This window comes from Macaca fascicularis, chromosome 12 (assembly GCF_037993035.2).
Source record: "Macaca fascicularis isolate 582-1 chromosome 12, T2T-MFA8v1.1".
NCBI classification, from domain to species: domain Eukaryota; kingdom Metazoa; phylum Chordata; class Mammalia; order Primates; family Cercopithecidae; genus Macaca; species Macaca fascicularis.
In genome coordinates, this window is record NC_088386.1 from 86,894,856 (window position 1) to 87,183,213 (window position 288,358).

Here is a 288,358-nt window from a genome sequence, read left to right on the forward strand (position 1 = left end):
TCCAGCAGCATTTGTTCAGAAGGTACCTCCATTAAATTACTTTGCACCTTTATCAAAAATCAGCTAAATATATTTGTGTGGGTCTATTTATGGATGTCAATAGCCTTTTGCCACACGGAGAGGTGGAGAATGAGGAGTTACTGTCATGAAAGAAGAGAAGAAGTGGAGTTATTCTAGTAATGGATCCAAATGGAGAAGCAGTGAGTGAGCGCAGACCCTGGCCCTTACAGCAAACATCTGTCTGGCAATTGTTGAAACATCAGGCCTGAGCTTTTTTTAAAAAAAATCACTCTTATTTAAGGCATGCAGCAGGAGATTGTAGTGAAGTCTCTGCCTCCCAATAGTCTCTCGCTGTTTTATCACTTAAATGAAACAGGGCTCTTTTGATTCCATACTATCTTCTGCCACAGATAATCAAAGACTAATTTTTAGTCTTTGAGCTTTCAGTGTTTGCCAGATGTCTTAGTCTGTTCTGGCTGCTATAACAAAATACCATAAACTGGGTGGCTTGTAAACAACAGAAATTTATTCCTCAAAGCTCTGAAGGCTAAGAAGGCCAAGATCAAGGCACCAGCAGACTCGGTGTCTGCTGAGGGGCCTCTTCCTGGCTCACAGACAGCTGCTTTTTGCTGTAACCTCACAGGGCAGAAGGGGTAAACGAACCAGCATTCTCTTGGATAACAGCACTTGAGTCTCTTGGATAACAGCACTAATCCCATTCAGGAGGGCTATATTCTTGTAAACTAATCGCCTCCCACAGGCTTCACCTCTTAATACCATCACATTGGGGGTTAGGATGTCAACATATGAATTTTGGAGGGACATGACATTCAGACCATTGCACCCGAGACTACAATTATCACCTCAAAGTACTATTTCCCCCACCCCAACTCCCGGGTGCTTATGTGTTTGCATGTGCTCAGACTGGTGGCTGAGTGGGATGCCTCTTAGGTTTTTCATGCTGAGAGGTCATTATGAACCAGAGGAATCCCATAAATCATTTTCGTGAGAAGAAGCCCTGACTCACCTTACATCAGGCAGGTACTTCACTGTATTTTCTCTGAATCAGTATGATCAGATGACTTCTCATATTCTTTGATCATTAGGAGCAGTGTTTGGAGGATGAACTGACTCTAATCTGGAATTCTCCCAACCACAGTTACTTTCACCTTCGCTCTTTCCACCTTTACCTTTCTCTTAGATACTAAACTCTTTTTAATCAGAATAATCTACAACATAGATGGGTATACACAATAAACACTTAAAATGGCCTGGCGCGGTGGCTCATGCCTGTAATCCCAGCACTTTGGGAGGCTGAGGCAGGCAGATCACGAGGTCAGGAGTTTGAGACCAGCCTGGCCAACATAGTGAAACCTCGTCTCTACTAAAAATACAAAAAAATTAGCCAGGCGTGGTAGTGGGCACCTGTAAACCCAGCTACTTGGGAGGCTGAGGCAAGGAGAATCACTTGAACCTGAGAGGTGGAGGTTGCAGTGAGCCAAGATTGTGCCACTGCACTCCAGCCTGGGCGACAGAGCAAGACTCCATCTCAATAAATAAATAAATAGATACACACTTAAAATGTTCTTAATTAACCTTGAGAGAATGAATCACCTCTTTCTCCTCCTGCTCCCTAAGACATTTATCCCATTCTGTCCTCTGATGTCTCCCATGGCAGCCTCTGGCTTCCCATGGGAAAAAAAATTTCATTCTCATTCTGTCTCTCTCTCTCTCCCACTTCATGCCTTCCTCATTATATTTTAATCATATTTCTTCTTGTTCTTTTTTCAGTTGTAGTAATCAATTCTAATTTTTGTAGTTTGAAATATTTGTGAAGACCAAAGCACCCGTTTCCATCACAGATCCTTGAAATTTTAGCTTCTTAGACTACAGGAAAATAGTTTCCACATGCAATAGCAAATCTATTCTCAAATATTTTTTTTAATTGAAACTAAAAAAACAATTTTTAGAGACAAAGTCTTGCTATGTTGCCCAGGCTGGCCTCAAACTTCTGGGCTCAATCATTCCTCCCACCCTGGCTTCCCAAGTAGCTGGCACTATAGGCGTGAGCCACCACACTTGGCATATTCTCAGGTTTTTAGCAGTGCTTTATGTTTATTCTGTCAGTCACCTAATAAGTGCATACTATCTACCTACTATGTACAAGATATAGTGCTGGCACTGGAAGCTGTCAACAGTTTCTTTGCATTTTTGACTTACCACAATCCAGGCCAGGTTCATTGCCCTAAGCAACACACAGAGAGGCCAGTGAAGGACCCACTCATTATGGGGTAGTTCAGGCAAAGTGTACAAAAGAGCTCCTTGCTCACACAGGAAAACAGCTGTGTGACCCTAGGCCTTTCTGCTTAGACCACATAGTATTTACTTTGCTTTCTGAATCATGCCGTATGGTGATACCTGCAGAGTTTCTTTGCCCCCCATAAATATGTCCACCAGTCAAATGAGTAATTATTTCTCAAGAGATAATTTTCAGTCCATAACAATTAGCATGCTAGGGGCTTTAATACATAATCTCATTTCATTTAATCTTTACAGCATCCCTCAGAAGCTGGTATTATTATTATCCCTACTTTTACAGATGAGGAAACTGAAGCTCAGAAAATGTGGAGATAAATGAAGATCACCCAAATGGTAACAAGCAAAGACTGTTTATTGAGAACTTGCTACAGTGAGGAAGTTGGCCACCATCACTTGCACTGGGCAGAGATTCTAGCAGGCAGAGGAGTGGGAAAGTTTTATAGCAGAAGAAAGGGAAGGCTTCAGGTGCACCCCAACTGGAGGCTGTTGGCATGGGGAAGCTGCAGGTGAGATAACTAGAAGTGGGGCATCCTATGTGATTGTTCAGATGTACGTAGTCGGCTTTCTCTAGTTGGTCCTAAGTTGGAAGCCAAGGTGGGTGAGGGGCAAAAATGTAGAAGTTGTCAGTTATTAATCAAGCCCTGGCCATTTTGGGCCAATGGGAGTTATTGTTTATTTCAAGGACTGCCTGCTAGACATAGTAGTCTGACTTCCTGAACTGGTTACTGTAGATAGTAGACTGACTTTCTGGACTGGTTTCCTTGGGTTGTGGGTCAGAATTTTATTTTCTATGTATGGTCTGGCCATTGTCCATTTGTATATCTAGTCTCTCAAGATTTGAAACAACTTGCTCATGAACAGATTTCAGAATTAAGATTGAAACTCATGATGCAACGGAGAGTATGAATTTTACCATCTCAATACATTGTCTTTGTGGAAGGATCCCCAGGAAAAGTGTAGCAGAAATAATCAAGTTGGCAGATGTGATTGTGCTTCAGCTGAATACGTGCTGTATAGTAGACACTGTCGGTTGTTTTCTCATCAAACTTCATCCTCCTTGCTAACCAAAGGCTGACTTTATTCAGTTATTAAATTCCTTAGTTAGCCGTAGGATTGACTCAGGAGAAATTTACCCCGTCTCCAACTCTAGGAATCTTGTTTTTTTCTAAGACAAGCAACATGTGACATTGCCCTGGTTATCTTCCCCTCCACCCTCCAGGCATGAACATGTGACCTAATTTGGCTCAGAAAGAATGGAAGAGGATAGGAGCATTTCTCTTTCTGGCTGGGTAGCAACAAAGAAGAACATATGTGCCCCTTGCTTCAGTTTGCTATTATTGACCATAGGGCAACCAGCCTTAGGTGAAGTCAATGCTGTGGACAACAAAATCAAAAGGCAAAAAAGAACCTGGGTTCCTTATGACATCAATAAATCACTGATTCAACCAATTTTGTAGCTGTCCTTCCTCTGGGCTTCTGTTCCATGAAATAATACATTTTCTCATTGTTTAAGCCAGTTTGAATTGGGTTTTCTGACACTTAGAGCCAAAAGCACCATAGACAACACAGCAGCCTAGCCATGAGTCTTTGCCTTCATACTGTGTCCCAAGTCCAGTAGTAATACCTGTGAACATTCAATAGAGAAAGGTGGTTAAGAGACATTGCACTAGACTCAGAATGCCTGCATTTGAACCCCACTCTACCTCTTTTAATTGCTAACTTTGGGCCAGCTACTTAGTTTCTCTGTGCTTCACCCCTTTATCAGTAAACTGGGGAAAAGGATAATACCTAACTCATAGGGTTAGGATTATAGTAAGGGCTAAAATATGTCATGTGCTCAGAAGAGTGCTTGGAACATTATAACAGCATTAAAGTGTTGGTATTATTATTAAACACTTAGCAATTTTTTTTAGCTTTCTTCCAGAATTTTTTAAAAAAATTATTTACATCATTCGAAACTTCATTTTCATTACCGAATCATTACATGATGATTCAAAAATCATTTTTATTACTGAAGCTAGTTAAGTACAGTTTTTTCCACCTCTGCTTCAAATGCATAGCTGGGCTTCAGCATCACAGAAGCAATCATAATAAAAGAATCACTCTTTGCCTCCTTTCTCTGCGCCTCTCGTGTTCTGACAATTGACATTTCCACCCTGTGTGGAACAGACCCATGTTTGCTTTCACTCAGCCTCTTCTAATGTCTTTTAACCATCTTTGCTTTTTTTTTTTTTTTTTTTTGAGAGGGAGTCTCACTCTGTCGCCCAGGCTGGAGTGCAATGGAGAGATCTCGGCTCACTGCAAGCTCCGCCTCCCAGGTTCAAGTCATTCTCCTGCCTCAGCCTCCCGAATAGCTGGGACGACAGGCACCCACCACCATGCCCGACTAATTTTTTGTATTTTTAGTAGAGGTGGGGTTTCACCATGTTAGCCAGGATGGTCTTGATCTCCTGACCTCATGATCCACCCGCCTCGGCCTCCCAAAGTGCTGGGATTACAGGCGTGAACCATCTTAATAACTGTCATGTCAATATCTTTTCTTTTAAAATTGTTGAAAAGCTACTGCTATAGTAGCAGTGGCAATGCATTCTGAGGGAGCTGCCACATAGCCCATTCCTGATCGCACCTGTGCTCTGCACTCCTCATCTATGATGATATCGAACCAAGAAAAGGAAAACTTACTACCCAAGTACTTGCTCTGTGTTTAGTACTATCCTAGTTGTTTTTACTAGTTCTTGAAGAATATTTCTATTAATAGCATGCATACAAATTAAGTGATTTTTAAATAGTTTTGTATCAGTCAGAATAACCTAAGTTATATACGAGTAACCAAAAAGCCCCCAATTTTTGTTGGTATAGAGTAACAAAGGTTTGTCTTCCCCTTCAACCTACATATCCCCTTGAATTAAGTGGGCATGGGAGGATCAGGGTCTATATGAGGAGTCTGCAAATGTTTTCTTAAAAGGCCACTTAATGAACACTTTAGGGTTTTAGGCTATATGGTCCCTGTTGTAACAACTCAGTTTTGCCATTGTCATTTCAAATTATGCATAGACAAATGGGTATAGCTATGTTCCAATGAAGCTTTATTTACAAAAACAGGTGAACACAGGCTATAGCTAGCTAACTCCCACTGTATATCATCCTCACTCCAGGACCCAGAGTGGTGAAGGCGCCATGATTTGGAATACTGTCGATCATGGTGGCAGAAGGGAAAAGGATCATGGAGAAACTATCACTTGTTTTTAAATGTTTCACCTGGAAGTGACCCCTGTCACTTCCACTCACATTTTATTGACATGGAAAATCATATGACCACACCTAACTTCAGTAGATGGGGGAGGAAGCAGTCCTCATTGAGCCTAGAAGAAGAGAACAAGAAATACCGGTAAGCAGCCATAATGTATATCGCATGTTGCATCATTCTTCTGTTCATCTTTCTGTGGCTTTTTGTTGAGCTTTATGTTCCTAGTTAAGGAAATGAGTTGCAAAGTTGTGGTTTACTCAATGTTCTTGTAGGAGTATTCCTCAGTTTCTGGATAAGCTGGGCTTCTTTACCTCCTTTTTCTGCTTTTCGTGTCCAGGTTGTAGACTTGTTACTACTCTTCAAGCAGAGCACTAAAGAGTTGGAGGGAAAGTGAAGCATAATGCAAATTCATTCACTTCAAGTGTGGTCTCTGGGCCTTGCCCTACCACACAGGAAAGTCCCTTCAGTGGGCTTATTGTCAGACTTGTCTGAAGTTTGCATATTATTGACTATTAGCTAATTCACACAGTCTAATCAGAGTAACTCTTCTTAGGGGGCAATGTCTGGCCTGTGTTGGACAGCTATATATATATATATTAGAAGAGTGTGTGTGTGTGTGTGTAGGGATGAAGATTAGAGAACTTAATTTGGTCAACCTTCTCCATAGCTTCATTTACATCTCATTACAGTTTTCTGCTATTTTCTCTTTACATTTTCTCTCTTTTCTTCCCAATGAACCCCAATGTTTTCAGAGAATAAAAGTTAGGTTGAAGACAGTAAGAGATAAAGATAACTTTCTGGTTAAATTTCCTTTGCCTATTATGTGCCTAATCATACCCTCCTCCAAATTCCTTTTTTCCTTTCTCTCTCCCTCCCTCCCTCCCTCCTTCCCTCCTTCCCTCCCTTCCTTCCTTCTTCCATTTATCTAACCATCCAATGTCCAAATGAGTGTAATACTGTTTGCCAGGCCCTGTGCTAGGCAAGTCATGGGTATATATAACTGTGACTGACAGAGACACAGTCCTTTGCTTTATGGAGCTAATAACTTTAGTGGGCAAAAATTATGATAATTGATAAGACACCTGAAGAATACTAGAAATTGGAGGATTGCAAGGGAGTAGGTGGTGATGGCATCTACCTTATGGAAGATCTTAAAGCATTAGAGGGAAGGGTTCCTGTTGTTTTGCATGAATGAAGATAGTATAAAGGGATTTTATTCACAAGTTTTTGTTCTTTAATCTTTTGCTTCCATTGTTTATGCTCCTGCCATCTTTAGTCTTGTTTGGAGAATGGCAGAAAACCAGCAAGTTCTCAGTAGATTTCCCACTTGTCATAGGTTTCTCACGTATCTGGGTTTGGCTTAAAGATCAGATTGCCTTTAGGCTGACTTCTGATCCTTGCCAGAAAGAACTGACCCTTTCTCCACTCATCTGTGCAAACCTTTTACTCAGGTGAGACTTTCACACGATTTGAATAAAAGAACTAAAACTCTCCAGTAACTAAAAGGAGTAAGGCATAACTGTTTTGTTGCCTCCAAAGCTCAAGCCTATTATTTGAGATTTTTATGTTCTCTTATTTTGGTTTAATTTCATTTTAATTTTTTTTGTGGGAAAAAAGTATGTCTAATTGGAATGCAGACCAAAATAAAATTATTAAAATGGAAAAATATTTTAAGAAAATAATGTTTACGTAAAATCAGCACAATGTCCAAACAAACAAAACCATATATGTACAGTGAAAACACAATTATTTAAAAAACTTTAAAAGTGCTATTTCATATTATAGAATTTCCAGAAAGTGTGCTCCTTTTGTTTGCTCATTAGGGGAATTTTTTAAAAAAAACTAAGATATTTTGACTTAAACTATTTATATGAACTCTCTTAAACCAAATATAACTTGCTGTTTTCTTGATGACTCCGAGCCATGATCATTAATTCAGGTGATTCTGATTTTCTGTTACGTATTGATGACTTCAGTGCCTATGAGAGACTTGTAGGACAATTTGCCTTAATAGGAATAAAAGAATGCTACCCTTTAAAAGTATTTCCATGAAAACTCATTTATAGGTTTGGCTGTTTGGGGGTTTTGTTTTTTTTTTAATGTCTCTTTCATTATTAAGGATGTCAGACATCCTTCCTCCCACATATTATCTGTTTCTAGTAACCAGAAAGCTAACAATTTACTAGTTTTTATTTACGTTGAGCACATTTATTAGGATAAATTTATATGCACAGGTAAACATTTAGAATAAACTAACAGTGACTAAAACAAGAAAGAAACTTATTTACGCGCTGTGCAAATTCCAGAGATATGCAGCACAAGACCAGTAGGCACATCTTGAATTTCATAGGCATTCAGGCTCCTTTAGCTCTCTGTGGCAATATCCACAGGGTGTAACTCATGTGGTCAAGATGGTTCCTAGAGACAACAGACCAGAATTCCGGGCAGCAGATTGGAAGGCAGGAAGGCAGGAATGCAGAGGGCTGGGTCCCACCTTGGTGGGGTACAACCTAGACTTCCTTTACAACAACATTTCTGTTTGTATCCCATTGCTCAAAAGTTTGTCACACTTATAGTTTTAAGAACACTGAGTAATGTAGTTTCTATCTGAGTACATGAGTTCCTTGAATAAAATTGAGTTTCTGATACCAAGTAAAAATAGAAGAAGGTGTTCGGGTCAACCACTAGCAGCCTCTGCCATATTCCAATATCAAATATCCAAACCTATTAGAAAATTATGTATGGATCTTGAGTAATGTGGATTTCTTCTAGGAAGTAAAATGAATGGCATTTAGTACATGGACTTACATATTTTAATCATGACAAGGCCTTCAATTTTTTTTTTTCCAGATTCTCTCGGTTCTGAATACATTTGCTACATAAATGGCATTTGAATAACTGAGGTACTACTGTGACTGAAATGAATACTTTTATATAAAATCCTGTAGCAGAATTGAAGCAATTCTACTTTGCCATATTGTGTAGATGAATTCCAAAGTTTCCTCTCAAAATATGTGCTCCAGTATGTGCAAGAATTACATATGGCCTGAACAATTTGGATTGGATCCTTATATTCAGTTACATCCACTTCCTTTATCACTGTTTCTCAGCTTACACAATTTATGCCAGGACTTACTAGAAATAATTTTTTCACATTACATTACATAACTCCTAGAGTATAAACAAAACCTTCTATTTGGAGTATTCCCTATATCTCTCTAAACTGATTCCTTGCAATGTTTGAAGGCTTGGAGTGAAGAAGGTATTCATGAAAATAAGATGTCAATTTGTGTGTTTCATATATTTGTGTTTGGCAAGGATTGCTATGGACATTATTTCTTTGGTTCCCCAATATTTGGTTTAAAATCAGAAGCAACATTTGCATTAGTTAAACGTATCTGATTTAGAGCTGGGTCTTGTGCCCCCATCTTCTTGAGTGAATTAGTTCTCTGGGTAACTCGCATGGTGGCACTCATAGTCCTTTGATGAATTGCACAGGCTGGATTTGAACTGCCCTGATCTAGCTGTGCCCATGAATGTGGCTTTTGTATCTGAAGCAAATGGGAAAATTGGAAATAATGTTGAACTCACTGCATAGTTATGCACTAATATAGCTGCATGGGTTGTGTACAACTACCTTACCAGGTGTCAGATATTTTGAGTATCTTCCTGCTAAGGATTGGGTAGATCATTCTAGTTAAATGTCAGAGGCTTCTGATGTAGGATTTCCAGCCTTCTGAGAAGAAATTGGCTCCCTGGCCCTCCCACTCCACAACCACCTCCTGCATCTCAAGCTGTCCACCATAGTAAGTGTCTGCCAATCCCAGCCAAGTGCGAGGAGACAGGTGCCTGAGCTGGGGCAGATGATGCAAAGTTCTTTGTCTTCTACATTTGACATAATAATCTGTGTTCACTTGGTTTTGCTCTGGTGTCTTAGCCATTCCTTGCCTCAATGAATTCACGTGATGTTTTAGCACTGAGAATAGATGCTTTCTTAATGTAGCATTAAAAGTAAAAGGGGATGGACACCCTAAATACCCTGACTTGATCACTACAAATTATATACATGTAAAAAAAAAAATGTTATGCACTCCATAAATTTGCACAAATATTTTAAACAAGTAAAAGTTGAAGTAACAAGAATAGCACAGGGGCTCCCCTGCTGCACCCTCTACAGTCATGCACCATCACTATGCACTCACTCATGACTGCAGGAGAAGAGCCTGCTCAGCACTAGGGCATGATGAGAGTGGCTGAGACCCAGTCCCTGCTTCAGGTGTTATAAGCTAGTGGTGGAGGTGGGGAGAAGCCATGGTGAGTACGATGAGGGACTTATCTTGACCTGATCCAGCTCTGGCTGTGGAGGAGCTTGGGTTGACATGGGGCAAGAAGGGAAAGGATGGGTATATTAGTTTGCTTGGGATGGCATAGCAAAATGCCACAGACTGGGTGGCCTAAACAACAGAAATTCATTTACTTGCAGTTCTGGAGGCTAGAAGTCCTAGATCAAGGTTTTGACTGATTCAGTTCCTGGTGAGAGCTCTCTTCCTGGCATTCAGCTGGCTTCTTTCTTACCATGTCCTCACATGGTGAAGCAAGAGAGACCTGTCTGGTATCTCTTTTTACAAGGACACTCAACCTGTTGGGTTAGGGACCCATCCTTAAGACCTCATTTAACCTTAATTACTTCTTTAGAGGCTCCATCTCAAAATACAGCCACACTGGTGATTAGGGCATCAACATATACATTTGGGGAGGGACACAAAAATTTAGTCCATAATAACAGGTTTGAGATGAAACGCCCCGATGGATCAATCCACCTCCGAAATTTCATTCTTGTGGTCTGAAAGATTTACATAAAAACCAATGGTTTATTCACTTCAATTATTCAGACTGGCATGGCTCCCCCACCTCCTAGCTTAGAACCTCAGCCTCAGACCTACTTCCACACGAGGAGATGGAGGATGTTCATGCCCGTTCTTGAAGGAGTGACTGCCTGAGGGGGGAGCTGAGATAAAGATGCCCTGATTGAACTCCAGACTGCACTCAAGAATGACCCCATGTCCAGAGCTGAAACCAGACAGACCTCGGGACTCAGATAAGAATATTTAAAATAGGAAGTTATCCAAAAAAAATGTCTTATGTGGTTGCTTTAGGGTGGTACAGGGGACATTTAAAAAAAAAAATAGAAGGCTGTGTAAAGGTAAAGATGTAAGGAATAAAGGAATCTGGCTGAAGAGCAAGATCCAGCTGAAGAGCAAGACCTACACCCTCCACAAAGGCCTTCTGTCTGTCCCTCCCCTAGCCCTCAAAGGTGCGATCAGGGTTCACCCAACAAGATTTTTCATGTCTCTTTGTGCACGTGAACAGACACTGTGGGAACTTCTTGTTCTCCCCCATTCCTCTTGATATGGTTCAGCTGTGTCCCCATCCAAATCTCATCTTGAATTGTAGCGCCCATAATTCCCACGTGTTGTGGGAGGAACCCAGTGGAAGATAATTGAATCATGAGGGTGATTTCCCCCGTACTGTTCTTGTGGTAGTAAATAAGTCTCACAAGATCTGATGATTTTATAAAGGGTTTCCCCTTTCACTTGGCTCTCATTCTCTCTTGTATGCTGCCATGTAAGCCTTCCGCCATGATTGTGAGGCCTCCCCAACCACATGGAACTGTCGGTCCATTAAACCTCTTTTTCTTTATAAATTACCCAGTCTCAGGCATGTGTTTATCAGCAGCATGAAAACCAACTAATACACCTCCCCAGTGGGTCATCCAGAGCCAGCATGTCGAAATGGGGGAAGCAGGTATGGTGGACTGAACCAACAGTGGACTGAACTTTGACCTCTGGACATGTGTTATAATGCTTTCTAGGTCCTGGTTCCTAGAGAGAGGTTAAGATTTCTATAACTCCAGAAGAAATATAGCCTTCTCCCAGGTAAGCCATGTAGCACAGCTCCGGAGGGTGCAATTCCCACTGAAGTCTATGTGAATGATGTCCCTGGTGTTGTGCAGTGTGCAGGCTGCATGACCATTCACAGTGACCCTGCCTCTTCCAGTGATTCCTAGTCCCAGAGGAATCAATCACTGTACTCACCATCTCTGGCAATAGCAGGAATGGAAACAGGGCTAATAATGACAAGGCCAAGATTTATTCAGGCGCTTACGCAAAGATATATTATTTTGCATACCATTTTATTGTTCTAGTACACATCATATTGGAAGTGACTTTCATGGATCTCCACTTTTCAGATTCCTTCCAGCTTTGCCAGGGGCAATTTGCCCAAGAAGCACAATTATTGATTCCAATTAAATGCTAATTTCACTCCCTTGAATCTAAATCTAAATCCCCTCTAGGAAAAAGAGGTTAATAATTCTTCTATTAACAAGGATGACTTGATCTAGTCTACAGTGGGCTCAAAATGTGCAAAATTATTTAAATCAGGGCTGGAATCTAAAAAATATCCCTGATGCCTTCAAAGCAACAAGATTGTCCTTAATTATTTAAAATTTAGCAGTGGGGCATGCTATTATTGAGTCTCTAAACCAGTGGTTCTTAAAGTGTGGTTCCTAAAAGCAACAAGATTTGTCCTTAATCATTTAAAATTTAGCAGTGGTGCATACTATTATTGAGTCTCTAAACCAATGGTTCTTAAAGTGCAGGTTCCTAAAATTGTATCATCAGCATCACCTGGGAACTTTGTTAGAAATGCAGAGTCTCAGGTCCTACCTAAGACCTGCTGAATCAGAAACTCTGGGAGTGGGCCCAGCAACCTGTGCTTTAACAAGACCTCCAGATGATTCTGATGTGCACGACAAGTTTGAGAAGCAGTGCTCTGGATCTAAGACAGTGATGCTAGTCTTGGCTGTATGTTAAGATCGCTTGGAAAGTTCTTAATATGATGCCCAGGCCATACCTCAGGCAAATCAGAATCTCTGGGGGTGGAGATTCTAGAATCTCCAGAATGTAATTTCTCCAGGTGATTGCAATGTACGTCCAAGGTTAACAACCACTGCTTTACGAGCAATAATTCTAAAAGTTAAGTGTGTGTGAAAAAGACTTGAGATACTTGTTAAGGGTCAGATGTGCTCCTGGGGATTCTGATTCAGTAGATCAATGGTGAGGCTCAGGAATCATATTTTTAGCCAATAGTCTAGGTAATGTTGCAGCACAAGACCCATGGGCCACTCCACAAGGAACACAGTATACTTAGAGCCAGACCACTTAAATAGTCTTGAGGAAGGACTGTGCTTACTGGTGGGAAGTAAGGAACTGTAGCTCTGAGGACTTACGGTTGTATGTCAAAAGACTTCGACAGATGACTGCATGAACAAGGTAGAAAATGGAACTGCAGGTGCAGAAAGGTAATGAGGCTATTTAATTGTGATATACTCAGCAACCAGTACCTTTATGTGTCTTGGGAGCTCATGAGCTCTCTTTGTGAGAGAGACTGACCCAAATTACCCCTTCCATTGTATGGTTCTGTTCTGGACACCTTGGCTGGCACACCCTAACAAAGTGAATCCACACAGAGTAGTCACATGAAAACACACAGATGGGTCGGGCATGGCGGCTTATGCCTGTAATCCCAACAGTTTGGGAGGCCAAGGTGGGTGGATCACCTGAGGTCACGAGTTCGAGACCAACCTGGCCAACATGGTGAAACCCCGTCTCTACTAAATGATACATAAATTAGTCAGGTGTAGTGGTGGGCACCTGTGATTCCAGCTACTTGGGAGGCGGAGGCAGGAGAATCGCTTGAACCTGGGAGGCAGAGGCTGCAGTGAACCAAGATCATGCCACCGCACTCCAGCCTGGGTGACAGAGTGAGACTCCGTCTTGAAAATAAAAAATAATAATAAACAATAAATAAATAACAACACAGACTTTGGAGTCAAGCAATTTGAATTTGGATTTAGACTTGAATCTGAATGTCAGCACTTGCGGTCCATGTGGCCTTGGAAAGTTACTCCTCTCTTTGACTCTGTTCTGATCTGTCAAATGAGACTATTGATACCTACCTTACAGAGTCATTATGAAGATCAACATGAAAAGCACTCAGCACCCGGTTGGCTCACAACAAAGGTTGATTGTTATTTTGAAGTGTTAAATGTCCCATCACCATTTACCAACCAGAGTCTGTGTTCTAATTTACTGTACCGGATGTTGTCCAGTAGTTGTGACATCCTGGAAAACTCCTCCAGCTCCTCTGCATTGACTCATGGAATTCACAACAGGAACAGACATGAAAACTCACCACAATCTTTTAAACTAAGTAAAAACAACTAAGACTGGATAATGTAGCAATGTTTTTGTCTACATAAGCACTGCACTCGATTAAGTCCTCTGAACTATTCTCCTAGCATCAGCTGAGCAAACTATACCCATAGCAATTTGGCTGGTAAAAAGTTAACTTGGGAGAAGAATCTTAAGTACTTTCCCAGCTGTGTTCTAATTGCATGTTCAGAAAGAGTGTACATACATTTTTTAGTGTGGTAACATCAAGGATAGATGCTGCTAAAGAGAATTTTAAGTGATTCATGCCCTGTTTTCTTATTCAGGAAAGCTTTTTCTAACTTTCTTCTGATAAGCCTACAGAAATAAAAGAGAATGTGGTAGAGGAAGGCATTAAGAATTAAAATTGGGAAAGAATTCAAGGAGTTATCCAGTTTATTTTTTGAGTTTCAGATAGAAGAGTCTAGCCTGACCCTCATAAGGGTCAGATGAGGCAGATGGAGGCGCCTCATCTCTCAACCTAAATTCTTAGTGAAGTCCCTTATGGCTCAGCTGCAAGCCTCCTGCCACAGGACACACACTTTTCCTCTAGCGGGTTTGGGGGTGGAGAGCAGCTGGTATCACTCTCTTCATAATTACCCCATATACTTAAAGAAGACAATTGAGTCATCCTTTATCCTCTTTTTTTCCAGGAAAAAATCCAGTTCCTTAAAACTTACCTCATAGGTTCTGTTTTCCAGCCCTTTAATCATTGTGTCTTTTGTGTGCCCTGGCCAAGTCCCCTGCTTCCTCTTAGACCTGGACCTGGTCCCTGAACAAGGACCTGATTGTGCTGACAGGAATAGGAAAGCCCCCCTGTTTCCACACTCACTTGTAAGTCAAGAAAGTAGGGAACAGTCATCCCTGGCATTATTCCAGGTGTGGGAAACTCTACTGTCAATGGGGACAGGCAGGAGCATACACAGCATGGGTGAGCATCATGTCAGAAGAAAGAATGTTCACAGCCTGGCCAAACAGGCCGGCCCTGCTAGGCTACAGTGGTCTGCTGCCCTGAGGCACATTGTTGCCAGGTCTTCTGATTTTTCTAGAAAAGTTCAAAATCTGGACTTTAAAAGTATGTGCCTATTTTTTTTTCCCAATGTCGTCTACCATCTCAAAATAAACAATCTGTGGGCAAATAAAACATGTCTGGAGGCTGAATGGGGTCCCTGGCCTCTTAAGAAATTATGTTCTAGTTAATGTAGTATAAACAAAGGCCAGTCAGGTGTGGGTGGGAGCCTGGGGACAGATTAGGAACACAGATAGAAGGGCAACTGATGTTTAGCAAGAAACAACCATAATAATGAACAACTGTAAACACTCATTTAAATGAGGAAAAAAGAATTATTAATAAAGTATTGAAATAATTACCATTTTAATTCAGTGCCTGGAGTATAGTAAATGTTCAATAAATGTTTGCTAACAAATACCTTGCTTTTTAATATTGTTTTACCATTATGAAACACATTATAATTTCTCTGCTTCCTTAGAACAACCCTGAGAGGTAAGAATATTTTTCTTCCCATTTTCATGTCATGCCCCTAGGAGCAGCAGAATTGGAGCTTCAATCCGCACGCTTGATTCACTATTTCTCCCTCCTGAATCTTGTCTTCCCAAAACTTTGCAGGTGGGTATCCGTGGACACCTGGGTATGTAATATGATCTGAGAGTCCACCCTCCCCTCTTTCCTACAAAGAACCACTTCTCACACGTGGTTAAAAAACAAAAACAAAACTGAAAGCAAATAAAGGGATTATGAACCTTAGGAATTCCCCTCTACTCACATCCAGCCACCAAGCTCTGCAGGAACTCTCTAAAGACAATCCCCTTTTACTTTTCTTTATTATTTGTACAGACAGGGTCTTGCTCTGTCACCCAGGCTACAGTGCAGTAGCACGATCATAGCACATTGTAACCTCAAACTCAGGGGCTCAAGGATCTTCCCACCTCGGCCTGCCGAGTAGCTGAGACTACAGGTGCTCACCACCATGCCTGGCTAATGTTTTAATTTTTTGTAGAGACGAGGTCTCACTATGTTGCCCAGGCTGGTCTCAAACTCCTGGGCTAAAGTGATTCCCACAACCTTGTCCTCCTAAAGTTCTGGAATTACAGGCATGAGCCACCACACTCAGTAAAGGCGACTCTTATAATCAGCCTATGAAAATGGATAGGTATTTTATGGGGTGTATGTATGTGTTTGTGTGTGTGTTTTGGAACATAAACAGTAAGATTTTATAATTTCTTTTATTCTTTGCTTTTTTTTTTTTTTTGTTTGAGACAGAGTTTTGCTCTCGTCACCCAGGCTGGAGTGCAATGGTGTGATCTCAGCTCACTGCAGCATCCGCCTCCCAGGTTCAAGCAATTCTACTGCCTCAGTAGCTGGGATTACAGGTGCCCACCATCATGCCCAGCTAATTTTTGTATTTTTTAGTAGAGACAGGGTTTCACCATGTTGTCCAGGCTGGTCTCAAACTCCTGACCTCAGATGATCTGCCTGCTTCAGCCTCCCAAAGTACCGGGATTACAGGCGTGAGCCACCGTACCTGGTCTCTTTGCTTGTTTTTAAGTTAAGACTGTAATTGGAATAACCTTCCACATCAATACATATGGAACTGCCTTCTTTTTAACCAAATCCTTGATGGATTTAGGTTTTAGTCTTTTATTAATAATGCTTCAGTGAATAACTGTCACTGTGCATCATTTCACACATGTGGAAGTAAATCTATGGAATAAATACAGTTAGAATTATTAGATTCAAGGATGTACATGTTTTTAGTATTTAAAGCTTGCCAGATTGCCCTTCATAAAGCCCACATTATACCCTCACAATCGATGTATAGAGTGCTATCATCCTATTTCATGAAAACTTTACTTTTCGGTTTATTCATCCACCTCCATGCTCACACACTCAACAGCCCCAAACTGTTCAGCTTCTGAAATGCAAAATTCAAACATACACCTCGTCCATAACTTTTATCCAACTACTCTCATTACACCCTCACGCCTTCCCCTAGTAGTTGGTTGCTGCATTCCCTTTCTCTTCCCATCACACCTAGCTCTGTGATCTGTCACTTCATCCTGGATCAGGCCAACCATTGCCACCTCCGAGCCAACATGCTAGCTACCAAGTGCTCCTAGAGAGAAATCACGCCACCTGGGCTGCTCCAAATTCATATGCCCCAACCTCACCTGGACCCTCCGCAGTGCTCCTAGGGATCAATGCTCCCTTCCCGGAGGAGCTTTCAAAGCTTTCCATTCTCCTCGGAACTCCCTCCCCACCAACGGATGGCCACCCTTTCACCTTCCTCAGGGAAATGAGAATTCCATTTTTCTTCCCTCTCTCCTCTACTCTTCCTCTCTCCTTTCTCCTTTCCCTTGTCATTTAAGCCTCTTCTAACCTCTCTCATCTAAAAAGCCTCTCTGTTGACTCTGCTCTACCTCTTCCTGTCACTCTCTCGTCTCTCCCCCTGTTCACGGCCTCACTTCCTGTGAGAGAATCTACGCCGCGATTATTCCACCCCATCTCACATTTAGTCTCCAAACCTCTAAAATCTGACTTCTACCATCACAATTAAAATTGTTCTCGTATGCACCCAGTAAGCTGACAGTAATTACTGTCAACCTCTTGCCACTTGACCTCGCTGCAGCATTGGACACTTTTCCATCCTCCTTCATGAAACGGCCCTTTTGTTCTTTTAGCTTCTGGCACCTCATCTCTTGCCACTCACCACCTCCTGTCTGTGCTGCAGCCTTATTCAGCTCTTGGCACTTCCTCATGTGGTGGATGGGGTGTTGACTCCTCAACTCTCTGAGTGATTAGTCTAAACCAAACATAGTGATTTCACTCCCCTAGGTAGCACTTCGATCCGGAAGAAGTATGTGACCCAAGCCTGGCCAATAAGACATGAGAAATTGTCTGCTTGGGATCAAAAGAGATTTTTTAAAAATTTATTCCTAAAGGGTCATGTGGGAAAGACAATATATCTTCTTATGCTGAGGTTGGAGCAGAACACAGGGAGGAGGCAAGAGCCCGGAGAACACACAGCAGAGGAGCTCAGCCATGTGGACTCTGCCTGAGGCCACACTGCAGAGGACCTCTTGTTATGTAAGATACTAAACTGGCTCATGGCTTAACCAGCTAGAGTGAGGCTTTATTTGCTTGAAGGCATTTGAACCTATACACCATATTCACCTCTCTATTTTTATGTGTTGTTTCTTCTGCCTGGAACCTTTTTATGATCTTTTATCTCCTCTTTCCTACTCATCTGTGAAGCCTCAACTCAGGCATACTTCTACTAGGGGGGCCTTCTATGGTCCCTCAAGAGAAGGCATCTTTCCTTTGTGCTCCTATAGTACTGTGTGAGAATGGAAGTATAATAACTTACTTGGGCCAGTGTGGTGGCTCATGTGGGTAATCCCAGCACTTTGAGAGGCCAGGGTGGGGGAGAACTACTTGAGACCTGGAGTTCGAGACTAGCCTGGGCAACAAAGCGAGACGCCCCCCTCCAACCCCACACATTTCTATACGAAGTAAAAAGAAAAACAAAATAGCCTAGCACAGTGGTGTGCACCTATAGTTCCAGCCACTATAAGTGCTGGAGGCTGGGGTGGGAGGATTCTTTGAGCCAAAAGTTGGAGGCTGTAGTGAGCTATGATTGTGCCACTGCACTCCAGCCTGGGTGACAGAGCAAGATCCTGTCTCAAGGAAAAAAAAATTACTTGAATATAACTCCCACTAGACTAATTCTTTGAGGAGGAAGATGACTTTTAGCACCCAACACAGTGCCTGGCACATAATAATTGCTCTTTAAATATCTGCTAAAAGAATAAATATTATTTTGATTGATCTAACCATCACTTTTTATGGTAATAACAATATTGGCAAAGACTCACGGAAATGAGCACCTCCCTCACTCATAGCGGATGGTAGAGTTTTTTTGAATTGCAACTTGACAATATGTTTTAGAGTACAAAAAAAAGTATGCCAGAATGCCACTTCTAAGAATTTATCATTACAAAATAATCAAGATTTATTTATATATATGTGCAGGCCTGTCTTGTTCTTAATGGTGAAGCGTCAAAAGCAATCTACAACAGTAGAGTGAACTGGTTAAATGAATTCTAGTATATCTATATATTGCAATACTAAGCAGCCAACATTTGGTGTTTCTGAAAAATATTTAATCATTTGGGAAAATATTTACATTATGTCATTAACTGAAAAAGCATGTAACAAAAGCTATATCCAAGTGTGGTTCCTATTTTTAAAATGTACATGAACAAAGAAGACTAAACTAAGGAACAGTGGCTGACACCTGTAATCTGAGTACTTTGGGAGGCTGAGGTGAGAAGATCACTTGAACCTAGGAGTTCGAGACCAGACTGGGCAACAAAGCAAGACCACATCTCAACAACAAGAACAACATCAAAATCAGCCAGGCATTGTAGTGCATGCCTGTAATCCCAACTACTAGGGAGGCTGAGGTGGGAGGATAGCTTGAGCCTGTGAGGTCAAGGCTTCAGTGAGCCATGATTGTGTCACTGTACTCCAGCCTGGGTAACAGAGCAAGACCCTATCTGTGAAAAAGAAAGAATGAAAGAAAAAGACTAGAAACTGTGCACTAATATTTTAATAGTGGTTATCTGAATGGTAGGATTATAATTTTAATTTCTTCTTCATGCTTTTCTAAATTCTCAACAATAAATATGTATTTTTAAAAGCTGTTAAAATTAATATTAAGAATAGAAAAGAAAGGTGGGAAGAAGGAAGAAAGAACAGAGAGAGGTGAAAAGACAGGAGAGAAAGAGTAAGAAGATGGGACTCTGAATCAGGATAATTGAGTTTTAATCCCAGCTTTACCATTAAGAGACCGTCCAGTTCAGGCTAAGTCATTTAGTCTTTATCCCTCAATATCTCACTCAGCAAATGGAAATAATAACACTTACCCTGCCTCATAGAATTTTTTTCAATACAAAAAAGTATATGAAGGGGCTTTGAAAAAATGTATATATTTTGTAATATCAGATGTCATTTTTATTCACACAGATATTGTTTAATCACAGCTACCTTTTCTATAATTTAAGCCCTTAAACACATTTTTTAAATCTAAATAATGAAATCTAATCCATTATTTTCTATGTGGCTTTCCAGGCATTTGAGAGATGTCAAGAGTTTCATTCAGTCAATAAAGGTGTCTGTTTTATTGAAATAAAAAAATAAAAATTTCTTACACTTACCAAAATGTCTGAAATCCCCATCTTCCTCATTCCTTTAAGTTGAAGTACTGAAAGTTGCATGCCAAAATAAAAAGTTATATTAAAAAATGGAGCATTTCTTTCATGCTTTACATTGTGTAATATAAAACATGTGACCAGTGGTTTGTAAAGAGAATAGAGAAGATGCCTTGAAGAGCTAAGTCACAGATCACCACTTTGGGGAAAGGTACTTTCCATTTCAACGAGAGAATCTGAGTAGCCAGAGTTACCTTACAACCTCGGGTACTTGGAGTTACACAACTTAGTAGCATTTAATATTCTCTATGGGTTAACCTCAAACCGCTCTTATAAGATCGTTATGTAAAACACATACTACCCTTCAGCCAAACTGGAATACATTAGACTCTTATTGCTTGAAAATATACCATTCCTTTTGTATTTTTGCCAATCAAATAGGCATAAAATGGTATCACATTGCATTCTTGATTGGTATTTCTCTCATCACTAATGATACTGAACATATGTTTGTATGTTTGATTGTATTTGTTTCCTTTTCTGAGAAATGTATTTCTGAGAAATGTATTTTTTGTCAATTGATAGAATCTATATATTCTTGATACTAATAATGTGTGTATTGCAAGTATCTTTTCTCAATTTGACATTTTTCTCATTTTAATATATCTTTTGATAAAATATATTAATTTTAATACAATTGATCAATGTTTGTAGCAGACACTTTTGAAAAATCTTGCATATCTTTCCCTATCTGAAGGACTAAATCATATTTACTTATATTTTCTAATACAAATTTTAAGGTTTTATTTTTCAAATTTAAGTCCTTAATCCATCTTGAGTTGATTTTTGTATGTGGTAAGAGTAAGAATCTAATATCACTTTTTTGCATATTTTTATTTTCCTACTGACCTGACATACTACTTCTGCTATCATCAAATTTTGATTCATGTGGAGGGACATTTCTAAGCTTTTATTCCACTGGTTAATTTATCTGTCTTTTCACAAATACAAACTTATCTTAGTAACTGTAGCCTTATAATATAATCCTTATATCATTTTTAGGCACCTTTGGGTTTTCTATGCAGACAATCATTGTACATGTGTGTTTTACCATCTTCCTTTGTAATTCTGTAGCCCTCTGATTATCTTTTCTTCCCTTATTACATTGGCTAGGACCTCCATTATGATATTAATTAGAAATGGTAACAATGGACATCTTTACCTTGTTTCCAGTCGTAATGGGAAAGTATTCAGTTTTTCACCATTATGAATGATGTTATCTATAGGTTTTTTTGTAGATGGCCCTCATCAATTTGAGGAAGTTCCCTTCTATTCCTGGTTTGCTAATTATCATGGCCCGATGGTGAACTTTTTCAAATGCCTTTTCTGTATCTATTGGGACAACCATATGGTTTGTTTTTTAATACACTTATATGGTGAATTGCATTTATTGATTTTTGAATGTTACAGTATACTTACATTCCTGGGATAAATTCCACTTTTTCATGATGTATTATCTTTTAAAAATATGATTAAAATATGATTGAATATAGTTTACTAATATTTAAAAATAATTTTACATTTATTTGTCTTTGTATTCTATTTATCCCATCTGTTCTTGGATTCTTTTTTTCTTCTGCCTAAAAAACTTTCTTTAACAGTTCTTGTAGAGAACATCTATCTGCTAGTGATGAATTCTCTCAGGTTTTGTTTGTCTGATTTTCTGGATATAAAATTTTACACTGACAATTTTCTTTTTCTTTCAATACTTTAAAGATGTCAAATCATTTTCTCAGTCTTATGTAGTTTCTGACAATAAGTCAGCTGTCTTCTATCTTTGTGCTTCTGTGTCTTCTTTCCCCACTATGCTTACTTTTAAGATTTTTCTGTCAGTGATTTTCAGAACTTTATAATGTGCCTTTGTGTAGTTTTTTGTTGTTGTTGTTGTTTACTCTGCTTGTGTTTGATGCAATTTTTAAATATGGTTGTTTATACTTTTCACTGTATTTTATATTTTTTAGTCATTGTTTCTTTAAATTTTTTTGTCTCTCCATGTCTCTCCTCTCCTTCTGAAATTCCAATTGCATATATTTTAGAAAACTTGATATTGTCCCACAGATCATTGGTACTCTGTTATTTTTTTCTTCAATCTTTTTGTTCTCCATGTAGTTCATTTTGGATAGTTCTGTCTTCAAATTAACTAACCTTTTCTTCTGAAGTATCTTGTCTCTTAGAAATCCCATCCAGTAATTTGCATTTCATGTATTATAGTTTTCACTCCTAGAAGTTTAATTTTGATTTCTAAAATATGTTGTATTTATCTTCTTATCATGTTAATGTTCACATTGGGGACTGCATTTGGAGTCTCATACCACCAGGCTCAGTTTGGGCTTTTTCTCCCTGCACTATGGCCTGGAATCTCTCTCTGGAATAATCGCAGAGGTTACCGTCACTATTGTTCAGCATCTAAAAACCATCAAAGTATATATATTTACCTGTTTTTCTAGTGATTTAATGCAGGAGGGCAACCCAGTCCCTGTTACTTCATTATAGCCATGGCCTTCATTTGGGAAATATATTTTTGTTGGGTATAGAACTCTAGGTTGACAATATATATATATTTTTTGCTTTCAGCATATTAAATTATGTTTTGATTTTCAGCATGTTAGAGATGTTATCTTCTGGCTCATAGTTTTGACAAGAAATTAACTATTATTCTGTTTCCAGTGACTTTTATCCCTGGGCATAGGTCAAATTTTCCTGCTGCTTCTCACGTCTAGTATTTTTTATTGGATGCTGGACATTTTTGTTCTACATTCTCGTATGTCTGGATTTTGTTTTCTTTCCAATTTCTGTCTCCTCAACTTTGTGAGATCTTTGTACTCTGCTTGGATTCCCCGTCCTGTGGCATGGTCCAGAGTGTGTCTCCATATAGAAAGCCAGAATGATCATAGGACCACTTTATTTGATTTCTTTTCCTCAGGGATCACTTACATGCACTGGTCATTTTCCAATATCCGAAGGTATTGTTTTCCTACATTATGTTCAGTTTTCTAGTTGCTTACAGTCATAGTGTAAGTTCAGTACCAGTTACTATGTCACTTTTGCCAGAAGAAGAAATTTCATTACATTATTAAAAATAACTATCCAACTAAAAAGCAAATAATAAATAAGGGTTTCCATACACTACCCAAAGAAGAGTTTGTCATGAAGCATGAATTGTGATTAATCCAATCCCACACCCCTGAAGTCCTTTTCAAAGTAAGTTTTTTAAAAAGCAATTTCACATTTGTGTTCTCTAGTATTGCACACAATGCTGAAAGCCCACATCTTTAGCAATATATAATTTTTGCTACAACGCACAATTGTGGAGCTGGTATATGACCTTTATTTTTCTCTGTTGTGGCCTAATTCCCCTAAGTATTATGAAGAGGTATGATATAGAATAAGAATATTTGTTATTTGGGACAGACTCAAAGATTTCTGGACTAACTCTTCTAGCAGGATAAGGGTATACTATGAACTAAGTTTTCAGAATTTACTCCATGCTCATGCTATTCCTTCTCCCTTGCCCATCTCATCTCATTCTATGTCTGTTAAAGTTCCATCCCTTCTTCAATATTCAGATAATATGTCACATCCTTTATCCTTTTCTTGTCAATATATTTAAATCAAGACTTAACTTTTTCTCCTCTGTTTCCAAATCTCTTTGTTTGTACTTCACATGGGATATTTATCACATTCTAATTTGTTTTGTAATTATTTATGTACATGTCAAATTTTCTCCCTAGTAGGTTGTGAGTTTATGAAAGGTAAGGACTAAATCTTAATTTTTAGTCTGTCCCAGCACTTTGTACTGTGCCTGTCAACAGTGCTCAGTAAGTCATTATTGAATAAATGATGGAGGAAAATAAAAGGGCCTACAAGACAATCTTCGCTTAATCCAATGCTTTTTCATAAACCATTGAGTCTAGTAATGCAGGCATCACTGTTCTCTGAATGTATGCTTCAAAGGTCAATACTCCTGATGTGGCTGAAGCTCATGCCAACTTCTCTTACTCTGTGTTGTCGTGGAGAGTGAATGTTCACTGCACTGGTGGTAAGGCTTCATATATTTTTTTCTCCCTTTCTTCTGTTGTATTCCTCTGCTAGTCCCCTACCCCATTTCCAGTATCCCCCAATCACTAAGGGTCTGAAAGTTTCTATAAGTCAAGGTTATAGATGACAGTTTCCAGTAGTTTCTGTATACATACCTACCCATGGAGAGTAGGAGTGTGTGCGTTTCAATGATATTTTTTCCGTCCCTCTTTGGTGCAGCTTCTCGCATTGAGCATGCTGGGCTCAGCGGCTTTTTGTTTCTTTAATCTTTCTTCTCTTTAATGTGCTTGTTTACTTGTCTTTGACCACACTCTGATTGCAGAATTAGTTTTCAAATTATTATATTCTTTGGAAGGCTAAGTGAGCTGAGGGTCACAAGTGCAACTCAAGCAGAGGAAGGCTTATTAATGCATTTTAGGGTATTAATTGAAATCAGTTCCTCAGCTCTTTATGGTGAAACACCTTCCCAATACCATGTTCTGTCCTACATATTGGATATGCCAAGTTGAGTAAGCATCGGTTTTAAGGAATATATTGTTTAAATGGAGAGATTGATAAGCAAACAGAAAGTGAACATACAGTGCCAGAGTACAATAACAAAGGGTGGGTAACAAAGAGGATGCCCTGGAAATGCAAAGTGGGAATAACTCTGCCTGAGGGAAGTAAGTATGGTGTGTCAGTATCTTGGAGAAGGTTACGTCTAGGCTGAGTCTTCTAGTATGAGTAGGAGTCCATTCAACAGAGAAGTATAGATAGTTCAGTAAGAAGATACAGAACACGCAAGGACACAGAGGCATGAAAGATTATGACTTGTGTGGTATGTCTGAGAGGACGGCAGTGAGAGGAAATTGTCGGGAAAGTGAACCTGAACCAGACTTTGCACTTTTTATGGTCTAAGAAATACGCATTTGTTCCCACAAGCCAAACTTTCCTAATTTTTAGTCATATACTTTCCACTTTCACATATTTGTATAATATCTGTACCAGTGTTTACTTAAAACTTTAAAAAATCAACTTTAAAAAATCAACTTTAAAAATCAACTTTAACTCACTTTACTTAAAATAGTTTCTCAGGCAATATTGGATTATTTTTAAAAGGATGGATATCACATATATGAATCAGAATAGTAGAACAAATACTTGCAAACTCATTTTCCAGTATAAGAAGTAGAACTTTATTATCCAACTTAAGAATGAAAACATTTCCAATGCCATTGCTTTATTTGTATGATTCTTCCCTGTGTCATCTCCTTGTCTCCCCTAAAAGGTTAGTACAATCCTACACTTTGTATTCATTGTTCCCTTGCTTTTTGAAGAATTGTCTTATTTCATATATATATATGTGTGTGTGTGTATGTGTATATGTGTGTGTGTGTGTGTGTGTGTGTGTGTGTATATATATATATATATATATATATCTCCACTAACAGCATACTGTTTAGCTTAGTTTGGCTTTGATTTTAGATTTTGATTTGTGGCAGCCTTGTGGAAAAAAGGTGGGTGCAGGAGCAACCCTGGAGGAAGGGACATCTTGCAGATGATTGTCAGAATTAGAAATCCAGAAAAGACTATGTTTTGAAGAACTTGGATTAAGGAGGGGAGATCGATTAAGTAGGGAAAATGAGGAATGGATGTGATCTATTCCAAAGGCAGAATTGCTGAAATCAAGGAATTATTTTAAAGTAACATTTTATTTAGTAAGAGCTTCTTTAGAAACTGCCCTTTATAATGTTTCTTATGGCAGAAATATGAAAGTGTTCGTTTAGTTTATTGACATAAGTATTTTGTATTTTGATCTTTGTTGTGCTGGTGGTTCCCTGTGGTTTCCAGGGAACGGAGAAAAGCAAGCTCATAGGCCTTCATCCTAGAAGGTCTGCACGTTGACTTTTAAAGATTAGTAAGTAAAAGCCATGAAGAGTATTCAAGGTGTGGTTCTTTATAATCCAACTAGGCAGCTGAACCAATATGCATATCTTGGTTTTTTAACTATAAAACAAGTCTTTCTCCCTAGGCCATGTCTTGAATTTGTTTTTTAAGTTCACCACACCCAGCCTTTCCCAATATTTAGTTTTAAACAAAAATCTCACCATATTTCTGTCATTAATCTGTACAATATTGCTATTGTTTTCAGAGTAACTTTGGAAAGCCCCAACACTTTGGGCAATATTTGCAAAATGCAGTTAATTTAATGCTAGGTACATTAAGGGAGATTTTCAATTTTAAAACAAGAGATTGAATTAGCCAGTTTTATTGAGACTAGAGGAATTAACTTGTAATTTATGGTTGGCTCAAAAAGGTCACTCACTGGAAGTGGGTGTCTGGGTACTCCCCAAGTCCTCAAGCTGACCTTGATTGGGCAATTTGAGCACAACAGAATGGTTTGGAAGAAGCATTCTCTAGCCAGGAGGACACTCAAGCTATGCCAATTAGACTCGGAAACTGGTTCAACTTGCTGGGTCAAAAAACAGCTAGACAGCAGGAGTTTAAAAAATACAAAATGATCACTGGTGAAAACGCAGGTGGAATACAATAAATGTCAGGTTAATTTAAGCCATCTTTGTAGAGTCAATACTCTTCTCACTTCCCGAAATTATTAATTGACCAATTTCTTTAGTTCAAACCAGACTGGTTGTTGAACAAACTGTCTCACAGACTAGGGAACCCAGTCACTAGGAGATAAAATGTCTAGGATAAATTAGCATCATTCGGCAGTAGTGGAATTCAAAAAGGCCCCAGTGGTTCTGCATGTCATCACTTGGCTGTGGGCCTCTTAGACTGTTTAATTCCATTAAACTAACATTTATTTAGTGCCTATTATGTAAAAGTTCTGTACTTGGCACCCTGATAATGCCATAATGCTTTCCTAAGGGACTGGGCAATTTGGGGAAATGTCAAACAGTTTATAACAGGGTCCTCTATCTATTTGTCTCCCCCAAAGCTGAACTGATTGGAAAAAGGAGGGAGGGTGTGGGTCACCATGATCAGAGAACTTGATAGTTGTGACTCTGTTGTCCCATTCTACCCCATGGAAATTTTGAAAAACTTGGGGTGGAGAACCTAGTGAAAAAAGGGATTTGGTGGTTTGAAGGTTCTTAAAAAATAAGATCTTAGCATCTATTATTTGATCCTGGATCTATGACCTAATCCTAACAAGACATAATGCATTCGGGATTTAGTGGCCACTTTTATAGGTTGGCACACATTTCTTCTGCATCCCTATTCACCCAGCCATTAATTTTATTTTAATATATACTTGTACTCTGACATTTTCTCCTCTGAATATTTTATTTGTATTTAAAAATTTTTTAACCTCGTGATGATTGATGGGGAGGAGGGGAAGGACAAGACAGGAAGCAGACAGATAAGCTGACAAAAAATGACAAAAAACCATTTTAATGTTTAAATCAGAACAGAAAGCTGTTTATGAGTTGTGATCTATTGTTTGGTACTGAAGAGTAACAGAGGCATAATTAAATCTTTCACCCAATGCTTTATCCAGAGAGATATTTTCAGAAATTCAGGCAGTATTTATCTTATAAAAGCAACCTTGTTTTTTTGTTTTTTTAATGGAACTCATTTATATGACTGCTATGATTTATATGACTGCTCATTTATATGATTGTTTAGCTTAGTTTGGTTTTGAATTTTATCATAACCATGCTGTCTGGACCTAAGGTCCCAAATTGAACCTCTCAATATCCATGGCATTGCAAGCATGAGTATGCATGCAGTGGGGAAAATAATATCATGTATTTGCATAGTGGTTTTTTTTTTTTTCCTTTTTAAAGCCCTTTCACATCTACTGGTACATAAAATTGTGTCAGTTACTAAAATTCATTGTTAATTTCATTTTTCTAATGAACATTTGGCTACCATCCTGTAGACCAGGTTATAGATGCTTCACCTATTAACTGAGGGTTTTGTTTGTATATTTGTTGAACTAACTTTTTAACTAAAAATTTTAAGGTCAAAAAGGACAATTGGTGGTCTTTTGGTTGGGAGCCCAGACTGTGAGAAACTTTTCTAGAGTCCTCTCTTAAAATCCAGACACTCCTTTGAAGGATTATGTAACTAAGTAATAGCTTTAGAGGTAATAGTTAACATCTTGGCATGGATTAGTTGGCAGTTGTTGAAAAGGAGAGGAATTTTAGGGTGGTAAAGGAAGTTACTACCCTACCTCTGGAGGAGGGGGAGCATTAACCAGGACTACTAGGAACAAGCTCCACCTCTCCAATTACAACTGTGACCTCATCTCTCACTAACCTTCCCCATAAAACTGCTTAGGCACCTCTGGTGGCAAATAAAATCTGTCTCTAGACTCTCAGTTAGTTGGGGGGATGAACCCTTGTCCCTCACCATTGCTTTCCAGCCCATCTTAGCATACAGTAGAGAATCAGGAAATATATATAGAATAAATGAAAACTTTAATCCATAATTTGATGCCTAGTTGTAATATTTAAGCTTCTGTCTTATGCTATCTTTGTTTACAAAAGGAATAATGCTGGAGCATCCCAGAAATTGAAATGTTTATCTTTGTCTTAACCTCTAGAAAGGAATCCAATTTTTCTGTAGGATAATAAAAATAATAGACAACACTTACTGAATGTTTATTGTGTCCTGGGCACTGTCCCATCATTTATACAGATTAATTGATTTAATTCGCACTACCAGCCCATTTGACAAATAAAGAAAACATGTCAGAGAATTTAAGTCTACTTGCTTATAAATTTCCTCTCTTACTATTAAAAAAGACAAAGGTGCTGAATGGCAATGACAAAAAAAGTTCCTTCTATCTGTTTTTAATTAAACTTCATTGTAGACTCAACAAAAATTAAATGTAAACAGAAAGAGAAAAAAAGAGGAATTCATCCCTCAGAAGCCCATCACAGTGCCTAAGTTTATCAATGCATAACAGTCTATTTAATTCATTCCTACGTAGATGTGGAGCTACATTCATGGTTAAATACGTATTGTGGAGGAGTTAAGATAGCGCAAAACTATGTCCACCAGGTGGCACTCATCTCTCTAGATGAAGGGCATAGGTTGAGGCGGAAACACTTCTGATTGTGTTGTCACACCCTTGGCAAAGATTCAAGTGCTGACCTTTAGTTTCCTGGGCCTACAGCTTTCTATCCAGGGTGAATTGAACTGTCAGACACCCACAAGTGCACCCTGCCTATTTTTTGCTATAAAGGAGAGGAAGTTCTCAGAGGCATAGCAGTATGGTGTAGTTGATGGATGTAGGGTTCTGTTTCAAATGCAAATTCAAATACAGGTTTCTTCAAATCCTAGGCCTACCAGTCACTAGTTGTATGACTTGGGTAAGTTACTAAACCGTTCTATGCTCCAAGATGCTCCTATGTGAAATGGGGACAATCATTATACTTACCTTATTTTCAATTGCCTGTTTTAATAGTCCTCTGCTCACAGAGGGCCCAGATAAATGTTCTATGAAATGGAATTCATTATGTGACCCTTTAGTAGTTGGGAATTAAAATGCAATTAAAATTTTACTTGGCTCAGAATATACCATCAAAGAGATGAACTTGAGTTTCAGGCTTTTTTGTTGTTATTGTTTGTTTATTTTCTAGAGATAGAGTCTCACTCTGTTTCCTGGGCTAGAGTGCAGTGGCACAATCATAGCTCACTGCAGCCTTGAACTCCTGGGATCAAGTGATCCTCCCACCTCAGCCTCCCAAGTAGCCGGAACCATAAGCATGCACCACCACACCTGGCTAATGTTTATTTTGTTTTTTGTAGAGATGGGGTCTTGCCATGTTGCCCAGGCTGGTCGTGAACTCCTGGCCTCAAATGATCGTCCCACCTCAGCCTCCCAAATTGCTGGGATCATAGGCATGAACCACTACACCCTACCAAGTTTCAGTTTTAAATGGCAAAGTAAAGCTATGACTATTTACTAGGTGTAAATTAGTCATTAGAGCAAGAAATATGGACTGAGCATCTCCAGTGAGCTAGTCAGTCACTTCCCTAGGTGCTATTGCTGCAAAGATGAGCAAGACAGGTCCTATCCCCACTCCCATGAAGCATATAATGTAGCAGGGAAGATAAATAATGACATAAAAGTAAACAATTACAAATGTACAAAGCAATGTAAAACAGATGGACCTAACCTAGTATGGGGGGTCAGGGAATGCTTCCAAGAGGAAGCGGTTGTAGAGAATCAGGTAATGAAGCAAAAAGAAAGTGGGTAAGCATTCCAGACAAAAGAACTGGCATTTGCACAGGCCTTAAAGTGGAAAAAAAGCCTGCTAAACTAAAACACCTGAGAGAAGTCCAGTGTAGCTGAAGGGGAGAAAAAGTGGGACAGAGAGGCTGGCAGATGGAGAGGTTACTTACTGGGCAGGAAGAAGTACTAAAGGGCTTTAAACGGAAAAGTGACATCAGATGGTGTTACTCTAAGAACTGCACTTTTTAAGAGGTCATTATGCAGCTTGGGAGGCTGAGGTGGGAGTATAGCTTGAGGCCAGGAGTTCAAGACCAGCCTGGGCAACATGGTGAGAACCTATCTCCACAATTTTTTTTTTAATTAGCTGGGTGTGGTGCCACATGCCTGTAGTCCCAGCTACTCGGGGTAGGGGGCTCAAGTGAGAGGATCGTTTGAGTCTAGAAGTTTTAGGCTACAGTAAGTTATCATCATGCCACTGCATTTCAGCCTGGGTGACAGAGTGAGACCCTGTCTCTAAAAAAACTAAATTAAAATAAAAGATCATTATGACTGAAATGAGGAGATAAAGAGGCTAGTTTGATGGGGTAAGACTGTATTGAGAGTGTCCAAGGCAAAACCCTTTGTATTATTTCAGCCTAATTATGATGGTAGCCTGAACCAGTGTGGCAGAAAGTAAATGGCTTTGAGAGATACTTAAGGCATGTGGACTTGACAATATTTGTTGATTAGATGTGTGGAAGGGAGGAGTTTAGGTTTCTGACTTAAACAAGAGTGTTGATGGTATTACCATTTCCCAAGATTCAGAGAACATTGGAGAAGTAGCAGTTCTGGAAATTTAAGTTAATATGTTCATTTCAGGATAGGAGGAGTTTGAAGCCAAAGATACATTCAAGAGAAACTGTTAAGAAAGTACTTCTGTGTATGGAGCTCGAAGGGAGATGGGGGTTGTTTAAGTAGATTTAGGAATTGTCACCATAGCTATAAATTGAAGCATGATAAGACCTTCTAGGGAGAAAGTGAAGAGTGAGAAAAGAAGATGTCCTGGGTCACAACCCTAGGGAAGCTCACCATTTTCTACATTAGTAGAGATGAGGGATCAATACTCAGTAATGAAAATGGAAAGAACAGTCAGAGGTGCAAGAGCAAAATCAGAAGGCTCAAGTGCCTTCCCCCAAAAATAATAAAGAAAGAGGAAGCGGTCAATGGTATTGAAAGCTCCTGAAAAGTCAAAGATGATGAAAACTAAAACATATTCTTGGTCTTGGTGACCTTAGCAAGATCAGTTTCTATGGAACACTAAAGGCAGAAGCCAGATTGCAATGAGTTGAAAGGCTAAATGTAACGTGAGAAAATGATGACGATAAATGCTGAATATAGTTAGATTCATTTACTTACACATTTTTATTGTGTGTCTGCTCTGTGCCAGATGCTCTGCTACATGCTGGGTTTGATATGGTTAGGCTTTGTGTCCCCACCCAAATCTCATCTTAAATTGCAATCCCCAGGACCTGGAGGGAGGTGATTGCATTGCGTGGGTGGTTTCTCCCATGCTGTTCTCATGATAGTGAGGGAGTTCTCATGAGACCTGATGGTTTTATAAATGGCAATTTCCCCTGGACTTTTCACTCCACTCTCTCCTGCCGTCTTGTGAAGAAGGTGCCTGCTTCCCCTTCTGCCATCACCGTAAGTTTCCTGAGGCTTCCCCAACCAGGTGGAACTGTGAGTCAATTAAACTTGTTTTCTTTATAAATTACCCAGTCTTGGGTAGTATATTTTTAGCAGTGTGAAAATGGATAATACAGAGTTCTTCTGGGTGGATGTCATACAAACAAGATTAGGACAAGATAATTTAGGATATTAATGAGAGTGGTTTAAATGATGGCCACAGGATCTTAGCTAGATAGAGAGAAAAGTGAAGGGATCAGGGACGACAATAGAGTGAGGAAGCTACTGGAGGTGTCGATGAAATGAAAGAACTGGAATTCCTGGAGTAATTGCTACAACCATGGAATAGGAGCTTGTGAGCAGAGATTAAGATTTCTGAGTTCCTGATGTGAAATGTTGATGTGGCTCTAAGAATGGGTGGCTGAAATGAAGGAGAGATGATGTCACGACAACCAGTTACCTTTTAAAATGCAAATTTGGATGTGTCATGCTTATATATAAAACTTTCCAGTTGCTCTGAGTAAAAAGATTTTTAAAATCCTTAACATGGTCTATAAGGCCTGCTCATTCCTTCTGGTCTCACCTCATGATGCTTCTTCCCAGTCACTCTGGTCTTTTCAAGAGCTGTTTTCTTGGCCTGAAATACTAATGCCCTCATCTAGCACAAAAGCTTTGTCAAGTTAATCCCTACTCAACCTTCTGTCTTTAGGTATCAGCTAAATGTCACTGCCTCAAAGAGCCTCCTTTTCACTCAGAGTGGCTCCATGAACTTTTCCTTCATAGCAATCGTTATAAGTTATTTGTATTTGTGTGATTTTTTAAAAAATATTTTTGTGTTTCTCCCACAAATGTGTAAGCCCCAGAAGAGTAGCAACTATGTAGGTTTTGCTACTTATTATATTCCAACAACTAGCACTGTGCCTAGCACATAGTAGGTGCTTAATAATTGTTAAATGAATAGACAAATAAAGGGGTTAAGCAATTTGCCCAAAGTCATCAATTGAACCTACCAAAAATAACAATGTTAACATTTATATTAATATTTATAAAATATATTCATTAAGCTGTATGCTTCTGTGACATTTTTCGTGTATGTCATAATGGGTGAAGGACACGAACAGATACAACAGGTATTGAAGAAGACAAAAATTTAAAGAGATGGTGATAGAAAACAGGAGGGAACATATCTTGGAGGTTTGGAGGTTTGCTATGCCCTGAAGTCTCCCCTGGGGTTTCTCCCACGGAATGAGTGTTGTGCCAGAGCCAGATGGCCTCTTCCACAATTACAAGAGGTCTTATCCTATTCCAGTCTCTCCTTGTGCCTGACCATTGTGGAAACTCTAACTACATGCACGCCTGTTCACAAGCAGTGGGTGCAGAGCAACCCCTGCACTTTCTGAGTATTGGCTGCCAGACTAAGTGAAGAGAAGGTCAGTTGCTCAGCAGGCCCGAGCCTATCTCAAGTCTAGACTTGCCCATCTCTTCTGTGAGTACCTTGAACATTCATTGGTGTCAAGATGGCTTAACCTATTACCTGAGGATTTTGTGTGTGTGTATTTTCTTGTAACCCTATGGCCTTTCTTCCATTTTGCAGCTAGACGATGGGCCATCCACTGGCTCAGAGAAAAAAGAAGTGTTTCTCTGACCTGAATTCAAATATATAAAGCCTACAGGGAACAAGGCATTCTCAGGAGAAGTTAGTAGATTTGAGAGGATACGCAGTGACGCAGGAACAAGATTTCCCACTGCAAAGGATCATTTGATGGGTCAAGAGTAGCAAGTGTCCCTGACTATCAGAGGGGAAATAAAAAACATGAGCTGCTGGTTTGTTTTGGCTGGGAGACAACCGCAATCTCAGGGAAGTAGAGACTGCTGCCCCTAGTGGCACAGAGAGATTGAAGAGGCTTCAAGATGTCAGAATAGAAATGGCTATGGGGTATGGCTATGGAGTTTGTCTAGATGCATGGGCCTGAGGCTGCCTCACAGAGTGCCCCCAGCCCAACTTGATGTGCATCTAATGAATGATTCCTATATGCTCATGAAGAACACAGAATTGCTGAAGGCCCTTGGATAGCCCCTCAAACCCCACCCCAGGTCCAGTAACATGCAGGGGCCTCAGGAAGAACTTTGTCAGCAGGGACGGTCACTGGACCAGAAGGAGCTCTTTGGATGGGTGCAAGGGCCATCCAAGCAGCAGTCTGAGTAGTTCAATCCGTGCAGGCCAGTGGGACAACAGATCTCAGTAGATGCCAACTTGGATGCCTGTCTATTTTTCCTAGCATCTTGATCCCTCAAACTTAGGCCTGACACCACGGAAAAAGAGAGAGGGAGGTCTTTAAATTGCCTAGAATTACATTTCTGCCACTCAGATGAATCTAAATCTGATATGAATTGTAGACATTCACTATTTTCTATATTAAAGAAATGCACCTTTTTAAAACTAGAAATGGACTCATATTTCTTGCCCACTTGAGTTTGTGGAGAGAGATTCACATTCTACACACATATTGCTAGTTATTTCTTCCTGCATTCATGTCTGGTCTCCAGAGCTAGACTGCAAGATATTCAAGGCTCCAGAGTAGCCCATTCCTACCCTCTTCTCCTTCTACTAAGCACTTTGTACATAACAAGACACATTTTGAGAGAAACCCTATGGAATAGGATGTGAATAGTTGTTTTGTTTACACGTGATTAACTAGAGTATCAGTTCAAGGGTTTCTCAGCTCTGCTTTCATTTATAGTTGTACAGTTTTCCCCAAGTATTCATTTTTCACACTAAGAAATAAAAATTTGTCAAGCACAACCACAGGCAAGGCCTTACTTCTACCTCTCCCGGGGGATGTAGTCCTTGTCCTCAGGAACTTCTTATTGGAGATATAGACAAGTTATAGCTGATTGCATTGAACGTGCATTGAGTTTAGGACAACACCTAGGAGGTTTTGTTGCCTGTTTTTAAATATGTGGATAATCTGAGTGCAAAAGTGATGAATGTTTAGTTGAGAACACTTGCAAAGTATAGAAGTAAACAAATTGTACCCATAAACTCAGAACCTGTAAAATTAGAGGTAATCAATGTTAACATTTTGGTGTATATCATTATATATGCCTTGTAAAAGTATATCATGATCTATTGGAATTTGTTATTTAAATAAATCCCTGATATACTACAGTAAATGAGTGTGAGTGCGTGTGTGTGTGTGTGTGATTTTTGTTTTCTTCTGAAAATGGGAAGATGTTATTATTAGAGTTTCACTGACCAAATGTATTCCATGACCAAATATGGTACACAGATGAAATAAACTAGAAAATGTATTGCAATTAGAAAAGGTTGAAATTCAGGTTTCTGACAGCTGGGTAGGGAGGGAAACCAAATAAAATATATACTTGAATCTGATCCATGACATAGCCATGAAAATAGTTCTGTTGATTAACTGAAATGTCACATTCTCACTGACGATCTCCTATAGTCCCTCAGGCAGAATTAGCCAGCTAGTCCTTCAGTGCTCCCAAATATTTATACTATCTACAATAATATATTCATTATTTTAATAAAATAATATATAATATTATTTCTCTGTAATATTTAAGGGAAGAAGAGTAGTGTTATGATTAAGAACATAGATTTTGGATTTAAACAGCTGAAGTCTAATTCCAGCCCTACCAGCTAGCTATGTGACCTTGGACAATTTATTTAGCCTTTCTGAACCCATTTCCTCATCTGTGAAACAGTAATAACACCACCTACTTTATAGAGTTGCTGTGAGAGCAAAGTAGGACAGTATTTGTAAAGTGCTGACCCACCCCAAGACACAAAGTCAATAAATAATAAGTGTAATTATGATTATTACAGAACTTGCCATATTGCATTTCAATGACTGGTTTAGGAATGACTACCTCTTTGGACTGTGAACACCTAGACAGCAGGCCCTGGATCCTGGCCTCCATCTTTCCTAGCAGAGTAGCTCATAAACAGTAAGCAATCACAGGTGTTTGCTGGAAGATACAATAGCTATGGAAAGTGCCAGACCAAATGCTTCCCCTACCCCCAGAGTCTTGTATAATGACTGAGCTATCTAGAACAAATCCTAACAGCAAAATATTAACTCTTACAATCAACATTATAGAAGGTCATTTCTACTTTTAACGCAAACTAATATTTACTGAGCACTTAATATGTGCCAAGTTTTGTTTCAGGTCTTTACATTTTATTTAAACTACTTTATGAAGTGGATATTGTATCTTCTTTAACAGATTGGGAAACTGAGGCCCAGGGAGGGTGCTGTGAACTCTGTGATTCCTGAGATTTTGTTAAGGTCCCCAGAGAGTAGAGTCCTGGCTCTTTGTCCTTTCCTTTAACCACCGAGACAGGAGGTGAGGTAGAAAAGTGACCATATATTTTTTTTTTTCTTTAGCGAAACATTTTATTTTGCAGAGCAACTCTCTTTTCTTCTCTGGAAAAGCAAACAAAAGAAATTACTGCTTCATTCATAATTTTACCCCTGCTGAGAGTTCCAAATGAGGTCCCTGGAAGGATTTCTCTCACGCAGAGCCCTGTTCAAGGATGCAAATGAAGGTTACTGAACTCCACTGAGAGTCAAAACCATCCCAAGCAGTGACTATTTTTATTGAGAGGGTTTTGAAATAGACTTTTAATACAACTTTGAAAATACATAATTCAAATCTTGTCTGTGTGCATGAAAACAATGAAATCACCTGTGAAACCATAACATTATCAATAAGCTAAATAAAATTGAGAGTAGAGGACATTAAGAATTTAAAAACGAACTTGCTCTCAAAGAGAATAGTTTTATCCCATATGATCCGTACTCTATGTTCATGACATTTATCAGTTAGTGTCCATGTTGCCTACATGAGTAAAATACACGTTTTAAAAATAAGAAAAGTCTCGGAATGACTTTACTTCAAGTAAGCTGATTGGAATCCTTCCAGATTCCACATTTGTTCCTATTGACCAGAAGTCTTCTGCCTTGGGAAAATATTTTTATTTCCCTCCGCCGTTCTAGATGTCCTACAAAGACCTGTATTAGGATGGGAAACGCTTTCTGAATCCCAAAGGAGTCCCCCCATTTGCCTGAAAGAGACAGCTAACCCATGTGTTGAGAGAGGCCATTCAAGAAGATAATGTCTCAGAATAATTTTTTCAAACATTCTATGCATACTGTCTTCTTTCAGAGTGACAGTTGCCATATGATAGAAAAAAATGTGGTTCTAAAGAGCATCATATCATTTTTCTTCTTCATACATCATAAAAGATGCAAAAAAGTCCCCTTTAAGAGAACAACTGCCTGGTACCTAGCCTATTTCTTCTTCAAAATGTTTTCTTAATGTTTACTTCCAGAATTAGACACAGAAACAGCAGAGGCCACTACACTGACTTGAGATCAATTGCTACTCTTCTCTGGGGAAGTAAATTAATTAAAAGAAAGGGGTGAAAGGCTAGGTCCTTGAAATATGAATTCTGCCTGATTTTCACTAACATTCCCATAACAATAATAACTTAAAACACATTAAGTAGAAAAACTACTTCCATCTAGGGAAAGTATCTTGATGTACTAGTAAGAATTCATATGTGAACTATATGGTGAATTTTTAAGCCAATTAATCATAAAGGTAGTTGGTGCCTGCTCAGGAGTGCTTTCCGTAGTAAAACAGGCAGCCCTTCCCTGAAAAAATACTTTGAAAAATACTAACATTGTGGAACTTTGTTCTGGAATTGAGAACGGGATTGCTTCGGCTGCTACTTTTGGAGGGAGATGATATCTGAATGGATGAAATGAGAAGTGGAGTGCACTAACAATGGCAGGTAATGCCTTCATTACACGCAAATAATAGGCAGTCATTAGATGTCTGATGAATTGTTTAGAGCCATTAGGGATACTCCAGAAGTAATAAGAATCATTTAATTCCCTTAGGTGTGAGTTTATCACTTCTTTCCTTCATTCATTCCATAAGTATTTACTGATGCTTACCATGTGCCAGGGTCCATCCCTAGGACCTGAGAATACACCATGAACATCAGGGACACTGGATTTTATGGAGCTGACAGGTTAAAAGGTAGAAACAGGTCAGGCGTGGTGGCTCATGCCTGTAATCCCAGCAGTTTGGGAGGCCGAGGTGGGTGGATCACTTGAGATCAGGAGTTTGAGACCAGCCTGGCCTATGTGGTGAAACCCTGTCTCCACCGAAAATATAAAAAATTAGCTGGGCATGGCGGTGGGTGCCTGTAATCCCAGATACTCAGAAAGCTGAGGCAGGAGAATTGCTTGAACCCAAGGGACAGAGGCTGCAGTAAGCCGAGGTGGTGCCACTGCACTCCACCCCGGACAACAGAATGAGACTCCGTCTCAAAAAAAAAAAAAAAAGAAAAGAAAAAGAAAAAGAAAGATAGAGAGAAACAAAACAAAACAAAAAGCACAATCATAAGCTAGTCAATAACCACAGGTAGTACAGGTAGTACAAATCTTCCTGGCTCTGGTCCTGTCTGCATTGAGATTAGGACATGCACAATGTGAGAAGCAACAAAGAAGGCTTCTCTTGGGAGCTCCGCCCACCCTGTTCCCTGTCTTATGGGACTGACTGGCCCAACCTTCAACATCTGAAGCACTCAATTAAAAAATGAGATTTAGAATAGGACCACTGCACTGGGGGGGGAAAGAAAAACCTGTCAGGATAATAAACACATTTTTTATGCTTCTGTTGAAAAACACTCATTTAGGTGTATTAGGCTTTAGTTATACTTGGCTATACCTGCTATCAGAATAATCAGGCAACTTAAGTGAATTGGTTTCCTTGAGAACAATGGATTTATGATTGGTTCTGTAGAACAGTGATGATCATACAGTTCTCCTGACTTTCCTCTCCCCTTCTCCCCACCCTTTATCACCACTCTCCTCCTTTGTTTTGCCTTATATAGTTTAGTGAAAAAACAAAGTCTGGAGTCTACATTTTCAATAAGCTTAGCCAATCTTATTCTCAGAAATTCTACTTCATTTGCAGTTCTGTTAAAAGGGTGCCGTGTTCCTCTAATCTTCTATGTTAAAGTGTAATAATTTGCTTTTGATATATAAGGTTTCTCTACCATGCAGAAGGAGGAAACTTAAGTTTGGCTTCATCTATTCCCTGTGGTCCTGGTTAGGCATGCCCTTTGGGTGTTATATATGTATGTTGAGGGAAGTCCCTGACCAAGGGATTGCTTGAAACACTCTGAAGAGATTTACAATTAATTTTAACATTGTACCACATATTGGAGGACATAGGACATACTTTTTTTTTTTTTTTGAAAGAGGAGCTCACTCTTTCATCCAGGCTGGAGTGCAGTGGCACCATCTCAGCTCACTGCAACCTCTGCTACCCCAAGATGATTAAAATCAGATGCCTAAAATCTGACTTTAGGCATTAGATTTTAAATGTCTGTGCTGTTGAACTGGAATTCACACTTAGGATTCAGATGTTTGGATGTTATTGCACAGCCTGTGTTGAACATATTTTGCAAGTGGATCCATTGTTGCATGTGTGAACCATTGTTACTGCTCCTATTAACCAGTGTGACCAGATTCTGAAGAACATGGGTATGGGATGGAGCCAATTTGGCAGCACTTGGGGATGGATTACTCCTTGTTACTCTCCTGGGCAGGATCATGCAGTCGATGATAGCAGAAAAGCCAGGTAGCTGTAGGAGAGCAATGCCAGGTGGTCCAGTTCCATGCCAGGCAGGTGGAAGAAATGCTATTGGAGCACACTGGGGTACAACTCCAGGCCACACAGCGTAGGCGTGGCAGGCCAGGGAACACCAAGAGCAACAGACTTCTCCATTAGAAGGGAGGTCTTGTGAAAGAAATGTGTCTGTCTGTCTGTAAATTAATAATCAGGACAGAATGTCAGGTGTTATAATCAAAAGCTGTGTCTCAAATTAAAGAAAGGCCTTCACACAATGTAGAAAGAAGACCTTTGATACTCACTAAAACGCATCGTTAACATGGGCCCTAGAATAAAATACCTCTGCCAGCACAGTGGCTCATGCCTGTAATCCCAGCACTTTGGGAGGCCGAGGCAGGTGGATCACCTGAGGTCAGGATTTCGAGACCAGCCTGGCCAATACGGTGAAACCCCATCTCTACTAAAAGTACAAAAAAGTTAGCCAGGCTTGGTGGCAGGCGCCTGAAATGCTATCTACTCGGGAGGCTGAGGCAGGAGAATCGCTTGAACCTGGGAAGCAGAGGTTGCAGTGAGCCGAGATGGCATCACTGCACTCCAGACTCGGGTGAGAGAGTGAGACTCTATCTCAAAACAAAACAAAACACAACAAAACAAAAGAATAAAATGTCTATACGCTCTGAAGAGATCTAAATTTAATTTTAACATTGCACCAAATATTGGAGGACATAGGACGTATTCACCTTTTAAAAAAATTTTTTTGAGACAGGGTCTCACTTGTTTGCCCAGGCTGGGGTGCAGTGGCACGATCTCAGCTCACTGCAACCTCTGCTACCCCGGCTCAAGTTATCCTTCCACCTCAGCCCCGCAAGTAGCTAAGACCAAAGATGCTCACCATCATGCCTGGCTAATGTTTGTATATTTTGTAGAGATGGGGTTTCATCATGTTCCCCAGGCTGGTCTCGAGCTCCTAAGCTCAAGCGATCTGCCCACCTCAGCCTCCCAAAGTGCTGGGATTACACCATGCCTGGCCATATTCACCGTTTAACTGCATATTCCTCTCATTTTTTTTTTTTTTAAATTCCAGGGTTCTGTGATATAGTAGTTATCTAATGCTTGTCTGGATGGTTCTGTCTCAGGGTCACTCATGAGCCTGCATTTGAGCCCTGAACTCGGGATGCAGTCATTTGAACATCTGTCTGAACGCTTCTGAGATGGCTCACTTAAAACAGCTGCTGGCAGGAGGCCTCAATTTGTACCACATGAACGTCTCCAAGGGTTGCCTTAGTGTCCTCACAACATGACATCTGGTTTTTCCCAGAACAAGTGATCTAAAGAGCCAAAAGCCACCATGTGTTTTGTCACTAATCATGAAGACACACACACACACCACCACTTCTGTCATATTTTAGAAGTGAATCATTAGGCTAGCCCACACTTAAGTGGTGGGTGGGAATTAGGTTCTATCTTTCGGAGGAAGAACTGTTGAAGAATTTGTGGACACCTTTTAAAATCTCCACATATAGTATTCATCTAGAACGTCAGGAAATGTGGTGTAGTCAAGACTGGGTACAAGAATTATGATACCCAGAGCAAAATGAAAACGCAGGACCCCTCTTTAAGAGTTTCCAGACAGCGATAACAGAGCATTAATCCAAGTGTGGGTCCTCTGAGGCATTGGGCCCTGTGCTATGGCCCAGGTCCCACCCCATGAAGCCAGCTCTAGCTATAGTGGTTAAGCGCATGAGCTTTGAAATTACGAGTTTGAGTCCCAGCATACAAATTTGAGTCCCACTGCATACAGATTATGTAACTCTTGGGGAAATTAATCCAGCTGAAATTCAACTTCCATTTCTCTAAAAGGGGTATGATTAATTTACCTATCACTTCGGATTCTTGTGAGCATTAAAGCAAGTCAGTATTGGCCTGGCTTATTATTGTAGGCATTTGATAACTTGTCAATATTATAATGATTACCTTTAAGGAGCTTTAGTGGTAGAGAAGAAAAAAGGACTGAACTGATAACTAGGATTGGTGATTTAGTGGATTATCATAAACTCCTTAAAGTGGGAATAGCACCTTACGCTTTCTGCAGTACCAACATCTCTTTGACTTAGCATGGATTCCTGCATTCAGGAGTTTGAAAAACATGGCCTGTAAGCTACAACAAGAATGGCTAAGAAGATGTATTTCAGAAATGGCACGTTTTCAGCATTCTAAAAGGTAGGACCAAATATGGATTTTAAGAAAATCTACATAAGAAGATCAGTATTTCATTGGTTGTTGTAATACTAGGCATTTATCAGCACATTAGAAATGGTTGCCATGAACTACTTTCTATTAATAACTCGGTTGAGACTGAATATTAAATGGGAAATTTCTCATAGCAGTATTCTCTTTGGTTGGCTCAAACAACAAAAACAAAAACTATTCCTGGATGAGGCCTTCATACTGGCAAAATGACTTCATGAAACACTTTATAGCTTCAGACAGGCCTCTGCTTCCTTTCTTACGCAGCTGAGCATGACTCAGTAAAAGCCAGCAACAATCCTTTGGCGTTTATACAAACTCCTCAGCCACAGCTCAGGTGTGCCAGGGTGGGCGCTCTAGCAATCCCACTTTGAAGATTCTATTTCAAACCAGATAACTGGCCTTTTAAAAGTTGACTGTTCTCATAAGGACTTTCTTCTACTAAGCTCTTAACCAAAGCATATTGCTGGGCCAAGACATCTTTACTCATCTGAAAAAATCCCACGCACCAGCCCATGAAGTAGAGTCCATGGAATCCAGGAAGTGTAGCACTGGGCTTTGAATTACTACTGACCTGCTGGGAGAGTTAATGTAGGTTCCAGAGGTGCCGCACCTGCCTCTTCTGAAAAGATGATATCATCAAAGACTTGAGTAAGGAAAGTAGGCAGAGGTGCGGGTTATTTATCTGGATGAGCAGACAAACAGGAAACATTAAGAAATATAGCAAGAGTTGGGTTCTTTTCACAAACACATTAACATCAAAAAATAAACGAGCCAACTATAAGTGTGATTAGAGGTTTTTTTTCTTAACTCTAGGCGGCGTTGTGTTCTTAGCAATAGTCTTTTTCTCAAAGAACTTTATTTATTCCCCACTCCAAAATTAGTTCCTTAATTTGAAACAGCCATAAACAAACATTACTAAAGAAATCCCTTGGGCTCTTTTCTCCCACACCCTATCCCCCCACACATGTTTTCTGCTGCTTTGTTTGTTCTCAGTTCTTTTTCCCTTTGTGCTCAACAGAAGGGCCTGCAGTGATTTGGCTTTCTGAAATCCCTTCATAAGTTTCTTGAAAGATATTTAAATTCCATTTTGACAGGAGAGAATTAAATTCACATTAATTTTCATCAATAATGAATTCAATCTAAACAAACTTCAGTAACATCAAAGTATGGATTTTAGTTCTCTACTGGTTAAAAAGGTTGCTCGCAGCTCTCTAATTCTTTTATTGGCCTACTGTAGCCTACTGCTGTTCCGGGAGGATGAATGGAGCCTCTAATCAGAGCAGCTGTCCCAGCAACCTTGGAGAGAGATTCCCTCGCACCTCTTCCTCCACTACTTCTCTCTTCATTTTCTTCGTTTCCAATCTTTGCCAACCCCCTTTTTCCTCCGTACCTTTGTTTCATCTCCATTTCCCACTCCATATCAATGAAGAATTCCATAGCGATTTGGCTTTCCTCTTCAAACCCATCCCAACATGATCTTCAAAAAAGGGAATGTGCTGGTGATGTCCCTGGTTGCTCTGGCCTTTCCCGTGCTCTGCTGTCTATCACAGGGGACTGCATTTTCCAGTTCCCTTGCCCTCTGGCTTCCACATAGGCTGAACCGAAGGAAGGCATAAACAGAAGAGTGGAGGGTGGGAAGACGGAGGAAGCCAGGGAATTTCACCTCCTCTCTTGTCTGTTTTGATGCTGTCTCTGGCAGTGGCTGCTTCTCTATGATTTTAGCTGCTGGCCAACAGCCCCTCCCTTCAGTCTCAGTATCTGTCAGGAATGCTCCCCACTGTGCTTCTGACTTCTCCTATCTTCCAGGCTTTGGTAACACCATCTTCTCCCTGAGTTTCTCCAGCCCCAGGGGAGTTAGTGGCTTCTGACTGCTGTTATTCTTTCGGTTACCCCACTGCTTAATTCCTGGGTTCTGCCTCTTCCATCACAGGTATGACAACTTCCTGGCCAGGCATGGTGGTTCATGCCTATAACCCCAGCAAACTGGGAAGCCAAGGCAGGAGGATTGCTCAAGCCCAAGAGTTTGAGACCAACCTACTCAACAAAGTGAGACCTATCTCTAAAAAAATATAAAATATTATCCAGGTGCAGTGGCACACATCTGTAGTCCCAGCTACTTGGGAGGCTGAGATGGAAGGATTGCTTGGGCCAAGGAGATTGAGGCTGCAGTGGGCTGTGATTGTGCCATTGCACTCCAGCCTAGGCAACACAGCGAGACCCTGTTTCAAAACCAAACCAAACCAAACAAACCAAAAACGCCAAAAAACAAGTTCCGGTATTAAATTCCTCGTGTTTGAGACACCTACAGTGGTTTCTGTTTTAATTGGGCCCTGACCAAAATAGGGGGTTCAAGATTACAACATCTCAGATAACAGTTCTCTAGAGCAGAATGTTGGACAGCATTACTTTATTCTATGTTCCTTGGAGTTCTTATACACATGATAAGCCACAAAAACAAACAGCTATTAAAATTCAATGCCCAAGGTAAGTTTGGGGTGAGGTAAGGTGAGAAAGACTAAGGAAGCAGATGGAGCATCGTTTCCTCTGTGCACCTGGGGCATCTGTGGTTTTCACTCTCCCAGACATGGAACAGAGGATTTTCTGACTTTGCCTTGCTGATATGGGCTTTACAGCAAGATGTTTCATGAGATTTGCAAGTCACTTTCCCTTTCATTCCCATCTGAGTGGGCACATCCTGTCTGCTTCGCACTACTGCCTCTGTACTCCAGTAATGTGTTTTTCATCATCACATGTCCAATAATTTTGAATCTCACCTGATAGCAGCATCCCCTGGCTTATAAGTGTGGGAAATATTTGCTATGGAGGAGTGATTTGTAGCACTTTGTGAGTCAAAGACCTTTTGGGAGAATCTAAGGGATGGTCAAAATCCTTTCCGCAGAGAAAAATGCACACATACCATGATTGTGAGTGAGCCTGTGTACATCTATGTGTGTTCATGAGGTGCATACACACGCAACGACACACACTTTCCCATAAAGCTTGTCAATCCCAGATTCAGAACCCTACCCCTACCATGTATGGTCCTTGGCCATATATTCTTCTTCTATCCACATTCAGGATGCCCTAGGTAGTGCCTATTATGTAACTATAGTTTTATAAATAACTTAATTTCTTCCAGTTTACCTCCTTTTAAGAGATGAATTAAACTTCAAAACATGGAGTCTGTCAGACACTATTTATGTGTCAGATACTTTGGACTCACCCTAAGGAAGATAGTTCCATGTTTCACTTGTGTAAAAAGATGTCTCTCTAGTGACATTAAAGGATTCTGTATGTGAAACTGTAATTTCCTCCTGCTGTTTTAAGATATTCCTCTTTCTTATTGGCACCACATGAGATAAAGTTCGGTGACTGGGGCAGAGATTTATGAAGTGTTATTGTTGAATATATGTGTATGTTGCTTTCCTGTGGTGAAAGACCCGTAACCCAAGACTTCCATTTTGGGATTGATTTGGGGCCTAGTGTAACACGTACGCTGTAATAAGTCACGGCAGATGCTGTCGATTTACTTCCTGCTGTCCCATGTGGGTTCCAGGGTGGATAATTTTGCTCATTCTTTTGGCCTTTGCTGTGGCTTGTCAAAAACTGGACTCATGTTCATAACTCTGAGAAGTGCTCAGCTGTGAAATAAGTACTGAAAAGATGAAAAGCAATTGATCCTGAGTCATTGTGATCATTCAATCCTATGTAAGCAAGAAATAAGTATTTAAAGTGTCCTAATAAATCTTCTCTTTGAGCTTAAGCATTTAGAAATGTAGAATACTTATAGACTGACTTGTGAAGGAAGATTAGGAAAAACATATGTATTGGCTCTGAAATAGAGATAGAAGTTATTATGAAATATTAGTGATAAGTTGAGTGGGGTCAGCCTAGTGCATCTGTTTCTGCAGAAGTGGGAATTCTTTAGCATCAAGGTATGAGAGTGTATAGCAGAAGTACAGGAGATATCAATTCAATCACTGTCTAGAAATAAAATATCTGCTTTATTTAAACATCATAGCGATTTATTATATTTTTGCTTTTTGCAACTATTACACAAAAATTATTGGGGTTTGCTATAGGAAGATGGGGTAATCTTTCAAAGTGCGTGATAACAGCTATGAAGGAGCCATGAAAGAAGATACTGGAAACACTTGGTATTCATTCATTCGTGCACACATGCATACAGGCATGCATACAAGCATTATTGAGTTCCCACTATATTCCAGGACTTATGTTAAACACAGCATTGGAAAATAAATAGACATGATTCTGCCCTCAAGTTTGTCTCAGTGTAGTGAAAGAGACTGATAATTGAATAGGCAGTTTGATCATGGTGTTATATACTCCATGATAGAGGCAACAGAATTTTATTGGAGCACTGAATAAGTTCTCTTTTCTTGTTTGGGGGATCAGGAGACCTTTTCAGAGGAGGTAACGTTTTCCGTCTCAACTAAAAATACACACACACACACAAATTAGCTGGGCATGGCGGTACACTCCTGTAATCCCAGTTACTCAGGAGGCTGAGACAGGAGAATCGCATGAACCCCAGAGGCGGAGGTTGCAGTGAGCCGAGATCATGCCACTGCATTCCAGCCTGGGTGACAGAGCGAGACTCCGTCTCAAAAGAAAAAGAAAAAGAAAAAGAAGGCAGTAGGATGCCATGTGTCAGAGGAGTCAAATGCTACGAGGACCCAAAACTCCCTTTAAGATGTGGCAACTGGTGGGGCACAGTGGCTCACACCTGTAATCCCAGCAGTTTGGGAGGCTGAGGTGGGAGGATCACTTGAGCCCAGGAGTTTGAGACCAGGCTGGGCATAGGGAGACCCCCTCCCTAAAAAAATAAAATTAGCCACCAGGTATGGTGGCATGCGCCTGTGGTCCCAGCTACTTGGGAAGCTGGGGCGGGAGGATAACTTGATTCCGGGGTTGCACCACTGCCCTCCATCCTTGGTGACAGAGTGAGACCTCATCAAGAAAAAAAGAAAAAAGGAAAAAGAAAAAGATGTGGCAATTGACAGGGCACTGCAGACCTTGGCAAGATCAGTTTTAATGTACTCATAAGAGCAAAGGACTGGAGTGTGAAAGGGAAGTGAGAAAGTAGACAGAAACCATATACTAAACTTTAAAAAATTTGACTGGTGGGTAGAGAGCTGTTAAGATCCAGGCTTCTTTTTCAATAAACATACAAATTTCACTTTGTCACCTCTAAATTCTTATCAGATAGAGCCCCATTCTCCCAGAAGATCACAGCTTAAATTTCTAGATACTTCCACCTACCAAACTGATTTCTTAAAACTCTGCTTATTTACATTATAAAAGCAATCTTTTTTCAAAAATATATTTACCATATAGTATATTATAAAACATCATCCAGTACCTGAGACTTTGATATGCCCTCCACACACTAAGGTTACTAATGAAGATAGAGTTCACCTGGACATCTCAGTGATAGGGGTAGGAGGGGGTATAATCTTTAAGTTCCAGAATTTATTTCAAAAGCAAAAAGTTATGGATAAACTATTGAACAGAAACCAGGTAGAACTATGTTGGTTGCAATAGCAACTAGGTTAGGAAACAGCTAGTTTGGAGTTTGAAGATTTCATATGTATTAGTTTGGGCTGCTATAATGAAAATACCATAGGTGGGGTGACTTAGACAATGTTTATTTCTCATGGTTTTGGAGACTGGGAAGTCCAAGATTAAGTCACTGACAGATCTGGTGACCAGTGAGGGCTTGCCTCCTGGTTGGTAGGCAGCCACCTTCTTGCTGTATCCTCACATGGCTGAGAGAGTGAACACTGGTCTTTCTCTTCTTATAAGGAAACTACTCCCATAATGGGGGTTCTACCTAATCACCTCCCAAAATCCTACCTTCTAATACCATCCCATTGGGGGTTAGTGTTTCAACATATGAATTTTGAGAGGACATAAACATGCAGTCCGTAATACCATATATAAGTCATCACATATATGTATTGGGCCAGCCATTTTTGAAGGCTCTAGCAGATACATGTACCACCCCCTCCCCCATCTCTATCAGCTCTACCTAAAATCTTGACTTTATTCTTTCTTTTGCATTAAGGTAAGCTCATCAAACTGGCCCAAGGATCTTGGATGCATCACCCTTGGCAGATTGTGTTTCTTCTTTGAAATTCTTCTTTAAAGTGGCCCTCATTGCCAACCACCAAGCCTGCAATGGGGAGATTTCCCCCCAGCACTCCTACCCACGCCTCCCACCCTGTATACTACCTTGGACACATGACATTACGATATGGAAAGAAGAATCTCTTCTGGAAAAGAGTGCAATAAAGAAACCCAAGGACCCTGTACTCAAAGCAAATGTTCTCCATGGGTGATTAGTATAAACCCTCATTCAGCATGATTTGCTTATCAGATTTGCCAGTCTCTAACATGACCTAATGAGAAAGATCAAGTACTGAAATGTTCTGATGGAAGAGTATTGGAAAAACCACTCAAGCAATATTTATCTATTTATGTTTTCAGTTGGGCCAATTCAGAAAAACAACAAAAATTTGCAGGCCACATATTTTGTCCAAGATGAAAATAGCTTTATTATTTTTTCCTGATTATAAAAATAATACATATTTATTATTACAAAACTTGAAAGTTATTTGTATGAAAAGAAGTAAATATAGCTTGAAATCTGAAAGTCCATAGTGGGCCACAGTTTAAAAGGCAATTCAAGTTGTTTCTTTAGTATTTTACTTGACTGGCTAGAAAAATGTTGATGAGTGACTTTTAGCCACTAAATTTTTGAATATTTGAAATTCGATATTTAAATGTCTGGAAAAGAGGAACATAAAAGCCGTTTTCTAATCTTTTACTCAGAATTGAAATCCTGGATTGTGCTGTAGCCCTTGAGCCCCAGGTTGCACATTACTGATTTTAAAACACTTGGAACAACACAGAAGGGGTCAAGGGGGCTGGTGAGGCCTGGGGGAGCCTGGAAACAGCATCAGGGCCCTTGCTGCCTTGGGACTGGAGGGACGTTACAAAGGAAGAGGCAGTATATCCGAGGAGACAAAGACCTGAAGCTAGACCCTATCTTCTAGGAGGTCAAAGACCCTCACCATCATGTTTACCATCCTGTTGTAGTGACAGGGCTAGCACAGGATTAAATAGATACTCAGTAAATACTTCTTGATGTAGGACAAATTTCATCTACTTCATTCTGTGGCCCTGGGGTAGTGGTGCCTGATCACAAGTCACTAGAATGGAAGGAGTCCTCAGGGTTGAGACTGTTATATGTCTGATAATCTAGAACGATTACAACACCCATCAAAGTTACCCAGTGGGACTAAAAGTACCAAGGAGCTTACGTACCAAAAATAAAGAGCTTCTTCTTCCCCTGCCCAGGGTAAACCTTCAGGGTGATAGCTGCTTTTGACTGATAAAGATTTATAAAGCAAACTATAAAATTACAAAACATGATTTTCAATTTAATACAACTGTGGACTTGAAGAAACATGCAGGTCTCTGAAGGAACCCCTCAGAGAGTAGACAAGAGTTCTGAGGAGACTAGGAACGAAGGACTTTTTGAAGCAATTTATAGACCCAACGCCCCTGAGGGGAAAATGTTTGGGGCCCATGAGCTGTGTCAAGATTATCTCAGGTCCAGACTCAAGATCTATGGGAACTTTGTAGCATTCCCAGTCACTGAGAGGGGTTTTGGGGGCAGATGAGGTTGGGGCCTGGCAAGAGGGCCCCTAAGAGTGTAAGACAAGCTTCTGCTCCCTGCTCTTACTCATATTGGCACGAATGGGTTTCAGGAAAAATACCCATAGTGTAGCATGTGTCTAATGGGAAGGATTATGCAGGTATCTTTATTTAGTAAAGGCCATGCTTGTCCTGGGGAGGTGGGTTGCTTGTCAACACCCTGACCTCCATGGTCTGATTCTTCCTCTGCATGAGATGGGCTGTGCTTTTGGTGCTACTCTCTATAAAGTTTTTCCAGTTTTATTCAAAGCTTAAGAAGAGCATTCCTACGAATCCATCAGCAAGAACTGCTTTTGTCCTACCTTGTGCTCTGGAAAGTCTTTAACGAGAATCTGAAATTCTTGGCTGAGATTATAGGCTAACTGGATTTACCTAACATAGTAACTCATGAAATTAGTTCATCAGTCTAACACTATTGAGCACTTTCTATGTTCCGAGGCTCTGAGGACACAATAGTGAACCAAACTCCACCCTCATGGAGCTTCTCATATTGTACAGATGTCAATGCAGCTGAAATAATGGGCAATTAACCTTTTGCTTATATTTCTAATTTAAATTTTGGTTTATTCCGTCAATGGCCCCTAAACCTAGAGTTATGCCATTTTGGTTGTTAATACAATAGGATATTTTTGAGTTATACACAATTACCTTTCTCTATCAGCATTTTCATATGCTAACACCTGTGATGAATGTATGTGCCAGATCAAATATATGGATTTAGTTTTAGGGACTGAAGCAGAAACAGACTATTACATCATATATTTGCTAAATTACTTTTCATTTGGTATAGGCGGCCAGTATTTTTTTTCCTTTGCCATAATATTTGCTTTTCCTTGCAGTACTCCTAGGGTTTCCCCAGCAACGAGATGACAGCTCCCGAGTTATCATTAGAAAAATGAAAATGATTTTTTAAAAAGATTGGGAAAAAGTATAGCCATTTTTCATATTGATTTATTGTTTCACAGCTAGGTTTTGCCATCATAGTCCTAACTGGCTGTAGCATGAGAAGAAATAAAAGAGACAATTATTTTACTAGTTGAAATGACAGAATGCTAAATTATAAAATGTCAGGGGAAAAAATTTAGGCAATTTAAATTTCCTGGCAATGGGTCTATAATTTATTTGAGGCTCAGAGTACTCTGAGCTGTGGAGAAATGCATTTTGTGGAGAAAAAAATTATACTTTTTCACTGCCTGATTTTAGTGCTCAAATTACATTTTTTTTTTTAAAAAAATAAAGAATTGTTCTTGATTTTCAAATAGTCTAGTACAGTACCTACAAGGGAGCCTATTTGTGAGCTTTTCAAATTCCTCCCTTTATCCTCAAATAGCTTTAGTAAATTTTCTCCCTGCCTGGGATAAGTTCCATCGGTCTTTTTACCTTCAAATATTCTTGATGTCATTTATCTATAGTTTGTTAAATACTTAGAATAAGAGTTGTGATTTTACCGCTGAGTCTTGGAGGCTGACAATGCTATAGAAACTTTTTTTTTTGGTAATAGTTAATCTTAATTTCAAATAATACTTTAAACATGAAGCTCTTATTTTTAAAGCACTCTTTAAATATATTTTAAAAGATTTTCTTTTGTATGAAGCTATTTAAGAAATAGCTAACTCAGTGCTTACTGCATTTAGAGGACTATCCTAAACTAAGAGACGTATACTAAAGAAATAATACAGTACACTTGACCCTTGAACAACTTGGGAATTAGGGATGCTGACCCTCCATGCAGTCAAAAATTCACGTATAACTTAAACTTAACTACTAATAGCCTACTGTTGACATATTAGCCTTATTGATAACGTAAGTGGTCTATTAACACATATTTTATATTGTATCATATATTGTATTCTTACCAAAAAAAGTAAGTTAGAGAAAAAGGAAATGTTATTAAGAAAATCATAAGAAAGAGAAAATAGATTTGCTATTCATTAAGTGGAAAGTCTTCATCCTCATCCTCTTCACGTTGAGTAGGCTGAGGAGGAGGAAAAGGAGGAGTGGGTCTTGTTGTCTCAGGGGTGGCAGAAGAGGAAGAGCTGGAAGAGGTGGAAAGGAGGCAGAAGAGGAAGCCACACTCAGTGTAAGTTGCCTGCCTCAGCTTCATCATCTCTAAAATGGGATTATGATATAACCTACCTCGTTGGGCTGCTGTGCGGCTTCAAAGAGTTAACACATATGTAGAGCATTTAGAATATTTCCTAGGACAGTCAGCTCTCTAAGACTGATCTTACCTCAGTCCTGGTGTTTTCAAACTGATTGACTAGTTTTATCTAGAGGCCTACTATCTAGCTGGAGAAGTCAAACATCCAGAAGAGGATACATAAAAAGATTTCATGACCTGGGGCAAATTAATAGGTACTGAGAGGATGTGGCATTCAGATGCTACCATAGTAAAGAAAGCAGAATCTAATTCAAGATGATGGTTAGGAATAGGCGAAAACTGAATTTAGTTTGAAAGGATAAGTAATGGCTGGGAATAGTGACCCACACCTGTGATCCTAGTGCTTTGGGAGGGCGAGGCAGGAGGATCACTTGAGGCCAGGGGCTCAAGGCCAGCCTGGGCAACAATAGTGGGACTCCCATCTCTACAAAAAATACAAATAAATTAGTCGGGTATGGTAACATGCACCTGTAGTCCTGGCTGCTGGGGAGGCTGAGGCAGGAGCATTGTGGAGAGGATTGTTTGAGTTCAGGGTTACAGTGAGCTATGATTGTGCCACTGCACTCCAGCCTGGGTGACAGAACGAGATCCTGTCTTTATTTTATTTTATTTTTTTAAAAAAATATATGTAAAGCAGGTGAAAACTGTTTGGGTGGGTATGTGAGAGAGAAAATACGGCAAAAACAAAGACCGAGAATTTTAAAGACAGAGAGTCTTTAACACATGATGTAAAATAACTAAGGACAAACAGTATGAATCTCTGGCCAAAACTGTAAACTTAGTAGAACAAAGACAGAGCCAGTGAGAAAATCTAAAAGTATGACTTCCAGTCCACTTTTATGTTTGCTACATCAAAATGAGGCAGAGGCAGGTCATACGGTTCTTTCGTCAGTCTTCTTCTCAATGTTGAACTCCTTTTAATTTTCTTGAAAGGGCTCAAGTAAAAGCAACTAAGAAAAAATAAGTCTTACATGCCTAGTGGTAATTCTCTTCCTGGGACACACTGAGATATGCTTTTAATTCTACATTTTCCACAAGAATGGCAAGATTTCAATTGAATGAATTTAAATTGTTGCATGTTTCCATTGAGGCAAAGCACACTTCTTGTATTCTTTTACTGCATTCATATAATTTGATAATTTATGTTTTTCACCCTAAATCTCAATAAGTTTTCTACTTTTTCTTTCTTTCTGTTTCCTCCAAATAGATTGAGGAGAAAGTAAAAAATGCCTTTGTAATTGATGGACTTTTTACCTATTCCTTGTTTTTTTTTTTTTTTTTTTTTTTTGAGGTGGAGTCTCGCTTTGTCACCCAGGCTGGAGTACAGTGGCGCGACCTTGGCTCACTGCAACCTCTGCCTCCCGGGTTCAAGTGATTCTTCTGCCTCAGCCTCCCGAGTAGCTGGGACTACAGGAGCATGCCACCACGCCTGGCTAATTTGTGTATGTTTAGTAGAGATGGGGTTTCACCATATTGGCCAGGCTGGTCTCGAACTCCTGACCTTGTGATCCACCTGCCACGGCCTCCCAAAATGCTGGGATTACAGGTGTGAGCCACTGAGCCCAGCCTGTTACCTATTCTTGACAATTGTGAGAATAACTTTAATCTGCTTTTTATGATTTCAAAAGTTGCTGATTGATTGGTTTTTGAAAAAAAATGGCCAGGAAGGTAAAAGTGTTTTAAAACCTCATGGTATGTCTTCATAAGCTTGGGTTTTGAGATTTATGAAAACTAGGTAAACAGTATTTTTAAAAGAGAGGCATGGTTTTTCTCTAGAAATATTTTTAGCTAATAACTTGGTTCATTTTCTTAGTGTTTATTAGGATGTGTTCTACAGTTTCTATTATTTTCTTTTTAGAACTTGCTAAAAACAGAGAGAAAGTCTTAATTGTCCCCACTATGCTAGGTCCCTCTAGAGGCAGAACTGTTCTGACATAATTCTGTCCTATCCCTTTCTTGAGTCAGGAGTTTCAAAACTTTCGTTCTGGCAGCTAGCTCTTTCAATAGACCTACTCAGTACATAGTTGTCTCAAACCTACTTTTTCTAAAATCTGGCCACATCCCAAGATCAAAAGTTTATAGAATTTCCCCACTCTTCAATTTGTTTACATTTTATATTCATGAACCTGCCATCTGCATTTCTGCTATTTTTGAAAAGCTGAACTGGACAGTAGAGGTCAGAAGTTCCATGAACTGTCAAACTGCTATAAGCAGTCACTTCAGAACCTAAACTCAGACAAGCAAAATGGAGAAGTGAGTCTAACACACATCACCAGGTAGCAGGTTCATATGTTGTCTGTTGTGAAGGCTGGGATCTCCAGGGTTTTCATCATGCTAGGTTATCAAGGTCTGAGGTAGGGTGCTTGATAGTTTGTGGTGAAGACTATAGAGTCAGATTTTCTAGGTTCAAATTCCAGCTCTGTCACTGTTCTAGGTGTCTATCGCTATGCAACCACCACCCGGATGACAATCTTTTATTATTATCACTTACGTTCCCGGGGCCTGACTTGGCTCAGCTAGGTTTTCTCTCTAGGTCTCTCAGGCAGCGTGGTCAGTCAGAGTTCTTTCAAAAGCTCGCCAACTCACATGCCTGGTATAAGTTGTACTGGCAGTAGACTGGGTCCTCGGCTGGCACCATCAGCCCAAACACCTACACATGGGCTTCCCTGTGGCTTCAGCTTCCTCACAATATGGCAGCTGGGTTCCAAAGGTGAGTGTCCCAAGGGAGAGCCAGGTGAAAACTTTGTCTCCTTTTATGACCTAGGTTTGGAAGTCACATAGCATCACATCTGCTGTATTCTATTTGTTACAATCAAATCACTAAGTCCAGACCATATTCAAAAGGAGGGCAATTAATATCCACTCTCCAATGGGAGTCTTCAAACCACATAGCCATGTATTCCCTGAAGACCTCTCTGTCTTTGGCTTTGCTGGTCTGTAAAACAAGGATAATGAGAGAAACTTGCCTCACAAAGTTTTTGCGAGGATTAAACAAAGAACAGTCCCTGGTACCCAGTATGTGTTAGTTTAGGACATTATCGCACCACCTGTACATCTGAAGTGATGCTGATGGTGACATCTAATGACGGGGCAGTTCCCAGCAGATACAGTCTGTGAAGGTCCCACCTTTCCAAACTCTACTAGTGGCATTTAACAAATCCCAGCGCCTGTGGTTCTCATGCCAGTGGGAACAGTTACTATATATGGTCTGAATTCTTTAGTTCACCTCACTTTAGTGACAGTTTCCAGATACAGGTCAGTCCATTTAAAACTGTCCCATTTATGGCAATTTATTTCATTACAGGATAAAGTAGTTAGAACCATGAGTAATAATTACTGTGTCTACGGTGCTTTTAACACCTCACTCAAGTAATCCTCACCTCACCCAGTGAGTAAGTTTGAATGCGCACCCTTCCCTGTGCGGAGATGAAGAAACCAGGACCTGGGTCAAGAGGATTGTTCTAAATTCTCCAATGAGGCAATAGGGCTTGAGTGAGAAGGTGTGTGTGTGTGAGGTGTCCCGATTCTGTGGCCCCTACATGCCTGTATAATATACCCCATCACTGATCATTACTCAGGGCCAGTTAATACACTCTATTCAAATATGTATGGACATTTCAAATTTCTTTTAAACTATCTTTCATTTATCTATAACATAAAGAATTGGCCAGTAGCTATTACCCACAATGTGAGATCAAGTAATTTAAAAGATACTAAAAGCCTTGTAAATGAAGAAACACCACACCACTCAGTATTCTTTTTTCTTTTTCTGTGAAATTAATATTTTCTGATATTCTTGGCATCCAAACATTTTCATCTTGGGGAGGAGGAAAAATTGAGACTTACTTCCACTCTTTGCCGGAATGTGCCCCCAGGCTGGCTTCGAGTTGTCAAACGTTGTATTTCTCATTTTATGTCAATAAGTCTGGAAGAAAAAAGGTAGAAAGACTGCCTTCCGTGGGGGCCGCGACGGTCGCCCTTCCTTCCCTCAAGCCTCGTCCCATCCAGGCTCACCCCCCGTGCAGAGGGTCGGGCCGCAAACCCGCAAGGCGCGGAGGCCGCCACGACGCTCACCGGGGGGCGCTGTGAAGCCGGCACCGGGCGGCCGGAGGTGAGTCGGCTCGGAGGCGGTGGCTCCTGTTCCTGCCCGCGCGCCGAGGGGCGAATCCCAGGCAGCGAGGTCGTCGCCCCCGCCCCTCGGCCGGCCCCTCCGCCAGCGGGCTAGAGGGGAGTGGCCGGGCTCCTCCCGCCGCCGCTGAGCACTCCGCAGCCGGGTGCGCACGGGAGTCTCAACCGCGGCGCGTGGAGGCAGTGCCTGAGCGCGGGGCGCGCAGTCGGCCAGCAGCTGCGGGACAGCCTTGGCCAAACAGCCGCGTCGGGAGCCCCGCAGCCCAAGGCAGGGCCCGCGTCCCGGAGCGCCACCGGAGAGCGAGGACGACGTGGAGGCGGAGTGGCGCCCGGCGAGGTAGCGCCAAGCAAGGTAGCGCGAGCGCTTTCTCTCTCCCCTGCCCTTCTCTCTGCGTCCGGCCGCGGCCCCCGAGGCGCACGCCCCGCGCCTTTGTGCCCGCGGTCCCTGGCCCGGTCGCCCCCTGAGGGCGGGGGTCAGCGGGTTCTGCCGCTGTCTCGGGGGAGGCGGCGCTGCGGCGGGAACCGCGCACGCTGTAGGTCGCGGAGGGTGGTCGTGACTCCGCAGTGGCTTCGGGGGTGGCGGGAGGGAAGAAGGGCTTGTAAACTAAGTTGCTCGCTCTTTGCCACATGCCTCTCGTACCTGTGGGGAGAGTCGAATCTCGGCTGTCCTCGTGTTCACCCACAGCCCCTCCATCCCTGTGGCCCACAGCTGTTTCCTGGCTCCCTGGAAAGACACGGCGTGGCTTCCTCCGGGCAGGAAAGCGGAGGGAGAACAATGGGGCGTCCTGGGGAGTGGGGTTCAGGTGCTGTGTGCCCCGGCGGCGGCGGGGGAGGAGGGGCCCGGGACGCTGTGGGCCTCCCTGCGCGTGCAGCTGCGCTCGCCTCCTTTGTTCCGCCGCAGCGGAGGGGGTTGCCCTGGGTCTCGTTTCCTGCCCGGGATGGGATTGATTCACGGTCCCAGAGAGGGAAGGAGAAGGGGGCGGGGCTGGAATGGAAAGCAGATTAGAGACGGGAGCCACGAAGGGTGCTGGGACCGGGAAGAGACTTGGGGAGAGGGTTGGGAGAGGGTGATGAGAGCGCGCTGGAGAGGTAATTGCAAACACACAACATTTTGTTCAAGGGCCCTGTGAGTTTCTGGAGCTTATTTGTAGCGCTTTGTTCAGGCTTCGGCCCAACGTTTGTTGCTGCAACAAGTTGTGTGCTTCTTGAGTTTCTAGGCGCTCCCAATGTTAGATTGCTCAAAGCAACTCTTGTTAATTATAGTGAAAGAAGCCCTCCTCCCCCCCCTTTTTTTTTTTGAGAATTGAAAAAATTTTGCTATGAACTGTTATGGTGTGTATGTGTGTGCCTCTGGGTCTGTGTGTGTAGCTAGTGGATATTGGCTGGAATGGGTAGGAGACAAATTTTATAGAATCAATTTTGACATAATTTTTTTAATAGTATAATATAGTACAACAGTTTTGCAGGACTGTTTGAGGGCAGAAACCACCAGAAAATTAGACATTGCTATAAATGAATCAGACTATGTAACACAATTGAAAAACACTTTTACAGTTTGTCCCAGAAAACACACCACACACACCAGCGTTTGGGGTTTGAACTGAGGAGCCCTGGCATTCAAGTGTTCTGTGCTTTCACTCTCTGTGTGAGGATCATTTAGAGGTGGTAGAATTAAACGTAATATGTCAGACATTTGTTAAGCGACCCTTTCCTAGATTGGAATCGAGAATCCCCAAAGGATTGGCTGACGTGGGGAGGAAGCTATGGGGGATTGAATGATGTGTGTTTTTTGAATGGGGTATTCCAAGCAAAACTGTTTTGGGAGGAGGCTGACATTTCCAGGCATTCATGGTTTGTACCTATGGGACACTGGTGGAAGGATTCCCAAAGTCGGACTGAAGGTTAGAATTACTGTGGTGATAATTTAGGAGACATTCTGTTGTAGTAGTCTGGCTGCAGACAGGATTGGGAAGTGGCCCAGAGCTGCCTCTTTGACAAGCTGAGGGTCCGCCATTAAATCACCCCTTTGGCCATTTATTTTGAGATGAACCAAGTTTGAAAGCCTCTTAACCTGAGAAGGCGAATTAGGAGCTTGCTGTGGGGGAAAAAAATGTCTCCTGCCCACTAAATGGTAATGGAAAAGAGCTGTGTAAGCTACTGCTGAGGGTTTGTCTTTTTCGTGGGGGATGTGGTCAGATTTTCAGGCCAGGCTGAAAAGCACTGGGACTTGTCCTCAGGAGCCGTTATGATGTGAAGTTGAAGTGGGATGGTGTCCAACCGTCAAGCTGTTTGTCATTAGAACTAACACACTGCCTGGCAAAACGTTGTGCTGGGGCAGCTAACAGAGGGAGACTTGTTTTGTTGTTGTCTTACCATTTTGGACTTTTCACTTATGCTGTGAATTGTTTTATAAAATACAACACAATTGAATTCCTCTCAAGTACTCATTGTTCTATACATTAACAAAATGTAAAGCATCTGAACACTGCCACTACTGGAGATGTGGACAGACAGCAGAATCCTAAGTGGCTGGTCTCTGGTCTCTGGCCTCTGGCCATTCTGGTGGATGCCTGATTGTGTGATAAGGCTGGCAACAGGCTGTACCCCCTTCCCAGGATGAATCATCACTTTGTCAAGCCTGGAGTTAAAGACTAACTTTCCCTGATCGCTGCAGTTATGCAAAGCAAGGAGGAACGTCTGACATCATGGGGAAGAAGAGGGAGTGAGGTGGGTGGGTGGTGTTTGGCTAAGAAGGGATCTCCAGCATGTAGCATCCATGTTTTTAGCATTTGTCCTCCTTTGGGTAAGATTGTCGTCTCATCTATCTCCCTTCTACTGTTTTCAATAGCTGAACATTTGGATTTTTTGTTTTGTTTTGTTTTGTTTTGTTTTGTTTTGTTTTGAGATGGAGTCGCGCTCTGTCGCCCAGGCTGGAGTGCAGTGGCGCAATCTCAGCCCACTGCAAGCTCCGCCTCCCGGGTTCATGCCATTCTCCTGCCTCAGCCTTCCAAGTAGCTGGGACTACAGGCGCCCGCCACCACGCCCGGCTAATTTTTTGTATTTTTAGTAGAGACCGGGTTTCACTGTGTTAGCCAGGATGGTCTTGATCTCCTGACCTCGTGATCTGCCCTCCTCGGCCTCCCAAAGTGCTGGGATTACGGGCGTGAGCCACTGCACCTGGCCGAACGTTTGAATTTTAATTAGCCTAACAATAATTAGAGCTATCATTTAATATGTGTTCATTACGTGCCAAGAATTTTACATACATTTACTATATTCATCATCACAACAACTTGATAAAGTGGGTGTTATCTCCATTTTCCAGTGGAAACTGAGGCCTGGAGGAGTTACGTAACTTGCCCCTTACACCGTACAGAAGCTCCTAGATTTACAATGGGGTTATGTCCTGATAAACCCATCATAAGTTGAAAATATTGTAAGTTGAAAATTCATTTAATACACCTAATGTACCGAACCTTTAATGTGTCCGGAACAGTTACATTAGCCTACAGTTGGGCAAAGTCATCTGGTAACACGGTCCACTGTAAAGTATTGGTTGTTCATCCTTGTGATTGTGTGGCTGACTGGGAGCTGCGGCTCACTGCCACTGCCCAGCATGGCGATAGGGTGTCATACTGCATATGGCTAGCCCCAGAAAACATCACAATTCAAAATTCTAAGTACGATTTCCACTGAATGCCTATCATTTTTGCACCATTGTAGAGTCAAAAAATCCTAAGTTGAACCATTTTAAATTGAGGACCATCTGTGCTTGTGTAGCTAACTAGTAAGTGGTGGAAGTGTGATTTGGAATTCCAGAGTCCATACTCTTTAGGTATATACTGTATGCTATGATATGTGTTAATAATAGGAATAACAACAGTTTGATTATCTAGTTGATTAGCCCTTGGCAGATTTCAAATTACTTTCACATCTATTATTGATTCTTCCAAAAACCACTGTGAGATAGGTTTGGAAGGCCAGGTTAGGACATTATAACTCTTAGAACTGTATTGCTAAAGGGCTGTATGTTATGGCCTGTGTGAATAAGCTGTAAGTGAATGAAACTTTATTTTTAAAAAGTTAGGCTGCCAACATTTAAAAATAAGTTCTTTTTTCCAAACATTAAAAGTGATAGAACACAGTAGATCTTATATTGCATTCTAGGCTTTTATGTTTATTGAAATCCATTTTAAGCCCTTTTTATCTTACAGCCTTTAATAGAACATTGCACTTTGCTTCTTAACTGAGACCCAATGCCAGAGTGTCTTTTTAAGAAGAGAAATAAGGAGGGAAGGAATGTGCTTATAAAGAGGAAGTGGGACATCAGAATTGGAAACACTCGCAGCAGCAGGCCATAGATTTTTCTCAGCACATGCTTTTTGTGTTGGCAGTAGCCTTTTACAGAAGACATTCTTCCTTAGGAAAGTGTCAAGGGTCTTTCTGTACAATATCCTCTGAGATCATCAACTTTCTGAGCTCTGTGGGAACACATATTCTGCATGATTTTTGTGCTCATCCCTTCCCCACAGGGGAAGTAAACTAGTTTAGGCATCTGCATGAAAAGGGAATAGCAGTGGTGTCTGTCCTTAGGGTGGCACTGACAGTGGCACTGGGCAGGAGGTACCAGACCTTGACACCAAGTACAGGAGCAGAATGGAGTTTAACACTTGGCATCATGGATTGTTTGTGGATTCCTCAGAATGCTCCTGGGCAAATGGAAAAGTCAATATTGGGTGTTTTGTTTTGTTTCTAAGATAAGAATTTGAAGACTGGAAGTTCTGCCTTGTTTATTTCAAGCTAGGACACCATTTGGGGTCTTCTCAGGTTTTGTGGTATAGGTGACAGTAACTTTAGTCTCCTCGGGCAATGAAATTCTCCTCCACTGGCTGTTTTAGACGTTTGCCTCTGGAGGAGAGGCAGACACATGGTTTGCTAAACTCTAGCAGGTGACCACCTTCCAACTTCCCATAAGCAGCATAGAGGAGGAAAAAGGATGTTTCCCAGCATTACACTCTTACAGCCTTTGGTAGGTCTTTGCAGTTCTCAGCCTCTTCTTCATCAGTTCATATTTTATTAAGCACACGGGTCATGCAAGGCAATGCATTAGACACATTTTAAAAGGAAGAAAGGAAATCCATTGTGCCTTCAGGGACGTTTTAGCAGGGCAGGGGGATGCATTCCAAGAGTGGATGTTGGCGAAATGAAAATGGCTATGACAGCTGTAGTGACCAAGGCCAGGGGAACACTTGCTTTTGAGACAAAAGCTGGGAACAAACAGAAGCAAGAGAGTGGAACAAAACTGAACACAGGTGCCAGCTTCTTCTCCGACTTAGGTTTTATTTCCTCAGCCTCCAATGATGTGAAAGGGTTCAGGTTCAGAACCCTGACTGAGGTCCAAAAAAATGATATATAAACTACCATTCAATGGGAGAAGGTTTGAATAACAGTGTCTTCCCTGGTGCATGGCAGGTCCTTGGTACCTCTGCCAACCCTCTTCTCTGCACACCTGCCAGCATCCCTTCCTCATCCTGTGTTCAACGTGGCTGTCAACTAAGGCTGTTAATAGACTTCAGTCATATTTGCATTTTAAAAGGCTCTTGTGGACCAGACATGCCAAGTCTCCAAAGAATGAATCATTAATAATGAGTTATATGATATAACTCATGCTACTGTTTTTTAAGTATTGGGTGCTTGCTTTGTGCTAGGCCTTATGCTGGGTACTTTCTGTAGGTTGATTTCCTTCTCATCACTGTCCTTTAGTAGGAGATATTTGTAGATGAGGGAATTGAGTCACTAGCCCAGAGATCAAGCCTCAGAGACCACTTGCTTCCCAGAACAATGAAGTGCCACCAGGTATGGTGTACTGTGAAGCTTTGAATGAGTACTGTGAAGCTTTGAATGAGTACTGTGAAGCTTTGAATGAGTACTGTGAAGCTTTGAATGAGTACTGTGAAGCTTTGAATGAGTACTGTGAAGCTTTGAATGAGTACTGTGAAGCTTTGAATGAGTACTGTGAAGCTTTGAATGAGTACTGTGAAGCTTTGAATGAGTACTGTGAAGCTTTGGGCAAATACTTTGGTTCTTTGGGTGAGTACGTTGATGCTTTGGTCACTTGTAAGGAGTTCGTTTTAAGGAGTTACAGGGAGAGCCCACCTATTGTCCCTCTCCTTCCTGGCTTGTTTCCTTTGTCACTTGGAGTCAGGGTTCCTGCAGGTGTCCTTGGCTGGTCCAAAGCTAGGAGAACTGATTGAACTGCTTCTCAGTTTGTCCTTTTCTGAGTGCTTTGGCTTCTCAGTCCTGTGTCATTCTCCTTCCTCAACTGAGGGAGACAAGATTCAGCCTGCTAGTGAGAGACTGAATAGCCAGTCCCTTTTCTTACCCCCCTAGCTGGCCATGCCTTTATCTTCAGGAATAGATTGTCATCTGGGAGTTTCAGGGAGTTTGACTGATCTCTGGTCTCCAGTCTGCCTGCGAGCAGCATGCCACAGGGCATCCAGTCTCGGAGCTCGGATCTTTGATGTGTGAGAATGAAGCGGTGTGGATGCCGTTGCAGAGCTGGGTTTCGGGAGGAGAGTTGGTGTGGAATTTGTATTCTCCCAAGATAGGCAGTTTTAGAAATAGCAGAAAAGTAAAAATGGACATTCTTCTTTTGCTTATCAGATAAGCACCTGATAAGTTTCTGAAAACGCGAGGGGCCTGTCTTTCCTTGATAACTTAAGAGAGGCTTAAGAGAAAACCAAATCTCTGCCTTCTGGGGACTTTCAGTCCAATTCTTCCTGGACTCAAGATGCTTTAAGATTGCACAGATGGCTTAATTTTCTTGTGTTAAAATGAAAATGTAGTAATGTAGTTCAGAATTGTACATTACAGGTTTTTAAATTTGTTTAAAAAAAGAATGCAATGTCTTTAAAGATTTTTTAGAAAACTGAATTGAAAGGACAGTGGAACAGATTATTAGTTATTGACATTATAGTACGTATACACGTCATTTGCCTACTTAATTTTCACTGGTTACATGAAAGCGTTTTCACACTGCAACTACAACAACAAAGCTCCCCCAAAATACACAAAGAACCTTAATTGCAAGATTCCTGCTGGTGCCACTTACATTTTCCAGTGTACACCTTCTCTCTCCTCCATCGTTCCTGCTTTGCTTTAAATTTTATGTTAGATCCTGATTGCTATTTGTGATGTTCGGATTGCAAATATACTAGCTTCCTAACTGATCATTTTTTTCCCTTCAAAGTACTTCAGAGTGATTGGTCTCTGTTTTATTCATTTTAGACCCATAGTCTAAATGCTTTAAGGAAAGGCTTAATTTTCATAGACATTGGGCCTATGCCAGTTTGCGTGGCTTGTTATTTTTGTGGTCCTCATATAATCTGCTAATAGTCATAATAGGTAGATCACAGTTTTGAGCTACCCCTGATATAGTGAGCTATTTATGAAAAAGTTCTCACTTGCCTGAAATTTTCAAAGTGTTGAGAGCTATTCATAAAAATATATGAACTGCCACATTGGTCAGGTTCAGGGCTTATTTGCTGTAGTATTCTGCAGGTATTCTGTGACATTCAGGGAGGAAAATAGAGTTAGACGCCTGACGTTAGACGTCAGCTTTATAAAGGTTCATAGATGTCTCTTGAGTGGCTGTAATTGCATGATCTCTTAAAAACCTCTCATCTATTTACTGAAATTCATCTTGAATTGTTTATTTTTATCCTACGTTCACACATTTCACACTTTAAAGATAGAACTTGATTATATTGGTATTTTTATTTCAAATTTTCAATTTTTGGAATGGCAGAAAGTTGCTATTGAAAAGTGTCTTAAAGGTCACCACTGTAACTCCTTCATTGTACTTGAGACTTGCTCAGCTCCGAAAGTTCACAGGGGACAGATCTGAGAAACTGACTCCAAGTCTTAACCTCTTGCTTAGTTTTCTTTCTAGGGAGATATCTGTCTCTCCAAACCTGTGGAAATCCAAATTTATTACCTCTTACATAATACTTGGTCCCCTATGGACTTCACTGTTTGTGCTAATAGCCTTTTCATCACCGTCTTGACTTTGGATTCTAGAACATCACCTACTTCCCCATTTTCTGTGACCCTTACATTCCTCCTGTCAGTCACTATGTCTGATTTATTGTTCCCTGCTATCTTGGCCCTTTGCAAATCCTCAAGCCCTCATTCTGGTTCAGACCTTTAAAAGGCTGAGTTACTAGGGTATAGTGTTACCCAAAGTGAGTTGTTCAGTAAAAAATTAGTAAGTCGGAAAAAAAAAAAATCCACCCATAAAGTTGATAGATGTTCCTGTAAAAGGGGATCCTTGGCCAGGTACACGTTAGAATAGTTGGTTAAGTTTCTTTGTAGAAAGATTTCTCATGGCCTTCATTCGTGACTGTGTACTATGAATTCCCAAGAGAAAGATATAATATTCACATGTCCCAACTTATGTCACCATTGTACCATGTTTTGGGGGGATCATTTTGTAGATAACACTGCCGTGGTCACTTCACTGTACCTTTTTAGGTTCTGTCACTGCCTGGCCTACTGTGGGAAAGTGCATTCCATGTGAGCCGTACTTGGTTCACTCTCAACTGTGTGTCTTGTGCTTTTACCTTGTTGTTCTGGGTCATTCCTTCCCCCCAGAAGCTCCTCTCCCCTATCACATTGACACATCTTTCTGTGCCCAGCTTTGTGCCCATCTTCTCTGTCAGTTTTCCTAGACCAGGATGCCCTTGTTCTTCTGAACTTACAACACTTACTGTTTCACAACTAAAAAAAAAAAAAAAAAGAAGAAAATACTTGAAGCACAATGAAATGTTGAAAGTAACTTACACATTCATACAGTTAAATTGTTGGAATTCCCACAAAATTCCATCTTCCATATTTGCGTCAGTTGGCGCATCACATGCACATCACGTTCTCCTCTGTTTCCCCCACAGGGTAGCTTGCACATATGTTCAACAAGCTTGTCACTTGTGGGGCTTTTTTCTTTAATTTTGTGTTATTCAAATTGTGTTGCATTTGAATAGAAATTCAGGAAGAATTGACATCTTTATGGTTTCATGGTTTCCCATCCACAAACCTCATAAGCCTCTTTAATAGGTCTTTTATGTCCTTCAATGAAATTTTATCGTTTTATGTGTAAAACTCTTTCATACCTTTTGTTAGATTCCTGCCAAGGTGCATGAAGCACCATGAAGGTTTCTGTGGTCATTGTGAATGAATTATTTAGTACATTTCTCGTTAGTGTTGCTGGTGTACAAGAAAGGGATTGGTTTTGTATTTGTTTATAAATAGTTCTTGATTGATCAAGTTCACGTCTAAACCTGTGTTTGCTATGGGAGCCTGCAGTTGGGTGGCTTTTCTAATAGAGCACAAAATAACTTAGCCTTTATTGAAAATGTCATAATTCACTTTATTTATTTATTTATTTATTTATTTTAGAGACAGGGTCTGGCTCTGTTGCATAGGCTGGAATGCAGTGGTGTGATCATAGCTCAGTGTGTCCTCAAACTCCTGGATTCAAGTGAGCCTCCCACCTCAGCCTCCCAAGTATCTAGGACTATTGGTATGCGCCTCCATGCCCAACTAATTTTAAAATTTTTTGTAGAGATAATGTCTCATTGGTCCCAGGCTCCTGGCCTCAATCAGTTCTCTTGCCTTGGTCTTCCAAGTTCTGGGATTACAGGTGTGAGCCACCACACCTGGCCTAATTTAAAAATCATATGTAATACTTTTAGAAGTGAGGAAGGGTGACTTTTAGTTATTTAATGTGTTCATTTATTAACTCATCAAATGTTTAGGTGCCTAGTATGTTTCAGGCACTGTACTATGTACTGCGTTTTTGTTTCTGTTTTAGAGACAGGGTCTCTCTGTTGCTCAGGCCGGAGTATAGTGGTGTGATCACAGCTCACTGCAGGACCAAACTCCTGGGCACAAGTGATCCTGCTGTCTCCACCTCCCAAGCAGCTAGGACTACAGGCAGCATCTCCACGCCCCACTAATCTTTACATTTTTTTGTGGAGACAGGGTCTTGCTTTGTTACCCAGGCTGATCTTGATCTGGCCTCAAGTGATCCTCCCTCCTCAGCCTCCTGAAGTGTTAGGATTACAGGTATGAGCCACCACACCTGTCCTGTACTGAGTCTTTCATGTTGAACAAAACAGTGTGGTTTCTGCTCTCATGAAGGTGAAGGGAAAGAGACATCGTGGAAATGGACACAGATAAATATATTTTCATGAATTGGCTTCGATACTGTGAAGGAAAAGGACAGGGGGCTGTGAGAAAGGCGGAGAGAGGGAAAATTAGATTGTGGTACAAGCCTGGCTTAGGAAATAAACATTCACACAGCTGCCTGAAGGATGAGTTGGTGTTAGAGAATGAGGAGGATGGAAAACTTTCTAGGCAATAAAAAGAGGCTCAGAAGCCCCAAGGTGGGACTCGACTCTGAATGATACAAGGATGGGAATTTTAGTGACTGATGACTTAAATCAAGTTATTAATTCTTAGTAAATTATCATAATAGTGGTATTTAACAGTGTTTTATACACTATTACGACAAAGTGAAGATATTTATTTTTGGTCAGTATTTCCTCCTCCTGCCAAATGAAGCTGCCTAGATTCAGAGAGCTACTTCCATGATGAGGCTTGAAAGGGGCCACTGCCCATGCCCCAAACCCCCTCTGCATTTTGAGTATTGCCACTCCTGCAGCCTTTGGGTCCTGGCGTCTGCTGGACACAAGTGTCCTGCTCAGCAGTTTCCTCCCGAGCTCTGCACTAATAGGCTGGGTCCTTTTAGGTCAGGTCAGGTCGGAAGAAGACTGCTCTGCCCTTTCTGGGAGGGGTGGTGAACAGGGCCTTCTGTGTTTTGTCCAGCGTCTCAGCCTTCACTCTCCCTCCTTCACCGTCTCTTAAACACACACTGAGGGCTCAGACATGACAATGGGATGGGATCCAAGCTGAGTTACACACACCTTATTCTACCTAGAATCCGTGCTCTGTTTGGTCATTGAGGCTTTGCTCTGGGGCAAGCATGACTGAGCTTACATTGAGATGAGTCCTCTCTATAGTGAAAAGCTATGTGGTGCAGTGGTTACGGGCTGGTCTCTGGAGACAGTACTGGTTTTTGAAACTTGACTCTTCTGCCTGGTAGCCCCCGGACCTTGGCCTTTTAGCTTAAACTGTCTGCCTCCTTTTTCTCGTCTGCACAATGTGGATAATTTTGCAGAACTGCCTTCTTTGGGTTATAGTAAGGATTAAATGAATCAACTCATATGCAGTCCCTAGAACAGTGTCAGGCACAGAGCAAGCACTTGGTGTAGATGTTAGTTACTACTGTTCAGCCTTTCCTGCAATGCATTCCTGGGGTTCCTCCTCTCCCACACCAGATATTTAAACCTGTTTGAATCCTAGCAGTGCATATAATTTAGGATTTCGTACGGGGGACTCCTTTGGAAAATATAGGGAGAAACATGGCAAAAAAAAGAAACCAAAACGTTAACAGTGATTGTGTTAGGATAGTAGATTGGGGTGACTTTTACTTTTAACTCTCTATTTTCTAAATCTTCTGTAATCTGGTTATGTTACCTCTGTACTAATAATATAATAAAATTATTTGAAGAAAGAAAAGTCAGGCTGGCAGTCTTCAAGTGGTTTGCTAAAAAGGGACAGGAGAGAGTGAGAAGCCAGGGGTGGGCCTGCTCTAGTGGCATTCACAGGTGAAGGACCTTCCCATTTGTGCTTATAGTTGCAGAAACTAAGTCACGGTATTGAAAAGTCTTTAGCAGAAGTATCCCCAAAAGTTAGAAGATGGGGCTATTCCTTGTGAATCCCCCTTTTCTGTGAATTTTTTTTTTTTTTGGTCTGTCATTATTTTCCCTTTTTGTTTCTTCTGTGCTCCCTTAGTGGGCCTCTTGCCATCTGTCTCTCTTTCATCCGGTCCCCTCTTCCTCCCCCGTCCCCTTGAAAGTCTCTCCTTTTAATCCATCTTCTTTACTGGCCGTCGTGCAGAAATGATGCACCCATTTATTTATTTTTATTTATTTTTATTTCTTATTATTATTATACTTTAAGTTCTAGGGTACATGTGCATAATGTGCAGGTTTGTTACATATGTATACTTGTGCCATGTTGCTGTGCTGCACCCATCAACTCGTCAGCACCCATCAACCCGTCATTTATATCAGGTATAACTCCCAATGCAATCCCTCCCCCCTCCCCCCTCCCTCCCCTCCCCCCTCCCCATGATAGGCCCCGGTGTGTGACGTTCCCCTTCCCAAGTCCAAGTGATCTCATTGTTCAGTTCCCACCTGTGAGTGAGAACATGCGGTGTTTGGTTTTCTGTTCTTGGATGCACCCATTTATTCCATTCAAAATAAAGCATCAGTTTTATTTTTATTGTCAAAATAGGTAAATATAACTTTTCACTCTCAGAAATCTAAATGAAGTTGCCCTTTACTTACTTACACCTAGAATTAATTGATAGTTAATTTATTTGCTGACAAATTAGTGAACTCTGGGGGGCTGTGGCCTCCTAAAAGCACTAGGAATCTTGGAAGATTGGGTGGCTGCAAGGAAGGGAAGATTGAGGGGATGTTGAAGTTAAATTTTTCCTCTTTGCCTATTTTGCCTAGGGTTATCTGTGTTGCTGCCATTTTGGTATGTGTCAGAATTTTTGAAGTTTTCCAGCAGAATTCTGGAAAATTACCAAAATACATTTTTACAAAGAAACCATGCCAAATCTGACAAATTTCTTCAAAACCCCATTGATTTTAATCACTGAAAAGTTCAGCGAACTTTCCAGCTTTTCTTTCATGCTGCTCTTTTGATGTAATTGTGGGTGGAGAAATGGACTTTCCTGCAAAGTGTGTTTATCTACAGGAATTTGTTCTTAGCAGTGGTGTTTTATAAGTATCTTAAAAATAATGCTGACATAGATTTGAAAGAAGGTAGTGGGTTACAGTAATGTTACCTGGTATCAGCTGCAGAGCTGTTTACATGAGGAATATTGCTAATTTAATGATGCTGCATAGTTGAGTATAAAATCTAGTTGAGGGCATTTAAATAAACGGAAGTAAGGTGATGCCTTTCTGTACCTTATTCCACAATTTAGGTTTTTTATCTCCAGTGACAAATGCCTAATTTGAATATATCATAAATATTTATGATAGTTCTTTTTCTGCTTTAAGGAAGTCTGGGACAATTACAGTAAAATCTAGTTTTATAGAATGTGTGTAGCTAGACTTTTAGCATTGGTTTTTCAAACAAAGACATCATAGGAAATTTTAAAATTAGAAACAATATATGTATCGCTTAATGATGGGTATACATTCTGTGAAATGTGTCGTCAGGCGATTTTGTCATTGTGCAAACACCACAAAGTGGACTTACACGAACTTAGATGGGACAGATAGCCATATGCAGGTATAGCCAACACACGTATACAGGTACAGCCAACACAAGTATAGCCAATTGCTCCTAGTCTACAAACCTGTACGGTGTGTTACCGTACTGAATATTATAGGCAATTATAACACAGTAGTATTTGTGTATCTAAACAAAGAGAAGGAATAGTAAAGATGTGATATAAAAGATAAAAAATGTTGTACCTCTCTAGGGCACTTATGAATAGAGCTTGCAAGACTAGAAGTTGCTCTGGGAGAGTCAGTGAGTGATGGGTGAATGTGAGGGTCTAGGACATTACTGTACACCAGTGTAGACTTTATAAACACTGTACACTTAGGCTACCCTAAATTTATAAAACCACAAAGTAATTGCATCATGATGTCATTAGGCGATAGGAATTTTTCAACGGCATTTTGATCTTATGGGACCACCATTATATGTGTGGTCTGTTGTTGACAGAAACGGACGTGGTGCATGACTATATACCCTTTTTGAACAGGGCAGCAGTTATAGCTGCTTGTTTGCTTTTGTCACAGAGCTACATGATGTTGGCAGGACCTTGTATCTTCATTTCATACATACTAATACTGTGGAGGAGAATCAAGTTGTTGGGTTTAGCTTAGGCATGCCAAGGGTATGGCATGGGCATGGAAGACATAATGCTAGAACCGCCAGCCCAGTCTTAATACTTGGTACTTGTTGCCAGTTTAAAAAACAGCACAGAGGTATAGGTAAAATGTTAAAGGAAACTTGTACTAATTTACATCCTTCGAAGTGACCTGTTTTGTGTCTCATGGACTCTGGGCTGTAATACCTGACTATCCTCTGCAACTCGCATGGAGAAAATGCCCCTTCGTTACCTGGCAGGCAGTGAGCCAGGCTGAACACTTGATACACAGTCGACTTCACCGACTCTGTGATTTAGCTTCCAGCTTTACAGTTGCTGTCTTGGCAGCAGCTTGTGCATGGTGAACTTTTCTGACTAGAACAGTTAATAACCCCCGCAGATGTTGGGAGCCCAGTTGTGCAGCTGTTGATATGTCCAGTTGGATTTCTTGAAAGAATTAATCAATTTTGAGGATCTCATGCTGAGGGCTACGAGCATAATAGGATTTAGGGGGAACTTTATTTTATGGGAGTTTGAGTTGGTATTGCAACAGATGTAGCGGGAGGTGGAACAGCAGCTGAAGGGATGCAGGAAAATAGAGTTTAAAAAGACATTTATGAGCCTACCACTCTAAAAGTATCAACTGTGGTCATTTCTGAATATTCTTTTCCAGGCTCTTTATGTGAATGTTTTAAAATGTGAATGTAATCATAGAGTACATACATTTTCTATATTGCAGCATAGTATTTGAAATAAATTTTCTAGTTGTGTATTATTCCATTGAGTACCATCATTTTCTGCAACATCCCTTTATTTTTGGGCATTTGGGTTCCTTCTGCCACTTTGCTGTTGTGAGTAATACTGTGATGAGCCTTTTTGTACCTATAACCTTTTCTATATTTTGAGTGATTTTCTAACGGTAGATATTGAGAATGAGATGATTGGGTCAAAGATTGCTGTGAACTCTTTGGTGTAATCAGGCAATGGATGGAGTGACTTGGTTGGTGGGGCAGGCTGAGTTGGAATCTGGTTTAACTCTCTAGTTTCTGGTTTGTGTGATGTTGGGAATGGTTTGCATAGACAGGGCTGCAGGTGAGGGGTTCATTTTGGATGTGGAGCATCCAGCAGTGAGGGAGCTTCAGGGACTGTTGAAATACAAGGTCTGGAGCCTAGGGAAAAGCCAGGACCTGGGGTTCAGATGAGGGGATCATGGGCAGCTACGTGTGGTGGAAGGTGTGGATAATGTTAGGATTGCTTAGGGTGGAGTGAGAAGAGAGGAAGGCGGAGGATAGAACTCTGGGAACATCTTTCTGTGACAAGTAGAGGATGGAGAATCACTAAGGAAAATAAGGAGTGTCCGGGGGTGGGATGTGGACAGCCAGGGTTTCCTTTCTTTTCAAGAGCTTACTTTGGTTAAAATAAGACTGAGTGGGTAGCTATCCCTGTAGAGCCTGGGGGCAGATTTATTTTGGAGGGTATAATATTACTTTTTTTCCAGATAGGCTTTTTGTTTTTGTTTTTGTTTTTGTTTTTTTTTTGAATTAAAGCTATATAGAAGTTAAGGTTATTCTATTTGGTGCTGAGTGGGGAGCCTTACATGCCTGGTGCTAGGGTCAGGATTGACTTGTATGTATGTGTTAAACTGTTTGGCTGTTTTGGGCTTCTGGTGTGTGTATGTTTACATAATATTGGTTGTTTTGGGGTTTCTGGTGTATATGTCTTCACACAGTGTTTTAGTAGTCTATTGAAATACATCAATATCATTTTTACATAAAAGAACATATTTTTATTGAAGAGAGTGAATGTCAGATTTCTAAAAGTATGTCAATCATGAATGAATATACCATTTAGCTACCTATAATAGAAGCACCCAGATTTTTCTGGGAGCCTTTGCTTTTTTCAAGAGAATGTATTTCCTTTTCAGAGAAACATTTGTCTGTGTTGACAATTTTAAAGAAGTATGTGATTTTAAATTATTAAACTCAAATTTAGTTTTTAATAGTAATTTCTGTGTTTATTCTATCTTTAAGAGCCAAGTTATAGAATGACATGTGACTTGTACTCTTGACTCTATGTCTGGTTGTGGATTTGAAGTGTTATTTTTGTGCTTTCCTAAATTACTTAAGCACTTATGACCATGTATTTGGGTCAGAATAAATATGGTAGTTGGATATACTTTTGAAAAGCCAACCAGATTTTTAACCTGGTGATATGATGGTACTATTTATTCTTGTAATTGTCCAGACTCACAGCTTTAGAAAACAGTATGAGCTTTTATTGACTCCCAGACTTGCTGGATTAGTTGGTGTTCTCTTTTCCTCTGTAAAATGGATCAGCCAATGCCAGGTGTACACTAATACTCCAAGCTAGAGGGCTACCCTGTAGTGTGCTCTTGAGTTTCTTTTCCCACCAGTTGAGATGAATGCTTCTCCAGACCTGACTGTGTTAATTCCCAGACCTGTGTGTGCCAGGCGTACTTATTATAGTTTAATATAATGATTTTAAACGTGTGTGCCAAAAGAATTGTTGTTTCTATGAAAATTCATTTGAATGCTTTGGAAATCACCTGGTAAGAATGAATTACCATAAATGATTGCAGCTAATTTCGGAGCGGCTGAGATAAGTAAAGATTGGGGGGACCATAAAATAAAAGTATTCTCACTGATATTATCAGTTATTCATGAGTGGTGGATTAAGTCGTGATTATGTAAAACTTGACAATCATACTGGCTCAAAGCAGTAACCCATGTTCACACTGTGTGTCCATTGTGGATCAGATGGGGACTCTGCTCCATTTGTCCTTAACCTTACTCCAGAGCACAGTCTGATGGGGCAGTACCTTCTGGAACATTGCTGGCCCCTGTGGCAGAGGGGACGCCTGCTGTGAAGCTCTCACTGGCTGTGTGCCTGAATTCAGCAAGGCGGGATGTAGAGAGGGGTACGGGGCATTTGTAAAGGGTAACGAGGTCTACCACACATCACTTTCCAGGGCTCTTTAGAGCCTTACCATTACCATTCTTTAAAGAAATTGGACTTGGAGGATGATGCCTTGAGGATGGTTTATAAAAGAAAGACCGTTGAGTGCAATGGTGGACATATACTCAAAGAAAAGGCTCCAGCTCGATAACAAAAGATTGACAATAAATGTGTATTTATAGAGCTTCATTTAAAATGACATGTTTAGGTATGTATCATTTTTTATGACTTCCAAATTTAACTGACTTAAAAAAAAAATCAACCAAATTGTCAATCCTAATGCATTTGGGTAAGAGAACCTCTACTTTAGTCTTAAACCCTCCTGTTTCTTTCACACCCTCTATCAAATTAGTTTGCCACCTTTTATGATAGACTCATCTGTGATTTCCCTTGGCACATCTCCTGTTTCATTTGCATTAGCATTATCCTAATTCTCGTTCCTCAACTACTAGATTGGTACCTCAAATGAACTCCTTGGTATACTATCTTGTATAGGGCCTGTATGCAGTGAGAAAAAGGCACTCTTTGGGGCAGACAGAGTCCCACAGGAGCTCAGCTTTATTTTAGTCACCTAATTTCCCACCCTGGCTGGCCCACTTTTATGCGGTACACAAACTGAACAACTGCACGGAGCAGTCCTCCCTGCATTTAGTCACTTTCCCAACAAATTCAGACCGCCCATCCTCTGCTTAAGCTTCCATTAAATTTGTTGTCTCTGTTGTGCTCAAAATAATTTTGGTGGCTCCCTGTCCTCTGTATGTAGTGGCTGTCCTCAGTTTTATCTTCCATGGGACCATCACCAGTGACTCTGAGCCTCAGTTGTTGCCATCTTGATGTGTGCCATAAGTAAGCTGGTTGGGCTGTGTAATGCTGCTCTCTCCCCGCCCACCCATTCCCACCACTCTGGCAACTGTGGGCTTGTTAGGTTTGACTCCCAGTCTAGCCTTGGCTTACCTTTCATCCCAGCTTCACTGTTCGTCGGGATCCTGTACTGGCCGTCCTCTGCTACCATTTTGCCAGGTCACCGTCTTCTGAATATGTTTTTTATTTCTTGCTTTAAACTTCTTTTCTGCTTAATCACATCCAACTCACCTTTCAAGGTCAAGTTTCACCTCTTTATCTATCCTTCTGTGATTCTCCTGCTCCATGATAGTAGCTCCACCTCTAAACAGAAATGTTCATCTCTATATTCCTCCTTTCGAGGTGAATCGCCTGCCCTATGTGAGCATATTATTATATTAGTTAGCTTACTCTTAAGTATTCTTTCCTCAATTAGATTGCACATGCATGAGAAGCAGTAGTTGTGTCTCTCATTCTTTCTTCTTTCATTGCCTGCCTAGTGCTTTCTGAATACCAGGAGCATGGGTCCGAGTGAGAGGCTGTCAATAGAAGAGTCCAGCATGTAACCATGATGGACTCTCGATCAATTTTATATGATTAACTCATATAAAACAGCCCTGGATTGAAGCTGGGGCGGCCTCTTCCTAGCCACAGGATATTGACCTACTTTCCTCTTCTTATCTGTTTGCAAAATATTTGTTGTACTTAGTGTGTTCTCCCTGTCACAACGAATGTTTGTCTCTCTCTTTCATATGAACTGAAGGCTAAAGTGCTAGTTAAATCAGTGGAAAAAACAATGGAGAAGAAAAGTTGGTAAGCAGTTTTAATTTCTAAAGTAGAGGGGCCTTATAATTTTGTCGTTTAAAAAGAACCCTAGCTTTTCTACCCACCTATTGAGAGACAAATGTAAGGGTAGAACTTTAAATTTTAAGTTTTGATGATTTGTAATATAATAATGTATTTCGAAAGCCCCTTTTTTGATAAACTACTTGTAGAAGGATGTTACCTTTTCTTAATCAGGTTTTTACAAAGTGGTTCACTATTGTATATTTTATTTCTTACCAAAACTTTCCTTGGGAAAATTTGTTGTATTGCTCCACACATGGTCAAGGTAATTAACTTTAAAAATGAATTATCCTATAGCTTTACAGGTTAGTAACGTGTGCTGTATTCAAGGAGAAAAAACTGTGTGGGGGGGTGTTATTTGTAGGTATGTCTCCTTATATAAATATATGAAATAACTGCTGTATCCTGTGGAATATTTGGAAATTAGCAGAACTGTTATTCAAATTTAGTTAACATTTACAAATGTGAATTCAGTAAGCATTTTATTTGTGACTTAAAAATGATTAGTTATGGCATGTCTTATAGGTTGATTTGTTTGGATTGTCTTTTGTTCTTCGTAAATACTTCAGAATGTATTTAAGGATATGTAAGGAATTATGGTGCCTTTGATTTTTAATGCCCCCAACATTAGAAAAACTAGAAATTTACCTAGAAAATGTTTCCAAATTCTAATATGATTGTTGATTTTAATCAGTGTAGGTGAAGTAACCCATTGCAGCAGTTTAGCTATTTTCTTTAAAAAATATTTCTCAATTTACATTATCAGTGTCTTTTTTGGAACATCTTAGCTGTTTTTGTTTGATCAATTCTCAACTAATAAACATTCATGAAATCCTAATGTAAATGTGTAAATATCTCTCCCTTTGTTTACATGGTTTATTAGACTTTATTTTAGTGGGTAACTGCTTGAGGAAGCTTCTGAATTTTTATTATTCTAAAAAACTTTTTTAAACCTTGATTATGAAGGCATTACCAAAGCTTCACTGTTGAGTGATGCATATTTTTTCCCTCCTTTACATGTAGATTTCTTAATTTGTAATCGTTAGACTTTTTTTTTTGCTTTCCTAACTAGATGAATTTTTTAAAGTAACCAGTTCCATTTTGTAGCTAACCATGTATTGTAAACACACAGGAACCATGTTCAAATGTGCCTTGATGGCCTAACTTATCTGGTTATTCTGTGCATCTTTCTGTGCTGTGTATGGTTACACTCTTAATTTTATTTTGATTATGAGGTCAGAATAAACAGAGCTGCTTTCCTTTGCTTCTGAGTAATGTCATTGAGAGAGATTCTTGTGGTCTGGCATTTGCTGGCTTTTTGGTTTTTAACATTCTCTATAACCAGATTCAGGATGCATGCTAACCCCAAAATGAGTGAACTCAGTCTTTCCAGAGTTGAACCTTTTTTTTGTTGAATCAACAGCATTGGAAGCCAGGACAAGATCTTAGGAGATGATGTGTTATATGCTTTGTGAGGAAACTGAGGCTCGAAGGTAGCGCTGTGCCCAGTGTCTCACTGTGAGCTAGCTTGCAGAGCTGGGTCTGCAACTTGGATCTTGTGGATGTTTTTTCCAGAACCACTGCAGTAGTCATTGTAACCTATGATCTTTGCAGAATGCCAAAGCTGTTGTTTTCTGGAGGGATAATTTGCTTCCTTAGCCTACAAACAAGAATAGTGCACGAAATCCAGTACATTTCTCTCTATTATCACTGAAAAGAGCCTGAACGATGGGAAGGCCCCTGGTTTTTTTTTTTCTTTTTCTTTTTTTTTAAGAGAAGGTCGTTCTGCCGTAGTGTATCCCAGGCTGTTTTATGTGAGTGTCTTTGTTCAGAACCAATATGGAGTGGCCTTCAAAACCAATGGGTAGAGGAAACCCTATGTGAGTGCCTACCAGGTGCAAATCACTGTACTTTTAATTATAATGAGGGAGCACCTTGAGTGATTGCATGATCTGATCAAGCATAAAGAGAACAGAGAAATGAATCTACAAGTGGTGTAAGACTTTGGTGAGGATCTTAGCATATGGAACCAGATTGGGACCCTCTGATTAATAAGCTGATTCATTTGGAAGGGAAGTTGGTTTTCTCCTGGTGGCTGTATTCAATTCAGTAATCACCAGTCTTTCTTGGCGTCTGTGCACCCACCAGGAACAAATCAGAGTCGGGTGTGCCAGTTACGTTTGAACAGTTTTACATTCACCTGGGGGTTCCAGGGTCTCAGATTTGCCAATCTAAACACATTGACTTCTTGGAATTTTTAAAATCTGCCTCGAAGGAACACATTGAAAAGTCCGTGCATTATAATTAGCACGTTCCTCTGTACAGCTGAGTTTGTGTTTCTGGATATAACAGCGGTTTATAGTTTTTGGCTACCTTGTCCCTCGGGAACTTGTAGCCTTTTTTCAGACATTAGCTCATTAATTCTCCAGTCATTGTGAGCCGTGTAGTATGACGACAGGTTCCCCTACAGCCGGGCTGCATGCTGCCCATCCTGGACCTTCTAGGGTTGTGGCAGGTGAGGGGTCCATGTGGAGGGGGTGGAGAGGGAGGCAGGGCACGACTTTCAGACCCAGCCTTGGAGTGGGGGATGTGCTCTCTGAAGTTGACCTGCCCTTTGGCAGCCATTCCTGCCATGACTCTGCAGAGCTTCCTCCGGGAAATGACTGTAGGGACAGTCATGTTGGCTGCATTTCCTCCTCGGGGTGTTAAACCTCATGCAAGATCAACTGCAAATGAGGCCACTCACTAGGTTAGTTACCTGGACATACCTGCTAGGAGACAGGACAGAAGAGTAGGTCAGCTCTTCAGGGTGAGAAGAAGAAAGGGGCATTGGAGAGGGAGAAATTCATCTACTGAGTCTGCTCTCTTGGTCAGGCTACATAACAGCCCTGTGGAATAGATGTTGTCATCCCTGATTTTTTAGATTAGAAATTTGAATTCCAGAGATGAATTCTTTTGGATTCGAGCCTGGGTCTGTGGCTCCACAGCCTGTGCCATACCACATTGGGGTGGATCGAAAGGATCCTTTGTGGTAAACGATTGCTGCAAGCCTTCTGTAATATGGAAGCAAAAACTGTCTTTGAAAAACTGTGCACTGTTGTGAAGAGCTTGGTGTTTAGGAATTAGACTGAAGGGTGTATGTAATAGAATAGGTGTGAAAGACCATTTTCAGACCCGTCAGAAAAGCTTCATCCTCGCCCTGGCTCTTCTAGGAACCAGCTGGCTCCACTGCTTTCTTTTTTAAAAGAAGGTTTTGCCTGGGATTCTAAGGTCTCTCTTCTTGCTCTTTAATTATAAACAAAGGCACTTAGAAATTTTGCCCTTACGTCACAAGTGAGAGTTGGTAACTGGTAATCCAAAACCTTCCATGTTGTTATAGCAGCCGCTGTTTTTTTTGACTCAGAATTTCTTCTAATTAGTCTGGATGGTGTAGTTTGTCATTCTCACTTTACACAGTTGGGAAAAAAACTTTTTCCCCCCTTGTCACTTTGCGAATTGTAAAGTTCTAGATGCTGTCTTTCAGTCCTTAATAACTGGCCTGTGCCTGGGATTGAGGGTGGTGGATTGAGAGTATCTCCTTGTTGGTGACTTTTGTTGATAAGGCCAGCTTTTCTACACTCAGACAGAAACAGACCTTGATCTTGGTGGTACTGACCCCTCTCTGTCTATGCAGAGACACAACCTAGGGTGTTAACCCTTAGATAACCAGAATGTTGAATTAATGGCCCCTCCCACTCACAGCTTTTTAAGGTTGGAGTCAGGTATGGCATATAGGCTTCCATTTGCTATTATCCATTTGTTTGTTTTCTCTTCGTGTTTAAATCTATTGGATTTCCTCATTGCCTGGTAATTTCATGTCCTTTGTATTAGCCAGAATTTGAACACAAGGCAACAACATATTATATGGAAATTGCCCAGTAGTTGTGCCTATTTCTTCCATAATCCAAGATTCTAACAAAAGCCCTCCTACTAGCATTCCATTAGACATTTTCAGCAGAAAACTTTAGAGAAAATGGGGTGAGGGGTTTCTCAATATATAGTTGGCTTTCACAGTGAAATTAAGGATTGGAAAATGAGAGAACTATAACTGGTGAGGTAAATGCCGTGAATAGACACACCTTATATAAATATCTCTAAGCAAGCATGTAGGTGGGAATGAAAATCAGCCATCACCTAACTCTTTTCACAAATGCATGTCAGCGTACCCACTTTCTCCAATGCTTTAGGGAGCCCTGCAGGGCACCCCATGTGGTTCTGTGTGGCCCACCAGCCCTGTTACCTTTGAGAATAATGCTGCTTGAGTAAATTGTCCTATAGAATCCAGTTTTCACCCAGTTTGCCTTTTTGGTTGGTGAATACTAAGGAAGTGTCTTGTCCTTTGGTTTCTAACTTTAATCCTTTGTGAGAACATTCATGGTGTGCCATCGAGGCTCTCTAATGGTCCTTTGCCAGTTGTGACCTGGAGCAGAAGGGTAGTGATGATGGAAACCGACCTGGACAGAAGAACGGGCCGTGCCTCTCTAATGTGCATTTATTTATTCGTTTTCTCTATACACCAGAGCCCTGTGTGTCAGCCACGCTGCCAGGCATGGGGCCTCTGCACATTGAGAACTTAAGTCTCCCTTCTCCAGGAGAAGAGCAGACAGACAAACTCACAATTGTGAGGGAAGGGAAGTATTTTGGCATATTGGTCTGATCAAGCTGCTGTAACAAGATACCGTGGACTGGGTGGCTTAAAGAACAGACATTTATTTCTCACAGTTCTGGAGGCTGGGGAGTGGGAGATCAAGTTGCTGGTAGATTCAATTTCTGGTGAGAGTCCTCTTCCTGGCTTGTAGATGGCTGCGTTTTTGATGTGTCTTCAAACTGCAGGAAAGAGTGAGCCCTGGTTTCTTTTCTTCTTATAAGGACACCAGTCTCTTCATGGAGGCCTCACCCTCCTGACTGCATCTAAACCGAATTACTTTCCAAAGGACCTACCTCCAACTCTCATCATACTGGGGGCTAGGGCTTCGACATAATGGATTTTGGGAGGACACAAGCATTCAGTCCGTAAGACTTGGCATGCGCACAGCATGTCTCCTGTGAGGAATGGTTATTGACACTGGTTTAAGTCGAAGGGTATTTATGTCTGACAGGAGGCTCAGTGGAACCTCTTGAGGGTCTATAGCTAGAACCACTCTGGGCAGCAAAGGCAGCTGTTCTGTCTGCCCCTCATGGTCTGTCACCATGCTTCATTCTTCTCCTCAGACAGGCTTCCTCTGGAGGAGTCTGGGAAGGTTCCTCTGCATGATATCCTGTTCCCTGGATCTCTGTGAGCTCCCTATTCTGCTGCCCACAGCCAACTGACTGAGGTGTCTGTGTCCTGATGGCAGATCTTTGGAAGCTTTGTTTGGGCTGGTGTATACCCACCACTCAGTTAGCTGTGGGCTGGTTGAAGGTGCTGCGGCAGGCCTTGGCATCTTTGTGTGTGTGTAAGAGGGGACTTTGCAGGGGAGAGATTAGACTAAGGAGAAAGACTGTGGAATCATGGGTTCTCTGCTAAGGACTTTTAAAAAAAATTTGGTAAAATATACATAACATACAATTTGCCATTTTAACCTTTTTTAAGTGTACAGTTTAGTCACATTAAGTACATTCACACTATTGTGCCGCCATCACCACTATCTCTAGAGATTTTTCATTATCCCGAACTAAAATTCTACCAGTTAAGTAGCACCTCCTCATTACCCTCTCCTCCCAGCTCCTGGTAACCACCCATTCTTCTTTGTCTGTGTGAATTTGACTTTTCTGTGTACCTTATATAAGTGGGATCGTATATTTGGACTCTTGGGGCTGGCTTATTTCCCATAACATGGTGCCTTCGCGGTTCATTGATGTTGTAGCATGTATCAGGATTTCCTTCCTTTTTAAGGCTGAGTAATGTTCCATTTTGTGTATGTATCATATTTTGCTTATCCGTTCATCCATTGATGGACAGTTGGGTTACTTACACCCTTTGGCTGTTGTGAATGATGCTGCCTTGAACATGGGTATACCAATATCTGTTTGAGATCCGTCTTTCACTTCTTTTAGGTATATACCCAGAAGTGGAATTTCTCAGTCACATAGGGACTCTATGTTTAATTTGTTGGAGGCTCTGCTAAAGAATCATAATGCTGGCGGAAAGGCACTAGAGAGTTATTGAAGGGTTTGAAGCAGGATGTGCCTAATCAGATTGTGATTTGAAAAAGTAACTTGGGTGGTATGGGATGGGGGAAAGGAAAGGGCTGGCAGGGCTGTGGCGGCGAGACAAGGCAGAGAGACCCCTTAGAGGGCTCTTGAGGGGAAGGGATATGGAAGTGAGAGTAATCAAAGTGATGCAATCAGTGAGACAGATTGGATATGGGGGAGGAAGTAAGAGACAGGGAGAAGCCAAGGATGAGAACCTGCATGGGTCAGTTGTTATTTTGTGGAATTTAGAGGGAATAAGGTTTTTCTTGTTTGTTTTTTATATTTTGTTGTGGGATGATTGTTACAAATTTTGGAAGTGTGTTGAGATGTTAGACACAGCCAAGTGGTTGAGATGATTGGTAGGCAGGCTGTTGATAATATGGGTTGCTAGTTTGGGGTAAAGGAAAAGGTAAGAATAAAGGAGCAGATGGCCATGCAATTTGGCTGAATTTAAAAGTGGTGGGGGCATGATTGATGCAGCACTACAATTTCAGCCCCTGCGAAAAGATGTCACATTCCTACCTTGAGACAACATATCAAAATTTACAAAACAAGGGAAGGTGATCAGTTCATTGGTTGTAAAAATCAGTTTTCAAAAGGATTCTAATAAATTCAAAAGGATTTAGATCAAAGCATAAGGATGTTGAATATGGTTTACAGTCTTTTTGCCTATCTATGTTTTCTAGTTTTTTTTTTGTATAGTGAACATGTATTACTTTTAATTATTAAAAAGTTTCTTGAAAATTTCATAAGTAGCCTATTTTCTTGTCTTTTCTATTGGACTGTGAGTTCCTAGAGGGTGATGCAGGGAGGGGGAGGTACCACGATGTTCACTGTGTTCTTAACACTTCACACCATGCCAGCAACACAACAGGCCTCAATACTGTAAAAGCTGGTTGAACTGAATTGAATAGAAATTTAATCTAACCCGTCTCAGAGAGATGAGATTTGGTGCTATTTTAAAAGATCTAGGAAGGAAATTCCAGTTTTTCTCACTCCCTTAGCTCATTATATTAGGTGCTGAACCACATCCTACAGACTTGGCCCCTCTTTTGCCTTTGTTTTGCCATCAGAATTTGCTGAGAGTTACTGTGTTCATGAAATCTTGCCACATTGGCTCCATTTTCTTACCTAAATATGTTTCTCATGTTATTCTTAAAAGCATTAGGATCTTGTTGGGAGCGAAGTGGCTCAATTCTGTTTCCTGCGCTTTGTTGATAATATGTTTTTGGAGGAATGGATCAAAGTGGCTTGAAGTCACTGTCATTGTTTTGCCTTCTGGTCTGCTGTGACCAAACCAAAGGATGGCAGCTGTGAGGATGTGCATTGCTGTATGACTCAGTTGTCAATCGGAAATTTGCATACTTGTTTTCCCTTTGTGTATCACTGAATGGCTACCATGTGGAAGAGGCTGTGCACTGTGCTTTCGGGAAATAAAGTTGAATAAGGCGTGATTCTTGACACCAAAGAGCTGATTTTCTAGAAAAGGTGCTGTCATGCATACATGACCACTATACAGGGAGGTTAATGAGTGGAACTGGAGTCAGATAAAACACACATGTTACTATGCGAAAAAGAATCCCTGTAGGTGCTGCCTCTGGTGTATATTGCTAATGATGTTATACTGCTAATGATGTTATAATATATGTGTTTCAAATGTCCTCATTTACATATACCAAAGCAATAGATAACTGCTTTCACTAAGTTTTCCTGCAAATGGCTCTTTTGGCTTTGTTTTAAAAGTTCCTTTAGGCTGGGTGCAGTGGCTCATGCCTGCAATCCCAGCACTTTGGGTGTTCAAGGCAGAAGGATCATTTGAAACCTGGAGTTCAAGACCAGCCTGGGTAACATAGTAAGATCCTCTTTCTATTTAAATCTAAAAAAAAAAAAAGAAGTTCCTTCAAATTTAAAACCATGTTAGTGATTTAATATTCTTATTAATCATTGCAACCACAGCTCTGATTTGTGAGTATTCTTTCAAATTCTACAATAAAAGTGTTTCAACATATACATTGTTCTTATCTGTGGTACTCTGAGAACTTCAAATTCAATGGAGGACCATGAGATAAGATGCATTTTATTTTAGCTTATCCTCCATCTCCTCTTAGTTATTATTTAATTATTAATTTGGAATAACTCCTGTGTAGTATCATTTTTATATTGAATAGTGGAATTATCATGCACCTCACATGGATGTGCTGTTTAGTGTAGCCATCTCTGTGTGTTTGGGGGGCTATGTTGGTCTTGACATTCCCAAGTGCAGATGATGTTGACATATGGTAAGTGGCTTGCAATTTAAGGTTAGTGATTGGGTAGACTCATTAAGTTTACGTGGTAGGTCACAGATGGCCATTTTCAGATGCTATAGGATGTTTATGCTGCATTCTCTTGGATTTTGAGGAACTTTTGAAATGCTGCTGTCAGTATTTTAAATGGTGTTTTAACTTTACAAAAGATACCAGTAAATGAATTAGTGCATGTTGAAATATAGGTAGTTGTTTTGGAAGTTCTTGAGATGAGAGTAGATAGGGGAAGGAACAATTGCAATAATATATTTTGTTCTTGGATGAACAAACAACTGAAAAGAACTGGCACAGCCTGTGGAGTTGCTGGCACCAGTTGGTGGGCTTGTGGCTGGCCTAAATTGGTACCCTTAGAGAGACTGCTTTTCTGGGCTAGTAACCCAAACGGAATATACTGCCAAGTCCCAAAGTTTTGAAACTAGAATGTGGTCTGATAATTTGTTTCCTGGCCTTGGTGCTTTGCAGTTTGCCATAGTTCTTAGTAGTAGAATCCACCTGGGGCTAGTAGGAAGCATTAAGAAGCAGTAGAGTGAGGTGACACTGCTCCTGGGCTACATCTGCATGGCGGGAGTGCTTATTTCTTTCTCAGGCCACAGAGGCAGAGGTAGCGCTTGGGATAGGTTACATCTCTATGTCTGCCACCTCCAGGCAGAGTGAGCCCTCTAAGCAGTGCCATATGTTTTCCTCTCTGGCCTTTCAGACAGTCCAGTGTCACAACAAGCTTGTCTTTTTCTTATAAATCCTTAAGAAATAGCCAACCCATACTCTGGCATCTTGAATTTTTCTCAAATTCTCTAATGCCACAGGCACAAAGGTCCAAGTCTCAAGATACAATGGACCATGGTTTAGTCCACTCTTTCACTATTAAATAGCAAAGATGATTATCTTGTCAGTCCAAGACAGCAGGTCCTCGTGCCCTCCAGCCTGTGCCTTAGATCAGCCAGTTTTTGCTTTTTGGTGTGTTATTTAGAACACTTCACTTACTGGTACCAGTCTTTTACTAGGTAGAATGCTTTTTTGTTGCAAATAATAGAAAATCCAACTCAAACAGCTTAGACAATAAAAAGAACTAATTGGCTTAAATCACTGAAAACTTGAGAGATGGGGGCAAGCTTCAAGTGCAGTTTGATCCAGAAGTTTGGGATGTCATCAGGGCTCCAGCACTAATAATTCTAGGTAATTTTCTCTTTCTCTTTTTTTCTTTTGAGACAGGGTCTCACTCTGTTGCCCAGACTGGAGTGCAGTGGTGCGATCTCACCTCACTGCGACCTCCCCCTCCCGGGTTCAAGCAAGTCTCCTGCCTCAGCCTCCTCCTGAGTAGCTGGGATTACAGGGGTGCACCACTACTGCCCAGCTAATTTTTGTATTTTTAGTAGAGACAGGGTTTCACCATGTTGGCCAGGCTGATCTCAAACTCCTGACCTCAAACGATCCACTCGCCTCAGCCTCCCAAAGTGTTGGGATTACAGGCGTGAGCCACCGCGCCTGGCCAATTCTAGCTAATTTTCTTGCCCTGTCCTCCTCCATGTGTCGTCTTCCTCTTCCTACCAACTCTCCTCATGAAAGTAGAGATGGCTGCCGTAATTCCAAGTGTCATGTTTGCAAGTCACGCCATCCAGAGACAGAGAACCTTTGTCCTAGTATTCCAAGCCACGGTCTCAAGCTCATTCACATGTCCAGCCTTGAATCAGTTACAGTGGCTAGAAGATGAGAATATGTTCATTGACTTAGCTTAGATCACATGCTCATTTTTGGTACTTGGGTAGAATTGGTTTCCCCAGAACAGCATGGATTCCTGTGGGGGCTCTTGGAAGGGAGGAGGTAGATCTATAACAGTATGTGTCCAACAAAAAGTATCCCCAGTGCTCTACATACATTCCCATTAATTCTCCCTAGAGCCCCATGTGAATTCTTCTGATGGTTTATGGAAATGTGGAGTTAGCAAGTGATTCTGAAACCTGTGCCTGTGGTAAGCACATAGCTCCTTCAGAGAAAAAACAAATGAATCCTTTTGGTGGAGCAAATATACCAACTAATTTCATTGAGATGTCAAAGTGAGCCAAACCAAGGCTAGAGATGGTGGTCACAATACCAGAAACCACTGTAGGAAGATATGGAAGGACCCCACACCGTTTCCTTAGTGTCCTATTTTTACCTTGAGAATGAGGTAGGCTGTCACTGGATCTTCTCCCAACGTCCCTAAATGCTAAAAATATAAGCAAAACAAAGCAAAATTGTTTGCATGACTCAATGACTCGGTGTCACCTTTTCAGTGTGGCTTTGGTTTGCAAAACACAATTTTCAGAGGTCTTCACTTTTTACCAGGTACCCATAACTCAGCATTTATTTTGCCCTCTATTCTTCTTTGGATTAGAAAGTTGGGATGAGGTGTAAAGATATAAATTTTTCCACCAATGGAAAGACGGTGAAGCGGGTAATTACAGAGAAAGATTGGCTGCTTAATTATTGTTACCTGCAGGGAACCTGTGTTGTCTTTCTGCAGCTGTTCCTATAAATAGACTATATACAGGAATCCACCCCAGGGCAGAGTTCCTCTTTGCTTAATTTAAATTGCTGGTTTGAGGTAGTTATTTTTGAAACCCTTCTCAGGTTGATTTCCCCCTTAATCCCTATGCCTTCTTCCCTCATCTCCCAAATTATATGTAATGCATGGCAGCTAGAGTGCTTTTGGCATTACATGAGCCTGAGAACTTGAACTTTGATTCAAATGTTAATTTATTGTGGACAAATTTATTGTGACAAATGGTCCTCTCCCTGTGTAAGTCCTTCTGTGGACTCTGGCTCTGGCTCCACCGTCTCTGTGGCTCCTGCTGCATTTCCATAGTATGCCACGTGCCTCCCACCCCCACCAGTTTTGTTCTGAGCAGAACCCGGCCAACTTCAAAATATACAGAGCAATTCTTTGGGCCGACGTTGTTGGGTTTTAGTGATATCTGGGACTTTTCTTTCTTTCTTCCTTTCTTCCTTCCTTTCTTCCTTTCTTTCTTTCCTTTCTTTCTTAACTTTCTTTCCTTTCTTTCCTTTCTACCCTTCCCCTTCTCCTTCCACTTCCGCTTCTGCCTCCGCCTCCCCTTCCCCTTCCCCTTCTCCTTCCCTCCTTCCCTCCTTCCTTCGTTCCTTCCTTCCTTCCTTCCTTCCTTCCTTCCTTCCTTCCTTCTTTTCTCTTTCTTTCTCTTTCTTTTTTCGTCTTTTTTTTTTTTTGAGACAGAGTCTCACTCTGTTGCCTAGGCTGGATTGCAGTGGAGCAATCTCGGCTCACTGCAGGCTCCGCCTTCCGGGTTCAAGCAGTTCTCTGCCTCAGCCTCCCTAGTAGCTGGGATTACAGGCACTGTCATCATGCCCAACTAATTTTTGCATTTTTAGTAGAGATGGGGTTTCACCAACTTGGCCAGGCTGGTCTTGAACTCTGATCTCATGATCCACCTGCCTCAGCCTCCCAAAGTGCTGGGATTACAGGCGTGAGCCACCACACCTGGCCTATCTGGGATTTTTCGTTCCAGGTGTATTTGGCATAAAATTATAAAAAACATACAGCAACAAAAAAGTTACTCTATTGTTTTTCTTTTTAATGTTAAATACTTCCTTATTTTGTTATTTATGGGAGAACCTCTCATAAATTCATCTTAGTCTCTCTTTTTTTGGCTTTTCGTAGCCAAAAACTTGTTTTAATAGGATCAGTAAAAAAGGATATGTTTGTGGGTTCATATAAATTGCTAGTAATTAGTAATAATGAATTTCTTAATTACTAGCCCTTCCCAGTTCTCTTTTTTTTTTCTCCCCCCAGTTCTCTTTAAACCAGACCGACTAAATGTAGTTTCTGTTGCCTCTACAAGACCTACTGGATGTTCTAGACTAGAATTGGAGGACATTTGTTTAAGTTGGTGAGATTTCAGTAAGGACACCAACTTTTATAAGACATAGTGTGCTGGAGTGATTCTTTAATAGGAAGAATCAAATGTCCTTTCCACTCATTATCGGGGCAGGCATATATGTAAGCATTTATTAGTATTCTGAAGTGTGATTGAGTATCAGCACACTGAAGTTATATAAAACTGACTTCTACATTGGAAACACTTAGGCCCAGATGAATTTAGTTTTATCATTTTACCATTTAGTTCTGGTAATATTAGGAAAACTAATACACATGTGTGCACACACACATATCCCACACACTCCTATGCTCAGAAATTTGAAAGATTTTTAGTACTCGTAATAGTGATCAGATTGGAAGCCATGGGGATTAGCATTCTGCTGTTGGGTGGCACCATGCACATTAGTAGCAGGGTAGAATGCTGCCTCTGTAGGGTGCCTCTGTTTCCGCTTGGTAGATTTTCACATTGAGCCAAAGGGAAACTGCAGTATTTCTTGTCTGTTTCCTGCACATTAATTTGATCCTGCTGTTATAGTAGCATGTCTGTTGGAACGAGAATTAAGAACGTGGAGGCCACTTTTAGCAGGTTATGTTATACTGGCAGCCTGTGATTTACAAGTGGGTTGTGTTCTTTTCTTTATATGTCATTATTGAATGTCTGGAATGAAATTTCCTCCCGTAGATGCCTTGTTAGACGTGGTGATTGAGTTCTTTCACATCAAATGCAAAACATTTTTAAGTAACCATAGCAAGTTTCATAATCTCTGAGCTTCAATTTTCTTATGTTAAAGTGGGAATAACACTACCTACCTCATAGAGTTATTGTGAGGGTTCAATTAATGTAAAGTTCTTGGTATAGTGTCTGATAAGTGGCAAATAGATAACAAATGTTAGCAACATCATTTTTTATCATCTTCGAGGAAGCAGGTTCATATAGTCTGACATTGGTACACAAGGGCTGAGGGAAAGTGGAGTTGGGATGTTTTTTTTTCCCCCCTGGAGTTTTGCGACTCTCTGCTGGGGAGAAGACCATGGCTTTCTAGTGGCTTGTTCTGTAGGTGGACTTTACTAGGGAGGATGGACTGGGAAGGAGGTTCATTTGTGGCAGCAGGTTGGCAAATGGGGCAGCAGCTGCAGCCAAGTCAGAGGCTCCTGAAGTAGTTCATAGGTAGGAGAGGTTATGACATTTTTTAAGGCTGGTGAGAGTCATTTGGAACTACCAGTGTTGGATTTCTGCAGTAGTGCCAAGAACCTATTTGAAATTATTTTGCTCATTTAAATTGACCCCTTTTCCTCTCTCTTACAGCTGGAGACCATGGCCAAAATGGAGGTGAAAACATCACTTCTGGACAATATGATTGGAGTTGGGGATATGGTTCTTTTAGAACCTCTCAATGAGGAGACCTTCATCAACAACCTCAAGAAGCGCTTTGACCACAGTGAAATATACGTAAGTACACATGAAGGTCATCTGTAGTGTTTAGACTTTGTATTTTGTGCCAGAGAGCTGTCTTTTCTTCCTCAGACTCTTCTTTCTTTTTTCTCTCTGTTTGAGTCCAGTGAATTTGCTTCTACCCTCATAAAGAGTTGAGTTTTTTCTGATTTGGCACATGATTAATGTGGATTAGACAAGTCAGTCTGCTTTCTATGATCAACTGTGTGCAACTATTGTAGTGGATGTTGGGGGCATTCTAAAGCAAGTAGAATACTGCCCTTTGAGGAATTTAGAAGGAATTTTGAAATCCATAGGCATCTTCTTGGATACCTTCATAAGATTAACAAAGTCTAATCAGGGAGAAGCTACTCATTGAAATGCAAGGCAGTAAACTGTCAAAAAAGACATAAACTTTCTCGACATCTGTAGTTAGTAGGGACAGGAGCAGGTTATCAGATAATAATATGTGCTTGGTCCCTGAAGATTTGGCTATAGTCATGTCCTGCTATACAAAAGTCTATTGCCATATACAAAAACAGAAGCATAAATATGTATATGCAATAATAGGAGAAAATTTCTTGTTGTAAAAAGTCTTTATAAAGGATTTCACAGGGTGAGGTTCTCTTTTTTTTTTTTTTTTTTTTGAGACGGAGTCTCGCTCTGTCACCCAGGCTGGAGTGCACTGGCCGGATCTCAGCTCATTGCAAGCTCTGCCTCCCAGGTTTACGCCATTCTCCTGCCTCAGCCTCCCGAGTAGCTGGGACTACAGGCGCCCGCCACCTCGCCTGGCTAGTTTTTTTTGTATTTTTAGTAGAGACGGGGTTTCACTGTGTTAGCCAGGATGGTCTCGATCTCCTGACCTCGTGATCCGCCCGTCTCAGCCTCCCAAAGTGCTGGGATTACAGGCTTGAGCCACCGCGCCCGGCCCAGGTTCTCTAAAATATTTTTAAAACATGAATAAAAATTACATTTATTTGCAGCTTTTCTGGAGTTTACATAAAGCATCTGTAGAAGTAAAGATGTGCTGTTAATTAACCAAAGAAATGAGGCATTGATTCCCTGTACCTGCAGCTGAGAAGGAAACAGAATGTATTGGATGGGAGGAGTTTTAGTGGACTCTGCCTCACTTCCTGAGTTCCTTTCCTCCTTTTTAAAATGTGCATCTGCGCATGGAGAAGAACTGGGTTATTGGGCATGCTTAATATTTTCCTATCATTCTAGGGAGGAAGTATAAATAAATAAAAGAGATAATACAGTGATATAAGTAGGATCAGTTATAACTTTTGTGGAACTAATATGTTTTGTAAAATTATATGCAAATTATCAGCTATATTATTTCATGTCATAGATAGCTCTCTTTTCTAGATAGCCAACTCTATTCATATGTTGGAGCTGCGATACCAAAATACCATAAGCTAGGTGGCTTATAAACAACAGAAATGTGTTTCTCAACAGTTCTAGAGTCTGGGAAGTCCACGATGAAGGGGCTGGCACATTCAGTGTCTGGTGAGGGTCTGCTTTCCGGTTCATAGATGGTGCTTTCGCACTGTGTCCTCACGTGTCGGAAGAGGAATACTCCTTCACGAGAGCACTAATCCCATTCACGAGAGCTCTTCCTTATGACCTAGTCACCTCTCAAAGCCCCACCTCCTAGAACATGACATTGGTGACTAGCTTTCTGTATAAAAACTTTAGGGAGATGGAAACATTGAGACCACAGCACCAACCATGTTTCAAGGATGATTTTGAGTAAGTTATTTATGAGAGAGTAGTCGTCATCTAGGAATTGACCTTTTCGTTCTTCTCAATTTGTATTGGTGGAGGTGGGGGAAGGTTGATGGTAATATGAGGCATGTGAATACTGCTTTTGGAGTCTTAATTTGATAACTGGATACTATACTGAAGTGTGTTTACAGTTCAGAGATGCGATTATTTAAAGTGCTGATCCAAATGGAAAAGGTATAAAACGCTGCTGCAGAGCAGGGGATGGCATTGTTTGGCTTGGCAGTGCCGCCTGGTGTCACCTTCCCTCCAAGTGTAGCAGTTCTGCTTTCAGGTGGGAAAGCTGGGGGTTCTGCAGCTTTAATTGAAAGTGTGGTCTGATATCAAATAAAAGACAGACTTTAAACATTGGTCTTTGAGATGGAGATAGGCAGAATCAATTATATTGTAACTAATGTTACCGATCATTTTTCTTTTTGGCTCTGAGAAGCACAATTCACTTTTAAATGGAGAGTAGAACATTACGTGCATTCAAATACCTGATTTGTTGTGGCCACTAAAAATAAAACAATCACCTTTTTAACAGAATGCCAAGTGTTAACATTCATGAGTCTTTAGCAGACGAAATGTCTGGATTTCAGCTCTATGTGATTTTATTTTCTAAACGCCCTTTCTGGTTATAAAACAAAAGCAGAAAATTGATTTCCGCTTCCAGAGAGTCATATCAATTAATGTTTTTTATGATAATTCAGGGCTACTGTTTCTATGAGATGTGTGCCTTTGTAATATGTATAGTATGATCCTTTTGTAAAAGATGTGTGTGGGGGTTTATGAATATATACATATGTTTGTATGTATTTGTATGTACAGAGAGACAGGCGTGTTACCTTTGGGTGCCATAGTGGGGTGGGTTGGGATAGGGCATGGGGACAGGGAAGGTTATTCTTTTAGACCTCTGTATTGTAGGACTTAAGTCAAGCATATATTGCTTTTGTAATTAAAAAAAAAGCTGCATGATAAATTTGATTACCACGCTGTCCAGCCCCACATGCCATGTATCCTTCCCTGGGGAAATCTCTTTCTGGCTCTTATTCTGATAATACTCCTGCTTTGCTTTTGTTCATGGGTTGCTGCAAAATTGTCTAGCTTGGTGCCCAAGGCTAAGTTAATATGACATGTAACATTTTACTCTCTTGTACTTCTCTCTGTTTTTCAGTTCTTTCCAAGAAAATGAAGATGCAGTTTAAAAAAAAAAGTCTTTTACGGTCTTATAGCTTCATTTTATATTATAAAAGTGGGTGACTGTCTAGGGATAATCCATCATGTGAGCATATTAAACAGTGTTGTATATTCAGAGCTATGTCTAATAAGGGGGCCAGTGAACAGAAAGACCCTTGCCCCAGACTTTTGAACTCTGGGTACACCCATAGCCTCAGCAATCTCCTATGTGAACCAGCTGTAAATCGGGGGGTTCAGTTCTAACATCCTGCCATCCATTTCCTCTTCCCCTCCCTCCCCCAACATATCTAGAAATGAAAAATAGTCTGTACCTTCCCAGAGCTCTCATGAGGGATTGCTTTGCCCCTGGGAATGAGTTATCGACTCTCTAAAACATCCACAACCCCTAGTGATCCTCTGGATCTGCAGCAGCTGACCCTGGAAGCAGACTATTGTCATCCTGTCGTAATAAACCTGAAGCTCTGGGTAGAACGAGGCATTCTGGAGTTAGTCGGAAATGTCAGGTTGTGTTAGAATGTGCTTTTTGCAAGTGGCCATCACACCCATATCTATTCACCTGAAAGTCCAGAAGTCATTTTGCTTTCAGAATTGGTTTGATTTAGTGACTCATTGGTATCACTAAGGACTTTGTGACTTACTGTCTGCTTTGCCTTCCTTGGCTGTTTCTTCGTTCTGAGGCTTCATAGTAGCAACTAGCTGCAGCGTTCCAGGCTTTGCATTCCCGCACGGTGCTGGCTAGAAGAGGCAGGGCTTCTCTTCTGGCATTCCAAGTCAGAGTCCTGAGATTTACCCTGGTTAAGCTGCCGGAGTCACACTCCCTCCTCAAACCATTGACTGTGGCCTGGCAATGGCATGACCTGAGTGACTTAAGAAAATGGTGTTTAAGATTGGAGTTGAACCAGGTTTTTCCAAAGTAGATAGGCTGTATGTGAGGGAGTGGGTTCCCATCCAAATGTATCTATATACACACTAAGAAGAGAAAAGGGGCAATGGATGCCGAGGAGCCCACTCACTGTGAACTCCTCACCGGTTTGGTAGGGAATTCTGTAATGAAGTGGCTTTTTTGATGTTGCTGTCATGTTAAAGGATGTGTCCATGGGAAGTGTTGGTCACTTGAGTTCTAGGTTTCAAGTGCACCCAATGGCTTGCTTCTCAGACTTTTCTACTGGTAAACTTCTAATGGCAGAGAAGAGTAAACAGCTTCCCCCAGGGACTCTGGAGCATGGTTTAAGTCTGTCTGCTTTAGGGAAGTTTTGCTGAAATCTTTACTTTCAAATGTAATTCAAAGCTTTATTCTGCTCTCTAGTGCAGATGGGTTGTTTTGAACTAATATACCCCTTGTAACCCTTCTTTGAGTAAGTTGCATGCTCCAGAAATATCTGTTCTTCACTTTGAGGTGGGTTGACACACTTGCTTAAATAGCACTGGATTGGTTCATAGCCATTTGTGGCCTGGTTGAGTCTCTAAATCTGGGACAGTGGCAGATAGTGACGCGGTCTTCGCAGTTAGGGCTTTGGGCTATTCAGTTGGAGATGGAGGAGGATCAGGTGAGACGAGATGGGGGAAATGCTGAAGTGATGGTGCAGCACACAGGGTCAGAGACTCTAGTTGCTTTTTATTCCTCCATCTTGGTGGAGTGTGGTTCAAGCTGGGCCCAGCAGCAGGACATGCCATTTGGTCTGGCAGGCTCTGTGGGGTCAATGGCTGGGAAATGCTGGTCGTGACATTCCTGAGCACTGCTTTTCTGTTTGCTTTCTGTCCTTTGTCAGACCTTCTTCCGGCCTCCCCTCCGGTGCCCCCAGGCCAGATGGATGGTAGCAGGATTTCATGTGGACTTTTATTGTGATGTAGGAGATGGCAGAGCTGAGATCCGGCCAGACATGTTCTGTTTTTAGGGTGACTGGTCAGGACTGTGGTTCTATTCAGGAACAGGAAAGCTACAATTTAGGCAAGAACAAGGCCCAGTACAAATTTGGAAACCAGAGAACCAAGGTGTCTGTTCTCTGACGAGAAGTATATTTGGTGCTGACCTGTAAATTTAGTTTGTTTTCTATCTGAATTGCAAGGTTGGGGAATCATTAGATATAGGGACCTGAGTTAGTCTAATTTTTGGATCTTGTGTTAAACTAATTGTAGTTTAAGAGTGACTACTTTAAAAGTATAGGAAAAGTTGTCTTAAGTTTTAGAAGTTAATAATAGAATTAGGATTCCCAGAAGGATGAGATTAGATACTTTTATGAAAGATACTCAAGGTATAAGTGCCATATATTTGATTTAAAATATTGTAAAGTTAATGAAAACAATACAGATTAACACATTTATTTGAAATTTCAAACCCACTTTTCATTTATACACATGAAAATTCCACCCTATGGGTATAATCTCTATTCCTGGGAATCTGGCATAGATGGAGTAGTCGTTTTCTCTTGCTACAAAACAAAGTGTGCAGACTTACCAACTTAGAATAACATACGTACATTATCTTGCTATGCCCGGGGTCAGGAGTTGGGGTCTGGCTTAGCTGAGTCCTCTATTCAGGATTTTCCCAGCTGTAGTCAAGGTTTCAGCAGGGCTGCAATCTTATCTGAGGCTTGAACCTTTTGCAGGCTCATGGTGGTGTTGGCGGAGAGCAGGACTGGAGTTCAGACAACCACCTGAGTGTGATTCCTGCTGCTCAGCCCTGTTCTCCAAGTTTTATTCCTTATAAAATTTTCCTTTAAAGGTTTTTTAAATTACAAAATAACAAATGCTTTTGGAAAAAAAAGTGTCAGATAGTACAGCCAGACATGTCATAAAAATGTAGTTTTCTTCCTTCAGTACCACAGGCCCATTCCCAGAGTGAACAGTAATTAATAGAATGATGTGTAATCTTCAAGATTATGTTGGGTGATTAAAAACTAATTTTCTTGTTCTAGAGTTGGAAGTAGGAGGAGGTTCTCTTTTATCTAGACGGGCAGACCTTTACCCAGGTAATCCAGACCCAACAGAGTTTACGTGGAACAAGAGCAATCTTTAATGCCACCTTTAATCCCACCTGGATGAGGTAGGGAAGGAAGGAGGAGGGATCCCAGCCCTGTTAACATGGAATGCCTAGACTTGGTTGTATGTGAGTGGTTTACCATCAGTAGTGCTCAGCTTACTCTTATCGCTGCCAGGGTAGACCATTAAGGTAAACATTGAGAACAAATTGTGTGTGCCTTCCAGAGTGTAGCTTTGGTGTTGGAAATGGAGGCACAGCTTTAGAAGCCTAGATAAAGCTGTTGAAAAACAGCAAATCATGAGGGTGAAGGGAAATGTGTCTAATTTCTGAGCACAGTCTATCTCTTGGACAGTCATTTTTGCTAATAACTTGCCAGCTTTAACTCATGCAAACTTTCCTACAACCTTTGGTGATTGGAAAATTTCTTCCTCTTAGAATTTTCTTTTTTATTATTATTATTATTATTATTATACTTTATGTTCTAGGGTACATGTGTACCACCTGCAGGTTTGTTACACATGTATACATGTGCCATGTTGGCATGCTGCACCCATTAACTCATCATTTACATTAGGTATATCTCCTAATGCTGTCCCTCCCCTCCACCACAACAGGCCCTGGTGTGTGATGTTCTACATTAGGTATATCTCCTAATGCTGTCCCTCCCCTCCACCACAACAGGCCCTGGTGTGTGATGTTCCCCTTCCTGTGTCCAAGTGATCTCATTGTTCAATTTCCACCTATGAGTGAGAACATGCGGTGTTTGGTTTTCTGTTCTTGCGATAGTTTGCTGAGAATGATGGTTTCCGGCTTCATCCATGTCCCTACAAAGGACATGAACTCATCCTTTTTTATGGCTGCATAGTATTCCATGGTGTATATGTGCCACATTTTCTTAATCCGGTCTATCATTGATGGGCATTTGAGTTGATTCCAAGTCTTTGCTGTTGTGAATAGTGCCTCAATAAACATACGTGTGCATGTGTCTTTATAGCAGCATGATTTATAATCCTTTGGGTATATACCCAGTAATGGAATGGCTGGGTCAAATGGTCCTCTTAGAATTTTCAAAGTTGACACATAGTTGTTGTTTACCAAACTTAGAGAGTTTTTTCATCATGAAGGCACTGTATAGGGCTTGAAATATTTGTATAATACTTACAGTGCATTAACTTAAATATTCTGGTTGAAGCTAAACCTAAGGTTTGATTTGTAAGAAATTAAAACCTGACGTCAGATCTTTTGGAAGCAGTATGGTGGCACTAAGAAGCAAAAACTTAATGTCTAGTCCTGGCCCTGCCACTTAGTGAGACCTGGGACAAGTTAACTCCTTGGAGACTGTTTTCTTATTGGTGGGTAAAATGATAAATGATAACAAAGGACATTTTTTATTTCCTTATTGATACCAGCTGCTGTTCTAAGCACTTTACATGTATTATTTAATTTTCACTAGAGTCCTATGTACTGTAGGTTTTTAAATTATCTTCATTTTACATATGAGGAAACTGAGGCTCATAAAGGCTAAGTAACTGTCCAAGGTCACATAGTGAGTAGGTGATGGAGCTGAAATTCACACCCAGGAAGTCCAGCTGCAGAGTCCATGCTCTTAATGATAGTCCTGCTAACTTTCCATGGTTGCTGTGAGCATCAAAGGATACTACTGATACAGAAGCCCTTTCAATTTTCAAAATAATTGGGTATGATATTGAAGAATGTGTAGGTTTGGAACAAGGCAATCTGAAAATGACCTGGACAAATAATTGAAATGATAATCAGTATTCCTGCCATGTGTTGAGCTGCTCAACAGTGCAGTGACATGAACCAGCGTGACATGGAGCAAGGACATTCATTTCTAAAGTCAAAGGTGATCATTACATGGTGCTCTCAAGTCAAAGGAAAAGTGATAGCAGCCGTGACAATGATTTTTCCCCACTGTGGAGGGTGGGAGAAGATACGGGGAGGAGATTATATTTCATCATGTTCACAGGATGGCAAGTAACTGACAGCTGCACATGGTCCTTCGCCTTTATGAGCACAAGAGAGAGGAGGAAGAGAAAGCAGTTCAGCAGAGAGGACACATGGCCAGTTAATTCTGTGGCCAGTTCAACTGTCCCCTCTACACATGCATCTGTGTCTGTTCTATATCCATAGTGCAGAAAAATTTTAATAATCCTAATTTCTAAAGAGAGGCTATTTTGTTGTTCAAATTCTGCTTTGGAAGGAGTGGAGGGTGAAATGACATGGCATACTGGGAAAGGTGTGAGCTTTTGGCTGACAGACCTGTTTGAACCTTGGTGACTTACAGTCACTGTGACCACTGTAAGGAATAGAGGTCCTCTCACCCATAAATGGTCATCATGGTACTTATCTTGTTGAGTTGTGGTAGGGATTAAGGGACATCTTAGTCCAGTGCCTATCATGTGATGGAAGTGGAGTGCATGATAGGTGCCCCGACTGTCTGAAAAACTTGGAAATCAGAATCACTTTTCTTCAGGGTTTCAGACATTGATATATTCTTTTTTTTTTTTTTTTTTTTTTTGAGACAGAGTCTTGCTCTGTCCCCCAGGCTGGAGTGCAGTGGCACCATCTTGGCTCATTACAATCTCTGCTTGGCTCATTACAACCTCCGCCTCCTGGGTTCAAACAATTCTTCTGCCTCAGCCTCCTGAGTAGCTGGGATTACAGGCACATGCCACCACACCTGGTTGATTTTTTTGTACTTCTAGTACAGTGTTTCACCATTTTGGCCAGCCTGGTCTTGTACTCCTGGCCTCAAGTGATCCGCCAGCCTCGGCCTCCCAAAGTGCTGGGATTGTAGGCGTGAGCCACCAAGCCTAGCCAAGACCCTGATATTTTCATTAGTTAGACTCTTTCTCTTCTCCCGTTCCCTGCCTACTTGTTTCCCTCTTTCTGTATTCCTTTCATAGCAGTTCCTGTGTTTCATAGCAGATTTCATTTTTGTTACATTACTACTTTCAGTTAACCATAGAAATATTATTTTAAAGATGTATTGCAAGTATTATCCCTTTAACACAGGACCATGCTGTATCTTAGTTAAGAGAGTTTTATAAAGTCTGGAGAATGGTATATATTTGGAAAATACTTGTCTCGTGATACAGTTTGTCTCAACGAAGATATGGCAGTATTGTATTATCCTGCTCTAAAATAAAGACTGCCTGAGGTGATATTTTTAGCCAGTATTTCAGCGTGGCATTGAACTCATATATAGTTCTTTAATTCATAGTCTGAAATGACTGGCTGCAGCCCAGGAACAAGAGTATAATATGATGGTAGTGTAGGCACGTCTTGGACTAGGCAGCAGAGACTGTGCCTGACAAACTTGCGGCCACCATCGGCAGCCACGGTTTATGGGACGTCCTGGCCTCTGAATGAGTTCCTGACCCAAGGCCAGTGATTTAAGGCACAACTTAGACAAAAAGATGAGCAAGGCTAGATTCTTTCCTCAAACTTTGAATTGAGAAATACTGAAAAAAAAAAAAAAAATCAATGGGATCCAGATGCTGGGGGTGACGAAGTCGAGAGGAGGACGTGATAGGCCACAGGCAAAACAGAACGTATTAATAAGAGGCTTTGAAGTGGACAGCTGATGGAGTAGAAAGTGAGGGAGGCAGCTCGCAGCAGGCATGAAAGAAACAAGGAGGGAAGCAGAGACATGGGCAGGGGCGAGGCTCGTTGATGCCAGAACTGGAGAGGAAATCTTCACAAACTTGGGTTGTGTTGGTTCATAGAGCTGTCCTGGACCCATAATCACCCTCGGGTCCCAGGTTTGTTATAGCTTGGAATAGTTGTCAGTGGTTCCTACGTGAGTTCATTAACACAGGAAATGGACCTAGATGCCAAGCAGCTGAAAGAGCCTGACCAAGTCACTGTTCCCTGTCCTGTTGTCATAGTCTTTGATGCAGAGCTTTGGGATGAAACTCTGCTTCTGCCACTGATTTAGAAACTTTGGGCAAGCTATTTAAAACCTTCTAATGTTTCCAGTTCTTTCCCCCTGTAAAATTAGGCTATTAGCATCAATTTTGTATATCTATTACATATGCATCACAAATACGTTTCTGAGGCTGGAGACATGAGATGCATATACTGAATTACATTTTTTTAAAAATATAAGGCCCAGATAGACACCTAAGTCTGTTTTTCACCTTATACTTGTAATTTTTACTTAGGCATTTTGCACAGTTTTGAACTATGTCTAAAAAACAACCAAAGCGTTTTGTAGACCATACTGTGTCTTTAAAAAAAAAAAAAAGACCGAAGCCATCTGCAAGTAAACTTGGGAAATCTTACAGATGTCTAATTAAAAACACCATGGCATATGACATCTTAATGTCTTGTGATCAAATTCCCAGGGTCTGAGACCCAAGGAGGAAGTAGATTCCTCATATTGGAGTGAATAGCATGTTGTCATTTTTGAGGATTCCCACTGGTTTGTCTTGTATAGTCATTTTCTTAGTATCTTAGACTTTTAATATTAGTTCTATTAAGACATGCCTTATGTGCTCATCTGAAAACTCATCAATTTCCTGTATACAAAGACCATTTTGGGTTGGGCGCTGTGACTAACGCCTGTAATCCCAGCACTTTGTGAGTCTGAAGCGGGCCAGTTGCTTTAGTCGAGGAGTTTGAGACCAGCCTGGGCAACATGATGAAACCTCGTCTCTATCAAAAATACAAAACTTAGCCAGGAATGGTGGCGTGTACCTGTGTTCCCAGGTATTCAGGAGGCTGAGGTGGGAGGATGGCTTGAGCCTGGGAATCGGGGCTGCAGTGAGCCAGGATCACATCACTGCACTCCAACCTGGGTGACAGAGCTAGATCCTGTCTCAAAACACAAAGCAAAACAAAATAGACCAGTTTATAAAAGTTTTCAAGATGCTGGTATGGTAGGACTCATTAATGAATTTAGCCATGATATTAACATATTTTATATAGACTTTCAAGTCCTGATTTGGCTCTTTACAGTAGCCAATAGATTCCAACAGAGCCCAGCTAAATTTATATAATTATAATAGGTAATATTTATGGAATGCTTGCTGTGTGTCAGGTTCTGTGTTTGGTGTTTTGACACACAACCTCATTTAATCCTCAGAATTAGATGAGGGAGGAGCTAGAATGCTTCTTCTTGTAAAGATGAGGAAACTCAGGCCAGGTGCAGTGGCTCACGCCTGCAATCCCAGCAATCTGAGAGGCCATGGCAGGCGGATCACCTGAGGTCAGGAGTTCAAGACTAGCCTGGCCAACATGATGAAACCCCCTCTCTACTGAAAATACAAAAAAATTAGCTGGGCGTGGTGGCGGGCACCTGTAATCCCAGCTACTCGGGTGGCTGAGGTAGGAGAATTGCTTGAACCAGGGAGGCAGAGGTTGCAGTGAGCTGAGATCGCACCATTGCACTCAAGCCTTGGCAATAAGAGTGAAACTCTGTCTCAAAAAAAAAAAAAAAAAAAAAAAGAGATGAGGAAACTGGGGACGTGGAAAAGTTAAATAATGTGCCCATGTTCACACAAAACTGAAGAATTTTGCCAGCTAATTTGGAGCCAAGGCTTACACAGTATTTCAAATACATTGAAGAATTATTATTATGATACGACCAAGGTGGAATCTGAGTAAAGAGCTTAAACACCATACTTAGGTCAGAATAATCTGCGTTCAAAATCCCATCAGTTTCGTCATCTAAGCCCCTTACCCCTACTGACTTTTCACTTCAGAACTGCTTTTGGACTCAGAATCCTAATGTGAAGTTCAAAGCCCTCTACAGTCTTTTTTTTTCCTGGCTTGTCTTTAGTAAGAATTTTTTATTTCAGTCGTAATTACTCAGGGGATGTCTTTGTTTTAGGGAAGCTGTTCCATTCTCTGTCTTTGGTATGTGTTTGGGTAGGCCTTTGTGCCTCTCCCGTGTTTTAATCTGTATTGTAGCACGTGTCAGACTTCCCTTCCTTTTTAAGGCTGAACAATGTTCCATTGTATGTATCTACATTTTCTTTATCTATTCATCTGTTGCTGGACACTTGGGTTACTTCCCCCTCTTGGGTATGGTGAATAATGCTGCTACAGACATGGGTGTGCAGATACCTGTTTGAGTCCCTGGCAAATTATACTTTAAAAAATATATATTTTGAAGAAGATAACTTAGCTTAAAAAAGAAGAAGAGGAAAGAAAGGTGGTGGCTGGGTGGCATTCAGTTATCACCTGAAACCTAACATCTTATGTCACTCTTTGGGGGAACTTTACTTTGCCCAAATCATGCCCATCCTTTTAGACCGCTCAAGCTCTTTGTCTTCTCTGGAGCTTTCTTGGACCTCTGCAGTTCATAGTGACCTTTCTTTATCTAACCCTGGAGCGCTCGTTAGACAGTAAGATAATCAGACTAATGGCTCATTTAGCCAGGAATCACATTCTGTTTCATCTGTTTTAATGTCTAGAATAGTTAACTCTTAAATTTTATGTTTTTCTATCTAAAAGACTCACTTCCTAAGTTATATTATAAACTCCCCAGGCACACAGACAGTGGGAACTTCAATATCTTTCCTGCCATGCCCAACATGATGTTTTGCATAAAGTTAGCCCTTAATAAATATGTTGCTTGCGTGTAAAATGGTTTGTAGCCTAAACTCACTCTATCAGTCAGTGCGATTGTGCAGCCTTGTGATGGGTTATTCTTACCTGAATCCTGGCCCATCCTGGATTTGAACTATAGGTTGGTGCAAAAGCAGTTGTGATTTTTGCGTTGAAAGTCTTGGCAAAAACTGCAGTTACTTTTGCGCTAGCCCAATGCTTTAGAGGCAAAAGTAACATGACTTGGAGACTCTTGGAGATGCAGAAGATTCCTATACCTTCTTTAATATTTCTTTGGTGTTATTTTAGACTAATTCATATTAAGATATTTAAATAAATATTGCCTTTACATCGCCACGTTCCTGATTTATTTCTCTGAAGCTAAAGTGATTATGATTGAATCTTTTCTGGTGAGATCAAACATTTTCCCTGTAACTAGAAGATCTTTTCCATTCCTGTTTTGTTTATTTCTGGTGGTAGAAGGATTTCTTAGGTGGTAAAATGGGAGGCTTTTGCCTAACAGAGGAGTGCTTTGTTACACAAAGGTTGATGATGCTTTGTATGGCATTGTGCAATGCAAGTTTCCTCCATTCTTGTGTGCTTTTTACCAAAGCTTCCCAGGCCTAACAGACGGCATGGATTGTATGCTCTGATGAAAAGAGAACAGATTCTTGTCTCCTTGTCTTGATTTCACTTCTGCTAGCTAATGCGGTGGTATCACTTAACTTCTTTGTGCTCCTTTGTTATGGACATTAAGATAGATAATTTGTATCTATCTCTTGGGGATTTGGGAGTAGTTTAGTAGAAAGGTGTGTAAGTGTATATTCTGTGCCAGCTGTTCAATAGGTTGAGGATGAGTTTTTCAGGAACTCCAGAGACATGTAAACAAATAACTGAAATTCATCTTGAAGAAAATAAGGAAGCAGGTAGGTAGACAGATTGGGTGCCTAGTTAGAGCCCAGCGAACAGAAGGTTTAAAAATAGGTTTTGGGAGAATTTCATATTTCAAAAAAAACATCAAAGTACACAATGGCAAAAATAGGTCATTATGGGATTTTCTTACATGTATTTTATGGTTAATTATAAATTTTAATATATGAGAAACAGAAACGTAAACTTTCAGGATTTAGGGCTTCTAAAGATCTCTATCTTACTCTGGGAAGAATTATGATAGAAGAAATATGAAAACTATTCTGACTTTTAAAAAAGTTTTATATACAGACTTGGAAATATTCTGACTGTTCTGTGTATGTGTGCTAATGTTTCATTTATCTGCCTTTGCGAAGAAATGTTACACATTATTGAGACTCACAGAATATTAAAGCTGTGCTAAAATATTTAACTTTTGGGTTAGATATCGTTCTAAAGTATATTGCATGTATCCTTGTCATCAAAAACAGAGTACACTCATTTTGGCTATTGATTATTACCCTGCATTCCCAATTAGTGCCATAATAAAGCAGTCAGGGCCAGCTAAGCCATGGGGCTGTTGGGTCTTACTCCAAATATTTTTATACTTTTGAATTATCTTCATCACTTCACTTATTTTCTTCTTTCTTTGTCCCTCACTACTCTACCTTTTCTATTAGTGGCCATTGTTTCTCTGCTTGCAGAGGGAGTCTTAACCTGGTATATCGCATGTATGCAGACTTTGATGTGCATGTGTGTTTTTCCAAAGAGAAGAGTCATTGCTTCTGTTGGTATCTCAAAGGGGATCAACAACTAAAGAAAGGTTAAGGAGTGCTGTGTAGCACAGGTTTTTAAACTCTAAGTTTCATATCATTAATTGCTCATGAAAATCATTTAGTGGGTTAGGGCCAACAGTTTTTTTTTAATTTTGTAAGAAATATTAGAATCGAACAAAAAATATGAATGTATCACATACAGTAAAGGGTACTTTTGGTTTTGTGAGGTTTTTATCTTGTTTATGTGTGTGCACATAGACATACATACACATACCTGGTTGTGACAAAAATTTTATTTCTTATAATGAGTTGTAATCAAACATTTCAAATATACACAGCTGTAGTACGGCCCTTTTTGCCTCTTCCAATTTTCTGATGTTGCTGCAGTTTTTCTGTAATCTATTGAGACTGTGCCAAGTTTATTAGAAACGTGACTAAAATGAGAGTGAGACTAGAAGGAATTTTCTTTTGTTTCAGAATTAATTCCATAGGAGTATTTAAAGGGGAAGGTGAGGTAGAAGATGAGCCAGCAGCAGCACTAGCAGGTTATTGCAATTGAGAGTAAAACCTGGTCCTGTGAGTCTGGAAGGGAAGGGCTACAGACATTTGTTTTCAACCCTGGTTCCACATTAGTTTATGTTGGGTCTCTTTTAAAAAAGTACTGACCCCTGGCCCTTCCCTACATCATTGAAGTAGAATCTCTGAGGATTGGAGTTCTGAAAAAACTTTCTTATAGAATAAAACACGTGGCCTTTAGGTTATATTTTGACTACTCAAAGGCTTTTCTTTTGGCTTCTGAACTGTGGTCTGGAGAGTGGAGGTGGCTAGATCGAATGTCCTCCAGAAAAGACCTCTGTTTTCATGGTGATTATGCTAGGAACACTCAAGTATTATTTGATTATTTACAAGACATCTGTTTTGGAATGCTAGAGATACTTGAAATAGGAAGGTCGAGATGGTTTTGACTTAAGAATGTTTGTGCATTCTTGATTCAGTGTCTGCCCTTGAGAAATGAAGTATAGCCTTGCTGTCTGTATGTGCCAATTATAGAAAGGTAAAGCTTTTTTCTTCTCCCTTTTCCCTTTTTCTTCTCTTTCATTCTTGTTTGCTTCTCTTCCCTCCCATGTCTCTTTCCTTTCTTTTCCCTTCCTGGGTGTCAGAGGCTGGCCCCCTGAGCAGTGGCATGGAGGGAGCTTTCCATTGTCATGTTGGTGGTGGCGTGGACCTGAGGGCTTAGGGGAGCTGAGGTTCAGAAACGTGGAGGGGTGAGCCCAGAAATGGCTGGGCTGGTTACTTCATAATGAGTTGGTTTACCATCCTCTTTAGAGCGCGATGCAATAAGAAAATACCAACTGTAAATAGTATGCAGTTGTTTGTTAAAAAACAAGCATCTGATTCACAAGTCCAAATGTTAATTGATGTAAAAATGAACTGTCTGGTCACTATTGTTCTGATCCGTGAAAAGGAGATTTAATCTGGTGCTGTAGTCACCTGAATGTAGAATTTGGTAGCTACCTAAAACTAGAGTAGAATTTTAAACCCCACCCAGCAATGAGCTGCTATCAGGAATGCCTTTCTGTGTCTCAGAGGAAGGAGAGTTGTGACTGTGAACATTTGAGTTATTCTACTGGGCTGTGTAGGAATATTTAAACTTTTGGCTAATGCACATAGAACTTCAAGGAAGAAATCCATAAACAGAAAGGTCATATATAGGACGAACCTGTTAGGAGTTCAAGATTAGAGGATAAAGAGAATATCAGAACTGTATAAAGTGGAATGGAGAGAGAAAGCATAGTTTCTTTTAGTGTTTGCTTATTTAGGTGAATAAAATTTGTCCTGCTTGACACCATTTTTAGTTTGTTGAGTCATGTAGGTATTGATGAAAAGAGTCAAACTCTAAGATATTTAAAGAGATTTATTCTATGCCAAATTTGAGTGAGCATGGCCCGTAACACAGCCCTCCTTGGGAGATCCTGAGAACATACGCCCAAGATGATTGGGACATTTTAGGCAGACATGAGACTTCAGCCTAGGAAGGTGGAACAGCTCGAAGCAGGGAAGCTTCCAGGTTATAGGTAGATTTAAATTTTTTCTAATTGGCAATTGGTTAAAAGAGTTATCAATAGAAAGGAATGTGTGGGTTACTGTAAGAGGTTGTGAAGGCCAAAGTTTTATCACACAGATGAAACCTCCAGGTACCTGCCTTCAGAGACAATGGATTATAAACATTTCTTATCAGACTTAAGGTCTGTATGGATGTTAATGCTGGAGAGGTATAATGAGGCATGTTCGACCCCCACTTCCCATCATGGCCTGAACCAATCTTTCAGGTTAAATTTTAGAATACCCTGGCTTAGGAGGAAGTCCATTCTGATGGTTGGGGGGCCTTAGAATTTTATTTTTGGTTTACATAGGTGTATCAGTTACTGTTGCCATGTAGCAAATTACCTCTCAGAAATTTAAGGCTTACACCAATAGCCATTTATTTGCTCATGATTCTCTGGGATAGCAAGTTAGCCTGAATTTATCTTTGTATATTTTCTTCTAATCTCACCTGGAATCACTCATGTGGCTTTAGGCATCTGGTGTCCTTACTGGGGCTGGATGGTTTAAGATGGCCTCACTCATGTCTAATAGTTAGCAGTCTGTAGGTCAGGATACCTTAGCTCTCCACGGGACCTCTCTGACAGGCTAGCTGAAGCTCATTCACATCATGGCTTCCAGCCACAATCATAAAAAAGGAGACACATCCTAATACACAAATGTTTCTCAGGCCTCTACTTGTGTCTCATTTGCTAACGTCCCTTTGGTTAAATCAAGTCACGGGGACAACTTCAAATTCAAGGAGTGGAGAAATAAACTGTCTTTAAAGTAACAAAGTCACATTTCAAATGGGAAGTGCATGCAGAGATGGAAAGCATTGTTCTGGCTGTTTTTACAGTCTACCAGAGTCAAATGACATTTAGGGATTTGTTCAATGGTAATGTTACCGGAAAGGAGTCCCAATCCAGACCACAAGAGAGGGTTCTTGGATCTCATGCAGGAAAGAATTCGGGGTGAGTTCATACAGTAAAGTGAAAGCAAGTTTATTTAAAAAGTAAAGGAATAAAGAATGGCTACTCCATATGCAGACCCATTTCTATGGTTATTTCTTGATTATATGCGCAACAAGGGGTGGATTATTCATGCCTCCCCTTTTCAGATCATATAGGGTACCTTCCTGACGTTGCCATGGCATTTGCAAACTGTCATGGCACTGGTGGGAGTGTAGCACTGAGGACGGCCAGAGGTCGTTCTCATCACCATCTTGGTTTTGGTGGGTTTGAGCTGATTTCTTGACTGCAACCTGTTTTATCAGCGTCGTCTTTATGACCTGTATCTCATGCTGACCTCCTCCCTCACCCTGTGACTTAGAATGCATAGTCATCTGGGAATGCAGCTCAGTAGGTCCCAGCCTTATTTTACCCAGCCCCTATTCAAGATGGGGTTGCTCTGGTTCAAACACCTCTGACAGTAACACATGGCATACAGGCTGATTAAAATACTAAGCACTGAGTATATTTGGTGTTATATTTCAATGCAGGAGTAATTATATGTGTTTCAGTGGCTTGTACCCTCCAATTAGTGATGAACATACCCCATGTGATTCGATCAGTTAACAAATATTTATTTTACATCCTGGTGGACCAGACACTGTTCTAGGTGATGGTGATGCAGCTGGGGGAAAACAAACACACGTAATTCAGTATGTATAACAGTCACATGGAACAAAGAGAAACTTACAACTTATTACTATGGTTTTTGATTTTGAATTGAGGCAAGAGAGTTTGTTCTCTATGCAAGAATGCCACAGAGGAAGATTTTCATCAAGAATTTAGCCACTGTGAAGTTTGGTTTTAAAGAGCAACTCAGTAAGTGGTTTCTCTGCTAATAGCAAATCAATGTATTTTAGAAACTATTGTATTCAAGAAATTACCTAAAAAGGGAGAAGGATTCAAACAGTACTTTTCTACTTAAAGAAGGCTGATTTTTTAACCAACAGATGTTCAAGAAATAACCAGTGGCTATATTTTCATATTTACCAAGGCTACTAATTCTAATGTATTAGCTAGAAGCTATTCAGACAAGTATTCAGTGTCAGGCACCTCCCTTCTGATGTTTGCTTGTGACATTGTCCTTGGGAGACATCTCCCATCTCCCAAGTGGGTTGCAGTGTGAGGACAACCAGAAAACCTTGAGAAAGTCTTGTCATTGTTTGTCAGGCCAGATTAATTGGGTCCTGGTGATAGAATGTTAGAAATAAATGTGAAAAATTACATGGGAACTGAGAGTCTCCTTTTACAACAGCAATTTTGTCCACCCTTGACAAGATTATATTCTTACAGGATGAAAGTGTGTTTATATATATATATAACCTGTTCAGCTTTCCTAGATAGGAGAAAGTCCTTCATAATTAATATCATTGTGACCCCGTTAAAAAAAAAAAAAAAAAAAAAAGTCAGCATTTCTGACTTTTTTCTACATTCCTTCATTTTCTATTCTGTTTAATTTTCTAGAAAAATCTGACAGTCTGTTTGAATCCCAGTGGTGGTAATGCTGGAAAAACTTATTGCTCTAAAAATGCAACCTTTTGTGGGATGACATTGGAAAGGTGGGAAGTTGGAGGTCTTTTTTCCCCTTGTTTCTTTCTTTCCTTTATGAACCTTTTTCTTTTTAAAAGTTTTATCGCTCATCACTTTATCACTTAGTTTATCACTTTACCACTTTTGTTGGCATCTTTTTCTCCCCCTTCTATCTTTATGATGTTGAAACTGAAGGGAAAAATGGAGCTGCCAAGATAATTTACAGTTAAGTGACTTTTGCTTGCGGCATTGTCCTTGGCATTGCACAAAAGGAACTAAACCAGCACCACTGATGCTGCCAGGAATTTAGGGTCGAAGTAGAAAGGAAGAGAAATTGTGTTCTGGTTTAAAGTTCAGTGAGAGAAAGTTAGTGCATGCTAAAATATAGCATTGATCCCTTAGAAAGTACATTTAAATTTTACATTAAATGTAAATTTGACATTAAATTTAAATGTTGATGTTAAATGTATTTTCTGGAAAGTACATTTAAATTTGACACTAAAATTCTGATATTATATTATATTAGATATAATGAGATTATGTGGTTTGAATGTCCCAGAGATACTTGTAGCTCTGATACTGAATTGAATGTGATCTGAGCCCATTGTGGAAAGATTGACAGACTTGCAGAGGGCCAGTGCCAAAGGGAAGGCCCTATGAGGTGTGGGTAGGGAGGAAGAGAACCCTGGGTTACTGTTGACTGAAAAGGTGGAAAAAGATGAGAGAAGAAGGGAACTATCACTCTATCCAGAATCAGGGAGAGCATGGCTCTTGCTTACAGTTAGCAGTAGTTGGTAACAAAATCTGTGGAAAATATGACAGGGCTTTGGAGAACTCTTACCTAGAACCATAAATTAGTCCAGAGATATATTTTGAAAGGATTTTAAATATATAAATGTATGCTTTCCATTTATCAGCAAAATGAATAAACATTATTGACCATCTGTCTTCAGAGGTGCAAAGTGTTCTTAAAATGTATACAATGAATGGTGAAGCAGAACTAGTGTTGATTTTAAAAGGTCAAAACCATACGACACTAAAGCTTAAGACGTTAAAATACATTTTGTGTACTAACTAATGGGCATGTTTTGTTCTTTCTTTTGCAGACATACATTGGAAGTGTGGTTATATCTGTTAACCCATACCGGTCTTTGCCCATTTATTCACCAGAGAAAGTGGAAGAATACAGGAACAGAAATTTTTATGAACTGAGCCCTCACATGTAAGTACTGTACTAAAGCGTTGTGTCTCTTTTACTCCAGAGATGTGTAGTTGACAGGTGTGTGCAGCTGTCTCTTTTGAGTTTCAGAAAATGTTTTTGTCAGTTTTTTTTTTTAAAGTTCGATAAAAGTATGAAGACTTTAATTGTTATTCTTTGTTTTAAATTTTAAAAAGGCAGAATACTTCATTTGACGTCAGACACTTCTGAAATATTTGGATTCAGGATGTAAAATATTTTCTGTTCAAAATTCTGTGCAAGTAGCAGCTGCTGCTAATTATTTTTGCAAATAAAACAGGAATGTGCATTGTTTATTATTATAAAGAGCCTAAGCAGCGTTTTCATAGTCTTGTTGGGCCAAGAAAAATCCCAAGTGTTGGGTTGTGTGATGGTGTTTGGGTAAAAGGACCAAACAATACCTTCAGTTTATAATTTTTGCGGACATTGTTCACCAGATGCGTGGGATAGACCAGTGATTTCACTTACTCTGGAAAGTCACTTGTTTGATTTTTCTGAAGAAGGTCACTTGTTAGTGTAAATAATTCCTTCACAGTACCTGTAGATTCTGTTTGTCTGCTCCTTCAGAGTTCTTCGTTGGCGTGCTTAAGAGATGCCGAAATGATTCGGCCACTTCTTACCACTAGAATTTTGTTTTCTGGTCTGAATGACTGAAACATAACACTGGAAAAGTTTTCCTAGATTTGGTAGATCAGTGGTAGAACCGGGTTATTCAACCCTAGAAAGAACTTTTATTCCTCTGAATAAAAATATCTGAAAAAGTTGGAGGGAGAATGCCCAGAAGTTATCGCAAACAATACCTTAAACTTTTTATTTCTCAAGTTATGTTACATTTACTGATTCAAGACGGATACGTTCACTATTTACATTGTCATGCCCACTACTGAGTTTAAAGAAGAGGAAAGAGAAATATGCTGAGTTGGGCCAAGTCGTGTAATGAGTTGAGAACCTCAGACTTCTCCGCTTGTTGCTTAGGCAGAAACATTTCCTGCCTCCTCTCTTGTGGGCATGCAAGCATTTTACCAGAATTCATGTACTTATGATTGTCAGTTGCTACAAGTGGCCCATGGTGTCTTGCAGATGGGAGTTGGTTGATGCAGCATAACACCTTTTATGCAATAAACTGTTGAATGCAGATTTAGAATATTTGTGAACTGCTGCTGAACGTGGGCTGGGACTAATGTATGCAGAAGTGCCTTGGAGGGTGTCAAGCATTCTACAAAGCTATGTCGTTTATTATTACCACCATTGCTATTACTTTTTCGCAGTAGCGTCGTTCTCTTTCTCTCAAAACAGTTGATACGCTGAAAACAACCCCAAATTGTCATGAAATGCACATCAATACATGTGCATGTAGATATTGATGAGGAAATGTTCAGAAAATGTCTTGGCCGTGGAAAAGATTAATTGGTCATTGGCATGTTGGTAGCGGGGCATTTGAAAATGGTTAAGCTGCCAACTTGGGTCGCTTCTAGAGTTGAGACATTTTCAGTCTTTTTACCGAAAGCAGTAGTACTCAAAATGGGGCAGTTTTATCCCCCAGGGGACAGTTGACAATGTCTGGAGACATTTTCGGTTGTGAAACTAGGGGTGGGAGGGTGCTTGCTGCTAGTGGGTCAGGGATGCTGCTAAGCATCTTTCAAAGCATATGCAGCCCTTCACAGTAAAGCATTATCTGTTAACCGCGTCCACAGTGCCAAGGTTGAGAAACGCTGAATTGAAGTGAAAGAACCTGCAGAAAGTCTTCATTATGTCCTAGCAGAAAGGATTTTCTCTGTATGATTAAAGATTGGCTTTATTAATTTTGATAGAACATAAAATCTAATAATTAAGGAACATATATATACCAGTGTCCAGTTGCTTATTTTAGTTTCTCTTGATAATGCAGCATGCAGTGATATATTTGGACTGTTTGGAACTAAAGATTATTTATTATTTAAATGCATGAAAATGGTTATTAATGAATAAATCTGCTGGTATATTTTATCAGTCAAGCAAATTCTGATCATTTCGTTTTCTTCTAGAAGTAGATATTGCAAGTGATCTTGTTTCATTTTGCCTTAAGACAAATAATATCTGAAATTTGTTTTATAAAGTTATCCTGATAGTTAAACCCCTGTGATGAAATACTTTATTTGATACCTGAATATTTTAAATTCTAGTCCTTGAAGCCCCACTTCTCAAAGTATGGTGCTTGGACCAATTGTATCGGAATCTCCACAGGGGCTTTTGAAAAAATTTGGATTCCTAGGTCTTACTTCTCATAAGCCAGGAATCTACATTTTTCATAAGCTTTCTGGGTGATTCTTAGGCGCATGTAAGTCTGAGAACGTGTTGCTTTAGATCTATATTTGAGATGTTTTTCTTTTCTTTCCTGCAATTTATGATCTTTAACAATAATACTAATAAAAATATTTATGGCTAATATTTATTAAGTACTTACTATGTGCAGGTACTGCTCTAAATACTTTATATGTTTTTTTTTTTTTTTTGAGACGGAGTCTCGCTCTGTCGCCCAGGCTGGAGTGCAGTGGCGCGATCTCGGCTCACTGCAAGCTCCGCCTCCCGGGTTCACGCCATTCTCCTGCCTCAGCCTCCCGAGTAGCTGGGACTACAGGCGCCCACAACCGCGCCCGGCTAATTTTTTGTATTTTTAGTAGAGACGGGGTTTCACCGTGGTCTCGATCTCCTGACCTTGTGATCCGCCCGCCTCGGCCTCCCAAAGTGCTGGGATTACAGGCGTGAGCCACCGCGCCCGGCTACTTTATATGTTTTATAACTCATTTCATTCTCAAAATAATCTTGTGAGGTAGGCACTATTACAAAGGGGGAAATTGTCACAGAAAGATCAGGTAACTTCTCCAAAGCCACACAGCTGGTGGGAGTGGAGCTGGGGTATTAACATCAGTTGCCCCTCTTAGCTGGAAATGGGCTTGCCATTTTCTTGACAGGGCCTCTTCCTGTGCACTTCCACCCTGCTACCCTTGGTTCGCCCGTGTTCCTGCACCACAAACCCTCCAGGATAATCTTGACTGTGCCTCAGTTTACCTCCAGCAATTGTCCACATGCTCTTTTTGCATTTTCAGCTTAAATCTCCACTCTAGGAATGTTTAGATATAATGTTTGGGTAGATAGAGAATGTTTAGAAGTCTATTCTAGATCATAGAAGTTCATGGTCCAGAATATACATTTTTATCCCAGCACCTGGAAGATGCCTATAGGAGGCAGCATGGCACTGCTACTCTAATTCACACCCCTCAATCCCAAGGAAAAGAACCACCACCAGCACTAAAATAAAATACATTCTTAATGTGCTTAGGATAAAGAAAAAGACTTTTTACCATGGCCTATAAAGCACTATGTGGTGAGCAAGGTACAGTTTTACTAAAGCATCTGAAGTTGCCAGATCCCTCTCATTCCCTCCCTCCCATCTTGCTTGTTCTCTCAGTCCTCACCACATTCCCTCCTATGAGAGCATCCTTGCATAGAATTCTGTGCCTCTTCCTGGAATGCTTTTCCCTCCTTCTCCAAAGCAACTCGTGTTCTTCCTTCAAACGTCAAATTGCAGAAGACCTCTTCAGGGAGGAACCTTCCTCACTTGCTCCCTGCTGAGGCTAGATCTGTTGCTTTTGCCACATTTACTATTTCATGTTTGTTTAAGGGATGATTTGTATAAGAATTTAATAAGGGTTTAGTAAAAACATATCGAACAGGACTTGGGTTCAAGTCCCAGGTCTTCTATTTACAAGCTGTATTAATCTTGAGCAAATTACTTGAAAAAACTTCAACTCAGAGAAATTAAGTAATTAGTTTATTCAGTGGGAAAAGAATTATTAATTAACTCCTGGGATTTTTGTGAGGGCCAAATATGTAGTTGATATTTAGATAATATAACGATCTAATATGTATAAAGTGCTTAGCATGGAATCTACATAATTCTGTGGGAAAGCAGAGCTGCTTCTATTAACAATGAGAATTATAGCAATTGTTGTAATAATAATGTATGTGGGACACATTTCCAACATTCTCACGTGCTCTGTCTCACCACTTTCTGCATGGTGGGACATTTTCCACTTCCTTTAATGTATTTTCCTGCATTTTTCTTTGCAAATGTTCATCTTTGACAGTATTTTAAAACAGGGTGAATGCTAACTTGGTTCCCTAATTTATGTTTTTAGTAGAGACAGGGTTTCAGGGTTTCGCCATATTGGCCAGGCTGGCCTCTTGGCCAGGCTGGTCTCAAACTCCTGACCTTGTGATCTGACCACCTCGGTCTCCTAATGTGCTGGGATTACAGGCGTGAGCCACTGTGCTCAGCCTTTTTTTTTTTTTTTTAAGACAGAGTCTCACTCTGTTACCCAGGCTGGAGTGCAGTGGCACGATATCAGCTCACTGCAAGCTCTGCCTCCTGGGTTCACATCATTCTCCTGCCTCAGCCTCCCGAGTAGCTGGGACTACAGGCGCCCGCCACCGAGCCTGGCTAGTTTTTTGTATTGTTTTAGTAGAGACGGGGTTTCACCATGTTAGCCAGGATGGTCTCGATCTCCTGACCTTGTGGTCTGCCTGCCTTGGCCTCCCAAAGTGCTGGGATTACAGGCATGAGCCACCGTGCCCGGCCCTTTTTTTTTTTTTTTTTTTTTTTTTTTTTTTTTTTTTTAAAGAGATGAGGTCTTGCTATTTGTCCAGGCTGATTTCAACTTCTGCGCTCAAGAGATCCTCCTGCCTCCTGAGTAGGTGGGACCATAGGCACATGCCACTGTACCTGGCTTACATTTGGAATTTAATTTGAGCTGTGTTCACTGTTAGTCTGCAAAAGCACCCAGGTAATTTTGTAATTCATATTTTTGAAGGTGTCTACAATTTATCTTTCTTTAAATTTTAGATAATTAAAAAATAATTCCATTTTGTGTAAATCTATGACTTTCAGATCATGGAAATGTATAGACTGGTTTCTTACCTATTTTCCTTTCAAAAATAGCTTTCTGTTATCATTTGTGGGTCTGTTAGTCCCCCAAACAGGTAACTTCTCAGCTGGGCTCCTCCTCTGCAGCTCCTTTCCTTCTCTGAACTCCTGTCCCCATTAGGTGGTAAGCCACATCTTTGAGCAGGTTATTGTTGGGTGGCATCCCCAAGGAAATGTGGCCATGCTGCGTGGCAGAGTCTGTACCACCATTTGCTTTTCTAGTTAGGTAAGGGATGTCTCTCCAGTATGATTTTTAACTTCTTTGAAAATAAGGAATGTAAAAAATGTATTCCAGGGAGGACTTAGTACATTTCAGAAAACTCAGTAACTGGATTCATTGAAAACTGCCTCAGATTCCCAAACAGCAGTGATAAGGAAAGACTGAGAAGGGAGAGACGAGGGAAATAATCAAACCACAGGTTGAGCATCCCTCATCTGAAAATCTGAAATCTCAAATGATCCAAAATCACAAACTTTTTGATCATGACATGACATCACAAGTGGAAAACACCACTCCTGACCTCCAAATGCAGTAAAAATGCAGTCACGCGACATAGAATTGATTCCGTGTCCCTAAGAGAAAGATAAAATTTCCTCCAGGCTATGTGTATAAGGTGCATATTAAATATAAATGAATTTCCTGTTTAGACGTGGATCCTATACCCAAGATAATTTTGTATCTGCAAATATTCCAAAATCTGAAACAATTTGAAATCTAAAACACTTCTAGTCCCAAACATCTTGGTTAAGGGATACTCAGTCAATACTTAATCTCCTTCCACTTAGTTGGAATAGCACTGTGACAGTGCACCTTCAGATGTTTTAGTTACCAAATCCACTGGCCTTTTTTATTGGGTGATTGCCTTTTAACCTTGCAGCAGTTGATTCAGTTTATCACCAACAGATGGATCTTCTAAAATCAGATCATGTTACTTACCTTCCTAGAAAACTTCATGGGCTCCCTCTTACTCCCATTTCCTTTGATGCAGTGTTCAAGGCCCTTTATAGTCCAGCTTTAGCTCTCCTCCCTGCTCTCCTCCAAACCCCACTACTCTCCTTTGTGGAATCTCCTCTTGAGTCAGAGCCATTCATGTCTTTTCCTTTCTACGTCTCCTACCCTGTACCTTGTCTCCGCAGTTAAAATCCTGCCAGTCTCCTATGGTCTGTCTGAAAGACTTGGTCAACCCCAGCATAATCCACCAGGACTTGCACTGGCCCTGAGTTATCAGACCACTCATGTGCTCTTACACAGCACCTCTTCTTACTATGGTTGATTAGGTTTTGGTGTCACCCTCCTGAATGAGATAGAAGCTTCTGTAGGTTAGAAACTTTATCCTGCACATCTCTGTGGCGGTCTCCAGTGCTTTTCTCGTAAGAGCTCAACAACTATAAAACAAAAGGGGTTTTTAGTGATTTTTCGTTACATTTTACCAGTGTTATGGCTGAGAGTTCAATGAAATCAAAATGTACTTGATAAGATACTTGTAGAGTTTATTCAAAATTTCATGCAGCATAATGACAATTTTTTTTTCATTTCTTAAAAAAGAAGCAAAAATATTTTTGTGATGCTCTTCAACTCTTAAGTATTTTTTCAGCTTCGATTTGTTCATGTTGTCTGTCTATTGGAAGGAACTTGCCACCAGAAGAAGAGTGTATTGTGGCACCTGGCAACAAGCCCTCTGGTGGTCATAGCCCAGGAGTGAGCTGAAATGTGTCCTTCTTAAGTTAGGATATAATGTGGTGGCCATATTACCTTAGGCATTGTAATCATAATGTGAAGCGGTCCTTCCATGTTATTAAATGAAAGACACAGCAACAAATGTTAAAACTTAGAAAAGTGGCTTATAGCTTTGAATAATTTCTGGTTACCCTCCCTTAAAAATGGGTAAGTAATTAGTGGGAGCACCTGGTATGGTGCTAATGTTAGTCGTCCAGACCTGAGCCGTCTGTCTGTGGACTCTTTGACTCCTACTTTTGGGCCAGACTAATTTTTCCGGACCACATGCCATTGCCCATGAATGATGTTGCTATAATGCTTGTGTGTTTTGAGTCCTTGTGGATCCTGTTGCCATTTTACTCTATTCAAGGTGAACCAGAATAATGTTATAAAGAACATTTCTGACTATATCTCAAAATGTGCCAATGCTGTGGTTGAGTATACAGAGCTTAGGTTAAGATTCCAGGGCAGAAGGCTCACACATTATTGCTTTTATGTATATTTTTCTCTGCAACAGAGTTAAAATTCTGTGAATTAAAGCTGTGTTTATTTTGAGAGCTTTTATTGCAACTAGATTCTGAATTCTCCTGTAGAGATTGCTTGTGCAACTGGATGTGAAAACGCTTTCTCAAGGGTGGGCATGTGTGTGTTGATGTGATGTTGCTGAGGCTGTTGTGTTATTTCTTTCATTTTACTTTTGGAATAGTTGAGCCTTTAAATTGATCCAGTACATCTCCAAAAATAAGTTGCAGAAAAGGGTTTTATGCTTTCCCGTCTGGCATTCTTTTTATTTATTGCTGTAGAGGAGATATTCATTTACTGAGCAAATATTTATTGAGAACTTACCATGTGCCAGGCAGTCTTTCAGGCACTGGGATACAGCGGTGAACAAAACAGATAAAATTCCTGTCTTCATGAGAGAGGCTAAACTCCAGCTTAAGTATTTAGAAGTCAAGATTGTTCACAGCATTGGTTAGAAGGGAGAAAGGGAAGAGCAGAGGAAGGGAAGCTTTCATGAAAAAGAAAATTGAATCTTAAAGGATATTCTTATAAAACCCCCTTTGAGCCATATCTAAGGCAGTTTAAGTCAGTAGATGACGGGTTGTGGTCTGCAAGGCTTTGTATCTCTCCAGGCCTCAGATCTATGCAAGTAGCTTGTACAGAAGGGGATCAGAGCTTTGTTTGCTCTCCAGTTTAGATGCCTTAAGTAAACATCTTGTGTGTAATGACACCATTTTGAAAACAGCTAAAATTACCCTTTTCCTTTTATGCATGACTGTCATGGGTCAAAATAAGCAGAAGGCAGACACTGTGTTTGCCGTCAGTCTTGGGGGATATTTGTTTGATTCCGGACAACAAAGATTAGAAAACTTCTTGACTTAGGCGAGTTTCATATCAGCAGTCCATGTGGTGGTCAAGCTCCGCTGTTGACTTGAGGCTTCCTGAGGCTGGGTCTGCAGTGGGAAACATCTCTGGGCCTTGCACCTAATCAGCTTCTGTAAATGCTCCAAGAACTTGCTGCCTTTGACTCTCAAAGTTTTCTTCCCAGTATATTGTTTTTTGGGGCTATTTTCAAAATAATTTCTTTCAGCTGGGCGTGGTGGCTCACACCTGTAATCCCAGCACTTAGGGAGGCCGAGGTGGGTAGATCACCTGAGGTTGGGAGTTCGAGATCAGCCTGACCAATATGGAGAAACCCTGTCTAATAAAAATACAAAATTATCTGGTCGTGGTGGCGCATGCCTGTAATCCCAGCTACTTGGGAGGCTGAGGCAGGAGAATTGCTTGAACCTGGGAGGCAGAGGTTGCAGTGATCCGAGATTGCGCCCTTGCACTCCAGCCTGGGCGACAAAAGCAAAACTCCATCTCAAAAAAAAAAAAAAAAAACAAGTTTCTTTCAGGATATATACTCTTAGCAGAAAGAGACCTCAGCTAATTTTTCTTCCAGATCATGAAGCTTTTAAAACTCAAGTAGGAAGGTTGGTTTGATGCCAGCCTAATGTTTTTATCATGAAAACTGTTATGATGTAAGAATACGTTTATTAATTGAAAAGTGTTTCTGGTACATCTGGGCAGTTTCAGAATCCTAATTTCTAGACCCCCAATTAGAGTTTTTATCCCTTCTCACCAAATGCACACCTCAGACTCGAAAGAGTTTATTGTAAAAATGCTGTTTGTGAAGCCAAGCCTGTGTTCACACCAGCATACATGATCATTTCAATGATATAATCTTAAAGGGAAAAGTTTGGTTCTCAGCAAAACAGCTGCTTCCTGCCAAAATGTGGCTGGCCTTTGACAGACTCTGCGAAGTTCTGCAATGTCCTGGAAAAGATCCATTTCATCTGGAGAAGCAGCACCGAGGCCTCAGCCCTGAGAAGGGTTAGTATAATTACTTCATCCCTGACAGAGACAGCTACAGTTGGAACCCACCTGGGAACCCCTGTCTAGGGAGGTGGGAGGGGTGCTGGCCCCACCCTTTGTTCTTGAAATTGGAATCTTTCCCACAGTCTGTTGCTGGGACTGGTGTGGCAAGGTAGGTAGGACCAAAGGAGCCGTGTGGGGGTTCATCTGAACAGGGGCTGACAAAAGCTGGTCCCCATCCAGCCAGCCCAGGGAGTTAGCAAAGCCAGGGATAATGAAAGAGTTCAGCAGAGCAAATATGAGGCCCCACTCATGAGACTGCAGAACTGAGGGTGGGGATGGGGCCACCACAGGGGCAGAAACTCACATAGAGGGGAACAGGCCCAGGCGTACCAGCCCCGCGTTCCCGTTTCAGCCTGTCCCAGGGATCCCAGATTCCCAAGTGCAAGTGATTGTTCATTCATCTGATAAACATGATTAAGCATCCACAACATGTTGAGGTGCTGGGAATACAAAGATGAATTTACCTTTAAGGATTCATAGTCTGGTGTGGGAGACAGACTGATAAATACCAAAGGGAGAAAGCGGCCATAAAAAAAGGTGGGGCATGTCCTGGTTTGCCCTAGACAGCCCCGGTGATTCCTGTTGTAGCAGCGTAGTTATTAATAGTGCTCTTGGAATTAACAGAAGAGTCTGAGAATGAGCAGTAAGTGGTGTGGTCCCCTGGGAAATGGGGTACAGCCCTGCCTGAGGAGCTGGGAGATGGGATGGAGGACCCTTGGGTGATAAGTTTGCCGTGTGGATAAAGAATAGGACTCTAGGCTCAGGAGAGAATTTTCTAGTCAGAGGGAACAGTGTTGACTCAGTCATTCATCGTACGATATTTGAGTGCCTACTGTGAGCCATGCACTAGTGCACATACTGGGGACACAGTGGACAAAAATCTCGGCTTTTTTGTGCTTACATTCTAGCACAGAGAGAGGCGAAACACAAGAGAAGTTAATAAAACAAATGGCATTTTAGACGGTGACAAGTGCTGTGGAGAAACTTAACACAGGGAAGGGGCATTAGGGCTGTGGGGGAGTCACGGGTGGTTTACTGTTTTAGATAGGGTAGCCAGGGAGTGCTTTATTGAGATGTTGTATTTCAGTATCATCCTCTAGGGGTAAGAGGTAGTGACATGTGATGTGTTGGGAGAAGAATGTTCTAGGCAGAGGCAACAGCAGATACAAAGGTCTGAAGGGGAGAGAGACAGAGCTAGAACAGCGTGGCACATCAGTGATCTAAGTTCGTGTGGTTTCCTAAGGTTGGAACCTAGGGTGCAAGCTGAGGATGGGCAGATGAGGTGGAAGAGGAAGAGTAGACCCAGGTCACAAAGAATGTTTGTGCTAAGGATTTTTAAGCAGGTAGGAGGAGAGAGAATATGAGCATTGGGATTTGAACTGCTGTGGGTGTACAGGGAAAGAGAAACTCAATGAGAGGTTTAGGTTTAGGGACCTGGTAGACGTTTGCAGTAAGGGACAAGGACAGAAGGCTCATCTGGGGATACGAGGGACACTTTAGAGGCAAATCCATAGGATGCAGTAGCTGGCCAGAAAAAGCGGAGAGGGAGAAAGGGGGATCAGAGCCCAGTCACAATTCCTGGCTGGGATGGAGATGTTCAGAGTCCCAAGCAACCCCTGGAATTTCAATGGCCTGGAGATAGTCTTGTGAAGCAGCAGTTGGTACCTAGAAGAGCATGGCTCCAGGTAATCGACAGCAGATAAATTGTATGTTTCTAATATCATTTCTGATACCAGGTGTGTGACATTTTCCCCCCAACACCAACCAGTTATCTGACACTGACGGGGTGTCCAACAATTCAGTTTGTTTACTGGAAGGGGGTCCCTCAAGAGAGGGTTCTTGGATCTTGTGCAAGAAATAATTTGAGGTGAATCCACAGAGTAAAGTGAAAGCAAGTTTATTAAGAAAGTAAAGGAATAAAGAATGGCTATTTCATCCCATGAACAGCCCTGCGGGCTGCTGGTTGCCCATTTTTATGGTTATTTCTTGACTATATGCTAACAAGGTGTGGATTATTCATGCGTTTTCGGGAAAGGGGTGGGCAATTCCTGGAACTGAGGGTTCCTCCCGTTTTTTGGGTTTTTTTTAGACCACATAGGGTAACTTCCCAACATTGCCATGGCATTTGTAAACTGTCCTGGCACTGCTGGTAGTGTCTTCTAGCATGCCAACACATTATAGTTAGTGTATAATGAGCAGTGAGGACGACCAGAGGGCAGTTTCCTCGCCATCTTGGTTTTAGTGGGTTTTAGCCGGGTTCTTTACCGCAACCTGTTTTATCAGCAAGGTCTTTATAACCTGTATCTTGTGCTGACCTTCTGTCTCACCCTGTGAATAAGAATGCCTAACCTTCTAGGAATGCAGCCTAGTAGATCTCAGCCTTATTTTATTGAGCCCTTATTCAAGATGGAGTTGCTCTGGTTCGAACACCTCCGACATATTCAATTCTGACACTACACAGTTAGCACAGACCACACAGGTCAAAGGCTTAGTCCTACAAGAGTGCCCCACTTCAGACACCAGCCATGAGTGGGGTACCCTGGCTACTCACACTTCTGCTCAGCCAACCCCATACATTTGTGGATTTCCATGATCCTCAGGTTCAAGAATTTGCTAGAACAACTCACAGAACTTAGGAAGATACTTTTTTAACGTTTTCTGGTTTATTATAAAGGATACAACGCAGGAACAGTCCAATGGAAGAGCTGCGGAGGGCACGGTGGGGGTGTGTATGCAGAGCCTCTGTGCACTCTGGGAATGCCACCTTCCCAGCATGTCAGTCTGTTCACCAGCCTAGATCCCCCCACTCCCCCCCAAAAAAAAGAATTGTGTTCAAGTTTTTATGACCCAGAGTCTCCAGCTCCCCTCCCCTCCCTGGAGGTGGGGAGGTGGGGTTGAAAGATCCTCCCCTCTAATCACAGACTTGGTCTTTCTGGTAAACATCCCTATGCTGATGCTACTGAGGGGGCCCCACCTGAGTCCCCTCATTTGCATAGCCTCAGGTATGGGCGAAAGGGACTTGTTGTGAATAATACAAGATACTCCTATCACCCAGGAAATTCCAAAGGCTTTAAGGAGCCCTGTGCCAGGAGCCTGACCAGATACATTTCTTTTTATACCACAGATGTGGACATGTGTATACATTGTTCTTAAGAAGCCATAGAAAGCTTGTCCTGAAATACTCGAATGCTGGCTTCCTGAAGCCAGGTTATCGTTGGAGTTTCTGTATAGAATTTTAGAAACCTGAATTAGTGGGCCATCTTTTTCCAAGACATGTCTAAGGGTAATAACAGTTCAACTCAATAAACATTTGAGTGTTGTGTGCGCAGGATCGCATCCGACCCCTCCAAGTCATTTCCCCTCTCTACTGCCTTATCTTTTTTCTTTCTTCTTCCATTCCCACCAACATAACATGCTGCAATATTTCTCTTGATTCCGCATCTCCTAGCTACCATACCATTTGTTTCCTTTATTACCAAACTGTTTGAAAAGTTGGGTATGCTTATTGTCTCTAGTTCATCTCTTTTTCTTTTGTAAATCACTCTAATTGGGCTTTCATCTCCCACTCCACTAAAACTTCTTTTCAAGATCATTTTTGACCTCCATGTTATCAAATCCAATGGTCAATTTTGAATCTTCCTCTTCCTACCTCAGCAACAATTGACAACATGACCGACTCCTTCCTGGAACCCTTTTAAAATGTGGCTTACTGACCTCCACATTTTCCTGTCTTTCCGCCCGCCTTGGGCTGCTCCATATCCAGCCTCCGCATTCCTGTGGCAAGTCCAGGGGCTCCACTCTGGGATTTTTGCTTTTCTCCTCTGTAGTCATTATTTAGATGAGCCCACGTGGGCTTCAAATACCCTCTATGTGCTGACAATGCCTCCTGGATTTAGATTTCCATCTGGATTTCTCGCCTGACCTGCAGGCAATCCAGCTATGTTCAGCTCTGCAGCATCTCTTTGGATAAGGGGCATCTCAAACCTTAGCATGCTTCAAACCAGACTTAGGATTGCCCCACTCCCTCTTCTCTTTCTCACCTTGGTCAGTGGCAGCATCATCCTTTGGTTACTCCATGCAAAACTGTTTTTTTCCTTTTCTCCTACTGCACACTCAGTCTGTCATCAGGTCTTATGCATCCCAGCCTGATCTTCCTAACCACCTCCATGACCACTCGTGTGTGCCCCAGGCTACCACCCTCCTTTGCTTGGATTATGGTGGTAACCTCCCCACTGCGTCCCTGCTTTAACTTTCCTGTTGCCTCTGCCTCCATCCCCTCAACCGCCAACTGTCTTATCTCTGTGAATGTTATGGCCACTGCCTAGAGTGATCTTTTTTGAAGATCTCCATCAGATTGTTTTTCTTTACTGCTCAAAAAACCTGCAGCGACTCCCTCGTGGCCTGCATGGCTCCACTTGATCTGGGCTGTGGCCACCTCCCTGACTGCATTTGTTACTTCTCACCCTCCCTCCCCAGCCACACTGTCCTCCTTGCTCCTTCTTGAACATGCCACTCTCAGCATCATTCTTGTACCATAGAGGGGCTGACTTATTCTCTCACTGCAGTCAGGAATAGCAATCCCTGAAATAGCAGTTCCTTCCCCAATCACCTGTTATTCTCTTAGACTACTTTATTTTTCTTCAGAGCATTTGTACTTACCTGACATCTCACCATGGACTCATTTTTTGTTATTTATTGTCTTCTGCATTAGAATGTCATCTCCATGAGCACTTGTGCTTTGTTTATTTTACCATCCCTGTATCCATAGTAATTAGAACAATACCTGGTGCAGAGCAGCCACTCCATAAATATTGGTGGAGTGAGTGAATGAATGAATAGATTGGTGGGGGGTGGGAGGGCTGCTGTTTGTTAGAAACTATAGAAGATGTGGTTTTGTCTTTAAGGATCATCCATTCTAGTTGTGGGTTGGGGGTAGCTACATAAGCCACATTTTAATGTAGCGATATACTTACAAGGAACAAGTTAGAAGTGCAGAAAAATTGGTGGGTTCAGAAATTGTGAAGGTGCCACTTGTGTTGAGTCTTGAAGAAGAATTCTTTTTTTAAGACAGAATCTTGCTCTCTCGCCAATGCTGGAGTGCAGTGGCACAATCTTGGCTTGCTGTAGCCTCCACCTCCTGGGTTCAAGTGATTCTTGTGCCTCAGCCACCTGAGTAGCTGGGATTACAGGCATGTGCCACCATGTCTGGCTAATTTTTGTATTTTTAGTAGAGGTGAGGTTTCACTATGTTGACCAGGCTGGTCTCGAACTCTTGACATCAAGTGATCTGCCTGCCTCAGCCTCCCAAATTGCTGGGATTACAGGCATGAGCCACTGTGCCCAACCTGAAGAAGGAATTCTTGAAGTAGGTGGCTTTTGTAGGTCATAGAAGATAAGGCAAAAAACAGTTTTGGGTATGGCATAATGACCCTGGCTGTTAGGAAAGGGAAATGGTATTAGAGTTGAGAATGTAGAGCTATTTTTTAATTTTAACACAACATTCAAACACCAATCTGCTTGAATCATTGGGAAGTTTGAAGGATTATGAAGGTTATTCCAAAGTAATAGGAGGAGAGTTTGGGATAAGGAAATTACTTAAAATTACAAGCTATGTGTCTGGAAAAATTGCCATCTTACATTTCAGTCATCAACTGGAAAAAATTTTCAGACTTGTTAAATATGCCTAAATGTATACGTGTGTAAATGCGATGGTTTAATGAATGAGTGGTGAATGATTTAATGTTGAAATGATGTAAGTGTAAACAGATGTTAATTCATTTGTTTTGCAACAGAATTTCTAGTTGCTATTGGTGTTGAGTCATAATGTTATTTAGGAAGGGGCAGCATTTGATATGAAGAACACTGAGTTTAACCTTAATTAACTCTTACAAAGCCCTTTGAAGCCATCCCCTTAGGATATTAGTGTTCATTGGATGCATAGATGGTCAGCTTGAGATCCAAAAAGAATATCCTTGTATCCTCAGTTACCGTAGGAACTTCCTAAGCCTTATAGATGACTTAGCCTACTTTCACATAAATTTAATAACAGAGGAATAAGTTAGAGTATATACATTTTCTACTAATGTTTTTCCATCAGTCCACATCAACAGCCAAAACTTAGGCTGTTTTAGCACCTGGAGGGAGAGATGATTTGGGTGGTTTGCACCACAGACCTCTACCTTGGGAAAACACATGCAGGCATAATCATAGGTTATCTGCGGAAGATCTTGGGTTACTGGCTTAAGACTGGAGGGTTTCATTTCTACTTTTATCCTCTATATTTTCATGAAGGGTTGCTAAGGGCCTTGGATGTTTTTTTAGAAATTGCTAGTTTTTAAGCCATTGCTTTGCTTTCAAAAGGCATATTTTCACACTCATACACCCTACCTCACATTTGGCCATGCAGTGTTGCTCCTGCTTTTATCTGTATTTATAATTAGTTTGGCCGTTATTAATAGCAGAGGCTTATGCATATTTTTCTCAAGTGAATAGCATTATGGATTAAAAAAAGGGACATTCAAAATGGCAGGATCTCATCTAAGGTCAGGGAAATGTATTAAAGAAAAGTGTTACCGAAGTATAAAGGTGTTAAAGGCATAAATTATAAAATGAACACATGTAGCTATTTAAGATTACATGATAGAGTGAGTCATGGCTATCTGGTTACTCATTACCTGGAATGTGGGTACAGGGAAGGAGGAAGTGTGGAAACGTGTTCCTAAAACAAATAGAAAACGATATATAACACTTTGAACATTTGCGTCCTTTCTATAACTTAACTTTTATTATAAGAATATTATATCTATGATTGTTAATGTCATACTTTGTCTTATAGGCATAGTTTAGGTAGCAAAGACACATTTTAAATTTTGAAAATCTTTGTCATTTTCTATAGTTAGAGACTTTAACTTTCTTTGATGTTTACCTCTATATTGCATTGATCTTGAATAGGACTCTTTTAAAACCAGAGCTAATTAAAAATTCTGCCTGTGAAAAGAGAGAAATTGAGTTTGGTAGATTTGTAGCTAGTGATCAATTGTACATTGTTTTTTCACTTGGCCTCTGGTGGCCTACCGTTTGTGAAATCCCACTGTTTGCTTCATTTCTCCTCTTTCACAGGCACTCTGGTCTATATTCTGTTTTACTCACTCCACATATTGAAATCCTACTCATCTTTTGTGGTATATGGGAAACCACCTCCTTTTTGAAGCCTCTTCTCTAAAGGCCACTCGGTGGTTCTAAAACATGTAGTCCATATTATGCATTCTGTCACAACCATGACCTTTTATATATGATTTTTATTAATCATATGACTTTTATTTATCTTATATATCTCATTGTCTCCTATTTGAGTATTGGACTTCTACAATAGTGGGCATTTTTGGAAGAGGGACTACACATTATACTTTGTTGCTTCAAGATCGTTGGCCTTAAAATCTGCCTGTGTTTGGTTATCTACAGTTAACTTGTCAGGCAGCACCATCTTAATGTATTGTGTGTATTATAAAACATACACAAGACTGGGAATTTTTAAAAAGTGATGAATACAGAAATATAAACAGAAGTTCTGATGTTTATATTTGTACTCTAGTGGCTCATCTTGGGCATGCTAGGATGCCCACACCTCACTTCAGAAGCCTGGCATTAGGTACATAGTAGGTATTCAGGAAATAGTTATTTTTAGCCTTCAGCTATTCTGTACTGCTTACTAACATAATTCCCACCTGTTGGAAATGAAACTTGAGTTTACAGTCTAAGCACGTTTGAGACCTTGTAAGGGGGTATAAGGAATGATTAGTCAGAATAAGGTAGGTTATTTTTGGGCGACAGGCCTTCCTAGCTCAAGGCATAACACAACAAAGGTTTGTTTCTCATGAAACACAGTTTGATGGAGGTCAGTTGGGTTTTCTCAGAGGCTCTACTAAAAATGGTTGATCAGATATCCAAGCTGCTTCTATATTGTAGTTACAATATCTGGAACACATGGCTTTTTTTTTTTTTCTTTTTTCTTTTTTTGAGACAGAGTTTCACTCTTGTTGCCCAGGCTGGAGTGCAGTGGCACGACCTCCGCTCACTGCAATGTCTGCCTCCCAGGTTCCAGGAATTCTGCCTCAGCCTCCCAAGTAGCTGGGATTACAGGTGCCTGCCACCATGCCCAGCTAATTTTTTGTATTTGTTTGTTTGTTTTTGAGATGGAGTCTCACACTGTTGCCCAGGCTGGAGTGCAGTGGTGCGATCTCGGCTCACTGCAAGCCCCACCTCCCGGGTTCAGACCATTCTCCTGCCTCAGCCTCCCGAGTAGGTGGGACCACAGGTACCTGCCACCACGCCCAGCTAATTTTTTGTATTTTTAGTAGAGTCGGGGTTTTACCGTGTTAGTCAAGATGGTCTTGATCTCCTGACCTTGTGATCCATCCGCCTCGGCCTCCCAAAGTGCTGGGATTACAGGCGTGAGCCACTGCACCTGGCAATTTTTTGTATTTTTAGTAGAGACGGGGTTTCACCATTTTGGTCGTGAACTCCTGGTCTTGAACTCCTGACTTCAGGTGATCCACCCACCTCAGCCTCCCAAAGTGCTGAGATTACAGGTGTGATCTACTGCGCCCGGCCCACACGGCTTTTAAGATTGCTGTGGAAGGTGAAGAGAGAGCATGATAAGGTCTTCTTCAGTGACCAGTGCATAGTCACATGGGCCCAGCCTAACTGCAAAGGAAACTGGGAGATACATTCTCCCCTTGTGCCCAGGAAGGGAAAATGTAATGGGATTTAGTTAATATATCACATGGTCTCCTGTCTGCTAGGATTATTTCAGTAAGGTTGTTGCTGTTTGATAATTTAACTTGTGGATATCATGTAAAGCAAGCTTCTGTGTGAATTTAAACTTGAGTTCAGTAGTATAATTTAGAATGAAAGCCCTCTTAAAATATTTTCAGTTTTTAAAAAAATAATAATTGTAATCATGGTGAATTTCCACATTTCCAGTTTAATTTTATTTGAATGCATTTCTACAGAAGTAAAACTGTTCATCCATTTTTCATGTTTCTGTTGTTACTTTTTTTCTTTCACACTATTGTTTAGCAGACTTTAGTAGCTTTTTGGTTTATTATGAACAAAGACTTTTTTAGTAGTGTTACATTTGGTTGCTATTGCTTACAGAAATAGTTGATACTGTGTGATTATTGGTGATTATTTGAAGATGTTTTAGTGCTGTGGTAATTTATTGGAGTAGATCCATCTTTGTTCCAATTCTCATATTACTGATTTTCTTGGAACCAATATGTCTATTGGAATTATTAGAAAATTAGATGTTGGTCTTTTCTATATTCATTCGCATATTCATCCATTGGGAATTTTGGTAAAATGGTTCTAACCAGCTTTGAAACTTAAGCCAATGCAATGTTAGTGTTTTTGGATTCAACTCTTCCCAGATGGGTGATGAATAAATAAAAGTCAGTTTCCCTTATATTCAAGAACTTAAAGTTGTGTTTAAGGACAACTTTAATTAAGTTCTTTTTCCACATATGACTATAGTCAAAGAAGGTGAAGAAATATGAAAATTTTAGAAAAGATTGCAGAAGAATATTTTTGTTAAGAAAGGAGAATAATGGGTTTTCGCAGGTGAGATGGGGAAGTTTCAGGTTATTGGATAATGCATTAAGAGTTCTATTTCCATAATATGAGTCAGGGCAATAGGCTTTCAAAATTTCTCTTGTCTCAGTGGTGCTATGTTTTTAAATTGTAGATTTTTTATTCTGCTAAACCCGTGTGTGTCTGTTTGCATACTGAAGATTTTTCTAGATTTGATAAGAGTTGCAAATGTTACAGATGTAAGTGAATAAACAAAAATTATCTGGGAAAATATATAGCTCTTCTTATAAGGGGGGTTTGTATATTGTGAGGCATATTCATCCATGCCCCCACCCCTTATCCTCCCACTGTCCGTCCGTCCGTCCATCCATCCATCCATCCATCCATCTTCCCCTGCTCCCTCAAAGCAAAGCTTTTCTTGTATGCATATATTTTAGTCATACCAATTGCCTTTTTTAGATTTTATAGTTCAGATACATATGAAGAAGATCAGTGTGAACTAATTATTATATTCCCCACTTTCAAAATTATCTTTCCTACTATTCAAAATAGTAGGCTGCATAGTAAGCTGACCAAAGGCAGTTTAGTATTTTATAGTCAATGTAGTAAAATAAATAACTTTCTAAAACTCAGAGCAAAGGAAACATAGAAAATAGATGAGACCCCAGTGAAAGTTAATACCATGACATCTTCTAAGCTTACTGAACTTGAACTTTTCATTTCCTGGTAGTCAAAGCAAAAAAGGGAAATGTGATCAGTCACATTATTTTTGCATATAAGATCAAAGTGCATTTGCTCAAAAGAAGCAAAGTTTTCCTTGCCAGTTAGATTTCAAAGAGATGTCTCCTATGAGACTGACTATGTGAAGGGTGTCATCATTAGTAATGCATTTTAGATAGCTGCTTCTCATGTCACTAAGTGGAAGCAGCAGACATAACACCAAAGCACAGTTTAGGAAAAGCAAATCTATAAGATGTTTAAGTAAGTGGCTGTCATCCTTGGCTGTTTGTTAGAACCAGTTCAGAATTCCCTTAGAATGTATAGAGTTGTGGAGGGGGAACAAGGTTTCAGCTACCTAGGTGCATAGTATACATCCAGGGATGGGAACCATGGGTACAAGTGCTGAGCTTATTGATGGTTTGATTCAATTAAAGAGTGCAAGGAACAGATAGATTGCAGTGTTTCCTTCAGGTGCCTGGTAGTTCTGTGACAGTTTTTTGTGTTATTTATTTCTTTTCTGTTTTCTCGTAAATGGGCTTTGAATTAAAGGTGGTCTTCAGATAATTGGAGGTTTTATTCTCTGGTAAAGGCCTAGAGTACACAATTTCCACTGCCAATAAAAGATCCTTAATTTTAAAATTCATTAATAGATTGGTCTGCCTTCATTTTACGAAAATTTAGGAAGCAAACCTAGACTCGTTTGAATAGATGGCCCCTCATCTCTACAGAGATTTCTAGAGAGATTAGGGACCATAAGTCATATGACAAATAGAAAGCTCTCCAGACTGGAACTTATTTACGATGGTGATTCCCAGTCTTTGGGCCTCTGGAGTTATGGTAGAGATTGCTGTTTTCTCAATCAGTAGGTATTTGAAGTACACATATTTGAAGAGAACCGTCATATGTGAGTGTGAGTGTGTGTGTGTGTGTGTATGTGTGTTTTAACCTTTAAGCAATAAGGCTAGAACTACTAGTCTGGAATGGTTTTAGAAATTGGCATTTCCTATTTGACAGTTTATAAAAATGTCAGGGATGTCTTCCTTTAGCAGGTGTTCAGTTCTAAAATCTCTGGAGACATGTGGCTTCATTCCAAATCTCTGTAGATTTTCTTCTCTGTCAGCAAGCCTGCCATTGGCATATAGAAAGCTCCAGTGAGGGTCCTCTGGCATCATCCTAGGACTTGTCACTGAGTTGATTGGATGTAACAGCATGTCACATCTCAGGGGGAAGAACGGCATGCAGGTGAGGAGCAGAGGTTTGTCACTGTAGCTTTTCTAGGCAGTCTCCTAGCAATTTAAGTTAGAAAGATTTAACGTGTGGAGTCTTTGAAGATGTATTGGTTCATTCATCCAAGAAAATTTTGAGCACCGCACCTCTGCAGGGTTCAGTGATTTTATTGGTGCAGAAAACCTGTTCTCAACATAATGTTAATTTGGAACACCGAAAGTAATCCTTCTTTGGAGGACGTATTTTGATGTGCGGAGGCAGAAGGGGACTGTGATAGGTAGCTCTTGGTAGCTTTAGCAAGCCATGATGGAGGGAGAGCCTTGGACTTGAGGATCTGGAGAGCAGGGGCAGCCTCATTTTTATTTTTGCATCCTGTCCAATGCTGGGCACAGTTGTTGGCAGATTGTAGGCGCTGGATACATCGGCTATAGAACTCAAGAGGGAAATGAGGATAAAAGTGATACTTGTTCAAGGGGGACCTAGAGAACTGACCACACAGTTTTTAGAGATGAGTGGGCATATCAGCTGGGAACTGGAAGCAAGGTAGGAAGGATAGGAGCAGCATATTCTCATTAGCCAGCTCTGAAGATGACTCTAATTGCCTTTGCTCCTTAGTTGGAGAACTAGCAAGGGCCTGCAATGTTACTAGTGCAAATGTAATCACACTTTGACTTTTAAAAGGAGAGTTAGGTGCCTATGTCTTCGCATTGAATTTATACAGACTAGCATTAGAGCGCATTGCTGAGTCCAAATAACCCAAATGAAGAATTTTAACTAGAGTATAAAATAGAGCCTCACTCCTCTTTAACTTAATTCTTTGAGTATTTTAAATCCACAGAGCTCTTTCTTTGTAAGCATATGAATGTGCACTTATATATGCCTACTGAAATAACACTTTATTTCATTTCCTCTTTGTTATTTGCAAATAGCTGGCAAGCAAACATAGACTTTGAAAATGCCATACATTAATTTTATCTCTTTTTTTGCATGAATAGCAGAAAAGATGATGTTAGGATTAATTACACCAGTTTTTTTCTGAGCATATGCCATGTGTTGCACTGTGCTAGGGAATTAAGACTCACCGTCTTAATTCTCTCAAGAGAGAGAAACTGTAAACAAAAAGGTCTCCCAAACTTAAAACACAACATATTACACACCATATTACAAGGCTGTAATAGATGTAGAAATAGGATTTTATAGGTGTACAGGTAAGGGACTCCTAGAGCGAACTGAGAGGCAGGGAGTTCCAAGGAAATGAGCCAGGAAAAGTAGCAGGGCCAGCTCTAGAGAAGGGCCTTGCTTGCTTTGTAATATGTAGCACATCAGTGAGAAATCAAGCTTTTAGGATTTGGTTCTGTATGAGTGTATCTTGCCTGGTTTTGACCTTTCTGGGTAACCAGAAATCAGTCTGGGTATATAGAAATGGAGCTTTCCTATTGAAGATACAAGCTTGTATCAAGCTTATATTTTATAATAAAAATATATGTATTATGTAGAGCTCCCAAGGACCTGATGCCTGTCTCCAGATTACCCTGAAGCAGTCTCTGTTCTGATCCAAGGTCTCTCACTTCTACCCAGCTATTTTGGGAGGATTGTCTCTAGTCTTTTATCAGATAACTTTAAGCCCCTGCAGATATGTAGTAATAAATACCAACTTCTGCTTGCAGATTCAAGTGTTTGCTTCTCTCAAAAAATATATATGTAATCTGTGTGTGATATTTCAACAGTCATTTTCTTGTAGCCACTTTTGAGACGTATTGACATGACCTAAAACACTTTCAAGCAGATATTTGAGTGCTGTGCATTTGGATGTGTTCTGAAGCAGCGCTGTCTCTGATGGAAGCGTGTAAGAGTTGTTTGAAGCCCTTTGTATCAGGGCACTTTCTGTGTACCGATGTTAAATCTCCCTCTAGCAGTCACATAGTTTAAAGCATGGCTGTTTAGTCACTCCCTGCCTAAAGTCCAGGGCCAGGCTCTGCCTAGATTGGTGGAGAGCATAGGAAGCTTGTAAACCGATGAGGGAGGGAGTGGCCTCTTTGCATTTTAGGCTAACTCCAGTAGGGAGGAGGGGGGCTGCAGGGAAGAGAGCCTGCAGGCAGAGTGGTATGTGTTATTTTTGCTTTACCCATTCTTATGTGACCACTTTGGAGTCATTTTGTTATGCAGACATTTTAGCATTGAAAATACCATAAACATAAGCAATCACAAATAATATGTAGAACAGACTTGGCATCTTGAGCTTCCTTATTGTTGAAACCCTTTCTTTAGAATGGCAACCAGGACTGGGGTAAGGGAGGGAATGGAAGTGGAAACCCTCTGGAAGATACACTCATATAAGCCCTACTATGTTGACCATACACAGTCCTCTCAGAGAAAGCTGTCAGTCACTCTAGGCCTGGAGCCTGCTCAGTCTCTGAGGGGACTTCTCTCTCCATGGTCTGAATCATCATCCTCTGAGGTCCTTTGAGTCACTGATATTCTTTTTAAAATTAAGACATGGATTTGGTTAAGTCTTGATGGAACTTACTTGTTTTCTATTTGAAAGACTAGAGGAAGGGTTTCTACATTTTGTCTCTGTTCCAGATTTGCAAACCTTGTTTGAACAGATACATCATAAACCCTGGGTATGATGGGATATTGAGCCTCCGGACCACATTAGGATCATCTCAGTCAAGACTGCTCCCAAAATCCTTGGACCTGCTGCTAAGACATCTCTGTGGTGCCTACGCAAAATAAATGCATTATGCTTATCATCAGAGTACACCTTTGAACCATCGTTTTGGGGGACAGAACTGATACAATTTTGCTTTGAGTTCTAACAGATTTCTTACAGAAATGTTTAGAAGTATGAAGTTAAATCTGGCTACAAGGAGGACAAGATGAGGAATGGAGGAGGAGTGATGGTAATGAAAAAAGCAACGTATTTTGACAGCATTGTATCAAGATGGCTTGTGAAAATGTCTTGCTTAGATATAGAAATCCCCATTAAGAGGTTCCTGAAGGCCAAAAGTGAGAAACTCCTCTAAGACAGTGGCAAGCTGGTGATGGTAAAGAAAGGGTGGCTTTGGAAGGTACTGGGTGGCTGGATGAAAGAAGAAAAGCAAAATTTTAACTCAAAAAAACTTTTTTCTGGTTCTAGTATTCTTCTCTAGTATTCCTCTCCTGGGAAAGGTTTTGTTGTTGTTTTCAACAGGCAACATGGACCAAATGACTTGTCCTCACATAACTAAATTATTTTCTAGTTAGATAGTACATGATTTCTCTAAACTGAGCTCCTGAGGGTAGGGACAGTATCCTTTGTATGCCTCTGCCTGACACTCTCCTGACACATAAAATGTTTATGGAATTAATGAGTACTGAATTATCTTAAAATTATTCCCAGAATACTTCCTTCTTTACAGTATCATGATATGAATTTAGCTATTAACAAGGAAGACTCTTATTATTCTTATTTTTATTATTTTGCCAATTCACTTTTCTTTCTGTACAATAGTATATGCAAGCTCAGACATTTCATGGTACATACACAGTGGTCTGTGTGTATGTATGTGCAAATATCTATATCCAGGCATCTCATTAATATTGGTAGATTTAATTGAATTTTGCAGCCACTCCATGAAATGGCCACAGATTCGATTTTCCTAAACATGGATGGATTGGCGACCTTGATTCTGTAAGGCACACCCACAGATTCAGCCCCCGCATACCTTTTAGTCTTTTGTTGAGTACCTGCTGCATTTCAGACCCAGAGCACTTTACAGACATCCTCTGCACAGCCCTGTGAGGCTTCAAGCATGAACCAAAGCTTGAAGAAGTTGATAACCTTTTACTACTGCCCATTTTCTCTCCTTTATGCATTAAAAAAAAATTGGACAATATGTACTTGGAGTTCCAGTTCAAATGGCATCTCTACCCATTGCCTTCTGTGATAACCTCAGCCAGATCTCTCTGCACTTCCACAGTACATGGTGCTGTTCAGGTCCCCAGCACAGTGCTTTCTAGGGCAGATAGGGCACTGGGGGCTGTCAGAGTTAGAGGAGAGTGTTTTACATTTGACTCTTGTAAACATGAAAGCTTCACTTAGCTAAGCAGTCTAACTCTTTGGGATGTGGATATGACGTACTTTAGATCAGAATGTATTTCTAAGTTAGACAAAGAAAAAGTGGCATATGAGGTGGTGCATTTTAAGTCTTTAAATCAGTAGGGAGCATCTGTCTGTAAAAAATAAGCAGAAACCATTCTTTTTAATAAGTGCAACATTAAATTTAGCATTAAGTTCTAAAGGTGATTAGCAAGGTCTGTAGAGTGACTTCTCTTGGGATAAGTGTTTCCATGATTTAGTTGCCTGTAACAGTCATAAAAATCGATCATGAAATTAATTGAAATAAGCCATTTTTGCCAAAAAGTTTGGAAACATTTGTGTTGGGAATTTGTTTAAAGTGTACTTACCTTGAACCAGAAAGGCTATTCTTGTAGACCATAAGTGTGCAATTCTTTTAAAAAGAGTTGGGTATTAAAAGGTGATAGTTAGAATTCTTTTGTTAAAAGAGATAGTAAAAATGCTTTAAGAGCTTATTGAATTTGAATTAAGAGCCCCAACTGCATATTTGTTCTTTTCCCCAAGTCGATGTGTTTTGTTAATTTCTGGATTGGGGATATAGCATAATTTCCTCCCGGCTGTCTGCTTCCTCCCAGCCTCTTTCCTTGCATGTGCGTTGGGGTTCAGATTTTGCAGCTTTCCATGACATGCTGCTTTCAGTAAAAGTCATCTTTCCTTTTCTGAATACCTTTAGGAGTTTGCAGGTATGTTTATTACCTTCTACCCCCTTTTTGTGGGGGAACTTAGATGTCTTTCTTGTTGGGTTTTAAGCTTCTAGACGACAGATTCTCTTCATCATCATCCTTAGAGCCCTCACAGTGAGTACAACGCCTCTTACCTCATGAGTATCCATGAACTCCTTTGGGAGCCCTGCTCTTCTGGATGACCTCACCCCTGCTTCCACACACTCTTCCATTTTAGTTATTAAGGGATTAAATCAAGGCAGTGGAAGCCATTCATGCTTCATTAATTTGTGAGATAACGGCCTGCAGTAGCAAGGGCAGATAAAGAAGTGGAATTAGCCTTTTTGCTTTTGACCTCTTGCCAAACCCCAACAGGATGCTCCGCTGTGGGGAACTTCCCCCCTGTGGTGGTTTTGTGCCTAGGGCATTTCTAGGTACTGTTTTCTTTGAAGCAAGTTTCAGAAGGAAGTCCTCAGCAGCACAAGGAATTGCTGCTAAATTCCAAAGAGTGGCTTCCAGGCCCTCAAGACAGATGTTTCCTTCTCTCTGCTTTTATACCTTAAGTTCAGTCCTTTTCCTTCCTGGGATAATTTAGTCTCTCTAAATCCCTTATCTACTTCCTAATGTGTGTCTCCAGTACCTGGCTTTTGCAATCCACCTTTGCAAAAGAGTCACTCTTTGGCCCAGTTCACATTCTTACAAGTCCAGTAGAAGGAAAGGTGCTTATTTTGTTGAGTAACTCTTAGCAAGCTGGCTGGGGCAGACTTGAGGGTCTCCATTATGATTTGATAATGGTCAGGCCTCCAGGCTAGAAAAACTTTTGGGGTGTCCCTAAACTTCTTTGTCACGAGGATTACAAATACAAGTTCTAAAATCTTGAAAGAAAACTACCCCTTGTGTTTTAGATTATTTTTTGTAACTAGGATGTGAACTCCTGAAATAACGAGCTTTGCTTATTCTAATGCTGAAGTAGAAGAGTTTCTTGTCTAATTATGCAGGTGTTATGGGAAAGGGGTCCCAATCCAGACCCCAAGAGAGAGGGTTCTTAGATCTTGTGCAAGAAAGAATTTGGGGTAAGACCACAGAGTAAAGTGACAAACAAGTTTATTAGAGAATCAGAGAAACAAAAGAATGGCTACTCTATAGACAGAGAAGCCCCAAGGGCTGCTGGTTGGCTCTTTTTTCTTTTGTGGTTATTTCTTGATCATATGCTAAACAAGGGGTGGATTATTCATGAGTTTTCTGGGAAAGGGGTGGGCAAGTCCTGGAATTGAGAGTTCCTCCCCATTTTAGACCATGTTAGGTAAATTCCAGATGTTGCCATAGCATTTGTAGATTGTCATGGTGCTGGTGGGAGTATCTTTTAGCATGCTAATGCATTATAATTAGTGTGTAATGAGCAGTGAGGAGGACCAGAGGTCTCTTTCGTTGCCATCTTGGTTTTGGTGAGTTTTGGCCGGCTTTTTTTTTTTTTTTTTTGCCACATACTATTTTATCAACAGGGTCTTTATGACTTGTATCTTGTGCTAACCTCTTACCTCATCCTGTGACTAAGAATGCCTAACCTCTTGGGAATGCAGCCCAGTAGATCTCAGCTTTATTTTACCCAGTCCCTATTCAAGGTGGAATTGCTCTGTTTTGAAGGTGTCTTACACAGGGATTTCTAGTTTTTAAAACATCGTAACACATGTGAACCATTTTATATACACGTAACATTCAGATACTATGATTTTCCTTCTTAGTGGTTACATTTGACTGCCAAGATTAAAGTATATTTTTGAGTGACCCGTTTAAAAAAATGTGAAATATGGTACATGTTGAGGCTGACCTAGGTAATCTATGAAATTTCAGAAAAATATTGTGAGATCTGTGTTTTGAAAACAAGTGTGATTCTAAAGGAAGAAGAAACTAAAATGCATATTCATCATATCCTATTTTAAAGCCTTACTTTCGAGCTTTATTCGATGCTTTACTGTTGTCATTCTAAAACAGATGTCATCTTAAAGTGATTTATCTTGATGATATTATTTTAGTTTTGTAGCCAGTAAAAACAATCCTTTTCCAGTTATGTAGCCAAAGGAAAGCAACATGGCCACCTATAAGAATGTAAGTGAAATTAGAAAATTACATGTTTATTAAAATTCTTAGAAAAAATGACTGTAGCTCATTTTCTAAGATAATTTTCACCTGCATTCTGCCATCTGTCATGCTATGGCATATATCTTTGTTATATTGGGATGGCAACTAGGGACTTCTTTGAGATTAGATGTATAAAAATCAAAGTGCAATGCCTAAAAAAAAAGTTGTTGTTGCATGGTATGTCTTTTTCTATTTTATTTCCTTTCAACCTATCTGTGATTTTATATTTTAAATGTCATTCCTGTAGGCACATATAGTTGAGTCTTGTTTTTATATTCATTCTTACATTCTCTGCCTTTTAACTGGAGTATTTTGTCCACTGACATTTAATGTAATTATTGACATGGTTAGATTTAATTTGTCATTCAATTATTTGTTTCTGTTTCTTCCCTCTTTTTTTTTTTTGTTGTTGTTTTTTGTTTGTTTGTTTTTTGTTCCCCTATTCTTGGCTTCTTTTGGATTATTTGAATTTTTTATTCTTTTTTTTTTTTTTTTTTTTTTTTTTGAGGCAGAGTCTTCACTCTGTTGCCCAGGCTAGAGTGCAGTGGCACCATCTCGGCTCACTGCAAGCTCCGCCTCCTGGGTTTGTGCCATTCTCCTGCCTCAGCCTCCCGAGTAGCTGGGACTACAGGCGCCCGCCACTGCGCCCGGCTAATTTTTTGTATTTTAGTAGAGACGGGGTTTCACCGTGTTAGCCAGGATGGTCTCGATCTCCTGACCTCGTGATCCGCCCACCTCGGCCTCCCAAAGTGCAGGGATTACAGGCGTGAGCCACCGCGCCCGGCCTTTGAATTTTTTATTCTTATAATTCCATTTACTTTTTAGTTATTTTGGCTGTAGTTCTTCATGGGTTGTTCTAGGGATTATAATACACCTTAACTTTTTAGAATCCATATAGAGTTAACATTGTCCTGCTTTATGTGAAATGTAGAAACCTTCCAACCATTTAGGTATATTTACCATCCATCTCCCCCCAGTCGCATCTGTTATGTTTGTTTTCACATTGTTTTCTTTTTACTGCATAGTGCACACTTTGCCCATTGTCATTTATTTTGAAGAAAGGCTTCTCTACCTTTTCTTGCCCTGAAGCTTGGACTATTTAGCAATGTTTACCAGTGTTGTGGCTAGCAGGGGTAACTGTAATGTGTACATAAATTAATTTACCATGCTTATACTGGCATAGGACAAGACTGCAGCGAAGCTTTCCAGGATAAAGGTACAAATAACTATAAAGACTTATTTTCCCTAAAGTTTGACCTTAAGATGTGATAAGATGAATGTCTGGTGGAAGGGCGTAACACTAACTTGACAATGACATCAAAATATCAACTTGGGGATATTTTCCAAGCGGGCAAATATTTCTGAATTAAGAATATGAGACAATTACAGATGTAAAGATATAAGGAGGGCCAACGTAATGCCTCTCCTTAAGAAAACTCAAGGTTTCTATGCAAAACACACCACACATAATTCCCTTTCTCCTTTTCCTTCTCTTCTATGTTCTTGTGGACCACCTCAATCCTGATTGGGCTTAACGTGAAGTTAGAATTGGGGAAGCACATGGAGGCTGGGCATTTTTAAAAAACACTTTTTCGGGGGTTAGTTTAGAAACACCCAGTTTTAGGACTAAACCAGAGCTAGAAAGGAAAAGAAATAGTTGAGACTTGTATATCTCAATTGTAGGTGGGAATTCTGAGACTGAGCTATTTTGAGAGGGTTGAATTCAAAAGGAGAATTTCCTGGTGTTATTTGAAAGTACTCTAATGAAAAGGAATACCATTTTGAGAGCTTTTGAAGAAAATGACTTGAAATAAGAAGGTGGAAACAGTTATCTAAGTTCAGGTAAGTTTCCTGAGACAAATTTAGTTCTGTTAAACACTTTGGCTAATGGAGAGGTCCAACTACCAGTCCTCAGAATGGATTAGATTCGCTTTGGAGAATGATTTCTGAAGCAACTCTATAGGGAAGAGCCAGAGAGGCTGAAACATGGGGCCATGTTTGAAAGAGCATAAGCTTTGGATCTATTTGGTGTCACAGACATCTTTTCTGCTTTGCACTTGAAACAAACCTAGGAAGGAAATGGCAGGGTGGAGAACATGGAGTTTTGGGAATAGAAGCCCTGCCATTGCGTCTGATGGCCATGAAAGCAGAACCACTCTGATGAACACTCTAAACAGAAATAAGATGGGAGAGGAAGATAAATACCAGCTAGACAATTGAGAACATGCAACCCAGCATTCCACCCTGACAGAAAATAGCAGATGAGCCCCAAACCAAACTTCTAAAACCTAAAAGTGATAGATACAGCTGTTGGGAAACATACTTAGCACTGGGAAAAGTTTGGCTCTCAAAGAACAGCCGTGTAGCTGATCTGGAAATGAAGGGGAGATGGCCTTTAAACATCAGGCTGACCCTATTCTTAGAGCTCAACTAGAGGACAGAAGAAGAGGATAAAACCATGCCCTTAATGTGGTAGGACTAAAACCATGTTTACCCCCTTACGCTATTGTCATTATATTATAATTAACCATTCATTTCTCTGTGTGGTAAATAACAATGCTGACACGGTCACAAAATAATGTGAAGCATATGGGTCACAACTGTTTTTAACTAAAGACTTCTCTAAAGATTTATTTAGGTTCCTTAATTACAGAGTGGCTTGGAAGACTGGCATGTGGTTTCAGTTTATAGTTATAAATGTTGGAGCTGATGATGGGTACGTGCTCATATTGCCAGAAAGGGAGAGGAACAAGATTGGGAGGGGGATTCGTGTTCTTTGGGAGCCTCCCTCTTGCCTTTTTTTTTTTTTTTTTTTTTAAAAGAAAGTGAAGATCTGTGTTTATAAGAAATAAGTGTGATGACATTTATACTGCCCTTGAGATGAGTATGCCAGTAGTTACAAGCCAATTTTTCCAGTACTTTAATTGGTAAATTTTCATGTCACTTTGAACTCAGTGGCTCTCTAGAATCCTGAAAAAATAAATCCCTTTTAGCTTTTGTCTGCTATTAAAATTATACTCTCTAGGCCGGGCGCGGTGACTCAAACCTGTCATCCCAGCACTTTGGGAGGCCAAGACGGGTGGATCACGAGGTTAGGAGATCAAGACCATCCTGGCTAACACAGTGAAACCCCGTCTCTACTAAAAAAATACAAAAAACTAGCTGGGCGTGGTGGCAGGTACCTGTAGTCCCAGCTACTCGGGAGGCTGAGGCAGGAGAATGGCGTAAACCCAGGAGGCGGAGCTTGCAGTGAGCTGAGATCCAGCCACTGCACTCCAGCCTGGGTGACAGAACAAAACTCCGTCTCAAAAAAAAAAAAAAAAAAAAAAATAAGTATTCAACTTAGGTTCTTTGACTTAAAATGAACTCACTACAGGGTCATTTGGTGATCTTCCAAAGCCTTGTGGTTTTGTGTGTGTGTGTGTGTGTGTGTGTGTGTGTGTGTGTGTGTGTGTGTGTGTGTATGTGTGTATGTATGTGCCATATATGTTACTCATTTTTTAAGTAATTTTGCATTATTTTGGAACCAGTGGTAAATATAATGCAAAGTTGTAGTCCTGGGAGCATGGGAAAAAGGTCTGTATTCAACAATACATAAAGAATTCAGTGAAGACGTATTATATATTGGAAAACATCTTTTGTGTTTGCTGTAATGTGTTTTCCTACATTTCTTGCCAATGATGATAATGAAAGTGGCATCTCGAAATATTGTCTGGACATTGGAGGAGCAGCAGGGGAGGAAGGCTCATCAAAAAATCTAAACAATGCTTTCCTTCCCTGCATGAAGGTCATAGAAGAAATGAATTTCCCAATGTTTATCCTTCTTCGTGGAGCTCACTCCAGTAGAGACTTTGCCACTGCTTCGAGAGAATCCACTCATTCATCCATCCCTTCATTTATGACTTGGTGTCGGTTACATTTCATGTTTATGTCTCTGTGGCATAAACATGGCATAAAGATTAATTAGAATGGCTCTGCCCTAGAGGAGTTTATATTCTGGTAGGGAATAAGAAGGTGTGTACATAACTAATTATAACACTGAAAGATTTTCTGACATTTATTCAGAGCTTTATAACTTTCAAAGTGCTTGTATGCACTTTTATTTGATCTTCTAAAGTATATGACTACATTCTCCATGTTGGAGATGAAGACACTGAAGTTCAGTCATGGTGATGACTTGCTTGAAGTCAAGTAGGTGTTGAGATACATCTATAGGACCCAGGGAATTGCATCTGAGATGTTTTCTGCCTCTGTGTTCATTATTTTCCACGATCCCCATTATGCAGTGGTGCACAGACTGGGGAATAAGAGAATATGAGAGAAAGTTAAGGCCGCAAGCTGCTGTGGAGCTTGAGCAAGGCTTTGGTTGTGTAGAGAATGGTTGAAAGGGCTTTGAGAGACAGAAAGAGATCAGTGTACATTGTTCAAAGGAACAAGCTAGAACAACCTGTTACTCAAAAAAGACCCTGGTGTCAAGATCTTTTTATTGCTTTTTTTCTGTCTGTCGTTTTTTTATTCATACATCATGCAACAAATGTACTTAGAGTATACAGTACTTATTATATGCAGGGCAGCAGACTCACTGATATGAGGGTTACAAAGTAAGACTAGGGGTGGCTATCCTTGAGATTCTCACAGTAGGTCAGTTGGAAGGTAAGATACGCTGGCAAATAACTGTAAGAGGACATGATGAGAGAGGGAAGAACGTGATTCACAGTATTTCTGGGTTTAAGTTATGACTCTTCTGAGAATGGGATCATGGGCTTCTCATGTCATCTCTTAAGACCATGTTTCTTTAAAGAGGCTAGCATTTAATTTTGCAGATCTGTGTTGAAGAGTAAGTCCAATTGTGAATCCTAGGACACTTTACTGGGCTCCTGGCACATCGAAGGTGTTCAGTAAATTGTCGTTATTTATGGTTCCGTATGCCTTTGGAAGAAAAGCCAAAGTCCTTGACTGGTATGAACAGCTCTCTGTGATCTGGTTGGCCAAATGTACACTATTCCTGTATCCCAGTCCTTCACCAGTCTCCTGCAGACTGGTTGCTCTCACATGCACCCTTATCACCCTGTGGTCTGTGCAAAATGCAGAGGTGCTATATCCCAGTGGTCAGTCTCAGGCATTAACTCTGGCCCTGCTGTGTCACACTGGCAGTGGACCTCAGCAAATTATGCCTTTGCTTTGTGCTGGTCTTACTGCGAGATTTAAAATGACTAAATGTAAAGAGCTTGGAGGCAGTTCTGGTACATGGTAAATGTGGATATTATTAATTCTAATTACCGTCTGACTTTGCTACTGGCTGTTTATCATCCTGCGCTGAAGCTTCCTATCAGCTCTTTTGTTTTTCATCTGGAACCTGCCTATCTCTCTCCCCAGCTCATCTCTTATCCTCTCTTCATTATGCTTTGCTTTGCCTTCCAGCTACATGGAACTGCCCATTATCCTTCACCCCACCTGATGTTTTGGCCTTTATTTTTACCTAAAAGGCATTTGTCTTGCTCATTCGTTAGGACTGAGTTTTCTACCTCTTGAGTTTCTCTGAGTCCAGTTTCCACCCCTTTGAGGTTTCTGTCTTGCTCTGCAATGCTTTGCACATACCTTTATCATTGGGCTTAATGTATTGGCTCCATTTTCTCTCTTTCTTTCCTGCTTTTGACGGAGAACTCCTGAAAGAAGGGGTCGAGCATTACTTGTCTACATTCCCAGCTTGTTCTTGACACATAGTAGACTCTCAACAAATACTTGTTAATAAATGAAGTGAGGACTTTACCTATTTTAAATTAACTTATCGTCAGAATCATTTTTTCAATCAAGATCAACAGGAGCACTGCCCTGGCCTTACTTGATAGAGGCCCTTTGCCATCCTAAGGCAGGGTTCGAAGTTTGGGAGGCTTGGGCCGGACAAAAACCCTGGCAAACCCAATTTTGCCTCTGTTGGATCTTAGAGTTTCAGTCATTTGTTTGTAAAGGCAGTAGTTCTGTATTTAACTTATTGTAGTTAAACACAGCTATTTGGTATTTGATAGTATCTTTCTAATGTTTGAAAAGATTTTTTCCCTCCACTATATTGAAACTTCAGTGTATTGTCCTGAAAAATCTCAGTATCATCCCATTTTAGACATGTGGTATAATGTTTTCTCCTTGTTTGTCTGAGTTACCTGGATTTTAGTTTAACAACCCATAAATGTAGCTTGCTGGGTTTATAAATAAATAAATTATTTATTTATTTATTTAAATAATAAATCATATCATTGGAGTACAATAAAACAGTACTATTTTGGTTAATAGAGAATACATGGAGGAAGGTAACATGGGCCACAAAGGATGGGTTTATTTGTTTATGGATTTTAAGAATTAAAGGGAAATAAAAGGTGATAGCTTGCTTTCCATAAGCATATCACAGTAGCCCTTTAAGAAGCTTGTAGTTCCATCTGATAAACACATAATAATGATCTGAATTCTAAGGACTTTTTTCCCATTATCCCCTGCAGCTTTGCCCTTTCGGATGAAGCATACAGATCCCTACGAGATCAAGATAAGGACCAATGTATTCTCATTACTGGGGAAAGCGGAGCAGGAAAAACAGGTAAGGCTCCTACCAAGCAGCTCCGCAGAAGGTAAATGACTGAATGACAACAGCAAACAAAGAATGACAACAGCAAAGAGGAGAAGTGGGGCCTCCTTAGCAAGATCTGTCACAAGGCCACTGTGAGGGTGCTTCTGCAGGAGGATACTGGTTAGGATCACAGAATGTTCTCTGGACTCCCCAGAGAAACAAGGTGCCTATCCAAGGGGATTCCAGCCAATATGAAGTCTAATGCTGGATGGTGCAAGATCTTTTTACTTTTCTCCCAAGACATTAAACCTATGTGCTCTTGCAGATTCAAACTGCTTCCCCAAGAATGCCAATTTATTTAGGTTTTAAGAGAGTACAAACACACTCTACCTTTGCTAAAAAGTGAGGGAAGGTACCAGGAAAATGCTTACATTTTACTCAAGAGTTTTCCTCTGAAGCCTGAAGAATTGAGATTTTTATATGTATTTTTTAGACCTGGCAAGCTTTGCATAAAACAACCCTCCAAATGGGAGGGTTATGCTTTTTACCCCTTGCGCTTTTAATAAATGCAATTCATATGATTGGTGGTCTTAAGTGAGAAAAATGACTTTACAGATGGTGCCCAGCTACCTGGAAAAGATTCAGAAGAGCCACATTCTCAGAATCCAACCTTAGAAAGGTTAAAGCTGCTGTTGTCCGTGGTTTTTTTTTTTTTTTTTTTTGATGGAACTGATGAGTCTGTGGAGGAGGAGGATGGTGAGGGAGATGGTATTTTCATAAGGTTTCATCTGTAAAATGCTTTTGTTTTATAGATAAGATCTGATAATTGGTCAATTATTTTTAGTATTCAAAGGTGGGATTTTAAACGTTTCTATTCTGCGTGGCTGTTTAGTTGTCACATTTACACATTCTGAGTTCCCAGTGATCAAGAGAAGAAAATCTGCCATAGGTGTTGAGTCAGCTGACTGAATCCATTTTATTCACAAGCTCTTAGAAAGATTTGTGCCTTGAAAGGCTCACTATCTGCATGGAAATGGTTTTCCTTCTACACCTACTCTTTCCTCCACTTTCCTTAGGAGTAACTCCTCCCTCTACCCTATGCAGCTGAAGAAAGAGTGGTTAGATGAGTGTGTCCAGCCTCCTTTCTTGAGCCCTTTGGAGACACTGAGCACCACTGTTTTGCAGGGCTAGGCAGGTTCTAGGCTCTAGGTGGTCAGAAATGAAGGGAAAAGGATTGGCATGTAAGAGCCTTAGGTAACAGAAAACATGGTGTCATATTGTTGAAGGGATTTTAGTTGTAAACCATCTGGTTTAGGCTCCTCCACATGGGATAGCCAGACTCCTTTTGTAGTGATGAAGTCTCACCGCTTTGAATGGCGCCGCCCTGGAATTGTCGTACAGGTTCAGCTAACAAAAATTCTTCCTTACCTAGAGTTCAATTCTGCCTCTGCCCATTGGTCTTCAGTCTGCTATCTGGAACTTTACCATATTAGTCTGCCTTATCCTCTACAGGACAATCACTCAGTTATTTGAAATCAACCATTTTATCTTCCTAGGGCTAAAAATCCCTTTTCTTCAAATTTTCTCATTTTCTACACATTGACTTATTCATTCATCCAGAAAAAAATTACTGAGTACCAACTTGGTGAAAGGTACTGTACTAGGGACATAGACACTGACCTTGCCCTTATCACATTTAGTTTAGTAGGGGAGATAAACAATAGCTCTTTGCATAGACATATATGTATGCACCTATACGTACAAATTACATGCAAAACATAAGTGGAGTAAAGGAAAATCACATGGTGCTTATGAGAGCACATTACAAGAAGAATTGGATCTTACACATATCTCATTGTCTTGGTCCTGTTCTGGAAACATCCTAATTTGTCAATATGCTTCATGGAATTGCATACCAAAAAGTAAACAGAATACTTGAGATTTGGTCCTGGTTGTGGTGGAACTCTTATCCTTCTTTTTCTTTTTGAGACAGAGTCTCACTCTTGTAGCCCTGGCTGGAGTGCAATGGCACAATCTTGGCTCACTGCAGCCTCCACTTCCTGGGTTCAAGTGATTCTCCTACCTCAGCCTCCCAAGCAGCTGGGATTACAGGTGCCCACCACATGCCCAGCTAATTTTTGTATTTTTAGTAGAGACGGGGTTTCACCATGTTGGCCAGGCTGGTCTCGAGCTCCTGACCTCAGATGATCCGCCCACCTTGGCCTCCCAAAGTGCTGGGATTGCAGGCATGAGCTACCGTGCCTGGCCTGTTATCCCTCTTAATGTGGACCCTGGGCTTCTATTAATATAAAGCATGTATTGACTCATACAGGTCTTTAAACCAAGTAAGATATTACAGGATTTTTTTTTTTTCCACAGTAACTTCCATTAGGTCAGATCTGCTCAATCTAGTATTGATGAACAAAATTATTTTAAACTTACATGTAGAATATTGTATTTATTTTTATTAGTTTTGGTCCATTGTTATAACCTCTTGAGAAGCTGACAAATGCTGATTCTTTCCCTTCTCTTAGGATTGCTGTCATTTTGCTGAGTAATAATGATACTAGCTAACCCACATTCAGCACTTACCACGTGCTGGGCAGTGTGCTTATTTACATGTATGAGATAAGTATTTTTGTTATTTCAATTTTTATGATGGGAAAATAGGAACACAGAAACGTTAAGCAATTTGCCAAAACTTATACAGTGAATAAGTGGCAAAGCTGGGATTTTGAATGCAGGTAGTGTAGTCCTAGAGTCCCTGCTTTTATCCACTGTACTAAGCTGCATCTCTGTACCTTGAACATGGTACAGAGGAGTTCTTGAACATGGTTCTTTCTGAGTGCCATACTACTTTGCCCGTGTTGGTAAGTCTCCTTCAGCTAGCTTCCCATGACTTCTTAAGGGATGGATTTTGTATTGTATTTCTACTAGCTAATTTAATGCCTGCCATACAGTAGGCAATCAGTACATATTTGAATAATTGAATGAACACCATGCACTAATCCAAGGAGCCAGCCTCCTGTCTTTATTTAAGTAATTGACAAAAACACTAAACAGACCGGGCCAAAGACTGATGTGTATGAAAATTGCCAGGTCTCATTTAAAATACAAGTCTATCTTACTAAAAATTAGTTGATTTGCTTAGTTCTGGGTATCTTTATCTTTCTCTACTTCTCTCCTTAGGCATTCTCAACTATTCAATAATGTTAATGTGTTCTACATTTATACTTCTAATTAAAATACCTCTTGGCTGATCTCCCATCTAATGTATTTACTGCCTGTCTCACATCTCCACTTGGGGTCTCACATGCATCTCAGACTAAGCATGTACAAAATGGAACTCTTGATTTCTGTCTTTACCCTCCTGTAACCAACCTTTCTGATCTCAGTAAATGAGACCACTAGTCAACCTAGTTATCACACTAGAAATGTTTGTTATCCATGATTTCTTCATTTCCTGTATTTCCCACATCAAATCCATTTCTCAATTTTGTCAGTTCTGGCTCTGGAATATATCTCATACCAGGCTCTCTCTTCCTTTTCTTTTTGTCCACATGGACACTCACAAGCCACCTACCATTCTCTCTCGTGAGGATTATTTGTAGCAATGTCTAATGGGTTTCTCTCCTTTCTCTCTTGATTACCCCAATTCCATTTTACAGACCCCAGTCTTTGCTTGTTCAGATCTCTCTCTCTCTCTCTCTCTCTCTCTTTCTCTCTCTCTCTGTCTCTGAACCTGTGGGAAACTACAGGACATGGGCATCTTGAGAAAATGCTTTTACCCCTTCCATGTCACTAACCAGTTCTTTCAGGTGAAACAGTTTAATTCTTAGAAGCAGTACAGCTTTTTGTTTGTCTCCAGGTTGACCAATGAAAATGGTGGCAAGGCAAGTTAGAAACTCTGTTCCTTGCTGAAGGCATTTGTACTGATGCTGTATCTCATGCTCAACCCTCCCCCCGTCCTGTTTGACTCTATTTACAAGCACACATATTCACTTCATATTGCTTCATTTTTATTTTCACTTGGAAGAAGAAAAGAAAATATTCCTAAGCCTCTTTCATCCTTATATTCTTTAGCTTTTTAGTCAGCCTTCTTTGTGACTAATGATTTTTTTAGGATATTCTAATTGTATCAGTTCGTTCCTAAATGAGTCATCAGAAGTGGGTTGCGGTCATTGGTTTGATGGGTCTTGGCCAATTCTTCGTCTCCTCTGGAACATGTGTTCTGAGACGACAGCACATCCACTAATTAGCTATGTCAGTATGTGACATCCGCCTTCTCAGAGAGTTGTTAACACTACTACTTCCTCCTGGAGCCAGATTCCATCTCCTGGTGGGCTCATGTATCTTGCTTACTGAAAAACTGAGTGGAGGTTGCTAGTGCTGTTTCAGAGGATTGGCATCCATTTTTCTTAGGAAAAAAATAAACACTACCCTATTTCTCTGGTAGAACTCTAGTAGTAGAATGGAGTTCATTCTTCTTTTTTGTAATCGTCTCTTGATATTTTTCTGCTTGACAATTTGTCCTATTAGTTTCAGTGCCCAAATCACCACATGAAATCCTCTTCTCCTTGTCATCTTCCCTGGACTTAGTCCTTCTGGGGATCCCGTTGCCCTTTGTCATAAGCTGGAAAATGGACAGTGCTTCCCAGGGCTTGTCATCCTTTCCTCTGGTAGGGCCATTGTGTTTCCAGCACATAGAATTAGGTGCTGCTTCAGGGAGGAGGCTGGAGGAGGGTACAACAGAGACCCTAGAGCTTTGCTTCCCAAATCTGCAGTGAAGCACCAGTTCCAAATCTCATGTTCATCATTACTAGAAAAATGAAATAATAGACAAAATAGAGCATTTAAACCTTAATTTTTTCTTTTAGTTTCAACAGGCAAAACAACCAACTAAATTACTACAGAAACTTTTAAAAGCCTACTTGCATGTGTAGATCAGTAATAGTCTGTGGATTGACCAACATTGAATCGTGCTGGTCCTTGGACCATACTTTGAGTAACACTGCCTAGAAGTCACTCAAAGCATTTGTGTTGTTTTTGAGCCTCTGTGCTTCTTGGACCCCGTGATGAACCCATCTTGGGTGCTTCAGCTGTCTGTTATCACTAAGACGCCTGGTGCCAGGAGGTGGATACTGCTCCTGGCAGTGGTTCCTTTTGAATACCCACTTAGCTACATGCTTGGTAGCACCTAGCCCTTGAGTCCTTTTCACTTATAGAGCCCAACAGCTTCTTCACCTCTCAGTCCACTGTAGACATAACAGTGGTTTGCTTACTCTATTTTCTTTCTTTTTTAAAGCAGTGATACAAAAACTGCTTAATATTTTCTGATGGTTTTAATTGTCTTTAGTCTATCAATTGAGTAAAGCCAAGAATGTGTGTGTTTAAAGTCTCTGTTTTGTGGAGATTACTTACAGGAAAATAAAATGATAGAAGATAATATATACATTTCAGTATACAGTTATACAAGGAATTTGGAGTGGGGGTTTCATCTCAGTTTTGAGCAGAAGAGGGATGCCAGGCCATTTTGAAATGTCATATCATCTTATGCACTAAAATTGTTTTTGTGTACATGTGTTTATTGAAAATTTTGTTTTAGTAAATAAAGACGACCATTAACATTTATTGAAGGCCTGGAATGTGCTATGTGCTTGAGATATAATATCTCCTTTCAATAAAAGTCTTTACTTAATAGTTTGTATAGAACCACCATGTAGTATTAGAGGGCTTATTTTATAAGAAGTAATTAACTTAACTGGGTCGTAAACCCTTCTTGGCAGATGATGATGTTATTGGTCTTAAACATTGGAGACACTCTTAAGCTGCAGAGTTATATAACGTGGCCACTTAGGGAGAGGCATGAACTCTTTTGAGTGCTTTGGGGTGCTATTTAATTCATTACTGCTGTGCTAAATAAAAAATTCATCAGACCTCATAAAAGTGCCCAAGTATTTTTAGGCGTTGAACTCACAATTCACTCCCATGGATACAAATGGTTTGTGGAGAACTTTTCAAGCACTGATGGGGGCAGGGAGGCAGAATATGAGGGAACTATCAAAACTACATTTTTCCAGGGACGTCAGAGTAAATCTCTGAGCCTGAGAAGATGATCCCAACATTAGGAAACATAATTATTTGGTTTCTAATTTTACAGTTACTTCAGTTTCTAGGAACTCTTCAGCCATCTGCTAGAAGAGTTATGAAGCCTGCCTTGCTCATTAAGACCTTTGGTTCTAAACCCCAAATGACCTTACATATCTGCAGTGGTTCTCCAACTAGACAGTGACAGAGATGCCACTGACTTACTGTAGCCTAAACATTGGTGAGTGCCGGGCGCGGTGGCTCAAGCCTGTAATCCCAGCACTTTGGGAGGCCGAGACGGACGGATCACGAGGTCAGGAGATCGAGACCATCCTGGCTAACACGGTGAAACCCCGTCTCTACTAAAAAAAAATACAAAAAACTAGCCGGGCGAGGTGGCGGGCGCCTGTAGTCCCAGCTACTCAGGAGGCTGAGGCAGGAGAATGGCGTGAACCCAGGAGGCGGAGCTTGCAGTGAGCTGAGATCCGGCCACTGCACTCCAGCCTGGGCGACAGAGCGAGACTCCGTCTCAAAAAAAAAAAAACAAAAAAACAAAACATTGGTGAGCATTTCACAGTGTTGAAAATGCCCACATTGAAGCAGAATAGATACGTGACGTCAAGGCCAAAATGTAGTGAGCTTTTGTTTTGTTTCTCCCCTGTGTGAGAAAGACCCCTTTCTATCTGTGTGTTTTATATAAATTATCAGAGATTTTGTGGCCCTCTTTCAGAAGAGGATGACATACAGGCTTGTTTCAGTAAAAACATCACCAGTTGTGACTTCCCTTATAGCAAAGACTGCATCTCTCATTGCAGGGCCCATGCGTTTAGTACTCTGGAACAGTTCACTGCTGTTAGATCCATTTGGATGTGCAGGAGCTGGGTTATTTTGCAGCACAGCAGACTCCGGACTGCTAAAAGGTGGCTTCTCCAAGCTACAGAGTGCTTGTTTTGTTGCACACAAACGTGGCCTCATTGATTTAGGCATTTACTCTTTAGCCCTAAACTCTGGTTTAGGGCTCCGAACCACCAGACCTACAAAAGCTCAATTCCTAGAAAAACTTTGGTGTCTTAACTAGAGGAATGGAGGGGTGAAGAAGTAGATAAATACATGTGTATGAATAAATGTATGGCCCTCTCTATATGCCATATGACCTGTAGATCAATATGCGACATATGTGATATTGCCTGTATCTATGAATTTATCCATAGAGACCTGTTACTCCTGGATGAATTTATTAGAAGCTCTGTGAAAAAAGTGCAGAATAAGCCTTGCCTGTTATCATGCCTTTTTTCCCCTGACACAGTGATTGAATCCATGTGGAGCCTGCTCCGTTAACATACATAGGTTTAGGTATCTTAGGCGTGAGATTCCCATCCTTTTATCATCATCACAATTGTCTTTCCTTGAATTCTTTTCCCTTTCTCATTCACCTTCCACTACTTCACAGTGCTTTTTTTCATTAAAAAGATTATTATGTATGAATGTATCTGATTCTATGTTATGTGATAATTACATGATAATACATATTATTCACAGTACAGTGCAAGGTGTCAGAGAATACAGAATTCAATTAGTTATTCTTACCCTTACAGGACTTTAAAATCCTCACAGATTTAAACTGTCATCCTTCCATTGTTTGTAGAAATTAATTCTGATCTAGATACTCTGATCCAGAAGTATTTTGTAACAGGCACTTTGTCCATTAGTGAGGAATATGTGTTAAACCCTAAATGTTCTGCCATTTTCTGATGAGAAGAGATTTTGACCCCAAAGACTTCATATATTTTGTTAGTCCAGTCGTTGATGAATTTTAAGATTCAAGTTACATTCAAACATATATATATAAAATATATATATGTACGTAAGTTTACATATGTAAAGTATCTATGAGTTAGAGAAAATGATGAACCAAGAATTGATTCTAAACAATACTGTTACATTTTGTCTATTTTAAATGACAATATTCTTATATTTAACAGTCAACATAATTCAAAAACCAGACTTTGAAATATGGTGGATGATACTCAATTTTTTATTCTTCTCAGAAATAGTTTTTCGTTATAGAGCTTATCATGTAAAGATTTGATTTGTGTAAGTATATAATATTTGAATACAGATTCAAATTCATTTGAACTTTAGCACCAAAGAGTCAAAGGGAAATGAAGTACAAAGTCTCATGAGATAACTGTTATTTCCGGTTTCCAGCGTGGTAAAATATTATGAAAACAGTTCCTTAAACTATGTTGGACCTTGTAATTCATTCTTACTGGTTTATTAATTTCTCTAAAGTAGTGCCTGTGTAATGAACTACTTGAGTTAAAGGTCAAGTATTATGTCAGGAAAAAAAAATTATAGGAGTTGTCTCTTTTAAATAGTGTGATTTTTCTGGAGAAAATACTGTTAATACCAGCTTCCAAAAATGACTTATTAAGATGAGCCCAGTCGTACAATTCCTGAAAATGGTTAAGAATCTGAAGATATTTATAACAACTTGGAAATAAATTATTAAACAACTTGAACTTTATCCTCAAACTATATTTAAAAATTTTATTTGAATTGCTTAAATAGGTTTTAAAGTTCATAAAGTGATTCTTAATTTCAGTTTAAATTAATCCATCTTTATATGCCAGGAGATATTATGGGTTTATATATACTTTAACAGCCAAATGATGTAAGCCTGACCCAAATTCCAGGAGATCTGCTCCTGGTGCCATTTTCAAACACATTTGACCCTGAGAGAACTTGATCCCATCTTGTTCTGGCCATTAAAAAGGTCTCTGAGAGGTCAAATCAATTCTAGTAGCCACCAAAAGATTCTCATTCTTGGTTGGCTGATCGCCACCCCCTACCCCACCACCACCACCCTGCTAAAGCAGTTGTCTTCTAAGTTCATCCTGGACCAGAACAGGTTTTCAGAGGACTCGTTGTAGCCATGAATGTGAATTTTGAGGTTTTGAGGTTTGGCCACAGTAAGGTCTATAATTACTAGAATAAACAAAAGAGCCTGACCTAAACTTTATATATTTTTTGTCAGTTTACCTAAAAGAAAACTTTTCATTTAAAATGTGTGATTGTGTATTTGTGTGTGTGCGCGTTAGTATGTTTGTATATTTGCCACTGTTTAAGGCAGTTACTTTGCTGATAAATGTTTTCAGTCTCCTGGTATTACAATGGATAGACAGGCCAGAAATTTATGTCAAGAAAGAAGCATATACATAATATATGTGAGAGTTCAGGTGGGGATGGGGAACAGAGAATGCAGCTGAGAAAGCAGAAAGATGAGAAAGCAGGCCTGGAGGGGATTGCTTCCAGGGCCAGACTGCAGAGTTGGATGCGTGGGTGATTGAAGAGAGCTGCCCCAGGGCTGGAGACTAGATAGCAACGGATGTTAGGAATCTGCTAGGAGGACAGCCTCACCTGAATTGAAAGAGAGCCTAGAAAGTATCCTGAAGTGAGCAGAGAAGAGCTATACTTCGGACTGGAGGGTAGAGGGCAATGTGGCCCCCAGGAGTGAAATGAAATATGGTAGTATATAAAGTCTTTGTCTGTAAGTGATGGCTCAGGACAGCCTGAATGGTTTAATAGGATTATCTATGTATAATGCACCCACTTTTTTCTAGTTAAACCATGAGAATAATGGAAAATGTAGTTGAGGAACTTTAAGCGTTGGAGGTTGTGTTATGTGGACAGTGAGTGCCCTGTGAAAGAAGGGTACTGCAGAGATGGAAAGATGGTTGTTTCTCAGTTACAGTCTTTAAAGGGAGACAGCAGAAATCAACCACACGGATGACCAGATATCCTATTTGGATTCCTTTTCATTACCCAGGAAGCAAATTGGAGAGAGTTACCTCCAACCATTGAAGACGTACCTAATGTCCCACCATAGTTCTGTGCTCCATGAGATTGTTTCCTTCCCCCTTGAAAAACGGAAATGTATTTGCCAGTACTCCAGAAACAGACACCTTAGGACTTGAGAACTTTATGTGACCTGCATAGATTCTTGGTCTTCAGTGGCTCCTATTGGTTGATGGTTTTAGGTTGCGCAAAAGCCCTAAGGAACACGTCGGGCAATGTGCTTAAAGTGGCGTTCCAGTTGTTCATGTATTATTTTCCCAATGGTGGGAGATGGGACCGGAATCCATCTGCAAGTCTCCTGTGAGACAGTTAAGATTGCCTCATTACACCTGTAGGCAGAGAGACCCTTCCTCCAACTTGGAGGAGGCTCACCTGCCCACTGACAGTGGCAGTAAAGCAAAGACTTGAGACAAAGCAGGATTTGGAGAGACTGGTTTCCTTACCTCAACTACCCAGACCAGGGAATATGTTTTCTTCTGCCAACATAAAATAGTCAAGCATTTTCTGGGTCCTGGTTATGGAACAACTAATTAGGACAGCCCTATGGAAAACAGATTCCATAGCAAATAAATTAGGGAAACAGAGCATTCTAGATCCTTTTTTAGAGTTCACCAGTGTACACGATCATATTAAAAGCTTTGAGAAGCCTTTTGATAAAGAAAGTGGTTTCACTGCATCTGACTCGCTGTGGCTCCACATCCACTGTGGACCTCATTTTCCTTAAATATCTATTAACATTCCTTAGAATTCAGTGTTAAAAGAATCAGAAGCTAGTAGGCAGATGCTGAGAGAGGGACACGGACTGGTAGGGAAAGGATAAAACCACCAAAGACATGATTTGTCCACCTCCCCAGTTTGAGCTAAAAAAATTTTAGGTGGTTTTATCCTTTGCCTCCTGTGGCCTATTCTTTAGCAGCTTTTGTAATATTATTGCTAGTGAAGCCTATTAAGACTACCATGCCTGTAAAAGGCTGTGTTTTTTTCTTATTAAATCCTTACATTGGCTGCTTAGTTTTTGAATTAAGTTGAAGAATTATGAATTTGGTCTAATTATGAGCAAACCAGTTTTTTGGTTTTTGGTGTTTTTTTTTTTTGAGACAGAGTCTCTGTCACCAAGGCTGGAGTGCAGTGGCACGATCTCGGCTCACTGAAACCTCCGCCTCTCGGGTTCAAGCTCTCTTTCTGCCTCAGCCTCCCAAATAGCTGGGACTACAGGTGCGCACCACCATGCCCGGCTTATTTTTGTATTTTAGAAGAGATGGGGTTTTAACATATTGGTCAGACTGGTCTCAAACTCCTGACCTCATGATCCACCTGCCTCAGCCTCCCAAAGTTGCTGGGATTACAGGTGGGAGCCGCTGCACCTGGCCGAGCAAATGACTTGGAACATATGAATTGGAACATATCTTTGAAGAAGAGCAGTCTTCTAAACTTTAAAAATACGTTTGGTAAAGATACCCAGGTTACCAAGTTATTTTTGGCTTATCAGTATATAATATAGTAATTGCATATAAATGACTGCTTTAAGAAGATAATTCTGATATTTTGTTGGTCATGTTACTAAGCAGTTTTTTAACAGCCCAGTGATAAACTTTAAACACAGTGTTTATTATGTCTGAATTAATGACATGTCACTAAATAGAAAGCACAAATATTTAAAAGGTTTCCAAAACATTATTTACTTCTCTAGGAATAAAGACATTTGAAAATGCCATTATTGGGTCTTCTCCCCCACATTTCCTCCTCCCCAAAAAGATTTTTTAAATTTCTGTGTTATTGATTAATATGGCTTATTTTCATCCACAGAGGCCAGCAAGCTTGTCATGTCCTATGTGGCAGCTGTTTGTGGAAAAGGAGCAGAAGTTAATCAAGTTAAAGAACAGCTTTTACAGTCCAACCCTGTCCTGGAAGGTAGGATGTGTTATGTACATGCAGTCGGTGTGACTTGAACAGTAGATTCAGTTATACGGGTGCTTTGAGTACCTGGTCTGCTGGGAGGTGTTCTGGGAGGGAAGAGGAAGGAAGAAGAGATTCAGGCCAAGACCTGAGGAGCAAATAAGCCGTGTTCTAGAACCTCTTGGCCTAAGTGTTTAGCAGAATAGTTTACTAATGTAAAATGAGCTTCCTCACTTAACAATCACTTCCCCACCCAATTTTTATTTGAATTACTTAGATTTTGATTAAAAATAATCAACCAATTATTTGCATGTGATGGTGCAGTGCTCTTTTATTATTCAGGATAACACCTGTGGCTGATTGTTTTTGTTGTTAGAGAAATGAGGGCTCACCCAGAGAAACACTTAAGGACCCATTTTTTCCAGGGCCATAGAAAGTCTAAACCTGACTGGAGAGTGCACAAATTCTCTATTTAGTTCTCTGTCTTAGTCAGCTTGGGCTGCCATAACAAAGTGCACAGACGGGGTGGCTTAAACAACAGAAACTTATTTTCTCAAACCTCTAGAAGCTAGAAGTTCAAGATCAAGTTGCTGTCCAGGAAGGTTTTATTCTGAGGCCTCTTTTCTTGGCTTATATGTGGCTGCCATCTTGCTGTATGCTCACGTGACCTTTTCATTGTGCTTGAGTCGGGAGAGATGAGAGCAAGCTCTCTCGAATCTCTTCTCGTAAGACCACCAGTTCCATCCTGAGGGCCTCACCCGTCAGGACCACAGCTCACCTTGATTCCTTCCCACAAGCCCCCCGTCCCAGTGCTAGCTTTTTGAGGGTTAGGGCTTCAGCATATGAATTTTGCGGGGAGATAAGCATTCAGCCCATAACATCATCAGAAAACAAAACCAGAAACGAGTTTCCTTAATGCCAGGGAGAATGGCATACAACATCAGTGTGAACTACCTTGGCATTAGAAACAGTACATCAAAGTCTTTCCTATTGATGGCAAGCCATTAAACTTGCTTTATGGCTGGGCACAGTGTCTCGTACCTGTAATCCCAGCTCTTTGGGAGGCCAAGGTGGGTGGATCACTTGAGGCCAGGAGTTCGAGACTAGCCTTGCCAACATGATGAAACCCCTTCTCTACTAAAAATATAAAACTTAGCCGGGCGTGGTGGCACACGCCTGTAATCCCACTTCTTTGGGAGGTTGAAATGTGAGAATCGCTTGAGCCTGGGAGGCGGAGGTTGCAGTGAGCCGAGATCACGCCACTGCATTCCAGCCTGGGCAACAGAGGAAGACTGTGTCTCAAAGAAAGAAAGAAAAAAAACAAGCAAACTTGTTTTATATTGTAAGCGACAAAGGGAGACTGTCTCAAAAAAAATGCTTTATCTTGTAAGCATGTCTACTGTCACTTCACATATTTGTTGTGGTGGAGTAAGGTTTCTCAGCCTCAGCACTGTTGGACTGCTTACATGTTGCTGTGGGAGGATGTCCTGTGCATTGTAGGATGGCCTGTCCTGTGCACCTCTGACCTCTGTTAGCTGCCAGTTGCACCCCTGCCCCTAGTTGTTACAGTTGAAAGTATCTCCAGACATTATCAGGTGTCCCCTGGGGAGTCAGAACCACCCCGATTAGAATCTCTAGCCTAGATAAGTAGTTAGGTGGAATCTTTTGGTCCAAGTCATGGAAGGATGAGATTCAACATGGATTAAAGCAGAACTGCTTTTTCCCAGTATGAAGGGTTAAAACCCTGCCCTGTTGTCGTTTGTACTCAGGCTCAGCCTCTCCTGCCCTTTCAGAGAGGCTCCCGAACAGTGAGTATTCACTGTGACCCCGAGACACACTTCCCATGCTTCAGTTTCACCATTACAAGGACACACCATGCATCTGTATCCCCAGTTAGTAGCATAAGAGAGAAATAAGGCAAATCATCTATTATGCTGTTTTTGATCTTTCCTCCATTTCAGTATCTTAATAACAAAGCTATTATGGAAAGCGGTATCTCTCAACTTTATTGTTCCAATATTTGGCTTTTTGTTTATTGCCTTTTGCTTTTAAGTTAGGGTGCTATACATTTGCTGTATTTCTGTATATGCTTATTTTAAGAATGCTGTGATGTAAAGGAGAAATGCTGAAGATTGCTGTAGCCTGCATCTGTGACCAGAATCTGGCTCTTTATTCGGTGGTATTTGGAACTAGGCTCCAGTGCAGGAAATGGAAGAAATGTCTACTGTGGGCATGCATTATCTTTTATGGGAATGCTTTACTTTTTAGCTGGAGCTGCTACTGTAAATGAACATTTAGAACAATGAACTTAAAAAAAGCCAATTGAGGAATGTGTCTCAAGTGTTCTATAATGGAACACTTGCTTTTTATTCTGTGGCTCACAATAAAAGACTTTAGTGTTTAGGGTTGTGTTTAGTAATGTGCAACTCAGATTTGTTTGATGAAAAGATGGTTTATGGCTTGCAAATAGCACCCTGAATAAAGTTTCTTTGAAGCAATTCCTTCACTTGCCCCTGACCTTCAAGCCACAATAAACTGTCCTTTATGCATCAACATCTCTAGTTGGACTTGGGGCTGTGCAAGTTAGCTAACTTGGCAGCCCTGCATGTTCACACCCACCACAAAAGACTAGCCTGTGAAAACACAAGAAATGTCATAGTCTTCATGATAACTAGGTCAATACACACCATTATCAAGGTTGCATTCATGAAAGCCTTTTAACTGGTGGTGGACATGGGATGAGCACGGGAACCTCTCCAGCAAGCATCCTTTTTTGAATATTTTTAGTGTGCAGATTTCTTCACTCTGTATAGCATCTCAGCTCATCTTCTGTTGAAGACAGAATTTGCTGCCGGGGACCTACCAAACCATACTCAGCCCAAGCAGCATCTCTAAGGCAAAGAGCTTTGCCTGTGTTGACTTTGTAAATGTTGTCTTAACCGAGCTTGAGCAACTATTTTTTTAAGAATCAAAAACACAAAGCCGGGCGCGGTGGCTCAAGCCTGTAATCCCAGCACTTTGGGAGGCCGAGGCGGGTGGATCACGAGGTCAGGAGATCGAGACCATCCTGGCTAACATGGTGAAACCCCGTCTCTACTAAAAATACAAAAAAAAACTAGCCGGGCGTGGTGGCGGGCGCCTGTAGTCCCAGCTACTCGGAGGCTGAGGCAGGAGAATGGCGTGAACCTGGGAGGCGGAGCTTGCAGTGAGCCGAGATCGCGCCACTGCACTCCAGCCTGGGTGACACAGCGCGAGATTCCGTCTCAAAAAAAACAAAAAAAAAAAACAAAAAAAAAACAAAAACACAAAAAAGCCACCCCATATAAAATACAGTGCATCAGGTGTGGCTGCTAAATTACCAGAGTTAACATATGTAAACATACACCCTCTCTCCTTGATCAGGTGACTGCTTTCAAAAGTCAGTCCAGATTTTAGCCCACAGGTCTCATTTGAACACTCAGTAGTCTAATCTGCTCCCTGTTTAATTTGAAGAAGTTATGGAGACCTCCAGAGATTTGATGCGTAGCCTCTGACCCCAAAAGTTTATTTCTGTTCACCACATTATCATGCTAGCTGCCGTGTGGGCCCTGGATCCCAGTAATAGACCGGGCAGGTGGGAGACTTGGTAGAAATGGAGGATCTCATGCCCCTTCCCAGACCCATTGAACCTGAGTCTGCACTTTAGCCTCATGTCATTAGTTTGCACATTCAAGTTTGAAATGGTAAAGATGGGCAGGGCGGGGCTTCCAGAGCATCAAACAGGGAGCTCCTCTACTTATACGACTTACGTTTAGGCTGCTTAATCTTCTACTACCATGGCCCAGGTTAATTTGCTCCTATCTTGTGCACAGGCTTGGTGAAACAATCCTTTTACTCTATGACTCCGTGCTGTTCCCTGTGTTAAATAGGAGCACTGTGCCTGGGGCAGCGTCAGCTTGGGGTTCTTAAATGCCCTCATTTAAAAGGGAGTCTTGTGAGGGATTTGTCTCCAGGAAACAGCTAAGATTGGAACATTTGTTATTTTGCATTATGGGCCAAATTGTTTCTCTTCGTTGTTTGGAAAGTTTCACCTAGGTCTGATATACATAAACTGATGAAAGCACTTTTAGCCTATTAGAAATGACTATTGTTTCCAAATATCTTACTCTTCCTATATTCCAGAGCTATATAATTAATAATATTTAAATAGCTTTATTTTAAAATTAATTAAACAATTTAAAGGTTCACATGCCTTTCCCCATGATCTGGAAACTTCAAGTTCCATAAAGCCTTTGATAATGATAAGTAATCTCTGAAATAACCTTACTCAGTGATGATAATCCTAGAAGAGCATGAAGCCTTGCTTCCTGGTCACTCAATTGACTACTCTGTAAAAGTGTTAAAAGGTGTTGAATTAGATAAGGTTAAGTTTACAGTAATACTTGAATTCCATGAATCATAGGAATGATTTTTTTTTTCTATGAACTTGTAAGACATGGAAGCTTTAGCAACTTACTAAGACTTCTGTTAAGTATATTTCTGTGGAAGTTTTGGACAGAAATATCATTGCCACAAGTTGTATTTTCCAGAAATCATAGATTTCAAATGCTGTATTTGCTTTATCTTTCTGCTTGAGATTATTATTATTTGGGCCGGGCGCGGTGGCTCACGCCTGTAATCCCAGCACTTTGGGAGGCCGAGGCGGGCGGATCACAAGGTCAGGAGATCGAGACCACGGTGAAACCCCGTCTCTACTAAAAATACAAAAAATTAGCCGGGCGCGGTTGTGGGCGCCTGTAGTCCCAGCTACTCGGGAGGCTGAGGCAGGAGAATGGCGTGAACCCGGGAGGCGGAGCTTGCAGTGAGCTGAGATCCGGCCACTGCACTCCAGCCTGGGCGACAGAGCGAGACTCCGTCTCAAAAAAAAAAAAAAAAAAAAAAAAAAAAAAAAAAAAAGAGATTATTATTATTTTTTTAACCATACGTCTGTTTCTTTCCTACTAGCTTTTGGAAATGCCAAAACTGTAAGGAATGACAACTCCTCTAGATTTGTAAGTATTTGTATAAGCATAAGTGTTAACACTAATATTTAGCTCATGTATGTTTAAACAACCAGTAGATGTTTAATATTTCTTAATACACACATTTTTAAAATAAGAGGAACATCATCTCTATTAAGACTCAAAGTTCTATAAGGACTCTTGGTTTCTGGAATTTTCCTTTTGAATTCTTTTTGGAGTAACAAGCTATTTTTATCATGTTTTCTTGACGTCTTCTATCATAAAATCCCTTAAGCAATTTAAATGAGGCTATTTAGAGTAACACTTTACTTATCTGAGTTTGGTATTTAGAAATCAAGAATCAGAAATTAAGAGAAAGGTAAACTGGGTCTCAAGTTTAGGGTTAGGGTGCACCGTAGCCCTTGTCCCTTATTTAGTGGGTCCAGAAAGGATGGGATGTATTTTAAAATTAAATAGAGGTGAAGTCTGTAGGCTTGGCAATAAATGCAAGCGTGTGGGGTGAGTGTGGGGCTGTAGAGTAGAACTGAATAATAAAAACCAAATCTGTTTGGTGTTTTGAGCTTGATTGAGTTGGAAAATGCTAGACAGGGTCCATCTTCCCAGCTTCATCCCCCACTACTCCCTGGCCTGTGCCTTGCATGTTGATGCAGTGGGCTCCTCCAGCCGGGCCATGCTCTTTGGTGCCTCTGCCCTTTACAGAGACACAGCTGCCTGAATGCAGCTGCAGGAAATGTTGAGTCTGATGGTGGTGTTTTGAAATTGATGTATACATTTTTATAATAAAAGATCGTTTGTTTTATGAACCGTCTTCTCACATACATTACTGATTGCCATCAGGGACAATTTTGATGATCTTTTATGCCTTCTTACTTGAGACCCTTCCTGACCTTTCTCCACCTTCTTTTAGATCCCATTTAGCTCTTTCCTCCTTAAGGTTATTTTGTGCTTAAGGCAGGACAGTGACCTCAGGTGGAGATAGTTTTGATGGTTTAGAAAACAGCAGGCTAAGTAAGGTTCCTAATTCCAAGGCTGTGAATTTTTTCCGTCAGATTAGCCCCTTAAGTTGTTATAACTGATTTGATCCGTGCCTTTTCCTGTTGTGGTAACATGGCTAATCTCATTACATAAATAGAATTAGAAGTGAAGTGTGGGTGATAGAAGTAATTCTAATGATCAAGCTCCTTTATGTGATACAGATTTTATTTTTGCTGTTTGCAAATTATATGCACACACAGTATTTAATATTTGCAAATATATTTAGTCTATAGACCATAAAAATGTAGAAACCCGTATTACTTAAAAGGCTGTTACTTCTTAGTGATATTTGAAATCTAGTGAAAGGCTTGGCAGGTGATTTGGTTTATTAAGTAACTTCAGAGAAATCCTATTATAACTTGGGTATTAGGATATGAGATTAATACCTGATTATAGGCTAAATCATTTCATGCCCAGTTTTTAGCAGTTTCTCTGCTTTGTGGTCTGTGACTTGACTAGTAATATACCTATGTTTTAATTTTATAGCAGGACTCTGCTGTATTTAAAGTTACTACTGTACATAACAGTGGTTTATGTACTTGTGCTCCGGGGAAATTGCAATTTCTTTGACTTGCAAACCAGTCTTTGTTGGTCTAGTTAACCTGGAATGAAATCCTTGACCTCTTCACAGAGTAGTCTGATAGACCCTGCCGTGTTCTAGTTAATGCTTGCTCATCGTAGCTCACATTTTGAACCAGTGTTCCCATGGAGATGCCTCACAGGGTCCCCTCCCCACCACAGCAGCTGTAGTTTGACAAATTGAGCTATGAGTTATTTCTGAGTGGACTAGTAACGTGATCAGAACCCAGCTTTTGGCGAGTAATCAGGAAGTGGCTTAGTGGGAAGAATGTCATTCCACTATCAACCGAATTCTCAGGGCTGGCCACTAGTTGGTTTATCCCTGGTTGGCATCCTTTTCCATTCTCTCCAGTGTTTATTCTACTCTCCTCAAACCTCCTATTTTTTTACTCTCAGCTCTTGATGTTACGCCTACTTCTCAGAAATCACCATCGTCATCATACAGGTCTTCAAACTGAGTTAATCCTGCTTTCTGGTGCCTGGCCTATACGTATGTCTATGTACGCTCCTTTTACCTAGGCTGTAGATTCTGTCGCCTCATGTGGCCAGGGACCACCTTCTATCAAAAGGATCCCCTCTTACGTGGTCAACCTCTGACTCCTTTGACAGAGTAACCATTCTTCCCCTCCTTTGTAGCTGCTTTGCCTCCTTGGTCTCCCACCTTCTTGGAGGTCCTCCCTGTCCACTCAGTGGCCTGGGCCACAGGACTGAATTTTTTTTGTTATCCTGTCTCATCTCCTGCATCCAACCTGGGCCTGTTACTGTGACTCTCCGGGTAGCTCTCAATTCTGTTTACTTTTTCTCTTTGACTACTTCTACTTAAAGCCACCAACATTTCTCCACTAATCACTGTAGCCACCTCCTGTCAGCTACATGTACTCTTGCTTCTTTCCTGTTCATTCCATACTAGCCAGGGAAATCTTGTAAATAGGCAGGTTTGATCATGACATCCTTGTTTAGGAGCCTTTAAGGACAGGGCTTTTTTGTGATGAGAATATCTCAAAGTAATCATGTGCTCCAACTTCCCTCTCCAGCCTTGTTTCCCACTCATCCTCATGGTTGCCAATTCTTAACGCCTACTCCTTCCTGGTCTCCCACCTCCTTGCCCACCTCACTTCTGCTGATACTTTGCAGTTAAGGTGGGGCAGATTTCCTGCTCTCCCTTTGTTCCTGCTTCTTTGGCATAGCACCAGGACCCACTGTAGGACATATCCTCCTAGACTGGAGTGTCCGGTTGACCTGTCTCAATTCCCCCACTAGACAGTAAGCTCCTTGAAGGCAGGAGCCATGCCGTGCTTTCGCTTGTGCCTACTTCAGCTTTAAAGAAGTGGTTGACAGACATATCCTTATGAATAAGTGCAGACCTAAAAGGGTAGATGACCCGTGATGATGAAAAAAGAGAAGGTGCAAGAGCATGGGTAAGCTGATACAAAGGCACAAATTGCATTGTTGACTGAGTTCCATGTGATTGTATTTCTTCTCCCTTACCCTCATTTGAAAATTAATGAGTTAAAGTAATTCTTAGGATATGAAACAAAACTAAAGACTTTACTTATTAGAACCACACACACTTTTCCAAACAAGAAACATCTGTCACAGTTACTCTGTTATACTTGTTACTCTTTAGGCAATTATAGACCAGTTCTTTAACAATCAGAATATTAAACTCCGTGTGTGTGTCTGTGTGTTTAAGATACTGTCTATAAAGTGTAAAATGAACCCTGTGTTATATATTGCTATTATAATCTGGGTGAAAAGCCAAAAAAAGGAATAATGATCAGTGTGCTTCTGACCTGTTCATAACACATAATCTTGTATTAACAATCAGAATATTAAACTCCGTGTGTGTGTCTGTGTGTTTAAGATACTGTCTATAAAGTGTAAAATGAACCCTGTGTTATATATTGCTATTATAATCTGGGTGAAAAGCCAAAAAAAGGAATAATGATCAGTGTGCTTCTGACCTGTTCATAACACATAATCTTGTATTTGATTTGAGTCGTTATAAAAACAGATCTCTGAACGTTTCATTTATTGATATGTTTCAAGTTCCTAGCAATGGCTTAAAACATATTCTGCAAATAAAAAAAGACTATCTTCCCAACCAGTCTATATACACAGACGACTTCTTTTTCTTCTGTTTTTATTTTTGAATTGAGTACATATCCTCCAGTAGTTTGAAAGATAATCTGAAATGGAAAAGTCACATGGTGGCTGAGAAGATTTGTTCCTAAATTAGCAGTGGGTTATATTAGCTTTGAACTAACGGGGTATTTAGTATGAATTATTTATGGAGGCATGTTGTTTTGCATCTTGGTTATATAAACTGTGTCTTTCTTAGTTACATTTAAACAAATGTAGAAAAATAAAGGCTTAGTCTGCTATTCTCTAAGAAGTACACTGAGTGAGTATTTTGAGATGAACTAGAAAATTCACAGAATCTTTCTTTGGCAGGGCAAATATATGGATATTGAATTTGACTTTAAAGGCGATCCGCTAGGAGGAGTAATAAGTAACTGTGAGTATTTTTCTTGAGTCCTTGTAAAGAAGTTCAGAATACTAAAACATGTATTTATAGTAGAATAGTTTAGATACTTGTGTCTTGAGGCATAAGAATGTTTCCTTGCTTTATTTTTAAACTTTAAGCTTTGCATTTCAGATTGTTTTATAATATAATGTAATTTATAAATATTTTTAAAGATCACTTAACATCTTTACCTTGGAAAAACTTTTTAGGAGTTTGCTAAATAAATATTTGCCTTACTATATTCTATAGATCTTTTTAAAGTCCTGTAGGTCTTTAAGGGAATCCTGTATGAAAAAAGATCCTCTAAGGGTTATTTTCTTTAACAAAATGTTTATGATAAAAAAGCAAAATATAAATAATTGGTTTTAAATTAATAACTTTTGGAGTAATATTTATTCAATAAAAGGAGTAGACCTGTACTTCAGTCTTACTTTGAGAAATGTTGCTTCTCTTCCAGTGTATTTAAGTGATTGGAATGTGATACACTTGTTAGGTAAAACAGGTTTTTTTTAACTTTCTTTAGACATGATTTTTGACTGTGGAAGTGAAATATTCTATGTAAAAGGTAAAAAAAACAAAACAACAACAACAAGAAAAACACAGTCAGATGAGGTCTGCTCATACTAGCCTAGGTGCAGAGTTTTCTAAAGTGGGTATATGAGCGCCACACGGGGTTTTCAGTGTCTCTTATAAAAATGACAGTGCTGTCAGTGCTTGGGAGCTGTGGCGCCCACGGCACAACCCTGATGTCCCTGCTCCTCTTGACTCATGGTTGATTAGTTTGGAAAATGTAAGATGATGACTCAGGGCTTTGTGCACCCCAGCCACAGTCTGGTTATCCTCTTGAGTCCTCTAGGTTTTTTGAGGACCATAGATCTGAACCTCTTCCTACCCCTGCCTGCCTCACCATCCCATGGTGCTATTGGGATTGTTAGAATGAAAAAAATTATGTTTAGACTTAAAAAAAGAAAGGAAAAAAAAAGAGTTGACTGAAGTATCCAAAGTGTGCACATTTATTTTTCTTATAACAGTGGCATTTCGTCTTCAAAGGAAATGTTATGCTGAACTCCAAAGATGGTACCGGTGAAATGAGACCTGATCTGGTTGAAGAGGAGATGGGTAGCCCAGAATCCTGGCACTCTCAGATGCCACTGAGATCTTCCTGACTAGCCCTAGCAGAAGAATGCCCTTTGAAAATTATTATTTAGTTAATTTGGTCAAACTATGCAGCTGATGTAAAAAAAAAAAAATTAAAATCATGATTCAGAGAGTAACCATCTAGGGCTCGAGGTTTCTCACCTTTAAAATGATAGGATTGAATTGGATTAATTCCATGGTTCTTCCCATTTCCAGCATTCTGTAGTTCTTAAATAATTTAATTTCTGGCTGGGCGCAATGGCTCACGCCTGTAATCCCAGCACTTTGGGAGGCTGAGGCGGGGGGGATCACCTGAGCTCATCAGTTTGAGACCAGCCTGGTCAACATGTGAAACCCCGTCTCTACCAAAAATACGAAAAATTAGCCAGATGTGATGGCGCATGCCTGTGGTCCCAGCACAGGAGGTTGAGGTAGGAAAATCACTTGAGCCTGGGAGCCGGAGGTTACGGTGAGCCGAGGTTGAGCCACTGTGCTCCAGCCTCAGGTGACAGAGTGAGATCCCATCTGAAAAATAAATAAATAAAGTTTCCATTTTAGTTTGCCCAACTACACAGTTTTGTATGCCATGTGTTGGGATTGTCCGTTTTTATAGGAATGTTTAATTATTAGAGAAATGCCTTGAAGAGAAAGTTTTAATATGAATTGAAGTTGAATGGGATAGTGCTACTTAAGTTAAATGATTTCATACACAAAATATGGGAATAAAAGTACTCATGCAAACTATGTATGATATAACCAAAGGTAAATGATTATAACCCCTGCCAAAGTTGTTAGGAAAACTCCTTTTACAGTATATGGCAGCTGATCAGAGCTATCCAGCTAGTGGTGTGCCTCAGTTTTAAGATCACCATTTTAAGGAATGATTAGTATTTAGTCTGAATGATAACTCATGAGTCTTTAGTGCTTTCTTTTTACAAGACAAATTCACTCTAGCTATAAAGTTAATAAAACACTTTTTAAAAATGAGAGTAGGTTTAATATTGTTTTCATTACAGAACTTACAGCTGAACATTTTGGAATGATTTAATCAATATTACTCTTGAGGATTTTAGGAAAATAATTCAGGATAACTTTATTATAAGGATAAGAAAACAACTTTGGTTTTAAATTTTGAAGTTTAAGTTCTAAGCACAAATGTCTTGTCCCCTGATTCTTGCAGTATCCGTGGAGAATAAATATTAAACACTCAGTTCTTTTCCAATTAAGATTAATATATCTTCATGAATGGATTTCATATGGTGTTTGTTACCATTTGTTCCCACAGTGAAATTATATTGAAATTTGTGGTAGTGGGAACACCCTGGTATTTAAGAGTATCCTTTGCTTTGGAGAGAAAAGGAATACATTAGTGGTAAGAGCAGGAAATTTCATCTTGTGTAGAGAACTGACTCATAGGTGGTCATTGGGAGCTGCTGCCTTCTGGCAGAAGGGAGTTTAAAGCAATGGATACACCATCTTGTGTTCTCTCCAAACTAAAGAAGCTAAAAGTTGGCTTCTTGTAGCGTAGAAAAGAAGACAAAATTTGCCATTTTGTAGGAAGTATATTTTGCCTCCTTTTCTAGCAGCTGCCTAGTGAAAGCATAGATTGTCATTGGCAAAAACTCTTACCTTGAAAAAGGCACAGTATCCCTTGAGCCAATTGTGTACCCAGGAAGTGGAAAGGAAAAGAAAGCCCAGTAACTTCTCTCTCTTTTTGTAAAAGAGACAAATTAAGTCTGGAACTCACTTGAAAACTACGTATCCCTAAGGTTAGTGTCTTTAAGAGAGGTATTAAAACAGAAGATGGTAAAACATTTGCTTCAATAGAGAAGATAAAATATAGAAACACATACAAATGTTTAGGTAATGTAAAATGATACTTCTCCTACTTTGTTAAGGTTTGTTGGTCTGATAATATTTATCTTTTTGTATTTGGGGATTTTACATCTGGTGTTGTGAACTGGAAGCTTTTGGAAACCAATTTTTAAAATTAATATCACAGGCATTTGGTGGCAGTTTAGACAGTGGAGAACATATGGTACAAGTTGCAGGGATTCTATCTTCTAAAAGAAGAATAGCACAGAGAAATATACGCTATGAAGAAACTGTTATTTCAGATGTGCATATACCTGAGCGAACTATGGACGAGAGAGGTTGTCTTGTTCACATTACCATGTCAAGAGCCTAGCGTAATACCTGACACAGTAGGTGTGTAAGTGCATATAAAGGCAGGCTCTTTTTTCCTTGTCCATTATTTGGGGCATACCCATGAGCCTACTTTTGCAACTCTTGTTGGTTTATCATGTGATTTCCAGTGTCTAAACAAAAGACAGCAAATTACTTCATTCTCTGTGCCTCCATTTCTTCATTTTGAAATGAGAATAACTATAGGACCAATTGCATAGGTTGTCTTGAGGTGTAGATTATGTATTAGTATCTAAAGCACTTGTAGTAGTGCCTGGTACATAGTGAACACTCAATAAATATTTGCTTTTTTCAGTATAGTTATTTGTTTGTTGTCTTTAGCCTTTCATCAAATACATGCTCTGTAAGGACAGAGCCTTAGCCTGGTTCGTTACTAAATGACCAGCAACTAAAATAGCGTCGAACATAGGCTGGGTACCATGGCTCAACGCCTGTAATCCCAGCACTTTGGGAGGCCAAGGCGGGCAGATCACGAGGTCAGGAGTTCGAGACCAGCCTGACCAACATGGTGAAACCCGACTCTACTAAAAATACAAAAATTAGCTGTACATGGCGGCACGTGCCTGTAATCCCAGCCACTCAAGAGGCTGAGGCAGGAGAATCACTTGAACTTGGGAGGTGGAGGTTGCAGTGAGCCGAGATTGCACCACTGCACTCCAGCCTGGGTGACAGAGCAAGACTCTGTCTCAAAAAAAAAAAAAAAAATAGTGTTGAACACCTTATATATATTTGTTGGATGAATTAATGATCACAGAAGTAATTATGTACAGTTGAGAGGTTTTTTTGAGAAATAAAGCTTCTGCTTTATTAGAAAATTTTGTCTGAGCTGGGCGCGGTGGCTCAAGCCTGTAATCCCAGCACTTTGGGAGGCCGAGACGGACGGATCACGAGGTCAGGAGATCGAGACCATCCTGGCTTAACACTGTGAAACCCCATCTCTACTAAAAAATACAAAAAAACAAAAAAAAAACTAGCCGGGCAAGGTGGCGGGCGCCTGTAGTCCCAGCTACTTGGGAGGCTGAGTCAGGAGAATGGCATAAACCCGGGAGGCGGAGCTTGCAGTGAGCTGAGATCCGGCCACTGCACTTCAGCCCAGGCGACAGAGCCAGACTCCGTCTCAAAAAAAAAGAAAATTTTGTCGGAATATTCTGTGCTAATCATTTAAAAATACTTCTAAATAAATACTTTTCCTAAATCCCAGAAAGGCAAACAAAATTATTGGTTGTCAGACTTCTCCTGGTACTGACTTTGTTCAGCTTGAAAAAAAAAAAAATTCGGCTAATTATGAAGGGAGGCAAATGCTGTGATTGGTCTATGTTCCAGTTATTCTTGCTGTACTGCCTGACAACCCCTGCCCCCTACAACCTCAAACTTAGAGTACAATAAGTTTGGGTGTTTCACAGTATTACAACTAGGTTTGGAGAGGAAAGTAACATCCTGGCAACCCGTGTTCTAAGAGGGTGAGGAGGAAGCCTGAAGTAGTCTGGGAAAGCATATGGCATGCCACTTCTGCTGTACTCTGTGTAGTCACAGTGGGCACTAGCTTGCACAGTTTCAGGGGCAGAGACACAGATCATACCTCTCAACAGAAAGAGTGTCAAACAATTTGTAATCATTTTATTTTAGACAGCCACTGTCTGATAGATCGTTTTCAGAAATAGCACAATAATTTCTCACCCTGTGTCCACATCCTTGATGAGTCCCCTCTCTCATTTACTCAAGGCTTGGCTGGGAGATGTATTTCGATCGATGGAACAGTTAGCAAATACAGCACAACCAGATACTTGAGGATTGTTGATGTATTGGAGTTTGTCCTCTCTTGCTGATCTTGGGAATTTACTATCACCATCATGCAAATGAGCCTGGGTTAGTCTGCTGGATGAGGAGAGACACATGGAATGAACTGCTAGACATAGGAGTGAGGACGTCTTAGCCCAGATGGCTGCCAGCCAGTCTGCCAGCAGACAACCAACCCGTGAGCAAGCCCAGCAGAGATGAGCCAAGTTGGCTCAGACCGGAAATATCCAGCTGACACTCATGATCATGAGCTAATAAATGGTATTGTTTTAAGCTGCTGAGTTTTGGGTGATTTGTTATGCAGCAAAAACTAATCGATACAGGGGTGTGATTGATAATATATCCTTTCCCTCACCCAGTTTGGAAGCACTTGTCAAATAGGCACAAGAATCAAGCTGGAGAAGAAGTGGCTTTATTACTGTTAAAGGCAAGGTTGAGGAAAGTGTCTTTTGGTTTATCACCCAAGTAGGTGTGTTAGTAGTCCTTTGGCACTTTGGTAGTGAGGCAGTGATTGACAATATTAAGCAACTGCTGGCCTCTCCTTGTGTGCATTGCCCCATCTGTCTTTTAGCACTGAGGAGTAGAGCCAGATGTGTGCACAGTGTAGGGAACCCAGAGAGCTAAGCCCTCTGTGCATGGCCCTTTCTTCTGCAAACCTCATTGCTCAGCAAAGTCTTTTTTCTTGTCCTGGGGAGGAGTGAGTAAGGGGCCAGCAGGCTGCGGGAGTTACTCTAAGGAGATCCTTCCACATGGAAACGTAAAGCAAAAGGAAACGGCCACCCTCCTCACAATGGAGATGGAGGATGGAACAGATTACTCTGGATTGCTTTGTTTTTTCACATTTCTTTTGAATTTATGACACAATTGGCTTATACCTTTATGTGCCGTCTATCTCGTGGCACATTGTTTAATCTGTGTGTGTGCTGCATTCATGCTGTTTTGTATGGAACGTGGTTTTACTCTTTTAAATTGTTTGAGATTTACAGCTTTGTTCTTCCTTTTATATCATATATTTGATTTTATTGATGGAAAGTCATCAATAAAAGGCATGAAACTGCCTGTTAGAACGCTTCCTAAAGGAAACTCTGATCAGTTTTCTGGGAATATATGTACTGAGGTGAAATAGAAGACTCCCTGTCTATGGGTCAGTTCTCAGTAGTGAGTGGATATTCCTTAATAAAGTGTCTGTTTTTAATTTCTAATACATACAAGGCTGAGCTTTTTTTTTTTTTTTTTTTTTAGTTTTAAAGCTCCTGAAGAAGACAGAAATAGTCAATCATTGTTTGTGACGTATCTGTAGCAATTCAACTGAAATACTAAAATTTCAAAAGAGCAGTGCTGTGACTTCGTAATGGGTTCCTTTATATGAAAGTAGATGCTTTCCTTTTATCTCAGTTTTACTTTGTTTTTCTTTTTACAAAATACGTTTGTCATGAAGAAAGACTATTTATCATGAAATGAGACTATATACAGATATTGAAGAAGCCAGATGTTGAAATATATCTAAATTAACCTCAGATTAATTAATTAATTCATTAATCTGTGTTTATTAGGGTAGTAAATCAAGATAGTAAGGACCAGATATTTCATTACTTTTATTTCAGGATTGGGTCTAGAATTTTAGATTCAGATACATTCATGAACAAATTTTCAATTATTAGATGAACATTAAATTTGCATCAGAAAACAATCTGTTGTCAAAATACATATATTCTATATGTATATAACAAAATCCTAATAAAAAACAGTAATTAGGTATATAATAAGCTACGTTTTTCTTAGTGCTTTAGAGCCCAAGTTAATTTTTCCTGTACAAACACTGGAAACCCTTTCAGAACTTTAATGCAATATGTCTAGCTATCTTTAATGCTGATTTTATAACTTCAGGATACTGACTTTTGAGTGAAAACTTTGAAGTTGATTTCGTAAAATGCTGCAAAGTGCGGTGGAAGTGGGGGAAGAATTGTAATGTCATGGCATGCTAGATGCTTTAGATCCCTCAAAGCAAACCTGCAAATAGATAGAGAATCATGTGAGACCATGGCTGTCGGAGCCCTGAGGTCGATGTTCATATCTTTTTTCATTTACTATAGTATACATACAAAGTGAATGAATGATTTGGAAGAAGACATTTGCCCCATTTTTTTAATCTTTAAGATTTGTCGTGAGTGAACCTTCCTAGTTGTCAATCTTGAGGGTTATGTTGTCTGTTTTCAGAAAAAGTATAGAATAGATTTTAGAATATGTATCCCAATAAGTAAGTAAACATAAGTTCATAATCAGAATTTTCCGCTGAAACTACCATCCGTTATGCCCATTCCTTCACTGGTTGTTTGGTACTTTTTCTTCGGGAGTGATTAAGACAAGAGGAAAAAGGTAGATAAATTATAGTTGCTTAGATCACGGGCACATGCTTGTTGTTTAATGTATCCTTTTGCTTTACTGAGGAGGCATAAATTCACTGAAAGAACCTAAATGCCGCTGAGATGCTTTTTTCATAATATTCGTCTTGGAGCAACTGGAGAGGAGGCACGGGGTCTCTGTAGGCCATCAGTTTGAGTGATAGTCTTTCAATCAGGCTTTCATTGTCTTTCTCACTTCACAAGACAAAGCTGATTTTTTTCATAATTAGCCTTAATCAAGAATTTGGACCACTTCTTTTTCCAGGAGAGGACAGTATACATAAAATAATGAAGCTTTTATCATACTATCTAACCCTTTCTCTGTTACATCCCAAAGTATGTGATGTGATGTTTTTTTCTTCTCAACCAGTACATGTCTTTTTATTTATTTGTCTGTTAAAAAAAACTTCATCCTCCAGCAGGTACAGTCTTAGACTATTTATTTCACACCTTGTGCCTTGGGGAGGCTGTCTCTGACATGCACAGGCACTATACGTGTTGTGGACCAGCTGGTAATGAGTGGAACTAGGAAAGCCCCTACATGACGGCCAGGCCCCGTGTTGATAGTCAGGCAGCGGCAGTGCAGTAGGGCAGGGGGGCAGGTTCTGATTCGTTGTTTCTTTGTCCCTGCCCCCTTAACTTCCCCATTAGAGTGGCTTAATATGTTTATCTCTTTCCTTAAAATGGAAATTTATGCTAAATTTAATATAAACTTAAACTCGTATCTTGTGAGGAGGCTGTAGCTGCATTAGAATATGCAGAATATCTCTTCTGTACTGAATATCCAGTGTCTAATAATAACTCTTCTTTACTAAATCTTGCTAGCAGAGGCTCAACTGGTGGTGGTAGAAGTACACCTAAGGCAGAAGAGAAGGCTGTGCAAAAGTTCTGCTTTGACTTAATTCAGGGGCACATTTAAGTAAATTAAAACGGTCAGGTGGTGAGTCCCTATAGTGAATTGAATTTATGTTCTCTACTTTGAGCAATTATTTGATATGGCTTCAAGCTGTTAGATTATGTTGGTGCATGCACATTTAGGGGAAGAAAACCAATAAGGAATGGTCTTAAGCACGAGTAAATTATTTGGGGGCAAACATTTTCCCTGATTACTTTTCTACCTGGAAGCTTGTGACTTACGAGAAAAGTCATAAAGAAACTGAAATTGGAGGCTCTAGGGTAATAGAGTAAGCATTTTAGGTGGTAAAACCTTCAGCTGCTTTGTAATAAAAGATTCCTCATCTTGTGATTGAGTTGCTTAGGTGAATTCATGTATTTATACAAAGTACAGCATTTCCAAGTGTTTAAGGACATAGCTTTTTTTTTTTTTTGGCTGGAAAATTGTAAAGACTGTAAGCATGATCCCTAGTCACCCAGAGCTTTGAATTCTGGCTCTATTGCTTTTACCAAGAGTGGGATGCGAGCCTCATTTTCTTATCTGTAAAATAGGGATTATAAAACCAACCTCAGGGAAGGTGTTCAGGGTTGAATATGATAGTATCATGTTTCACATTTGAATATGAGAGTAATCACTGATGATTTCAGTGTGCGCAGTTCACAAAGTACATTTGGCCAGCATTTCTTTTCACATCGCACACAAGTTAATATTATTCTTTAACTTGGTAGTTGTTATCTGCTGAATCTTACAGCCATTGCCATTTCTGCACTCTGCAATGTCTATGAGCATTTATTCAAAAGGTGTCAAACAGTGTGTTGCTGTTGCACAGTGTAGTGTTATCATGGGCTTTTTGAAGGTGTTGTTTCATGTCTTGACCTACTACAGTTTGCTTTTGTAATGTGATTGTGGTTTTTTGTTTGTTTGTTTGTTTGTTCGTTTGTTTGTTTGAGACAGAGTCTGGCTCTGTTGCCCAGGCTGGAGTGCAGTGGCACAATCTTGGCTCATTGAAAGCTCTGCCTCCTGGGTTCATGCCATTCTCCTGCCTCAGCCTCCCAAGTAGCTGGGACTACAGGCGCCCGCCACTGCACCCAGCTAGTTTTTTGTATTTTTAGTAGAGACGGGGTATCACTGTGTTAGCCAGGATGGTCTCGATCTCCTGACCTTGTGATCCGCCTGCCTCGGCCTCCCAAAGTGCTGGGATTACAGGCTTGAGGCACCGCGCCCAGCCACCCTGTAATGTGATTGTAGAAGTGCTGCTAAACAATCGCTTGTCATCATTATAAGGTGCCACTGTAAGGTGAGAGGACAGCAGCTCACCTTGTCCTCACTCACAGAGGCCTTGGCATCTCACTGTGAAGAGAGCTGCTGCTGTTGGTTTGGGTGGCAAGAGCAGCCAGGAACACGTGTGACTTTTGTAGGCCAAGTGGAAGGTCAGCACGTGTCCATCTGGTGCCAGGCTTCTTCCCAAATCACTGGCACATAGTGCGTTAGCAGTAGATGACCTGTTTGAAGGAATTTGTGCATGAATGGATGAAGTCAAATGTAGCGTTTATATTTTTTATGTAATCAAGCCACTTTCTTCTAAACTGGAGGAATTTCCTATAAAAATTAGCTTTTCAATGAAGAATGTGCCCATGCCCTGTGGGTTTTTTCTTCTGAAACTGTTACAGGATCCCACAGAAGCTCAGTCACACGATAAGTAAAATCGTACTACATCTTTAACATTGTGTATTTAGTCTATCTTCTGCTTTGCGCGTCAGTTTTTACGTATTAATTGAAACATTCCATTTTTTAGAGATGGTAATTATTACACAATCCTTTTTTTCCCTAAGTTATATCCCACTTGTACTTTTCAACCTTTGGGGTTTTTTTGTTTTGTTTTCATGTTTTCTAAATATGAAGGCTTCATTATTTTCCATCTATGATTTAAGGACACTGGCAGTCTTCCGAGTCATATGAGAGCCGGAGAACATGAAAAATCTGCAGCATCCTGCGCCTAATAATTTTTGTACTTACATATTTTTGTTCTTTTTCAGTTGGCTTAATTTTTTATGCTTTCTTACGCTGCATCTCTTTATTCTTACAATCTTACGTATTTGGAGCACCCTAGGACTTCTCATTCATCAAATATATACCCTTTCACTCTACCTAAACTCCTCCATAAATGCTGGTGTAGGTTCCAGAAATACGAATTAAAAAGTTGAATGATCATTCCTAGATTAAATGGCACATCATTCTCTCCCTTACCAAGCATTTTTCGTGATGTTTTAGATTGCAGCCTGATTGGGGGGACGTCAAATTTGTGTGTTCTCTAGAATTAGTGCTCAGTGATGACGTTACTAATTTGGAATTTTGTAGTTGAAGTTTGCCTTTGCCCACAGCCTTTTGTATCACTAGTCAGTGATAAGCAGGGCTCCAGGCAAGAATATCCTCTTCCATTGTACTTTGCCTTGTGCTGTATACTGCCATAGTGATTCCTTTCTCGTCCCTCCCTTCCTTCCTCCTTCCCCATTTGAAAATTTGGTAAAACCTCAGATTTATGGGTTGAAAATTATCTGGGGTCAGTGAAAATATAATATCAAATGACACCAAATCAATGAGAACCATCTTTCTCTAAGACTTCAACATATCCACAAACTCTACTTTGCATCTCCCAGGTAATGGGCCATGTGAGTGCAAGAGTCCTGATTTCAAATCCTAGTTCCACAGGTTGCCAGCTGAGTTATGTAAACTCCTGAACTATCAGTGTTTTCAGCTGTAGAATGATACCTTATAAAATGGTTGGGAGGATTCAGTGGGATACTATCTGTAAAGCAGTTAGCACATAATAAAGATCTCAAAGTGTTAACTGATTTTTTATTATAATTACTAGGTAGACTCATAATTGAATGGCTGTATTTCATTGCTTACATTTGTAATGTTACATTTTCAGGAATTTAATGTCATCATAAAAAATCAAGAGCATTATTAAAATAAAAATGATATTATCTTTAATCAGTGTGTTGAATGTAACTTATTTATATATTCATTAGTTAAAAAGAATGTGACCTGTGTAGGATTTTCATTAGGTGAAAATGAAACTCAATGTGATTTTCATTAGAGTTGTGCTTCTTCCTGAAGGTAGAACTGAAAATATAGCTTCCTTTATTATTTCATTTTATTAACGCAGAATAGAAAGTAAAAAAGAAAGTGAGAAGGAAAAAAAGCATGGTGGATTTGAAGGTGAAACAAATGCCATACTATGATTTAACTCTTCTCTTTAGATCTTTTAGAGAAATCTCGGGTTGTTAAACAGCCAAGAGGTGAAAGAAACTTCCATGTGTTCTATCAACTGCTCTCTGGTGCCTCTGAAGAGCTCCTCAGTAAGTCTCTGTTTCTGTGTTGTTGTTGTTGTTGTTGTTGTTGTTGGAGCTGGGAGTCTCACTATGTTGCCCAGGCAGATCTCTAATTCCTGAGCTCAAGTGATCCTCCTGCCTTGGCCTCCCGGAGTGCTAGGATTACAGGCCTCGTGCCTGAATTGTTTCTGTGTTTTAATTTTCAGTGTCACAGCACTTTCTGACGCATTCTCTTTAAAACATACTCCTTATGCTTTGCCCCTTCCTTCTCAAGAATTTTCCATGATTCTAGTTGAAGTGAAGAACATGGTGTGTTTGCTTCTACCACACCCCAGGGTACGTGTAATGTTCCTGTACCTCACCAGATACTGTGCCATACATCTCCGATGTGTTGAGGACTGTGCAGATGATTCAGTCGACACAAGTGGGATTTCAGCAGCTAGAACTACCTCAATCTGGACTTGGCCAAAGCCAATTAGTAGGGCAGGGACTGATCATACATTTAAAATATAAAATGGAAGAATATGTTTTTTCTCTTTGGGGAGAGAAAATTATCAGCGTTCTAATTACATGAGTACAATTACATAAAAACAAATTGTTAGGCGAATATTTAAAAATAGTGGAGAAGACATTTTGCAGTTGATACAAGAGATAAAAATATGGCCTTTGGAATTTTAGAGAATTAGCATAATTCCACAAAGATACTATCTAATAGCCAATAGCTAAATGATGAAAAGTAGTGAACAAATAGTTCAAACAAGAAGAGCTGTGAAAAGTCAATACCACTTAGGAAAAGTCATCTTCACTAATAATCAACAAATGCAAATTAAAACAGCCCTGAAGTATCTACTGTGCATGTATTATAAGGATCAAGCTAGCAGAGTTGTCACTGATCTGCTTGGAGCTTGTGGGTGTTACTTCAAAGCGAGGACCTCTTACAATTAGAGGCTGCCATCCAGTCACACCACTTTTTGGGCTATATTCCAACAAAATAATTCAAATGAATCCAAAAAACAATTGGTATGAAGACATTTATCACTGCCCTATATTTATTATTATAAACTAGAGAGAACCCAAATATCCAATGGTGAAGGAATCACCAGGCAGACATCATATGTTATAATGAAATAATACATTGAAGATATTTTTTATTATAAAAACTCGAAAGAGACTTATCTAGATAAGTGTAAAACAAAGTGTGCTATCACAGTGATAAAAGTCATTTTAAGAATATGCTGTTACTGATATTTGGGTATAACTTTTGTTCTTTTGATTCAGTACTTAATCCCAAAGCCATTTTACCGATGTGAACAAGATATCAAAGGGAATGAGATATTAAAGATTGGATTTATTGAAGCAACTTAACAACTTGTGTCTTTGATTCAATAGATAAACTTAAGCTTGAGAGGGATTTCAGCAGATATAACTACCTGAGTCTGGATTCGGCCAAAGTGAATGGAGTGGATGATGCAGCAAATTTTAGAACCGTGCGGGTAAGATGTAGTACTTTCATCAAGCTTTAAATTGCATGGCACTGCATTGCTCAGCGGGAACTGGTAACAATTCTGAGTTTTCTTTAAAGTGTAGCTCATTCTCCCTAAGGTTTTAGAATTATACAAGAATTCTATTTTTGTTACTTTGATTTTTTTACTAGCTCAAAAATCACATGAGATTGTGAAGGCCATGCTTTTATTAGAGCGTGTGATTTTACCATTTATCATAAGGAGCTTTCTTATTATATTATCCTGGGGTTTGACCCCTTTAAGGTTATTTTTAAATTCCAAATGTTTTTTATGGCAAAAGTTAATTTCCAACTGCCTTTGGATCATGTTAAATCAAAACTATTTTTGAGACAGAAAAAAATCTCATTTTTATACAGTTTTAGAAACTCATATATAAACCAGAGCGATTAGCATTCCACATTCATTAGAAAAGATGATTTTAAATAACACTATACTCTGTTTTCTGTCTTAATGTGTGATACACTAGACATGATGTGGTAACTGGGATTTACTTGCAAATGAGACAGCTGTGGTGATGGGGAAAGGGGAGAGTAGGATGAATTATAGATAAAACAAAATTGGCATCCGTTAATTGTTGAGGGTGAGTGAAAGGACATGTGGGTTCTTTCCCTGCTCTCTCTACTTTTGTATATGTTTGACAACAATAACAAAACCTTGCATTACTCCCATTGCTATGTAGCCTAGCCGTTTTTAAAAAGCCAGCTGTTCTCAAAAAGAAAGTATCTCTTAGAGTATGTCATTTTAGAAAACTATATAAACATCTTCATATGGAAGCAATAGTCTGTTGATCCCTGGACATGATTTTGTTTAAACCTTGAGTCCAAGACCGATTTTAGAACCACTTTACTTGGCACGTAATTAGCACTCCATAAAAATTTATGAATGAACAGATGCCTCCTGTTACCCACAGTATCTTGGGCTGGGCACTTCACCTTTGCAAACCACAGTTTTTCTGATATGTAAAATGAATGAGGAGCTTTTCTTTGTATGGAGTTGTGCAAGTTGGTTTTGTTGCTAGTAGCAAAACCTCAGTGTAAAAAAAACAACATATATACAAACTGAGCTGCTGTGGTTGAAGTGGAGGTGGACACCCAAGGCTCTGCTCTCATCCCCCTGTTTCTTCTGTCTTCCTCTTTACATGCCCCCCTAACCCCCGCCACAGCACCAGAGGTCCCCCAGGGTCCCTCGAATCACAGTTGGAAACCACTGAACTCGATATAGCTTTGTCTTTTATGGGGTTTTTCCCCCAGAAATAAATCTGTAATATGATTCATTTAAAAAAAAAAAAGAACAGAACAGAACAGAAAAGAACTACGGGAAAAAAATAGTTGCTTTTTTTTTTCTCTCCCCAGAATGCCATGCAGATTGTGGGCTTTATGGATCATGAAGCTGAGTCTGTCTTGGCAGTGGTGGCAGCGGTGTTGAAACTGGGGAACATTGAGTTCAAGCCTGAATCTCGAGTGAATGGTCTAGATGAAAGCAAAATCAAAGATAAAAATGGTACATCCGCGGAGAATCAACTTTGTTTAAGAAACTTGCTTTGAACTTCTGCCCAGTTTTTAATGTAGAAAGTAAAACTTCTGCTTTGCATTGGTGTGAGAAAGCTTTCTAATGAAACTGAGCAGAAATAGAACTATGGCTAAGCTTTGTTTTTTGATGTATACATTTTATACTGATATGTTTGATTATGATTTAGAAAGAACATCCTAAGCCTTCAAAATTATTATTAGCAGCACGTGTACAGTCACTTTTTGTGTCCATCCCCCACCTTCCCACAGAGTTAAAAGAAATTTGTGAATTGACCGGCATTGATCAATCAGTTCTAGAACGAGCATTCAGTTTCCGAACAGTTGAAGCCAAACAGGAGAAAGTTTCAACTACACTGAATGTGGCTCAGGTGGGTGAAACATAATATACAGAAGAAAGTTTCTTAAAAGTCTGTGCTATTTTAATGTAAGTATAAACAAAGATTTTAGTTTACAGGCTGTTATCTCAATCATTGTACTATGTTCTAGGCATTGGCAGCAGAGCAGTAAACTAAACAGATAAGGATCCCTGCCCTCATGGAGCTTAAAATTCTGGTAGAGGGAATTAGATAATAATCAGTAGACATAAGAAATAAGTGCTGTAGCAAACTAGCCCATGGTAAGATCAGTGAGCTCCCTGGGCCAGGGAAGGAGACTCAAAGTGACGTGGGAGATGACTGGAGGGTTTTGAGCAGAACAGTGGCATGACTGCCTTGTATTTCAAAGGGTCACTCTGGCTGTGATGTGGAGAGCAGAGGGTCGGGGAAAAAGGAGTGAAAGCGAGGGACCTTCAAGGAGATGTGCACTAACCCAGAGAAGATGGTGGCTTGAACCAGGTAGTTGCAGTGGAGTCAGTGAGAAGTGGTCACATTGTGGATATTATTTGAGGGTAGAGGCAACAGGACTTGCTGGTGCTAGCTGGTTTAAGAGAAAGAGAACAATCAAGGGTGATTTAATGTTTTGGCCCAAGCAACTGCAAACATGGAGTTGTCATTTACTGATTTGGAGAAGACAGCGGGAGAAGACAGTTTTGTGGTCAAGTGGCCAAATTGGCCTCCCTGCCTTACTTCTTGAACCCCCTCTACCCTTGATATTGGCCAGTGAAGTCATTAGTCTTTCTAAGACACAAATCTGAGCTGCTGCCTTCTCTCCGTTTGCTTCAGGTTAAGTGGGTGGATGTTTGGATGGTTGCATGCCTGTGTACATACGTGTATACCCAGGCAGCTTCTGCAGCCCTTTCATTAAAACCCTTTGTGCTATGGCTTACACATTTTCCCACCAGTCAATGACTCAGACTGGAATTAAATTACTAACTTAGGACTTCCACTCAGGCCCACTTTGTCCAACTGTATTCTTGTTGTCTCATCCTCCTTATAACTATCCATAAAGCCTCCATAAATAGTAGGGTGGAGCCAGGCTTGCTCTCTGTTGCTGAACCAGCCTTTCCTACTATAATGCAAGAATGCCTTTGTGTCCTTAGCTTTCAACGTTGATATCTTATTTTAGGTGAGTTATTTTGGCTGTGGCAAATACCATAACTTTATATATATGGAAATTTGGTTTGTAGCAATCCTTTCCTAGCTATAGCCATTGCCTGTCCTTCCTCCTAAATTACTGCTTTTGCTGTCATATCTGTCTAAGTCATCCTCACTAATTCACAGTCAGATACGGAGTAGCTTACTTAATTAAGAAAATGCTGCTGAGAGCCTGTACAGCACAAGCCCACACATAGGCCATGAGTAGGGAAGTAAGGGATTAGGGAAGACCTCATGGAGACAATCAAAGGATTTAGATGTGTGAAGTATGGCTGAAAGGGCATATCAAAAAGAAAACATTGAGAAAAGCCAGGTTTGAGAACCTGGATTGATGAGGCTTGGCTACAGCTGTAGCTATGTGAAGGGATTCAGAGCAATGTGGCTGGAAAGGTGAAGTCTGCAGTCAGAGTGGCAAATCAAATCTGCAACAGTAATTCTTAAACTTGAACGTGCATCAAAATCACCTGGTGGTTTTGCAGACCTCACCCCCGGTGTTTGATTCAGTGGGTCTGGGGTAGGACTGAGGAATTTGCATTTCTTATAAATTGAGAGGTGACACTGCTGCTACTGTTGCTGCTGCTTCTGCTGCTGCTGCTTCTGCTGCTGCTGCTGGTCCAGGATCACATTTTGAGAGCCACTGAGTTTGGACATTTTCAGTAGCCAGAGTGGGAATTGTTAAGTCTGTAAGGAAGCCATGAAAAAGCCTGTATTGTTTAAGAAGGCCCTTTAGGAATATGTATATTTTGGGTCTTTTTAAAATTGTGTGTTTTAAAATTGTGTGTTTTACTCTTGCTTTTTTAATCATCCTTTATGGGAACCAGGCCCAGGTACCCTGACTTTCTAAGCTTATTTTAGGCACCTTACATCACTGAAGAAGACTTTCCACATTTTCTTAACCTTTGGCATAAAAGAATTTGGCTAGAGATCCTCAGCTATTCGGCTCGTTAGTCAACTGGGTTTTTTGTTTTGTTTTGTTTTGTTTTTTATGTAGTATTCAGAGTATCTGGTTCCACTGATCTATTGCCTGGGAGGTTTTGATTCCTCTGGAAAGTGATTCATTTTACTAGCCTTTCCTCATAGTTTCAATTCCTGGGCCCCAGCATCACCTTTATTGCCCCATGCCTCCTTTTCCCAAGGCGTTTAGACCTTTCTCTAGATAGGAGGACTAATACTGAAATAATAGAAACTCAAGACAAGAGTTTTTCAGCTTCTCCTAAACACTCTTTCCTTGGCTTCTGATGTCCTCTGAAATCTGATCCCACACAGCTTACCTCAATTTATTCCTTGCTAGTTCTCTGTTACCTGGTGCCTCTGCTCCTGCCTACCCATTGCCCCCCATGCCATGCTCATTCCTTCTGCCCATCTAAATGCTCTACCTGATTGTGCCCCATCCAAGGAGACTTCTTTGATCAAATAGGCCTCCTGAGACACCCCCCATCCCATCAGAACCCCCTTTTCTTTGCAGTTTGACACCTGCCCTCTGCTTGTTTCCTCTGTGTTAGTTTGATCTCCTTAGCTCACCTCTAAACTCCTGGAGGGTGGGCTCCATGTCTGTGCATCTCTGAGTCTCCACCTTGCTTGTCACTTGCCGTCCTGGACCATGCCTGTTGTTACTGTCCATGTCTGCAGCACATTCCACCTGGACTTTTCCTCTGTGAGTTTCATGCAGCTGCAGAAGTGCATGGTCTTTTCATAGTGTGCTTTGAAACTGAGATGGTGAATTAGTGCACTTTGAGTCTTCCTCATTTCTACACACCATATTAGTGGTCCTTAAGCGGGAATAGGCATTCCTTCCCTTACTGCTTTATAGGATATTGTTGTGGAGATTCGGTGGCATGAATCAGGCTCAGGAAGTCAGGGGCGGCACATTGGCAGCTAGGTGGCAAATTGGCAGCCCCTAAGGCCAGGTAAAGCGCAATATTTTTAGTTGACTAGAGGGTAGTATTTTCTTTGGTTTTGTTTGCTCTTTAAATTTTGAATTTGAGTGCCTTTAGCCTGGAATGCATCCTCTAACCCCGACAGAGAGAGCCATCATTTCCTGTTCATTTCTATCACACAGTCCCTGGAAGCATTTGAGTTTGAGACCCCTGGAATAAATATTGTTGAAGGAACCAAAGAAGATTAATATTGGCTGTTAATACACTTTAAAAAATATAAAGCAGTTTACCGGAAGAAGTTGTCACTGTTCAGTTGCTTATTGAAATAGTGGCTTGTTGAAAGTAGACAGCATATAACTAAAAAAGCTGGATGGCATTAACATAAAAAAGGGCTCATCAACAAATACATGGTGTTTTGAGATAACTTCAATTCATAAGAAGAAAAAGGAAAGGATTTGGAAATTATCTAGGCTCGTGAGGTAGTAATAGACGAAAAGGATAGAAAGCAATATAAGTACATCTGTAGACTGTGTACTAGGCATTATTCCAAGCACTTAAATGACCTATTTTAAGAAAGTAAAAACTAGAAGAAAGGATACTGGGGAAGGATGCATCTAAATTATATTCTGATTTCTCTGTTTGAGCATTTGACATGCATTTTCTACTATGGAAGCATTCCCTCCCTTGTTTGTTTGTTTGTTGCCAACTGCTAGGTATATTCTGTCACCCTAATTGGAGTAGGGAGGGAGGTTTGGAATTTGCATGGAAATGTCAGATGAAGGGAAAAGGTGTTATCTTCAGCTGTGTTATGTTGCCAGGGAAGTTAATGTGTTAATTAAAGTTGTTACATTTTATTTAGGAAGAAATGTAGAGAAAGTATTGCCACATAATATAACAAGTTGTGCTCTTCCTAAAATAAAAATGTACTGATTAATTTGAACAGTAATACCCAACTTTTTACTTACAAGCAGCAAAATACACATATATGGCCAACATGTTGAAAATAGAAACAAAATCTCAAGCTTTTTCTCTCCCAAGGCCAGTTCCTTGTTAGGCTACTGACACCCAACCTCTAGGCCTCCCCAGGATGCTGGTATTAAACATCTCATTAGTACTTACCTACTGTATGCTCTGGGCGCTTGGTACATTTAAGCGTGTTTAGATTCTGCTGTCCAAACCTGACTTCTCCAGCCTTTGGATTCCAAGAGTCATAGAGATGCATATGTCTTCTGCCTCTTTGTCAAGTAGTTCTGAATAGCTTTAAAAGTAGATAAGCACATAAGAAGGGGGTTATGTTCGTTCTATAACTTAAAAGAACGCATTGTGGAAGTTTTTTTTTTTAATACTCAAATGATTAGTGTGGCCAGGCGTGGTGGCTCATGCCTCTCTAATCCCAGCACTTTGGGAGGCTGAGGTGGGTGGATCACCTGAGGCCAGGAGTTCAAGACCAGTCTGGCTAACAAGGCGAAGCCCTGTACTAAAAATACAAAAATTAACTGGGCGTGGTGGCACATGCCTGTAGTCCCAGCTATTCAGGAGGCTGAGGCATGAAAATCCCTTGAACCCAGGAGGCGGAGGTTGCAGTGAGCTGAGATTGTGCTACTGCACTCCAGCCTGGGCAACAGAGTGAGACTCTGTCTCCAAAAACATTTAAAAATAAAAAAAAGATTGAGTGAAGAAAAAAAATTTACAGATTCCATCAGTCAAAGACATTTTAATATATCTCCTTTGAATTTCCATTTCTGTGTATAAGGGTTTTAAAAAATGTTATCATATTAAGTATACAGTTATTTAATTTTCACATTACATGAGCATTTCCATTTCATTACCTGATTTTCACAACCATCGCTCTCTGATGACTATGTAACATTACTCTCAGTGCATATTTCTCTTACTACCCCCTATTGTTGGACTTCTAAATTGCGTCTGATTCTTCTCTGTTCCATGACATTGAAATAAATATCTTTATGGTGAAAGTTTTTTGCAGTATTTAAAATTAGTTTCCTGGTTTGTGAAAAAGTGTAACTGTGTATAAACAATTTGCCTCATTCTCTTAACAACTTGATTGTTTATGGCACAGTAAAACTGGTTCTGCAAAGAAATGTGAAATAAAAGCGCTTTGAATTTTTTTTAAAAATATCTTTATGATTTTATTGAAAGTAAGCATTGTGGAATTGTGAGTGTTAAGTTTTGTTTATTTGTTTTTTAATAGGCTTATTATGCCCGTGATGCTCTGGCTAAAAACCTCTACAGCAGGTTGTTTTCGTGGTTGGTAAATCGAATCAATGAAAGCATTAAGGTACTGAATGTCTATGAGCAAAATCAGTTGTAATGTTATTCACAGTATAAACATTAAGTTGAATAAAGTTTAAATTTATAATCAAATAATTGATTACCACTTATAAAGATTATTCCTTAAAAAGAGTTTACCATGTATAAGATCGAAATTTGTCAGGGATTTCGTTTATTTTGTTTTGCCATGTGTGTTGCTTCTGACTGGTGAATAGTCGGATGGTCTTTGTGGAGTTACTCTGGAGGTCGGCGCCACAGGTTCTGGCCTGGCTCACCTGCTAACTAGTTGTACATACTTCACTGAAAAGGTCACTTTACTTCACTAGATCTTAATCTATTCATTATTAAAATGAAGGTGTTGGACTAGGTGATTTCGAAAGGCACCACTAATGCCTTCTTTAAATATATCACCTATTATTAAAATTTCTAAAAGTTCTATAGCAATGCCCCATCTCATAAGTTTTTTTAAAAAACAGCTAAATTACAGTTATTTTCTTACTTGAGAAGCATGATTAACTTGTAATATATATCTATGTTCCTTGGATGCTTGTAGTGTTATATTTCATGCCTTAATTAACCCTTTAATTTGAAACTTTCTTAAGGCACAAACAAAAGTGAGAAAGAAGGTCATGGGTGTTTTGGACATTTATGGCTTTGAGATTTTCGAGGTAAGATTTAAAAATTTTTTTGTGATGTCTTTAGTAAAGTGGAATGGTTGGAAATTAAATCCTGTCTTATATAGACATTATAAGTAACTGTAACTTTGAATCTACAAATAATCTTTGTGTAGATGCAACACACTATCACTTTGAATCTACCAAGTAATCTTTGTGTAGATGTAACAACATTTGGTTGTGTATTCCTGCATGTGTGCCAGAGAGAGAGAGAGTGTGTGTGAGTGTGTGTGTGTGTATGTGTGTTTGTGTTGTGTGTATGCTGAGAGCCAGCATTTTTGAGACAGTGCTGCTTAAAAAGAACTTGTATTAGTACCTGACTTGAAATTGCGTATTTAGATTTCTAACTGTGAGGCTTCCAGCAAGCTACATGAGTATGGCTGTGGCCGTTTGTGTGTTGTTTAGAAAGTGTGGTAGGTTGGTGCCATAAAGAAAGCCACAGGAGGGCTGGACACAGGTTCTGGCCTGGCCAGGGCTGGTCATTTCATCTGTGAGACTCGGGGAAAGAGGGTTTGGATTAGGTGACTTGTTGAGTCTCATCACTGTGATCTTATGATAATGAACTCTGCTGCAGAGGTTGAAATAATTTCTGCTGAAGCTCATAGTGAATTTTTAAAATGATTCTATGCTTGTTACAGATTAAGTATTTAAACCATTTGTGTTGGTTGAGCAACACATATACCTAAAATTAGAATGATATAGGGAAGATGAGCATGGCCCCTGAAAAAAGTGGTTTGGAAAATAAAATAATCATTATGTACTTGTGTTAGAATTTCCTTTTTGCCCCCTTGCTAACTTTGACATTTAGAAGGAGTTTTAAGGATCTATTAAAACATTTATTCTCACTTTTAGGAGTGGCATTTTAGTTTGGTTCAGGGAAATAAGAAGTAGATCAGGCTCCTCATTTCTTAATTCTCCCCCACAAGTAAGATTTGTGAATTTCTTTAAGGAACCAGGCTCTGCCCAGAATGTTCCCAAAGAATTTACATGTTCTAGAAAATTAGGGTCACAGAATCACAGAAAAAAACATCAGATCATTCCTTTCACCTAAACCAGACCTTGCTAGCGAATGCCTTTTTCTTAGTATGTTCTCCCTCAATCGTATTCTATATTTAATAGTTAATGGTAAGTACTAATTGAGGGCCCACTCTTTGTAAGCATTGTGGCAAGTGGTGTGTGTATTGTCTGATTTACTTTTCAAAACAGCCTCATGATGTAGCTGTTATTATTACGAATCCCATTTTACAGATGAGAAAGTAAAGCTCCCCAGGTCAAGTAACTCCCCAGGGTTATACAGCTACTTAGTGGCAGACTCAGCACCTAAACTCCAGGCCCTTTCAATATTTTCATTTATTGCTTTTCTTTCTTACTAAGATTGAGACCAGGGGCACTTCCTCACCTTTCTTCCCAAAGTAACAGGTTCCCCAGTATCTGGAAGTAAAAAAGAAATAAATATGGTAAGTCTCTTGACTCCCCTATTTCTCCACCCTCATCATCACTCCAAGCTCCTGGCCAGCATTGGGTGCCTTCCTAGATGGAAGTGTGCGTGCTGGTGGCTGTCCGACACCATGGGGTCCCCAGAACAGAGTTCTGCAACACAGCGTCTGCTTGTATTGTTGCCCATTTAGCAGAATCTACAAAGGAAAGCTAACAATTCCTTGGTAGAAAGGGAAGAATTTGAGGTTTCTGAGTTAAGAGAAATGCTTGAGTACACTCAGAAATGACTGCCAAAATTAATTTCTTTCTAGTGAAACCTCGGGTTACTGTCACTAAATGGGCAGAGTGCCAAAGTCATTCTTTACAGTTGGCAGGGAAAAGGACTTACTACCTAACACATTGCTGTGCTGATATAGATTTAAATGGTTTCACGAGCAGGGGAGATGGTAAGCAGAGATTTCACTGGAAAGTTAGATTAAGAAGATACATTCAATGACATTTCTAAAGTCAAAGAAACTGATTTTGTTTTAATTTTGCTAGAAAAAGATTATTGATCTTAAGCTAATGGGCAAGGGCTTAGTATCATGTCACAACACATGGAAACTTTAAAAAAATAGGTTAATGAGATTATGATGGGATATCTAGTTAACTTTGTCTTCAGGTAGGTCCTAAGATCTAATTAGCCCTGGGAAAAGAAATGCCAAACACTCAAAGGAAACTGAGTTATCACTCATAAACAATTTGAGTCATTTCTCAAGTATTTATTGAGTTACCAGATAAGTAGTAAACATAACTAAGGTATTCTTTGTCTGCATGGCTTTTAGAGTCTTGGCCCTAACATTGAGAGTCTCTTGTTGCCAGAGGACACATCCTATCAGGTAGAAAAGGCTAATCAGGAAACTATATTATGTTTTAAAAGTTTGTTTGCTACAGACCTAATCAGAACAGAAGTCAGATGTTCCTGTCTAAACATCCTTTAACTTGGTGCTGGGTGAAATACCCTATACCCTTCAGCAGTCCAAGAATATTTTTCACTTCTGGTTAATTCAAGTTTCTCTCCGTACCTGTCTTGCTGAATGTGTCCTCCTTCTGCAAGTTATACCATCATTTTTCTCAACACTGTTTCAACTAGACTTAACTTCAGTTTATGAAAATGCCTACATTATATTTCCTTTTTTGTGTGTGTGTGTGTGTGTGTGTGTGTGTGTGTGATGAAGTCTTGCTCTGTCGCCAGGCTAGAGTGCAGTGGCGCAATCTCAGCTCACTACAACCTCTGCCTCCCGGGTTCAAGTGATTTTCCTGCAACACCACCGCCCAGCTAATTTTTGTATTTTCAGTAGAGACAGGGTTTCACCATGTTGGCCAGGCTGGTCTCGGTCTTTTGACCTTGTGATCCACCCGCCTCAGCCTCCCAAAGTGCAGGGATCACAGGCATGAGCCACCGCGCCCGCCTGGCTGCCTGCGTTATATTTCTAAATATTCTTCCTTTCTTCAGAGGATTACTCTATTTCAGTGATTCTCAGAGAGCTGTGCATTGGCATCACCTGGTGAACTTTTGCAAATTCAGATGTCTAGGCTGTACCCAGAGCAATTATATCAATCTCTGGAGATGGGGCCGCAGCAGCAATATTTTTAAAGCTCTGAGGTGATTCCAGTGTGCACTCAAGGTTGAGATCAAATGCTCTATTAGACAGAAATCTCTGGAGTAAACTGCAAATTCCAAGCATGTGGTGTTCATGCTGCTTGGCCACTGTATGGAACACCCTTGTAAAACAATGGGCCTCACCTACTGTTCATCTGGGCGCAGTGGCTCACACCTGGAATCCCAGCACTTTGGGACGCCAGCGCAGTGAAACCCTGTCTCTACTAAAAATACAAAATTAGCTGGGCGTGGTGGCTTGTGCCTGTAGTCCCAGCTACTTGGGAGGCTGAGGCAGGAAAATCGCTTGAACCTGGGAGGCGGTTTTCACTCCATTTAAACAGAACTTTCAGCCAAGGCCAAATCCAATCAGTTATATGTCTATAGCAAATCTTTTAATAGCCATCAAATTATAAAACGTTAACTTTCCTTCTCCATGCAGTAAATACTTTTTCTTTTTTTCCCCCCAGTTCCTTGAGAGAATCAAGATTCGTTTTTCATTATATTTAATTGTTCCCTCCATTTTCCTTTCTAAGGCCTCTCAGATTAATCTTCAGTTTTGATTTTTAATAACTTTTTTAAAATAAATAAATTTATTTGTGGGGAGGTTAGATTAGAGGTTTGGTTGGTGATTTTTAGGTACTTTCACCTGCTTTTTAATACAGAGTTACAGAAGTTTTTTTTCTTCATTTAATAAATTATTCACATACATTCCCAGATGACAGTCTATATTTTCCTGGATTCTCAGTGATGTTAGAACACATGGAGACATCAGGAAGCTCAGAGTATTAGGAAACCAAGAAAATTAAGAACTTAAAAGTACCGCAAGTTGAAGTACGAGGGGTCAGACAGAGTATGGAAGAAGACTCAGATCCACATCAAGGCAAAAATGAAAATTTCTGTGATATTTTCCACCCACGTGAAAAGAAACTGCTGGAGTATAAATAACATTTATTTTTTTCTTTGTTCTGTTGTTCTTCAGTTGACTGTAGGAATTAAGAGTTCTGCCTTTTAGAATACCCTGGGCATCTCTTTAAAAACTGGACAGTAAAGAGAGAGACTTTTTAAAAAAAAATGCATCTAATTGTCCCATGGCCCCACCGTTCCCATGAAAATGCCTTTTTTAGCTGAGCTGGTGGAAACCTTTCATTCCCTGTGGTCTGTCTCTAAACGGAAGAGGGAAACTGATGCATTAAACCATGGGTTGATGACACATGGATTTGACTGCAAAACATTCCAGTACCAGCTGGAAGTGCTGCCTGGCTGGCCACATGTGATCCGATGTCAATCTGGAAAACAGATCAGTGGAACAATGATACCAAAAATAAGGTGAAGTGAATTAAAATTCATAGAGGAAAAAAAATCTAGCTGTACACCCTGGTAGAACAGAAGACCAACTTCCCAAAGGAAGAAAATTATAATGCAAATACTCCAATTCCACACATTTATGTTTGGACATTCTTATAACTGAAAAGACCGTCTCTGATTTCTGAGCAATATTTATAGCATATCCATAAAAGAACTGCTATTCTTTTTTTTTAAAAAAAGATGCTAAGTTAAAAAGTAAGTTGAGCAATCTACATTGATTTCAGCTCGTTTTCTACATACTTATCTGACAGGTATTAAAACTGGCAGATATTTTACTAGGAAAATCTGATTGGTCATTAGTGTTCTGTAGACCAAAGCAGGCAGTAGTAGCTGATTATTTCACCTTTCATTCAGTGGAGCTAGTTTAACACAGGCAAAGTGCTAATTACTTTCAATTATGGACTCCTTATTTATCTTGTCCTCATAAACCTCACTGAAAGGGACCCATATATGGTAAGAGTATGATAGGCTAGATGCAATGATTATTTCAAATAAAAAAATCTAATGGGCAGCAGTCATTGTTGCCTGGTAGGTTCACCTCATGATTATAAGATTTGTTTTCTAAATTGTTTTTGAAAGAAATTCTGACTGTGGTCAGCACCTTCTACTCTAGTTTCTTGCCTTCATTTGGTCCTTCTTATGCTAGAAAGCTTATAATTGAAGAGGAAGGAAACAATTTAAAGTAGATTTAGAAAGGAAAGTGATGACAACTGCTGTGATTTGTAAAAGAAAGAAAGAAAGATGGATGGATGGATCGATAGATCAAACTGTGTGAATAGCCAGCAATCCCTGAATTCCAGAGCTGGGCACCCATCCCCATGTGTCAGTCTCGTGAATCAAAGTCTTATAGTGTATCTTTTATAGATATGCTGTAAATATTTCTCAGAAATCACAGACCATCTTTTCAGTTATAAGAATGCCCAAACTGGCCGGGTGCGGTGGCTCAAGCCTGTAATCCCAGCACTTTGGGAGGCCGAGACGGGCGGATCACGAGGTCAGGAGATCGAGACCATCCTGGCTAACACGGTGAAACCCCGTCTCTACTAAAAAATACAAAAAACTAGCCGGGCGAGGTGGCGGGCGCCTGTAGTCCCAGCTACTCGGGAGGCTGAGGCAGGAGAATGGCGTAAACCCGGGAGGCGGAGCTTGCAGTGAGCTGAGATCCGGCCACTGCACTCCAGCCTGGGCGACAGAGCTAGACTCCGTCTCAGAAAAAAAAAAAAAAAAAAGCCCAAACTTGGCATGGTGGCTCACTCATAATCCCAGCACTTTGGGAGGCCAAGGCAGGCAGATCACAAGGTCAGGAGTTCAAGACTAGCCTGACCAACATGGAGAAACCCCATCTTAACTAAAAATACAATTAGCCAGGCATGGTGGCACTCTCCTGTAGTCCCAGCTACTTGGGAGGCTGAGGCAGGAGAATCACTTGAACCTGGGAGACGGAGGTTGCAGTGAGCCAAGATCATGCCACTACACTCCAGCCTGGGCAACAGCGAGACTCTATCAAAAAAAAAAAAAAAAAAATTTCAAACTTAAATGTGTGGAATAATTGGAATATTTGGATTATAATTTTCTTCCTTTGTGAAGTAGGACTTCTGTTCTATCTAATAATATGTGTGTATTTCTTCCAGGTATAAAAAGTTGTTAGATGAAATTTTAAGATATTTAAGAAGAGCACTATAACATCGTTTTTCTTAAAATTTGTTGTTTTTTAGTATATACCTGGAAGAAAAAATGTTAAGGGAAATTTTCTAAACCTTTAGCTAGTCATTCAATTTTGTAAATGTCTAAAAAGGAGACTATTTCATATTAAATGGTTTTCTCATATATTTTGAGGATTTTTTAATACATTCTAAGAAAAGCAGTTCTTGTTTTGGAGCCTATTTCTTGACACTGAGATATTTAAAAATGGACTGTGGTTAAGTGCATTATATTTTCCTGTAGGAACAGCATTATAATCATAAGCTGTCAAAGGCTTTAACACCAAATAAATCTTTGCAAGGACCAGCAGCATATTTTGTAACAATAATATAGCTCAACTTCCCTAAAATAGTGATGTACACTCAAAATCCTATAACTTTTATTAAAGGTATTGACTCATTTATTATGCAGGAGACTTACCGGATGTAAAAATATAGAAACCCCCAAGCCAGCATGTTATATTCAAAATCTGACCTCAAATGAAAGTGCTGAACTATAAGAAACACTAATATGTAATTAACAGTATTTTTTTTGCTCAGATAAATCATGGTCTTTGTGTTTGGACTACTCACTGTTTCTAATACGTTATATTCACCCGCAGACTCCTTCCCATTTCTGTGTCCCAAATACAGAGGGACAGAGCTGCCCCTTCTATTTACTGTCTTCCTTTCAATATTTATTGTTTTTAAAGAGCCTAAGAGTTTTAAAAATATCTGTCTTCCTTAAAGAGTATAAAATATCATCAGCCTCCTGTGTTGCTAAGGAGAATATACAAAGTGGCTAGTATTTTTGATACATCTTAAATAATTTATATTGGAGAGTTTATGATTGATACTTGTGAGTATAAACGAGTTATGAACCGACTGGGAATATGATTTCCTGGGTTTTTTTTGTTGTTGTTTGTTTGTTTTGATGTTGAAAGGATGAACTCAAAGTCTAGAATTCTTAAAAGAAGCCCCAGCGTTTAAAATTTGGTTATATTATATACTTCTAAACAAAGTAAGTGCTCACTATCCCAATCTATAGTTGGTAACTATAGCGTGAAATAGCAGAGAACAGACACCTTGCTGTTTTGCCTTTGTTCTCTGAAGCAGCCTCAGCTTCATTTAGGGAGGTTATGTAATGGAAAGCCAGAAGGTACTTGTTTGAAGATGTTTCTAAGTTTTAGTTTTATTCCTTAGTCTTCAGAGATAAATGTGGGTAAGACAGTAGAGAAAAATTGCATGCTTGGAGCATGGGTGGAAAACTGGAGAGAGGAGATGAGTCATTCCTGGGGCAAGTTCCTGCCCACTTCCTCTTCTGGAGGCTTTGATTCATGAGCCTGACACATGGGAGAGGGCCTGGCTCAGGGATTGCTGGCTATTCACACAGTTCTTGACAAACCAAAAAAGTCTGTGAATATAAAGTTGCTTTGGGGCCTTCATATTCATCTGGTGGTTTCTAGTGTCAGTTTCGCTATTTTATGAAGGAGAGGGGGCCCAGGTTGAAAACCAGGTATTAATTTAATACTCGTATTAATGGAGAAATGTGTTAGACATATACAAGTTGGAGTTCTATGAACTGCTACCAGGCTATTCGTTAATTTTCTGCAGATTATTGATTATTCCTTAAATTTTTGCAAGTTTTTAATCATATGTGAAGTCCCATTTTCCTCCACATTTGAACAGTGCCATCAACTTCAGCTTAGATCACAAGAGAGGTGTGTGTCTTTAGCCTTCACTTTGAACAGTAATGGTCATCTGGGTGACCCATGATGTGATGTGTTTTGGAGACTTTGGAGGTGTGTTTGCAATAGATGCTGATTTCTGTGAGGAAGTAAGTTAATTTCTACATCGGTGATTGTGCTATGCTATTTTTGTTTGGGTTTTTTTTTTCGCGGGGGCGGGGGGTGTTTTTTTAGCTCTAGGGTAAGGTCAGACAGGCAAGTTTTTGTTATTAGGGCATCTCCAGGAGAATACTCTCTCCTTGTTGGTTTTTGAAAAGGAGCCTCAGCACAGTACTACACAGGGATGTGTCACTGGGGTGGGAAAGGGGAGTTACTTTTGGATCTTGATGGGTCTCTTCCCTGTTCGGCGATCCACCAACCACCGCTGCCCCTGACTCTTTGGGTGGATGTGGACCTTGGATACATGTCATACATGTTTTCTTTTTCCTGATAATTTATAATTAGAAGCATTGGATTTTGAAGGCTTAAAGCTTCAGGCAAGTTACATGATTTATCATTATTTCGGTCAAACCATTTTTATCCTGAAGAACTCTCCCCTAGCAAACCACAGTTCAGACACCACAGGAAGGTATTGTGGGTCCTGTCTTTTGAATTGACTGGATATGGGTCATGATCCAAAGTTTTACACCCATCAAAAATACAGCCTGAATGGTAAAAGCCATCATTTGTAACCATGAATAACTGTCAATACGTGCTCACTTTTAGAAGTTTATTGCTAATTGAGAACTGACTGCATTTTGTGTAATTTGTCCCTTTTTGCACCAGAATGCAGTAAGTATGACCTGTTTGCAGTGCTGGTCTGTTGCATGCTCCTGTGTTAATAGCTTCTCTAGCTGTGTGAGTTTTGCAGTAAGTGGTTGTTGAATAACCGTGTGGATATAAAATACAGAATCCATACAGGAGTTTTTAAAGGTTATGGGCAAATTTAATTTAGTTGTAATTTAATCCTTAAATTGTTTTGTAATTGTGAAGCTTTGCCTCTGGTTTCTAATCTGCTTGTGTGTGTTTCATAGTCCTGTTTTAGAAGTGTACTTTGAGCTGTTCATAGCCACACAATGTGTCTGAGGACACTAGTGCTTTCCTTTCCTTCTCATTATTTGCTGTTTGATGATTTAGCATAATTGGGTTGAAATAGCTCCATGGGCACAGACTTGCCAAATAACAGATTTGCTCCATGAGACTGTTGTCTAAAAAATCAAAGATCTGCTCTTATTAATTTTTTACTTATTATGTTATTAATATTTTACTTTTACTTATAGGTTTTATTTATAGTTGCATCATATAGGGACATACTTTAGCAAAGCAATTGAGACTTTATGATATATGGAATGCCTTTATGCTGAGTAAATAGTAATAAGGCATCTATACTAGACCAACTTCAGTTTCTAATTGAAATTGTTAACTCTGTGAATTTGAGCACAGGGTTTTTAAAAATTTGTGTGAAAATGAGGACTGAGAAGTACCCTTTGTATCTGACTATATTTGTCAAAAGTGTTGAAAATAAATGTTTGCCCTTTAGTAAGACCCTTCAAGACATAAAACAAACAAACTTTCATCCTTGACTAAGTTTAGCATTAACAAGATAAGTCACTGATAGTATATTCACATGTGTTATTTATGACTTCGAGTTTAAAATTTCCTCTGATCACTGCATCACTGGTGATTAGAAATTCCTAGCTGACTTCCAGGAAAGAATGTAGTTAGATGCTGTAGCATAAGTATCATTTTTAAGTTTTCCTAAGTAGGACCAAAATTGATTTTTAAAGATCAACTTTCAGAAGACTCTGTGACTTTTTCACTTCTATCATATGTGGAGGGATTTGAAGGCCGGTGGCTGTGCCTGTTCACAAGGAGCAGTGAGCTTTGGCCACACCATTACATGTGGGCTCTCCTTGCTCGTTAGACCAGGACTGGCCACCATTGTGGGAGAAGAGTCCATTTTACCAATGGTGGAGACATACTATCACTTGCTCCCACTGCCACCATCTTTGGGCAGTAAAGAAAAATAGAGGTGAAAACAACAAGTTTTAGTGTCAGATCTACTTCTTCCTGGATGATGTGGTTCTTGATAAATTTATTCATTTGGTGCCCTCAGGATGTACAGCAATACATTAAGCCCTGCAGTTTATTCAGAAATGATTTAGACATAAAGCTTCTGTCAGTGAATTCATAAGAGATTAATATGAAGGAGAGGCTGCTGAGACTTGTAAGAGTGATCAGGGGTGTGGGCCTTCTACAGAGAGAGGGATTGTTTCTTGTCAGGGAGATGTTTTAATCTTTGGGTCTCCATTTGGAAGGAACTTCATTTGTTCATTCACTCAGCCAGTACATATTGAGAACTTGCTAGGTGTGAGGTGCTATGTAAGGAGTAGGAATACAGTGAACAAGAGAGCATGGTCAGCCCTTGCCCGTAAGAGTGTACAGGCTAGTGAGGCAGATGTATGTGAAGTTATCTGTACATGTGTACAGTTACACATACACACACGTTCATATAACATGATCTATAAAAAGGGTTAGGATGTAAGAGTCAGAGTGAGGGATCTGTCTCTGGATGGGGACAGTAAGAGGTCAGTTCAGGAGGACTTCCTTAAGCTCTGAAGTTTCACCTGAGAATGGAAGATTCAGAACTTGGTGACAGAGATTGTGGAGCTCACTGTGTCTTTGCTGATCTTTCAGCAAAGGAAGTGAGATTGTTTCTAGCTTCTCTGTTTGGGGTGCTTCTCTGTCAACTAAAAATCTTCATCCTTCAAATATTGCATCATTTGTGTGTACTTCATTCATCACTTACTCATGACCCACTCCTCAAGTACCTGCAGTGGGCAAGCGTCTGTCCTAGGAGCCGTGTGCTGGGCTGCAGTTAAATCTGAGAGATCATGCGTGGCATTTCTCATGGATTGAGATGTCTGAGTGTCATTGTTTTGGGAGAGCTAGTGGCATGGTTTATAAGGCTTTTTTTCATTTTCTCCATACAGGACAACAGCTTTGAGCAGTTCATTATTAATTATTGTAATGAAAAGCTGCAACAAATCTTCATTGAACTTACACTTAAAGAAGAGCAGGAGGAGTATATACGGGAGGTAATGTTGAAATGCTTTTTTAAAGTGTTGGTCCTTTTTTACTCATAATATAAATTCTAATTCAGAAAATAGCCTAAATAAGAAGCCATATTCAAAAGGCTACAAACGGTATGATTCCATCTGTCACTCTAGAAGAGGCAAAGCTATAGAGACTGATTGCCTATAAAAAGCTATAGAGTCAGGGGTTGCCAGGAGATAGGAGTCGTGAGAGGGTTGTGGCTGCAAAGAGACAGCACGAGGGAATTTTGGGGACGGATTATGGTGGTGGTTACTTGACATTACACATTTGCCAAAACTTAGAGAACTGTATACCAAAAAAAGTCAGTATCACTGTAAGTAGATTTGAAAATATTTTGAGACTTTTTTCAATATCAAAAAGTATTGAGTATTCAAATTTATAGTAAAAATAGGTAATAGTTATTGAGCGCTTACTACATAGCAGGTGTTAAGTGCTATGTATGGATTGTCTCATTTAATGTAATCTTAAAATAACCAGAAGTAGTGTTTGCAGAGTCTTTTCATCATTAATTTAAAAATATATATTTGCTTTTCATCCTATTATTTTTAAAAATAGCCAGTCTTTTTCCAGGTATAAAATTAGTTATTTCAAAAAATAAAAGGGAGGAATTGTTATGTTTATATTTTTATTTCCTTTTTTGTTTATTTGCCTTAATATTTTAGTAATGATATTACCTGTTTTCCTTTATTTTCTTAGTATCATTTAAAGCCATTAAGGACACTGAATTCTCTTTTATCTTTCTTTCCATATAGATTTTTCTAATGTGATTGTTATCCCCAGTGACTTAGTAAAACAACCCATTTACTCGAAAGCTAAATCATAAATATTTCATCTTTATTTTTTAGAGTACTCATTATGCTTCAGAAATGTTTTATACTTGTCTGGCACCTTTTGGTAACATAAATATTCTAAAAGCACGATTCATTCTTTTCCTGTCTTCTCATCATGAAGAGAATGCCCAAACTTTGATGGGTAACTTAAAACAGTTTGTGCAGATCGTTTAAAACACTTCTAAGAATATATAGAAAGATTCCTAGCTTGCTTTATGAATAGAAGACAAATAAATGTTTACATTTATAGACAGAATGTAAGTAGACACAGAAAGATTACATTTGGCTTTACGGATTTGGCTTTGTAGCCAGTGTTAGAACCAGTGGATAGGTTTTCATGTCTTTCCTTATGTTGAAAATACTTTGTGGTAGCGCTGGCCTTTTTTTAGCACTTGAAAGAGTTAACTTCCCTAAAACACAAGACTGACTCTAAAATTAATTTTTTTCCTTATGATTACAGATTCAGAACAGAAGAATCTAGGCCTTAAATTCTTGGGATCAAGTTCTAACTTATTTCCTTATAAACATTGTAAACATACACAAAGTAATATTGACCCAAGGGCCTGTTGAGTAAATATTTGGCCCAGGGCCAGTGAAGTGCATGGGAAATTGCTGCAGATGGGAGAGTGGAATGGAAGGCAGTCTCAGAACAGGTCAAGGGTGTTTGCTTCAATCAGATTATGTCAGTGGTAGGCAGTTGCATTGAGAAAGTTTTGGGAACTGCCTGTGACATTTGCAGTACCCATTCTGTAAAGAAAATAAATTCAGAGAGGAAGGGAAATATGATAAGATGGGCAAAGTCTGCTTTATGGATGGTAGTGTCGTGGCTTCATCTTGTGTCATTGGATTTTGTTCTGTTTTGTCTTTTAGGATATAGAATGGACTCACATTGACTACTTCAATAATGCTATCATTTGTGACCTAATAGAAAATGTGAGTACTTAGGTACAGTTTTCTAAAGAATATTTTAGTACTATAATTCACCCTTACAAATGTTCTCAGTGCCTCAGTGTTAAGCATTAGTATTTTCACTGTTATACACACACACACACACACACACACACACACACACACACACACACATATATGTTAAGGAACTGCAGAGTTCTAGAGATTTTATTGTAGCCCTAAGAGATCATACACAGTTCTTGAACACATACATAGACAGCTGGGTGTTTTGATACTTAGCCAGGATCCCCTGTGGCCATATCACAACACCCGTTTATGACCTTCAGACACCAGGCCTTAAAGGTACCAGCCTTTCTTGTATGGTTGGATTCCAGGTCTATTCCATGGCTCCTGGACGTGTGAGTACTGATCAGAGTAGGCTCTGAGCAGCCATCAGTTTTTTGCCAAATCATAATATTCATTTCATTCCCAAAGCTCTGATGACCTCTTAACATACTATTCAGCAGGTATTATATTAAGTTTAAGAGACATAAAGGGACGACCCCTGGAGCTGCGTTAAGTGGGACCCCAGAAGTGGCTCCAGTACAGCTGTAGCATTGATTCAGATCATACATGCAGAGGGCATTGCATGTGTGACTGCAGGTGGCCAGGGACCTGGAATTTTTCAGGTGACCCAAGTATGTGCGTATGCGAAAAGGCTTAAAGTGTGAAAAATTATTGGATAATTTCGAGTAAGCTTTCTGCGTCCAAGATTTTTGTTTTTAGATCATATTCTGTAGTTTATTATAAATGAATTAAATGTAGGAAGACTGGTTTGGTGTGTGGAAAACAGGAAACTAATTTATGCTTGGGATTACTAATACCTGATTTTGAATAAGTAATTTGAAACAGTGTATAAGCTTTATTGTCCTGCAGTAAGCAAGACCAGTTTAGTGAGGTGAGTGCTGTGTTTAAGGAATACGATCACGTGCTCTGAATGAATATCAAATCATTTTCTACTCATCTTTTACAAAGCTTTTTGGGAAATATGTAATTAGCCAGTATTTTTTTCCTCAGTATTCAGCACATTCCTAAAAGTTGTTTCTCTGATTAAATTGAACATAAAAACAATATTCTAAGGCGTCACTATTTTTCAATAAGAAATAAACTGTGTTTCAGAAAATCTGAACAATGTTGAATGGGAACACTAATATTCCATGTAAGCAGTTCAGATCTCTGATTTTGGCTCTGAAAAGTGAATTTCCTAAAAATTTTCCTGGTACATTTTGTGAAGGAGGTAATTTGCTATGGGAATCTTAAGTTTCAGATTTCTGGTTAGTATGTTTTCCTTGATAAATATAACCTTGCATTTAATTATTCTCTTTTAAGAAGGGGAGAAAAAGAACAGTGGTAATACACTTAATTTAAGTAGATTATCTCAGCCAAAAATTCACTTGCAATATGGTTGAAGAAGCTCATGTTCACATAGGAACCTGGGTATATAAAGGAAATGTTTCCTTCCAGCATCATTAAACAATAATGTTTGTTCTGGGGGGATGTTATGAACACACTTGATTCCTGAGAGTCCACACTTCCCCAGGGTTTTGTGTGGAATGAATAAATGCTGGTCAGAGGATGTCGTGGCCTTGTGAGCAGAAGGGGAGAGGAACCAGAGGACTTTGCCTGGGTGGAAGTAGGTGGGGTTGATGGTCAGTGGAGTGGATTGTTTTTGGAATTAAGACTTATGACCCCATAGGGGCAGTCCATGGAGCAGCAGTCTTTATTTAGCAAAGTAGAAGCTTCCTGACTTCTGGTTCAGTTTAGGGCTGACTACTCTTGGAATAAAAATGACCACAGGGTCTAGATATGCAACAAACAAATTTTCACCTATGTTTAACATCCATTTAGAAATTCCACATGAATTTCTAAAATCTAAATCTATATGAAACAGATATTCTTGAAATCAGCTTGATTGCAGTGATTGTTAAAAGCAGCATCTCAAATCACAGCATTTTTTTCTAGAAAATTAACTTTATTTTGAACACATGAACAATTTGGAAACACAGAAAACGAGTTTCCTTCTTAGGAGTGAATCAAATAATGGCCTTAGAAGACTGTGCTTTGTGATTTGAGACATGTTATAGAGGCTGTATTGTCACATTCATTTCTGCTTTTAGGTTTGTTTTTGAATCTTTGAGATCCAACTTGTCTTTTTCTAAGAGTATACATTTCAGTCATCATCAGGCTAAGGTGTCTGAGGCAACTCCCAGGTACTGTTGTGCGGGGAGAGAGAGACCAAGAAGACACACTCTTCCCAACCACACCACCATAAACACACCTGGGATCCTTCAGGAAAGAGCTGATTCCTGAGGCTTTTGTTACTGTTTTGATTCTCTGCTTTTTGTTATAACTGAACAGACTTTTCTTGTGACTAAGTTGATTGTGTTTGATGGTGTCATTAGGAATAATTATTAAAACAATACAGTGAGGAAGGAAGGAAACTTTTTTATTTCCTTTTTCCCAGAACACAAATGGGATCCTGGCCATGCTGGATGAGGAGTGCCTCAGACCTGGCACAGTCACTGATGAGACCTTCTTAGAAAAGCTGAACCAAGTATGTGCCACCCACCAGCACTTTGAGAGCAGGATGAGCAAGTGCTCTCGGTTCCTCAACGACACGTCTCTGCCTCACAGCTGCTTCAGGATCCAGCATTATGCTGGAAAGGTATGGGGGAGCTGTGAGCACCCAGTCAGGCCTGCCAAGTTACCCCTGCAAGGAGGCTGTGCCTCAGAGACGGGCGTTCGAAACCCCATTAACTTGTGAGGACAAATTGAGCTGCGCTAAAGTGGTTGAATCAATAAATATTCAATAGAAATAGAATCTGGACCATGATGACTAAAATCTTATTGATATAGAAAACCGAAAGCAAAGCTAATGGACTTAATGAAGAGTCTAAATATATTTTTTGAATCAAACTCTTAAGCTATCCTATATAACATATCTATTAACACTATTGAAGGAGACTTGCCAGTACAAATTAGGAGTCAGTAAAGACTTAAGGCTTTAAAAACACAAGCCATTTAACAAAAATAATGAATTCTTTGAGATTTTGAAATGACATTAGGGAAAATATTTACTTTTTTTAAAAAGTACTTATTTATTTGGTTAATATTTGGGGGAATTAATTTTATGCCATCTAATATATAAAGACAACCCTGAAAACAATCTTAACTGATTAATCTTTAGAATCCTGAAAGATTATTGATTAGAGCTAATACTTCCTTTTTCATAAAATTGCAAACTTCAAAGGGGAAAAAATGCTTGATTATACATTTGTAAAAATTCAGTTTATAGTACCTGAATTATCTTTAATTTCAGAATGTTAGAACTTGGTACCTTATGTTTTTATTAGCCTATATTATTAAAAGATAATTTCTGATCAGTTTTTCTTCTGCTTCAGGGTATTTATGAAAATGTTAGTATTGTTTCTGTTTTGCCCCATCTACTTTTAAACAGACTAGAATTGGCATATGAGAACTAAAAAATAAAAGTAAAACCCCAGAATATTTTCAGACTCCTAAAAAAATGCAAAATCCTTTGAAAATGTTATGATAACATTTTTGGAGTTTATTCTTGCAAATCCTGAATGGTAATAGAATTTATTTTGATCTTGTCTGTGATTTAGACAGATGGAATTTAAACTTGGAGGCGAACTCAGTATGAGAGTGTGACTAACGTGTCAGGGATTTTTTGATGGTGAAGGAAGAGGCTGCAGTGTAGATAGTCTTGGAGTATTTTTAATAGTTGTTTGACATTATAGCATGCAATGTGCCTGTCATTGAGTTCCATGTGCTGCTTATAGGTGCTGTACCAGGTGGAAGGATTTGTTGACAAAAACAACGACCTTCTCTATCGAGACCTGTCCCAAGCCATGTGGAAGGCCAGCCATGCCCTCATCAAGTCTTTGTTCCCCGAAGGGAATCCCGCCAAGATCAACCTGAAAAGGCCTCCTACAGCAGGCTCACAGTTCAAGGCATCCGTGGCCACTCTGATGAAGAACCTACAGACCAAGAACCCAAACTATATTAGGTATTTCCGGCACATAAAACTTTCACAGTTCAAATGTGAGAGCACCCCGAAGGAATATCATTTTTCCCTTTGTTTCAATCTGAGTGTAGCCCAAGCAGAGAGTAACTAAAGTACTTACAGATTAAATAATACCTTATCTGGGATTGGCTTAAAAAATGCTCCACTATCCTTTCCCCTAAAATAAGAAAGTAAAAAACTAAAGTGTGGTGGAGAAGATAGTAGATACTTAATGAAGCTCAGTGGTTGACACCTAGGTGTTTTCAACTTTCTTTATGTTTATTTATTTTTTTTTTAATGGCAAGTTAACAAAATGTAAGTGTTTTTTCTGGTCAGTGTTTTGCAGAAAACTTGTTGGCTTCATTTGGGATTCTTGTTATTTTAGCTTAGAGCACAGCATTGAAGCAAGGCTTTAGTTACAACTCTGGCACTTCTTAGGAGACATGCACTGTTTTCTTCCCTGTGAGAGGTATAGGCCTAGAGAAAGTAATGATTCCTAAAGCAATCTGAATTTTTTTCAAGGCAGTAGAAAGAACTTCTTAAAAGGGGCCGGGCGTGGTGGCTCACACCTCTAATCCCAACACTTTGGGAGGCGGAGTCGGGTGGATCACCTTAGGTCAGGAGTTCGAGACTAGCCTGGCCAGCATGGCAAAACCCTGTCTCTACTAAAAATATAAAAAATTAGCCGGGCATGGTGGCGGGAACCTATAATCCCAGCTTCTTGGGAGGCTGAGGCAGAAGAATCGCTTGGACCCAGGAGGCAGAGTTTGCTGTGAGCCGAGGTTGCGCCACTGCACTCCAGCCTGGGCGACAGAGCAAGACTACGTCTCAAAAAAAAAAAAAAAAAAAAAATTCTAGAGCTCTCTTTTTCTGCTTCTAGGGCATCTTAGACAAAACTCTCTAGATTTAGTGAAGACCAGCTAGGATTAGAGTTTGCTATGTGTGTATTTGGTGAGCTAGATAATAGAAGGAATGTGTCTGGTGGGTCAGATTTCACAGAGCACACCCATACCCACAAATACCTTCTATAGTTGTCTTTGAAAATGCAGTTATGAGGCAACTAGAGTGAAGAATATTTTTGTGTTTAGTTTGTGTGCCTGATATTTATATTCACAGAAATGTAAGTAGACAAAACCCTCTGGTTTGATTGCCGTCGGATTAGAACATATGTTGGAGAGGATCCTAGTTTCAAAAAAAATCCAAGAAACTTTCTGTGATGAATTGCTTTTGTTATTCTCAATTGAATGAATTTTTTTTGCATCTTAAGTATATTTTATTGAGGTATCATTTATGTGAAGTGATATGCACAGTTCTGAAGTGAACAGTTCAATTTTTTTTTTAACCATTCTATATACTTTAGTGACCACCACCCAGGCTAAGACGTAAAACATTTCCATTACCTCAGAAAGCTTCTTCATTCCCCTCCTTTTTTAAATTTTTACAATTTTTCTAAGAAATCTTAATTAATAAACCCCAAGGTTGTAAATATATTATTGTATATTTCCTTCTAGAAGCTTTGTAGTTTCAGATTTCATATTTAGGTATGTTTCCCCCCAGTGTAGATATCCTGTTGCACTAACACCATGTTGAAAAGAAAACAGTCTCCTTTTCCCATTGATTTGCTTTGTGGCCTTTATTGATAATCAGTTGAATGTATATATAGGGGTCTGAACTTACTAGGCTGTTCCATTTATCTATTTGTCCGTCTTTCTTTAAGCCAGAGAGTAGACATTATTTTTATAAATGGTAAAAGAGAAAGCATAGTAACACTGATGCCCAACAACCTAAGATGTAGTTGTCCACGTAAGTGTGTAATTTCACAGTTGTAGTTAGGCAGCCATAATCATGAATGTTTAAGTATTAGTTAGGACACAGGGATTGCTACAGTATGATCCAAAGCTAACAATGATTTAAGCAAGACTGATGTTTATTTCTTGAGTAACTTCTAAGTATGAGGACTCCAGAGCTGACAGGGCAGCTCCTTCTGTTTGGTGGCTCTGCCGTTTCCTGGATGTGTTCCTCGTCTGCATGGTCAAAGATGGCTGTCCACCACGTCAACATTTGCAGCCAGCAGTAAGCTGGAGGAGACCAAGGGGAGAGCCCATCCCTTCTTTTAAGAACACTGACTGGAGGCTGCAGATATTACTTCCCCTCTGATCCTAGCGGCCAGAAGTTGCTCACCTGGCCACACCTACTTGCAAAGGAGGTTGGAAAATAAAGCTTTTCCCTGGACAGCAAAGTGCCCTGTTAAGAAAGGAGAGCAGATATAGGGAGGAAACAGTGTTTTTAATCTTTTTATTGAGGTATAATACATATACATTAAAGTGCATGGATCTTAACTGTACAGCTTCTTGAAGTTTTACAGATGTATGTGCTTGTGTTACCCCATCCAGACCAAGTGGTAAAACATTCCCATCAGTCCAGAAGGTTCCCTTGTGTCCCTTGCATGTCGATCCCCCACTACTACCTCTCCCCAGAGGTAACAGCAATACTGATTTTTAACCATGAGTTAGTTTTGCTTGAACTTGATATAAATGGAATCATAACTACAGCATGTACTCTTGTGTTGGACTTTCACTCAATGAAATGTCAGTGATACTCATCCACATTATTGCATTTATTAGTGTGTTCTTTTTAAAATTACTGTGCCTGCAGTATTGTATTTATTTTTAGGTTGTTGTAAAATGATTTGAAATAATTTCAAAAGTAATGACTGGGTTTCTTAAGAATAACAATTGTTTTGCTGTGAAACAGTTATACATAATACTTTATTAAAACATACACAATTGTATCCATAAGAGGCAGTTTGTAACCTAAAATCTTTGTAATCTTTAAGGTGTATCAAACCGAATGATAAAAAAGCAGCACACATCTTCACCGAGGCTCTAGTGTGTCATCAGATCAGGTACCTGGGGCTTTTGGAGAACGTCCGAGTGCGGAGGGCAGGCTACGCCTTCAGGCAGGCCTATGAACCTTGCCTAGAAAGATACAAAATGCTTTGTAAACAGACATGGCCTCATTGGAAAGGACCAGCCAGGTAAGAAATTCAGTGACCATATTTAATAATGAATGTTTTAAGTAGTCAAATAATATGGGGGTTTTTTCCACATAAAATTCATAAAACAGAATTTTATGAAAAACTGAGTGTAACCTCTGTTTTGGACCTTCTTCCATTAGGATACCATTTTGTGCTAAGGTCAAAACAAGACTTATCAAATCCACATTTGGGACTTGTGTGGCAATAACATTAATTTTTAGAATATTTCCAAGGTAGGTTCGTAGGAGGTGATTTGTAATTTGATACATTTATATTTGTGTAGAATCATAGAAGGGTAGAATTAGAGACAGGTTGGATTACCACTTGTCACTTTTCCCATGAAAAATTTGGCTGCAGAGAGAGTCAGTGGGTGGGTGAAGGTCCCTCTCTTTGCCTAGATCTGTACCAGTTAATCGATAGACAATACAAGCAGGTAGGATTCACAGTGTCAGTGTTACTGCTGGGAAAGCTAGATTAGAGAATTTAGCTTGGACCTGGTGCCATACAGCTTTCAGCTGGTCTGACCTGAATTGCATTTACTCATCCAGTCCCAGACAGAGTGCTGGACACCGCAGGCCCAGTGGTGCATCCCCATGTCCTGCAAGCTCTCCCTGGGCAGAGAGAACTGTGTACTGACGGGCAGCTGCTGCAGGAGAGAAATGGAGCCTTGCTTGTTCAGTGACCTTCCTTCTGCTCTCACCAATCAGAGAGGCTGCTCCTCCGCAGGCTGAAGAAGCTTGCCCCTGAATACTGCTGGACGGCTGACATGCCTGTTCCATGGGCATGGGCAGGATATGGGCGATTTTCATTTAACGATATTGATATTGCCTACACATTCTCAGTGCACCTGGCCTTTCACAGGAACATCAACACTCTTAGGACACTTACCTTGTATTATAAGAAGATCTAGAAACTACAGATGTATGGTGTGGTCTTTGATGCCTAATTTAATACCCTAATTTAATGTAGGATCTGGGTACTGTTTCAGTTCCCATTGCTAATTTCCAGAGTATTATGGTAAACAGGTACCATAATACAGAACATGTATTCACTGGCTGCCTGGCATCTAGTCCTCAGGTGGGTGGAGTGAGGTTTAGTTCTAAAGACTGATGTTGAAACCAGGGTCAAGGATGGAGAGGTCAGGGCCAAGTCTAGTTCTTGCTCCCATGGGGTAAAGCCCACGTTTCTTAGTGTCCCATTGGTCTGGGACTGTCTCTTGGACTCTGCTTGTATTCTCAGGGGCAGAAACAATGTTTAAAATATTTTCAGGAATTAACTGAGTGAGTTTAAAATAGATCTGAGTTTCTTGCACACCCTCCTGGCCCAGGTTGGTACATCGTTATACGTATGTTTGATACAAGTATTGCCTCTACTAATGAAATCAAGAAATTGGCTTTAATACCACATTTTCTTAGAATATATAGTTCTGAACCCAAATTTACTTTTTCGGTGTTTACTGGACTTGGTTTAATTTGTGGAAAATTCTTTGATAGAAGGATGATTACTGAAAGAGCAGTCACACTTGGAAATGAAGCTATGTTTTATACCACTGAGAACCTGATAACCGTGGTAGAAGATAAAACTTTTTGTAACTCAGAAAACTCATTGTTTTTATTTTTATTTTTTTAGGTCTGGTGTGGAGGTCCTATTTAATGAATTAGAGATTCCCGTGGAAGAATACTCCTTTGGTAGATCAAAGATTTTCATCCGAAACCCAAGAACAGTATGTAACCAAAACCTTTGCATTCTAAACTTAAGTTGGAATCATATAGGAAAGTTCTTAAAATATGTTTAACTTTATAACATTATATGAGAGGCTACCATGAATGTCACAAAACACTTGTGTGTTTATCTACAAATAACCAAGAGGCATGGACAGATAAGGGGTAGTGGAAGAATGTGTACTTTTTATGAACCATCAAAGTCTTTGCTCTGACAGAGTTTACAACACTTAAGAAATCACAAAGAAACTGTTAGGACAACAGTACAACGTTCATAGCAACTGCAGGTAAATTCAGTCTGTATTTGTAATACCTGAATTATACGTTAATTTTAAGAACTACAGCCCTATTATTTAGAGACACAGGAAAGCACTAAAATGAAAAAAATGTTTTAAGTAAAAAAATACTTTTCACATTCTACCTCATAGAACCCCAAGGAAATCTTTTTGTCAATGAATAGATGAGTGTGAAGTAGAATGAGTATAGCAGGTGACTGGTAATTTGGAAACGTTGAGATTTTGGAAAGTGTTTAATTCATTTAAGAGAGAATTTTCCAGCATCTGCCTTCCATTAGTAATTTGCGTCCTCATAGACTGTGTGAAGGTAAACTTAAGCTCAATTCAGCCCCTCTCTGATTTGTCATAAATTCTGAATCACTGGAATAAAAATTGTAAGTCTTTCATGAATTCATCAAAATAATTTTCTCACGGACCATTATCCATATCACGTATAATGAATATGGTTATTCAATTCTTTTTTTCAATGTAATTGACTCCAACATGATGGCATTTTTGTTTCTTGAAAATTCCTTTCGGTGTGTGCTGTGAGGTTTCAGAGGATTTTTAATAAGACCATCTATCATTTCTTATTAGTTATTCAAATTAGAAGACCTGAGGAAGCAACGCCTGGAGGACTTGGCCACTCTCATTCAGAAGATCTACCGGGGGTGGAAATGCCGCACACACTTCCTGCTAATGAAAAAAAGCCAAATTGTGATTGCCGCCTGGTATAGGAGATATGCGGTAAGAGTCTCAATCATTTTAAATCAGTAATAACAATGCTCATTTGCCAACATTTATTATGCACTTACTATGTATGTGATTTTTACACACTTAATTCTCCCGACAACCTCATGTTCTTAATGGTTCTTTTTTTTAAAGATGAGAAAACTAAGACACTAAGCTGTTAAGTAATTTGCCCACAGCCACATAGCTGTAAGTGATAGAGCTGGGATTTTAATCCAAGACAGTATTAGAGCTCAAGTTCATTGTACCACACTGCCTTTCACTGATCTAGCTGTATTTGGTTGGAAATACATTTTTAATTTGGTCATCAGATTGGAAGAGACAATGTCCTTTAAACTTTTGATTTGGTTGGGCTAGTTTTTCAAAGTAATTGGCTATTCTTTATTGTAGCAGCTTTGAAAGTGGCTTTAATTCCTGAAAGCTAATGTCATGTTTTTGTAGATTTCTGGTGTTGGTTAAAGGATTGCGTTCTCTTTAGTCCTTAGGTATCTGGCTCTGTTAACTATAGGGGAAAGATTCAATAATAAATAGTGTTGACCTAATTAATATGAAGTTTCTTTTTGGCATTTCCTTCCTCACTTGATTGTAGAGGTTTTGTTGAAGGCATACCGCAGGTTTGAGAGAAGCCTGAAGGTTTGCCTCAAGGTTAATTGAAACTTGGGCTGTGTTCTCACAAAATGAATTAGATTTGCACTCACATCTCCTTTCTCATATTCTTCCTCTCTTTCAGCCATAAAGAGACTTTGCTATAGGACTGTATATAATCGAGATATAATTTACGCTGACCTGTTCTCACATAATACATTTTGGTTTATTATTTCCAAGTTTTACAAATTAATGAGGTACTTAAGTGATTAAGCTAAAGAAAATCAGCTTGAGAGTATCTTTACAATGGCTCATGCTAGTTAAGATTATAACCAGCAGTATAAGTCTTAAAATATGAATCTGCCCAGCCATGTGAATGATAGAGTCATTCATATGCATTCTGCAAAGGCACTTTGGACTGTTATCACCCAGCCTGGTGGCCGTGGAGTCTCCTCTGTACACATAGTAGCATCCTTAAGTCTGCTGCAGATTCATAATGCTCTGTTTTCTGTTTGGCTGAGAAAGGGAGGACCAACAAGTAAGCAGTCCTCAAGGAGCCCTTTTTATAATTTCTTATTTTGAGGTCATTAAGAAAAGTTTACAAGTGTGCTGGATTCATCTGTCTTGAATTCTACAAATATTTTTAAAACATGTTAGCAAGGTGGACAAAACAACCTAATTCCTGACTTCCTAAAGCTTATATCTAGTGAAAGACAATATGCATTTAAGCAAACAAATAATCAGAACAATTATAGACTGTTGTAAGTGCTAGGAAGGAAACAGAGAACTGAGATAAAGAATAATGGGGAGGCGGGATGTGACCTAAGAGTGGTCAAGGAGAAACTTCTGGGAGGGGCCATTTGATCAGAAGGATGAGAAAGAACAGGCAATACCAAGAACTAGAAAGATCAAGTATTATTTGTACCTTTTCTCCCAGTATAAATCTTTAATATCACCAGATTTTAAAATGTCACTATGTATCATTAGTTCATGATGTCAGGAGTTATAAGCAATATTAGTTTGTAGAATGAAAACTAAGAATAGCTCCAGTTTTAGAAAATGCATTAACTTTGCTCTAGTGTTACATCTCTTTCAAAATTTGAACTACATACCTCAACCAGTTCACTGCATGTTACTCAAGCCAGTGATTAAACTCATTATTTTCCGTCAACCAGATAACTCAAAAGATTTCTTGAATGCTTCTTTTTAGTTGCTGGTTACTTTTAAGTTATTCCATATTTTGTGATATTTCATGTTTCCTAGAGATGAATTTTCAAGTGAGATGTAGTTATTTTCAAGACATTTATGAATTAAAAAAAAAAAACCACAGAGGTTACCAAATGGATGTCAGAGTGATGGTCAGATACCATAGCTGTAGGTTGTTCATACATCTGTGGAATATTACTCTGGGACAAATCCTAGAGATTTTCCATCTCCTCATTTAACAGCTGGGGAAACTGAGGCTCAGAGAAGGTGAGTGCCTTGTCTGAGGTCCCAGGATCCTCTTGGATTTTCTCCCTGGCATCCTTTTTTTGTTCCTCTGCCCATCTATTGATACCATCACCCATTACCTCTGATTTTCCAAGACAAAGCCTGGAAGCCTGGGAAGGCATCTCCCACCTCAGAGAATGGGGGCTGAGCCATCTAGCACTTCTAACATGAAGGATTCATAATATGACGATAGTACTTTGAAATGCTGTGAATTTTCATCAGGGATGTCCATGTTTCCGTGTATATTCCAAAGTGAATACTGTAAAAGCTCACTTTTCTAGGGAGTATTCCAGCAGCCTCCACTCCAAGGCATCAGCCCTGGAAGTAAGAAAGGCCTCTGGGCATTGAGCTTGTTGAGCCAGATCTGGGAGCCTCAGTAGGTCTTCTTTGACCTTCCCCACCTGGAAGTAAGCTCTGCTGCCTCTGAGCCTGCCTCTTGTGCTGTCTGTGCTGCGTATCTCCCAGGGTACCGTTTATCGTTTATACTGTTGACTTGTGTCCACTTCAAGTCCTTGAGGGCAGGGATGGAGTCAGATGCACATTTATATCCTCATGGTTCTATTAAAAGGCTTTATGCGTAGTGGAGGCTCAATATAGAAATATTTAGTTGATTGATAGCAGTTTACTTAAATTTTTAGCTGATTTTCCAGCTTGAGGCAGAGTAAAAGTAGCAAACCTAAAAGAAACTAGGGAGGTTTAGAGGTGAGTCCAGTAAGTAGCATGGTGAGAAATGATACCAAGAAGAGAGAACACTCAAAAGCAGATGCAGAACTCAGTGAGTTTTCATTCAATATGCATTTACTGAGGATCTGCCATGTGTGGAACCCTGTATTATAACAACATGAGACGAAGAAAGTAATGATAATAATGCGGTGTCCTGAGTCATTTAGGAATTATTTTATTCAGCATCCTTAAGGCATACTTTGGATTAACTGTAATAATATTGGATTGTTTAATATTTTGGTTTCTTTATGTATTGGTTTCCAGAAGGAGTATGGATAATTAAGAGTCAGTTAGACGAAGTGAGCAAATACCCTTTCTCAGTCCTTGTGTGCGTTACAGATATGTAACTACAACTGCCAATATCTTCCCCTTTTATCCTACAGCAACAAAAGAGGTACCAGCAGACAAAGAGTTCCGCCTTAGTAATTCAGTCTTATATCCGGGGTTGGAAGGTGAGTTTAAAAGAAGTATGCTTTATTTATTTGGGGTTTTCTGGTTTTTCACAAAGGATAATGTCTTTAGACCCACCCTGCAGGGGAGGGCTCCTCTGTCTCCTGCCTTGCCTATAAACAGTCAGATGGAAAGAATAAATATTATGGGCCAAACAGGGACCCTGGTGACCATGTCTTGGCCACTTCCTTCTAACCAGCTTTCTTTTTAAGCGCTTTGTTCTCTAAACAGGAAGTCCTTGAAGTAATACCCGTACATGATTTCAATATCCCTTTGCCCCATGTTTTTGAGAAAAGCTGTAGTACAGAAGGCTGTCTCACAGCCATTCCTTTCATACTCAGAACCCCTACCACAGTGACTTCCATAACTGTCCAGTAACCATCTTGCAGGCTTGCCATCACGACTGAAAGATCCTGAGATCTGGCTGGGACTAGCGGTGGGGACATGGGGGAGCTGTCACAGTGGACAGCCTGGTTCCAGGTCCTTCCTGCCAAGGCTTGGTTCAAGGGTCAATGAACTATGGGCCCCAGGCCAAGGGTCAATGAACTACAGGCCACAGGCCAAATCTAGCCTGCTGCCTGTCATACAACCTGCAAGCTGAGAATGGTTTTTATATTTTTAAACCGTTGTTTTTAAAAAAGGAAAAGATGATGATTTCATGACATACGAAAAGCCTATGGAATACAGATTTCAGTGTACATAAATAAAGTTTTATTGGAACACAGCCACATTCACTTATTTCACAGATTGGCTGGCTGCTCTAGCACTACAGTGGTAGAGTCAAGTCGTAGCAATAGACTGTGTGACCTTCAGAGCCAAAAGCACTTTACAGAAAAAGTTTACAGATCCCTCATCTAGGTCAACGATACTTCAGAGCATGTTCTGACCCTCTTCCTGTGAGGAGATTTTGTGGCATGGTCTGAATCCAGAGGGGTAGTGCCCAGGCCTGGAGCCCTTTCAGAGGGTAGCCCCTTGGTGCCGAGTCCAGCAACACTGACTGACTGACGTTGCCAAGGCCCTCGACAACTTAAGGGCTTAGTAGTTGTCCCACGGCAAATGGCAAAACACAAATCTGAACATGCAGAGTAAGTGAAATTGCTGCCTGCAGCTTCTTCCTTGGCCTCATGACTGGATCCTGGGGCCCCGTTTGTAGGCTAGGGACCTTAGAGGAAGGACCCAAAGTCCACCTTCAAACCAGGTGTCCTCCTGGCCCCCATACAATCAGTTTCCAGCAACTAATGGAAAGAAACCGCTGGTTTGGGATCAATTAGATTATTTTGGTTTTGCAGTTTTAAAAATCTCTTGAATAAGAAGGACAGCTACAGTTACATTCCAGGCAATAATAAGGAAAGAGATACAGTGGCCTTCAGAGGATCATTGGAATCCTCTGGCCACCTTCTGAGAAATATTTCATCCCACAGATGTGTGCCAGCTTATGGTGCTGTAGTCAGATTTCTCCTATTGTGTATCAGGGTATGGGAGGCTGCTGTTCCAATCAAGTGGAAACCACACTGTCATGCTTGATGATGTCTTCATTGTCCACCTTCTCGTAGTCAGTTTGGGGCTAGTCACCTTCGCCTTCTTTAACCTGTGATTTTTCACAATATCGTGGGTGTTAGGACAATGATCTCTTCAGGTTTTTTTTTTCAAGTCACTGTCAATTCCATTTTTTTAAACGTTCTCTCTTTTGGGTGATTCTGCCCTTTAGGCTCGAAAAATTCTGCGGGAACTGAAGCATCAAAAGCGCTGTAAGGAAGCAGTCACGACCATTGCTGCATATTGGCATGGGACCCAGGTAGGCCAGAGACCCCAAGGAAGGTGGTGGGTCAGCAGTAATGTCATGTGGAACCATGAACCCTCGGCTTCAGGGGCAGAAAATGTTTCACTGGCTTGAGCTACTGAGCACGTGTTTGCCTCTTGCTCTTTCCAACATTTTGTTGTGGGGTGGTGGCACATGCTTTTGCATTTACCATTTGGTGGTGACTAGTGTCTCTCTTTTTCTTTCTTCATTGAAAACCAGCAGTAACCTTTCCTGCCTTAAACTTTTCTGTAACTCCTTTTCAAATGCATCACAGGCGCGAAGGGAACTGAGACGGCTGAAGGAGGAGGCTAGGAATAAACATGCTATTGCAGTTATTTGGGCTTACTGGCTTGGATCTAAGGTACTTGATGCACATATCCCAACACTCCATCCGGGAATTCTGCAATAATCAGTCCTTATCTCTAGACTATTAGGGGATGAATGACTGCAATTAATAGTGGCTCACACTGGTGCATGTCCTAGCCACCAGATTTAACACACCTGGAAACATTAGTTCAGTAGTATGCATAGGAAGCTTAGGCATGCGTAGGCCAATAAAACTAATTGCTTACTAAAAAGGCACTAGTACCATTGCTCTTTAAAACAAAACAAAACAACTCTTAAATAACATGCATGTTTAGGTTCCCCCCTCCCCACTGATGAATGCTAGCAGTTTTTTAGAGGTTTTCTGGAGGGGTTGCGCATGTTGGGAATGTTCAAGTTTGGGCTTCAATCGGTCTCTGCAACATGTTAACAATGGAAATGCCTCTAACGTATGTCTTTAAAAAATTAATTTATGAATGAAAATTTTTTTAGGCTCACTGTGGCAGCTATTGATTATTATAAGCAAAATATTACATGTGCAAAGAATTATCATCTGTGATTTAACAGAAAACTATGTTCATGCACAGCTAGCTATAATTGCCACTGAAGAATCCCAGGAATTTCAGCATCAGCTGTTTGTTTTCAGAAACAAAGGCCTCCTGAAATACTCTCACTAATCCCCAGGCATAGTCGTGGGCTCTGTGAACATTTCACATACCCCAAGGGACAAGATTTTTAGATGTTTTTGTTACTTAGAAAATCAAAGGTCATCTTTGCTAAAAATGTGTATTCCAGTTAGAAACACAAACATCAACAGAGTCCTGTGTTTTGAAGTCTACCTTGTCAACATTATAAGCCTATCTTGTGAGAAAATGAGGAAAGTCAACATCTGCCTGCATAAAGAGCTTAATTTGCCAAAAACTAACCAGAGTTGTTCATTTGTGCTTTTCCTGAAAAATCTGTGAAGAACAAACTTGTTCCTCTAGTCAACTGAGGGAAATGTTGTAGCAGAAGCAAATGGACTCTTAGATGGGTCTTGCTAGGATTTCTCCATCCAGTGAGTTCATTTCCCAGTCTCAGTACTATAATATCTTGAACAATTAGTGCCTATTTATATCCTCTAGAATAGCTTGTCTAAGATTATTTTTTCCCTAACAGTAATTTTTAAACCTATAAGTTTAACCTATAATTGCTTCAGTCTTCAGTATATTTCACTTTGGGGACCTTAGCTAAAATTGAATTTTTATACATGCCACTTTTGATTTTTTGACTAGAAGTAATTTTTGAGTTTTGTTAGTTTTGGTTTTTGTTTGCACTTCAGAGAAATAACCTTTTTTCCTCCCAGTTTTCTAAATGATTGTTCACAAGAGTTATCTTTTTATCCATCCAAAGGGATGAACTCAGACAGGAGTGCATAGCTTCTTCAGCCCAATATGCTGTCAGCAAGGGGGAGTCTAATGACGTCATTAGGGCTGTTACTCAGAGTTTGAAGGCTTTCATATGGGAGTGAAAGGGTGTAGAGAAGGCAGCAAACAGGGAGAGAGAACAAGGAAGAAAAAAGAAAAAGAATGGAAGTAAGGGGTGAGAAATGATTACCTTGGGAACCACACAGATTGCCCTCCTCTGGAACAGAATCTCAGTGCACTGAAAATACAAGCGCTGCACCAGCCTGGCACCAATTCTTTGGGTTTAAATTATTATGCACTGTTTCTCTGTCATTCTGAAATCCTTATTCATAAATTGACTCTTCTGTTTGGTGGGGTATCTTTTTCTGGTCATTTGTGCTGTCTGCATTGGGCTGTCTCTTTTATTTACTATCTAAAACATTCTAGGCTCGAAGGGAATTGAAACGCTTGAAGGAGGAGGCTAGGCGTAAGCATGCAGTTGCTGTCATTTGGGCTTACTGGCTTGGACTGAAGGTACTTCCTCAACCACTTGTTTCTGTCCAGGGTGAACTTCATAAAGCCTAGCACCTACTAACCCTGAGAAAACGATTGATTATGCTTGCTGATGGTCTGCACAGTCTTGTAGAATGTCATCTTGCTTAATGTTTTACCTTTTTCAGAAGAAACCTATACACTAATGTTTTTTCTGATTTTGTGATTTCTATTTCTTTAAATAATAGGTTTAATGTAATAGCAATATGGCATGTTTTATTCAAGATACTATGTTATCAAAGTTCTAGTTTGTTATCTTTATGAGTGTAAAGTTGTTTTTTAAAAATCTATGAGACACGGTTGCAAGAGTTGAGCTAAAAGCTGCCCTACATCCACATTGAGCAGCCTAGGGATGCCAGGCTTTTGTTTCCCTTTTTATGCCAATTCTGCCCCAGTAATGGCTGCCTGGAGTAGAGCTTTCTTCAGAGCGACCATTGTTCTAATTGTTCAGTGTAGGAACCAAAGGGTCTTGCATCACTAAGTTTACAGATTTTTATTAATGAGATCAGAGATTCAGAGACCAGTGGATCATTCATGTTAAAGAGAACCTCAAATTCAAATACCTTGTGATTATGGCAGGGTTTATTTCAAAGTGTGCTTACTATAGTAGGGTACACTTATGTGTCCAGAACTACACATAAGTAAATAACTCCAAGCTCTGAAAAGGCTTTAGAATATTCTTTACGCCATGTAAGGATCTGGTCTTCCAAATTCAATAATTAATCACCATAGGAAGCCATCCATATTGCCTTTTTGGGATAATTAGGCCCCTTTTTGACAGTATTTCTTATCATTGTTTTTACTTTAATCCTACGATATTTAATCTTACTCTAAATATTTGAATATTATCTGAGAGATCATTGACTCTAAATCTGAACAACCATTAGAAATATCCCTGAATCCTGCTTTGAATAATCTGCATTTTTTTCTGCAACTTCAGCCTATAAATTTTAGTAAATTATCCCTTTTGATTATACTGAGTATTCACCAAGTAATATTTGAAGTAATGAAGAAGTAACTTAAATATGAATTTTAACAGATGTTCTGTTCGAAGAAGTCCAAACAAGCTCTATAACCGGTTTCTTTAAAGTCAAACAAAAGTAAACATTTTCCCATTTAATTCACATCTTCTAACTTGCGTTCTAATTTTCATAACAGGAAGGAAAATTAACATTGAATCAGGATTTTTACTCTATAAAATGATTTCCATCAGTAATACGTTTATCTTCAGTTTTCTGGGTTTAACTGCATATGATTTCAGAACATTTTTGCATTAGGGGTGTGCACTAGCAACTTACAAAGCACATTCAGTTTGTAGGGGAATATTATTTTAGCAGAAGCTAACTGGGCTTACTCTAGACATAACTTTTTTCCTCTCAGTCTCCAACAAAACAGAAGTACTTTACTATATTACCAGTATTGCTGTATGAAATAAGATCAAACTTATTTGAAGTCCAAGAATATAATAATTTTGTATTTTTTTTTTTCTAAAAGAGAATCATGGTAATATGAATGATAGTTTTGCCCTCTCAAATGATTGACTTTTCTTGTGGAAATAATTACAAAGTGCAGTGAGCCTTTTTAAGACTCCCATTTCCCCCAGGGGGCACCATCATATATGCCAGCATGTTGTCAATGGGCTTTAAAGGTCTGTAGTTGTATTTTGGGAGAAATAACCTGCCCTGTGGAATATCAAAATGCATGTAGCAGTGAGCTCAGTTATAATGAAGCTCAACTAAATATAGTAGGACTTCAGGTATATTTTTAAGGATATATTCTTATGTAACTTCATTTGTCTGCCTTCATATGCTATTATAATTTCATGACCCAATTGTTAGGTAACATTTTTCTTCTCCTTGTCCCTTCTCACCTTAGTTTGAGATTAGAAATGTTTGTGGATCTGACAACTCCGTGGCTAAAAGGCAAATGGTAATCAGTAACTAGAATATGAATACAGGCATACCTCAGAGACATTGCAGGCTCAGTTCTAGATCTCTGCAATAAAGTAAATATCACAATAGAGTGAATCACACAAATGTTTTGTTTTCCAGTGCAAATAAAAGTTATGTTTACGCTGTCTCTACTATAGTCTATTAAGTGTCTAATAGCATTATGTCTAAAATGCCAAAGTACATACTTTACAAATACTTTATTGCTAAAAAATGCTAACCATCATCTGAGCCTTCAGCAAGTTGTAATATTTTTCCTGGTGGAGAGTCTTGTCTTGTCTTGATGTCGATGGCTGCTGACTGATGTGGCTGCTGAAGATTGTGGTGGCTGTGGCAGTTTCTTAAAGCAAGACAACAATGAAGTTTGCCACATAGATTGATTTCCTTTCCTGAAAGATTTCTGTATAGCATATGTTGGCATTTGATAGCATTTTACCCAGTGTAGAACTTCTTTCAAAATTGGAATTAATCCTCTCAAACCTTGTCACTGGCTTTGTCAACTAAGCTTATGGAATATTCCAGATCCTTTGTTGTCATTTCAACAGTGTTCACAGCATCTTCATCAGGAGTAGATTCCATCTCGGGAAACTACTTTCTTTGGCCATCCGTAAGAAGCAACTCCTTGTTCATTTACATCTTATCTTGAGATTGCAGCAATTCAGTCCCATTTTCAGGCTTCACTTCTAATTCTAGTTCTCTTGATATATCGCCACATCTGCAGTTACTTCCTCCACTGAAGTTTTGAGCCCCCTCCAAGTCATCCATGAGAGTTGGAATCAACTTCTTCCAAACTTTTGTTAATGTGGCTGTTTTGACCTCCTCCCATGAATCTCAAATGTTCTTAATGGCACCCAGAATGATGCTTCTTTTCTGGAAAGTTTTTAATATACTTTGCCCAGATCCACCAGAGGAATCACTATCTGTGGCAGGTATAGACTTACCAAATGTATTTCTTAAATCATAAGACTGGGAATTACTCCTTGATCCATGAGCTGCAGAATGGATGTTGTGTTAGCAGGCGTGAAAACATTAATCTCCTTGTATATATCCATCAGAGCTCTTGGGTGACCAGGTGCCTTGTCAGTGTGAATTAATATTTTGAAAGTTATCTGTTTTCTGAGCAGTAGGTCTCAATATGGGGCTTAAGATAGTCAATAAACCATGCTGTAAGCAGATGTGCTATCATCTAGGCTTTGTTGTTCCATTTATGGAGCACACAGGCAGAGTAGATTTAGCATAATTCTTAAGCTGTAGGATTTTTATAATGGTAAATGAGCATTAGCTCCAGCTTAAAGTTAGTAGCTGTATTATCCTCTAACAAGATAATCAGCCTATCCTTTGAAGCCAGACATTAGCATCTCCTCTCTAGCTATCAAAGTCTAGATGGCATCTTCTTCCAATAGAAGGCTGTTTTGTCTACATTGGAAATCTGTTGTTGAATATAGCCGCATTCATCAGTGATCTAGCTAGATCTCCTGGATAACTTTCTGCAGCTTCTATATCAGCACTTGCTGCTTCTTTCCTTAACCCTCATGAAGAGTTAATAAGCTTTTCTTCTGCAGCTTCCTCACCTCTCTCAGCCTTCTTAGAATTGAAGAGAGTTAGGACATTGCTCTGGATTAGGTCTTGGCTTAGAGGAATGTTGTGGCTGGTTTGATCTTATATCTAGACCACTAAAATTTTCGCCTTATCAGCAGTGAGGCTGTTTCACCTTCTTATCATTTGTGTGTTCACTGGAATAACACTTTCAATTTCCTTCAAGAATGTTTCCTTTGCATTTATAACTTGGCTGTTTGGCACAAGGGTCCTAGCTTTTGGACTGCCTCAGCTGTTGACATGCCTTCCTCACTAAGCTTAACCATTTCTAGCTTTCAATTTAAAGTGAGAAGTTTGTGACCCTTCCTTTCACTTGAACACTGAGAAGCCATTATAGGGTTATTAATTCAATATTAATTAATTTCTATATTGCTGTGTCTTGGGTAATAAGGGAGGCCCGAGGAGAGGGGGAGAGATAGGAGAACGGCCAGTGGGTGGAGCAGTCAGAATACACACACTGTCTCTTAAGTTCACCATCTTACAGATAGAATAATAATGAAAAAGTTTGAAATATTATGAGAATTACCAAATTGTGACACAGAGACACAGAATGAACACATGCTGTTGGAAAAATGGTGCCAGTAGGCTTGTTTGATGCAGGGTTGCCACAAACCTTCAATTTGTAAAACCTCAATGTCTGCAAAGTGCATTAAAATGAGGTATGCCTGTAAAAGGAAAAACTACCCATATGGTATATGTTACAGTTTTTAAACCTTAATAATCTTTAGATGTAGAGAATGGGTCTGGTGCGCAAATGCTGAGGGACCGGGTTGGTCACACAGATGAAGAAAGCAGCAGATGGGAGGTGGATCAGGAGCAAGGGGGACTTGTGTAGTTTGGAGCATGCATGTCTCATCTAAAGGCAACAGCAGCTACTTTAGCCTCCCTGGCCCTTTTTATAGGACTAGGCCTCAGTGTTGCTAGATCTTAGACAACTTTAAGAGAAATCTGCAGTCTGAATTATTATATTAAGTTCTTAACTTATAAATATGCATACAAAACATTTATCTATAAACTGAATTTGGTTAGAAGATTACTGGCTTACATCCCCTAATGTAGAAATATTTTGAACATGTGCAGTTAAACCTAGAAAACTAGAGAGAAAAGAAAAAAGATATGTAATGTCTGAATTATTCAGATAGGCTAATATTTTGCTAAATTCTAACTCTCCCATTTATATCTGGATGGTAATAAATAAAGATATTTTTCCCTCAGTTTCAAAATTTAACTATATAATTTATTCCTTTGTTATGCAAACACTCCACTTAGTTACTCTTATTTGTTAGACATTAGTATATGAAGTAAATATGACAATGTAGCAAGGAAAAAATGTGTGAACTAAAACTATAATATGATGTTTTAAGTGCTCTGATAGCATTAAGTATAAAGTTTGGTGAGAGTAGAGATGATAGAGAAAAATTAATGCAATGAAATGGAAAGTAATGGTAGTTTCAAAGCTTCTTTTTAAATTCTTATTTTTAGCCATATTCAGTTCTCAGTGTGTAGTACTAAAGCCTTATCTTCTATGCAAGGCTTTTGGAAACTGATACAGTTCTTCAGACATTTTTTTTTTCTTTTTGCCTTTTACAAAACAATCTGAATAGAACATTATTTTATATAGTTTTTAAATGTATTTTAATTTGGGATGAGTTTGCAGCTGTGCCTGTAAAATATTTCTTGTCAAATCATCAGATTCTTCAGAAACTACTAAGAGGATTTAAAACATCGGTTCATTCTGGTTTCATCATTTTACATCTCTCAATTTCTTTCTCTCTGACTTAAGATCCACTATGTGAATGTGCTTCAATTATTGTACTAAATCCAGAAAGGACACTTATAAGTTGACTTGTTTGACACTTTTTCATTTTTAATAGAGGTGTATCATTATGCATCTGTACCAGCCACACATTAACCACTGCAACCTGCGTCTTCTTTTTAAAGGTACGTAGAGAATACAGGAAATTCTTCAGAGCCAATGCCGGAAAGAAAATCTATGAGTTCACGCTTCAGAGAATTGTAAGTTGATACTTTATGTGTGTGGCTAATTAGCATTATGGAATTACCCACTTAATATCACCAACTCCATAAAATGTGCCTTTTCTTAAATGACAGACGTGACTTTTTAAATAATAATTAAATCATAGCTGTGACACTGAGAGTGAGTAATCTTTTGAAATCGTCTCCCAAATTCAGGTAGAATTGTATCAGAAAGAGTTGTTAGTGGCCCGTATATTATTAATACAATGTTTGTCTTATTTGACAGAGAGAACTTTTGGGGGAAAGTAGACCCAAGAAAGCCAGGGCCTTATCCTGTGAAACTGCCATGAGCTGTGGCAGGGCAAGGCTGGCAAGCAAATTAGTGGGGAGAGGGGTGACCGGGAGCCAGGCTGTGCAGCCCCACCCGCAGGGACTCTGGAGTTCTCCGTCTTTCAGAGAGGTATATGTAGTGCTGAACAGACCGCAGACTCTGGAGTCGGCCTCCACTGCCGCTTAGAGATTTGTGACTTGAGCAAATTCTTTTTTTTTTTTTTTTTTTTGAGGCGGAGTCTTCACTCTGTCACCCAGGCTGGAGTGCAGTGGCACCATCTCGGCTCACTGCAAGCTCCGCCTCCCGGGTTCGCGCCATTCTCCTGCCTCAGCCTCCCGAGTAGCTGGGACTACAGGCGCCCGCCACCGCGCCCGGCTAATTTTTTGTATTTTAGTAGAGACGGGGTTTCACCGTGTTAGCCAGGATGGTCTCGATCTACTGACCTCGTGATCCGCCCGCCTCGGCCTCCCAAAGTGCAGGGATTACAGGCGTGAGCCACTGCGCCCGGCCAACTTGAGCAAATTCTAACTTCAGTGAACCTCATTTTCTCATCTGTAAAATGGGGATAATAGTGGCACTAGCCTCGTAGAGTTGTTGTAAGGATTAAAATGAAGTAATGATAGAGTGCAGGGCTGGGCCCATATCATATACTCTAGAACAACACTGTCCAGTAGAGCTTTCTGCAGTGAGGAAAATGCCCTGTAACTTTGAGGTACAATAGAGTAGCTGGCCACTAGCCTCATGTGGTTATTAAGCACTTGAAGTGTAACTAGTGTGACTGAGAAACTGGATTTTTAAATTTAATTTTAATTACTTAAAATGTAAATATAAATAACCTGTGTGACTAGTGGCTGCATGTTAGACAATACAGCTCTATAGAGCCAGCTGGCATTAGTATTAGTGTTAATATGAGTGTTAGCATTAGTATTCCTCTTTTCTCTTAACCATTTGGTGGAACTCATATTTCCCCAACCAGTATGAAAGAGTGGAATAGAGACTTCCCAGATGAGTTACCGTTTTATAAATTCCAAAGTTAAATAAATTCCACGATCGTCTGGTTTATTTGATCATGATGTGTGTAAAACAATGTCTTTTGTGGTATATTTTCCTCACGTAGTATTCTCTGTCAAACCCAACACAGGTGCAAAAATACTTCTTGGAAATGAAAAATAAGATGCCTTCCTTATCTCCAATAGACAAGAATTGGCCCTCAAGACCTTACTTATTCTTGGATTCTACTCACAAGGAGCTAAAAAGGATTTTCCACTTGTGGAGGGTAAAAAATTGTCATGTTACATCTTTTCAGAGACTTTCTCGTTTATTTTGAGTGTTTGAAAACTTACGTAAAATCAAAACTGTAACACATTCTTCCTTTGCCTCAAAGAGGATTTTACTTGAGGACTTTGGTGATTTTCCCCCGTGCACCATATTGAGTTTCTATGAGAGCCACCGCACTGGCCCAGGCGTTCCCTGTGCGGTTGCCTCTCGGCCCTGGCTGGAACGGAGAGCACAGGGCTGAGTTTATCTTTCCATTCCAGGTTCCAGCTGCTCTCAAGTAGTTCAGTTTTTTGTTCATGTGTTTTTCTCTTTGTCTAAAGGAATACGGTAGGACAGAGAAATCATAAAATTCGGACACCTTCAGGCAACATAGTTAAATCCTGCAGATTGAAGAGTTTACTTTATCAGATGTACAGAACACATAATCAGATAATGCATGTGAACACACACACTTTGATGGGTGGGAAAAAAGGCTTTTCCCTATCCCTAAAGATAGTAACACGTCCTCTATCTAAATTACAGGGAAGCTGGAAATCTGTTTTATATTGCCTTTTTTTTTTAGCTCTCATTTTATATGAGAATATGGCATGTAATTTAGATGTTTCCCAGCATGGAGCACGTGGGGCACTTGGATAGATGTTGACCTTATTTCGATAACCTCGTCAGTTGATATGTGAAATGTTAAATATATGCAGTTATCAGATGTAATAAAATCATTAGATGGAAGGGCATGTATTTAGTAGATGAAAGCTCAGTGCGTACGTCCTCCAGGAAACTTTCCTGCCCAGCAGGGTGGGCTTGTTTTTTATCAGAGTCATATATGTATAGAGTGACATTATCACTGATTAGCTTGATAAGTGGTACCGTACAACATAAGGAACTAGATTCTGACTTCTGTTCTCTAACAGCCAATTTGGCAAGATTCATGAACCTCCTAATGGCTTGTCTCCTTTTTTGAGTCTAACCCAGAAACTGTTTTCAGAAATAATGACAGGGAGCTCCCAGTGCTGGGGATCTGCACCACCTCTGCTCTCCCCTGGCTTCGCGATCTCACCCATTCCTCCATTGGATTGGAGGTGGGAGATGAGGGCTGTTTATTCCTGAAGGGAGCCTTTCCATGGAAAAGGGTCAGCAGCAGTGCTAACATTTCTTCATGCAGTTATTTCAGTAGCACTTGAACCCCCTGTAACTGAATTTCTAAGAATGCTCATCTAAAAAACCTGGCCCTGCTCCTCTGGCCACTGTCTCCTCTCATTGCAGCTTCAGGGACAGAGTGAAAGGGGATATCTCAGGTCCCTCGTCCCTGTTGTAAAATGGTAGTGGGGGGATTTGGAGCAGTGGTTTTCAAACTGTAGGTCATAGCATATTTGTGGGTCATGAAATCAATTTAGTAGATTACTACCAGCGTTTTTCAATGAAATGCAATAGAATAGAAAATAGCAGAGTGTATAATATATAGAAAAGATTGAGTATTGTTTTGTGATGCTTTTATGTCAATATTTTGTGTGTGTATGTGTGTGGAAATGTGCTTAGTGGATTTTGATGCACAATATTTTTACTGTGAGTCTCTCTAGAAGAGTGACAGCCGCAGGACAAGAGGATTTCCAAGGACTGACATAGTGGGAGGAAATAGTACTTGCAAAGCCCATGCCCGCTAGACCCTGGTGTGTTTTGAAGAAGCATCCCAGGTTCTGCAATACAAATAATACTGTGACATTTTCCAAGACAAACTTTTTAAAACCCACAAGGGAAAAATGTTTTTGGCCTTTTTAGTGAATGTTTTGTACACTTTCTCCCTTACTTTTCTTGCTGGTAAATTGTCTTAGCATATTTAAGAATGAATAATGATTTGTTTATATAAATGATGTTTTGTTTGTTTCTTCTCATATCTCACAGTGTAAAAAATACAGGGACCAATTCACAGACCAGCAGAAACTTATTTATGAAGAGAAACTAGAAGCCAGTGAACTCTTCAAAGACAAGAAGGCTTTATACCCATCTAGGTATTATGGCTTTGCTTTACCCATAAAATTCAGGATTTTCAAAGTTTCTCAAGTATATTTGTACGCCATTTTGCGTGGTGTTTGATTTCAGTCTTAGATGTGCAATTTTTAGTTCTGTGAATCATTTTATAATCAGCTTGATGTAAACACATTTATTTGAGCCATGGCTTCTATAGTGCAGTTTAATGAAATGAGGTTACAATTGTTGGTTTCACTCCATTAGCATTAGCTCAAACACTTTACTAAATAATTAGAAGTCATTTAACATAAAAATTATATAGGCTATTAAGATACGTTTGCATTGTAAATCCCTGCTCCTTTTCCATAGTTTTCAAAGACTAGCCAAATTTCTGTTGGCAATATACTTTAATCACCATTCCAGTCTTCCTGCCGTAACAAGCAAGGTCAGAAACTCATTTGTAAGGTAAATGAAAGAGCGAGCCAGAATAGTACTTTTCGAGTGTTGCTTGAGCACTGGTCCGTGGTGCCCTTTGGTCTGCTAACTCAACGGATATGACTTCTGTGGCCTGTACAGCACGTTCAGTTCCTTTATTTTAGACACTGTGGACTCAGAAAAAGAAGGAACACCAATCCCAAGTTCAGCAAATGAAGTCCTTGATAAAGACTATTTATCCAAATAGTCTTATATCTCCCGCATTCATCATTTCCTCCCAGCGTTCTTACCCCATTTTCATCTGGTGTTTATAAAAAAAGTAGATTGTACGATTTCAAGCCGAATCTATAACAACGTTAAGCTTCTCCCAAAGAATGGCCTCGAAAGAATGTATTATATGCTGAGTATATTCACGTTTATTACATAAATTATGTTTATATTCTCTGTGACGTTACACACATTTCAAATATCTTCCTTTTAAAGGATTAAATGAACGTACATTGCCAGACTCACTGGGTTTAAATATTTTAAATTGTACAACTTCCTTGGTTAGCTGATGTGGCTGCTTGAGGTGATATATACTCCCTTAAGTCAAACATAGTGTCTGAATCCAAAGTTGTCCAAAGTGCCTGTTATATAAAGCATTTTCAAACAGGAGAATTTGTCTATATGCTTACTTCAGCAACTAATTTTATTCAGCTTTAATTTATACATTTTTAAATTAGAGACTAACCTTCTTAATGAGCATTTCCTGTGGATGACTGTTCAGAAACTACAGGCTGGAAAATACATCTTTGAGGAAACAGTTTAAAAGCCTGTTAGCATTTTTATAATTTAAAACACATTTGAATAGGAACCAAAAAAAGTTAACTTCAAGCCAAGTCCTTTTTGGGTAGTCTTATCAGTTTTCAGGGATAGTGGCACACTCACCCCACAGCAGTGAGAGAGGTGGAATAAATAACTTAGCCTCCCACCACCCTGCCAAGTGGCAGCTCTTATGGGAGTTGGCCTTTTATATCCTGAGAGCTGTGAAACGCTGACCACCTACGTGGATTTTTCTTCCCTGATCCTCCACCCACAACATAAGCATTTAAAGTTGTATTTGCAGATTGCCAGAACTTTGTAGCTCAAAGTGAAGCTTGTAGATCCCTTGAAGCAGCAGTTTTTCCTTAGTGCCTTTGATGAAGCTGTCCTGAAAGAGTCCCCCGGCAAGTCTTTAGGGAAATTGACATCTTAGTTCTAAGTGTACTGTTAACCTCTTACAAAAATTTATTTGGGAAAAAAAAAAAATTGCCCTTATTCTGAATGTTTGCTTTGGTTACGTCTGTCCATTTAAATGCATATTCTAGGAGAAGAGGCTTGATTCTCCTTTCATATACAGATGCTGCTTAACTTATGATGCAGTTACACACCTCATATGGGTTATGAGTGATTTCTATGTTGATTGTTCCATGTGATAAGATTATTATCAAATTCCTGCCCACCAAATGCCATGATCACCTCAAAAATATATTTGAACTAGGTTTAAGGTTTCATTTCCAACTTATATTTAGGACAGATGCAAGTGTAATATACAAAATAAATTGAAACCAATTTTTATGAAGTTGTCATATGTCATATGAAGTTGAAAATATAAGTTGAAAATACATTTAATACACGTAACCTACTGAACACAATCACTTAGCCTAACCTACCTTAACCGTGCTCAGCACACTTACATTAGCCTACAGTTGGCTACAAAATCATCTGCAGCCTACAAAATCATCTAACACAAAGCCTGTTTTATAATAAAGTGTTGGATATCTCATATGGTTTATTGACCACTGTACTGAAAGTGAAAAACAGAATGGTTGTATGAGCACCATTGTAAAGTTGAAAAACCCTAAGTCAAACCAAGTCAGGGACCATCTGTATTGCCTACTTAGAACCACAGTTACATGTTAATATTAAGTGTTCTATAGTTTTCTTCTAAAGTGATTGCCCTGGATCTATTCTTTCCCAGAAGGCCTATTGATTTTCTTATTCTCTGCAAGAAATGAAATTTTTCTAGAACAGGTGACGGTAATGATTTCAGCTCTTTTTTCACTGCCACATATTGTTTGAAGGCGTTAGTAAATCCTTTGTGAGCAGCTGTTAACTTTGTATTAACAGATTAGAAGAAATTGCCTTTTCCTTCACATGAGACCATGTACTTGAGTCTTAGCTATTATTCTTATGAGTGATTTCTGTCTTGGTTGTTCCATGTGATAAGATTATTATCAAAGTCCTGCCTACCAAATGCCATGATCACCTCAAAAATATATTTGAAATAGGTTTAAAGTTTCATTTCCAACTTATATTTAGGACAGATGCAAGTGTAATATATAAAATAAATTGAAATCAACTTTTATGAAGTTATCAGCTATTCCTTAGAATCTGTTTCCTTTTTTTAGTAGAACTTTCGTTTGAAACTATTTCTAATGTGCAGGAATTTTTTTCCTTTAGTGTTGGGCAGCCATTCCAAGGGGCTTACCTGGAAATCAACAAGAACCCCAAGTATAAGAAACTGAAAGATGCTATTGAAGAAAAGATCATCATTGCTGAAGTCGTGAACAAAATTAACCGTGCTAATGGGAAGGTAAAATTGCTAACCTTGAAGACTGATAAGTACCTATTACTTGGGATAGTCACCCTGTTTTCTGAATATAAAAATTTGCATTTCATGTTCTCAGTAGAGTTAACTGTGAAGGGAGCTATTTCCCCTTACCTTTAAGCTTAGATGGAATTTTGCTTGTTCTCTGACATTTTTATGAAATAAAACATATTATTTATGTTCCTTACTGTGTTCTTGGTTTACATAAGTATGTTTGTTGAAGGATATTGGAATAAAACATGCATTTTTGCAAGTGCCTTAAACTCATAGACCATTTTTGAGTATTTTTGATCATTGGTTTTATACTATTTTCTATTTTGTTTTAGAGTACATCTCGGATTTTCCTCTTAACAAATAATAATCTCCTTCTTGCTGACCAAAAGTCTGGACAAATCAAGTCAGAGGTTCCCTTGGTGGATGTGACCAAAGTATCGATGAGCTCACAAAATGACGGCTTCTTCGCCGTCCACCTCAAAGAGGTAAAGGTTCAGCAAAAGATTTCTGCGCTTCATCTCTCAGCCATTGATTTTAAACATTTCCATATCTGACTAATCTTTGTATATCTCCCGCCTTGCTCATTTGCAAATTTTGGATATTCGCCCCTATGTAAAATCTCGGGCTCGGTTTTTCAGTAACTGAATAAAGTTAATCACTTTTATTGACCAATTTACTTCACTTTTTGAGACTAATACATAGGAATATCAAGATGTTTTAAATTTTGTTTTCTCCTGTTTTTTCTTCTATGTATGAACTTAGTAAATGTCTTAATGTTCATCTCTAATCTGGGGGTTTATATTAAAGGATACAACTAAAATAAAATAGTTGCCAGTTAATTTTAACCTAAATAATTTTTAGTGTTCTGTGCCTTTAGCTTAACCAGGACTCCTGGCTTGGATGCAGTGGTTACGTGTAGGTTCTGGAGTTGGTCTCACTCACTTTATGATGATTTTGGCCAAGGCATTTAACTTGTGTATGCCTACCTACTTTTTGTCATCTTTAAAATGGGGATAGTAAGAGTGCCTACTTCATATAGCATTGTTGTAAGGATTAATTGAGACACTGGAGGAACAGGGCCTGTCACATAACACATAGTCACTGAGTAAACAAAAGCTACCAAATATTGATCATATGTAGAAGCATGTGTCTAGCTGATAATGTCACTCTCTGGCCGACCCTAAGCTTAGAAAACTCCCCAAAGCTTCCCTTAGCCTGTTTACCCTGCTTTGGATCTTAACTTAAAGGGGGCATATCAAATGCTAGGACAGTGATTCTCAACCTCAGTGACACATTTAAACAGCTTGGGAACTTTAAAAATGCTGATGCCCAGGCCATACCCCCATGCAATCAAATTAGAATTTCTCAGAAGGGGGCACAAGCATCTTTTTTTTTTTTCTTTTTTCTTTTTTTTTTTTTAAATAAACCCAGATGATTCCCTTGCACAGCTAAGGCTGAGAGCCACCGCCCTGGGATATTTGTTGGAAGTGTTGTCATTAGGGATTTAACCAAATCACTGAAAAGTGTTTTAATCAAGTCCTTCAGAAGAGTTGCAGGTTAGGTCCATGCTCCTCAAACCTGAATGTGTAAACCCATACCTGGAGGTTGTGTTGTGGTTTCATATTCACTGGGGCTATGGTAGGGCCTGAGATTCTGCTTTTCTAGCAAGCTCCAAGTGATGCAGATGGTGCTTCTGCTGCATCCACCAACTTTGGGTAGGAGGGGGTTAGGTAACCGTACTAAAGTGCTCTGAGCAAGTTGGAAGAAACACTACTTTTGTCATTATTGTTTACCTTGGGAGAATGGATTCCAGGATCTGATGTTTTAAAGAGACTGTAAATATGGTTTTAGCCAAGCCTGTAAATATTGATCTCCTAAGGTATCTTTAATTATGACCGACTCTTGGTTTGTCCTTGCAGGGCTCAGAAGCAGCTAGTAAAGGAGATTTTCTCTTCAGCAGTGATCACCTGATTGAAATGGCCACCAAGCTCTATCGCACGACTCTCAGCCAAACCAAACAGAAGCTCAATATTGAGATTTCTGATGAGTACGTTCATGTATTGTTTGAAAACACTTTTTCTCTTTCAGCTTTCTTGTTTTAGTTCTGCTCTCTGATCTCATTCATTAACACAACTACTTACTAAGTACCAGGTATGTGTCTAGTAGTAGTTCCACATGATAAATGGGCAGTGAATGACACTGGACCAAGTCTTCAACCTCATGTACCTGACATCCTAGTGGAAGAGACCACTATGTACAAATAAAATGATGAAATAGTTGATAAGATTTCAGCTAACAACAAATGTTTATGGAGGAAAAAAGGGGGTAAGAGTCAGAGACTAGGCCAGGCACAGTGGCTCACACCTGTAATCCCAGCACGTTGGGAGGCCGAGGCAGGCGAATCACGAGGTCAGGAGTTCGAGACCAGCCTGGCCAACATGGTGAAACCCTGTCTGTACTTAAAATACAAAGGATTAGCTGGGCATGGTGGCGGGTGCCTGTAATCCCAGCTACTCAGGAGGCTGAGGCAGGAGAATCTCTTGAACCCGGGAGGCGGAGATTGCAATGAGCCAAGATCATGCCACTGTACTCTAGCACAGGTGACAGTGTGAGACTCCATCTCAAAAAAAAAAAAAAAAAAAACATCAGAGAGTATTTTTGTTAGGGAGGTCAGGGAGGTCTCTTTGATGTGGTGACGTCTGAGACTGGTATCAATTTGAAATTTGCTTCTTCAGTTTCTCGTTACGGTTCTGATTATAGAAGCCGGTTATTTGCATACACGTTGGGGCACCCCCTCATTTACTCAATCTGTCTATGTAATCTGTCTGTAAGTGTTTTGGACAAATCTGAGTTACTATGTTGATTATACTTAATTGATTACCTTTCAATAGATTGTTTACCTGCTTATATACTTCTTTGCATGTCTAGATTGCTCAGGAAATTTTATTCTTTTCTAATTAAGAATTTCTAGTCTATTCTGTTTCAACTCTTCCTAAAAGTCTTTCTAAAATAAATTTACACCCATTTCTGCCCCTTTGTATTACATCAGACTCTCTTTGATATGTTAGGATTTTGCATGCTGTGGGCTTTTCTTAAGTTCTCATTGAAGTGTTTAGATTTGGGTGGGAGGTTGGGCTTCATACTCTATATTGGAAGTTGTTGTTTGGACTAAATAACTTTTCTTGTTAATGAGACCTTTCTCATAAAACAAAGAATATTAGGAAAAAAGATAATAGTTGATGTGTTTCAGTTAAGGATTTAACATGTTAGGGCCTATTACAGCTTTAAAATCCCTTTTTAATAGTTGAAGTTTCTCATAATCTGTGAGAATGGGCTTCGTAGGGCTGCTAATTCCCACTTATCATGGGAAGATCGTATGTATCCCAGACATCAGAAGCTCCTCAGTGTACAGACGAAGCAGTCTCATAGTTGTCCCACGACGTGAATAAACTCATCTTTACACAGAAGCGAAATCACACCAACATCCAGACCACAAAGGACTGCTACTTTTAAGCATTTCCCAAACCAGGATTCTAGGAACATTGCTCATACAGAACACTAATAATGATGTACTGTGAAGAAATGGTTCTCTGATGGAAATTTAAAATCTTTCTTCACTACATCACTTCTCAGAGCCCCTGAAATACTGTTGTAATTCTCCTGAGGAGCTTTGCGGGGATAGCGTGTGGTGTGATTCCTAAACATAGCCAACCACAGAGCCCCTTCAGCAGCTCTCACAGCTTGTGTGCGAAGGTGTGCCATCTGGGAAAGGGGGACAGTTCGCTTCTGGGCAGCAAGGGTCCTGCCCTGTCACAGAGGGCATGTGATGTTCTGGATGCCATAAGCTTTCAGTAAACATAGTTGTCTGAGCCAAGATTTATAGTGTGGCCACAAGAAGAAAACAAACGTTGGGTAGCATTATAATGCCTTTCCTTGTCCAATGCCTCGCTATTGATTGGTCTCATAAAAATAAATAGAACAGTTCATAGGACTCTACATAGCACCCATGGGTCCCTTCCCCAGGTGGCACAGGAAGCCTGGAGAGGAAGTTTGTAGGTAAGGATCGTAAATCTCCTTAGGGAGCATTTTAAATTTAAACAAAAATGTTCAAAGTCATAGGCAGGGGCTCCTATTCCTTTATAGCCCTAAGTGGCTTCACCAGCTCTATAGAACCAGTGTTGAAAACCATATGCAGCTTAGTGACTAAGCCCTTCCTTCCTTTATCCTTCCCAAAAGTAGAAGTAGTTACTCTAACAAACCCAGATTCTGTAATCGTTATGGATAAGTGGATGTCAGTTTATGGAAAGAGAATCAAAGTCTTGTTAACTCTTTAGTGGATTATTATTATTGGTTTTTTTTTTTGAGACGGAGTTTCACGCTTGTTGCCCAGGCTGGAGTGCAATGGCGTGATCTTCGCTCACAGCAACCTCCGCCTCCTGGGTTCAAGCAATTCTCCTGCCTCAGCCTCTTGAGCAGCTGGGATTACAGGCAGGCACCACCACGCCTGGCTAATTTTGTATTTTTGGTAGAGACGGGGTTTCTCCCTGTTGGTCGGGCTGGTCTCGAACTCCTGACCTCAGGTGATCCACCCGCCTTGACCTCCCAAAGTGCTGGGATTACAGGCATGAGCCACCGCACCCAGCCTCCAGTGGAATTTAAACATGCACATATAGAAGTGAGAATTGAATTCATTGAGAGATTCAACTGCCTTATAATTTCTAGTCCTTGAACTTCCAAGCTGTTCATTGTGTCAATAGATTGCATTTTTAGGATAACCTGCAAGGTGTGTAATACAGTCATGCACCGCATAATGACATTTTGGTCAGCAGTGGATCACACAGGTGACGGTGGTCCCCTGAGATTGTAATGGAGCTGAAAAATTCTTCTCTCTATTGATGTCACAGCTGTTGTAATGTTATAGTGCAAGGTACTACTCACATCTTTGTGGTGCTGCTGGTGTAAACAAACCTACTTCACCACCAGTTGTATATGAGTAAAAGCACATATAATTATGTACAATATGTAACTCTTGAAAATGATAATAAATGATGTTGTTACTGGTTTATGTATTTACCATACTATACTTTTTTTTTTTTTTTGAGATGGAGTCTTGCACTGTTGCTCAGGCTGGAGTGCAGTGGTGTGATCTTGGCTCACTGCACGCTCCACCTCCCAGGTTCACACCACTCTCCTGCCTCAGCCTCCCGAGTAGCTGGGACTACTGGTGCCCGCCACCACGCCCTGCTAATTTTTTTATATTTTCAGTAGAGATGGGGTTTCATCGTGTTAGCCAGGATGGTCTCGATCTCCTGACCTCATGATCCGCCTGCCTTGACCTCCCAAAGTGCTGGGATTACAGGTGTGAGCCACTGTGCCCAGCCTATACTATACTTTTTATCTTTATTTTAGAGTGTATGCTTACATATTTAAAAAGTTAATTGTAGGCCAGGCGCGGTGACTCACGCCTGTAATCCCAGCACTTTGGGAGGCTGAGGCGGGTGTATCACGAGGTCAGGAGATCAAGACCATCCTGGCTAACATGGTGAAACCCCATCTCTACTGAAAAAACAAAAAATTAGCCGGGCGAGGTGGTGGGCACCTGTAGTCCCAGCTACTCGGGAGGCTGATGCAGGAGAATGGTGTGAACCCGGGAGGCGGAGCTTGCGGTGAGCCGAGCTGGCGCCACTGTACTCCAGCCTGGGCTACTGAGTGAGACTCCATCTCAAAAAAAAGAAAAAAAAAAAAGTTAATTGTAAAACAACCTCGGGCAGGTCCTTCAGGGGGTATTTCAGAAGGCATTGTTATCTTAGGAGATGACAGCTCCATGCACATTATTACCCCTGAAGTCTTTCCAGTGGGACAAGACATGGGAGATAGAAGACAGTGAAACTGATGCTCCTGACCCTGTGTAGGCCTAGGCTCATGTGTTTGTATCTTAGTTTTTAACAAGAAGTTTAAAAAGTAAAAATAAAAACATTAAAATTTTAAAAATAGAGAAAAGCTTATAGAATAAGGTTATAAAGAAGGAAAATATTTTTGTACAGCTGTCCAAAGTGTTGTGTTTTAAGCTAAGTGTTACTACAAAAGAGCCCAAAACAGCCGGGCCCAGTGGCTCACGCCTGTGATCTTGGCACTTTGGGAGGCCAAGGGCAGTGGATGGATTGAGCTTAGGAGTTCAAGACCAGGCTGGGCGACATGACGAAACCCCTTCTCAACAGAAAATTTAAAAATCAGCCAGTCGTGCATGGTGGCATGCACCTGTAGTCCCAGCTTCTCAGGAGGCTGAGGTGGGAGAATCGAGAATCGTGTGAGCCTGGGAAGATCAAGGCTGCCCGGAGCCATGATTGCTCCAGTGAACTCCAGCCTGGGAGGCAGATCAAGACCCTGTCTCAAAAACAAAACAAAAGAGTCAAAAATGTTTTTAAAATTGTAAAGTTTATAAGGCAGAAAGTTACATTAAGCAAAGGTTAATTTATTACTGAAGAAAGAAAAAATTACTCATAAAGTATACAGTAATGTAATGTCCTAGGCCTTCACATTCACTAACAACTCACTCATCCACTGACTCATCCAGAGCTACTTCCAGGCCTGCAAGCCCCATTCATGGTAAGGGCCCTAGACAAGAACACTATTTTTTATCTTTTATACTATCTTCTTACTGTACCTTTTCTATGTTTACTAAGTTTACATATACAAATACCATTGTGTTACAGTTACCTACAGTTACCTACAGTACAATAACACACTGTAGCATCTAGGTTTAGGTAAGTGCACTCACTCTATGATGTTTGCGCAATGACAAAATCACCTCGTGATGCATTTCTCAGAACGTATCCCTTTTATTAGATGATCCATGACTATATTTCTAAAATTAAGTTCCCAAATAGAGTAAAAACTCAAGTGAATTTGTTTCATTAAACATTTTAAATATATGTGTGTGTATATACATATATGTATACACGTGCATACAATAGATACACACACATATATCATTTAAGTTATACAATTGGTTTTCTGAATATTTGAAATCCAAACAACTAATCTGTGTTCCTTTTACCTTGAAATTCTAACTGGTATGAATGCCATGAAATAATATATTCCATGCTATTGTTTGTTGGAGGATGATTTTCTCTTTTCTATGAGGTGAAGATAAATAATGGTGCTTACCTCCTAGGATTGTCCTAAAGCCTGATCTAATAACATAGTAAATGGCCAAGAACAGTGTGGTATGTAGCAAATCCTCAGTATATCTTTCTTTTCTATTGTTATTTCTAGTGTGAATCTTTTTTTTTTTTTTTTTTTTTTTTTTGAGACAGAGTCTCGCTCTGTCACCCAGGCTGGAGTGCAGTGGTGAGATATCGACTCATTGCAACCTCTGCCTCCTGGGTTCAAGGGATTCTCCTGCCTCAGTCCCCCAAGTAGTTGAGGTTACAGGCGTACACCACCATGCCCTGCTAATTTTTGTATTTTTAGTAGAGATGGGGTTTCACCATGTTGGCCAGGCTGGTCTCAAACTCCTGACCTCAAGTGATCCGACCGCCTCAGCTTCCCAAAGTGCTGGGATTACTGTCATGAGCCACCGTGCCTGGCCTCTAGTGTGAATCTTAATCATGAATTATAGACATGGAAACAGTTAATGTATGCCAAGATTATTGGGGAAATAAGTTCCTATACATTTATTACACTTACAAGTGGTCTTTTTTATTTATTTTGAGACAGTCTCCCATTGTCACCCAGGTCAGAGTGCAGTGGTGTGATTCCGGCTCAGTGCAGCCTCCTCCGCCTCCCAGCTGCAAACGATTCCCCTGCCTCAGCTTCCCAAGTAGCTGGAATTACAGGCATGCACCACCATGCCTGGCTAATTTTTGTATTTTTAGTAAAGACGTGGGTTTGCCAAGTTGGCCAGGCTGGTCTCGAACTCCTGGCCTCAAGTTGCCTGCCTGCCTTGGCCTCCCAAAGTGCTGGGATTACAGGCATGAGCCACTGTGCTCGGCCACAAGTGGTCTTTGAAAATAAAAATGTAAAGGTGTTTGATTTTTTTAAATGTATGAATTTTCAATAAACCTGAAAGATTCTTTTTTGAGACACATACATATAAGTATATATGCCAGAGATATATCTCAGATAGTTGAATCTGGAGCTATAGCTGTCCTTCCCTCATTGCTTTCAAGTTGAAAAGAAAGAACCCATTTAAAAGATTAGAAGCACTATTCTTATAAAACAACTGATGAATTAGAAGCACATTTGCCTTGTTTCACTCTAGCAGATAGTGTTTGCAAAATGTGGCCTCTTTAGACCTTGACACTGAAACTAATGTGTACAGAGTAGAGCTGTGGATCCTCACATCGCTGGGCGATGTCAGTAAGTGGTCAGTGGTTGTTAGGTTGACTCACTTTAATAATGTGCCATTGACTGAGAAAACCATCCTTGAGAATATGGAAAATGTTATAATGCTATGCTAATGATGATGGTGGAGAGAAGAGATGACTGGTTTTGCCACTGGAAGACCTGGTTTCTGGCCCAGTGATGCAGCTCTCATGTCCCCCAGTGACGCTGTCCCCAGTTCAGGGATCTCATCATATACAGTTGGGGGTCCTTCAAAGCACCAGCACAGGGACGGTGTGAAGAACACTCCGTGGATGCTCAGTTGTACACCTAAAGTCGTCTCTTATCCCAGCAGTGGCCCACATGATACACTGAGGGAAAAGTACACTCATGGATTTTTTAATCCATTAATTAATTTCTAAACACTAATAGATATTTTAAATGTTTATAATTTGTATATAAATATTTTAATGGGTATTAAAGATATATGTGGTAGATCAAACACGTGATTTTATCCATATTCTGTAGGCCACTATTATTTTGAAATACATTTAAGCTAGCAATAGCTATTAGCATACTATGAAGATATGACAAAAACTATGTAGGACATATGTGAGTAACCAGTGTTTAGAAGCCATAGACTAGAGGGTTGCCAGACCTCTTCCTTTTGTGAAATTCTTTACCTCATTTTCTCAATTTGTTGATTTTTTTTTTTTTTTTTTTTTTTTGAGATGGAGTTTCGCTCTGTCACCCAGGCTGGAGTGCAGTGGCACGATCTCGGCTCAACACAAGATCCGCCTCCCGGGTTCACACCATTCTCCTGCCTCAGCCTCCCAAGTAGCTGGGACTACAGGCACCTGCCACCACGCCCAGCTAATTTTTGTATTTTTATTAGAGATGGGGTTTCACCGTGTTAGCCAGGATGGTTTCAGTCTCCTGACCTCATGATTTACCCGCCTCGGCCTCCCAAAGTGCTGGGATTACAGGCGTGAGCCACTGCGCCCAGCCAATTTGTTGATAATAGGAGCCCCCTCCCATATTTTTGCCTTGGAAAAATGGAAATATAACATGTTAGTCTTTCCATTTGAAACACAGAAATAATTCTTAGCCTTTCTACCTTACTAGAATATGATGAGTTAATGAACTTTAGTTTTCTTAGGGCTAAATGAGTACTGGAGGTAAATTGCATTGATACAGTTCTGTGTAAGAAGTGCTCATGGGAAGAAGTGATACAGGTTGATTCTCCCTTATTCAAAATGTTTGGGACAAGAAGTGTTTCCAGTTTCTGGTTTTGGAATGCAGTCATGTGTTTAACATAGGGATATGTACTAAGAAGTGCATCACTAGGTGATTTTGTGCAAACGTCAGAGTGTGTACTTACACAAACGTAGATGGTATAGCCTACTATACACCTAGGCTATATATTATAGTATAGCCAACTGCTCATAGCATGTTACTGTACTGAATACTGTAGGCAATTATAACACAATGGTAAATAGTTGTCTATCTAAACAGAAAAAGTACAGTAAAACTACAGTATAAAAAACAAAAAATGGTACGACTGTATAGGCCAGCTCCATCATAATCTTATGGGACCCCCATCGTATATGACTGACAGTGAATTAGGTATGTTTACATCAGTCACCACAAACGTGAGTATCGTATTGCCCTACATTAGGAGAGCTATGACGTCACTAAGCCATAGGAATTTTTCCGCTCTTACGGGACCACCATCATATATGTGGTTCATTGTCCACTGAAACATTGTTAGGTAGCACATAGACTGTATTTGCATTATACTTAACGTTTCAGTCTTAATCTGAAAATCTAAATCTGAAATGTTCCAACAAGCATTTCCTTTGAGCATCATGTCAGTGTTTTAAAAATTTCAGAGTTTGGAGCATTTCAGATTTTTGGATTAGGTTAGGGATGCGCAGCCTGTACTCGCCAAGATCAGTATCCATTAAAATACAAAAGCAAGTGTTACTATAATCATGAGCTATTTTGTGTATACGTTAATTTGTTTTATTCTTTCTCCTAGGTTCCTGGTACAGTTCAGACAAGACAAAGTATGTGTGAAGTTTATTCAGGGAAACCAGAAAAATGGGAGTGTCCCAACATGTAAACGAAAAAACAATCGTCTCCTTGAAGTTGCTGTCCCTTAACTGGCACCTCCTCTCTACTTTCATGGACTTGTTTCTTTGTAATAGTGCAATTTGGTTTTGTTTTATTTGGGGTTCATTGTATGTTTGGGAATCACCAAAGGCTTTTAGAGTTCTTTGGCAAAATAAAAATATTTGACTAATCAATTTTTATTATCGGAATAGTTTTAACCTTTCAAATACATGTTCTGTCCTGGAGCAGGATTGTAGAAACTAACAGTGTCTATTTTCATGTCTGATATGTTCTTCGTTTAGTCATCATGTTAAATCTGTGTACCCTAAATCAGCATATTACTCATAAATCATTAATTCATGTAAGTATAGGAAATGGTCTTAAAAGATACTGCATTCATTCATCAAATATTTATTCCATGCCTACTCTATGCTAGGCCCTGTGCTAGATGGTATGAAAACTTATTAGGAACCTTTTTGTTTTTGAGACCATTGCATTCTGGCTGGTTTGTGCTGGTTTAACGACATCTAAGAAGGTTTAGAAATGTTGAGACCAAAACAATAATTGTTAATGATGGATAGCATTATTAGGAACCCTGTAGTATGATATTTAACAATTTAGGCTTCAAGAAGGGCTGGTCCTAAGAGGGGGCAGAGATGAACAACCGGGTTAAATCCCTCTACATGTGGTTTCTGTTTGAAAAAAAGAAAACTGACATTTGAACAGACTTTTAATTTGTTTAAACCTCTGGTAATTACTTATAACAGTATAAAATAGAAGTCATTCTTATTTTAGAAAAAGTGACAGAAGCAGTCCCGTAAGATTATATGTTTCTGTTTCTGGTAAATGTCATATATGATCCTCAAAATGATAATATCTCCAGAATATTGTTTTCACCCAAATTTGAGTAGATATTTTAAACACCTAACAAAGGGCTAAAAGCCATTCGGATAGCAGTAAACATTCTGTATGATGTGCAATAAAACATCCAAGATCTTTTTTGAAAGTTTTATTTATAATATACATTTTTGTATGAGAAAGGTGATTGGTACAGGGTGCCTATTTTAGTCATGGATCAAAATTAAATTTATGTAATTTGCAGGGCTTTCTGTCTATTCCTTCAAATTTACAAAGGTTCATTTTGGAAACTACATTTTAAACTTTGGAATCAAATTGTTTCTTATTTGGGAGGATAATGTATATACATTGGTATCATGTTAAATAATAAAATTGTTCTAATTTGGTGCCATTTGCTGAATCACAACTGTATTTTTGTATCTCAAGCTATTTTCATATGTTGTGTGTCAATGTATCATCTCTCAGAAAGACTTTACAATCCAAACATTATATGTTCTCTGTGTAACTGAATTTCACTGATCTTTTATAAACCAGAAACATTAATTGAAAATATTTTCTGGGGATTTTCTCTCGACTTTTGTATTTTTAAAATGCTCACATAAAGAAATTCTCAGAAGTCTTTGTGTTTATTGGTGCAGGTAGAGGATGTAATTACTTAGATTCTTCTTGCTGTGTGCCTAAAGTGGTAGATTAGTAGTTCCTGATACTGGTGAGTAGAAATTTGGAAATGAGAGGGTGTGTTGTTTTAAATAATATGCAATATGTTCACATTGCTCAGCATATAAGTAAGTGTTAAAAGATAGACATTACAAATTCTCCATCCTGTCAACCACCTATCTGCTTAGTTCCCACCCTCCCTGAAACATTAACCATTGTTGTTAGTTGCTTTTGTATTACTTTGTCCATATGTTTGCAAGAGGAAATCAAAATAGATTCTTACATTCTTCTGCGTTAGTAGACAGAAGCTAGCATATTATATTGTAGCCATTGTTCTTTATCTTGCCTTGTTCACCTAGCAAAATATCATGAAGAGCTGCTCATTCTTCTGTTGTATGGATGTGCTGTGGTGGATTTCTTACTCATTATCATGGGGTTGCTTCCTAAATGGAACTTGAGGATGGAAGACTAGGATGGAAAGGAGAAATACCCCATGGGTCTACTTGTTAGATTGTTCCAAATACCTTATTTGCAGATTATTAAATCAGTCTTGTCACTGAAGTATTCAATAATTTTTGATCATGGAACCCATTCTGCATGGGTTGTGATTTGACATGTTGGGAAAGATTTGCTGAACTGCAGCCAGAAAGCTTCCTTATGTACCAAGGCGAAAGCCCTTCACATTCCCCATTGGGAAGAGCAATAATAACTTGACCACACTACAAATGAGAGTGCCACTACGGCCCAGGTAACCCACCATAGAGCAGTGTTTCCCAAAATGGCACTGCGCGTCAATCGGGGTCAACACCACAAGGAAAGTTGTTTTTTTTTTTTTTTGAGACAAGAATCTCGCTGCGACACCCAGGCTGGAGTGCAGTGGCATGTTCTTGACTGCTACCTCCACTTATTGGGTTCAAGCGATTTCCCTACCTCAGCCTCCTGAGTAGCTGGGACCACAGGCGCACACCACTATGCCCAGCTACTTTTTGTATTTTTAGAAGAGACAGGGTTTCACCATGTTGGCCAGGCTGGTCTCAAACTCCTGACCTCAAGTGAACCACCTGCCTCGGCCTCCCAAAGTGCTGGGATTACAGGCGTGAGCCGCTGCACCCGGCTAGAAAGCTTGTTTTTTAAAAATTACGAAAAACAAAAACCCATGCCAGTTCCTGGGCCATACCCTATACTAACCGAATCAGGATCTCTGGAATAGAGTTTGAAAACAGACATTTTAAAGAAAATCTCCAGATGCATTCCAGCCCGGGCGACAGTGAGACCCTGTCTCAAAAAAGAAAAATCTCCAGATGACTCACACACATTGAAGTTTGAGAACCACCAAGGGAAATACTAGAGCTTCTCTATAGCTACACACAGCCATCTATGCCTTTAAAAGTCCTCCTTTGGTGACCCTGATTGCCAACCAAATATGAGAACCACTAGTCTAAAGCTTCCCTCGCTGCATGTGGCCCAGTGAGCCGTACCTGCTACATCTGCCAACCCTAGTGCCTGACTAGAAGTTACCAATAACTGTGGCATCGCCATATTACAGTGAGCAAGAAACTGATACTCCTTTATCTCGGTTTCTGTCACTGTCCTGCAATGGAAAGTTAAAGCATTGGTGACACTCCAGAATTCCTGTGTATTCTGGCCTGCCCTCACAGCCCTAACTTGTGCCCGCCCATAACTTAGAAGGTTGCCTGGCCTCTGTGGTGACTTCTAGGAGTGAGTGGAGTGACTAGACCTAGTCACCTAGGACCTAGACTCTTAGATCTAGTCCAATTGTGACTAGGAGTGCCCAGACCCTGGGGTGACTAACTGATGGGCTTCAAAAAAGTAAATAAGTAATGGGTACCAAATAGACCATGGTAGTTGCCAAGGTATGCAGTGTAGTTGATGCAGCTACTCTTGACTTTGATTTCCATCTGCCACAGGACAAGAAGGGAGTATGGGAATAGTTATTCTCTAATAACTTGATTACGGTTTTGTATTGCACACTCTTGCAATAATAACTTGGACCCAGAACTCAAATATAAGGCCTTCAGCTCAAGTTTGAAAACCTTTGCTCATACCCAGGGGTGATGGGGGTATGTCTGTAATGGCAAAGAAGCAGGCCAAGAGTTCTGAGAATCATAGGGATATCTTCAGTATTATGGGTTTGGCAGAAATCTAAGAGAATGAACTGTTTGATTATTATGCCATGTCAATATGCTGAGAACTCTCAAGTTCATGTAATTGAGTATAATTATGATAATTAGAGCATGCTTCAAAATTCTTTTAGGCCAAATATAAAAGGCAAAACTTCTTATCTGTTATTTTTCATATATAATAGGTAAGATATTTCTTAGACTCATTGAAATCTTGAAATAGCAAGTACTCTAAAATGGTGTAAGTTGCTGGGGAAGAATTTAGTAAATTCGTTAATGTGTCTGTTCTCACAATGACTTTTAACCAGAATGCATCATATTAAGAGCTTTTGTTTTTAAGCTGGGCATTGTTTTTCCATGAATATTGTGGTACTCAAATTCACTAAAACAGTAGAATGGAAGAGAAAGAAGGGCAGTAGTTTTGGTTTTCTTTCCTCCTATTGAGAAAAACAGCTGTAAGTTTTCATCATACATTTGAAGAGTTTCTGTTGGGTTATTATTGGAGGAGCACTTTCTTTGAGTCTTACTTTAATAATTCTGTTATGTGCTCTTTGATTCTTAGGTTTTTGTTAGCTAAACCCTAGGAAGCCGTGACCTTGATGAGGTGGCACATGCTTTCTGGTCTCATCAGCTTTTATTTCATTTGTCACACAGGAGAAAATTAATTGTTTTGAGTTGGTTTCCTCCAAATCATGGAATGTTTGCCTCATTTTCTTTGGTTTGAAGATCATTTTCAAAATCTGGAGTTAATCACAGTACAGCATAAGCCACAATCTCTTCCTCATTAACTTTTTTTCTGGCGTGGTTGCTAGATCACCTCTGGTCAGTTCCATGAAATTCAACAAAAATCTCTAACTTTATAACCAAGGAAAATAGTCTCAGCTTCTCAGTATTTCAAGGAGGAATAGGGAACAGAATTTAATTCCGTATTCACCCAAAGGCCTGGCAGTACTAAGGGAAAGATCACTAGCTATCTTATTTCAGTTATTTTATATTCACCCCAACTTTGTTTTTTCTTTTTCTGGTGGGGGAGGGGGCTCACCGAGTAACAGAATTGTCATATTCCCTTTAAAAATATACATGTTAATAATATATACATCAGAAACGCATCCATGTGACTAGCACCCAAAACAAGCACCCCAAAGATAGCACCCAGAGGCCCCCTTCTGCATTCTAGTCATCATCCTTCCACAAAAGTAACTCATCTTATTTTATAGTACATTCATTGGCCGGGCGCGGTGGCTCAAGCCTGTAATCCCAGCACTTTGGGAGGCCGAGACGGGCGGATCACGAGGTCAGGAGATCGAGACCATCCTGGTTAACACGGTGAAACCCCGTCTCTACTAAAAAATACAAAAAATTAGCCGGGCGCGGTGGTGGGCGCCTGTAGTCCCAGCTACTCGGGAGGCTGAGGCAGGAGAATGGCGTGAACCCGGGAGGCGGAGCTTGCAGTGAGCTGAGATCCGGCCACTGCACTCCAGCCCGGGCGACAAAGCGAGACTCTGTCTCAAAAAAAAAAAACAAAAAAAAACAAACAAAAAAAGTACATTCATTAATTGTGCCCATTTTAAAGCTTTATATAAATTGAATCATACAATATATAGTCTTCTGCCTGGCTTATTTCATTCGTATTTTTTGCACGTAGCTAAGTTTGTTCATATTCCTCGCTTTATAATTCATGTTGTTAGACTGCAATTTTGTGGTCCATTTTACTGTTGATGGCCCTTTGGCTATTGTACATAGTGCTGCTGCAGACGTTCTTGTACGTGTCTGTTGGTGAATATGTGTACACATTTCTGCTGAATATATACCTAGGAGTAGAACTGCTGGATTATAGGGTAAGCATATGTACAGCTTGAGTCGATTGTCAAACTGACTTCTAAAGGAGCTATACCAGTTTACACTCCCACCAGCAGTGCATGAGGGTTGCAGTTGCTCTACATGCTTGCTGTAGGTGGTATTGTCAGTCTTTTAAAGATTCTTTTTATGGATCTTAGCCTTAATTTTCATTTCCTTATGACTAATGAGCTCAATTACCTTTTCAATATTGGCCATTTGGATATCACCATTTGCAAAGTGCCTGTTGAAGTATTTTGCCAATTTTTCTGTCTAGTTTTTTTTTTAATTTGCAATTGTATATATATTTTGAATATGAGCTCTTTATGTATGTGACATGTATTTTCTCATGGTGTGTGGTTACCTTTTTCTTCTTCTACCAGTGTCTTTTGATTAACAGAAACTCTGTTGTAGTGTATGTAGTCAAGTTTATCAATTCTTTCCTTTATAGTGAGTACTTTTTCTTTTCTGTTTATGAAATATTTGCTTACCCAATATTATGAAGATATTTGTCTATGTTTTCTTCTAGAATCTCTATTGTTTTACCCATCGCATTTAGATTTTCAGTCCACCTGAAAGCATCCGGCTTACACCTGAAAGATTTAATTATAACTTGACCACCTTGAGCCAACTCTAGCCCTAAACCTAATTGTTTTTTTTAAAGTTTTTTTAACGATGTAGGGGGTCAAGATTCATTTTTTCCCCATATAGACATCTAGTGGACCCAACACCTTTTATTGAAAAGGCCTGCCTTTTCACTGCATTGTTTCTAAATTTTCTTTTCTATTACATTGTTTATTTGTATCAACATTACACTATGTTCATTATTACAGCTTTGAAATATGTTGGCATAGTCCTTGAAAAGTGAAATTCGTAATTCTTAGTGACAGGTCCTAAGCTCTGGGTGCTAGGCAGGGGAAAAATGCATTAAAACTAATAAATTTACTTTTTCAGGTATAGGAAGTAATGATAGTTCATCAGAGTTTTAAAAATATGAACATAAAGCCCTTTCCTTTTGCCACAGGGATTTGAGCATGGGAGTTCCTAATGGAATTGTATGGGGAAAATATGAGATGTTTCCTTGAAGTAAATTAACAGTTTCTAATTTTATGCGATATTTTGGATTTCCATTGACTCAGTGGTTTCTAGCCATATTACTAGTCATCTTCATTTAAAGTTTTCCATAAAGTCTTCCTAAAATTACTGTCTTATATAAATGCTTGTGAATGTTTTCTCTTGTTTTTAGGTGAGGCTGCCTGTTTCCCTCTTCTTTCAGTATTGGGTAACGAGAGACCTCTGAGGGTTTTTCTAATTCTTTAAATATTATAGTCAGTTATCTTGTGCAATGATAATGTATAGATGAGGCCAGACGGTTCCAGAAGTGGAGTTCGTATCTTTGTTTGGCTTTTTTAATACTCCCACCCTTTTTTTTAAAGAGATTTTTCTAACTCATTTCCCAGTAATCCATCTCTTGTGTGCAATTCTGAGCTAGTTAAATTCAGAATTGCCTTTTTAAAAATAATCTCTGCCAGCTCAGCTTTCCTGAAATTGGGATTTTAATTGACAGAGAGGAGCAGTACCAAAAAGGCAGAGTAACTGTTGTTAGTAGCAGTAAAGACATATGCATCATTTATTTTTTCATGAGAAGCAAATTATAGTCAAAGGAAAACATATTTAACTTAGTCGTTTTATGTGTACCAATAAGAATCAATTGCTTGAGAAAGTCAAATAGGAAATGAATAAGTTTTGTATCTGTCTAAATTCATATACTGAAAGCAAGTGGAAGGTTGTTGAGGCATTGCATAGCAGAAAACAAACATTTTCCTCCATCCTTCAGAAACCTGAAAGTAGTCTTTTAGCTGCAGTATACTACAAATTCACCCTCTTTCTTTATTCAGCAATGTAACTGATATGGTAATATTTCCATTCTGTTGTCTCTTAAATCCTAACTTCTAGAATGGAATAATGCTGTATTTAAGCAGAGCAGCCATCAGGACTAATTATCCGTGATATCATCTCCAAAATGACCTGAAATGCATTTCTTGAAGTTTGAAAACAGCAGCTTTTAGAATAGAAGCTCTTAAGGTACTCAATCCCCAGGCCCTGAATCGGTACCGGTCTATGACCTGTTAGGAACCCAGCCACACAGCAAGAAGTGAGGAGCACCAGCATTACTGCCTGAGCTCCGCCTCCTCTCAGATCAGCTGCAGCATTCGATTCTCACAGAAGGGCGAATCCCATTGTGAGCTGTGCATGCTAGGGATGTAGGTTGCACATTCCTTGTGAGAATCTATTGCCTGATGATCTGAGGTAAAACAGTTTCATCTCTAAGAAATGCCCCCCCTCCAAGTGTCCATGGAAAAATTGTCTTCCACGAAACTGGACCTTAGTGCCAAAAAGGTTGGGGACAGCTGCTCTTAGAGGTTAGGATTGTATCCTACTAGATTGGACTCAACACTGTCAAATAAACGACCTAATACTTTCTGATAGGGAGAAATCAAATAAGTTTCTATTCAGATGGCCATACCATTTACAGAGAAGGGGAGAAAACTTACTCTTACCTTGAGCATTATTTTGTAGCATGTAGATGACTATAAACAAAAATAGGAAGATATTTATAGATATCTACGTGTTTTTGTTGGAAAATACCTTCACTTTACCGTGGCTTTGAATTTAAACGGGGCAGAAATGTTTGTGTCTCAGTATTAATATGAATGAATGAGTGTGAAGATCCAGGAAACGGCAGTAGTTGGAATCTAGTCTCTCTGCTCATCTTGGAGACTATTTGGTAACTCTTAACTTCCTAGCACAAATCGGACTTGGCTCTCAAAAAGAAATGGGAACTGGTAGCATTAAATGGAAAGTACTTGGGAGCTGTTACGGAAACACTACTAAAAGGGAAGGAAATTCACCCACCAATTTGTTCTTTCCACTAGAAAAAAAAGCCCCACAGAAGAAGATGCCCTGTGTTGTGTCTTGAACTGTCCTCAAACCACACCAGGCACATAGGCAAATTTTGTTTGAAAAAGTCTATTTCAGAAGTGTGATTTGATAATGTAGATGCAGACACACTATTCATATCCTTGTCATCTCTGAAGAGCACATGTGGCTAATCAGGGAGATTGGTATGGTTCTTCTCTACTCTCCTGGACTGCAGTAAGTCAGCATTGGTCACATGGTTGCCATTTGCCTCCCAAAACAAACCCATCTTTGTACCATCTTTGGGGCAACACTGGGATTTTATTATATTTTCTGCTGAGACGTACATTCTAGTAATAGGAACTGCTTTGTATTGAGTGTAGAAATTTACATTCTTACATCATGCCATTAAGTCTTACTTTGGTTGAGCAAGTCAGTCACTTTCCAATAACTGCATCACTATTTGTTCTTCCCATGGATCTAATAAAATGCATTTAGACTGAAATTAGATCCCTGAAATGAGCAATTTTGCTCTTAGAGTTCACCTCAACCAGTCTTGCCAAATCTGTGTCATTAGCCAGAAATGCCAGTTGATGGTCTTGGCAGAAACCCTACACTGCTGTTCAAATGAAAGTACATTAATGTCTCGAAGGTAGCCATCTTGATTTAGAATATGGATGCTGAGGATTGTGATAGTGAAGGAAAGCACTTTGTTCTAAAAAGAATATGTTCCCTGTATACATTGGGTTTCAAGAATATCAATAAATATTAAAAACAAAATATTAAGAAATTATGTCATCCAGTTAGATGTTTCCCAACATTTTCTACTACGAAGACCATTTTTTAATGTCTTCACAAACACCTGCATAATGGTAGTCATGCTTTTAGCATCTTTTGATTGGGCCAAATATGTAATTTGTGTAAGTTCGAGACAAGTAAATTTGCATTTTCTTAATTATAGCACACTTAATTATGTTTGGAAAATGTCATTACATGTGTTTACAGGTCTTATTTAATATAGTCAACAAACAATACTTGGTTCATGTGAACTTACAGATCCTTTACCAACACTCCAAAGGCTGGAAGTTGCTGAACTGTAACCACCAATCCCTTCACTTTGCAGAGAAGAAAAATCAGGGTCCAGGCCAGGCGCAGTGGCTCACGCCTGTAATCTCAGCACTTTGGGAGGTGGTGGATCACAAAGTCAGGAGATCGAGACCATCCTGGCTAACACGGTGAAACCCTGTCTCTACTAAAAATACAAAAAATTAGCCGGGCACGGTGGCAGGTGCCTATAGTCCCAGCTTCTCAGGAGGCTGAGGCAGGAGAATGGCGTGAACCCGGGAGGCGGAGCTTGCAGTGAGCGGAGATCGCGCCACTGTACTCCTGCCTGGGCGAAAGAGCAAAACTCTGTCTCGAATAAAACAAATAAAATAAAAATCAGGGTCCAGAAAGATGCAGTGATTGGTCCAAGGTTTTGTGGTTACTGGAAGAACTAGACTACAATTCATGTCTTCCGGGTTTCCACTCCTACAGGCTCCCCAAGGAGGATTAGGAAAAGATGCCCAAACACTTGTTTCAATTAGGAAATTATAGGTGATGGATATCAATGGAAGATGCTGACTTTTCTTTAAGTACAGGAAAAATGGGACCCCAATGTGGAAGCCAAAACTGGCAGTGCCTGGCACATATTGTTCAATAAATAGAGCAGACAGAAGCATAACTTCTTTCCCGTATCTAACCTTCTACTATCCTAATCATTCTGGTTTTTTTTAAACATGAAGCTCTCGTTGTCCTTGTTCACTCAAGTTGTCCAATTGAATGTTCAAGCCTGCTTTTCCCAAAGATAATTATTTATGGTAATTCAATTCCCACTCCCCTCTACCCTCCCCACCCCTATAGCTTTCTGTAATACCTGTTTAAGGGGCTGATCTTCGGTTCCTGTGGACCATCCGTCTGGCAGGAAGTGGGCACAAGTAGATGTTCTCTTTACCAGTCTGTCCTAAGTAAAGTAATATTGATAGTAACAACTACATAAATTTTTCCTTGGTCTTTTTTTTCCCTTGTATAACAGGAGTTATCTCTAAGCTAATTAAGATGGTACATATTCCAAAACAAAATTGTATCTATATCATAAGTGTAAACTAACCTGCAGTACAAACACCCATTTCACAAACACATTTGCATCTTCCCCACCTCCATGAAATTATTACTTGAGTCCCATAGAACTCACTTTTGTGGCAGAGCCAACGTAAATGTCTGAGGAAAAATGAAACCTGTTGCATGTGTTAAAAGAAGAACTTCAGACAAATTTAACAGAGTTTATTTGAGCAAAGAATGATTGATGAATAGGGCAGAACTCAGAACCAGAAGAGGTTCGGAGAGCTACACCCAGGAGTGCGAGCAGTGAGATTTTATAGGCTGGATACAGAAGCAAAGTAGAGGAATCACCTGATTGACTACAGCTAGGCGTCTGCCTTATCTGGGCATGGTTTGATGAGCTGACCGCCTGTGATTGGCTGAAACAGCTGTTTGTTATACTCCTAAGAGAGGTTGCAGTTTGTTGGGTAGGATGTCCAAGTATGGACACAACTTCAGGCTAATGGCCTCATGCTTATTTAAACACCTGAAGAGTAGGTGTGTTAGGCCAACTGCATTTCAGATGGCTCCTTCCTGGAGTCAGCACTCTTTCAGACAAGTCAAAGTGATACTCCTGATTTTTCCCAAAGGAAAGGTGAAAGAACAGAGACCTCTGGCTGCCTAAAGAGACATTGGGCATTTAGATACTTCTGCTCTTAGTTTCCTAATGGTTATTTTTAAGTTGATAGTGTTCATGTATAAAGAAATAAATTTTAAGTCTGTATGAGAATGAGGTCCTTACATTTGTTTCTAGAAAAATTGTGGCTGCTTGCAACCCATATCATTTACTTCATAGGAAGGTTAAGTGAAATTGATTATCATGAGGCTAACGTGAGCCAATATTAGCTACTTCTGATAGGCAAAATCGTGGTGGGATTTTGCACAGATGTATGCTGCTGAGACTCGAGAACCCTAACATCTTTAATTTTGGAGGGAGAACATTTTAGAGTAGATTGGTAGTTCCGTCTAGAGCTGGCTTCATTAGATCTTAATCCTGGTTTATAAACACACACACACACACACCCCAGAGCTTTTGTAGCACGCACTTCTGTAAAAGCTTATTTTTCAATAACAATTCTTAATGCTCACTTTGCCCCGTTCTTCTCGGTGGTCTCAACCTCTTTAATCTCTCTTCTCTCTCCACCCCCAAACCTTCTCAGGACAGATGCAAAGCAGGAACTCAAATGATTGGCCTTGGTATTTGGCCCGGAAGCAGTCAGACATGTGAGGTGAGTTGCTCACAATTTTCTCATGAAAAATTAGTAATTCAAAATTAAATTGATAAAAATTAAAATGACACACAGCAAAATGTATCACAGATGAAAATTTGATTGAAGAATGACCATATGAAAACTCCAACTATACCTTCCACCTTGTCTTCCGAAGCAACTCTGGAGTTCTGCTTTCTTCCACGTGACAGCAGCATCGTTTCCTCCCACAAGAAGCATCAGCTTAATACCTTCCAATTCTCTGCTCTTTTATGGTATGAATCCTGGCCCCAGCTGGCCTGCATGCAAGGAAACTGGTGTCCCTTCTAAAATGCAGCCTCCAGAACTAAACAATGCTCATCAGGGTGACAACCTGAAGTTCCTCACTTCTGAAAGAGCCGATATGTTTGAAGCCATTTCCAGTTAAAGAAAAACAAAAACACAAGCTATTGCAGGGAAGTAAAATGATAAGCAATAAAATCTACAAAAATGATACACTTTCAGAACATGCCTAAGAAAGGCATGTCTGTATTATGGCACTGGGGATAGATTTGGTTGCTGAGAAATGTATTCTGTATAACACGTGGTTTGTTCGTTCTTTAAGGAGGCTATTACTTTCTCTGTTGCTTTCCTCTTGTTTTCTAGACTCTCTGATAAAATTATGTTACAGAGGAAAATTAGAATAATATGATCAGATATGTTTTTTACAAACAAAAATGGCCACAAGTTGAAAATATTTTTTCAGCGACTGGAGTTTCAACTAGGAGAGCAGTGGTGTGAGCATCTTAAGCTTGTCCTTCAGCACTTGGGGTAAATGACAGCTGGTAGAGGTGAGGTAGACTGGCAAACTGCTGTCTGAGCCCCAGATGGCTTTGAACCTACACAGCTGGTGCTTTGGACCATAAAGAGAAATAATTGCATCTGCAGAGTTTTACATGTGTTTCATTTAAGATTTGTAAGAACAATTTACTGTTCCCTTTTAAACTCTTGGGGTTCAGCTGCCTACTATATAGAGTCTTTCTCCTTCTATTCTGGCATTTTTTCAACATGGGAAGCCTTATTTGCATTTAAATGTTATATCCGGGTGGGGGTGGGGGGGACCTTTCTTGACTTAGCAGTACTGTTTCTAAGATTTCCATGTGCTTATGACTGACGGGTGGATATTTAAAACAATCAAATATATTTTATTCTGTAAAACTATATTATAGTCTCTTGAGGCTAACGTGTTACTTAAAATAAAAAGTGTCGGCCAGGCGCGGTGGCTCAAGCCTGTAATCCCAGCACTTTGGGAGGCCAATACGGGTGGATCACGAGGTCAGGAGATCGAGACCATCCTGGCTAACACGGTGAAACCCCGTCTCTACTAAGAAATACAAAAAAAAAAAACTAGCCGGGCGAGGTGGCGGGCGCCTGTAGTCCCAGCTACTTGGGAGGCTGAGGCCGGAGAATGGCGTGAACCTGGGAGGCGGAGCTTGCAGTGAGCTGAGATCCGGCCACTGCACTCCAGCCTGGGCTACAGAGTGAGACTCCGTCTCAAAAATAAATAAATAAAAATAAATAAATAAATAAATAAATAAATAAATAAAAATAAAAAATAAAAAAATTAAAAAAATAAAAAGTGTCCAAAATCCTTAGCTCCAAACATGGTGTGTGTGTGTGCATGCCTGTGTGCATATGCACATGGGTATATATTTACAAAGAAGGAAAACAGAAAATCGCGCTATGTGCTGGTTTCCTTGAACTTTAACTTCACTTGCAAACAGGCAGATCTCATCTGTGATGTGTCTAATCAGGAAGTACTAAAGTTATTTTTGTAACTCTTTTGCAACATAAGGTTGTGTCTTTCTGCCTTCCTTAAAAATATGTCCTGTCCCTCAAATACCATGACACTTGGGTTAAAATTTGAAAAAAGCAAAACACAATTCCATGATGCCAATTTGGACTGTATCCACCCTACTCATCCAAAGTCCCAGATGTCAGGCCCCGAGAGGTCACTGTTAATTCCTTCCCCACTACTGGAAAAATTTAACTTCCTTTCATGCCGTGGGGAAAATTCTCCATTTCTCTTCTGCGGCATGGACTAGCATTAGCCTTGTGGCTGTAGACCATTATGACAGATTCATGGTGAAGTAGGGTGAGAGAGATAGCAGAACTGATGATGATATCATGGAGAGAGGGACACGCCCAAGCTGTGTGAAAGAGCAGCAGGCAAGGCAGAACTAAACTCTTGGGGTTCAGCTGCCTACTATATAGAGTCTTACTCCTTCTATTCTGGCACTTTTTCAACATGGGGATTTAAAGGACTGGAGACTACAAGTGGGAGGAAATATTCTGCAATGGCAAAAGTGTTATTCAAATTGGATGCCTTAACATACTATCTAATTAATAAAGTGTTCAATTACATCCTTAAATTTATCCTTCCCATTAGTCTGCTAGAACAATTATGAAAAATGATTATTTTATTATTAAATGTAAAGTTACTTATCTAAATCATACAATTAACTTTTCAGAAAGATTCAACATAGGAACTTTTCTTTTCCTTCCAACTTTTATTTTAGGTTCTGAGGGCAAATGTGCAGGTTTGTTACATGAGTATTGTGTCACAGAGTTTTGGTGTACAGATTTTTTTGTCACCCAGGTAATGAGCATAGTACTGTTACCAGTGGAGTGTGTCCAGGTTCTTAGTGTCTTGAACAAAGAATTGGACAAAACGCACAAAGCAAGGAAAGAATGAAGCAACAAAAAGAGAGATTTATTGAAAATGAGAGGACGCTCCACAGGGTAGGAGTGGGCCCGAGCACAGGGGCTCAAGCGCACTGTTACAGAATTTTCTGTGGTTTAAATACCCTCTAGAGGTTTCCACTGGTTACTCGGTGTATGCTCTATGTAAATGAAGAGGATGAAGTAAAGTTACAAAGTCATTTACTGTTGTATGCCCTATGTAAATGGAGAGGATACTTTCTGTTATAGCTGAAGTGTTTCCATTTGATTTAGTTCTAGGAAGACCTTATGTTCCTTGTCTCCAAATCCTATTATCCTGCCTCAGTACCTGATAGGTAGTTTTTCAGTCCTCCTCTTCTTCCCACTTTCCCACCTCAAGTACGCCCCGGTGTCTATTGTTCCCATCTTTAGGTCCATGTGTACTCAATATTTAGCTCCTACTTAAAAGTGAGAACATATGGTATTTGGTTTTCAGTTTCTGCATTAGTTCTCTTAGGATAATGGCCTCCAGCTCAGTCCATGTTGCTGCAAAGGACATGATTTTGGGTTTTGTTTTGCTTTTTTTTAAAATCAGCATGGGAACTTTCTAAATCATGAAACAGCCTGTATATTTGGATGAAGTTGTGTGCTGTCTCCCCACACCCCGCCCCCATTCCATTCCCACTGACCCCCTCTGGACAGCATTGCTGCATGCCCGGGGAGGACATGTCCTCTCTACTTCCTTTCTCCCCATCCCTCCTAGGGGTGTTGTATGCGGCTGTGCTCCACACTCCATCTCTGCTTTTAGCTCGGTTCACTGCCTGTCTGGAGAGTTCATTCTCTTCTGCATGCACACATTCTTATGATCTCCTTCCTTCTTGCTCCTTAGCCTGTCGGTTTCCTCGAAAGAATGATATTTCTTCCTCAATTTCATTAAAATCTTTGAACCAAAAATATGCGCCAATCATGGTGAAGTAACTCTCTTTTTGAGCACTTAGTTAACTTTAAATCAAGTTTACGTTCATTCATGTGATTCTTCTTTGAGTTTCTCTCTCCCCTACAAGAAGGTAACTCCATGAAGGTGGAGACATCTTCAGTTTTGCTCAGCTTCTTTTTTGCTATTTCCCAGCTTCTTTATAGTGGCAGGCACATGGCAGACGCTCAATAAATATTTGCTGAATTAATGAATGAATGCAATAAATATTAAAAGTAATGGCAAAAACCACAATTACTTTTGCACCAACCTAATATTTATTGAACTCCTCTCTATGTAAGATACTGTTCTGAGTGCCGGGGACATATGGCAAATAAAATTGACAAGTCCCTGGGCTGCTCCTGAAGCTTACATTCTAATCGATGAATAGATCAAATTATCCTCCTCTAAATAAAAGAAAAAGCATTTTAACTGAAAATAAACATAATAAAACCAGTATGATCAACCTCTAAAATACTTGAAAATACATATAAAATTCTATCTCCTCAAATTTTTCTAGTTAAAGCTTCTCCCAGCCAGGCGCAGTGGCTCACACCTGTAATCCCAGCACTTTGGGAGGCTAAGATGGACGGGGTCACCTGAGGTCAGGAGTTCAAGACCAGCCTGACCAACATGATGAAACCCCATCTCTACTAAAAATACAGAATTAGTTGGATGTGGTGGCACACACCTGTAATCCCAGCAACTCAAGAGGCCAAGGCAGGAGACTCGCTTGAACCTGGGAGGCAGAGGTTGCAGTGAGCCGAGATTGCACCATTACACTCTAGCCTGGGCAACGAGAGCAAAACTCCGTCTCAAAAAAAAAAAAAAAAAAAAAAAAAAAAAGCCTCTCCCTAAGCTTTCAATTGGAAATATTTCTTATTTTACTTCATTATTTTTCTCTTTCAATTACTAATATTATTATTTTCAACTACATGTCATTGCAAACATAAGATGTTTCAGCCACAGTATGTGGATAAATTTGAGATGAGCAAGGGAACCCAACCATCTTTTAGAACAGCTTTTATGGCAAAAGATATTCATGGTCTCTAACAATGCACTAAGTTAACTTTTGAAATATAGTCTATCTAAGGTGAGAGGGAATTTCAGCACAGGCAAAACACCGTGAACTGTTGAAAGAGGAACCACGGAGTGTTAATAACTTGGCTCCTAAAAAATAAAAGATGTAAATACTTCATCTACTCATTTCGCCCAACATCATTATCAAGAGAGAGAACTCAATCATGGTCCTGCAATGTGTTAGTGCTATCTCCTTCCCAGCTGAGGGCCCATCGCACACACTTCTCCCATTTCAAAGGGAATAAAACAAACAAAATAGCTGTCACCTCTATTGATGTGGGAAGACTATTTGCCAACTAGGAAAGGTAGGCAAAACTTTTCAGCAAATCACATGAATTCTTGTGAGGTATTAAAGTTAAAAGGCATATTGTGAGAACTTCCTTCCAATATAAATACTATTTTGCTTTTTTTTTTTTTTTTTTTTTTTTTAAGCCAGAGTTTCGCTTTTGTTGCCCAGGCTGGAGTGCAATGGCGTGATCTCTGATCTCAGCTCACTGCAACCTCTGCCTCCGAGGTTCAAGCAATTCTCCTGCGTCAGCCTCCCAAGTAGCTGGAATTACAGTCATGCACCACCATATGCCCAGCTAATTTTTGTGTTTTTAGTAGAGAAGGGGTTTCACCATGTTGATCAGGCTGGATGGTCTCGAACTCCTGACCTCGGGTGATCCACCCGCCTCTGCTTCCCAGAGTGCTGGGATTACAGGTGTGAGCCACTGTGCCTGGTCGCTATTTTGCTTTTGCAAAATTGCATTTATTTTCTTTATCTTTCTGTATTATTGCTTCCCTTTCATTCATTAATTTATCCATCAAATATTCATAGAAAGGAATATTGTGAAAACTATATAACAACATAAAAGTGTATAATACTCCCCGCTGAAAGCCTGGAAAGCAAAATTGTGCCTTGTGTATGGAATATGTACATATGCTGCATGTTACATTGTCATTGCAGTTAAAAGACTTTAGTTATGGTAGCAGTGACTCTAAATTGAACCTAACAAGTTGAAACTCTCACTATCTTCTCTGTCACTTATTTTATATAATTATAAGTGTGGCAGAAAGCAAAAGGTGCATTAATATTTAAGATGGAATGGCATATATTCATTCAAATGTATTTAATCTTCTAGTAAATTTTTATTCACATCAATTCTGCTTAAATATTTTCAAATACTTTGATAATGACTCTTTCCATGAAAGACGAAATCTGTTTTCCGCTGAGGCAAATGCTTTCTTGTGAGTCTTGTTATCGTTGCTGAGAACACCTAAGTCTGTGTATACCCATGTGAATCACAGGATAGTGAGAGCGTGCCGAACTACTGAATACAGGTGAGCCAAAGCGTCATGCCAGACTCTTCTACATGTCTCATTTAAAGGTACGCTTGTATTGAGACCTGTACTTGGAAAATATGATTTCCGGACAGTTTTTGCTTCCTTAAAGATTTCTTCCCATTAGGAAGAAACGTATCATGGGTCATTTCCTTTTTTTTTTTCTTTTCTTTTCTTTCTTTCTTTTTTTTTTTCTTTTTCTTTTGAGACAGTCTTGCTCTGTCACCCAGGCTGGAGTGCAGTAGCACAATCTCAGCTCACTGCAACCTTGGCCTCCTGGGTTCAAGTGATTCTCCTGCCTCAGCCTCTGGAGTAGCTGGGATTATAGGTGTGTGCCATCATGCCCAGAAAAATTTTTTTTTTTTTTGGTAGAGACAGGGTTTCACTGTGTTGGCTAGGCTAGTCTCGAACTCCTGACCTCAAGTGATCCACCCACCTTGGCCCCCAAAGTGCTGGGATTACAGGCATGAGCCACTGCGCCTGGCCCTTTTCTTTCTCTTTTCCTTTCTGGTTTTTTTTTTTTTTTTTTTTGAGACAGGGTCTCTGTTGCCCAGGTTGAAGTGCAGTGGCACCATCTTCGCTCACTGCAGCCTCAACTTTCCGGGCTAAGCAATCCTACTCCTGCCTCAGCCTCCCAAAATGCTGAGATTACCACACCCTTCCGTGAGGCCTAAAACACCCAGCCTGGTTCTGTGGGGCTTTTCCACGTAGCCAACATCATCAGTGAGCTTTTAATGTTCAGTTTCTAACTTTTCAGGGTGATATTGCTGAAGGGGAGGTAAGACACCTGGGGTCTCTTCACGTAATTCCCATGTTTCCCTAGATCTCCCTCTTTCAGTGTCTTTCACTGCTTTGGTGCCCCTGGCTGAATGAGTACATTTACTTGCTTCGTTTTTCCAGTCATGAGCCTTTTCGGACTCATGTGAAGGTGTAGGTAACACAGCAGCCTTATGCCTGTTACAAATTGAGCCTCCTACATGAAGCGTTCTGCTCAGGGCAGATATAAAAATCTCTTCAGCTTGGAGAAGCTGGCTGATTCTTTTCCTAGACCAAAGCTGTCATCTCGACCATTAGGGAAAATGCCACATAAATCGTCCAGTCAGTGATATCTGTGGAATGCAGCACGTGCCTCCTTTGGAAGGGCCTGCCGTCCTAAGTCGGGGGGAATAGAAGCCTAGCACTCAGACCTGCTGAAGACTGGCCTCTGAAAGACCGGTTCCTCCCTTTTTATTTCCAGTGTGGGAAGTATGACAAAGCCTTCCAGGAGAGTGAGAATCAAAGTCAGGCCGCCGGCACCGCCTGAGGCAGAGGGCACTCCAGCAGGCCAGATGTTCCGAGTCCCATGTGGAGAAGTGTTTGTGGTTGGATTCTATTTGAAACTGATTGTTGATACTCTCATGAGACAGCCTGTGACAAATTGTATAATAAAATTGTTAAAAATAGCGTATTTACTCCCTGGAAAAGCTGAGTTCCCACAATTCAGTGAGCTGGGAAAATTGCTAAGCTTCTTGAACACGTAGTGCTGAGTCGAGTCCCTGTTCGTATAACCCTTTCCTTACCCATTTGATTTTTCATTGTAATTTTTGTTTTTCTGAACTGCTAACAATGCTCCAGATAGCCCTTTTAAAAGACTAAAAATAAAACAAATCAACTTAAATTTTTGAATGAATTCGTAAAAGCCAATAAAATGTACATAAAATATTGACAGATTAATTACAAAAAATTATTTCTATGTATATACTAACACTGTCCAATAGAAATATGTGTGCCACAAATGCAATCCACACATGTAATTTCAAATTTTCTTTCTTTTTTTTTGAGACGGAGTCTCGCTCTGTCGCCCAGGCTGGAGTGCAGTGGAGCAATCTCGGCTCACTGCAAGCTCCGCCTCCCGGGTTCTCGCCATTCTCCTGCCTCAGCCTCCTGCGTGGCGCCCGCCACCACGCCCGGCTAAGTTTTTTTTTTTTTTTTTTGTATTTTTAGTAGAGACGGGTTTCACCATGTTAGCCAGGACGGTCTCGATCTCCTGCCCTCGTGATCCACCCGCCTCGGCCTCCCAAAGTGCTGGGATTACAGGCGTGAGCCACAGCACCGGCCTGTAATTTTAAATTTTCTAACAGCCACATTAAAAAAGTAAAAAGAATCAAGTGAAATTAATTTTAATATTTAATGTTTTATAATATTTGATCCTATATATCCAAAATATTATCATTTCAACATGAAATCAATGTAAAAACATACTGAAATGTTTACATTTTTTCTTGCATTAATCGCTCAAAATTCATTGCGTATTTTACATTTACAGCACACCTCAATTCAAACTAGTCACATTTAAAATGCTCAGTTGCCACCGGTGGCTAGCAGGTATCATATCAGATATCACAGGTCTATACCACAGCAAACTATTGAATAAAAGTGAGGAAAGGAATCCTCTGTCTAGAGATAGGTAAATATTTATGAGTGTTTCCTAGTGCCTTTGATATACAATAGAGAGGTAAGATTTTCAGAATCATTGATCTTGGTTGAGAACGTAGGTGATGAAGAATAAGTAAAAACAGATCAGGGAAGTACTTTGTGCGGTTGTGGCTAAGGTGAACTAGGATAAGAAATATTTGGAATATCAAAGTAATTTCATGAATTTCAAATAGCACTATGTATCAGGAATGATTTTGGCTGTAAATCACAGAAACCTGAAATATGGTGAAGTTTATATGTCAACGTGGCTGGACCATGGTTCCCAGGTATTTGGTCAAACATTATTCTGGATGTTTCTGTAGGGGCATTTTTGAATGAGATTAACATTTCCATCAGTGAACTTTGAATAAAGCACATTCCCCTCCATAATGTGAGTGGACCTCATCCAATCAGTCGAATATATTGACTGCCAAAAATACATAACTTAAATTAGTGGTTCTCAGCTGGGATTCATTTCCTCTCACACTCAGGAGACATCTGAAAATGTTTGGAGACTTTTTGATTGTCAAGACTGGAAAAATACTACTGGTATTGAGTGAGTAAAGGCCAAGGATGCTGTTAAACATACAATAAACACAATGCAGAGCACAGCCTCCTACAACAGAGAATTATCTGGCCCAAAATATCAATAGCGCCAAAGCTGAAAAATCCCGACTGATATTTAATCATGAGGAAATGTCAGATAAACCCAAAGTTGGGGACAGTCTACAAAAGAACTGGCCCACACTTTTCAAAAATATAGACAAGCAAAGATGGAGCAACTGTTCAAAGTTAAAAGAAAATAAGGTGAGAGGTAACTAAATGCCATGTGTGATGCTGGACTGAATCCTGATGAAGAAAAGGACCATCATGGAACAATTGATAAAATTTGAGTAAGGTCTGTACATTACACAATAGAGTTATATTAGTGTTAATTTCCTGATTTTGATAATTGTACTATAAGCATGTAAGATATTAACATTTGAGGAATAGGTAAACAGTAGATAGAAATTTTTGTCCTATATTTTACAACTTTCTCTGCCAATATGAAATTACTTTCAAATGAAAAAAATTTTTAAATACAAAATATTTAAAAATTAAAAGCAAAAAACGAGTAGCTGGGTGCAGTGGCTCATGCCTGTAATCCTAGCACTTTGGGAGGCCGAGGCATGCAGATCACCTGAGGTCAGGAGTTCGAGAGCAGCCTGGCCAACATGGCAAAACCTTGTCTCTACTAAAAATACAAAAATTAGCTGGGCATGGTGAAGTGAACCTGCAATCCCAGCTGCTCGGGAGGCTGAGGCAGGAGAATCTCTTGAACCCGGCAGGTGGAGGTTGCAGTGAGCCGAGATTGCACCACTGCACTCCAGCCTGGGCTACAGAGTGAGATTCTGCAAAAAAAAAAAAAAAAAAAAAAAAGATATCCTTTGAGTATCTAGAAAAAATGAACACATTGCTGGCCGGGCGCGGTGGCTCACGCCTGTAATCCCAGCACTTTGGGAGGCCGAGACAGGTGGATCACGAGGCCAGGAGATCGAGACCGTCCTGGCTAACACGGTAAAACCCCGTGTCTAAACAGAAAAAACACAAAAAATTAGCCGGGTGTGGTGGCAACCGCCTGTAGTCCCAGCTGCTTGGGAGGCTGAGGCAGGAAAATCGCTTGAACCCGGAAGGTGGAGGTTGCAGTGAGCTGAGATAGCACCACTGCACTCCAGCCTGAGCGACAGAGCGAGACTCTGTCTCAAAAAAAAAAGAAAAAAGAAAAGATTAGCACATTGTTTATAAGGAAAAGAAATTAATTATACTTTTTAACACTAATGCTGTATGCAAAAATATATGGATTAAGATATTTAAGATCCTCATGGAAACAAGTGTGAATTCTATATCTAGCATGGCTTTTAAGTATAATAGGCACCAACAGAACTCTGGGAATATTATTCTCATGAGCCCTTCCTGAAAAATCTTTTCAAAAATGAGGTTCAGATAAAATAACTAGACAAATATTGACTACTATACGGACTGTTGGTGAGCATTGAGGACATGGGTCCCCAGAATGAAGACTAACTGAGGGCTAAGAAAGAATGCTAATCAACTGTTCAAAATGGAGAGGGGGAATAATTTCATTGGTTATATTGGTATTAGTCTTACTATTGCCATTATGAGACTGTGTATAAGATGGAATAAAACAAATGAATAATTCTGAGATATTAAATCTATCATCTCCTTTGTCCTTGAGAACCAAGATTCTTCCTTGATATGGAAGAAAAGTGATACTAAAGTAGAGAAGAGATTAAATAAAACCTCAGTGAAGGTATCAATATAAACCTATGAGATTCTTTGTCTTATTTTATTCCCAGATATGTCCACTGAAAAGACCTAGAGGCTGGGCGTGGTGGCTCATGCAGGTAATCCCAGCACTTTGGGAGGCTGAGGCAGGCAGATCACCTGAGGTTGGGAGTTCGAGACCAACCTGATCAACATGGAAAAATCCCGTCTCTACTAAAAATGCAAAATTAGCCGGGCATAGTGTCGCATGCCTGTAATCCCAGCTACTCGGGAGGCTGAGGCAGGAGAATCGCTTGAACTAGGGAGGTGGAGGTTGCTGTGAGGCAAGATTGCACCATTGCACTCCAGCCTGGGTAATAAGACCAAAACTCCGTCTCAGAAAAAAAAAAGAAAAGAAAAAGAAAAGGAAAATACCTAGAGACAACAACTACACAGCAGCAGTGAACATCTCTAGCATCTATATTGTGGTTTTGCAATACCATTCATCACTGCAAGGGACCAGGTCTCTTTGGAGACATTGCTGATTCCAGGTGTAATTCAGGAGATGAACAAGAAGACCCTGGAACATCTTGTCATACCAGATGATGAGGGAGCTGTCAAAGACAACAAGGGTCACGTCTAAAGGACTCAGGAGTCAACTTGAAGAGGCTACCATTGCCAAAGATGGAAAATTTTGAGTTAGTAATGACATTTGAAATGGATTAAAATTCATCAGAGAAGTTTAAATCTATGATTTCATGATAATATAAAAAAGCAATTATTAGTTTTGGAAGATGATAAGAAATGAAATCATTATCTTGGTAAATAGAGCCAAAAAACCAAACATTCATCCTTCATTTCCTATATGAAACGTTTTACTCTATAAACAAATAGTGGATAAAAGGAAGTGTCACTTTATGAAAGTATTCTAACTAATAAATGAAAAAGAAACGATAGAACTGGAATATCACCATTTTGCAACCTCTAATGAGTGGCTATAGGCTTTAAGTATCAACAGTTTCTAAAATCACAGAGACAACCAGATACAATGTGCCTCTATAGTCTTCAAAAACACTGCCTATAAATTTGTCAAGCGAATAGAACCTGAGTCGGACCCTGTCTCTGGATTCAGCTTCCTATTGGCAGGAAATACAGAGACCAGAGGAACAAGTCAGGATAGTGGTTATTTATGGGGAACGGAGAGACTGTGATTGGGCTGGGCACACTGAAGGGGTTTCCAAGCCAAGTGGTGAAGTTCTGTTTCATGACCTTGGAGGTGTTTGTCTCATAATAATTCAGTTAGCTACACATTTGAAAAGTGTGGTTTTCTGTATTAGTGTTTAATTTTACAATAAAATTTAAAAGGAAAGGTGAGGGAAAAAAAAAAGAAGCCAAAACAACCAAAGGGTTGAATAAATTTTTCTATAACTGTTTAGTTTGAGAAGGCAATGCCTCACAGAGGTCATGGGTTGATTTGACATAGAAAACTCACTTCTAGGGGACTTTGGGTTAAGTTTTCTCCAATTTATTGTAACCTTTCATGAGCAGTAGATTTATTTTTAAAAAACAAGTGAACAAAATAGTGATAAGCTTTGTCCCTTGCTCTCCCAGAAGTGGTGAGAAAATAGAGTTATGTGTTTTCTCTTGCAAAGGCATTGCACAATATTACCTAAAACATATTTGGAGTTTATCAGGGCAATAAATTTTTATGAGACAGTTAGGCAGCATAGGCAGAATAAGATATATGACTCTAGATTGTTTGTTCTTGCTACCTACTAATTCATATCACCTAGGTGGAATCTTATAGACATGCTGGCGCTTGCATAATAAGCATATGGAGATGGTGCCTTGCGTACTGAAAATAATAAATACTTGTTTTAGAAAATGTAACTGAATAAATTAGGGGAAGATATTGAACTCCTCTATGAGGATGCAAATAGCTAAATACAGACTGTGGGTTTACATACTATTTATAGATTGAGAGTAGGCAGGTCTTTATCAAGAATGTCTCAATCCAGTATTCTATGTTAATTTCCTAAATCATCTCATGGCCTTAAATAAACTGATGACTACCAACTTTATATTTGCAGCTCAGACTTCTCCCCCAAACTCCAGATACGTATTTCAACGGTTTACTGAACAGTTCTACTTGGATGGCTGATAGAGGGCTCAAACATCCTAGGTCCTAGATCATCCTGATTCCCACCTCCGCACACTTTCTCTACCGGCTGTTTTCCCATCTAAATAAATGTTTACTTCTTCCTTCCATTTGCTTTAGTTCCAAACCTTGGAGTCCTCTTTGATGCCTCTCTGTTTTTCACACCACAAAGCCAAGCTGTCGGCAATTCCTTTGGGCTCTATTTTTGAAATATGTTCAGAAATCTGACTGTTTCTTATGACATGCACCCCTACCACTGCGGTTCAAGCAGCCATCATTTTCTTTTATTTCAATATAATTGTAAATGTATTAAAAAGTTGCCAAAATAGTACAAAGAATTTCCATATACCCATTGCCTAGATGTACCAATGTTTTATATTTTGCTTTAGTTGCTTCATCATTCCCTCTCACCTCTTTTTTCTTCCTTCTCTCATATACTTATCCCCTCACATACACACAGGTATACACATAAACACACATATATATACTTAATTCTGAACCTTGATTACTTGATTAAAGTGGTATCTGCCTGATTCTTCAGTGTCGTTTTTTTTTTTTTTTTTTTTTTTTGAGACGGAGCCTTGCTCTGTGCCCCGGGCTGGAGTGCAGTGGCGCGATCTCGGCTCGCTGCAAGCTCCGCCCCCCGGGTTCACGCCATTCTCCTGCCTCAGCCTCCCGAGTAGCTGGGACTACAGGCGCCCACAACCGCGCCCGGCTAGTTTTTTGTATTTTTTTTTTAGTAGAGATGGGGTTTCACGATGTTAGCCAGGATGGTCTCCATCTCCTGACCTTGTGATCCGCCCGCCTCGGCCTCCCAAAGTGCTGGGATTACAGGCTTGAGCCACCGCGCCCGGCCCGTGTTGTTATTTTTTTCTCCCTTTATAATTTTTTTGTTTTTTTAGTTTTTTTGGAGATAGTCTTGTTCTGTCGCTCAGGCTGGAGTTCAGTTGCATGATCTCGGTTCACTACAACCTCTGCCTCCCAGGTTCAAGGGATTCTCCTCCCTCAGCCTCCCGAGTAGCTGGGATTATAAACATGCACCACCACACCCAGCTAATTTTTTTTTGTATTTTTGGTAGAGACCGGGTTTCATCATGTTGGCCAGGCTAGTCTCAAACTACTGACCTCAGGTGATCCACCCGCTTCAGCCTCCCAAAGTGCTCGGATTATAGGCGTGAGCCACCATCCCTTTATAATTAACAAATACTTTGTGAGAAGATTCTTAAAGACTATATAAATATGCTGTTCCTCATGAAATTCTCAATCACTAATTTTAGCTTCCATTGGTGACTTTCAAATTCCAGTATTTCTTCTACACTTATCCGTTGCCATTATTCTGTACAGAAGAGCTTTCCTTTCTCTCCCATTTATTTATGTATCGCATATTTATTTATATCCATGTATACTTAATGACTCATCTTATTCAGCACATTATATTCCTTACATTTTCCAATACATTTTGATTCTCTCTTGAGCCAGATTTGGCTAGTGATAACCTTTTTAAACTGGCTCCTATGTCCTTTTGCTATGTTCCTATTTATCTTGAAGCTCTTCCTTACTTTCTGGCATGATGTTCCAGGCTCATTTTGTCTTTTTCCTGCCGCAGTCTTGGAATCAGCTACTTCTGCAAAGAGCCTTGGTTCCTTCAAGTAGGGAAAAGTATTTAGAAAAACAAAGCTATGGGCTCTTTGTGTGCTCATTGTTACAGGAGCTATTACTTCCAGGCCTTCTCAATAGGCATAAATTAGAAAACATCTATCTTGTATCTATCTATCTATCTATCTATCTATCTATCTATCTATCTATCTATCTATCTATCATGTAATCGATCATCTATCTACCTACCTTTATCATGTACTTATCTACCTATCTTTAAAAACGTAAGTTCATACAGATACTCCCAATTCTAATTCAATGCTGCAGGATCCATTCAAGTCTTTCCATTGTCCAGATTTGAAACTGCCTTCTCCAGCAGTGAGAAACCTGGCTCCCACCATCCTCTATATACATAAGTGAATATATATATATGTGTGTATATATATATATTCATGTTCATTTGCTCACATATAAAATAATTTCAGAATTAACTCATATGCTAATTTGCTCACACATAAAATAATTCATTTGCTCGCATATTTGCTCATTCATTTCATTCCTTTGCTTACACATAAAATGTTCATTTGCTCACACATAAAATAATTTCAGAATTGCTAACTCATACTTGCTGTAAAAAGCATATGTGCTTGCTGGATTCTGCATTTTTTATGGATTTTTTAAAGGTAATCTCACTTTATATACAGTGAGATTAAGTGGTCTTAATTCTATAATTTAATGAGTTCTGATAAATGTATATATTATCAACCAACTCAAGATACAGAATATCTTTATCACTCCAGAAGGTTCCCAATGACCCTGATATGATTTGGCTGTGTCCCCACCCAAATCTCATCTTGAGTTGTAGCTCCCATAATCCCCACATGTCATGGGAGGGACCCAGCGGGAGGTAATTGAATCATGGGGGTGGGTTTTTTCCCGTGCTGTTCTCGTGATAGTGAATAAGTCTCACAAGATCTGATGGTTTTATAAAGGGCAATTCTGCGACACATGCTCTCTTACCTGCCGCCATGTAAAATGTGCCTTTGCTGCTCCTTCACCTTCCATTGTGATTGTGAGGGCTCCCTAGCCATGTGGAACTGTGAGTCCATTAAACCTCTTTTTCTTTATTAATTACCCAGTCTCAGGTACTTCTTCATAGCAGTATGAAAATGAACTAGTAACTAATAACTTTTAGTCAATGCTCACCTTTTCCATAAGCAACTGTGCTGATGTCTATCATCATAAGTTAGTTTACCTGTTCTTGAACATAAAAAAAATGGAATCATGAAGTATGTATTCTTCTGTGTCTGTTTTATTGTTGTTCAGCACCATGTTTTTGTGGTGCATCCATGTTGTTGCATGTATAAGTAGTTTATTTTAGAAAGTTACTCTATAACTAGGAAAGTATAGGGTAGAGGTAGGTTTAACTTTTAATAAGCTGTCAGTTTTCCCCAAGTTTTTGTACCATTTTTCATTCCCATAGTCATGTATGTGAATTCCAATTGTTCTTCCTTACCAGCACTTACCTTAAGCATTTTTTTTTTTTTTTTGAGACAGAGTCTCACTCTTTCGCCCAGGCTGGTGTACAATGGCACAATCTCGGCTCACTGCAACCTCCACCTCCCAGGTTCAAGCGATTCTCCTGCTTCAGCCTCCAGAGTAGCTGGGATTATAGGCACCTGCCTGGCTAATATTTTTGTATTTATAGTAGAAATGGGGGTTTTGCCATTTTGGCCAGGCTGGTCTTGAACCCGTGACCTTAGGCAATCCGCCCACCTCGGCCTCCCAAAGTGCTGGGATTACAGGCATAAGTCACCATGCCTGGCCCTTAAGCCACTTGAGTGTTTTAACTTTAGTAGGATGCATGTCTCATTGTGGTTTAAATGAGTATGGCTCTGATGACAAATGCTGTTGATCATCTTTTCATGTGCCTGTTGGCCATTGGTATATTTTTATAATGGTCTGTTCAGATATTTTGCCCACTATTTTTACTGAGCTGTGTGTGTTTTTATTATTGATCTGTAGAAGCTTCTGTATATTCTGGATACAAGTCCTTCGTTGGATGTATGTATTGCAAATATTTTCTCTTTGATGGCTTGCCTTTTTTTTTCCTTAATGCTATTTTTTTGGTGAGAAGTTTTTAACTTTAATGAAATTCAATTTATCAGTTTTTCTTTTTATGTTTATTGCATTTTATATCCTCTATAAGATATCTTTACCTACTCTAAGTTTGCAAAGATATTCTATTTTTTTTTCTAAAAACTTTCCAGTGTTAACCCTTACATGTAGGTCCATAATTCATCCCAAATTAATTATTGTGTATGATATAAAGTAGAAGTTGAAATTAATTTTTTTCTATGTATTTATTCAGTTGTACCAGAACTATGTGTTGAAAAGACTTTCCTTTTTCCATTAAATTGGCATATTGGTCCCTTGTTAAAAATCAATTTGCCAAATTGGGTTTATTTCTGGATTCTCTATTCTGTTCCATTCCATATTTATCTTAAGCCAATATCATACTTGCTTGATTCTTTTGTTTTAGAGTTAGATTAGAAATTAGATTGTGTGTGTCCTCTATTTTTGCTTTTATTTTTAAAGATTATTTTGGCTCTTCTAGGTCTTTCACATTTCCTATACACTTAATAATCAACTTACCTATTTCTAGAAAACAATCTAGAGGGATTTTGATTGGAATTGCATTTAAATCTGTGGATCAATTTAGGTATTTTATTATATGAGGTTCCCAGGAAACAGACTCTAAGGCTCTGTTATTTACAACCAGGCAGTTTATAACCTAGTGCTTTTATGAACAATACCTGTGAGGCCTGAGGAAAGAAGGATTAGGCAGAGGGGGAAGTTGAACTGCAACACAGTTGCAACAAGGGCCTCCATCCATTCTATAGAGAGCTCTGAAGCTGAGATGACCCTTCAGAATTGTTCCACCTTAAAGGAAGGGGGCTATGACTTTATTTTCTTTCAACCAATCGTTGAAAGAAGCCTGTCCCAAAGGGCTGTCTTCAGCCAAGAGCAATTCTAAGAAAGGAATTCAGCTGAGGACCATCAGTGGCCAACACTCCAAGCAGCTGAGGAAATGCCTCAGTTCTGAAGAGGGAATCCAGGATGTGCAGCACATTTTATACTGCAAGAGAATGATGGGCAAGATAAATCACATTTTAGTTTTGAGTTTTCCAAGCTGTCAGCATGGTATATTTCTCCATTTATTTAGGTCTTCAGATTCTCCCTGGCATGTTTTGTAATTTTTGGTGTAGAAATCTTGCATGTTTCTTTTTTAAAAAATTACTTATGCCTGGACATGGTGGATTATGCCTGTAATCCCAGCATTTTGGGAGGCCAAGGTGGGCGAATCACTGGAGGTGAGGAGTTCAAGACCTGCCTGGCCAACATGGTGAAACCTCGTCTCTACTAAAAATACAAAAATTAGCCAGGCATGGTGGCATGTGCTTGTAGTTCCAGCTACTCGGGAGGCTGAGGCAGGAGAATCGCTTGAGCCAGGGAGGCAGAGTTTGCAGTGGGTTGAGATCATGCCACTGCACTGCAGCCTGGGTGACAGAGTGAGACTCCATCTAAAAAAAAATATATATATATATATACACACACACACACACATATATATATATATTTCCTAATAATTGTATAGTTTTTGAAGATATTTTAAGTGAAATTCTTAAAATTCTATTTTTTTCGGTTATTTGCAACTAGTATACAGAAATACAATTTTTGTATATTTACTGTATCCTGTAACCTTGCAAAATTTATATATTTAATTATCATAGTTACTATGTGAATTTTCTGCTGTTGTAAAACAACCACAAAATTAGTAGCTTATAACTGTGTTTTAGCTCATGGTTTCCATGGTTCAGCCTTCTGGGCATGGCTTACCTGAGCCCTCTGGGCATGGTCTCTCAGGTTGCACTCAAAATGTCAGCTGAGCAGGAAAACAAGAGGCCCCAGGCCTACAACCACAGGGACTGAATTCTCTCAACACCAGCATAAGTTCAGAAGAGGACCCTGATCTCCAGAGAGAAACGCAGCTCAACTGACACCTGGAGTGCAACCTGTGAGACCCTGAGCCGAGGGCTCAGGTAAGCCATGCCCAGAGGCTGAACCATGGAAACCGTAAGCTAAAATACAATTATAAGCTACTAATTTTGTGGTTGTTTTGCAACAGTAGAAAATTCACACAGCAGCTATGATAATTAATATGTAAAATTTGCAAGGTTACAGGATGCAGTCAAGGATACTGGCCTTGCTTGCTTTTAATCACTTACTTCTAGATGATCTTAAAACTCCCACTAGCAAGCCAAACAATACATAACTCCCACTAGCTTCCTCATTGATAACATCTCTGACGGTGGGTCACTATAGCAACAGGTGCTTAAAGCTGTTTTTCAGAAACTAGGCAGCAGCTCTTTCCGACTCAAGCTGGTTGAGACCACCCACCCTTCCACTCCAGGTCTGTATGGGTGACCGAAGAGTGACCTTTTGACGTCAGAGAGCCTAAACCCCACCCTCAGATCATGCTGACACCACCATTTTATGAACATGCATCACATGAAGAGTCATGTAGCTTAATTACACTTGCGCAGAAACCCCAATTATCTCACATTTCCTGTCCACCAATCACCTTTCCCACACCTTGGATCACCTGGCTCCTCCATTCCATAAATATTCCTAAAACCCCATCTTCAGGGAGGCTGACTTGTGACTTGTTCTCCTGCTTCCTCACTTGGCTACTTTGTGAATAAACTCTTACTTTTGTGCGAAACCCGTCATCACAACAGTTGGCTTGCTGTGCACAGACAGAATGACCTTGGCCCAATAATACTTCCGTGGAACCTTATAGACCTCTCACAACACAGTGGTTTATTTCAAGGCCAGCCGGAGAATCTGTCCCTCCAGTGTGCTGAGACAGAGTCTTACCTAAGGTAACATAATCATGGAAACAATTCATCACCTTAGTCATATGCTATTGACTAGAAGCAAGTCACAGGTTCTACACACTGAAGAAGAGGGGATTATATAAAGGTATAACTCACTGGGGTCCCTTAGCACAGCTGTCCCCAGTGTTTTTGGCACCAGGGACTGGTTTCATGGAAGACAATTTTTTCACAGATGGAGGTGGGGAATAATTTCAGGATGAAACTGTTCCACCTCAGATCATCGGGCATTAGATACTTGTAAGAAGCACGCCACCTAGACCTCTCACATGCACAATTCACAATAGGGTTCATGCTCCTCTGAGAATCTAATGCTGCTGATGATCTGATAGGAGGTTCAAGTGGTAATGTTTGCCCGCCAGCCATTCACCTCCTGCTGACTGGTACTGGTTCCTGGTCTGGGACTTGGAGACCCCTGCCTTAGGGTGTGTCTGCCACATTTTCCTTAGGATTTTCTACATAAATAATCATATTGTCTGTGAATAGAGTTTTACTTCTGAATTTTCAACATTTATGTCATTTATTTCCCTGATTGCACTGGCTAACCCCTCTAGTCAATGTTAACTAGAAGCAAGAGTGAGTATCTTTGCCTTGTTCTTGCTCCTTAGGGCAAAAGGTGTAATATGTCATCATTAAGGCATGATGGTATTAATACCTGTAGGTTTGTCATAGATGCCCTTTATCAAATTGAGAAAATTCCTTATATTCCTAGTTTGTTTAAAATCATGAGTTGGTTTTGAAATTATTGAGGCTTTTTCTGTATTGATTAAGATAATATATTTTTTCTCCTTAATTCTAATTATTAATCCTGGTAATTGTATCACGTGATTTTTGAATGTTAAACCAACTTCTTATTCTTGAGATAGATCCTGCTCGGTCATGAAATATTATTCTTTTTACATATTACTGGATTTGGTTTTCTACGATTTTGTAAAAATGTGTTCATGAAGGATATTGTTCTGTAATTTTTTTTTTTTTAAGACGAAGTCTCGCTCTGTTGCCAGGCCAGAGTGTAGGGGCGCAATCTCAGCTCACTGCAACCTCTGCCTCCCGGGGTCAAGCAATTCTCCTGCCACAGCCTCCCAAGTAGCTGGGATTACAGGCATGCACCACCACGTCCAGCTAATTTTTGTATTTTTAGTAGAGACAGGATTTCACCATGTTGGCCAGGATGGTCTCAATCTCTTGACCTTGTGATCCACCCGCCTTCGCCTCCCAGAGTTCTGGGATTACGGGAATGAGCCACTGCGCCCAGCAATTTTCTCTTCTTTTGATGCTTTGTTATCAGGGTGATACTGGCCTCATAAAATGAGTCTTCTCTTTTCCTCTAGTTTCTGCAGGAGCTTGTGTTGGACCGGTATTATTTATTCCTTAAATGTTTAGTTGACTTTGCTTGTAAAACCACCTAGGCATGCAGTCTCTGTTGTGGGAATTCTTTTGATAATGCATCAACATATTTTCTTCAACATATATAGGCTATGTTCCATTTTACTTGTGTCACTTTCACGTCATTCAAATTGTTGAGATTATTGGCATAGAGTTGTTCATAACATGCCCTTATCCCTTAATGCCTGAAAGGTATATTTCAGTATGGATACTGGTAATTCCTGTTTGCGCCCTTTCTTTTCTTAATAATTTTTGCAAAGCATTTCAAAAACCTCCTCAATTCTTTCAAAGAATCACCTTTTGGCTTTGTGGATTTTCTTTATTCTTAATCTATCTTGTATTAGGTTAGTTTTACTCTTCATTATTTCCTTTACCTTACTTTGGGTTTAATTTGCTCCCCCTACCCCCCCATCTTCTTAATGTAGAACTTAGATCATTGATTTTTTTTTTTTTTTTTTTTGAGACGGAGTCTTGTGCTGTGGCCCAGGCAGTGGTGTGATCTCGGCTCACTGCAAGCTCCGCCTCCCGGGTTCACGCCATTCTCCTGCCTCAGTCTCCTGAGTAGCTGGGACTACAGGCGTCTGCCACCGCGCCCGGCTAATTTTTTGTATTTTTAGTAGAGACAGAGTTTCACCGTGGTCTCGATCTCCTGACCTTGTGATCCGCCCGCCTCGGCCTCCCAAAGTGCTGGGATTACAGGCGTGAGCCACTGCGCCCGGCCTAGATCATTGATTTTTAAATCCTTTATCTTTTTTTTTTTTTTTTTTTGAGATGGAGTCTCACTCTGTCACCCAGGCTGGAATGCACTGGCGCAATCTCAGCTCACTGCAACCTCCGCTTCAGGTTTAAGCCATTCTCCTGCCTCAGCCTCCTGAGTAGCTGGGATTATAGGCACGCGTCACCACACCTGGCTAATTTTTGTATTTTTAGTAGAGATAGGGTTTCACCATGTTGGTCAGGCTGGTCTCGAACCCCTGACCTCATTATCCACCTGCCTCAGCCTCCCAAAGTGCTGGAATTACAGGTGGCAGCCACTGCCCCTGGCCATCTTTTATCTTTTTAAAATATAAGCATTTGTAGTGATAAATTTCCCTTTAAGAACTGACTTAGCTGTATGTCATAAATATGATGTATTTTCTTATCACTCAGTTTGAAATGTTCTAATTTCCCTTGTAATATCTTGTAAGACTCATGTTTATTATATGGAATTTATGTTGAATATTATTATATGTAATATTAAATATTCCAAATATTTGGAATTTTTCTAAGTATCTTATTGTTATTGATTTCTAATTTAGCTACATGTGATCAGAAAATATACTTTGTAAGATCTAAGTGCTGTGAAGTATACTGAGATTTATCTTATGGCCCAGCATAAGGTCTGTCTTGTTGAGTGTTCCATGTACATTTGAGAAAAATGTGTATTCTAGAATTGTTAGATGTAGTGTTCTATAAATATCAATGAGCTTAGGTGGTTGATAGGGTTGTTCAGGTCTTCTATACCCTTATTAATTTTCTTTTAGTTTATCTGCTCTGCAATTACTGGAAAGGGAGTGTTAAAAATTCCCAACTCTGAAGATTTTTCTATTTCTTCCTTTAGTTCTGTACGTTTTTGCTTCATGCATTTTGGAGCTCCATTATTAAGTGCATACTCATCCTCATTTATGATTATGTCGTCCTGATGACTTTGTTTTGTCTTTATGAAAAGTCTTCATCTCTGGTAATAGTTCTTGTCTAGAAGACCACAATGTGTTATATTAATACAGCCACTCCGATTTTCTTAGCCTTGCAGCTTGCATAGTATGCCTTTTTCTACCCTTCTACTTTCTGGGTTTTTTTTTTCTTTTCTTTTCTTTTCTTTTCTTTTCTTTTCTTTTCTTTTCTTTTTTTTTGAGAAGCAGTCTTGCTCTGTCTCTCAGGCTGGAGTGCAGTGGCGCGATCTCGGCTCACTGCAAGCTCCACCTCCCGGGTGCAGGCCATTCTCCTGCCTCAGCCTCCCAACTAGCTGGGACTACAGGCGCCTGCTACCACACCCAGCTAATTTTTCTGTATTTTTAGTAGACACGGGGTTTCACTGTGTTAGCTAGGATGTCCTGACCTCGTGATTCACCCGCCTCGGCCTCCCAAAGTTCTGGGATTACAAGCGTGAGCCACTGTGCCCGGCCTACCCTTCTACTTTCAACTTATCTGTGTCTTTATAGTTAATATGTATCTCTCGTAGACAACATATAGTGCAGTCTTTACTTTTTTTCCAGTCTGATTATATCTGCCCTTTTATTGGAGTGTTTATACCTTTTTACATTTAATGTATTTATTGATACAGTTGAACTTAGGACTACCATTTTTGCTAGTTGTTTTTTTTTGTAATCTATGTCTCTTATTCACCCCCACCCCCCATTTCTAGTATTCCTGTCATTTTTGGAGGGAGGAGAGTGGTTAATCAGATGTATTTTAGTATTCCCATTTAATACTCCTATTGGCTCTTTGGTTACACGTCTTTGCAATTGATTTTTAGAGGTTACTCTGGTGATTACAATATGTATCCTTAACTTATTGGTTAATTTAGAAATATGTATATATTATTCAACTTTAGGTAAAATGTAAGAGCCTTCCAACATTTACCTTCTGCTATCTTTGTGTCATCCATCACATGTATTTTCTATTTATGTATGTTATAAACTCCATAATTTAATAATACAATAATATTTGCTTTAAAAAGTGAGAAAATTTTTAAATAAATAAAAAAGATTTTTAAAATGCTTTTACTCACATGTTTACCATTTTAGTGCTTTTCATTCTTTCCTGAAAATCTATGGTTTTATCTGGTGTTACTTCCCTTCAGTTTGAAAGAAAGTCTTCTCTTGTTATTTCAGTAGTGCAGGTCCATACTCTCTTCTTCTGTAGCTTTAACTACATAGATATTGCACTGTTTGATATTGTTCCCATATGTCCCTTAAACTCTAGTAATTAAAAAAAAAGCAAAACTTTTTTCATGTTTTTTTTTTTCTATCTGTTCCATGGATTAGATTATTTCTATTGATCTATCTTGAATGTCACTGAATTTTCTGCTTTTGTCTCCAGTTTACTGTTAACCCCATCTTAGTGAATTTTTCATTTGAGAGATACTTTTCAATTCTAAAACTTTCACTTTTTTATCATTTCCATTTCACTGCTGAGATTCACAATAATTATGACTACATTTTCCTTTAAGTCCCTGAGCATATTTCTAATAGCTGCTTTAAAGTTCTTGTCTGTTAATTTTAATATCTGGTCATCTTAGGATTAGTTTCTATGGATTACTTTTTTCTAAACTGAATCACATTTTTCTGTTTCTTTACATGTCTAGTAATTTGGATTGTGTGCTAGACATTGTGAATGATATGTTACAGAGATTCTTGGATTCTGTTATACAGTTATTTTAGTAGGCAATTAACCTACCTGAACTTAAACTTCAAATTAGTTAAAATCTCTAGTCAGTTTTTATGTTTTTAAATCTATTGTTTTCCATGGGGTCCACCTGCTGCAGTTCAGAGATCATCCAAAGACTTGCATGGAATTTATATGCAGATTTTTAGGTCCTCTACTCTGTATTGTCTTTTTTTTCTGACATTTATCTGCTCATGTTTCAGTTGCTTTTACAACCCCTAAACTCTGTCTTTTGTCTCCCTAAGTCAGTAAGACTATGCTTTCTGAGTGAGTGCTGGGTGTCATATAGATTACACCCTGCTGCCCAGTGAAAATCCACAATTTCACTTAGCATGGTTCCCTTCTTTTAAGGGTTGACTTCACTGCCATTTCTGCCTGGTCGAGTCATTTTATATGCCTTAAAATTAAAAAAATTTTCAGAGTTTATACTTGTTATCTGTGAGAGGTTTAATCTGATACTTGTTATTCTGCCATTCCTGGAACCAGAATCTGCCATCATTTCTCACCTAGAGTACTCTTGTAGCCTCCTGTTGTTCTTCCTGCTGCCTCTCTTGCCTCTTTAGTCAATTTTCTACATGGCAGTCTCCTTTTAATATTTAAGCACAATCATTAACTCTTCTGATCAGATCCCTCTATTTATTTCTCACCCCATTCAGAGTAAAAGTCAAATTATTTGCAACGACCCGCAAGGCTCTTTGCAATCATCTCTCTGACCATATCTCATATTTCATACTCTGCTTCCTTGCGATGCTAACACATAACACATGCTCCTACCTCAGAGCGTTAGTCCTGACTGTTTCACCTGCCTAAAATGCTCTTTCTACAGATAGTCACCTTGTTCACTCTTTTACCAAAATTGTGTCTTGGTTCAAACGTCACCTCAGTGAGGCCTTCCCTGAATATTCTTTTTAAAATGCATTCCCCCATCCCTCCACAAACACACCCCACTACCATCACTACTAAAAATGACATTCCTTATCTCCCTTCCATGCTTTAGTTTTTTTCACAACACTTATCACCGCCTAAAATATTATCAGTTGACTATTATTTTATGTATCATATGTTTACTTTTACTGAAAAAAAAAAGAGCTGTGTAAGGGCAAGAGTTATTTCTATTTTGTTCATTTTTGTATCTCCAGTTCCAGAACAGTGCCTTGCAGTTAGAAGATACTCATTGAACATTTGTGCAAAGAAAATTTACTAAATTTGGATCACCCCTCTTTGTTAGGCAGGTCTACATTTAAACCATAGATACAAATTTACTAATGGAGATTGATTTCTCCTAATTGGGGACTGGGTGATAAGACAGGTTTACCAAATTCTTACTGTAAGATAAACCTATGTCCTGTTTGTCCCAGATATAGCGAACAGCAATAATAAGCTTCATTCTACCATCTAGCTCTAAATTTATACAATAATTTAAACACAGTGTACTACAAAGCACTCTGAACTTTATTAGCTGCATGGCTTTGAGTTATTTAACAACTCTGAGCCTCTATTTCCTTATCTGGAGAGAAGGTTAATGGCCATTATCCAGGTTTATGAGTTAAGATTAGGTTAAGTTGGCCGGGCGCAGTGGCTCAAGCCTGTAATCCCAGCACTTTGGGAGGCTGACACGGGTGGATCACTAGGTCAGGAGATCGAGACCATCCTGGCTAACATGGTGAAACCCCGTCTCTACTAAAAAATACAAAAAACTAGCCGGCGAGGTGGCAGGCGTCTGTAGTCCCAGCTACTCGGGAGGCTGAGGCAGGAGAATGGCGTAAACCCTGGAGGCGGAGCTTGCAGTGAGCTGAGATCCGGCCACTGCACTCCAGCCTGGGCAACAGAGCCAGACTCTGTCTTAAAAAAAAAAAAAAGAAAAAAAAAGATTAGGTTAAGTTAGGAGTGACAGAAAAATCTCAAATAACAGTGGTTCAAACAAGATAGACACTTATCTGTATGTCTGGAGGCTGGTCCAGAGTCAGTATAGCACTCCATGCCTTTAGGGACTGTGGCTCCTTTCATCTTGTGATTCTGCCCTTAGTGGCCCTCAATTCCAAAGTCCCCCAAAGTCCAATATGGTTGCTTCTGGTTGAGCTACTATGCTTACTCTCCAGCCAGCAGCCAGGAGGAAAGAAACAGAGAATAAAGGGTCTCAAAGTCTATCACAATACATACATCTAACAACCAGAACTTAGATAAACAGCCACATACATGGTGGCTGGAAAAGTTAGTGTTTGTTTTGCATGGCCATCAGGGCAGCTGAAAATTTTATTACCATGCAAGAAAGGGAAGAATGACTATTAGGGGCCAAATGGTAACCTTCCACTCTAGTTTACTGTAAAGATTAAATGTAAGATTCATGACATCTAAAAACATGTAAACTAATAACCATCTTTCTCCCTTTTGTGTATTAAATTATCTCTTGGCCTTTCCCTTTCAAGAAAACAAACTAACATCATTTAATCCTTTTCTTCTGGTTCCTACCTTTTACACATTTCTGCTATACTTTTCCTAAATGTCCTTAGTATTATCCAACTCTTACAGGTAGAGATTAAATCTGCTCATACCAATCTAAGTAGGGCTGTTACTGATGATGCTAAGCTACTGATGTCCATTCTTGGGTGGGCCTGTCATCAGCATAGGGATTTCCTAACGAAACAATTTTGATTGCTGGTTTCAAATGAGGTCCCTCAGATTCACAGGATTCCTTGCGATAAGATGTAGTAAGGTACGTGTAGCTTATTTTATGTGTGTTTGCTGTAATACTTTTAGCCCTTTTATCAGCACTGCATGCAAAGTGAGGGCCTAGGATGTCATTAACAGTCCCTAAAAGATCAATGTTTTTATTTTAAATGGAGGAATTCTTTTTTCAAATAAAATCTTACAGATATGCACCAAACAGATTAAAGCAAAATTTTACTCTGTGTGTTGTGGAGGTGGAGCTCTTTGCAAAAGACTGGTCTAGATCATCTCTTAACTTGTTGAGAATCAGTTAGGAAGGGATGAGTGCTACTGATTACGAAAAGGGATTGGCAAGGAAGTCAAAGTTCTCATTCACTTGGATAACTCCAGCTATACCTGAGGCCTGGTTGCCTGGCAACTCAACCCAGTCAGGACAAACCCTGCCAATATTTCCCTAAGAATCTTTCAGTAAAAAAAGGCAGAGCTAATGATTAAAAGTCAAGAAACCAATCCACAGAGTTATAAATAAAACATAAGCAAACAAACTGCCATCAGGCCCTTAATGTGTTGGGAGCCCTGAGGACAGAGCGGGCAGGATAGGTGAGCAGAGTGAGGTCAGCTGCCTGCCCTCCAGGACAAATAATAAATGATCTGGTTTCCCAACCATTCTCTCACCCCTGTCCCCACACAGCCTTGCCTTTCCCACTTCACTTTTCTTGCTATAGTATTGTCTTGTGCCTTTCACCTTCTCTTACCTAGCCTTTTCCTTAGTTCACATTTAAAAAATAGTTTTGTCTGCACTTTGCCAAAAAATGCAGTTCTGACTTATACTTTTATGTACCTTCTTCTTTTTACATATCTGATACAGTGTGGGAGTAGCTTTGTCTCTTAGGGGACATTTGGCAATGTCTGGAGATATTTTTGTTTGTCACAACTTGTAGGGAGAGGGTACTACTGGCATCTAGTGGGCAAAGGCCAAGGATGCTCTAAGCATCCTACTATGAACATCTTACTATACGTGGGTCAGCCCCTACAACAAAGAATTATCTGGCCCCAGATGTCGATAAGTGACAAGATTGAGAAATCCTGCTCTCATGCATATATTCTCAACAGGGATAGTAACTTAAATATGGCTCCACCTACCTGACACAGTCTTATTTTCCAGTATTTATTTTCTGGAGATGGGGTGGTGAGATGGGAGAGTTCCCTGGACCCCTTATGGGACTTGTGACAGGTGTGTGGCTCACCTACTCGGCCGCAGCACTCAAACTTATGAGAGGGGGAGCACACAAGTGAATGGGTGCTGAGGCCAGGGTGAGTGCTTTGGGGCTCCAGCCCCACGGTAGTGTCTAGGGGTGTGTTACAATTAATGCTATTTTAGCAATTGCTGTCCACGGACAGCTAAGTATTAACAGCTCAGTGGAGAGTCAAGGTGACAGCCTTTTACACGCTGCCCTCTTGGTACCTGGGTCCTTGTCCAGCATCCAGGAAGAATCAGGACACACGGACTTGAAGGAGGGTGAATGCGGAGGTTTTACTGAGTGATGATGGTGGCTCTCAGTGGAATGCAGAGCTGAAAAGGGGATGGAATGGGAAGATAATCTTCCCCTGGAATTCGGCTGTCCCCAGTCAAACTCTGCTCTGACCATCCTGCTCCCTCTTCTACATTCAGATACTTCTTCTCTTCTCTCTCTGTCTGCCATCCCACTCTGTTCCTCTGCCAGAGGAGTTTAGGGTTTTTATGGGTACAGGATGGGGGGTGTGGCAGGCCAGGGTGGTTTTGAAAAAAGCAACATTCAGGCAGGAAAACAGGGATATGAAGTTTTCATTTAGGGCTGTGGGTGGGGCCTTTCCCAGGGAACCACCCTCTTCTACCCATATTTCCCTGCCTTCTGTCCTTATCAGTGGCAATTGGAAAAATAAATGTCTACAGGGACTCCTTATCAGAACAATAATTTATAATGTTGAGAAACACTGGTCTAGTGTTAGGAAACTTTCAGGGTGAAGAGTCAATCGTATCAAACCTTTATAAAGCACACAATTACAATTCAGCAAAAGCTGGTTCCTGGCACTGATATACAGCAGCCTCCTAGAATTAAACGTGAGTTTAAAATAGATTGAGTTTGACATTCCCAGGGAGAAGGGCAGGCAGGCCAACCATCCTGGGGTCTGGTCCTTCTTTGAGAAAAGCATATAAGCATATATATTTTCAGGCCCCAAAGACACCCTAAGGTGTCTTGGGATGGTAATTTACTTAATGACACCCAGGGATCTAGAAGAATTAATGTACATTTAAATTATGAGCTTTTATGGTTTCCCCAAAGGTCCTAATTTATTTGGCAGTTGAGCACTGTGATGTTGGAAACAAAGGCAATCATTTCAGAACATCTCATTTCTATCACTGAAAATTTTTCTCTCAACTTTAATATGTTTCCTTTTGTTTAAAGGTACCTCTATTTTAAAAGGCTTGAAATCCCTTTTTTTTTCCTCTGAAGGTCAAAAGTAAATGTATCTTGTTGGGACATTTTATCCCACCCTGGGTATTAGAAAAGTCATTATATATATAAAATATATAACTATATATGATTTTATAAAATTTTAAATTATAATATTTATTACATTTAAATTATTTATAAAATTCATAAAATTTTACATTTATAAAATTATAAATAAAAATTATATAATATATAACATATATGATATTATAATATATAACATATATGATATTAACATGTATTATATGATATTTTATTACAGGCATGAGCCACCATACCCAGGTTAAAACTTTTCTTTAAATCAAAAAATAGGCCTGGAATCCCAGCACTTTGGAAGGCCCACACAGGCAGATCACTTGAGGTCAGGAGTTCCAGACCAGCCTGGCCAACACGGTGAAACCCTGTCTCTACCAAAAATACAAAAAACTTAGCTGGGTGTGGTGGCATGTGCCTGTAATCCCAGTATCTTGGGAGGCCAAAGCAGAGGAATTGCTTGAATCCATGAGGCAGAGGTTGCAGTGAGCTGAGATTGTGCCACGGCACTCCAGCCTGGGTGATAGAGCTAGACTGTCTGGAAAAAAAAAAATCAATTAATTAATTACTTAATAGTCTTACAACTTTGGGACAAAGTTTGAGGCCTTGTTAGTCAGAGTAATTAAGTGGAGGTCAAATCAAGAATGTGGCCTCCTCGATCCACACAGCTGCAGAAGACTCTGGGAAGAAAGGCTCCTCACTTCCTGTAACTGTGGATTGCTCCATTGGGACTTCCTGTCACAGGCTGTACTGAAGGCTCTGAACATTCCCCCCCCAAGTTCTCTCTCCTACCAGTTTCCATCATCTTTAAACAAAAGAATATGAGGAAGCTCATTCGACTTTGATGGCAAAAAGATATTTTACAGCAGACCAACTTTTTAAATGAATTCACATCTCGAAAAATAATTTACTAAGTAATTTTAGTTAGAGCTTAAAAAATAAAATGAGCTAGGAATGGAAAAGAGAGAAAGACCTTTATAAAGCCAAAATAGAAGTTTTATTGGATTCCATTCCAAAAATAGAGTTCCTGTGTACAGCTCTATGGATATGATTCAACTTATTGTGGCAATGTAGGGCAAAACCAGTTAGTTTTATGTACAAACAATACTTTCCTTTTAAACTTGTTCTGATGTTCCAAAAGAGGAAATTATTTTGGCATTGTGACAGTTTGCTTTTCTGATTCCTTTGAGAACAATATAATAGTTTCATGGCACTTTATATTTTTTAATTTTAGTGTCATCAGTGTTCATTTAATAGTACATAGAACATGTGTTGTGCTTGTTAAATAAATAAATGATCTAAGGGCCTAGAATGACAATTCCATAGCAAATTGCAATGACATAAATAAAGTGCATGTGCAATTTTGTAGGCAGAGTCCTTCCCACTTCCAAGTAAAGTACAAATAAAAATTTAATGTTTTATATTGATAACATGAACCAAAAGGAAGTGTTCTGGCCCCAAAGCTCAAAGCTGTTGATGATAATGCTTTAAATTTGTGTGCATTTCATCAGTTTTAAAACAATTTCTTCACATATGTTATCTCATTTGATTTTCTCAGCAATTCATTATGTAGGCCTGGCAAACATTATATGGTAAATATGGAACTCACAATTCAGGAGTGGAAAATGGAACTTCTCTATAACTTACATTAATTTCTGACTCTGGGTGGGTGGGAGTAGTTAACTTTCAGGGCTCCACAAGCACATACTTTCCAGAAAGCACCTCTTCCAGATAGTAGAACCACAAAACACACCTTGGGTGGCAAATTACAAAGCCTCTTCCTCTAGGTGCAGTGCTTGGGCTGCAGAGTACACTGGATTTTACCCACCCTCTACCCCCATCCCTTGGCCAGGCACTTTTGTGTAGGACACAAACAACACAACACAGGGTGATGTCAGTCACCCTGACAACGCTGATCTTCCCTGGGCTTCTCCCCCTTCCTCCCAGTGTAGGTGCCAGAGTTCTTGGACATTGAACTCTGTTCCAGAAGTTCCCAGACCTCAAGACGGGGTGGTGGGAGAGCAGAAGAACAACTTCTGCTTGTTCATACACGTCACCATGGTGACATCCATCTTGCTTGTCTGTGTAAAGACCGCCTCTCTGCTGTTTCCATGCCTCATGTGCGCCAGTGAAATGTTTGCTCAGAAGCATGTAGTCCCTTCCCCAGATGCACTATGCAGCTATTTTCCCTTGGCCTTCTGGAAAGGGCTGCACTGGTGCCCTCTGCTCCTGGTTCTCACCCTCTCAGACCTCAACTCTGTTTCCACCTCTCTGTCTCACATTCTGCTTTTTCTCCCCACAAATGGGACAGGTGACATCTCTAAGGAAGAAGTGCCATCTTGAGTGAGACCTAGAGGTTGAATAGCAATTAGCCAGGAGAAGAGTGTGAATTGAGAGGGGAGCTCAGGGAATAGCATATAGTTAATAAAAGGCCTCTAAGCAAGAAGACATGGCTCTTGGTGGGACTGAAAGTAGTTTGCTGTTGCTATAGCAGAAAGTGTAAATGAAGGATAAGGGAATGGAATGAGGGAGAAGAGACTGGAAAATTAAGGTCAAGAAGTGAGCAGAAGCTGATTTGCTATCTGTAACTGAAAATCCAAATAACAGTGGCTTTAATAAGATAGGCATTAGTTTTTCTCATGTAGTAAGTAAGAGGCGGGAAGATATTTGCTAGTATTGGTTGGGTGGCTCAGCATCAAGACCAAGGTCTTGGTAAGTCTCCTGGCCCTTCTTTCATGGCTCCAGTCAGCACTTCCACTTTTCAGGAATGAGGGAAAAAGCAAAAAGAGCAAAAATGGTGCATACCTGTGGAGCTTAACTTTTTAAAGGAGTTTTCCTGGAAGTCCCACTCTAAAACTTCAAATTAATATCTCATTGCCCAGAATTTTGTCACACGGAGGCCAATCTTTTTTCTCCTAAACATCTCACAAAAATCTAGGGATTTACTCTGCATGGGTACATTTGATACATATTTCTACTTTCCTGAACCAATCTCTGTGGCTAATGCACTGACTGGCCCAATCTAGGCCTTTGTTATGTTATTCCTGAACTACAGCAGGAATTCCTGATGTCATTTCATTTTGCCAGGCCCCTGCTCCATAGACTTCAAAGACTTTCCATCACCTGAAGGCTAGTATTCAAGACTCTCCTCCAGTGTGCCTTCAGTTAAATTAAACAAAAACATATTAAGTACCAACCACATGCAAACCAATTTAGTCATTAACTTCCTTTCTCAAGCCCTCTGTCACAGGCAGCCTGGATGAGTCAATGCTCTCTAAACAAGCATCGTCATTTCCATCCCCTTGTCTTGTTCTCTCCTTTTCCTCATTCATCCTGTGCATTTTACCTAGGTTATTCTAGTGTTCCCTTCAGGACCCCGCTGAAGTCCTGGCTTTTCCTGGATGCCGTCCTGCACAGTAACTTAGGAAGATTCATTCCTCCCTGTAATTCATGACACTTACTGTCGGGCACCTCTCAACCAGCAATTAGAATTGGACTGCCTTGTTGCTTTTTAATTTTTTTATTTTATTTATTTATTTATTTAGTTTTTTTTTTTGAGACAGAGTCTCACTCTGTTGCCCAGGCTGCAGTGCAGTGGCACAATCTTGGTTCACCACAACTTCCACCTCATGGGTTCGAGCGATTTTCCTGTCTCAGCCTCCCGAGTAGCTGGGAACACAGGCACGCGCCACCACACCCAGCTAATTTTTGTATTTTTACTAGAGACGGGGTTTCACCATGTTGGGCAGGCTGGTCTTGAACTCCTGACCTTGTGATCCTCTTGCCTCGGCCTCCCAAAGTGCTGGGATTATAGGCATGAGCCACTGGGCCCAGCCTGCTGGGTTTTTTTTGTTTTTGTTTTTTTGTTTTTGTTTTTTTTTTTTTTGAGACGGAGTCTTGCTCTGTCACCAGGCTGGAGTGCAGTGACATGATCTTGGCTCACTGCAAACTCCACCTCCTGGGTTCAAGCAATTCTGTCTCAGCCTCCCGAGTAGCTGGGAATACAGGTGTGCGCCACCACACCCAGCTAATTTTTGTATTTTTACTGGAGACCGGGTTTCACCATGTTGGCCAGGATGGTAGGATGGTCTCAATCTCTTGACCTCGTGATCCACCCGCCTCAGCCTCCCAGAGTGCTGGGATTACAGGCGTGAGCCACCACACCCGGCTGCCGGCCTGCTTCTTTTTAAGTGTAATTGAACTCTCGTTCTAAGTTCCATATAAGCATGTCCTATCTTATCTTTACACTTGCCTCAGAAAACCTTCAAATATGTTTGATGTTGAAGAAAGAAAACTAATAAACAAATGAAAGGTTATAACTTAACTGTTCTGAAAATGTTCACTTGCAATTTTAAAATCATTAGGAAGCTTCCTTGATTGAACTTCTTGCTTGTCCTTGGAGCTGTGTAGTCAGATTCCCACTGAGGAGCAAATCCCCCAAATGTTTGGAGGAACTTAGTCTGTTACACCTCCAGTTCCTTCTATATATTTATTACAATCACTTTCTTCTGTAAATGGAGCAATGATTTCATAGAGCCTTAAACAAATATTAGCCATTGCTCTAAATAGGTGTTAACAACATGGGATGCCTAGCAGGTTAGTATCTGTCCAAGCAAATGGAACATATGTGATTGCAAAATTTCTTGTTGAAATAAAAGATATTCAGATTCCATGGTTACTATTTAATTCTGCTGCATAGCAAGTGGATGTCTTTAGAAAAGTAACAGTTGATTGCCAAGTATAATTATACCTAAGTAGTAGTCAAATTGCCTGAGAAAACTCATAAAAGTCTGGAGAGTTAATCCTGAATATAGCAAAGAATTCAAGTTAGACTTCTATTGTATCAGTGATCAAACTAGCTTTATGGCATAATTCTCAAAATACATAAAATAGGCCTCTGATATTTAGTAAAACTGATGAGGACTTTAAAGACTATGGTCATACAATGATTAAGTGCAAGGTGGGTGTGTAAGGTTTGCTTTTTTCATGTGGCACTTGAATAGGAATGAAAACCCTTTCCTAGGCCTGCTGGCGTTGAGTATACATGGACTTCGTTTTGAATACAGAAAAATCTAGGTCATGAATCAGGCCTGAAATAATTTTTCTAAAATAGAGAGTATTTTGCTTTCCTACTTTCAAATAATTTTGTTCAACAAGACTAAGCTACACGCTAAAAATTAATGTTATAATCTTTCACAATGTGAACTAATCTCAGCATCTCTCGTGCTTTCTGGAATTGGGTCAAGATTCACCTTGAGGCCTTTTTATATCCTTCTGCCTCTGGGTAGCAGCTTAGAGCCTGAGGCTACTCAGGCCTTATTAGCAGCATGAAATGAGGCAGACAGCAGAACGTCTTTCCCCCAGGATCAGTGGTCACCTGTGGCTGTTTGTCTGTGTGACTAGTGAATTCTAACTTTAGAATTATTTGCCTGTCTTACCTCCCATATCTACATACTGTGCCTGGAAACACCAACCCTCCTGTTTTAGTTAAAAGTCCTCAATATTTTTCTTTCCACTTTAGATCTACAGAAGCATCAAGGAACACTCTCCATCAACAATATAAACTACACTCCTGGTCAGACCTTGACTTAAGCCTCACCTTCCCATTCAATGCCTGCCCTGGTGTGACATTTATGGGACCTTCTACTGTCCATATCTTGCCTCCTAGTGAATTTGGAACATACAACTATTAAGAGCTGCTGTAAAATCATTCTTATCCTATGAGGTCAGGACTGGGAGTTGGTAGATAAATTATAAAGTTAGGTCGGGCATGGTGGCTCATGACTGTAATCCCACCACAAGGTGGGCAGATCACCTGAGGTCTGGAGTTCAAGACCAGCCTGACCAACATGGTGAAACCCTGCCTTTACTAAAAATACAAAGAGTTAGCAGGGCATGGTGGTGTATGCATGTAATCCCAGCTACGCAGAAGGGTAAGGCAAGAGAATTGCTTGAATCCAGGAGGTGGAGGTTGCAGTGAGCCAAGATTGCACTACTGCACTCCAGCCTGGGCAACAGAGCAAGACTCTGTCTCAAAGAAGAAAAAAAAGTTGATTAAAGCACAAAATTATAAAAATGATATGTACATATCTTAAACATTTTATTTTACTTAAAAACATTTTAATGTACATTTATTCACCAATTGTTTGATGAAAGACCAAGTTCTCTCTGATTATAGTTCTGAGTCATCTTTCTTGCATAAACCACTCCATAGTGCATTGTCTATAATTTTTAGTTTTGGTTTCTTTACAGTGGAGGGAGAACTTACAGATGCTTTTAAATCTAAATTTTTATGATTTTTTCAATCTTGTAAAGTTTTCTTGTCCACACTTAAATTGATCACAACTTTATTTTGTGCAATACTTTGCCTTCATCAAGTATTTCCAAAGCATTTGACTTCATTTTCACAGGTACAACTCTGAGGATAAGTCAAACAAGACGAGGACAGAGCAATTATAATTGGATTTAGCCATGAAGAGGTTATTGGCTACCCGGAAAATAAAAGTTAGTTACATATTCATGTAACTTTTATTGATTTATACAGCATACATTATACTATAAAATTATAGTAAAGAACAGAATCATAAACAGGTTTGGGAATAAATGCAACTAATTCTCCGTAGGACATAACCACTAACAGCAGACGTAGCAAAACAAGAGAGTAAACTAGAAGCAGTGAGCAAATATTCCAGGTACTGTTAGCATCATGTAGTATGTTCTAAAGAAGGAATGGAGAGCATCAGTTGGACGTGTGTCGAAACTCAGTTGAAACCATCTGCGGGACAATGGTATACAGCATCTCCCAGCTTCAGCAACCAAAGAGAAAGAAAACTCTCTCTCCCAGCTCTTTACACCAATGTACCAAAACAATCTGATTGGCCCATATGTCTATCATAAGATTGACCCCTGTTACCAGGGACACAGGGTGCTATGGAAGCTCAACGTGGGCCACACTGTGAATGGCACCCCCAGAGTTGTACACAACACAGCTTGTTCAGTCTGCATAGTAGCCCTAGAGTATGTCTTTCAAGCAGTATACACGCTCTGATCTAGTTAAAAGCAGGGGCTTGTAGTGGGAAATGGTAATGAAAAATTCTTGTAACATGCTACATTCGTTCAGTATTAAATTTCCTTCCCCCCTTTCAAGATTGCTTAAAATTTCTTAAGAGTGGCCAGGCGCGGTGGCTTATGCCTGTAATCCGAGCACTTTGGGAGGCCAAGGCGGGTGGATCACGAGGTCAAGAGATCGAGACCATCCTGGCTAACACGGTGAAACCCCATCTCTACTAAAAAAATACAAAAAATTAGCCGGGCGTGGTGGCCAGCGCCTGCAGTCCCAGCTACTGGGGAGACTGAGGCGGGAGAATGGTGTGAACCTGGGAGGCGGAGCTTGCAGTGAGCCAAGATGGCACCACTGCACTCCAGCTAGACTCCGTCTAAAAAAAAAAAAAAAAAAAAAAAAAAATTCCTTAAGAGTGAAGAGTGTGGTATAATGATAATAATATATGGCTATCAATGATCGAGCTATTATGATGTGCCAGGCACTGTTCCAAGTCCTTTACAGGATTACCCCTCCATTATCCTCTCATGAACACTAGTTTCCACTGGGCCCCTTACCGCCGCCCAGCCACCTTACTACATTTTCCTAGTTTATTCCTATTTCCTGGAAAACTGTTTCGTAACTTTATACCTCTCCTCAATCTCCCTACCCCCCAAGTCCTTATGCTGATGAACTTGCTTCCTGTTTCACTGAGGAAAACACAGCTATGAGAAGAGCTCCTGTCACCTGGTGTACATACCTACCCGTACCTGTACCTCTGTTCTCTGACTTCCCTCTTGCTTCCGTGAACCAACTGCCTGCACCCCTGTCTGTGGCCAGCTCCTCTACTTGGGTTCTGGATCCCATCCTTCCCTGCCACATGCTGAAAGACTGACCTCCTACAATTATTTCCTCTCCTCAGAGCATCATCATTTTTTCCCCTTTCTTCTTACCATTTCCATCAGCATCCACATCTGCTATACATTTTACTGTATCAAAATGTTTTTAAAACCCTAAAAAAAATTTTTTTGGAGCCCATATCCCATACCAATTTTTTTCCCAATTCTTGGCTCTTCTTGATGGAGTCATTCATACCCTTCAGTTTCTTTCCTTTCCTTCCTTTCTCTCTCAAACCCTCTGTAACTGGGCTTTCTCTCCCATTACTCCACCATAACCTTTATTTTCAAGGTAGCCAATAAGCTTTGCATGACTAAATCCAGCTGTCAATTCTCTGTCCTCGTCTTGTTTGACTTATCAGCGGCATTTAACAATGCTAGTCATTCCTTCCTCCTTAAAACACATTGATCTCTTTGTGTCTAGAACCATCTTCAGTTTTGCTCCTTCATCACCATCTGTTCTTTCTTAGGTTCCTTTGCCAGTTACTCCTTCTCTCTCTAATCCTTAGAAGTTAGAAGACCTCAGTCTGCATCACTTCTCTATCCATACTCAATCACTGGATGATTTCATAGATTTAAATATATATTTAAACTGATGGTGCCTTCATTTATATCTCCAGTTTTGATTCCTTCCTTGAATTCTAGACAAAAGTCTATTCATTATCTCCATTTGCATGACAATAAGCATCTCAAGCTCAACACAGCTAGTTCTGCTCTAACATTTTAAAATTGTTAATTTCTTCCAACGTGATTGATACACTAGGGTATAATTTGAGCGTAACACCAATTTCACCTTTGCTTATGTGCAATTTTGTCTGTCAGAAATGCTAGGTGAATGCAGAAAACTACATCCAGCTGAGCCACATAGGAATACACCAAATGCACACACGCATGCACCACCCATCAGCCACCTCACCTCAAATTGTGTTATCCCACTAAGTTATGTCTGGCTATTCTTTCGCCTTCATGAACTTTTCTATGTAAAAACAAAAACAAAAACAAAACTCTCATTCAATATCCCAAACATAGATCTAAGTGTCCTGGCTCAAAAACACCAAGCAGTGCATACAAAAGGAGAATTTTTTTTTTTTTTTTGAGGTGGTGTCTTACTCTGTCACCCAGGCTGGAATGCAATGGCACGATCTCAGCTCACTGCAGACTCTTTCTCCCAACCTCCCGGGTTCAAGTGATTCTCCTGCCTCAGCCTCCTGAGTAGCTGGGATTACAGGCATGCGCCACCATGCCTGGTGAATTTTTGTATTTTTAGTAGACATAGGGTTTCACCATGTTGGCCAGGCTGGTCTCAAATTCCTGACCTTGAGTGATCCGCCCACCTCAGCCTCCCAAAGTGCTGAGATTACAGGCGTGAGCCACCACACCCTGCCTGGAGAAATATTTAAGTATCAAGGAGATGCTTGAAAAAGCAATGTGGGGTTTAAAAAAAAATTGGGAGGATATAAGCAATCTTGGTTTTGCACAGCACCACGTTCATTGAAACCCATGCAGATTGGAAGGAATGATGTGCTCCCTTTGTAGCTGACAAATCAGTATGAACAAAGTTCTGATACATGTTTCTGTTAACACAGCATCATGCAGAACAGCGTCATGCAGGACTGGCTCTATGTGATATCTCCTGAGCAATAGGCATAAGGGAATTCACATTGTAGACAATGACAGACAATGCCACAAAAATGAAATTTAAAAAAATCCATGCTTAGGACAACTTTGACAGTAAGAACAAAGACTAGAAATACAAAATAAATGGAAAGATAATTGAATGTATAAAGACCAAATAGTTAAAAGTACAGGAAAAATATTTCTCATGATAAG

The 288,358-nt window shown here is 39.9% G+C and overlaps 2 protein-coding genes and 1 non-coding gene across 10 annotated transcripts; 2 read left to right on the top strand and 1 right to left on the bottom strand.

The window, feature by feature from the left end:
- Window positions 1–2,653: 2,653 nt before the first annotated feature.
- Window positions 2,654–56,673, bottom strand: LOC123568022 (uncharacterized). The gene is made up of 8 exons (XM_074008564.1): window positions 56,663–56,673; window positions 55,866–56,575; window positions 55,698–55,776; window positions 42,519–42,629; window positions 20,077–20,123; window positions 7,855–7,984; window positions 5,608–5,681; window positions 2,654–3,943 (listed from the first exon to the last, which is right to left on the bottom strand). Exons 1-3 carry the CDS (start codon window positions 56,671–56,673, stop codon window positions 55,763–55,765), a joined length of 735 nt encoding a protein of 244 aa, XP_073864665.1. The 3' UTR covers window positions 2,654–3,943; window positions 5,608–5,681; window positions 7,855–7,984; window positions 20,077–20,123; window positions 42,519–42,629; window positions 55,698–55,762.
- MYO1B (myosin IB) lies at window positions 56,103–238,729 on the top strand. 8 transcript variants are annotated; one of them, XM_005573782.4, is made up of 31 exons: window positions 56,103–56,331; window positions 88,376–88,519; window positions 108,435–108,550; window positions 142,617–142,711; window positions 154,433–154,537; window positions 159,506–159,552; window positions 163,591–163,654; window positions 175,363–175,461; window positions 176,824–176,927; window positions 178,310–178,457; window positions 178,736–178,854; window positions 184,108–184,194; window positions 184,790–184,855; window positions 195,705–195,809; window positions 197,529–197,591; window positions 200,071–200,271; window positions 201,410–201,636; window positions 204,470–204,670; window positions 206,300–206,393; window positions 207,264–207,413; window positions 210,599–210,667; window positions 212,374–212,460; window positions 212,741–212,827; window positions 214,623–214,709; window positions 220,214–220,288; window positions 221,722–221,856; window positions 223,755–223,861; window positions 226,740–226,872; window positions 227,214–227,366; window positions 228,801–228,928; window positions 237,248–238,729. In XM_005573782.4, exons 2-31 carry the CDS (start codon window positions 88,385–88,387, stop codon window positions 237,369–237,371), a joined length of 3,411 nt encoding a protein of 1,136 aa, XP_005573839.1. In that variant the 5' UTR covers window positions 56,103–56,331; window positions 88,376–88,384; the 3' UTR covers window positions 237,372–238,729. The 8 variants fall into 8 exon arrangements, with proteins under 8 accessions (XP_005573839.1, XP_045224273.1, XP_005573842.1 ...); XM_065525790.1 differs by lacking the exon at window positions 56,103–56,331 and adding an exon at window positions 74,523–74,628; XM_045368338.2 differs by lacking the exon at window positions 214,623–214,709.
- Window positions 185,520–185,626, top strand: LOC123568130 (U6 spliceosomal RNA). Its single transcript, XR_006691354.1, has one exon. It is a non-coding gene; the product is annotated as a U6 spliceosomal RNA (small nuclear RNA).
- Window positions 238,730–288,358: the final 49,629 nt, after the last annotated feature.

Excerpts from the sequence above, each read along its gene's own strand:
- MYO1B (XM_005573782.4), top strand. The coding sequence starts at position 88,385 with ATGGCCAAAATGGAGGTGAAAACATCACTTCTGGACAATATGATTGGA. Across the intron at positions 88,520-108,434 it reads TTGACCACAGTGAAATATAC|ACATACATTGGAAGTGTGGT; the intron begins GTAAGTACACAT and ends TTTCTTTTGCAG. Across the intron at positions 228,929-237,247 it reads AATATTGAGATTTCTGATGA|GTTCCTGGTACAGTTCAGAC; the intron begins GTACGTTCATGT and ends TCTTTCTCCTAG.